The sequence below is a fragment of the Aotus nancymaae genome, unplaced genomic scaffold (assembly GCF_030222135.1).
Source record: "Aotus nancymaae isolate 86718 unplaced genomic scaffold, 86718_ANA_hifiasm-v0.15.2.pri h1tg000072l, whole genome shotgun sequence".
Lineage (NCBI taxonomy): Eukaryota > Metazoa > Chordata > Mammalia > Primates > Aotidae > Aotus > Aotus nancymaae.
The window spans coordinates 3932049-4142990 of NW_026988487.1; the positions used below are offsets into that span (position 1 = coordinate 3932049).

Sequence of the window (210942 nt, forward strand, 5' to 3'; positions counted from 1 at the left end):
CCCCCAACTCTGATCAGGCTGAAACAGAGGGCATTCACACATGTTGGGTGCCCACTAAGTGTGTCAGGCAATATGCTTTGCACAATTTTTCCATTCAATCCTCAGAGAACCCTGGGAGGAAGATTCTTCTATGATTGTTCCTATTTTGCGGATGTGAAAGTGGAGGCCCAGAGAGATGCCAAAGTGACTGGCAAGGCCAGGGAGCCACAGAGCCTGGGGCAGCAGCTTAAGAGGACGCAGGAAGCCCCTCCCATGATGCTGCGGCCCCCACCCACGCCACGAGTACACACCTGGGCAGCACACTGAGGTTCCCAGTGTGTGGCCCTGCCAGTGGTCTCGACCTGGTGAGGAAGGGGTCACCGTCCCGATGGGGCACAGAAGCCCTTCCCATTTTACAGATGAGAAAACTGACCTCAGGAGATGAACGTGACCTTCTCCAAGATTTCTTTTTTACTAGGAAAAGGGAATCTTGGAAAAGGAATCTTGTTGAATCCCCCTCCCTTTCTCCCGGACTCCATGACTCATCAGGCCCCGCCGAGTTGTTCGGGGGTGGGAGCGCCTGTGTATCCCAGTTCCCCCCTGGAAATAGATTCTGCTCTGGGCTTGTCCGCCTCTGGATTTAGGGGGACATTTCCCTGCATGGTCCAGGGGCCGCTGGCAGGGGCTGCCGCCGAGTCAAGGGTCCCCCACCTCTGCCCCAAAGTCCCTCCAAGGGAGACGCTGCCACAACACGTGGGACGGGGGCGGGCGGGGAGAGCGGGGAGCCCCAGGCCTTGGGGTTGGGCTCGGCTGGGCGGGCCCGGGCGGAGCGCCGGGTGTGGAGGGCGGAGGCGGATCCGGCGCCCGCTCTGCTCGCAGCTGGGTCGGACCGCGCTCGCCTTCCTCGCTGCCGCGCCTCGGCCCCATGGACGCCCTGTGCGGCTCCGGGAAGTTCGGCTCCAAGTTCTGGGTAAGGCGCGGGCTCCGGGGTCACTGCGCAGGGGCCGGGGTCGGCCGGCTTCGCCCGGTCCCCGCTGCCTGCCTTCCCACGGGGCCGGCAGGTGTCCCGAAACGGAGCCCCCGAGACGGCCGGGGCGCCCGGAAGCGGGCGATGGGGCGCGGGAGGGAAGCTGGCGGCGCCGCCTGGAGCCGGGTCCTACGCGGGGTCCCGGGCCTGCCCCGCTCCGCCCTTCCCGGCTGCGGCACTGAGGAGCCGGGGAGAGCGAGGCATGGTGTGTGGCGGGGTGAGTCGGCCCCAACCGAGCCCCTTAGTCGCGGGCGGAAGGGGCGTTTCGCAGTCGGCCGCGTTCGCGATGGAGGGTCCTCCCTCAGCATCTGCCGCAGACTAGGACTTGGTTGCCCACCTGGGCAGGGATTGCCTCCAGGGCATCCAGAGCACCTGCTCAACCGGGTGCTTTGGGAGGCTGGCTGTGCAGTGTCCCACCCTTCTTGGGAAGGTTTCCTGCTGCCTTCTTTTCTCTGGGTAAGGCTGAGGTCTGAGTGCCCGCCATCCTCCCCACCCCGGACTCTGGTTGGGAGAAGCAGACTCCTGCCTGGAGATAGGTACAGGGTGTCAGGATTCCTGTAGTTCAACTCTCTTCGTTTACAGATGGAGAAAGGGAGGCCCAGAGAGAGGAAGGAACTTGCCCGAAGTTGCTCAATTCAATGAAGGCAGAGCTGGGATAGAAAAGCAGGCTATAGGCCAGGTGCAGTGGTTTATGCCTGTAATCCCACCCATTGGGAGGCAAAGGTGGGAGGATCACTTAAGCCCAGGAGTTTTAGATTACGGTGAGCTATGATCACACCGCTGCACTGTGGCCTGGGCGAAAGAGTGTCTCTAAAAAAAAAATAATAAATGGCCAGGTGCGATGGCCGAGGCCTGTAATCCCAGCACTTTGGGAGGTTGAGGTGAGAGGATCACCTGAGGTTCAAGACCAACCTGGCCAACATGGCGAAACCCGTCTCCACTAAAAATACAAAAATTAGGGGGGGCACGGTAGCTTGAGCCTGTAATCCCAGCTACTCAGGAGGCTGAGGCAGGAGAATCGCTTGAACCCGGGAGGCGGAGTTTGTGGGGAGCCAAGATCACCCCATTGCACTCCAGCCTGGGTGACAGAGCGAGACTCTGTCTCAAAAAAATAAAGATAAATAAATAAGAAAAGAAAATTAGGCCTTTTGTGACTCTCACTCCAAATCCCTCTCTAAGATGGGCTGCTCTTCAGCCTGCTGACTCCAGCCTCCAGCACAGTTCAGGTGAGCTGAGTGCATACAGCCCAAGGGCTTTCTTACCGACTTATAAAACCCGCTTGCCTCTATGAGAGGGAGCTCAGATTAAAGAGCTCAGATTGTAGAGGGAGCTGAGATTAAAGGGGCTTCTCTGTGGTCATCCAAGGGGTGCCCATAGCCTCTGGATACCAATCTCTAAGTCTTTTTCCTATTTTGAATATTTGTACATATATGCCGTGTGTGTGTGTGTGCGCGCGCGCGTACGTACGCACACGCAGGCATGTGGGGTGTTACCTATGCGTTTGTGCTGTGCACGCGTGTGCATAGGTGTGTACATCTGGAGCCATGCTCCTGGGCTGTGTTTAGGATGGGGTGAAGGTGTCATATGAATTTTTGAAACTTGGATCAATGGAGGTTAAAAAAAAACTGTAAAAAGGCATCTTTGGGATTCTCTCTGTGAGTGACCCAAAGGTTAATCGGAGATGGTGCAACTTCTCTGCCACTGTCCACAGGAGCTTCATCTATTATTCAGCAGGGACAGGCCACCTGCCACCACGGTCCAGAGGTTATACCTTTGGCTCGTGAGCACACTTCCTTTCACTGCCCATTGGGCCAGGCTGGTATGATTATGGCAGGTTTGTGGTGCCTGGGGTGCCAAGAAGAAAATCAAGATTGTCATTGTGTCCAAGCCTCAGGCGCAAAGGCTCCTCGTTCCTGGGTGGCCAGCTGAACCCTGGGAGCTTAGGACTCTAGAAGAGACAGGCCTCCCGGAACCTGGAGTTGGGAAATTCAGGACTCCCTTTTTGTCCCACGTTCAGAGATCCTCTGGCTCTACCTTAACATGGGACATATGTACACACATCTGTGAACTCACACACCACCTGCCAGGTGAATGATTTGTATAAATCCCTCTCTCTCTCACCTGTGTCCACTTTGAAGCAGGTTACCAGCTTCCCTGAATGTGCCTTGGGAGTTTTTGTGGAAATAAATTCCAAAAGGGTGAACTGTGTAATCAAACCACCTCACCAGTCAGGAGGCCAGAGGTGCCTCAGAACAGGGGAGGGGGTGCTAGCCCCTGCCTGCAGGAGTCTTCTCTGTTCTGAGCCATAGACGTTGGGGAGCACCTGGGCGGTGAAGGGAGTACGTGGAGGAAGGGCCTGGATCTATTTACCCCCTAGGTAAACACCTGTTGGCAGAGTTAGCCTTGATCTGATAGCCCCAGGAAGCTTAGTAATCTGAAGATCCTGACCATGGAAGTCATCTAAAGTGACACGGACTGCCTGAGAAGTAATGAGCTTCCTGTGACTCGGGGCTATGTAAGGACATGGTTAGTGGCTGCTTGCTTGGTGGGGATGATAGAGAGAGGATTCAAGCCAGGAAAGAAGGTGGGGTCCTGAGATTCTGTGGCTGGGAAGAGGGAAGATGCTGCCAGTGGGGATTCAGTAGTTCCTCCTCTGAGATTTCTGCACTCCTCCTTCCCCAGCTCTCTCCCTGCTTTAGATACAGGGTTTACTTAGAAGCAGCTCTTGGTAGAGGCCTACGAGTCTCCCCTTGGAGAGACTTCCACATGGGGAAGGTGACCTCACTGTTCCCTTAGCTGTTTACCTGTCCTAGGGAGGGGCAGAGCCCTGGTCCCTTGGAGGCTTAGCTCCCTGTGTCTCCTGCCCTGTTTTAGCTAGCCCCAATTCTGCCATTCACTGGCTGCATGACTTCGAGCAAATTACTCATCTTCTCTGGGCTTCAGCAGGGCTGAGGTGGGCTCTGGGGCCTGATTCAGGTCTAAAGTTGCCCAATTTTGGAAGGATGAGCCTTGGGCTTGGGGGCCAAGGCCATGCATGATCAAGGCCCTTCAAAGTTTAGAGCTCCTGGGTATCAGGGTCTCCCCTGGACTCCCAGTAGGCAGCCACCAGAATGTATGAGTAATGGGCAAGGCTCCTATGCCAATGTTTTTTGACTCTCAAATGAAGACAGTGACCTGCACATCCCTGAGGAAGCTGAGTGGAAGATAGACACCCCTCAGCTTACCAGACACCAAAGCTCACCCTCCCCTCAGGAACCCAGTCCTCCCTGCAAGGCCAGGGCTCCCAGGGTTCCTTTCCTCCATCTCAGCTGGTACAAGCGAATGCCATGCTGGGCGTCTTTGACCTTTGAGCTCATGGCTTCTGGCTACAGCATTTCATCACTTGTGGCCCCAGGCTGGCTTCCCCCCAGTCCTGCTGTTCCCCCACATTCCCTGGGCCTGGGTCTCTGAGAGCCAGAGACATGGGGAAGGAAGTGAGTCAAGGAAGTGGCATTCAGAAGGGAGATTTGCCAAGCCTGCCTATGGCCCCCAGACGGGGAAATGGTCTTGAAATACTGGACAGGCTTCCAGGGAGGAAGGTCCTAGCCGGGATAACCAGCTGAGCCACCCCAGAGGTAGGGCCAGAATGCCTGGACTGCATTGACTCCTCCCCATTGGGGCAGGATCCCTGAGGAGTTGGGGGTAGAATGAGACCTGGTGTGCCATTGCTGGGGTGACTGGGCCCCTCCCCTCTCCGATCTGGAGTCGTTTCTGTTTCTGGTACTAGGTACAGTGGGTGGGGCTGGCAGGGGGCGGGGTGGGAGACCCAATGAGAGTCTAACTCTAGGCCTGGATTTCTCCTTTTTTTTGTTGTTGTTGTTGAGACAGAGTCTCACTCTGTCACCTAGGCTGGAGTGCAGTGGTGTGATCTCAGCTCACTGCAATCTCTACCTCCTGGGTTCAAGTGATTCTCCTGCCTCGGCCTCCCAGGTAGATGGGATTACAGGGCACACCACCATGCCCAGCTAATTTTTGTGTTTTTAATAGGGACAGGGTTTCACCATGTTGGCCTGGCTGGTTTTGAATTCCTAACCTCAAGTCATCCAGCCACCTTGGCCTCCCAAAGTGCTAGGATTACTGGCCAGTCTCCTTCTAACTGGATATTCAGGTTTCTAGTCAGGGGCTCCCAGAACCCCAGCTAAGCCGCTACCCAGGTGTTAGCTGCTTCACCCCCTCAGCTCTGTGAAAAGAATTGCAAAAAGCAGGTGATAAGAGTGAGGATGGGCTTTGTGGCTGAAAGGTGATCTGGAAGCAAGTATTCTATCCCCGAGGTGGGACGTCGTGCTGGAATCCTACCAGGTGTACAGGAAACACTGTGGAATCCCATGGGAAGGGGCTGGGACCTGGAGCGAGGCTCCCTGAGTCTAATCCCAGCATCAGCGCTGAGTGTCAGCTGTCATGAGCGTGAAATGATCATCCTGGCGCACAGCAGGAGCTGAGTGAATCAAAGCCCCTTCCAGAAGCAGGATGGCCTGGAAGCCTGGAAGCCAGCAGGCACCGCACAGCCAGGTTTTTTGTTTGTTTGTTTTGTTTTGTTTTTGAGATGGAGTCTTGCTCTGTCACCCAGGATGGAAAACAGTGGCACGATCTCAGCTCACTGCAACCTCCGCCTCCCAGGTTCCAGCAATTCTCCTGCCTCAGCCTCTGGAGTAGCTGGGATTACAGGCACGCGTTTATTTTCTTATATTTTTAGTAGAGATGCGGTTTCGTCATGTTGGCCAGGCTCGTCTCAAACTCCTGACCTCAAGTGATCTGCCGGCCTTGGCCTCCCAAAGTGCTGGGATTACAGCACAGTCAGTTTTTGACCCCTGTCCCCAGGCCTTCCAAAGGCTGAGTAAGGGTGAGTGGGGATCAGCACATGCCATCGCTCTCTCTGTGCCTCCACTGCTGCGGAGTCAATGGTCTTGTCCGTCCATCCCTTTCCAGAGGGCTGGGGTCCTCACCCCCACCTACCACCTATATGAGTCTGCAGTGATTTCAGCACTATTAACCATGAAGCCTGCAGTGAGGGGCCTCTGCCACGTGCTCCATTCTGGATGCCGGACCTTTCCCCTTATCAGCCCCATCCAGCTGTTTAATCGCATTATTAAGGAAGCTGTTGTTGCTGTGGAAACTGTGTGGGTGATGGCGGGGGAGGGGGCCATGGGCTCAGCTCTCGCTGCCCAGCAGTGCTCTTCAGAATGGGAACGAGAGGGGAGCCGTGAGAAGGGATCATCCATCCTGCCCTGTGGGGACTCAGCAGGTGTTCTGGGGTCCAGGGAATGACCTTCGCTGGCCCCGTCCTCACCTTCATCTTACACTGAACTTGGAGTCGGAGGCCTTTCTGGGTGCCAAGAACTGAGGCCTTGGTACCAAGGAGAGAACACGCTGTGCTCCTGGGCACGAAGCTGCAGAGGCTGGGGCTGGAGTTGGCACCCTCAATTTATCTATTCATTTGTTGATTTATTCTTTTGTTCAGTAAATGGTTATTGAGTACCTTCTCTGTGCCAGGCCCTGCTCTAAGCAGCAGGAAATACCAACAATTGCAGAATACAGGGCTAAAGAATCTGTCCTCAAGGAGCGTATATTCTAGTGGGAAGAGGCAGTAAAACAATGAATGTCCTAAAGCCAGGGGTGGCGGCTCATGCCTGTGATCCCAGCACTTTGGGAGGCCGAGGCGGGCAGATCACAGCGTCAGGAGTTTGAGACCAGCTGGCCAATATGGTGAAACCCTATCTCTACTGAAAATACAAAAATTAGCCAGGCATGGTGGTGGGCGCCTGTAATCCCAGCTACTTGGGAGGCTGAGGCAGGAGAATCACTTGAACCTGGGAGGCGGAGGTTGCAGTGAGCCGAGATCACACCACTGCACTTCAGCCTGGGTGACAGAGTGAGATTCCATCTCACAAAATAAATAAATAAAAATTTTAAAAATTAGCTGGGTGTGGTGGCACATGCCTATAGACCCAGCTACTCAGGAGGCTGAGGCAGGAGGATTGCTTGAGGCCAAGAGGTCAAGGCTACAGTGGGGGGAAAAAAAACAGAACAGTTGAATATGGCACTGTCATGTCATTCAACCTATAATTTGAAGGTATCGTGGACAGGGTTAGCTGAGAGGCTGGATGTGGGATGGGAACGAAAGAGAAGAATCAGGGGCAACTCCAAGGATTCCGGCCTGGGAAGGGAGACAGGAAGGAGGAGCTGCCGTCGCCGGGCCAGGCAGGCTGGAGAGGCGGGGATGGCCAAGAGCTCAGTTCTGGATGTGTTGTATATGACACGTCCCATGGATGTCCTGGCTCAGGTCTGGAGTGAACCAAATAGGGAGTCAGGGGCGAGGGCTTATGTGGGCGGGTGCCCCCTGCCTGCTGGGGAGGGCTCTGCCCAGCTGAGACATGCTTATTTCAAGGAAAGGAGTCCAGGCTGGGTGCCCTTGCAGGTCAAAGCAGCCACTCCGTTCTCATGCCTCAAGGTCCCCTGGTTGTTGCCACAGATTAGGTGTCTGTGAAACTGAAACAAGGGCCCACCAGCTGGAGGCTCCATCGCCCGCCTCCCTGAGCGCTGTTCTGCTGCAGTTGGGTGCTTTGCTGTTCACTCTCCCTGCTTTGTCCCCGCTGTGGGGAGGTGACCGAATGCTGTCATTACTCCCATGACTCATGGGTGGAGACTGACGTTCAAGGGCACGAAGGGGCTCACCAATGGCTACATGGCTCAGGAGTGGCAGAGCCCTACTGGGTCCTCCGCATCAGGGTGGGGTTCTTCCTGTGGCCGCTCCCCGCCAACCTTGAGCCACGCCAGCAGCCTGCATGCCCGCACAGCGATTCCCGTCACGTCCCCACGCCTGGGCTCCTGTCCTCAACATGCACACCCCCTTGCGAGTCAGTGCCCCCATGTGGCATCACAAAGCCCAGGCACCTGTCCCGGCCTCGCACGGCCAGGGGTCCTTCAACCTGTTCCCAAAGCGAGTGGAGCCGCTTTCTCTCTCGTACACTGGGCCTAACCGTGCCCCTCCTACACGCCTCTGGAAGTTGTTCTCAGGCAAGATCCAGATAACAGCTAAGTGCAGTCATAAAATGCCAGAGAAACATTAGGGCCTTCATTTCCCTCACTTACCTGGCTGCCAGCATAAGGCAAGGGCAGGGCAGAGGCTGGGTGCCCCAGAGAGGCTCTCTGTAGGAGGTGAGGCTTGGGCTGGGCCCAGAGAAGGGCGATGTGCACTCCAGGTCCAGAGGCCTGAAGATCTGGGTTCAGGGCAGCTTTGGGACAGGTTCTCTAGATGGCAGCTAACTGGGGTACCTGACTGTGCCTAGAGGTGTGTCCTGTGACCCAGTGCCCAGCCCTGGGCCAGCATGTCAGGGACTCAGCCAGAGTATGTGAGTCCTTGGCTCACATTGTTTGAGCAACTACTGAATACTGAATAGGACTCTAGAATACAAGATGTACCTGGTACAACCTCTGCCCATCTGGGCCATCAGCAAAATGCCCCCACGCAGCATGGCCTGATTATGTGCCCCACAGAGCAGGGATAGGTCTGCCCAATGTGCCACTGGGCCCACAGAACCCAGCCCGCTGCCTGACTCACCAAGGCCCTCGCCAAGCATTGTCAAGGGCAAGAGTGACGCTCTAGGAAAGGGGATCTCTCTAGGAAGAAGGCTGCTTAAGATGGAGAAGGTGGTTTTCAGCCAGGCCCGCCACCCCTCCCTGGAAGGCTTAGGTTAGGATTTTGACAAGTGGAATAAAGAGGGACTAGGCTGAACAAAAGTGTAGGAGCAAGAATCTCAGAGCAGGTTTGGGATGAAGTGAGTTGGCAGTGCGGAAAGGGAGCAGTAGGAAAGGGGGCGTGAGGAGATGCCATGGGGGGTCTGGAGGGCCAGCTTGTGTGCTAGAATGTGGCTTCATGAGCAGCGGGAGTCACAGCAGGTTTGTGGGCATGAGGTAAGGGGCACAGAGCTGTATTTCGGGAAGAGCCATCTCGCAGGTGGGCAGGGGCACTGGAGGGCAGAGGGCTGCTTCAGATGGGATTAAGGGAAGGCAGGCTGGGGAAAGGAGGCAGGGTATGCAGATCACTGCCCTTCCATGAGTCGTTTTCTTAAGATGCTAGAACTTGCACAGGCGCAGTGGCTCACCCCTGTGATCCCAGCACTTTGGGAAGCTGAGGCTGGCGGATCACTTGAGGTCAGGAGTTCCAGACCAGTCTGACCAACATCATGAAACCCCATCTCTACTAATAATACAAAATTCAGCTGGATGTGGTGGCACACACCTGTAGTCCCAGCTACTTGGGAGGCTGAGGCAGGAGAATTGCTTGAACCCTGGAGGCAGAGGTTGTAGAGAGCCGAGATCATGCCACTGTACTCCAGCCTGGGTGACAGAGTGAGGCTCTGTCTCAAAAACAAAACAAAAACCAAAAATTAGCCCAGCATAGTGGTATGCACCTGTAATTCCAGCTACCCAGGAAGCTGAGGTGGAAGAACTGCTTGAACCCAGGAGGCAGAAGTTGCAGTGAGCCAAGGTCATATCACTGCACTCCAGCCTAGGTGACAGAGCAAGACTCAGTCTCAAAAAAACAAACAAAAATCAGCAGGGCATGGTGGTGCATGCCTGTAATCCCAGCTACTCAGGAGGCTGAGGCACGAGAATCACTTGAACACGGGAGGCGGAGTTTGCCGTGAGCCAAGATTGTGCCACTGCCTTCCAGCCTGGGCAACAGAGCAAGACTCCACCAAAAAAAAGATAAATAAAAAAAAAAAGACAGGAGAACTCAGAACTCAAGTACATAGATGATTCAACAGTTCACATAGCTAGATAGTTCAAGGCCAGCTGTGAGCTTCGAATGTCATAGTAAAATGTTTGGACTTTGCCTTCTAGGCAGTAGGGAGCTGAAGGTTTAGAGGGATGGTATACTATTATCCTTTCATTCATTCATTTATTCAAAAACATATATATTTCTTAAGTGTCTAGGTCTTGCTCTATTGCTCAGGCTGGAGTGCAGTGGCATAATCATGGCTCACAGCAGCCTAAAACTCCTGGGCTCAAGAGATCCTCCCGCCTCAGCCTCCAAGTAGCTGGAACTACAGGTGCATGTCACCAGACCAGGCTAATTTTTAAAATTTTTGTAGAGATGGGGTCTTGCTATGTTGCCCAGGCTGGTCTCAAACTCCTGGACTCAAGTGATCCTCCTGCCTTGGCCTCTCAAAGCACTGGGCAATGTCCCTGGTCTTCAATAAACATTTAGTTTATTTAAGCAAATCTTTTTCTGAGCACCTACTATGTGCTAGGCACCATTCTAAGTAGTTAGGATACATTGACAAATAAAATAAAGGTTCTTCCCTTCAAAGAACTTACATGTCAGCAAGTAAAGGAAAAGATGAGAGAAAATATAATAAATTACTAAATTATATGTCATGTCAGGAGGTGATAGGTGCTACAGAGAAAAGAAAATGCAAAGAAAGGTGGGGTGATTGGGAATACGGGGCTGGGACACAGCGGTGTATTAGACAGGACGGTCAGGGTAGGCCTCGTTGAGAACGAAAGACTTCAGGATGTCCAGGGGAGGAGTGTCCAGGCAGAGAAAAAAGCAAGAGCAAAGGCAGTGCGTTCAGAAACAGCAAGGAGGCCAGTGGCGCAGTGAAGCAGCGCAGTGAGAGGGTCACGGGTTGGGGGAAGGGACATCATGCAGGTCCTTGCAGGTGACTGTAGGGTGTATGGAGTGAAGATGTCAAGTCAGCAGTTAGATATAGAGTTGGAGATTTGGGGAGCAATGAGCTGGAGAGATAGACTTGGAAGTCATTGGCATATAGATGGTACAGACTGGGTGAGATTGCCAAGAGGGTGAGTGCAGATGAGAAGGAGGCACTAAGAAGAAGAAAGGACTGAGCTCTGGGGCCCTCTCACACCAGGCAGGGGAATCAGCAAAGAGACTGCAATGGTGTGACCAGAAAGGAAGGGGAAGACCGAGAGGGATCTGGGCCCCCAGGGAATCAGAAGGGAAGAGACCAGAAGTCCATGGCAATTGCTCATGAAGAGGTGAGGGTCCAAGGGGCCAGGTGGGAGGAGCCAGGTGAGAGATATTATCATCCCAATGTTAGCCTAAAAGAAACCAAGGTCCAGAGAGGGGAGAGGTTAAGCATCTCGGCCAAGATCACACAGCTCAAGTGTGAATTCTTTTAAGCTATGTGACATTGCCTAAGGCTCTTAAAGTCTCCCTACCAAGTCTCAAACACTTCTTTGTCCAACTATGATGCTTCCATCAAGAATCAACAGAGCCTGTGTCTCACCGGTGTCAGGGTAACTGGGAGAATGGTGATGCCCTTGGCGGAGGCAGGCAAGGCCAAAGGAAGGGCTGGTACTGACAGGGAGTGAAGGAGCTTAGTTTGAGGTGTTGAATATGAGGTTGCTGTGGACAGATGGGGACACCATCTGAGAGGCAGCAGGAAATAGAGGCTGAGGCTCAGGAGGTGAGTTGAGCTATTGATCTGGATTTGAGACTCCTCAGGACAATCTGTGAACATGATGAGAGAGGGCAACAAGGGAAGGTCAGAACTTGGGGGCTAGGGCCCATGTCTGCAGGGGGAACTAGAAGGGAGATAAGGAGACAGCAAGGGTCGCTTGCCAAGAAACCACAAGACCAGGAAAGAGTCGTTTCTAAGACATGGGGGAAGCCATACTGTTGCAGGGGTTCCTGCGTGAAGTCTGAAATAGGTCTATTTAATTTGCCTTTGGAGGCCGGGTGCATTGTCTCATGCCTGTAATCCAAGCACTTTGGGAGGCTGAGGCAGGTGGATCACCTGAGGTCAGGAGTTCGAGAACCAGCCTGGCCAACATGGTGATACCCCGTCTCTACTAGATATACAAAAATTAGCCAGGCGTTGTGGTGGGCATCTGTGATCCCAGCTACTCGGGAGACTGAGACAGGAGAATCACCTGAACCTGGGAGGTGGAGATTGCAGTGAGCTGAGATCACGTCACTGCACTCCAGCCTGAAAGACAGAGGAAGACTCTGCCTCAAAAAAAAAAAAAAAAAAAAAAGCCAGGTGCGGTGGCACGTGCCTGTAGTCTCAGCTACTCGGGAAGCTGAGGTGGGAGGATCGCTTGAGCCCAGAAGTTCTGGGCTATAGTGCGCTATGCCAATCAGGTGTCCGCACTAAGTTTGGCATCAATATGGTGACCTCCTGGGAGCGGGGGACCACCAGGTTGCCTAAGGAGGGGTGAACCGGCCCAGGTCGGAAATGGAGCAGGTCAAAACTCCCATGCTGATCAGTAGTGGGATCGCACCTGTGAATAGCCACTGCACTCCAGCCTGGGTAACATAGTGAGACCCTGTCCCTAAAAAAAAAAAAACTGTAGTTGGAAGGAGTTCTACAGGGTGGATTGAACATAAGACTTTATCTCCAGTCCTTCCTGATTTTCCACCAAAACGACAGTAAGGAATAAGAAATGTAAACCTACAAGGACATAGAGAAGTGGAGACAACAGCAGACAAGATATTAACACCTTTTTGGAAAGTGGAAAACAGGTCGAGGAGTGATCACTGACACAGCAGAGAACAGCTGAAACCAAAGGCCATATGGAGTCTGAAAAAGCTCAGGGACCGGCTAGGTGCGGTGGCTCACGCCTGTAATCCCAGCACTTTGGGAGGCCGAGGCGGGTGGATCATGAGGTCAAGAGATCGAGACCATCCTGGTCAACATGGTAAAACCCCGTCTCTACTAAAAATACAAAAAAATTAGCTGGGCATGGTGGCGCACGCCTGTAGTCCCAGCTACTCGGGAGGCTGAGGCGGGAGAATTGCTTGAACCCAGGAGGCGGAGGTTGTGGTGAGCCGAGATCGTGCCATTGCACTCCAGCCTGGGTAACAAAAAAAAAAAAAAAAAAAAAAGCTTGGGGACCGGAGGGCTGAAGGAGGCAAGGGGAAGAGCAGGGCTGAAGGCAGCGGAGAATGTGGAAAGAGAGATGAAACACCCAAGTTACTTACCCATCCCTCTCAAAGCCAGGCAAATTCCAGCCACTTCACAGAAGGCCAGCAGTTTATTCTGTGGAATTGAGTAAAAGTCTGCATACTGAAGGATAGAACCCTCAGCCCTGATTCCTAATTGGTCCCAGAGAGAAGACCTCCAGATTCTTCCAGTTGTTGGGGGAGTCTTTCTTTCCAAAAGGACCAGGCTCCTACTTGATCACTCTACAGGGAAGCCCAATAGTCAATAAGCGTGGTCCTTGGTACCCTGCCTTCAGTCACGCTCTCTGTCTTGGTTCTTGGTCCTTGGTGCTCTCCCTCATCATTGTTCGCAGATTGTCCTGAGGAGTCACAGATCCAGTCCCAAATCCACCTGCCCCCCAACATACAGAGCAGCCAACTCTTTAGTGTCTCACTCCAAAATACTGAGACAGCCAAGCCTCAAGAGTCAACGCAGCCTGGGTGAGGTGGCTCACGCCTGTAATCCCAGCACTTTGGGAGGACAAGGTGGGTGGATCACCTGAGGTCAGGAGTTCAAGATCAGCCTGGCTAACATGGCGAAACCCCATCTCTACTAAAAATACAAAAATTAGCCAGGCATGGTCGTGGGCACCTGTAATCCCAGCTACTTGGGAGGCTGAGGCAGGAGAATTGCTTGAACCTGGGAGACGAAGGTTGCAGTAAGCTGAGATTGCACCACTGCACTCCAGCTTGGGCAACAGAGCAAGACTCCGTCTCAAAAAAAAAAAAAAAATCTTAACCCTTAGTGACCTTAATTTCCATGGACATTAGAAAGTAAGCATTTGTAGGCCAGGTGTGGTGGCTCATGCCTGTAATCCCAGCACTTTGGGAGGCCAGGGAGGGTAGATCATGAGGTCAAGTGATCGAGACCGTCCTGGCCAACACGGTGAAATCCCATCTCTACTAAAAATACAAAAATTAGCTGGGTGTGGTGGCACGCGCCTGGAATCTTAGCTACTTAGGAGGCTGAGGCAGGAGAATCACTTGAACCCCGGAGGCGGAGGTTGCAGTGAGCTGAGATTGCACCACTGCACTCCAGCCTGGCAACAAAGCGAGACACCATCTCATTTAGGAAAAAAAAAAAAAAAGTAAGCATTTGTGAATTGTGTGTCACACCAGCAATCTGTAGACTGGTAAATCTATGAACCGTAATTTCTAAACCATGAGCTTTCTCGTAGTACAATTTGTCAGTGTGGCACAGAGCATGTTTATCAATGGTCCAGAATGTCTTTAGTCTCTCTGTAATAGCAAACTGTAAAGGAGGCAATTTCATTTATATCCTTTTAGGTTTTTTGTTTGTTTGTTTTGCGAGGCCTGAAAACTAAACTGTTGTTTGTACAGATTTCCCTCCTCCTCAACTTTCTATTCTTGATAATAAGAGTGTTAAAACCTTCTGGTGGTTGAGCGTGGTGGCTCATGCCTGTAATCCAAGCACTTTGGGAGGCCGAGGTGGGCGAATCACTTGACCTCAGGATTTCAAGACAGCCTGGGAAACGTGGTGAAACCCCATCTCTCCAAAAAAAAAAAAAAATTAGCTGAATGTGGTGGCTCGTGCCTGTAGTCCCAGATACTTCTGGGAGCTGAGGCAGGAGGATCGCTTGAGCCCAGGAGGCGGAGGCTGCAGTGAGCCGAGATCTTGCCACTGCACTCCAGGGTAAGTGATAGAGTGAGACCCTGTTTCAAAAAAAATAATGATAAAATAAAACCTTCTGGTATAGGAAGGACATCTTTTAAAAGGGAATTCTATCTTACATTCAATTAACTCACTTCTTTTCTTTTTTTTTTTTTGGAGACAGAGTCTCACTCTGTCGCCCAGGTTGGAGTGCAGTGGGTGGCGCAATCTCAGAACCTCCGCCTCCTGAGTTCAAGCCATTCTCCTGCCTCAGCCTCCCAAGTAGCTGGGACTACAGACACCTGCCACCATGCCTGGCTAATTTTTGTATTTTCAGTGGAGATGGGGTTTCACCATATTGGTCAGGCTGGTCTTGAACTCCTGACCTTGTAACTCACTTATTTTCAACACTTATGCTTGGATTACCTATAAAGATGAGATAATAAACAACTAGTCATCATTTTGTTTTTCTTACTGACAAATTTTATAATATAAAGACAACCTAAGCTTATTTTCCCAGTAAACCTAGATAAGAAGTCATGTATCTGTATGATATTTAACCCCAAAAACTATGAAAACAACATATCTGTCTTAATCAAACCAACAATATTCTTATTTGCCAAAGATTACCCAAGTCGGGTAAGCTACAAAAGTATTCGAGGTAGTTCTTAATTTTCTGAGCGAATACTTCATTTATATAAACACTTAGTTTTCTTAAAACCAGCAAAATAGAGCTCTTTTATAATTTAATTTTAAAACATTAAAAGGAGATAGAAACTATCATACCTATATTATACATATATAAATGTAAACAGCAACAGATCTTATAGCTTTCATTTAAGTATTTTAGCCATGTGCCAGGTACAATAATATAAAACTCCTGAATTTTTTAAAGAATGCCTGGATCCAAATTGTTCTTCTGTCCAGTGGAACAAGATTTCTTGCATAGATGGCTAAAGATTTTGAAAGAGATTTGTGAAGGGACTTTTAAGATTTTTTTTTTGTTTGATTTCTATAAGGAACCTTATAAAGAAGCAGTTTTATTCATTTAATCTTTTAGATGGCTCTGTGTACCAATTACAGAATGCAGCCCATTGCTTTTGTGGCATTTTCGAAACTTTCTTTGCTAATGCACCTTGCAAGTGAACAATTTTATCTAGGTCAAAACTTTCCCACTGTGGCCACTGTAACTCTTAAGTTATCCTCAGCAAAGTTAACCCATTTTTCCAAAAATACACATGTTCCTCATAATTTTTGTTCATGAAGTTAGCCACTGTCCCAGAAGGTGGAGTCTCAGACTCCTGGAGTCCCAGACTCCTTAGATTTGGAGGAACTCACTTTCAAAAGGCACCTGCCTGAGGCTTCTAACTGGATCCACTCCAGTTAATGATCAGATCTGATTTGCTCTTGGACCCAGTCCTGTCTAAGAATTGTTCAGATGAACTTGGAGAACTCAAAACACAAATTCCTGAAGCTTGGAATCTGAGATGGAACTCATGCATGACCTTCAGTTGCTGCAAGAGAACAATTGACACAGTGTACCCTGTCAGGTACCTTTACTTGGTCACTCAATGGTCCTGAGGGTCACTGGATTTCTACTTCAGATCCCACTTCTGGCACCAATTTGTTAAAAGAAAAGCTTTAGACAAATTTAATGTAGCAGAGTTTATTTGAAAAAAGAAGCAATTCATGAATTGGCAGCATCCTAAGCCAGTAAAGGCTCAAAGAACTCCACCTAACTATGTGGTCAGGCAGTACTTACAGACAGGAAAAAAGGCGACATATAGAAATAGGCTGATTTACAACTTGGCATTTGCCTTATCTGGACAGGTCTGTGCAGTTTGCAGTCTGTGATTGGCTGAAAGCTCAGTTGCAGTGATTGGCTGAGACTCAGCTACTTGTTACAAGAAATTCTCAAGTTAGGTTTCTTTACATATTAAGTTGGGTTTCAGTTCACTATGTAAGGAGGCAGCTTTAGGCCAAATTGAACTTAATACCTCCAGCTTGAAAGACAAAACCAAACCAAATCAAAAAAGAAATAGAAAAAAGAAAATTCAAGGATTTATGTGCATGTATAACTTTGATAAAAATAAAAATGATCATTATTTAAATTGGCAATTGAAAAATAGGTAGTTATATCCTCAGGTAACAGATGTCTCTAGGTAGATAGGATTGTGGGTGGTTTTTCTTGTTGATATTTTGTGAGCAGCTCTCAAAAACATCTAATGCTTTGCAAAAAAGGTAAGAAATAGATTAGTACATTGGTGGCCTTGGAGGAAACAATCTCAGTAAAACGTGTGTTTATTAATGAATGTATTCCCCCATCCCCTTCCAAAAAAGCTCATAGGTGTAGTTATAGTCAAAGGTAAGAGTCAGTCTTGTCAGGACCAGTAAAGTAACCAACCATACTGATTTGCCCAAGACCAAGCAGTTTCCCAAGACACTGGACTTTCAGTGCTAAAACCAGAGAAGTCCCACCCATATGGGAGAGTTGGTCACTCTAGTCTATGTTATTTGCAAAGACTCTCCATTTCTCTTAGTTCCCATGAGTCTCACATCTACCCAGCGAGGTACAGGTGGGTCAGTGGATGGTCACCTCCATTTCAAAGGAGAGGCAACCAAGGCTCAGGGAAACTCCTTATCTCTGGCCCAGGAACAGCCTTGAGAGAAAGTGGTCTTTTAAACTAAGTGCATATATCACTTTGATAAAATTAAAACTTAGTTTTAAAAAAGAATGAGAATCCAGAATGATAGAAAATGAGCCTGGGAGGGATGGACTGCAAAGGACTGTAAGGTAACATGGCAGCAGTTTTGTAGGTGTAGACAACTATCAAAACTCACTGAATTGTACACTTTAAATGGGTGCAGTTTTTGTTGCTCTTAAATTATGCTTCAATTAGAAAGAAAGAGAAGATATAAGGAAACAGGGCAGTCATGGCATCCTTGGAGAACGCGCACTTGGGACCATGACTGCTCATTCGTGTATCTGGTCTCTCTTCTCCTCACCTGTCTTCCATTCCACCCGTCTCTGTCTCTGATGGAGCATCTCTCTAGCTAAGCCATCTTCCTTGAGAGAGCCCAGTTCTCTGCGGGGCTGCCACAGCACTGAACTGTTCTCTCTGTCCCCAGGACTCCAACCTGTCTGTGCACACAGACAACCCGGACCTCACTCCCTGCTTCCAGAACTCCCTGCTGGCCTGGGTGCCCTGCATCTACCTGTGGGTGGCCCTGCCCTGCTACCTGCTCTACCTGCGGCATCACAGTCGTGGCTACATCATCCTCTCCCACCTGTCCAAGCTCAAGACGGTCAGTGGCTCAGGGCTCTCCTACCAGTGGGGCTGGGTCCTGATGATTCTACTTTTATTTTATTTTATTATTTTATTTATATTGAGACAGAGTCTCTCTCTGTCGCCCAGGTTGGAATACAGTGGCACAATCTTGGCTCACTGCAACCTCTACCTTCTGGGTTCAAGTGATTCTCCTGCCTCAGCCTCCTGAGTAGCTGGGATTACAGACATGCGCAACCACGCCCAGCTAATTTTTGCATTTTTGGTAGAGACGGGGTTTCACCATGTTAGCCAAGCTGGTCTCGAACTCCTGACTTCAGGTGATCTGCCTGCCTCAGCCTCCCAAAGTGCTGGAATTACAGGCATGAGCCACCACCGTGCCTGGCTAAGATTCTGCTTTCAATGAGGCCCTCTCCCACCTCCTCGGCTGGACAAGGTTCCCCAGTCTCACCACCCCTGCAGCTTGGGGCCATGGCAGTCTGACAGCTGGGAATATATACAGCAGCTGGCATATTCCCCGCTTGGGAAAGTTTAAGCAAGTTCAGCAACACTCTCCCCATCCCCAACAAGCTTCTGGCCAGCTCCATTCCCAGACCTCAGTGAAAGGCCCAGGCAGGCCTAGTGGATTCTGCTGGCTTCCCTTCCCAGTGAGGACTGTCCTTGCCTCTGGGGATGGAGACTCCAACCTGTGCTCTCTTCCAGGTCCTGGGTGTCCTGCTGTGGTGCGTCTCCTGGGCGGACCTCTTTTACTCCTTCCATGGCCTGGTCCATGGCCGGGCCCCTGCCCCTGTTTTCTTTGTCACCCCGCTGGTGGTGGGCATCACTATGGTCAGTGTGGGCCCTGGGAAAGTAGGTGGGGAGGGTATCCAGTGGGTTGTAGACTGTGATAAGGAAACTGAGGGCTCTGGGGAGAGGGCTGCACAGGTTGGGAATGGGAAGAAGGGGGTGGCCCCAGAAACTTCTGGTCATGTGGGATGGGGAGAAAGGAGGCAGGTCTAGATGTGTGTGCTCTGCCCGGGCCTTCCCCGCCCACCCTCCCTGCACAGCTGCTGGCCACCCTGCTGATCCAGTATGAGCGGCTACAGGGGGTCCAGTCATCAGGGGTCCTCATTATCTTCTGGTTCCTGTGTGTGGTCTGCGCCATCATCCCCTTCCGCTCCAAGATCCTTTCAGCCAAGGCAGAGGTAAGGTGCGGGGAGAGGGGAATCTGCCAGGTTTAGCCTTGAATAGGAGGGTGATCTCAGCATTTAAAGTCACTGCTGGGTCCCAGGTGCCTCCCCGAGGCCCACCCGACCCCCACCCCTACTCCCAGGACCTCTTTGCTGTTCAATCTGTTGTTCTCCACCTGCCGCATTTCTACCTGGAAGCGGGCTGAGGAGGGGGCACCAGCATCACACAGGAACGAGCAGAGATGCCACCACTGTTGGACTGTCATGTGAGGGGAGGGGCTGTTCCATGGCACCCACCACCAAGTGCAATGTCTGACGCAGGTGTCAGTCGGGGCCCGTGGAATGCATGCACATGTATGCAGACACATGTGAAGAACTCCGGCTTACCTAGAGGACCCATTAGCATGTTCTCTTCCTTTCTCCCCACCTCCCTCAGTTCCTGGCCTTACTCTTGATCTTCAGCGGCTGTGGTGTTGGGCTGGTGGGATGGAACACAGGGGGCCCATCTAGTGCCTCCCATTTCTCCATCTCAGCGGAAAGCAGGCAAGGAGAGGAGCTAAGAACATAAGCCCTGAACCACCCACTTGCTCCCCACGTGGGCTTGGGAGGGTCGCTGAAGCCATTGGAGCCTCATTTCCTTAATTGCAGAAAGGGCATCATGAGCTGTCCGGCCTGTAGGCTGATGTCCCAGTTAGACAAGGTCATGTACGTAAGGTGCTGGCCCCACACCTGGCACAGGTGCCACACCTGGTCCTCGCTGAACCACAGCCCCCTCGCGATCCTTCCCCATCTCTTAGAGTCCTTTGAGAGGAGACTGCAGGCCCCTGGGTGCTGCCTCCTGCCCCAGAGGAGCCTGATGCCCCAAGGGATTCTGCAGGGCAGGGGCTGCAGGTGCAGGCTTTTCCAGAGCTTCTGATGCCCCTCCACTCTCCCACCCAGGGCGAGATCTCAGATCCCTTCCGCTTCACCACCTTCTACATCTACTTTGCCCTGGTACTCTCTGCCCTCATCTTGGCCTGCTTCAGGGAGAAACCTCCATTGTTCTCTGCAAAGAATGTCGACCCTGTGAGTTTGCCATGGAGGGTGTGGGGGTTCCACAGTGCAGTCCTCAGCCCAGGTCTAACCAGCAGCCCCCAACCCCTCCAGTTCCTTTCCAAGGGGGAGAGAGGTCATCTCCACAATCTGTAAACTGGGGCTTGGAGCAGGAAGGAACAAGGGTCCCCTCCATTTCCCTTTTCTGCTTTGAGAGGGTGGTGGGCACTTCTGATCCGCCCCCCATCCTATTATGATTCCCCCATCCTATTCTCTTGCCTTCTAGAACCCTTACCCCGAGACCAGCGCTGGCTTTCTCTCCCGCCTGTTTTTCTGGTGGTTCACAAAGTGAGTTGGCTCTTCCACCAGCCCGGGCCAGAGGGAGGGGAGGGACAGAAGGTGAGATGGAGGAAGGGGAGCAGGCCAGCAATTAGGGATCTGGCTGGCTGCCTACACAACCCCCACCCCAGTGGCCACGGGGCAGGGGCAGAGAGGGTGGGGAAGTAGTCTGGGAGTGGGGCTGAATGCAGAGGCCTGGCCTGGCCCAGCACTGCCCCCAGGCTACAGGCCAGCCCTGCATCTGACAGGCTGTGGGGACAGACCCCCAGCAGCTGGAAGGAGACTGTCATTAGTTCGAAGCTCTTCTGTTTGGGATAAACTTGCAGCCCGTCATCTCCTTGGCTGCTCCTCAGAGCAGCTTGAGCAGGATAATTGTGTCTGTGACCTGGGTGACAGCTCATTAACCTCACAGCACTGAGGAAGCACCCAAGGCTGGGGCCGAATTCCCCAGGCCTTGTCCTCACCCAGGGCCCCAGCCAGCGTGGATTCCATCACCAGGGCCTGGGGTGGGGAGGAGATGGGGCACCCGGGGAGAAGGAGAAGGGGGGTAGCGGTAGGAACTTGCGGGGGAGAGGCAGTGACCTCCAGCCTGTTCACTGAGGGAATGAAGGAGACACCTTTCTTGGTCACAGGGCCCAAAGGAGACCCTCCTTTCTGGAGACCTGGGGCCCTGGAGACACTGGCCCTTGGCTCCAGGCTGCTAAACTCTGACCCTCTGTGGGGCTGCCTGCCTGCCTTCACCTCCCCCCAGGATGGCCATCCGTGGCTACCGGCATCCCCTGGAGGAGAAGGACCTCTGGTCCCTGAAGGAGGAGGACAGATCCCAGATGGTGGTGCAGCAGCTGCTGGAGGCGTGGAGGAAGCAGCAGAAGCAGACGGCACGGTGAGGCCCTCCTGCTGCCCACAGCCCACTGCCCAGCCCCTTCGCTTACCCCAGGTCTCCTGCAGATGACGCTGGTAGGCCTGGGAGGGTGGCATTGCTGGGGTGGGCAGCAGAGCAGGACCAGGTGACTTCTTGGCAGCCTCAGCACCATTCTATGGGAATCTTAGGCCTGGATGGGGCTAGTTCTCCTGCTCTGGTGGGGGCAGGAGAATTGCTGGCACTTTGGAGCACCTACTCCATCCCAGGTCCCATCGTAAGCAGGTAGATGACCTCACCTAATTTTTCAACAGCCCTACAGGGTAGGTTCTAGTGTCCCTGTGTTACAGATGGGGACACTGGGGCCGGGTGTGGTGGCTCATACCTATAATCCCAGCACTTTGGGACATCAAGGCAGGCAGATTTGCTTGAGTCCAGGAGTTCAAGATCAGCCTGGTCAATATAGTGAGACCTTGTCTCTACAAAAATATAAATCAAATGAGCTGGGTGTGGTGGCATGCACCTGTAGTCCCAGCTATTTGAGAGGCTGAGGTGGGAGGATCATTTGAGAAGAGGTCAAGGCTGCAGTGAGCTGAGATTGTGCCACTGTATTCCAGTCTGGGCAACAGAGTGAGACCTTAACAACAACAAAAACAGATGGGGACGCCAAAGCACAGAATTTTAACAGAGGACCTCCCACGGTCCCCAAGTTGGTGGTGGCAGAGCTGGAATCTACACACAGCCAGCTGGCCCCAGAGGGCCTGCTCTTGTCAGTGCACTACCCTGCCTGCCTGCAAGGGCAGATGCCAGGGCCAGGAGCCAGCACCCCTCTGCCAATCCTGCCTCTTCCTGTCTGGATGCAGGGGCTGAATGTGACGATCTTCCCCTGAGGGGTCTTCCCACTGGCAGCCTCCCATCAAGGACCCACAAACCTGTCTCTGGCCAACTGCCTCACCAAGAGAACTGGGCTCAGCATCACCCTTCCCCACCCAACTCTGCCCCCAGGATTGAGCGCCCCCCCTCCCATCCACAATCCGGTTCAGTGTTTGCTCAGCTGAGAGCGTCCAGTTGTCAGCAGCTGTTGGAGGAACCTAGGCCTGGGCATGCTTAGCAGTATCCTGGCTTTCATGGCTTGGAGCCTCCAGGAAGACCTATGGGCCCCCAGTCTGCCTGCTGCACCCCCCTCTCTGTCCCTCCCTGCCACCTCCACACCCTTCCTGTTCAGCTGCCCAGTGGCTGGACCACCAGGCATCCTCGATCTTATCTCCCCTTCCCTCATGGCATCCTCCCTGGAGCCAGCCCTGGAGAGGCAGGGAGAGGGCCAGACATGGGGGCGGCGGGGGATAGCTGGGTTTTAGAGTCCTCGTAGTAGCCGTCTGGCCACCCCTTCCGATGCCCTCTGGCAGCTAAGGACAGAGTCACTTGTGCATTTCTCACACTGTCCGTCCCCATCCCAGCTCCAAGAGCCAAGAAAACAGCTCCCGCCTCCGCCTCACTCCTAGCCAGCCCAGCCTGGCTCTTGGCTTCCTGCGGCCCTTATGCCCATTCCTAACTCACCACTTCTTCCACCCTGGACCAGACACAAGGCTGCAGCGGCGCCAGGGGAAAAAGCCTCCAGCGAGGACGAGGTGCTGCTGGGGGCCCGGCCCAAGCCCCGACAACCCTCCTTCCTGCAGGCCCTGCTGACCACCTTCGGCTCCAGCTTGCTCATCAGCTCCTGCTTCAAGCTGATCCAGGACCTGCTCTCCTTCATCAACCCGCAGCTGCTCAGGTCTCTCCACACTCCAGCTCGCCACAGCCCTACCCGGGGCAGCGGGGCTGGCTGGCTGTCCCAGAGGGCTGGGACCAGAAGAAGGAATAATGCGCAATGGAAAGAACCCCAGAGCAGGAACCAGAGGGGTAGCTCCACTTCCTGTGTGCCCTTGCAAGTGGCCTTGCCTGACTTGTTCCCCTACTCACGTTCAACTTCTCACTGCTGTACACACACTACGTGCCAGGCGACATGGTGGATATGTTAACAAGCATTGGGTCTTTAAACCTTTCCAATAATCCTATGCAGAATTGCCCCATTCCCATGTCACAAATGAGACAGCAGGAACTCAGAGAGGTGAAGTGACTTGGCCAAAGGCACACAGCTAGCGAAGAAGGCATCGGGTCTGAGTCCAGGGCTCTGAGCTCTGACTGCGGCGCTCTGTCCCCCGCGTCAGGTTCTGACGCCTGTCTCCAGAGGGGCTTGGACTAAAAAGAGCTCTCAGATGAGAGGGTGGGAAAGAGCTTCCTTGTAGCTGAGCCCCCACCTCCTTGCCCCTCTGTGTATGCATCAATCTGTTCAGCAAACACTTATTGAACCTCCAGGGTACCAGAATGATGCTAGATGCTAGGAATACAGAGGTCAATAGGATAAAGTCTTGAGGTCTTACGGGAGAAACCAACGCGTACATCGGTCAGAATTCAGTGGGGGCAGAAGTGTTCTCAGGTGTCTGGAAAACCCTGGGAGGGGCAAAGCAGCCAGCCTGAGATGGAGCAGGGAGCACTCACTGGCTCAGGAGGCCAACAAATTTGGAGGGACAAGTAGGGGAAGAATGAGGGGAAAGTTCAGCCTCGGCTTAGTCACAAAGCCTTGAAACAGCATGACTCAGGTGTTTCTGAGTGGCGGAGGAAATGGCAACGAGAGGGAGGGGCAGGAAAACAGAGAGAGGGAGAGCTAAGGATATCCTTGAAAGATCTGAGCCAGGGAGGGGCATCTGGCATCAAGGATCTCCTGCCAGGAGTGTGGGGGATGTAGGGCAGGGTGGCTGGATGGAAGTGGGCCAACCCGGTCAGATGGAGTCCAGGCCAGGAATGAGATAAGCATTCAGGAGCTATTTGGGAGATGGGTGTGTGTGCCAGAGAGACAAAGGAGTGCCAGGCAACCTGGGTCCTGGCCTGGGTAACTGGAGGATGATGGATCTTTTGCTGAGACGGTGGGCTCAGTGGGAGGAAGAGGCTGGGCACGGGGCAAGGTGGTGGATGGCGTCTGGTCACGTTGGGCCAGTAGTGCTGGTGGGCCCTCAAGGGGAGATTCCCAGCTAGCTAGAGATCAAACTCTTGAGCCCAAGAGTTTGAGGCCAGCCTGAGCAACATAGCAAGACCCTAAAAAGTTAAAATATTAGCCAGGCATGGTGGCATATGCCTAGAGTCCCAGCTACTCAAGAGGCTGAGGTGGGCAGACTGCTTGAGCCCAAGAGGTTGAGGCTGCAGTGAGCCATGATGGCACCACAGCACTGTCGCCTAGGTGACAGAGAGAGGTCCTGTCTCCAAAAAAAAAAGAGAGAGAGAGAGAGAGAGACACCAGTAACGGCTGGGGCCACTGGGGCCCACGCTATTCCAATATGACCTCACCAAATGAGGCCATGTTCACAGGTACCGGGGGTTGGGAGCCGGACGTTTCTTTTTGGGAGGCACAAGTCAAGCTATCACAGAAGGGGAGGCCTGGCTATGATTTTGGCTGGAGGTCTCCACAGGGTGGAGAGGAGCGAGTCCCAACGAGACGGGGTCATGTCAGTAGGGGAAGGTGCAGAGCTTCCAGTAGAGGTGGCCAGGGTGAAGCTCAGCGGCAAAGGGGGCAACAGCCTGGCAAGTTCCTGAAGAGGCAGAGGAAGGCCGGGCTCAGGGGCAGGGGCAGCCTCCCACAGCCTGAGCACCGGAAGAAAGAGGACAAGCCACTAGAGGGCAGTGTGTGGGTGGCAGGGAGTTCTCAATGGGTGGCTAAGCGAGAAGGCAGGTAGCTGCTGAGAGGGGTGGGGGCTGGGACAGGCCCAAAGGCAAGAGAAGAGAGGCCAGGAAGGCCCCAAGAGCAGAGGCAGATTAGGGACCCAGAGAAAGTCGCTGGGCAGTGTTGGGGCTGCTGAGGTTGGAAAGGTAGATTGAGCGGTGAGAGTCTTTGTGGTCATGTAGCAGAATCCAGAGTCCTCAGCAGCCTAGGAGAAGGAGCAGGGAAGTCCAATCAATGGAAACGTGGCATTTCTTCCTGCCATGTGGTTCAGGAGGTAAGAAGGCAGGCAGGTGAGGCCGGCGGGGAGACCATGATAGATGGGGCACGCAGCAGGGTCCATGGTGGATAGGGAAGGAGGTGAAGGCAGAGTGGAACCAGGAGGTCATGGTCTTGAGGCAGCACTGGGCTGAACCTCCCTGGCCCAGAGGGTGGAGGGGGTGGAGGTTTCAGAGGCTGGGGGTGCAGTGGAGGCTGCAGGTAAAAGTGGAAGGCAGCAGAGGAAGGAGCAGCTGTGTGGGGAGCACTCCCCACCTCACCCCTGTCTCCTCCCCACCTCACCCCTGTCTCCTCCCCACCTCACCCCTCTCTCCTCCCCACCTCACGCCTCTCTCCTCCCCACCTCACCCCTGTCTCCTCCCCACCTCACCCCTGTCTCCTCCCCACCTCACCCCTCTCTCCTCCCCACAGCGTCCTAATCAGGTTTATCTCCAACCCCATGGCCCCCTCCTGGTGGGGCTTCCTGGTGGCTGGACTGATGTTCCTGTGCTCCATGATGCAGTCGCTGATCGTACAGCAATATTACCACTGCATCTTTGTGACCGGACTGAAATTCCGTACCGGGATCATAGGTGTCATCTACAGGAAGGTCAGCTGCAGCAGAGCCTGGGGGAGAGGCTGGCCCTGGGCAGCTTGCAAGAGGCTGGCAGCCAAGTCCACCTGCCTACTGTCTACCTGCAGGCTCTGGTTATCACCAATTCAGTCAAACGTGCGTCCACCGTGGGGGAAATTGTCAACCTCATGTCAGTGGACGCCCAGCGCTTCATGGACCTTGTCCCGTTCCTCAGCCTGCTATGGTCGGCACCCCTGCAGATCATCCTGGCAATGTACTTCCTCTGGCAGGTGACTCTCCAGCCCTGGCCTCTGCCCTCTTCCTCTGACCTTGCTGCAAAAGTGACGAGAGGATTATTCTGGAACTGGGTACATGGCACTTGCTTGTAGTCCCAGCTACTCAGGTGGCTGAGGCAGGAGGATCACTTGAGCCCAAGTGGTCTGGTTACAGTGTGCCATGATTGTGCCTGTGAATAGCCACCACACTCCAGCCTGGGCAACCTAGCAAGACCTCGTCTCTAAAAAGAAAGAAAACGAAAAAAAGAAAGAGGGTTATTCCGGGCTAGCAGAGGGGATATAGAATTGGCACAAGAGCTTCCCTGGGCATTGGTGGGGATGGAGGAATAGGACTTGGAGGATGCTGGTGTCTGCAACTGAATCTTCCCAGCATCTGTTGCTATCCTTCCCGCAGAAGCCAGGGAGGAAAGAAAGACTTGGAGGGAGGTGGGTGTGACTCTGGCTGTCATCATCTGTATTTGCCTTCATGCCTGCTGTTTGTCCCTGTCGTTGTATCTAAGGGCTGGCTGCTTCTCCAAGTGTTGTGGTCATTCTGACTTTCTGTTTGGCCGACTGCCCTCTTTTGCTTCCTGCCTATCTACACATTTCAAGCCAACAGGCCTCTGTTTGTCTGTTGGGTTCTCTCTGTAGACTTGGGTAATCTGTCCCTATGTGTCATCTATCCACTGGTTCCTCCTCAGAACCTAGGTCCCTCTGTCCTGGCTGGAGTCGCTCTCATGGTCTTGCTGATCCCACTCAACGGAGCTGTGGCCGTGAAGATGCGCGCCTTCCAGGTAGGTGCTGTCCTCCTGCCTGGAGCACCCGGCCCGCTTCCTGGGGCACAGGATCCACTAACCTTGGGGCCTCACAACTACCTTGCTTCCTAAGTATGGGTGGCTACTAGCCGCTTGCACAAACCATAGCTCTCTCTGCCCTCGCAACTCTCAGAGGGTTTTACTGACATTCTCATTTTGTAGCTGAGGAACCAAGGCTTGGAGAAATGATGGCAGTCCAGAATCAGGCAGAGCTGGGACTCGAACCTGAGTATCCCAGTCTAACGAGGACTTTTCCCACTGCACCATGCTAAGCATGAATAGCTAGTCACTCAGTCTACTATTTGCAAACATTTATTGAAGTATCTTTTCTTTTTTTTTTGAGACAAGGTCTCACTCTGTAGCCCAGGTTGGAATGCAGTGGCATGATCTCAGCTCACTGCAACCTCGGCATCCCAGGTTCAAGCAATCCTCCCATCTCGGCCTCCCTAGTAGCTGGGACTACAGGCACATGCCACCATGCCTGGCTAAGTTTTGTGTGTGTGTGTGTGTGTGTGTGAGAGAGAGAGAGAGAGTGTGTGTGTGTGTGTGTGTATGGTTTTTTTAGTAGAGAAGGGGTTTCATCATGTTGGCCAGGTTGGTCTTGAACTCCTGATCTCAGGTGATTAGCCTACCTCGGCTTCCCAAAGTGCTGGGATTACAGGTGTGAGCCATCACGCCCAGCCTATTGAAGTCTTTAGTAGCTTCTCACTTCCCATAGGAAAAATGACAAACCCCCTAGGTAAGGCTCCTGCTTACCTTGCAAGTCCTCACCCACTGGGGAATGACCAAGTTTCAGCCAGTCTAGCCTTCTTTCTTTTCTCCACAGCACCAAGCTCAGGGCACCTCTGGGGGCCACCTCATATACTGTTCCCTCTGCCTGGAATGCTTGTCACCCCCTCCTCACCTGCCTAACTCCTTTCCTTCCCTAACCTCTCAACATAAAAGTCATTTCCTCGTCTGGGCACGGTGGCTCACGCCTGTAATCCCAGCATTTTGGGAGGCCAAGGCAGGTGGATCACCTGAGGAGTTCGAGACCAGACTGACCAACATGGAGAAACCCCATCTCTACTAACAATACAAAATTAGCCTGGTGTGGTGGCATATGCCTGTAATCCAGCTACTCGGGAGGCTGAGGCAGGAGAATGAGGCGGGAGAATCACTTGGACCCGGGAGGCGGAGGTTGCAGTGAGCCGAGATCGAGCCATTGCACTCCAGCCTGGGCAAGAAGAGCGAAACTTCATCTCAAAAAAAAAAAAAAAGTCACTTCCTCGGGAGGCCCACCCTGACTGTCCAGTCTAAGTTACTTTTCCTGCCACCACCTCATCACTTTCTTACAGGATCCTGTGATTTTCCATCAGCACACACATAATGATTAATAATTAAGCCTTTATTCAGATCATTGTTTGTGTATTATGCTTCCCCCATCAGACTGTCAACTGTATGATGGCGGGGTCCTTATCTGAATTCATTGTGACAAATTCCACATGTAGCCCATGGCCTGGCATGTAGTAGGCACTCCATAAATAGGGGTTGAATGAATACATTAATCTGGTGCGCCACACCTTGGGTTAAGGTCTCAGAGAACAAAGAGAAATAAATGACCTATCCCCTCAGGAAGTTTGCAGTCTGATTAGAGAAACATACACATAAAGGGATGGTTATAGAACAAAAGGAAAGTGCAATGTGCTTTAGAAACCCAGGGAAGGGCCAGGTGTGGTGGCTCCCACCTGTAATCCCAGCACTTGGGGAAGCCAAGGTGAGAGGATCACATGAGGCCAGGAGTTTGAAACCAGCCTGGGCAACATAGTGAGACCTCGTCTCTACAAAAAAATTAAAAATTATCTAGGCATAGTGGTTCATGCCTGTAGTTCCAGCTACTTGGGAGGCTGAGATAGGAGGATCAAGTGAGCCCAGGAGTGAGGCTGCAGTGAGCTATGACTGTACCACTGCAGTCCAGCCTGGGCAACACAGTGAGACTCTGTCTCTTAAAATAATAATAGCAAGAAGAAGAAGAAGAAATAGGAGAAGATCCAGGGGACAGAGGATCTTCCCAGGATGCTGCCTCGGAAGGCCAGTGACAGTGGCACTAAGGGTGGGGCTGGATCTCATCAGGCAGGGGACATAGGGAAGTAGGAGCTGTGCATTCCAGGCTGAGGCACAGCACAGGCCCGGCAAGGAGGTGTGAGAAGGAATGGTGGATGGCGTGGAATGGCTGCGATGGATGAGAATAGATGGAAGATAGGACCCTGTGGGCAGGAGGTCAGGGAGGGGAGCAGGTGTGCCACTGCCGCTGTTTCTGCCCACACAGGTGGAGCAAATGAAATTGAAGGACTCACGCATCAAGCTGATGAGTGAGATCCTGAACGGCATCAAGGTGCTGAAGCTGTACGCCTGGGAGCCCAGCTTCCTGCAGCAGGTGGAGGGCATCAGACAGCATGAGCTCCAGCTGCTGCGCAAGGCGGCCTACCTCCATGCCACATCCACCTTCATCTGGGTCTGCAGCCCCTTTCTGGTGAGGCTCAGCATCAGGACCGGGTCCCTGCCTCTGGGGTTCTGGGTGCCCAGGCATGGCCGGAACTCAGTGGACTCCACCCTGACACCACCCCCATGCTGCTCAGGTGACCCTGATCACCCTCGGGGTGTATGTGTATGTGGACCCGAACAATGTGCTGGATGCTGAGAAGGCCTTCGTGTCCGTGTCCTTGTTTAATATCTTAAGAACTCCCCTCAACATGCTGCCCCAGTTAATCAGCAACTTGACTCAGGTAACCCTGGGTAGGGCTGGGGGCTCTATTGGAGGTGGAGTAAGTTGTTGGGGTCGTCAGGGAAGGGTCACTGGGGACAAGGGATATCGGGAAGTTACTGGAGTGGGGGGGGTGGGGGAGGGCTGCTGGCATTATGAAGAGGTATTCAAGGTTGAATGAGGTCATTAAGGTCAGGGGTCATTTGGAGTCACAGCAGGGGTGAGGTTGAGTCTCTAGAAACCTGAGTTCTGGAGATCGTCTCCTCTTGCCAACCTGGACTTTCTCTTTGGCAGTGGGAGCCAGGGAAGGCTCAGTCGTGGGAGGGGCCCCAGCGCTAGTATCTGGGCCCTCAGGGGGTCCTGCCTAGCCCAGGACGCTGGGGACAGGGTGAGGGTAGGGGTTGGAGGTAGGGAAGTTCCATGTCTAGGGCTGACTCACATCCTCCTGCAGACCAGTGTGTCTCTGAAACGGATCCAGCACTTCCTGAGCCAAGATGAACTTGACACCCAGTGTGTGGAAAGAAAGACCATCTCCCCAGGTCTGGAGAGCCCTTACCTGGGCTGTCTGCCCCAGGCCTTGCTCCAGAAAACCCTCTGTTCCAAGCTTTTCCATTGTTCTCTCCTGACCCCTTTCTTCTTCCTCTTTTCATGTCGGCTTTGACTCTGTGACCTCCTTCTCCCTCTTCTGGGTTCTCTGCTCAACTCCACCCTCCCCCACAGGGCTCTCCACACCTCTCTCTTCCTCCCTTCTCCCAAGGATCGCCTCCCCATGGGCCAGGCTCCTTCCCTGTCCTCCTTTCCCTGCCCCCAGCCTCCCTGATGGCTACACCATCCTTTGGGCTCTCTCCCTGACCCTGCCCACCTTGGTCCTCTCAGGCTATGCCATCACCATACACAGTGGCACCTTCACCTGGGCCCAGGACCTCCCCCCTACCCTGCACAGGTACCAGCTTCTCCCACTCCCTTCCCAGTTGCCCACAGTGACCCAGAAGTTCAGATCAATAGCAGCACCCACCCTGCAAAGCCCTTTGACCAAGAATGCAGGAAGAGCTTCAGTTTGCTGGGGTTGTGTCTGGAAGGGAGGAGGGCTTGGCTCTCCAGTGGAGGGTTGGAGACCAAAACCCTGATCCCTGCCTCTAACTGGACTCCTGGGCTCCTTGCCCCCCAGCCTAGACATCCAGGTCCCGAAAGGGGCACTGGTGGCCGTGGTGGGGGCTGTGGGCTGTGGGAAGTCCTCGCTGGTGTCTGCCCTGCTGGGAGAGATGGAGAAGCTAGAAGGCAAAGTGCACGTGAAGGTGAGAGAGGTAGGGGCTCCTGGGCAAGGTGTGGGGCTCAGCCAGGCCTGGGGCAAAGCCCCGAGGTAAACTTCTCCTGTGGCCAGGGTTCCGTGGCCTATGTGCCCCAGCAGGCATGGATCCAGAACTGCACTCTTCAGGAAAACGTGCTGTTCGGCCAAGCCCTGAACCCCAAGCGCTACCAGCAAGCTCTGGAGGCCTGTGCCTTGCTGGATGACCTGAAGATGCTGCCTGGTGGGGACCAGACAGAGATTGGAGAGAAGGTACAGAATCCTCTCCCATCCCTGAGGAACTAGCGCATAGAGCTGCCCCCTCAGCCTAGCCCAGGTCCGTATATTCATCCATCCATTCACACATTGGTATAACATTATGCCCAACTCTGTGCCAAGCACTGGGGAAACAGCTCTATTAGCAGATGTTTATTTTTTATTTTTTATTTTATTTTTTTTGTTGTTGAGATGGACTCTTGCTCTGTCACCCAGGCTGGAGTACGATGGCATGATCTCAGCTCACTGCAACCTCCCCCTCCCAGGTTCAAGCAAGTCTCCTAGGCGCCTCAGCCTCCTGAGTAGATGGAATTACAGGCATGCACCACCAGGCCTCGCAAATTTTTTTGTATTTTAGTAGAGATAGGGTTTTGCCATGTTGGTTTGCCAGGCTGGTCTCGAACTCCTGACTTCAGGTGATCCACCTACCCCAGCCTCCCAAAGTGCTGGGATTACAGGTGTAAGCCACTGTGTCCGGCCTCACACAGATCTGTATAGTGAACAACTAGGGGCTATTGAATATTCTAGGGGCCAGGCTGAAGGCCCGTGCAGGGTACAGGCAGACCACAGCAGGGAGCCCACATAAGGAAGAGCATCACTTTTATTTTCTTTCTGAGACAAGGTCTCACCTGTTGCCCAGGATAGAGTGCTGTGGTGAGATCACAGCTCACTGTAGCCTGGAATTCCTGGGCTCAAATAATCCTTCACCTCAGCCTCCTGAGTAGCTGGGACCACAGGCACTTGCCACCATGCCCAGCTAAATTTTAAATATTTTTCGGCAACAGCATCTCACCATGTGACCCAGGCTGGCCTTGAACTCCTGGGCTCAGGAGATCCTCCCACCTTGGCCTCCCAGAATACTGGGATTAAAGGCATGAGCCACTACACCCAGCTGAGCATCACTTTTTTTTTTTTTTTTGATACAGAGTCTCGTTCTGTCACCCAGGCTGGAGTGCAGTGGCATGATCATGGCTCACTGCAATCTCCACCTCCTGGGTTCAAGCAGTTCTTGTGTCTCAGCCACCAGAGTAGCTGGAATTACAGGCATGCACCACCACACTCAGCTAATTTTTGTATTTTTAGTAGAGACAGGGTTTTGCCATGTTGACCCATCTGGTCTTGAACTCCTGGCTTCAAGTGATCCACCCGCCTCAGCCTCTCAAAGTGCTGGGATTACAGGCAAGAGCACTGTGCCCGGCCTTGAGCACCACTTTTGAGCTGAATTGTAACAACTAAGGAGGAGGAGCTCATCGTTTATCTATTCATTCATTTACCATATACTAAGCACCACTATATTCCAGGAAATAATATACAGTAGTGAATACACCAGGCTAAAATTTCTACCTTCATATAGGACACATTCTAGTGACAGGAAGAGGTAATAGGCAAGATAAATAAGTACTATATATGATATGTTAGATAAATGCTCAGTGGAAAAACTTAAGCAGGGAAGGAATACAGGAATGCCTGCAGGGTTGAATTGTTAAGGTAGCTTGGGAAATCCTCACTGAAAAACAGAGAACTCAACAAAGAGATGGTGTGAGCCTTGTCTGGAGCATGAGGCTCTGTCTGGAGCTATAGAGCCCTGTGTGGGATCTCGGGGTTCTCTGGCATGACTAGAGGTTGGGAAATGGAGGGAAAGGATAGAGTGATGGGGAACCCTGAGTACCTTGGTTAAGATTTTGGCCTTTAAAAGACGTGGAACATTGGGAAAAGTTCGGGGCTTTGCTTTTTAATTAATTATTTTTAACTGTGGTAAAATATATATAACATAAAATATATCATCTTGCTGGGCATGGTGGCTCACACTTGTAATCCCAGCGCTTTGGGAGGCTGAGGCAGGTGGATCATTTGAGGTCAGGAGTTCAAGACCAGCCTGGCCAACATGGTGAAACCCTGTCTCTACTAGAAACACAAAAAAATTAGCCAGGTGTGGTGGTGTGTGCCTCTAGTCCCAGCTACTTGGGAGGCTGAGGCAAGAGAATTACTTAAACCGAGGAGGTGGAGGTTGCAGTGAGCTGAGATTGATTGCATCACTGCACTCCAGCCTGGGTGACAGAGTAAGACTCTGTCTCAAAAAAACAAATCTTAATCATTTTTTAGTGTACAGATCAGTGGTGTTAAGTACATTCATACTGCTGTGTGACCAATCTCCAGAACCTTTTCATTTTGCAAAACTAAAACTGTGCCTGTTAACCAACTCCTCATTCCCCACTGCCCCTAGCCCCTGGCAGCCACCATTCTATTTTCTGTTCCTAGGAATTTGACTACTTAGTATATTAGTCCATTTTCTTTTGCATATAAGAGAATACCTGAAACTAGGTAATTTACAAAGAAAGGAAATGTATTTTGTACAGTCATGGAGGCTGAGGAGTCCACGGTCCAGGGGCTGCATCTGGAGAGGGCCTTCTTGTTGATGGGGAATCTACAGAATCCCAAGGCCATACAGGGCCTCCCATGGCAAGAGGACCAAGCATGCTAGCTCAGGTCTCTCTTCCTTTTTTTCGTTTCTTTCTTTTTATTTTTTTCTTGTGACAAGGTCTCACTCTGTTGCCCAGAAAGCAGACTGGAGTGCAATGACACAATCTCGGCTCACTGCAACTCTGCCTCCCAGGTTCAAGCAATTCTCCTGCCTCAGCCTCCTGAATAGCTGGGATTACAGGTGTGCACCACTACTACTGGCTAATTTTTGTATTTTTAATGGAGACGGGGTTTCACAGTGTTGACCAGGCTGGTCTCAAGTGATCCACCCACCTCCCAAAGTGCTGGGATTACAGGCATGAGCCACTGTGCCTGGCCTCTCTCTTCCTTTCTTATAAAGTCACCAGGCCCACTTCCCCAGTAACCCATTCATTCATCAACCTATTAATCCATGAGTGGATCAGCCATTCATGAGGGCTCTGCCTTCATGACCCAATCGTGTGGTAAAGGCCTACCCTTGATCCTGCCCCACTGGGGAGTATGTTTCAACATGAACTTTGGAAGGAACAAATATTTCAACCCTATCATCTAGGCACCTCATGTGAGTGGAATCAACCAGCATTTGTCTTTTTGTGACTGGCTTATTTCACTTAGCATAATGTCCTCAAGGCATATCTATGTTGCAGCATGTGTCAGAATTTCCTTCCTTGTAAGGCTGAATGATATTTCATTATATGTATATACACATTTGTGTGACCATTCATCCATAGATGGGTTGGGCAGGACACCAAGCTGGGCAGGGTGGTGACCAAAGGAGCAGAATGGCCTCGCCTGCCCCAGGACCTACCCTTTCCTCTGGCCCTCACAGCATTGCAGGGACAGAATAGGCCTCACATGAAATGTAGATTCAGAAGTCTGCAGTTCTGGCCAGGCACAGTGGCTCATGCCTGTAATCCCAGCACTTTATTTTGGGAGGCTGAGGTGAGCTGACTGCTTGAGCTCAGGAGTTCAAGACTAGCCTGGACAACATACAGAGATTCTGTCTCTATAAAAAAATATTAAAAAAATTAGTAGCCAGGCATGGTGGTGCACGCCAGCAATCCTAGCTACTCGGGAGGTTGAGACATGAGAATTGCTTGAATCCGGGGGGCAGAGGTTTCAGTGAGCCAATATCACACCACTGCACTCTAGCCTGGGTGACAGAGTGAGACCCCATCTCAAAAAATAAATAAATAAATAAAAACAGTCTGCCATCCCAAATAACAGTGGACAGGCCATTGTCTCCCCATTCCTATCTAATCCCATTTCTCCCACCCCCGCCTCCCCCAGGGCATTAACCTGTCTGGGGGCCAGCGGCAGCGAGTCAGTCTGGCTCGAGCCGTTTATAGTAATGCGGATATTTTCTTGCTGGATGACCCACTGTCTGCGGTGGACTCCCACGTGGCCAAGCACATCTTTGACCATGTCATCGGGCCAGAAGGTGTGCTGGCAGGCAAGGTGAGGCCTGCCGGAGACTAAGGGGCTAAGGTGAATCTGAGGCCCACGGAGAGAGCTGGTGGGAGGCTGAGGGCTTTGGGTGAGACCTGGAGGTGTGTGGGACCTGAGAAGTGGGCATGTGGGTTGGGCATCAGGAGAAATCTGTGGGGACAACTCCCCCACCCCCAAGGTTCTGAGCAGGCTGTGGCAAGCACAGGGTGAATCACCCACGTGCCTGTCCAACCTCCCTGGCACACCTCACACTCACTCTGGCTCCGTGCCTGTGCCAGGGGTGTGTTGGGAGGGTGGTGGGGTGACAGCCTACTGCCTTCTCCCCAGACGCGCGTGCTGGTGACACACAGTATCAGCTTCCTGCCCCAGACAGACTTCATCATCGTGCTCACTGATGGACAGGTGTCTGAGATGGGCCCCTACCCAGCCCTGCTGCAGTGCAATGGCTCCTTTGCCAACTTTCTCCGAAACTATGCCCCCGATGAGGACCAAGAGCACCGGGAGGACAGCCGGACCGGTATCTGCCATCCTTGGCCCTCTGATTCCCATGCCCTCCCAGCATCCCTGCTGTCTGGGGTCTCTGAGTGTCTCTAGACTGGCCTAGTGTTGTGCCAGGCAGGTTCTGGGGAACTTGGGCCATCTGTGTGATGGTCACCAGCGGGAAAGTAAACTGGACATCGTCGAGTCCCACTGCCTCCTCCACCCTAACTATGGGACCTCACATCCTCAGCCCAGGCCTCAGAGTCTGTTTTCCATCTGTCAGAAGCATAGGAGGGCCCAGGCCCAGCTTGAATGGCAAGCCTGCTTCACGGATAAATAGTTTGGCAAGCGTGCAAGTGCTTGGCATAGCCATTTATTTATCAACCAAATTTATTGGACAATCACTATATCCAGGCACTGTTCCAGACACTAAAATATAGCACGGAGCAAACCAAAAATTACAGTCCTCATGGAGCTTGTTGAAGTCTCTGGGCTCACAACACGCCCCTGGCTCCCTGTTGCTCAGGCCCAGCTCCCCAGCCCCCCAATTGTGGATCGGCTCACAGACCTCTTCCTGGGCTTTCTTGCCTATGGCTATATGTACAGCCAACGTGCCTGAGCATTTACCAAGTGCCGTGCCTCGTGCCTCCCGGGTTTAAGCAATTCTCCTGCCTCAGCGTCCTGGATAGCTGGGATTACAGGCACCCGCCACCACACCCAGCTAATTTTTGTATTTTTAGTAGAGACAGGGTTTCACCTAGTTGGCCAGGCTGATCTCAATCTCCTGACCTTGTGAGCTGCCCGCCTTGGCCTCCCAAAGTGCTGGGATTACAGGCGTGAGCCACCGCACCCAGCCAAGGATGTGGGATTTAAGCTCAGCCAGTCTGACTCCAAAGCCCAAGTTCCTAACCCTTGTATTTGAGTCCTTCTCCATAATTCGTGAAGGGAAGTTTTCCCTATTGCCTAACCCAAGGCTTTCTTGTCCTTTCAATCCCCCTCATTTTATTTTCATGCTTGTCCACGGAGCCCCTTTCATTGGAGTGGGGAATGGGAGATACCAGGCTCCCGCGGGGAGAACTAGCTGAACTCTGTCTCCTTCCTCCCACGCCGCTGCAGCATTGGAAGGTGTGGAGGATGAGGAGGTGCTGCTGGTTGAAGACACACTCAGCAACCACACAGATCTGGCAGACAATGACCCAGTCACCTTTGCAGTCCAGAAGCAGTTTATGAGGTGAGCTCCTGAGAGCTCCCAGCCCTCCGGAAGGCTGGATCAGGGCTCCCCAAGCCCTGCCAGGTGGGGTGCAGGTTTCTCCCTGACACTCCCAGCCTCTGTCCTGGGGGGTGCCTGAGGCCCCTCCCTGGGCCTGACTAGCTGCCTCCGCAGACAGCTGAGTGCCCTGTCTTCGGATGGGGAAGGACAGGGTCAGCCTGCACCCCGGAGGCGCTTGGGTCCATCAGAGAAGGTGCAGGTGACAGAGGCGAAGGCAAACGGGGCACTGACCCAGGAGGAGAAAGCAGAGACTGGCACTGTGAGTCAGTGGGGCAAGAGGGGCTGGAGGGGACAGAAAGGCAGCCCCCGGCAGCCCCAGGGCTTATGGAGTCCCCTGCCCCTGAGCACCATGGCTGCTCCCTACAGGTGGAGCTGAGTGTGTTCTGGGATTATGCCAAGGCTGTGGGGCTCTGTACCACGTTGGCCATCTGTCTCCTGTATGCGGGTCAAAGTGCAGCCGCCATTGGGGCCAATGTGTGGCTCAGTGCCTGGACGAATGATGCCATGACAAACAGTAGACAGAACAACACTTCCCTAAGGCTGGGTGTCTATGCCACCTTAGGAATTCTGCAAGGTGAGCCTGTGGGGGTGCACAGAAGGGGCTCCAAAATCCCTTCTTCTTCTCTGGGCTGCCAGCTCCCCGAAACCATGCCCTGCATCCAAGCCTCCCTAACCCTATCTGGTCAACCTGTATCTGTGATTCTGCCCCTTCATGCCTGCTCCCTAGTCCAGGTGAGCCAGTGCCCTCTGCCTCCTCCAACAGGGTTCCTGGTGATGCTGTCGGCCATGGCCATGGCAGTGGGTGGCATCCAGGCTGGCCGTGTGTTGCACCAGGCACTGCTGCACAACAAGATACGCTCGCCACAGTCCTTCTTTGACACCACACCCTCAGGCCGCATCCTCAACCGCTTCTCCAAGGACATCTATGTCATTGATGAGGTTCTGGCCCCTACCATCCTCATGCTGCTCAATTCGTTCTTCAACGCCATCTCCACTCTTGTGGTCATCGTGGCCAGCACGCCGCTCTTCACCGTGGTCATCCTGCCCCTGGCTGTGCTCTACACCTTGGTGCAGGTGCGGGGTGAGCATGGCCCCAGTGTGGACGTGGTGCTGGTGTGGGGCAGGGTGTTCACATGGGCGGGGCCAGCAGGTGTGGGATGCTTCAGGCCACCAGCATTGCAGGGTTTTGTAATGGACAGTCATCAGTTATTTAACCTCTTTGAAACTCATTTGCCTCACCTGTAAAATAGAGTAGCTCATAGATCTTCCTCATGGGGTTGGTGTGAGAATGAAATGAAATACCTATACATTGTAGCTGGCACTGGGCCTTTCCTGTTGGCTTTTTTTTTTTTTTTTTGAGATGGAGTCTCACTTTCTCACCCAGGCTGGAGTGCAAAGGTACAATCTCGGCTTACTGCAGCCTCCGTCTCCCAGGTTCAAGCGATTCTCCTGCCTCAGCCTCCCAGGTAGCTAGGATTACAGGCACACGCCAACACGCCCAGCTAATTTTTGTATTTTTAGTAGAGATGGGGTTTCGCTATGTTGGCCAGGCTGGTCTCGACCTCCTGACCTCAAGTGATATGCCTGCCTTGGCCTCTGAAAATGGTGAGATTACCGGCGTGAGCCATGTGCCTGGCCCTCCTGGTGGCTATTTTCTGATAAAACATTGACAATAGTTTGGGATGCATTATCCTTTCCTTCTTTTTATACATATCTAAACATATGTGTATGCATGTGTTTAACATAGATGAATTGATAACCTTCAGATACAGCTAACTGTAAAAGGCTTTTGCAGACCCTGAACTCCTGAAACCAGTTGGTTCCTGTGGATAGATGCTCAACACCTGGGTATAGTGACCATGCTCTAGGCTGTGCTCTGTGCTGGGCTAGGGGAGCATCAGATACACATCGTGTTTAGTCCTGACTATCTTAGGCCACAGAGGAGAGGATGGAAACTGGAGGCAGAGCCACGTTGTTGTGGGGTTGAAGCAGAGATGATCAGAGGGAAGGAGTGAGTGACACATCAAGGCCCCAGGTCTTGGGTCCTTGGAGGTGGGGAATGTCTTGTGGTGGGAGTGAGGCTGGCTGGGCGGACTATCTGAAAATGGATGAGTTCAGAGACAGGCAGGACTGAGTTGGGGGTTTCACATCTCTGACCCCAAACTCCTTCTCCCTCCATCAGCGCTTCTATGCAGCCACAACACGGCAACTGAAGCGGCTGGAATCCGTCAGCCGTTCACCTATCTACTCCCACTTTTCGGAGACAGTGACTGGTGCTAGTGTCATCCGGGCCTACAACCGCAGCCGGGACTTTGAGGTCATCAATGATACTAAGGTGGACGCCAACCAGAGAAGCTGCTACCCCTACATCATCTCCAACCGGTCAGAAGCCGCCTCCCTCGCCCCCTGCTCCTCCAGGAATTCCCACCAGGCTCTCTGGTGTTAGGGGTCCTTGTCCTTCCTTTCCCTGAAGAAGAAAACTGCCCCTTCCTTGCCCCTGCCCCATTTCCTCCTCATCTGATCCCCTACAGGTGGCTGAGCATCGGAGTGGAGTTCGTGGGGAACTGCGTGGTGCTCTTTGCTGCGCTCTTTGCTGTCATTGGGAGGAGCAGCCTGAGCCCAGGGCTGGTGGGCCTCTCCGTGTCCTACTCCTTGCAGGTATGAAGGGCCTGGACCCCAGGGCAGGGCCACCACTGGGACAGACACCACTCAGGTGTTCTTGGCATCTCCCGAGTGCCCCTCCCTGCCTGGTATGGGCACCAGCCACAGGGGCTGCTCTCAAGGACTGTGAGCAAAAACAAAACAAAACAAAAAACCTTGAAGGAGAAAAATCACTGAGTGACAAGTTTATAACCACACACCATGGCTGGATGTTCCTACTTTGCTTCCCCAAGAAGCCCGTGTCCTCACGTTCTGAAAGACTTCTTTTGAATAATCTCTGCCCTCAATTCCACATCTCCCTCCTGCTTAGCGGGCGACCTTACCTGATACCTCACAGTCAAGCTGGAGAGACCCTCATTGGCAGGGATTGTGCTGCAGGCTAAGCAGGTCTTTGTGGCTGGAGAAACAACATGTTTCAAAAGCCCAGAGGAGGACTGGGCGCGGTGGCTCACACCTGTAATCCCAGCACTTTGGGAGGCTGAGGCAGGTGGATCACTGGAAGTCAGGAGTTCAAGACCAGCCTGGCCAATGTGGTGAAACCCCGTCTCTACTAAAAGTAACAAAAAATTAGGGCATGGTGGTGCATGCCTGTAGTCCCAGCTACTCGGGAGACTGAGGCAGGAGAATCACTTGAACCTGGGAGGCAGAGGTTGCAGTGAGCCAAGATCATACCACTGCACAGAGGAGTATCTTGGAGCTTAGCCCCAAAGGGCAAACAGAATTTGTCTTGTCTCTGGGCAAGTTGTAGGCTCACGTGACAGAGGTCAGGACAGTGTAGGTCTGGAATACACCTCATGTTCACATGCTTGCAGAGAAAGTACACAGACAAGGTGACCGAAGCCTGGGCTGCAGGTCAGGCCGACCATCCTGAGGTCAGCCTGTACTGCCAAAGAGTCAGCTAATTGCAAATGGAATTTTTGTAAAGCAGATCACATTTTTAATGCCTCAGGTGGCTCAAGTCTTGAACACGTTGGCAAACAAAAAGCAATCCAGAAAGGTCAGTTTTTCACAAACGTCAGTGTGCATATGAATCAACTTGTTAAAATGTACATTTTGATTCAGTAGGCCTGGGATGGGCTCAGGACTCTGCATTTTGATCAAGACTCCTTGGTGTGCCATTTGTGGCCCATGGGCCAGTTGCATCAGCATCCTCTGGGAGCTTGTTAGAAATGAAGACTCTCGGCCGGGCGCGGTGGCTCATGCCTGTAATCCCAGCACTTTGGGAGGCCGAGGTGGGTGGATCACGAGGTCAAGAGATTGAGACCATCCTGGTCAACATGGTGAAACCCCGTCTCAACTAAAAATACAAAAATTAGCTGGGCATGGCGGTGAGTGCCTGTAATCCCAGCTACTCAGGAGGCCGAGGCAGGAGAATTGCCTGAACCCAGGAGGTGGAGGTTGCGATGAGCCGAGATTGCGCCATTGCACTCCAGCCTGGGTAACAAGAGCGAAACTCTGTCTCAAAAAAAAAAAAGAAATGAAGAATCTCAGCCGGGCGCAGTGGCTCACACCTGTAACCCCAGCACTTTGGGAGGCCGAGGTGGGCGGATCACCTGAGGTCAGGAGTTCAAGACCAGCCTGACCAACATGGAGAAACCCCAACTCTACGAAAAACACAAAATTAGCTGGGGCATGGCGGTGCATGCCTATAATCCTAGCTACTCAGGAGGCTGAGGCAGGAGAATTGCTTGAACCCGGGAGGCACAGGTTTCGGTGAGCCAAGTTCATGCCACTGCACTCTAGCCTGGGCAACGAGAGCAAAACTTTGTCTGAAAAAAAAATTATATAAATAAAAATAAATGAAGAATCTCAGGTCCCAAGTCCCACCTCAGACTATGGAATCCTGCGTTGCATTTTAACAGCATTCTATGGCAAGTCTTACACATATTAAAGTTTGAGGAACTGCAGCAAAGTGGTCCTTGGTTAAGTATGCACTGTCACTGCCCGAGGGAGCCATTCATGATCACAGCCCCAGCTGGCATGCCTGTGGACTTGACCCAGGCCCACCTGGGTCATCATGGGATAGGAGTCCATTGATGGGCACATGATCCAGGAGTCTGAACTCCTCCCAAAGCCATTGCAGTGGGGAGGGGAGATCGCCGTACCAATAACCCAGTCCCTTTGGCCAGGTGACGATTGCTCTGAACTGGATGATACGAACGATGTCAGATTTGGAGTCTAACATTGTGGCTGTGGAGAGAGTCAAGGAGTACTGCAAGACAGAGACAGAGGTGGGTACTGGGATGGGCCTGGGGCAGGGGAATCTGAAGTAGCCAGGGAAGAAAGCTTGGTGGCCCTCCCTCCCTAAACCTCAGGGCCAGCCGTGTATGGGGCTCTTCATCCATTTATCCATCCACCCCTCACTGAGCATCAGCCAACACTCTGTGCTAGGAGGTGGAGAGAGATGAGTCGGGAGGACAGGGTTCGCCCTCAGGCGATCGTGATGTGGAGGGAGAGGTGAGGCACACTGCACAGCTCTGCAGTGGATGACCAGAGCTCTGGCGTGGCGCACCAGAGAGGGCAGATGAGGGAGATCCTCCGGCTGGGGTGACTAGGGTAGGCGAGCTTAGATGAGAAGGATGAACGGGCTTTGGTAGACTAAGTAAGATGGTGGGGTGGGCAGTGGGAAGGTGAGCATTCCAGTCAAAGAGACCAGCCTGGGCAAAGGAGTGAAGGTGGAGCAGCATGCCCTTTGTTGGGGAAAAAAAGTTGTTCCCTACTGGGGGTCCCAGACTTTCCTCTCCACCGCCCCATCTCATGGTCATACCTCAGACCTCTTCATGCCCAGAAGCAGCATCAGTATCAAGCATCCCACCTTTGGGCCACGCTCCTATCCCTCCTCTCTCTCATGTTCCAAGTCCCCCACTGCCACAGCAGTCTGTCTTCGTTGGAACCCCCAATCCCATGACCCGCCTTTGTGTCTCTGTCCATCAGCTTCTCTGGCTTCACCTCCCTCCCCGGCCAGCCTAGAGTCTATGCTTCACCAACACAAGCGCTCTCACCTGCCTCGCCCTTCTCTTCCTTTCTCTCAGTTGTACTCACTTCCAAAACCCCACCCCAGCTGAGCCACCAATCTGCCTTCTTCATGCCTGCACCGAGCACTTAAAACCTTGCAGGAGGCTGGGTGTGGTGGCTCACGCCTGTAATCCCAGCACTTTGGGAGTCCGAAGCGGGTGTATCACTTGAGGTCAAGAGTTCAAAACCAGCCTGGTCAACATGATGAAAATTAGTGGGGTGTGGTGGTGCACACATGTATTCCTAGCTACTCAGGAGTCTGAGGCAGGAGAACTGCTTGAACCTAAGTGGTGGAGGTTACAATGAGCCAAGATTGCACCACTGCACCCCAGCCTGGGTGTCAGAGGGAGAGACTGTCTGAAAAAAAAACAACAAAAAAAAACAAAAAAACCTTGCAGGAAAAAAATCACTGAGTTGACAAGTTTATAACCACAAACCATGGCTTGATGTTCCTACTTTGCTTCCCCAAGAAGCCCGTGTCCTCACGTTCCGAAAGACTTCTTTTGAATAATCTCTGCCCTCAACTTCACATCTCCCTCCTGCTCAGCCGTTGACCTTGCCCGACACCCATGAAAAAGTAGGTTCTAAGACATGAACTCCCTCAGCCTCCTTCCTCTCGGCCTTTAAACCTGCCTGTGTCCCCTTCACCATCGTCATCTTTTCACTTTTAGCAGGATTCACCCCTTTTGTTTCAAAGTCCAGCCCTCCACTTCTTCTCCTGGTCGGTTGAGGACCTGGCTTCCTCAGTCCCACCCTCCATCTCCCGTCATTCTTGCTCCCTCTGTTGGACGCTTCCCATCCACATGCAAAAATATTCCATCGCATCTTCCATTCCAGACACACACGTGAGCCCTCCCCGCTGCACTCCACTGCCCCATTTCTCTGCTCTCCTCTGTCATGAAGCATGGTTTAAAGTGTGGTCTCCATGAGCTCCCTCCGCTTCCTCATCAGCCTTGATCTCATCTGCCTCCCGCAGTCTTCTTTCTGGCCCTCGCTTCCCGGAGACAGCTCACCGTGACCTTCTTGGTTCCAAATCCAGGGGACACTTTTCTGTTCTCATCTAATTCAGCCTCTAAGCAACATCCCAATAAAATGACCTCTCTCTCCTTCTTGGAGTCCTCGTGGATTCTATGGCCTGCCTTGCCCCCGTCAGTCGGCCTGCCTGACCCCAGCCTGGCTTTTCCTGCCCCTGCCCTCCCCAGGCATCACCCTCCAGCCTCTCACCCCTCACTCTAGTTGCCCTGCTTCATGTCTAGCAGCCCAGTTCCTGCGTGGATACCCAGGCGCCTGTCTCTGCGTCCTATAAACGTCTTCCCTCAACCCCACGCCCCGTTCTCTTCGCCGACACCTCCTTGAAAGACTGGGATGCGCCGGCTGCTCTGCTTTTTCACCGCTAGCCACGTGGTTTCTCCTGCCTCAAAGCAGGGCTGGCTCCACGGGAACGTAGCCTGAACAGTTGCAGGGTCTCCATTCCCGGAAGGGCTGCGCACTTAGAGTAAGGCTCTGTTGTCAGCACCTTGACATTCTCCATCATTCTTCAACAAGAAGCCTCAGGTTTTCATTTTGCCCTGAGCCTCCCAAATTATGTAGCCAGTCCTGTCCCAAAGCCACCAGCATCTTATGTCCTGCTAGTCTATTCTGCTCGTAGCAGCCAGAGATTTAAAAAGAAGAAAAAAAAAATCAAATCACGTAATTCCTCTGTGCACAGCCCTCTAATGGCTTTGCATCTTAATCAGAGTAAAAAAACAAAAATAAAAAAAAACATAGTACTTAAAATGGCCTAAAAGGCCCTACATGATGGGGCCATGACTACCTCAGCCTTTTACTCTCGCCTTTACCACTGTGCTCCAGGACACACCTAGGGTCATTTATGCCTGCTGTTTCCTCTGCCCAGCATGCCCTTCCTCCAGATGCCCACTTGGCTTGTTCTCTCACCCCCTTTAGCTCTTCACTAAAGTCGTTGCCTCCTCCAGGAAGCCTTCCCTGACCACCCTGTACAAAGCAGCAACACTAAGCACTTCTTGGCCCGTAGCACTCATCACTTCTTACACTGTATAGATTTGCTTATCTGCTGATTACATACCTCCCTCTACTAGAATGTAAGTCTCATGAGTGTGAGGACTGTTTCAATGGGGATACCACTGTGTCCCCACTGCCTGGCACTATGCTGCCACCAAGTAACAATGAATGGGTAAAGGTCATGAGGGGGGAGTTAGGGCAGGCAGGGAGGGTGCCTCAAGGAACATAAGGTGTGGCGCAGTGGCTCACGCCTGTATTCCCAGGACTTTGTGAGGCTTAGGCAGGAGGATCTCTGGAGGCTAGGAGTTAGAAACCAGCCTGGTCAACACAGCAAGCAGTTTCTTCAGAATTTTTCTTTAAAAAAATTATTGAGGCGTGGTGACACAGGCCTGTAGTCCTAGCTACTCAGGAGGCTGAGGCAGAAGGATGGCTTGAGTCCAGGAATTCAAGGTTGCAGTGAGCTATGATCACATCACTGCACTCCAGCCTGAGTGACAGAGCAAGAACTTGTAACAGAACAAAACAAGTTAGTCAGGCATGGTGGCATGTGCCTGTAGTCCTAGCTACTAGGGAGGCCGAGGCAGGAGAATCACAGGAACCCAGGAGTTCAAGGCCACAGTGAGCCATGATTGAGGCCCTGTCTCTCAAAAATTAAAAATGTTAAAAAAAAAAAAAAGGAAGATGGGCAGGCAGAGAGGCTGGGAGGGGAAGATAGGGAGTGTTGGAGTAGCTCTGTGGGGAATAAAGTCAGAGGGGTAAAGGAGTCATTGAACACAAGGCCGAGCCACGGGGTGCCAAGGACCCTCCCAGGGATCATAGTGGGACAGGATTGAGGGGCCTTGGGAGAGAGAGACTGAAAGATGGGCGAGGGTCAGACTGGGCAAGAGCTGATACAACCCCATCTGCCCCTCCTGCCAGGCGCCCTGGGTGGTGGAGGGCAGCCGCCCTCCCAAAGGCTGGCCCCCACGTGGGGAGGTGGAGTTCCGGAATTACTCTGTGCGCTACCGGCCGGGCCTAGACCTGGTGCTAAGAGACCTGAGTCTGCATGTGCACGCTGGCGAGAAGGTACGCGTGGGGTGGGCAGGCCTGTGTGTGTTTGTGCCTGCTGTGCGTTCGTGCCTGCGTGTGCGTTCTCGCCCGTGCGTGCGTTCGCGCCCGTGCGTGCTTTGGCGCCTGCGTGTACGTCAGTGCCTGCGTGTGCGTTCTCGCCTATGTGTGCGTTCACGCCTGTGCGTGCGTTTGCGCCTGCGTGTGCGTCACTGCCTGCGGACGCGGCCACAGCCCTTGTGGGGAGGGTGGGCCTATTGGGAGAGCAAGTGCTCCAGCCAAATGTCTGCTCGGCCTCCAGGGGGGTCCTGGAGATGCCCCTGTGACATCTCAGCTTCCCCTGAAAGCCCCTTCCCTTCCCTGTCCAGGTGGGGATCGTGGGCCGCACCGGGGCTGGCAAGTCCTCCATGACCCTCTGCCTGTTCCGCATCCTGGAGGCGGCAAAGGGTGAAATCCTCATCGACGGTCTCAACGTGGCAGATATCGGCCTCCATGACCTGCGCTCTCAGCTGACCATCATCCCCCAGGTAGGAGCCTGGCAGGGACTGGCCACACTCATCAGCGGCCCTGGAGGCAGGCCTTACCCTGTTCTGTAGCTTGAGGATAGAGGCGGGGACCTCAGTCTCGTGAGGCTTTGGAGGGTGGGGAGGAGCAGACAGCAGGGAGCAGAGCCACCAGTGAGCCACCCCAGCCACGGATCTGGAAAGTTCAGATGTACCCTGCCCAATCAGGCCCTGTCCTTTGACCTCCTGGGCCAGCGCATGAGGAAGGACCCCTCCAAGGTCCCCATCCCCTGAGACGTTCTGTCCTGGTCTCTTTGCACAGCTCTAATTATATTTCACTTTTTTTTCGTCTCCTCCGGGGTATTTTTTTTTTCTGCCGAGTAGACACTTTGGAGTCAGATTAGTGGCTCTGGTTCCTGCTTCAGCAGAGGGCTTCATGATTGGCAAAGCTGAGGTTTATCACTCCCCCACAGGCAATTTGCTATCTCTTCTGCCATTGTCTCCTCTGAGGGGCTGGGGACAGAGTGGGAATGCTGCCACCTTAATCCCTCTCTTCTTCCCTGGACCTGGGGCCCATGGCTCCTTCTAGGGCCTTAACTGCCTCCCTCTAAGGCCATGCTGTATCCCCAGGACCCCATCCTGTTCTCGGGGACCCTACGCATGAACCTGGACCCCTTTGGCAGCTACTCAGAGGAGGACATTTGGCGGGCCTTGGAGTTGTCCCACCTGCATGCGTTTGTGAGCTCCAAGGCAGCAGGCCTGGACTTCCAGTGTACTGAGGGCGGGGAGAATCTCAGGTAAACACTGGGAATGGAGAGCTCAGGAGCCGCAGCCCTCCCTGGGGAACCCTGGTGGGTGCTGGGAAGCCCAACACCAAATGACACAGAGCTGAGGCCAGCCAGGGTGTGCACAGGGCCGTCCTTTTGTATTGATCGTATTCTGTGTGCCAGGCACCATGTGCTGCCTCGCCGGTTCCTCATGCAAGCCCCAGCGGTGCTCCGTGATCCCACTTTACCCATCAGGAAACTGAGGCTCAGAGACGGGAAAGGGCTTGACCTAAGTTGCACAGCTGGGAGGAGGCATGTCTGGAGTTTGAACCAGGTCTGGGAGATTCCACAACCCTTTTCAGTGAGGTTGTAGAGGCTGTTCTTGGGCCAGGGAGTATGGTTCTGGATGGAACCCATGAAGCAGGTGAGAGGAAGCCCTCTCCCCTCCAGAGCTTTCTTACAGCCCCAGATTTTATGTCCCCAGCCACTGGGCTATGCATTGGAGGGGCCAGTAGTCACCTCTTACTGAGTCTACAGATTAGAGATACCCATACCTGTGTTAGCTGTGTGATTTGGGGCAAGTTGCTTAACCTCTCTGTGCCTCCTTTTCTTTTACTCTAAAAGGCAGATAATAACAGTCCATACCTCTTTGCATTGTGCTGCCCAATAAAAAAACAATGCAAGCCATGCATATGTAACTAACATTTTTTCTCATAGCCATATTTTTTTTTTTTTTGAGATGGAGTTTCCCTCTTAGGCTGGAGTGCAATGGTGCGATCTCGGCTCACCACAACCTCTGCCTCCTGGGTTCAAGCAATTCTCCCGCCTCAGCCTCCTGAGTAGCTGGGACTACGGGCGCGTGCCACCATGCCCAGCTAATTTTTTTGTATTTTTAGTAGAGACAGGGTTTCACCTTGTTGACCAGGATGGTCTCGATCTCTTGACCTCGTGATCCACCTGCCTCAGCCTCCCAAAGTACTGGGATTATAGGCATGAGCCACCGCGCCCCGCCATAGCCATACTTTTTAAAAAGGAAAAAGAAACAAGTAAAATAAACTGTAATACTATATTTTATTTAGCCCAATATATCTAAAATACTATTTTAACATATCATTGATATAAAAGTATTGGAAATATTTTGCGTTTTTTCTTACAAGTTTGAAATCCAGTGTATATTTCATATTTACAGAATGTTTCAACTTGGACTAGTCACATTTCAAGTGCTAATAGCCACATGGGGCCAATGGCTACCATCTGGACAGAGCAGTGTTAGGGTCGCTGTGATGTCAGGAAAAGCACTTTGCTTGGATCTGCTCCTGTGACATGTCGGCGATTCCCCTCCTCCCTTCCCTCCCTCTTCTCCTCCACCTCCTCCTCTGCCTCTTCTTCCTCCTCTTCCCTATTTTCATTTTTATATTCAGTCCATACTCATGCACCCTCCCCAGACCTCAAAAACTAAAACAAGGCTGGGCGCAGCGGTCATGCCTATAATCTCAGCACTTTGGGAGGCCAGGGCAGGTGGATCACAAGGTCAAGAGATCAAGACCATCCTGGTCAACACGGTGAAACCCCATCTCTACTAAAAATATAAAAAATTAGCTGGGCATGGTGGCGCGTGCCTGTAGTCCCAGCTACTCAGGAGGCTGAGGCAGGAGAATTGCCTGAACCCAGGAGGCGGAGGTTGCGGTGAGCCGAGATCGCACCATTGCACTCCAGTCTGGGTAACAAGAGCGAAACTCCGTCTCAAAAAAAAAAAAAAAAAAAAAAAATTGACATTTGCCCAGCACTTAACAATATTCAAAGCACTCTGGCCTCCACTTTCTCCTCTAATCTTTACCGTGGTCCTGTGGGCCAGAAACGAGGCTCCACGGTTTGAAATGATTTCCCATAGCAGCTCAACTGGTAAGGGGCAGAGCGGGGACTCAGGCTCTGTCCCAGACCTTTCCTTGCTGGATCACAGCCACCTCCCTCTCCTGGACAACTGGTGGGACTCCCCTGCTACCCAGGCAGCCCTTAAGACTGAATGTGCATCTTAACTGGCTCTCACTTACATAACCATGTGGGGGTGGCTGACGGACAGGCATGGCCTCTCCAGACCCTGTGCCCCTTGATCATCTCTCAATCCAGTCTTCTAACCTGCTTGCGCTCAGCACTTACCCCAGAGTGTGCCCCATCCCCACGTGCACCAGGCTCAGAGACAGAAATCCACTCCCCTCCTTCCTCACTGATTTTGGAGCTGCTTTAAGTATAACCTGTGTCCTGTGCCAGTTCTACCATAAATCAGCCCTGAGTTCTATCCGGCGGCTCATTCCGCTGCCAAAACCTTCATTAGTTGCGGGAATGGGCCAGGGAGAGCGCCTGGACTTTACACCGGCTGTGGTGACTCACCCCTTTGGGAAGGGCTGAGGTATTTGTCCTTGGATGTGGGGGTGCTGCGGCCTCTGTGGTTGGGAACACAGCCTCGTTTTGTCTGCCGGCTCTGGCTTCCGGAGCAGGAGGCTGAAGGCGTGTGTCCTGCCCCTCCTTCACCTCCTCCATGACCAGACACAAGGAGCCCCCAGGTCTTCCTCTACTCTGCCCTTTTCTTGTACCCAAAACGGAGCCCTGGCCTGTATTCCCTATGGGGTGGGAGATGACTGCTTGAATTGTGTGATATTAGGCTCAGCAAGATGGCATCATGTGGCCTCTATGCAAGTATCTGGGAAGAGCCATGCAAGCATGTTCTTACTAAGGTGTAAATGACTGATAGAGTGAAGCAGAGAAACATCACGGTACTAGCGAAAAGCAAGGATGGGGAAGAAAGCACCGAGAGAGGAGGCCAAGGGTGTCAAGAGCAGAGTAGGGATTTCACAATGCCTTTTAGCGCTGGTTCGTCCCCCAGGGCCCTCATTATCCCAGTGGTGTCCAGACCTCTGCTCTGTTTCAGAAGGGCTGGGCTGTGGCAGAAACAGGAGAAGTTAGAAAACTGGCCCTCGGCCGTTGAGGAGGGAATGAGGCCTGGAGGCAGGTAGGAAGCCCCCAGCTGGAAATGCCTGTCTTCTCCATTCCCAGTGTGGGCCAGAGGCAGCTCGTGTGCCTGGCCCGAGCCCTGCTCCGCAAAAGCCGCATCCTGGTTTTGGATGAGGCCACAGCTGCCGTCGACCTAGAGACTGACGACCTCATCCAGGCTACCATCCGCACCCAATTTGATACCTGCACTGTCCTGACCATCGCACACCGGCTTAACACTATCATGGACTACACCAGGTGGGACATAGAAACCCGGGCAATGGGGAACCTGGTGGGGCCACCTGGGGCATCAGGAATGGGCAGGGCATAGGGTTATCTGGACAATAGAATGTTCCTGGGATTGCTAGGACATGGTGGGCAGAGCAGAGATTCCCAAGATCTGGATAAGGGGCAGACCACACTGGGGTGGCCTGGGGTCAGAGGTGGGAAAATGACATTTTCTTTTTTCTTTCTTTCTTTTTTTGAGACAGAGTTTTGCTCTGTTGCCTAGGCTGGAATGCAGTGGCTCACTGCAACCTACATCTTCCAGGCTCAAGCGATTCTTCTGCCTCATCCTCTCGAGTAACTGGGATTACAGGCGTGCACCAGCACACCAGCTAATTTTTGTATTTTTAGTAGAGATGGGGTTTCACCATGTTGGCCAGGCTGGTCTTGAACTCCTGACTTCAAGTGATCTGCCTGCCTCAGCCCCCAAAGTGCTGGGATTACAGGTGTGAGCCACCACGTCCGGCCCCCACGATGACATTTTCTAAGACATGGGAAGGGCACACTGGGCTCCACAGGCACTGTACTTGTGCACAGTCCCGCCTCCTCTATGAGGTGATGTAAGGGGAACTGGAGGCTCTATGCTGAGTCCCGTCTCTTCCTGAGCGCCTGCTGGCAGAGTGCCTGCATGTCCCTCACCTCACTGGTGTCTCACAGTCACCCCAGTCACAGATGAAGCAGCAGCTCAGGTGGTAGTGGGACCCTGACAGCACCATGAGGAGCTGAGCCTTGTGGGGAGAGCACTTGCCCCAAATCACACAGTTAACACAGGTATGGGTATCTCCAACCTGTAGACTCAGTAAGAGGGCTCAGAGTCCCAGGCTGCTGTGTGACCCTGAGCAATCTGCAAAACCTTTCTGAGCCTGTTTCAAATGAATATGATTCCTCTTGGGATTGTCGTAAAGAGTCAATGAAGGCCAGGGATGGTGGCTCATGCCTGTGATCTCGGCAATTTGGGAGGCCCAGGAGGGTGGTTAACTTGGGGTCAGGAGTTTGGTGGTGGCTCACACCTGTAATCCCAGCACTTTGGAAGGCCAAGGCACACTGATCATTTGAGGTCAGAAGTTCAAGACCAGCCTGGCCAATGTGGTGAAACCCCTTCTCTACTAAAAATACAAAAATTAGCCTGGTGTCGTGGCAGGCACCTGTAGTCCCAGCTACTCGAGAGGCTGAGGCAGGAGAATCACTTGAACCTGGGAGGCAGAGGTTGCAGTGAGCCAAGGTCATGCCACTGCACTCCAGCCTAGGCGCAGAGCGAGACTCTGTCTCAAAAAAAAAAAAAAAAAATCAATGAAATGTATTTAAACCGCAGGTGATCCTGAGAAATGGCAGTAGCCCCTTGCTCTAATTCTTGCACTAGGCCCTCTAAGGATGAGGGGAGGGGCCATGCCCTCAGAAGCTTATGGCTTCATTGTTGAGGCAGACCTCTCCCTCATTGTCCCAGATGTCAAGGTGTGGTGCTGGAGGTCAAGGAGAAAGGGCTGGGTGACCCAGAAACCTCATGGAAGTCAGTTGGCCCTCACCTGGCAGGCTGGGCTCCCTAGAAACTAAAGGGGAGGAGGAGGCAGGAGGCTTGGACAAGTCTCCTTTGAAGGAGTATGGTGGGAATACCCCAACAGGCCTTCATTCACTCAAGAAACACTTGTATAACGGTGGGGTGGGGAGGGTGCCATGGACAGGGCAATGAGTCAGACCTTGTGTCTCTTGGAAGTGCCCCCATGCAGCCAGCCGCGTCTTGAGAAACAAGCTGAGAATGCCTGATGCTACCCTCTGTCTGTTCCATCCCTCCCCTACCCTCACCCCTGACTCCCATTTAGGACCCCACTGGGAGGAGAAGGGAGGCTGAGCAGGAAGTGCTGAGCCCTGGGTTTGGAGGAGGAACAGGGCTGGGCTGAGAGGACCTGTTCCCAGGGCTAATCAAAAATGGTTCATTCACCAGCAGCCCTAGGGTGGGAGGCTTGGATCGACCTTGGAGGTTGGGAGTTCATTCATTCTAGTGCGACAGGCAGAAATTAATCCAATAATCACGTATAAATAGGGTCCACAGGATGGAAGCAAAGGCCTGTGTGTGCAGGCCAGAGGACGGCTATCCACACAGGGTGGCCAGGGCACCTTCTCCTCTAAGGAAGGGCTGCACCAGCCAGGCCTGAAAGAATGAGTAAGAGTTGGGGGACGGAGGTGGGGAAATAGGGAGGGAGCTGAAATTTGCAGGCAAAGGACGCAACAAGGCATCCCAAGGCAGGAGGGTGCAGGAGGCTGGAGTGCATGGGAGGGAGGCAGTGGAACCAAGATGGGGGTGGAGAACAAGCCCCATTATGCTGCACTTTGAGGACCATGGGAGAGCATTCAGGCCTTACTTACCCAAGAGCAGTCAAAAGCCACTGAAGACCCTGATTTTGGAGTCAGGGCTGGGGTGGGGGCAGTGGCCAGGCAGTGATGTCACGGACACACTCCTTCCCAGGACACATCTTGGAGCCCGGTAGGCTGAGAATAGAATAAAGTCAGCCCCCTCCCATGGAGGAGCACTTCTCCAGGCTGGAGAGAGCCTTTCCCCTCCCGCTGCACCCTGGTGGAGCCAGCCCAGTGGCCTTGTACCAGGTGTACCCAGTGAGTGGTTGGTGGAGATTCTAACCCTGGGCCCAGGCCTGGCTGTTTGTGTGTGAGCTGGAGACCCACTTAGCAGCAGCAGCAGCAGCAGCAGCCAGATTTGCAGCCCAAGCCCCAGATTCCAGTGTCAGCCTCGCTGCAGCTGGTTTCCTGCCGTGTGCTATTGTGAGCTGGCACAAAGCAGATGGATGTGCACAGAGCCCAGCGCACAGGCCCGTGGCTCTCTCCGCACAGCCTGCTGAAGTCCTGTGACCCCGGCAAGGGGAAGGACTCATTAGGGAAGGTTTTCAGAGCCCCGACTAGCAGAGATGAATAGGACCTTGTGTTTGATCCCAGAAACCGCTTCACTTGCCAGAACTAACAGAATGGCTAAAATAACCAGCCTTGCAAGCGTGCACATGTGGTGTGGCAGCTGTGTTGGGTAGGTTGGCATGTTACTGTGGACCTGAGCAAGTACCCAGAAGAGCAGGATTGGACGCTGTGAGCAGGTCTGGGCTGATGGAAACCTGACCACTTCTCTCTTTTCTGGCTAGGGTCCTGGTCCTGGACAAAGGAGTCGTAGCTGAATTTGATGCTCCAGCCAACCTCATTGCAGCTAGAGGCATCTTCTACGGGATGGCCAGAGACGCTGGACTTGCCTAAAACAGATTCCTGGGATCTCCCCCTGTCCTTTCCTGGTTTTCATCAGGAAGAAAATGACACCAAGTATGTCCGCCGAATGGACTTGATGGCAAACACTGGGGGCATCTTAGATTTTGTACCTGTAAAGTCCCTCACAGGGTAACTGTGCTAAATGCTTTAGGTGAGGAAGTGAGCCCCAAGAGGTGAATGACATGCCTAAGGTCACAGCTAGTTTGAGGCAATTAGACTAGTCCCCAGTCTCCCAATTCCCAGCCTAGTGTTATTTGCACACTGCACTGTTTTCAAATAATGATTTTATGAAATGACCTCTGTCCTCCCTCTGATTTTTCATATTTTCTAAAGTTTTTTCTTGTTTTTAATAAAAAGCTTTTTCCTACTGGAACAGAAGACTGCTGCCGGGTCAGGCCACCCCTCGGAACTAAGTCCTATACTCTGGGGTGCTGCCTGAATCCACTAAAAATAGAGCACTGATGAAATAAAACTACATGGTCAACAGTATGTACACACTAGTCTTTTTATGCTTGTTCACAAGATTTGGGGATTAGGATCTTTGGAGGAGGCCAGGAGGAAGACTTTATACACATGTACATGGTTGTAGTTACCTGAACTTCAGACCCAAGAGCTCTTGGCTGCAAATACTGCCTTCACAGCCAGAATTCCCTGGGTAATTGCCAGCAGTTCCTGTTCTGCTGTGCAGATACTGTAAAAAGGTGAGAAAGAAAGGCCCTATAATCTGACCTGAGGCCTCTTGGAAAAGCTACTGTGAACACCTCCACATTCGTGTCATTCCTCAACGCCTGTTTCTCTAGGGACTAAGAAGGGCATGATGCTTTATTTCCTTGCTCATTTCAAAGTCTGTTCTAGACAGTTCCCATAACCAGTGAGGCCTCCAAGTCATTCATTTTCCTCACTCTAGCCAAAGCTGAATGTGTGAGCACAAAGAAGCCGAGAGGCCACCTCTTGCGCAGAGAGAAGCCACCCACAGTCCCAGGCTGGCAGACAAGATGTGAGGGGTGAATTAAGTTTGTTTTCTTGAGCAAGCCAACAAAGAGTTTATTTATTTTCTGCAGGTCAGAGTCCACCTGGCACAGGCCTTCTATTTGGAATGGATCTCTTCTCCTTGTTCCTAAGCGTTCTGGTCTCCTCTGTCTCGCTCTCATTTCCTGTATCTTTGTCTTGGTATGATGTGAGTGGTTGTGGGTGATGCTGGTTTTTTCCCCAACCCTAAATGATTTGCAGTAGATATGGATGGAGGTGGCTCCTTTGATTGGGCTTTTCCATATGCTCTGGGTCAGCCTGTGCTGCAGGACCATTTGTTAAAGGTTAATCGCATTTTTTTGGCAGGCTGTTTCTGCCCAGGATGTTTATGAGTATATGGAAGATGACTTCCATCCTTGTGATAAAGCAAGTATGAAAGCACAAATGCCCAAATTATTCTGCCTCTCCTTGGTGCTAAGAAAAGGTCTCTGTTATGCTCTCTGATTTATTAGGCCAATTTGGCTTGACGTCTGCTTTGTGAGGTGCTAGCTTGCCTGAACCAACAGAAAAGCAAACTCATTCAGCATCATTCTCAGCTAAAGATCTGGAAGTATAAGGCTGTGTTTCCTCTCCTGTCATGGGAGTTTGCTTCTGAGCTTGTTGAGGCCCTGACAGTGCTGACAACCCAAAGGAGAGGCTCAGTTGGGTAAAGTAAATAGGATAATCAAAACATGTGGTTAATAGGGATGACCTCCATTTAACTGGCTCAGCTACTCCTGGGAAATGAAGCCGACTGCTATGAACTGGAAGGAAAGACGCCACACAAAGTATCCATCTCCAGGTGCTACTGACAGGGTATGCGTGGGGGTGGAGGAGGCTCAGGTGGAGAGAGGGTCCTTCTCATCTTCCTCCAGAGCGTCTGGTCTATGAGACTGTCCAACAATTTGAACCCCCTATGATTAGAACTATAGTGCTGTTTAGGAAGCCAAAATGAAGGTGTACAGGACTGGTCAGTTAATATTTAATTTTAATAATACTTGTTATGTTTGAACAGTCAGCAATGCACAAAGAGAAAATCTTCCGTGAATGTTTACACACAGTGTGAACACATGCTTTAAATATGCAGTGGAGAAGGAGGGGTGAATTCACAGTTAACAAAGCTAAAAAAAAAAATCCTTGTTATAAATTACACAAAGCATATAAAAATATTTCTCTGAATGCATAGATTAAGACTTTAAACTCACCTACCAGCAACTGTGCAGTCTTATTCCACTGTGATATGCAGGAGTCAGCTGACCATAGAGGATTTTATAAAGGAGAGACCAGCATAGGGCAGAGCCACATCAGACCCACCTCTCACCAGAGACACCAAGTCGCCTCTGTCTCTAAGCCCAGAACATTCCCCGCAGCTGCTCCTCTGTAGGCCATCTCCCAGCCAGGGGCCTCCACTGCTCCACTTTAATTAATCTGGACGGCTGAAAGACTTTTAACCCAAGTAATTTAGATATGAATTAATACTGAATTTATTTCCTCTAGGATAGAACCAGACCTAACTTTATCAGTAAACGGTAACTTTTTTAGAAGAAGAAGAAAAAAAAAAGGTTACTACATCTAGTTAAAATTGCTTTCAATTGGTTGAAACACAAGAGAGGGGCCAGGCATGGTGGCTCACACCCATAATCCCAGCACTTTGGGAGGCCGAGGCAGGTGGATTGCTTGAGGCCAGGAGTTCAAGACCAGCCTGGCCAACATGGTGAAACCTCATCTCTACTAAAAATACAGAAATTAGCTGGGCATGGTGGTACATGCTTGTAATCCCAGCTACTCAGAAGGCTGAGGCAGGAGAATCACTTGAACCTGGGAGGTGGAGGTTTCAGTGGACCAAGATCATGCCACTGCACTTCACCCTGAGCAACAGAGCGAGACTCCATCTCAAAAAGAAAAAAAAAGAAACATAAGGGAGGTTTCTTCTTTAAAGCACTTGAGAGAAAGAGGGTAATAAGTAACCTTCACTCTGCTATGCAAACACTGTACAAGAGTGAGTAAGTCACCAGCAGTAATTGGTGGGATACAATTAAGTCACTAAACAGAGTGATTTCATGAAGTTAGCCTCGAGAAACATCTCAGCCTCTTTTCAGCATTTAGGCAGCAGCAGGAGGCCATTATCTTAGCACAATATTTTCTTCCGTTGAAATCTTCTGCACGTTCTCACTCAACTGTAGTGTTCTAATAAAATTAAGTTAACACAGTTGGGAAGTTGAGTTTCTTTAGAAACTATAGGCACTATGGGGAAAAAGCTTCTTAAGACAGCAGGGATGCTCTTCAACAGCTGGCTTCGAACCCCTGCTCTCCTGTTTGTCTAAGTGTGCTAGTTCTTATTTCTGAAGTTAAGCTGTTTGTTTCAACAAAACAGTGGCTTTTCTTTTAACATTAACGACACTGAAGGAAAGGAAAAGAATCCTTGAATGCATTCTTTTAAAAAATCCCTATGCCATACTCAAGAGTTTCATCTGGTGTTTGTTTTGTTTCTGGTTTTCAGAACAAAGTCTGGTAGACTCATACTGGCTTTGTCAAGTGAATTCGTGGTGGTAGTGGGGGGATCACTAAGTTCAAACAATTTGTTTATAAAAGCAACAGATTTCAGAATTGTGTAAAAATCCTAAGAATTTCAAAATAACCTTTATCTTTGATACAAAAATAAAGATGCTAACTCCTTTAGCTCAGTTTCCCACAATAACCTTTAAAATAGCAACAGATTCAGTCTCAAAAATTGCTTTTCATTTGTGGAGGAAAATGAAAGTGGAGACCATGGAACAGCAATATTTGTGCTCTTCTCATAAGATGCAGTTACACACAGATGACTGGAATCGCTTCAGAGTTAAAAAAGTGGGCTGGGTGCAGTGCTCACATCTGTACTCCCAGCATTTTGGGAGGCCAAGGGCGAGAGGATCACTTGTGGCCAGGAGTTTGAGACCAGCCTGGGCCACATAGCGAGACCTTGTCTCTTCAGGGCACGGAAAAAAAAAAGCAGTTTCTCTTTTAGAAGGCATCAGAGAGCCCTCTAGCGACCACAAAGGGGAGTTAATGCAGAGATGAGAGACAGAGAAGCAGTCATGAGTGTTTACAAAGGAAAAAGTGGGGGAGGGAAAGCTCTTTTGGTTAACAGCATATTTACAATTAGGTAACTGTATTCTTAAATACTTTTAACCTGAGTAACATTTATAAATATGTCCTAGGAAACCTCACAGTCACAAGTCACACTAGAATTTATCTGTCCAGTACCTGTGCTTTCCCCAGTTTTCTCTCATCAGTTCACAATGTCAGGAGAGTTGTGAGCATGCAACACCAAGAAAAGCGCATCCCGGCCCTTCAGGTGCACTGTCAACAGGAGTGGCTAGAAATAGGCTCCGCTCTCTCTCAGCTTCTGCTTAGACAACTCTCTTACGTTCTGTACATAAAACACACTGGATATAGAACCTTCAGCTTCTGCCTCTCCAGATCACTTCTCAGCTGTTCAAAGCTTCAAGCAATAGGTTTATTGTGCACCAAGAGGCTTGGAAGAGTGGCACCGCTGCTTAGGGGTCAGGGGCTTCCTACCTTGGCAGAACGATGTTAGTATATACTACGCAGTGGCACCAGAGGCCCTCCTGGGCATCCGAGGCATTTAGATCAATGGCTTGTCCTTGGCCCAGAGGTGATGCACACTGTCATAATACTCAGTGATAAAAGTCCCTGCTGCATTAGTAAGTCAGTTTTGAAGCTCTCCTGTTATAGCAAGGCCTTTCAGTCAGTGTGGATGCAGCATTTCTGAACAGAAAATTGTTTTCACTTATCATCAGAACCAGTTCCAGCTCCTGGAAATCTTGGAGTCGAGCAACATCCTTGTCCTAAAACAAAAATATGTTAAACAGATTAAGAGGAGCCACCTGTCTCCATATGTTTGGTGCACTGTATTGATACCAGTATCTTGGCTCATTTCAAAACCTAGAAGAAAAAAGAAGAAAAAAAAATCCCTGTGGCAGGCTAAGTCAGTGATAGTGTAACTAAGGCCCCAGGATGAGGTGGGTTGGAAAGTGGAAGCCCTTAAAAACAGCTCAGCAGGCTGGGCACAGTGGCTCAGGCCTGTAATCCCAACACTCCTGGTCTCTTAACTCAGGAGTTCGAGATCAGCCTGGCCAATATGGTGAAACCCTCTCTCTACTAAAAATAAAAAAAATTATCCAGGCATGGTGGTGTGCGCCTGCAGTCCCAGCTACTCGGGAGACTGAGGCAGAAGAATCGCTTGAACCTGGGAGGTGGAGGTTGCAGTAAGCCAAGATCACACCACTCACTCCAACCTGGGCAACAGAGCAAGACTCCGTCTCAAAAAAAAAAAACCAGCTCAGCAGCTGCTACAGCATGAGCACACACCTCAAAGGGAGAGACAATGCAAAGATCACTTCCCCAGATGTCCTGAGAAGCCTGATGTTCAAAAAACCCAGAGATGCATGAAAGACCACATGTGCTTCTATGTGGATTTACTCCGTAATTTAACTTGGTTCTTCACTTGTAAAACACAAGGCACATCTAGTAGTGCACTAAGTTAATCCTCACAGATCACTACAGAAACTGAAAATAGGAACATGTGAATGATAATTCAGAAAATTCTCTCTGGTATCAACTTCCAAAATGCCAGTGTTGGCTGGTCTGAATGCAATGGTATTTACAACTAGTTTGTAAGACTGTAATGAGCCAAACACCAGTTACAGATTTCTTTGTTCCTTCTCCACTCTACTGCTCACTTGACTTGCCTAAAAAAATAAATAAATAAAGCCAGTGTCCTACGGACTCAGTAGAAGGAAATGATTACGTTTGGAAAAATCACTCTTTCTATTCTCTGTTTATTCCTTCAACTATGACTCATATAACCAAGGAGAGAGCTAGGTATTTTCCAAATGCAAAAAAGCAGCCATTCATGCTTAACAGACTTTTCTTACCTTTCTTAACAGAGTATTGGGTAACTTTCTGATCTTCTCCACTTGATCTGGATTAACACCCAGCTCACAGCAACACACTCTTAGCAACTCTTGGTAGGTGAGCTCCTGTCTGTCCAGTTCAATTTCAATGAAATCATTTTCTCGAAGAGATGGGTTCTGAATTCTTACCTTCAGTACCAGCTCTAGAAAAAAAGGAGAAATGTTAATGAATAGTTTTGGCACAGCACAGCCCATGTTGTTTAAGATCTTTTCCAGAAGATGATTATACTTAATCATGCCAAAGGTCTGTGCATGATTAACAGACCTGTTTGGTGGGAAAACCAAGTGCAGCCAGCAGGGTTTGCTCAGGCCCAGTTCTGGCTCTGCTGGGGCAGTTTCCTGCATTGTCATCTGTACTTCTAAGGCTATGGTTCACAAAGTAAGAGCAAGGCAGGGGCAGCCATTCCAGCTATGTAGAAGGATAATTTACTTCTGCCACTGGAGCTAAGGAGGCAAAGACTTAAGAACCGGTTTGGATATCAAACTATACATGAACAGGGGAAGGGGAAGAAGGTTGGAAAGAAGGCATAGGCAAGATGTGAGTTACCCTAAAAAGACTGAACAATTATGAACTTAAAGTTATTTATAAAATATGAAACTCCTTGCAGAAAAGAAAGTAAGAGTCAAATGACAAGCCACTAATAAAAACAAAAGAATAACTTGATTTGAATGTAGCACACCCTCATGAGGAAGGGGGTCTTGGCTCATTATTCATAGGTCTGGGATCTAAGCAATCTGCTCCTTTATTCTGAACCTGGCTGCCAAGATAGCCCGAGTTAAGCACCCATGTACATTTGGCAGTTCTGCTTTGTTCCCTGTATATAAACCCTGTATGGTACTCCAGGTCACTGTTAGCACCTATAGTAGTAACTCCTCAAAAACAGGGAAAAAGGAAAAGTAAGACTAGTTGTACCCTATGGTGTTTGATTGGAATTGGAAGAATCAGGATGAACTTGGCTGTTTTTAATATTCTCAAAAAGATATACATATAGAAAGACAGATATCTTTCCTGGCTCTGTCCTCTCAGCAGGCCTAGAAGAAATGATATACCTGTAGCAATGAGGACACCTAGTGCCCACATCCTGGTGTCTAAATACTATTCTCGGTGGGCCCAAGTGAGAGGCAAGTTTGCTGTGTGTTCTCAATACCATTCTCCACCAAAAAGAACCAGGGCTCCCTGGAGAAATGATTGATTCCAGGGTTGAGCAGGAAAAGTTCTGCTGTGAGCCTGGAACACCTTGCTGCACCAGAAAGTAAGGCAGCACTGCAAGAACAATAAAGACGTGTCAAAAGGACAGAAGAACTAGGCTGAAGGGGCTCCCACTGGCCACATCTAGGATAATTTGAATATTTTAAAAATGATAATAACAGATTATAACCCATTAAATAACATAAGAATCTATGAGCCAATACTGATATTAATGAAGGAGAAGGGAAAGCCCTTCTTTACAGTAAAATACCAACTAATTAAGTAGAGATAGAATTAAGAAAATCATATTCCACAAAAATAATTGGCCTGGACTCTTCAAAAAGATCAAGATCAAAAATGATAAAGGGTAAAGATTCCAGATTAAAGGAAACTAAATGGCACGATAACTACATGCGATGTGTGATCCTGGGCAGGGGGCAGGGGGCAGGGGGCAGCGGAGTAGATAGTACAGATAAATATCAATAGTACAGACAGTACATATAGTAGATAAGGAAATACAAAAGGCATTGGTTGAGACAACAAAATTTAAACATGGACTACGGATTACAGAACAGCATTACCTCAAGACTACATTTCTCAAATTTGGTCATTTGTACTGTAGTTATATGATAAAATATCCGGCTGTGTGTGGTGGTTCATGCCTACAATCCCAGCACTTTGGGAGGCCGAGGCAGGCGGATCACTTAAGGTCATGAGTTTGAGATCAGCCTGGCCAACATGGCGAAACCCCATCTCTACTAAAAATACAAAAAAAAATTAGCCGGTATGGTGGTACGCTTCTGTCATCTCAGCTACTTGGCAGGCTGAGGTAGAAGGATCGCTTGAACCCAGGAGGCAGAGGTTGCAGTGAGGCAAAATCGTACCATAGCACTCCAGCACTCCAGCCTGGGTGATAGGGTGAAACTACATCTCAAGAAAAAATAAAGAAAAAAAGAGAATATCATTGTTTTTAGGAAAGATATTATAATGGAAAGAATAGTGAAGTATATCAGGGTAAAAGGGCAAAAGTTAATTTGTGAATCTAAGTAAAGGGAGTTCCTTATACTAGCCATGTAACTTTTCTGTAAGTTTGTAATTATACCCAAAAAATCCTAATTAAATCCCACCCCTCTGGACGCCAACTCCCCTGTTGCAGAGGCTGTTTGCTGATGAGGGGTTACCTTGCATATTAAATGGAAATGCTCCAGTGAAGAAAAATGGCTGGAATGCTGGCGCTGGTCCTGCATATGTCCCATTTGGAGACTCCAGAGACACTGGTGGCTTGGACGGGACAGAAGAAAACAGGGAGCGGCTCTGACTCACTGGTGGCTGACAAACAGGACCCGGTTTTGTGCTTTCTGGTGTTCTGAGTATGGCAGAGGGGGCAGACACATCACCATTCTGAACTAGTGCCAAAGAAGTATGGTCCCGGGGAAAGGCCCCTAACAGGGGAGGTTCCCCAGGGGGAAGCAGTGGAGGTGAGCCATTTGCAGGGGGTGATGCAGGAGGTGTGGAGGGGCCCCCATTCTGTATCTGGGCTGAGTCCTCTGCTGTGGGTGTGTAGATAAAAGGGAAGGCTGGGTTAGCCAAATAGTTGGGAATAAAGGGCAGTTCTGACTCCTTCTTCAGCTGGGCAAGGTTGTCATCATCGTCCTCATCTTCTTCCACTTAAAAAGAAGAAAACAGAACATTTACACAGCCCTTTCAAAATTATCAAAAGAAAAGTGTCTTTTGGAAGTAGTGTCTTTTGGTATGTGATGAGTATTTTGTTCAGTATTAATTGCCTCTTCAGGTCAGAAGAAAAAATAATATTTCATTAGGTTTATGATTATCATTTTTCTCATTATCTTAAATTTTACAAATAATTTTAAAAACCTTACAATGCTGACCTCCCCAGAAACAACCTGGAATTACTATCTTGGCACAGTAATTTGCTTTTAGAAATAGAACAATTGTTTGACCACATTAAGAATGCAGCCAATAATATCACAAGTCTTAAATGAGTCTGACGAAATCAAAAGCTCCCCCAAAACACAGACTCACCTCCCATAATCTTCCTGATTTCTCTCCTTGATGTTAACTGAACCGGCATTTCTCCTTTTGTGGTAAGAATTTCTTTGTCAGCTCCTGATTTTAGCAGGTAAGAGACTACCTGACCATGGTTGCGTTTGCATGCCCAATGTAAACAAGTCCTGTCCCAAAGAAAAGAATGATTTAAAAAGAGGAGAGGTGATTTGGGAGTTCACATTCTAAACATTAGTAAATAACATATATAAGCCTGTTAAGAGTTCAGCTAGAACCAGGTAACCGGGCTGGTAATCTCAACTTTTCACAAAGCAGATGATCAAAATATTTAATATGCTTATATTTTGTTTTTAAATTTCATTTCTGGCCCCTGGGAAAAACTAACTTATCCTAGGAGTTTTCATTTCAATGGCCTCCAGAAGGTTAAGCTCACTGGCTGGCTAACTCCAGTGATACTGTGGAGTATTACTCTATCAATATCGCTCATAAGATCATCTCAGTCTCTCTGAAACGTATTTTTATATCGCTATATTCCTTTTTAGGGACTATGGAAACTCACTTCATATGCCACCTGAAGGTTCAATATGATCAGGCTAATAACCATCTCCCATCTGCAGCTTGCTCTGTCACTTAAGTTATTATTACGACAGCAGATATTCCTGTCTGAATCCCAGTTGCTCACTTTCTTTTTCCTCCTTTTCTTTACTTAACACACACACAAAAGATTTCCAAATTTCCATTTTTAAAAAGCTGGCTTCTCTAGTTCTCTCCAGAAGGCTACAAACATATCCTCATCTGCGTAAACATAAGGCACTGCACACATACTTTAATTCCTAAGGTACTTAAAAAACATACATCAACAACCAAAATTCTTCAACAGGCTCGGACATATCAAACTCATTTAAGTAAAACTAATCACTCAATATTGTACACAGAGGAAGCAATTCTGCACACACTGAAGGGCTACTATTTTAATACTGTACAGAAACATAATTAGCACTCCAGCAAAAACTCCATCTTAACAGAAATGAAAGATTCAGAGCAACTAAATCCATCCCTAGGTGCCAAAGCTGAATGCATATTATGGAAGGAAAATACTTTTCCCCCTGTGTTTTGAAATGTCTTCTTTTACCAAATCTATAATTGAACTGAGATAAATATCTTCAGAGCTCTTACAGCTAAATACAGAAATGAAGATTAGATCATATGTTCAGTAGTGAAGGTTAGGTCACTAACCTGGGAAGTATAATCATCCGGAAAGTTTATATGGTTCCAGGAAAAAGCTGATTTGCTTACTTACTAACTTACAAAAAGTTAGCAGGTCTGGCTGGCTGGCAGTAATTCCATTAATGTCTCAGAGTGACATTCTACACTATGGTTCATTAGAATTAGATTATCCAGGTTCCTTTAAGGTGTATTCCATGATGCAATGGCACAATTATTGCTAATTTGGGAAAAATAAGAATCTTTTTAAATTTGGGAGAGAAGAGTCTTCCCTGAAGGCAAGGAAGTATTTGCTTGGCACATATACATGCTTAATTAATATTTACTGAATGGGCCAGGCACAGTGGCTCACGCCTGTAATCCCAACACTTTGGGAGGCCAAGGCAGGTGGATAACTTGAGGTCAGGAGTTCAAGACCAGCCTGGCCGACAGGGTGAAACCTGTCTCTACTAAAAATACAAAAGTTAGCGTGATGGTGCACATCTGTAATTCCAGCTACTTAGGAGGCTGAGGCAGGAGAACTCCTTCAACCCAGGAGGCAGAGGTTACAGTGAACTGAGATTGGACCACTGCACTCCAGCCTGGGCAACAGAGCAAGACTCCATCTCAAAAAAAAAAAAATTACTGCATAAGTAAACTAAGGATAAGGTGGACCTTGCTTGAAGTAGAAGAATCCAATCTATCCTTGATTCTGGGCAAACTGCAACTCTGAGGGTGTTTGTGTGTGGATGTCTGTGGCACAGGCTTAAAAAGTGAAGAGTTATAATGGTTGAAGGAGGATGAATGAAGCAGGATGCGAAATATATGCTCCCTTTTGGAAATAAAATGCTCACTTGGTAGTAGTAGATCACTTGTTCATGGCTTGAGAGTAAAGGAAGTAATTTACTGCCAGTGGGTCTGAGAGACTCAGGGACAAACCAACTTGCTAAACTATCACCATGTAAAGCAGTGTTAAGTCAACGTGGCATGGCCCCCACAGCCCTGTACCTTAGTGATCATTTACAGTGCAGAGCTCTGTGGCTCTGGGCAGCCATAACTCAGAGCTGCAGCAGCCAGGTAATATTTTCAAGTTCTTCATGAAGCATTATCCTTGGTCCTTAACTCCAAGGGTCATGCATGACACTTGATTTACAACTGATGTGGCAGAATGATTAGTAATCAATCTAATTGATAAATTACTCTATCTTTGAACTTCAACTCCTTAAGCTTTACATTTGCAGTCAGAATATCTTATTAGTGTCGGAAACTATTTCAGACCTGAGGCACTGGGTGTCATTCATCAACTGGGCATCACTCATTGGTGCTGAAATTATGGTTACTGAGCAACTAAGAATTGAAAGCAGTCACTATTCTGCTTTTCAATGCAAGAGTGTAAGTTTTTTGTGGGTAACCTTATATTCCATTACCCAGCACATTGCTTCATAATAACAATAGCTAACACAGGTATAATGCTTTACATGTTGGACACTGTTCTGAAGGCATTACACGTATTAACTTATTTAATCCTCTAAACAACCCGTGAGGTAAATACTATTGTCAACATTCCCCCCATTTTACAGAAGAGGAAACAGTTATCAGCAAATAAATAAGCAAAGTATGCAGTACGCTAGGTGGTGATGAAGTGTGACAGCGACAGTAAAGCAGGGAAAGGCGTTAGAGAATGCGAGAGGCTGGAGAGGGGCATTGTGCAATTTTAAATTGAGGGGCCAGGAAAAGCCTTGACAAGGTGACATCTAAACTAAAATCTGAAGGCCATGAGGGAGCAAACCATGTGACATCTGGAGGGAAAGCATTTAGGAGAGTAAGAAGACAAAACGCAAAGATCTTGAATCAGGACTGTGTCTGGTATTCCCGGGAAAGCAAGGAGCCCAGGGGAAAAAGGTAAGCAGAAGGGCAAATCCCATGAGATGAGCACACAGGTAAGGAGGGAAAATGTGGGGACAGGGAGTACAAATTGTAGGACCCTGTAGGCTTCTACTGAGTGATACAGGAGCCATTTTTGAGCAGAGTGAAATGATCTGACTTATGTTTTAAGTCAGGATCCCTCTGACCACTGTTAATTAAGAAGACAATGATATAAGCTTAGGAGCAAGGAGACTAGTTAGAAGGCTACCGCAATAATTCAGGTGAGAGAAACAGTGGTGGCTTTGTACCAGAGCTGTAGTAAGAAGTAATCAGATTCTGACTGTATCTGAAGGTGGAACTCACAGCATTGGCTGACTGGATGTCAGCTGTGAATGACAGAAGGCAAGCAGAGCGCCAAGGGTTCTGGCCTGAGCACCCCTGAGAGGCTGAAGAGGACTCAGAGGAGCAGGCTTGAGGTGGTAGAGGGATGAGGGGAAACTTGGAATTCAATCTTGGACATGTTGAGTTTGAGGGGCCTATTAGACACTTCCCCCAATTAAATCTATAAGAGGCCAAGGCGGTGGCTCACGCCTATAATCCCAGCACTTTGGCAGGCCAAGGTGGGCAGATCACCTGAGGTCAGGAATTCGAGACCAGGCTGGCTAACATGGTGAAACCCCATTTCTACTAAAAATACAAAAAATTAGCCAGGCATGGTGGCACGGGGCTCTAATTCCAGCTACTCGAGAGGCTGACACAGAACTGCTTGAACCTGGGAGGCGGAGGTTGCTGTGAGCCGAGATCATGCCATTGCACTCCAGCTTGGGCGACAAGAGCAAAACTGTCTCAAAAAAAAAAAAAAAATACACATACACACACACACACACACACACACACACACACACACACACGCAAAGCCTCTTCAGGCTACCTCAGCTTCACATTATATTTACGAAACACCTGCTATGGGGCAGACATTGCGTTTAGGAGGGTAGAGTCTGGAGTCAGATGCCAGGTTCTTTTTCTGGTTCCACTAGTTACTGTCAATCCTATGATCTTGGGAAGGGGCACTGTGCAAAGTGAAGAAATGACTTAATCTTTCTGGGCCTCAGTTTTTTCATCTGTAAATGGAAAGAACAGTAACTATGTCCCCAAGTAGTTGTGAATGAGCTAACACACGTACATCACTTAGAACCCCATCTCTGCTACAAAGCAAGTTCAATAAATGTTACTATTTATTTTATGCTTCATCTCATTAAATGCTGACAATACTCTTCTGGAATTAGCAGAAAATGAAGCATCTTGGGCAAAGCCCCATAGCTAGGCAGGAATGGAGAAGAACCCGCAGGAAAGGCCAGGCTCCTTCTACACAACACTGCCTCCCAGTGCCAAAACGGTAATTCACAGCTGTGAACCAGAGCAATGCACAGAAAAGGTACATACACAACAGCAAGTCTGCAAAGACCTGTAAACAAAACAGAAAAGCTTGTATCCACTGTTTCCTGGCTTTCTGGACAGCTGTCCAGGCTGTTTTCTTTAGGGAAATTAGGTAGACAGATTTTTCTTTTGGAGACTGGGGTCTTGCTATGTTGCCCAGACTGGTCTCAAACTTCTGGGCTCCAGTGATCCTCCTGTTTTAGCCTCCCAAAGTGCTGGGATAACAGGCGTGAGTTGGCCGGGCGTGGTGGCTCATACCTGTAATCCAAGCACTTTGGAGGCCAAGGTGGGTGGATCACCTGAGGTCAGGAGTTCAAGCAAGACCAGCCTGACCAACATGGTGAAACCTCCTCTTTAAAAAAAAAAAAAGGGAAAAAAAAACAGGCGAGAGTCACTAGGTCCCACTAGGTAGACAGACTTTTTTTTTTTTTTTTTTTTGAGAGGGAGTCTCGCTCTGTTCCCAGGCCGGAGTGCAGTGGTGAGATCTCGGCTCACTCCAAGCTCCGACTCCTGGGTTTAAAGTGATCCTCCTGCCTCAGCCTCCCAAGTAGCTGGGATTACGGGCACATGCCACCACACCCAGCTAATTTTTGTATTTTTAGTAGAGATGGGGTTTCACCATCTTGGCCAGGATGGTCTCGATCTCCTGATCTCGTGATCCGCCTGCCTCAGCCTCCCAAAGCGCTGGGATTACAGGCAGGAGCCACCATGCCCCACCCTGGTAGATAGACTTTTGAGAGAGTTTTGTTCTGGTTCTATCATATTAATAGTGATGTGGCCTAGGTTAAGTTATTCTGTGGGGTTGAGCTTATCTGCACTGTCCCTTTCAGTTCCAAAATGGATGATTCCACTAAAAAAAAAAAAAAAATGTAAACTCACTTTAAGCTAGCAAAATAGTCTCGCTAAGCATTACTTGAATCAAATAAAATTTTAAATTTTAAATGCAGAGTGTGGAATAATACCACACTCAGTAACTTTAAGTTTTGACCACCAACAATATCTTATGATGAGACTCCTTATTTAACTGGGGAGAATTCAATCTGCAGGCAGACATCTAAAGCCTTGGATGACATGTTGTATTTGAAATCGTAATAAGAAAAGAGGCTGGGTATGGTAGGTTCACACCTGTAATCCCAGCACTCTGGGAGGCCACGGTGGGCGGATCACTTGAGGTCAGGAGTTTGAGACCAACCTGGCTCCATCCCTACTAAAAATACAAAAAAAGAAAAAAAAAAAATTGCTGGTGGCACTGACCAGTATTCCCAGCTACTTGGGAGGCTGAGGCAGGAGGATCACCTGAGCCGAGGAGGTGGAAGTTGCAGTGAACCAAGATCGTGCCTCTGCACTCCAACCTAGGTTACAGAGCAAGACCCTGTCTCAAGAAAAAGAGAAGAAAAAGAAAGAAAATAAAGCAAAATACTTAATAGGATAAACAAATGAGCCTTCCCTCAAACAGGCAGCTGTAGGTAGCAGCAGCAAATCGGTTGCACTGAAACAATGGAGAAGCAGAATGGTGATGCAAATGTTTCTTTTTTTTTTCCTAGTCTTGGCTAAGGAAATCGTGTTAGTTTATATAATTCGTATATGCTCAGTTGCTTATGCTTTTAGCTCTGCAAGATGTGTTCTTCGGAAGCACCTACGGCAAATTAACTCAACACTCTAATTGGGGTGAGCTCCAGCGTACAGAAGCTGAGAATCATAGCCTCCAGCACTGCTATGACCAAATGAGCCAGGGGGCCAGGGGGAAGCGGGTAGGGCGACAGAGTCCCAGTGGGCGCTGCTCCGAGTGGACCACGTGGGCCGGGATTTGGGCAGGACGCACTCCTGACCGCACGAGGCATGGGGGCCAGGGCTGGCCTCAAGAGGGCACAATCTCGGATGCCCGAGGTGGCAGGTGTCGCCATAGCCCGGCGTCCAGAGGCAGCGCTGGGCCCAGGTCGCGGCTGACTGCCCCACGCCTCGGACCGGCTGCCCTGACCCTAGGCCTCCCCCGCTCCCCACTTACCAGCCGTTGACCTCATTTTGGGAGTTCACATCCACCCCGCTCTCCACCAGTTTCTGCACCTCCCGAATGTCCCCTAAGGCCGCGGCCTCCCGCAGCCTCTCCTGCTGCTCCTTCTGCTCTAGGAGGGCGCTCATCTTCCCCTCGGCCCCAGGCCCCCGCCCGGGCCCGCCTGCCCCACCCCGCCCGGGGCCTATCAGCGCCGCCGCCGTCGCCGCGGTCCGCTCCCGGCCATGGGGAGGGAGCGCGGAGCTCGCCCGCCCAGCTCGCGCCGCCGCCCGCGCCCGTCCCGGGACTTCCGCTCCCTCCCGCGGGCCGCCCCTGCTGCTCTCGGCCTGCAGGCCTAGGCCTCTTCCCCGGCCGCACCTCCCGAAGGCCGGCTCCGGGGGACCCTATTCAGTGTGACAACCCTGACCCAGATATTTTCCGTTCCGACCCGGGGCCCCGGCGCCCGGGCTGGCTGTTTATGTAACTACTGCACAATATTATCTGCCGTGACTCACTGCATATTTTTAGACCTCCCCACCCCGCAGTTTCAAGGGAGGAGGACAGACACATGAAAAGAGAAAAAAGCGTAGTTGAGAGCCAGAAAAGCCTTATCCTCTGGTGCAGGTTGTTTACCAGGCATCCAAAATAATTGGTGGGTTCTTTTTGATGGGATGTGGGGGTTTTTTGTTGTTTTTTCCCCAGTTTGGTTGGCTCCTTTTCCTTATCTGAGCCGATTCTTGCCCAGCAGGATGGGGAAATGGGCTTAAAACGATCCTACTATAATAAGCCCATTATTACAGAGACAGATTACACTGTTCTTTCTTCTTTTTGACAGTGTTTGGGGACAATTCAGTTCGAATATTTATTTCAATTGTTGTTTTATATCTCATTTTAGACAGGATTCTCCTAACCTGGCTTTCAGGAAAAATATTTTTATTGTGCTCACAGTTTATGATCTGTAATTACTGCTTACAGATGGTAATTAGTTACTCTTCCTGAAGGCCATATAAGGAAAAAAGAAAGGAAAAACACTAAAGAGGCTTTGGAGGTGTCTTGGTCCTGATTCCAAGTGCTCATGGAAGAGCTGTTGTGTACATGTAAACAACATTTTGCCTGACTTCTTGCCCCATCTATCTAATTAGGCTCAGAGCCTCAGTTGGCACTGTTTTATACCCAGCGGGAGAAAAAGGAAATCTTGTTTTGCTGGGCCCAGGTGCCCCGAAGAGATGCTCCGATGTGGCACAGGATGGAACTTTGCAGATTGGGTCAGGATTAAGGAAATAGCCCTGGGGTGGAAGGGAAGAAGGCCTGGACAAAGAGAGATGAAATAGGAAGGGATAAATTTAGGCATGGAGTTTTCATTTCCGTCTCTTGGGGCTGCTAGGATCTGCACAGCAAGCATTTTTCTTGCTACAGTTTAAGAAAAACCAATGTCTGTTTAGTATATTCAGTAATTCACACAGTACTCAGTGCACACCAGGTGGTGCTGAATATAAACTGACTACATACTTAAATTGACCCCCAAGGCAAAATGTAACCCTGCTTGAGCTCACATTTTTTCCCCCAATTTAAATTTTAATTCTTACATCCAACATGATACTCCATCTCAAGCTGATATGTATGGCACTGGAATTGAGCCCTTCACAATTTGAGTGACGTGGGAGTAGGCAGTGGCTTGTTTATTTGGTTTGTTTGTTTGTTTGTTTGTTGAGACGGAGTCTCACTCTGTTGCCCAGGCTGGAGTGCAGTGGTTCGATCTCCACCTGCAACCTCCACCTCCCAGGTTCAAACAAGTCTCCTGCCTTAGCCTCCAGACCAGCTGGGATTACAGGCATGTGCCACTACGCCTGGCTACTTTTTGTATTTTTATTAGAGATGGGATATCACCATGTTGGCCAGGCTGGTCTTGAACTCCTGACCTCACGTGATCCGCTAGCCTTGGCTTCCCAAAGTGCTGGAATTACAGGTGTGAGTTATTGCACCAGCCTGTTTTTGTTGTTGTTTGTTTTAATGCAGTTAAAAAAATTGTTAATCCCAGCACTTTGGGAGGCCAAGGCGGGCGGATCACCTGAGGTCAGGAGTTCAAGACCAACCTGACCAACATGGAGAAAACCCATCTCTACTAAAAATACAAAAATTGGCTGAGCGTTAGTGGCACGTGCCTGTAATCCCAACTACTCGGGAGGCTGAGGCAGGAGAATTGCTTGAACCAAGGAGGCGGAGGTTGCGGTAAGCCGAGATCGCGCCATTGCACTCCAGCCTGGGCAACAAGAGCAAGACGCCATCTCAAAAAAAAAGAAATTGTTCCTGACTGTACCCCATGGTCTCTGAGTCCTCTTTATGAGAGGTTTTCAACTTCTTTAAAAGGATTATATGTCCTTTCCTTAAAAGGATTATAGTGCGTACCCTACATAACTGTTGTACCAGTGAATATTGGTAGATCTTAAACTCAACCTCTACGTACTCTGATTTCAATCTTCTGTTTATTATCTTCAGATAAAAAGAAATCGAAACTTTATCCACAAACGAAACCTCTGATCCTCGATATAACCGAATGTAACCTGCTGGCTGTTCTATTACTACTTCCATTTATCTCTCCTTTGTCTTGTCTCTAGGGTACTACCTAACTCACTGGACGTATTAAGCATGTACTGTTTGCCAGGCACTGTTCTAGTCACTGAGGTTGCTGCTTCGAATGAATCAGAGTTCTTGACTTCAAAGAACAGTTTATCAGGGGAGACAAGGCAAACAATACAACGTGCAGTGCATTACAATAGAAACAATGTGGCATAGTAGTAGTTAGCATGGAGATGGATGCCAGACTGCCTGAGTTTGTATGCCAGCTTTGCCACGCATATAATCTTGGATGAATTACTCAACTTTCCCATGCCTTGAATTCTGCATCTTTGAAATAGGAATAATAGTAGCACCCACCTTGCAGGATTGTTCTGTGGATTTTTTTTTTTTTTTCTGCATTTTACCCTAGTGCAGTGCTATTCTGGGCAATGTGAAGCTTAAGCTGAACTCTTTGTGGTCATAAATTTTTAGTCAACTAATGAAAAGATAGTCCCTGTCTCATACTTGAAAGTCGCCTATTTGTGTGGATTATCTGAACAATACATTTTCTGGCTATTGTGGTTACTTCAATAGTATCTGTGAAAAGCTTTGTTCCTGGAGTTTGTCTCATTTTCTTTTTTTTTTTTTTTTTAGAAAGAAAGAAAGAAAAAAAAGAATGAAGAAGAGGAAGAAGAAAGAAGAGAAAGAGAGAGAGAGAATGGGAGTATTGCTTTCTTGCCCAGGCTAGAATGCAGTTTAGAAATGGGTATTGAAAACCTCTTTTATACCAATAATTATACTTAATTATGTAGTCAGGAAGGAATGAGGGAAGAAAATAACAAACAAGCAGCCAACCAATATTTCATTTAAACCTATGAAATGCTATGCGATTACTGAGGAGTGGTTTACTTCCAATTATGTAGTCACTTTTGGAATAGGTGTGAGGTGGTAATGTATGTTTTGTGTATTTAAAGTGGAGAGTTCTATAAATGTTTATTAAGTTTACTTGTTCCAGGTCTGAGTTCAAGTCCTGGATGTCCTTGTTAATTTTCTGTCTCGTTGATCTATAGAATCATTAGCTCTTCTTGTTGCATTGATCCTTTTGCCATTATGTAATGTCCTTCTTTGCCTCTTTTGATCTTTGTTGCTTTAAAGTCTATTTTATCGGAGGCGAGAATTGCATCTCCTACTTTTTATTTATTTGTTTATTTTTACTCTCTGTTTGGTTGGTAAATCTTCCTCCATCTCTTTGTTTTGAGTCTTTGTATATCATTGCATGTGAGATGGATCTGGATGCAGCATACCAATGGGTTTGGCTTTTTTTTTTTTTTTTGAGACGGAGTTTTATCCAATTTGAATATATATGAGTTTAATACTGCCATTTGATGCTAGCTGGCTGTTTTGCCCATTAGTTGGTGTAAATTTTTCATTGTGTTGATGCTCTTTGCTTTTTGATATATTCTTGAAAAGGCTGATATTGGTTGTTCCTTTATATGTATAGTGCTTCTTTCAGAAGCTCTTGTAAAGCAGGCCTGGTGGTGGTGAAGTCTCTAAGTACTTGCTTGTTCACAAAAGATTTAATTTTTCCTTCACTTGTAAAGCTTAGTTTGGCTGGATATGAAATTCTGGGTTGAAAGTTCTTTTCTTTAAGGATGTTGAATATTGGTCCCCACTCTTTTCTGGCTTGTAGGGTTTCTGCTGAGAGATCTGCTGTAAGTCTGATAGGTTTCCCTTTGTGGGTAACCTGACCTTTCTCTCTGGCTGCCCTCAGTATTTTCTCCTTCATTTCACCCCTAATAAATCTGGTGATTATGTGCCTTGGAGTTGGTCTTCTTGAAGAATATCTTTGTGGTGTTCTCTGTATTACCTGGAGTTGAATATTACCCTGCCTTGCTAGGTTGGGAAAGTTTTCCTGAATGATATCCTGAAGAGTATTTTCCAACTTGGATTCATTCTCTTCGTCACATTCAGGTACACCTATCAAATGTAAATTAGGTCTTTTCACATAGTCCCATATTTCCTGGAGACTTTGCTCATTCCTTTTTATCCTTTTTTCTCCAATCTTGTCTTCTCGTTTCATTTCACTAAGCTGGTCCTCGATATCTGATATCCTTTCTTCTGCTTGATCAATTCGACTGTTTAAACTTGTGCATACTTCGCGAAGTTCTCGTGTTGTGTTTTTCAGCTCCATCAATTCACTTATATTCCTCTCTAAATTGTCCATTCTTGTTAGCATTTCATCAAACCTTTTTTCAAGATTCTTAGTTTCTTTGCATTGGGTTAGAACAAGTTCTTTTAATTCATAGACGTTTCTTACCACCCACCTTTTGAAACCTGCTTCTGATAATGGAACACACTCGTTCTCATTAAGCCTTGTTCCGTTGCTGATGAGGAACTGTGATCCCCTGTAGAGGGAGAGGCATTCTGATTTTGAGTATTCTCTGCCTTTTTAGGCTGGTTTCTTCCCTTCATTATATATTTATCCCTCTGTCATCTTTGTAATTACCGATTTTCTAACTAGGTCTCTGAGCGGACGTCCAACTTGTTGATTCCCAGCACCAAAATCTGAGCAATCCACTGCGCCGGCCAAAACAGCGGTGTTAAGATTGATGGTGCTTTTCTGCCCGGGAATCTCCGGACTCTGCACCAAGAACTGCCGCGCCAGCCACAAGAGTCGCCTTGGCGACCTGTGGGGCTCCTCCGCTGGGAATCTCTTGGTCCGTGAGCAACAAAAATTCATCTGGAAGTGTGGCGTCCTCTCGTTCTCTGCGCTTTCACTGGGAGCTACGATCCCGAGCTGCTAGTGATCAGCCATCTTCGATCTCTCTCCTGTTCTATGGATTGAATGAATGGATATGTGCAAAGCCTAGATATCTTAAACATTCATTGGATCATAGGTGGGTTACAACAAGGTTTACATTAGGGAAACTTAACCTGGCAGAATGGGAGGGCAGTGGTGGTCAAGAAACAAGGATAACATTCAGGTTTCTGGCTGATTAAATGGTGGTGTGATTTAAATTTCTTTTTCTTTTTCTTTTTTTTAAATAGAGATGGGGTGTCACCATGTTGGCCAGGCTGGTCTCGAACTCCTGACCTCAGGTGATCCACCCATCTCCGCCTCCCAAAGTGCTGGGATTACAGGCGTGAGCCACCACACCCAGCCTGGTGGTGCGATTTATTGAGATTTGGGACAAAGGACAAAGAGAAGGTTTGAGGTTTGGTCATGAATTCACTTTTGAATCTGTTGACTTGAGCTTTCTGAGGACCTTTTAATTACTACTACTCTTTACTATCTGCTACTATCAACTCATTGCCAGGCACTGCAGGAAGTGCTGTATGTGAATTATCTCATTTAATCCTCACAACAACCCCTTGGTAGGACAGGACCATCATTATTATCTGAGGCTCAGAGAGGTAATTAACTTGCCCCAGTGCTGGCCAGGCATGGTGTCTCACGCTTAGTAATCCCAGCACTTTGGGAGGCTGAGACAGGTGGATCACCTGAGATCAGGAGTTCAAGACCAGCCTAGCCAACATGGAGAAACCCCATCTCTACTAAAAATACAAAAATTAGCTGGGTGTGGTGGCGGGTGCCTGTAATCCCAGTTACTCAAGAGGCTGAGGCAGGGGAATCGCTTGAACCCAGGAGGTGTCGGTTGCAGTGAGCCAAGATTGCACCATTGCACTCTAGCCTGGGCAACAGAGTGAGACTCCATCTCAAAAATAAAAATAAAAAAAAGGCTGGGCATGGTGACTCATGACTCATGCCTGTAATCCCAGCACTTTGGGAGGCCAAGGCAGGTGGATCACCTGAGGTCCTGAGTTTGAGACCAGCCTGACCAACAAGGAGAAACCCCATCTCTATTAAAAATACAAAATTAGCTGGGCATGCTGGCGCATGCCTGTAATCTCAGCTTCTTGAGAGGCTGAGGCAGCAAATTGCTTGAACCTGGGAGGCAGAGGTTGGGTGAACTGAGATCATGGCATTGTACTCCAGCCTGGGCAACAAGAGCAAAACTCCATCTCAAAAAAACAAAAACTTGCCCAGTGCTATTTACATTGTAGTTTGTGATGGAGCAAGGCTTTGAACTCAACTTCAACTTCGGAGCCTGTGTTTTCTTTTCTGAATTTCATTTAAATGGAGATGTCCAGTAAATAGTTATGTCCATGGGTATTGCATTAAGAAAGGAGATCTGGGCTGGTGAATTGTATTTTTGCAGTCAGCAAAAGGTGCTTGCTAGCTGAAGTCATGGGACTAGAAAAGAGATCCCCGCCGGGTGCGGTGGCTCAAGCCTGTAATCCCAGCACTTTGCAGGGCCAAGGCGGGTGGATCATGAGGTCAACAGATCGAGACCATAGTGAAACCCCATCTCTACTAAAAAATTCAAAAATTTGCTGGGCGTGGTGGTGCGCACCTGTGGTCCCAGCTACTCGGGAGGCTGAGGCAGGAGAATTGCTTGAACCCAGGAAGTGGAGGTTGCAGTGAGCCGAGATCACACCACTGCACTCAAGCTTGGCGCCTGGCAACAGAACAAGACTCTGTCTCAAAAAAAAAGAAACAGAGATCCCCAAGAGAGTCTGTGAGTGCTGAGAGAAGACTGCTGTAAGGCTGGTTGCCTCGCCGGGAGCATGGACACCCCCCCGCCCCCGCTGGGAGCTCGGACGCTCCCCCCTCCCTTGCTGGGACCTTAGACACACCCCCTTCCTTCGTGGGGAGCTCAGACACTCCCCCCTCCCTCACGGGGAGCTCGGACGCACCCCTCTCCCTCTCCGGGAGCTCAGACACACCCAGTGCTCAGACACACACCCCCTTCACTGGGAGCCCGGAAAAAAGCCCGCCAGGACCTACCCGATACCATTTTGTCCCATCGGGGCCCCACTCCTCGCCATTTTGTACCATCCGGGCCCCACTCCCTACCATTTTGTCCCATCCAGGCCCCAGTCACCTTGAGCACAACCAATAAAACTCCTTCACTCCCTATAAAACCCCACGTCTAAGAGGAGTCCGCGCGACTTCTCCAGCCCCTCCTGTCGGACCGCAGAACCTCACCCGGGAGCCTGAATAAATTCCTTTGCATTGGATTTTTTCGTGCTGGCCTCAGTTTCTTCGTTTTATCCTCGGCGAGAACAGACCTTACAACTGCTGCTGGGCACGGTGGCTCACGCTTATAATCCTAGCACTTTGGGAAGCCAAGGCAGGTGGATCACCTGAGGTCAGGAGTTCGAGACCAGCCAGCCTGGCCAACATGGTGAAACCATACCTCTAACTAAAAATACAAAAATTATATGGGTGTGATGGCGCACACCTATAATCCCAGCTAGTCAGGAGGCTGAAGCAGGAGAATCACTTGAACTTGGGAGGTAGAGGTTGCAGTGAGTTGAGATTATGCCACTGTACTCTAGCCTAGGCAACAGAGCAAGACTCTGTATCAAAAAAAAGACAGCGAGAGAGAGAGAAGACAGCCAGGCATGGTGGTTTGTTCCTGTTAATCCCAGCTACTCAAGAAGCTGAGGCAGAAGGATCCCTTGAACCCAGGAAGTTCCAGACTAGCCTAGACAACATAGCGAGACCCTGCCTTAAAATAAGTAAATAAATAATATTTAAAAAGAAGGCCGCCAGAGACTGAAGAATACAGATGTATCCCAACTTACGATGGTTCTAGTTAGGATTTTTTACTTTACCATGGTGCAAAAGTGATACACATTCAGTAGAAACCTTACTTCAAGTACCCAAATGACTATTCTGTTTCATTTTCAGTACAGTATTCAATACATTATATGAGATATTCAACACTTTATTATAAAATGGGCTTTGTGTTAGATGATTTTGCCCAATTGTAGGATGATGTAAGTGTTCTCAGCACATTTAAGGCTAGGCTAAGTTACAACGTTTGATAGGCATATTAGTCTATTTTCACACTGCTATAAAAATGACTGGGCACAGTGGCTCATGCCTGTAATCCCAGCACTTTGAGACACCAAGGCAGGTGGATTACTTGAGGCCAGGAATTCGGGACTAGCCTGACCAACATGGAGAAAACCTGTCTCTACTAAAAAATACAAAAATTATGCATTGGACCAAATTATTTTCTGTGTGCAAACAAAAAAAAAATACAAAAATTAGCTGGGTATGGCGGCGCAAGCCTATAATCCTATCCACTCTTGGGAGGTTGAGGCACAAGAATCACTTGCACCTGGGAGGCAGAGGTTGCAGTGAGCCTAGATTGTGCCACTGCACTCCAGCCTGGGCGACAGAGCAAGACTTTGTCTAAAAAAATAAAAAGAACTGCCGGGAGCGGTGGCTCATGCCTGTAATCCCAGCACTTTGAGAGGCCGAGGCGAGTGGATCACGAGGTCAAGAAATCGAGACCATCCTCGTCAACATGGTGAAACCCCATCTCTACTAAAAATACAAAAAATTAGCTGGGCATGGTGGCGCATGCCTGTAATCCCAGCTACTCAGGAGGCTGAGGCAGGAGAATTGCCTGAACCAGGAGGCGGAGGTTGCGGTGAGCTGAGATCACACCATTGCACTCCAGCCTGGGTAACAAGAGCGAAACTCCATCTCAAAAAAATAAATAAATAAATAAAAATAAAAAGAACTACCCAAGACTGGGTAATTTATAAAGAGGTTTAATTGGCTCACAGTTCCACATGGCTGGGGAAGCCTCAGAAAACCTACAATCTTGGCAAAGGCAAAGAAGAAGCAATCACCTTCTTCACAAGGTGGCTGGAGAGAGATCGAGAGAGTGAAGGGAAAGGGCCACACTTTTAAACCATCAGATGTCGTGAGAACTCACTCACTAACCCGAGAACAGCATGGGGAAAACCGCTCTCATATCCAATCACCTCACACCAGGTTCCTCCCTGGACACATTGGGATTACAATTTGAGATGAGGTTTGGGTGGAGCCACAGAGCCAAACTGTATCCATGGACTAGATATATTAAATGCATTTTCAACCTATGATGGATGTATTGGGATAACCCCTTTTTAAGTCGAGGAGCATCTGTAGTCAACATTTTAATGATGGACAGAAGAGAAGAAATTCTCAAACGAGACTGAAGAGGAGCAGCTATTCATAGAACAGCAGGAGGAAAAGCAAAGGAGTGGGAGAGTTTGGAGACAAGGGAGTGATCCACAGGGTCAAGTGCTGCAGAAAGGGCAAGAAAGAAAGGGCTGAAACACATAAAATGGGTTTAACCATAACGAGCTTGCTGGTGCCATTGGAGAAGAAAGTTTCAGTGAAGTGGTAGGGGTAGACCCCAGACTTTTGTAGTACATTTGGGCCGCTATAACAAAATACTACAACCTGGTTGGCTTATAAGCAACTGAAATTTATTTCTCACAGTTCTGGAAGCTGAAATTCCAAGATCAGGGTGCCAGCATGGTCAGGTTCTGTTGAGGGCCCTCTTCTGGGTTGCAGACTGCCAGCTTTTCACTTCTTCCTCACATGGCATGGCAGAAGGGGCAAAGGAGCTCTCTTGGGCCTCATTTATGAATGGCACTAATCCCATTCCTGAGGTCTCTGCCTTCATGATCTAATCACATCCCAAAGGTCCTGCCTCTGAATATCATCAGCTTGGGGGTTAGAATTTCAACATAGGAATTTTTTTTTTTGAGACAGGATCTTGTTCTGTCACCCAGGGTGGTGTGCAGTGGCGAGATAATGGCTCAGTGCAACCTCTGCCTCTTGGGCTCAAGCAATCCACCCACCTCAGCCCCCCAAAGTGTTGGGATTACAGGTGTGAGCCCGCACCCTGCCCAACATATGAACTTTGAGAGGACGCAAACATTCGGACGTAAGTGCATTATTATAATGAGGTTAGGAGTGACCATGAGCTACCTCCTACATGTTATATGCTGTGCTAGAATCTGAGAATACAAAGATGAATAAGAAATGGCAGCTGATCTAAAAACCCTTTCATTCTAAGGGAAGAGATTGATATTTGCAATATTGTGTGACAAACCCAAAAATGTGCAAGGACGCTTCAGGTGAAACTATGGTACAAAGAAGAAGGTGATCAGTGTGTAGCAGGTGGAGGGCCAGGATCCAGGTTGGCATTGCAGAGCTGCTGAAACCGGGGCTGTGAGCTGAAAGATGAGTAGGGCTCATGTCTCTAACCCCTGCTGCTCAGGAGGCTGAGGCAGGAGTGAGCCCTCGTCTCTAAAAAAAGATGAGTAGGCCAGGCGCGGTGGCTCATGCCTGTAATCCTAGCACCTTGGGAGGCCAAGGCGGGCAGATTGCCTGAGGTCAGGAGTTCAAGACCAGCCTGGCTGACATGGTGAAACCCCATCTCTACTAAAAATACAAAAATTAGCCAGTCATGATGGCGGGTGCCTGTAATCCCAGCTACTCGAGAGGCTGAGACAGGAGAACTGCTTGAACCCAGGAGGTGGAGGTTGCAGTGAGCCAAGATCTCACCACTGCACTCCAGACTGGATGGCTGAGCGAGACTCTGTCTCCAAAAAAAAAAAAAAAAGATGAGTAGATGTTGCTTGCTACTGGAGTGGGGGAAGAGCATGCCATGCCTGGAGTGACATAGATGGTGAAATGCAGGAAGCAAGGGTCTTCCGAGTACTGGAAGCAGTAGCAGATGAAGGTGGAGAAAGCAGGTCAGAGCATGGACCACCTTGTGGTGACTGAATCTTAGAGTGGAGATAATGGGGAGCCATACGCTCTAACGTTGGAGACTTTTTTTTTTCCTGGGGACAGTTTCTCACTTTATCACCCAGGCTGGAATGCAGTAGTGCCATCTTGGCTCATTGCAGCCTCTGCCTCCCAGGGCTCCAGCAATCCTCCTGCCTTAGCCTCCTGAATAGCTGGGACTACAGGTATGTGCCACCACGCCCGGCTAATTTTTGTATTTTTAATAGAGATAGGGTTTCACCACATTGCTCACACTGGTCTCAAACTTCTGAGCTGAAGCAATCTACCAGCCTCAGCCTCCCAAAGTTCTGGAATTACAGGTGTGAGCCACTGCACCTGGCTGGTTGGAGGCTTTTGAGCAGGGATGAGACACAACTAGATTTACATTTAGAAAGGTGACTGAGGCAGCAAGACAGATGAAGGATGGGGCCAAGGGACCCACACTGGAGGCTGGGAGGCTGGAAGCAATCAGAAGACCCATAGTAACTGTAGCTTCCTCTGTATATTAACTTGCTGGGGCTATCATAACACTAATACCATAGGCTAGATGCTTAAACAAAAGAGATTTTTATTTTCTGGAGGCTATGAGTTCATGATCTGGGTGATGGCAGGTTTGGTTTCTCCGGAGGCCTCTGCCTTTGGCTTGTAGATGGCCACCTTCTTACCATGTCCTCACGCGGCCTTTCCTCTGTGCAAGGGCATCCCTGGTGTGTTTTTGTGTGTCCAAATTTCCTCATATAAGGACAACAGTCTGATAGGATTATGGGCCAACCTAACAGCCTTGTTTTAACTCAATCACCATCTTCAAAGGCACAATCTCCCAATACAGGCATATTCTGAGGTTCCGGGAATTAGGCCTCAACACATGAGTTTGGAGGTGTCAGGAACACAGTTCAGCCCATAACATTTTTTTTTTTTGAGATGGAGTCTCGCTCTGTTGTCCAAGCTGGAGCATAGTGGCACAATCTCGGCTCACTGGTTCAAGCGATTCTCCTGCATCAGCCTCCCAAGTAGCTGGGACTACAGGTGCATACCACTACGCCCGGGTAATATTTTTGTATTTATAGTAGAGACGGGGTTTCACCAAGTTAGTCAGGATGGTCTCAATCTCCTGACTTCATGATCTGCCCGCCTCAGCCTCCTAAAGTGCTGGGATTACAGGTGTGAGCCACCATGCCTGGCCTTTTTTTTTTTTGAGACAGAGTCTTGCTCTATCACCCAGGCTGGTGTGCAATGGCACAATCTCGGCTCACTGCAACCTCTGCCTCCTGGGTTCAAATGATTCTTCTGCCTCAGCCTCCCAAGTAACTGGGACTACAAGCATCTGCCAACCACGCCCAGCCAATTTTTGTATTTTTAGTAGAGACAAGGTTTCATCATATTGGTCAGGCTGGTCTCGAACTCCTGACCTTGTGATCTGCCCTCCTCAGCCTCCCAAAGTGCTGGGATTACAGGCGTGAGCCACTGAGCCGGGCCAACGTTTTCTATTAGTAACAGGTATGGAATGGGGTCTGGAAACTGGTAAGATTAAGTCATTTTCCATTCCATCATTAGAAAATAGCCAACTCCTATAATCCGACAAAATTTTCTGTAAACTGGGCTTTTCAATCTGTTAATAAAGACTGATTTTTTACCTCTGGATCCTGAGACACAGCAGAGAGTCTGATACAGATCACACTGGGGCTCGATGGATTAATGGAGGATGAATGGAGGAATTCACTATCTGCAATGGTAATGCACACTGAACTGTGGCTTGTCCTCAGGCTCTAGGAAAAAGAGAGTCGTAGAGTAAGACTTGCCTGGTGTATGACAGGGCCAGGAGCTCTCACCTCTGTGATTCAAAGGCATTTAATATTTTCTTTTTGAGATAGGATGTCACTCCATTGCCCAGGCTGGAGTGCAGTGGTACAACCATGCCTCACTGTGGCCTGGACTTCCTGGCTCAAGTGATCCTCACATCTCAGCCTCCCGAGCAGTTGGGGGTCCAGGCATGTGCCACCACACCCGACTGATTTTTTGTATTTTTTGCCAGGCGTGGTGGCTCACGCCTGTAATCCCAGCACTTTAGGAGGCCGAGGTGGGCAGATCATGAAGTCAAAAGATTGAGACCATCCTGGCTAACACGATAACTCCCTTGCCAATGCACAAGTTTTTACTCTGTTGCCCAGGCTGGTCTCAAAGTCCTGGGCTCAAGTGATCCGCCTGCCTTGGCCTCCCAAAGAGCTGGGATTATAGGTGTGAGCCACCACGGCTGGCCCAGGTATTTGTATTTCAAGACCAATATGTAGTTGTGACATTTTTGTCTTCTATAGATCAGGAGCTCCTGGAGAACTGGGTTTTATACATCTGTCTTTGTATTCCCAGCCAGTAACCCAGGTTCTGGCAAAGAGCACATGTACCATTTTTGTTTGTGGAATGAATGAGATAATTAGATTAAGAACCCCTGGTGGGCAGGAGCTGTAACTTTGCAATCAGGTTGTGTGTTTGTTTGTGGTTCATGATGTGTGCAGTCCAGTTTGTGGTTCATGTTTTATTGTTTGTTTGTTTGTTTTGGTTGTAGTAACAGTGGAGAGCCCTCAACAAATGCTTCATTGGGAAAACTGTAACCAACAGCTGAGAACTGCCTCATCTCACTGCTAAATCCATAAACTGATTTTCTTCTTTCTTGTTTCATCGGAGAAGATCCTTTCTTCTACCAAAGACCAAGGATTTCATGTATGCCCTGGAGCCTACCCCTCACCTTTTTAAGATTTTAAATCATTAACTATCTCCCTCTTTTATTTTCCACTTCTCTACTGGAATATCCATCCCCAACATTAAACATACTCTAGTTTCCTACGTTTGTTTGTTTGTTTTTTGGTCTTTTTTTTTTTTCCTTTTTGTGGAGAACGGGGTCTTGCTATGTTGCCCAGGCAGGTCTCAAGCTCCTGGGCTCAAGCTATCTTCCTGCCTCTGCCTCCCCAAAGTACTGGGATTATGGTGTGAGCCACCATATCCAGCTTCTCATGTCCTATCTTTAAAAAGACTCTATATCCCATGCCTCCTTTCACCCTACTTTGCTGCTTTCCTTCTTAAAAAGAGCTGTCCACGACTGGGCACAGTGGCTCACGCCTGTAATCCCAGCACATTGGGAGGTTGACTTGAACTCAGGAGTTTAAGACCAGCCTGGGCAACATGTTAAAACCCCATCTCTACCAAAAATACAAAAACTTAGCCAGGTGTGGTGGTGTGCGCCTGTAGTCCCAGCTACTGGGGAGGTTGAGGTGAGAGGATCACCTGAGCCCAGGAGGTGGAGGCTGCAGTGAGCCAAGATGGTGCCACTGCATTCCAACCTGGGAGACAGCAAGACCCAGTCCAAAAAAAAACTGTTCGGCTTGTTGTTATCAATGTGTAGTGCCTTACATTGTATCAACTCATTTAATCTTCACAATAGCAACGTGGCTGGGGGCCCAGGAGGACTATTGTAAACCCCATTTTACAGAAAAGGAAACAAAGGCACAGAGTGGCAGAGCTGGGATTATGAACCCAGGCAATCTGGTTTTAGAGATCATACCCTTAACTGTGTTAGAGCATTATCCCAATGTATGTTGATATATCTGTGACTTTATTTCTTCAGCCATTATCTCCCTCACCAATGCACAGGTCTGCGGGAGCATGGGCTGTCTGAAAGGTTCTGAATTTAGCTTCAAGCACAGTGCCTGGCAAATATTATTTGTTGACTAAATGGATCTATCCATCTATATCTATGTCTCTCTTTCTATATATCTCCCTATCTATCTAATTTTTTGGAGACGGAGTGTCACTCTGACACCGAGGCTGGAGTGCAGTGGCATGATCTCGGCTCATTGCAACCTTTGCCTCCTGGGTTCAAGCGATTCTCCTGCCTCAGCCTCCCGAGTAGCTGGGATTACAGGCATGCACCATCACACCCGGCTAATTTGTGTATTTTTAGTAGAGACGGGGTTTCACCACGTTGGCCAGGTTGGTCTCGAAGAAGAGTTCGAGAGGAGTTCAGGAGACTTCAAGTGATCTGCCTGCGTTGGTTTCCCAAAGTGCTGGGATTGCAGGCGTGAGCCACCAAGCCCGGCTTGGATCAGTATTTTTAAAAAAATTCCCCACTGGGCCCGGCCGGGCGCGGTGGCTCACGCCTATAATCCCAGCACTTTGGGAGGCCGAGACGGGTGGATCACGAGGTCAAGAGATCGAGACCATCCTGGTCAACATGGTGAAACCCCGTCTCTACTAAAAATACAAAAATTAGCCAGGCATGGTAGCACTCGCCTGTAGTCCCAGCTATTCGGGAGGCTGAGGCAGGAGAATTGCTTGAACCCAGGAGGCGGAGGTTGCGGTGAGCTGAGATCGTGCCACTACACTCCAGCCTGGGTAACAAGAGCGAAACTCCATCTCAAAAAAAAAAAAAAAAAGAAAGAAAGAAAAAAAAAGTTCCCCACTGGGAGGGATTCAATGTAGGACTGAATCTCCATATTTTAGAAACCGCCTTGTTCCTTCTTGCCTCGATTTCCCATCCTGTTAATCAAAAGACTCAGGGTGGGAGGATAAAGTCAGGTACAAGAGGCAGCGAGCGCAGGGACTAGGAAAATGGAGTTGGAAGCCGGAATCTTCAGTTTCCCCGGCTGCATGAGGCACCATGTGCACCACGGGGACTAAAGAAGACACTGTAGTCTCCATTTTGAAGCGGTGTCCAGCCTTGAAGACATAGGCTCCAATTTCTCACCGTAAAGTAGCCCGGGAAATCCGGGCGCGTAGGAGGGGCGCCACTGGCCGTAACCCGGCCGCAACCCGGACACGCGGCCTCTAGGTAGGGGCGGAGTCCGGACTTGGCCTCCGCGGGCCCCGCCCCCGGATGGCGGAAGCCGGGCCCGCCCTCGCCGCCCGGGCCTGGGCGTGTCCCGCAGCCGCACGGCATGCTGGGAAGGCGTCCGCGCGGCGGCCATTTTGTCTTGTCGGCTCCTGTGTAGAGGAGGCTTTTCGGCCTGAGAGCGGGCGGAGGAGATTGGCGACGGTGTCGCCAGTGTTTTCGCTGGCGGGTGCCTGGGCTGGTGGGAGCAGCCGCCCGAAGGAAGCACCATGATTTCAGCCGCGCAGTTGTTGGATGAGTTAATGGGCCGGGACCGAAACCTCGCCCCGGACGAGAAGCGCAGCAATGTGCGGTGGGACCACGAGAGCGTAAGTCCCGCGGGCCTTGGGCCTGAGCCCGGGCTCTGTGGGGGAGGGGAACGGGCGCGGGCTCTGGTCCTCCGGGCCGCGGCGGGATGTGGGGCCAGGGCCGCGCCGGGGTCGAGCGTCTGACCCGGTGCCCAGGGAGCCAGGAGGGAGGATGGCCCAGGAGGGAGGATGGTGTCCGGACCCGGGTATGGGGGGGTGATTCGGTTTTGTTGTTCTATCAAAGGGGTCCGGGAGAGCCCTTGGCAGAATTGAAAAGCACCTTGGTGAGGCGGCGAAACGCGGGAAAGGAAGGATAGCAGCATCTTAATCAAATCTAGCGGCTCCGAGGTTTCACTTCATTGTGAAATAGGGAGAAGGGCACATTCTTCTGTAGATTGGGTTAAGCATCGTATTTAGACTGAAATTTCTGATCAGGTTTCATGGTAAAAATCGTGGGGGTATTTTATTTCAGTAATTTCAGCGTGACGCTTATACGGGGAGATAGAAATGTTAAAGTAGTAGTTACTTGTTAGGGTTCACCGTGATGGTTTACAAATACTGTTCGTTAACGGTATTCTAATAAGTACCCTATATAGGCAGTTGTCAAGGTTTTTTCTTACACGTAGAACTCATCTGATGCTCTTAGCCCTGTGAGTAAAGGTAAATATTATAACCCCGTTTCACAGGTGAGACGTAGAGGTTCACTCAAAGTCTTGGCAACTGAGGAAACTAATCTTTGTAGTTCTGTTGCTTTCCAGAATCCTATGAAACTGGTTCTCCGCAAATACTGTAGCGTATTTCAAGTGTTTTAATCTAGTTTTGAACATGCAGTGTAATGTTTATTTTACGTCTTACTTGGAGAATAGATACGAAATTTAATTTGACTTTGCGGTTGTAATCCAACATGCTAATTTTAAAACAATTGCAAATCATAATATGAAGGAATAGTTCCGGCAATGCATGCTTCTTTAGAAATGTATTTTCTTACTCTTTTTAAATGTAGGCTTTGGTTAAGGTAAAATTTCTTTTTTGCAGTGCAGGAAAGCAAGTTGGTCCTAGATGACTCCTTTTAGTAGTACCTTAAGAAAGAGTAAGTTTGGGTCAAGTTGTGTTGGGGGTGCTACCTGACTCCACAGTAGTATGAAACATTCTTAAGACTAGAAGTCACTGTTTTTAAGAGGTGGGTTTTTTGTTTTTAACAGTTAGGCTCCCCCACCCCCACCCCACCATTTGTCACAATAGGAGACTAAGGAACTGTTCATCTTGACCATCTTTCTTTTGTAGACATCTTTGTTACAGCGAAGTAACTTTTTGTTTTGACTACCTAACTCTAACCTTTCAGTCTAAGCTTTGCAAAGGTAAAAAACAAACCAAAACATTGTGGCGATTCAGTTGATGGGCAAGTAGGATATTTGTGTATTCTGAGTTCAAGAGAAATATGCTTTCCATCGCACTGCTCATCAGTTGGAGCAGCCTTGTGTCTCTGCGCCCTTGGTTTTGAACACGTTTTAGAAAAACTGTTTTCTTTCCCGGGGTAATTTGTTGCTACATTGCATTGTTTGTCATGGGCTTATGACTCTGCAATGATGAGTCTCTCAGAATAGCAATTTAGGTTTTATGTCATCTCAGCCATAATCTGCTTTGCTTTCAGTTTTAGTACTTTTCACTGATTTTAACTTTCAGTGTGTGTTACTAAAGTATTTAATACCTTAATGACAGATTGCACCTTATTTTGGATTGAAGGATTTCAAGTCAGTTACTGGCATTTCAAGTTCATATCTGCAGGGAGAATGTCGGTAGTGTTGACCAAAAACAAAGCACATGGTCTCATCTAAATCAGTGGAATTATTGTGTAATGAAGCTGGGGAAGCTCTTGATATCATTTCCGGGTTATTTGCATATTATTGTGCTGTTGGCTGTTAGTGCTAAAGTTGCAGGGATGGGCAAACTCAATATGCTGAAAAGGATTCACCATCACTATAGCCTGATATTTTAACGTATTTTTGCATTACTGTTCTATCTGGAAATTTTTCTTGGCCATGCTTGCATTAGATGGAAAAAGCCATTTCAACTGGATGGGATCCTTGTTTTTTCTTTGGAATAGAGATAAATAGGGAAGCAACCGTTTATTAAAACGACAGTTGCCATGGCATCTGTAGATACTTAACAGTCAAAATGGAAACTTTACCTTAGTATTAAAAGTAGCCCCTAGATAGCTGTATTTGACCTGTGGAATTTGTTTTAAATGGAGAATTCTGTATTTCAACCCCCTTCAATTCCCCTTCCCAGAGAGTCTGATTCTGTCCATCTTGGGAAAGGGTCCCAGTGTCTGCATTTTAAAAAATGGCTCCTCTAATGCATTCTAAAGTTTGTGACCTACTGTTTCCTGACCCATCCTGATTAGTGTTGGGCTTTTAATTGTTTTTAATTTGGTAGTAGATTCTAATACTCTACTTTTTCCTCCTTTTTGTGACAAGTGGTATGTGAGCAAGCAGCACTTGGGAAGCTCAGTTTTAAGTAAAGGATGCATCCGTGATGCAAATTATCAGCCGTTTATTTGTAATGATGTGTATGTAACCATCACCAAGGTGTTTTACTAGGGTTAGTGCTTTTACAGCCATTTCCAGCTTTGTAGATTGCTACCTCTGGGTCTGAGAAAGTTTTCAGCTCAAGTCAAATCGGCTTTCATGAATTCATTGGTACAGCCTCCCACCGTGTTTGTTTGTCCTTTGCAATTGTTTGAGATTATTGTTTTGGTTTTTTGAACTAAGCAGTTGCTTGGGTAATCCTTAACAACCACAGTAATGAGAAAGCATGTGATTGTAACTAACTGCATAGAGTGAGTACCTTTCAGTCAGGATTTGATTTCAGTGTTTGCCAGAGAAGGCACTAGTAGCCATATTATTAGAAGATTGTAGTAAAGTTTAATCTGGCACTTTTATTATTTTTTATGTAGCAAGACAGAAATTTTGTAGTTCAAATTAAGGGTTTTTTTTATTTTTTTGAGCGCAGTGGCGCAATCTCAGCTCACTGCAATCTCCGCCTCCTGGGTTCAAGCAATTCTCCTGCCTCAGCCTTCCTAGTAGCTGGTACTACAGGCATGTGTCACCACACCCAGCTAATTTTTGTATTTTTTAGTAGAGACGGGGTTTCACCATGTTAGCCAGGATGGTCTCGATCTCTTGACCTTGTGATCTGCCCGCCTCAGCCTCCCAAATTAAGGTTTTTATATTTTAGATCTCAACCTGGAAATCAAGTTACTTAACTGTTGACTCTGATTCTAATGCTATCTGAAATGAGATTCCGTTAAACAAACTCAAGCCTACCCTCCGTTTCATGAAGGTTTAATAATTTATGAAGGAAATTGAACTAAATTTTCTTTTCTAAAATCTTTGGAGTGTTAGCAGATATTGTCATTGCCATGGAAAAGTTGTTTAGAAAAGGAAAAACAGCTAAGGTTTCTGTCCACAGTTCTTGTAAACTTCTTTTTCTTTTTGCTTAAAAAAAAAAAAGTGTTCAGATTTTGGGAGTGAAAATTGAAAGGTGAAAAATAGTAATTACAATGCATGACATCTATTAATATGTATTTTACTAGTTTTCATTCAAAGTCACCAAAATGTTCATAGTTATTAGGTTACTATGGAGTAAGTTAGAAAAGTTAGCATTTTTTACCCGTCTCCACCTCCTCCTTTTTTTTTTTTTTTTTTTTTTTTCTGAGACAAGAGTCTCAAAAAAATTAGCCGGGCATAGAGGTGAATGCCCGTAATCCCAGCTACTCTGAAGACTGAGGTGGGAGGATCCGTTTAACCCAGGAGGCAGAAGTTGCAGTAAGCCAAGATGGTGCCACCACAGTCCAGCCTGGGCAACAGAGTGAGACTCTGTCTCTTAAAAAAAAGCAAACTGGCTGGGCGCAGTGGCTCACGCCTGTAATCCTAGCACTTTGGGAGGCCAAGGTGGGTGGATCACCTGAGGTCAGGAGTTCAAGACCAGCCCGGCCATCATGGTGAAACCCCGTCTTAAAAAAAAAAAAAAAAAGCCGGGCGCGGTGGCTCACGCCTGTAATCCCAGCACTTTGGGAGGCCGAGGCGGGTGGATCACGAGGTCAAGAGATCGAGACCATCCTGGTCTACGTGGTGAAACCCCGTCTCTACTAAAAATACAACAAATTAGCTGGGCATGGTGGCGCGTGCCTGTAATCCCAGCTACTCAGGAGGCTGAGGCAGGAGAATTGCCTGAACCCAGGAGGCGGAGGTTGCGGTGAGCCGAGATCGCGCCATTGCACTCCAGCCTGGGTAACAAGAGCAAAACTCCGTCTTAAAAAAAAAAAAAAAAAGCGATAACCGCAATATCATAATCACACTAAAAATAATAGTAAGGTATTTTCTAAATCTTTGGTTGCTTTAGGAAAATGTGTTTGTGTGTATATCATTATATATGTAATTAGACTTGATTTCCTTACAAAGGGAGAAGGCAGCTTAAGTTTGTAACCGACATTTTTGCTCATGCAGTGCTTCATTTTATGAAATATTTTCTCTTTATTTCTTACTAGTAAGTTGGGAAAATTCTTGTATTCATTTATCCAACAAAAATGTATTGCTCTTAGGTAGATAACAGGAGGATAGTACACATGTAGCGCTTGGTCCTAGAGAGGCATCAGGTACTGGTGACAGATAGGAAGGAATAAATGCCCTTGGTTTTGTTTTTTCCAATGGAGATTATTCCAGTTGAATGTAAATGCATTTCCATAACGGAATATGATGAACACCACCATTAGGAAAAGTAAAATTGACCCTTGAACAACATGGGTTTGAGCTGAGTGGGCCCACTTGTGGATTTTTTTCAGTAAATATGTTGGAAGAATTTTTGGAGATTTGTAACAATTTGAAAAAACTAGACAAACTATAGCCTAGAAATATTTATAAAAATTTATGTATTTATTTATTAGAATTCTGGGATTTTTTTATTGTTGTTGAGATGGAGTCTAGCTCTGTCATCAGACTGGGGTGCAGTGGCATGATCTCGGCTCACTGCAACCTCTGCCTCCCAGGTTCAAGCGATTCTCCTGCCTCAGCCTCCCAAGTAACTGGGATTACACTCATGTGCTGCCATGTCCAGCTGACTTTTGTAGTTTAAGTAGAGATGGGGTTTTCATGTTGGCCAGGGTGGTCTTGATCTCCTGAGCTCGTGATCCATGCACCTCAGCCTCCCAGCTGGGATTACAGGCCTGAGCCACCTTGCCCTGCCAGGAAAAAATATTTTTAAAATTTAAGGAAAGATGAGTACATCATGAATGCATAAAATGTATGTATATACTAGTTTATCATTTTCCTACCACAAAATATATACTAACCAATCATAAAATGTTAAACTTTATCAAAAGGTATGCACATAGACAGTACATGGTGCCACTAGCCATTGGGAGAAAGTCAAGATGGACTATTAAGTAATAACTGTGTAAAATTAACTATAGTACATACTGTAATATGGTAATAATTTTGTAGACACCTGTTGCTATTACTGTACCAAGTGTTGCCAAGATCCACTTGAAATGCCCTATGACCTGTGATGCTAATCATCTCTGCATGAGCAGTTGGTGTCTGCATATCACTGTAAAAAATGATCTCTTGGTTCTTGTGTATTTTCATCCATGTTTAGTGCAATACCATGAACTTTTGTTGTTACTGTTTTGTTTTTTGTTGTTGTTTTGTTTTTGAGACAGTCTTGCTCTGTCACCCAGGCTGGAGTGCAGTGGTGGCATCTTGGCTCACTGCAACCTCTGCCTCCCAGGTTCAAGCAGTTCTCATGCCTCAGCCTCCCAAGTAGCTGGGATTACAGTACCACCATGTCTGGCTTATGTTTGTATTTTTACTAGAGGTGGGATTTTGTCATGCTGGCCAGGCTGGGCTCAAATTCCTGGCCTTAAGGGATCCACCCATCTTGGCCTCCCTAAGTGCTGGGATTAGAGGTGTGAGCCACTGCCCCTGGCCTACTATACCATAAACTTTGAGTAACGCCCTGAGACCCATAGGAAGTGCAGCTAGTGACATTGGAAGTGCTCCTAAGAAGCAGAAAAGTCATGACAATACAAGAAGTTAAATTGCTTGAAATGTACGATAGACTGAGATTTGCACTTGGGGTTGCTGGTGTTTGAGATAGTGCATCTTTTGTAAAAAAGATGACGTAAACTTGGGGTATTGATAAATACAGGACTGTAAATATTTTCACATTTTTTTCCTCTCGTTTACTTATAGTTACTTTTTTCCCTAAGCGTTCTGTAATCCACATCTCTAGCTTACTTTATCATACAAATATGGTATATAGCCAGGCACGGTGGCTTATGCCTGTAATCACAGCACTTTGGGAGACTGAGGCAGGCGGATCACTTGAGGTCAGCAGTTCGAGACCAGCCTGGCCAACATGGTGAAACCCTGTCTCTACTAAAAATACAAAAATTAGCCAGATGTGGTGGCGGGTGCTTGTGATCCCAGCTAGTTTGGAGGCTGAGGCAAGAGGAGAATCACTTGAACCCAGAAGGCGGAGGTTGGAGTGAGCTATCACGCCACTACACTCCAGCCTGGGCAACAGAGCGAGACTCCATCTCAAAAACAAACAAAAAACAGCATATAGTACAAATAATATACAAAATATGTGTTAACCAACTGTTAATGTTATCAGTAAGGCTTCCCGTCAGTTGTAGGCTATTAATAATTAAGTTTTTGGAGAGTTAGGGTCAATACCTCTTTTAGTTGTTATAAATGAATACCTGAGGCTGGATAATTTATAAAGAAAGGAGATTTATTTAGCTCACTTCCACAGGCTGTACAAGAAGCATGGTGGCTGGTACCTGTCTGAAGAGGGCAGATGGGGAGCCAGCATGTGCAAAGATCACATGGCTAGGGGTGCCAGGCTCTGTTCAACCAGTTCTCCAGTCAGCTAAGAGTGAGAATTCACTCCCACAAGAATGGTCTGTTGGGGCCAAACAAACCATATTCAAACCATAGCAGTGCCCCTAGCCTGCCGAGCTCAAAGGTCAACCGTATAGTGTACACTGGAAAGGAGTGCATAACCCAGACTGGGATGGATACTCAGAAAAGGCCTCTCAGACAAAGTTGCCCTTAAATACAGTTACCTAAAGGATTGGTAGGAATTAGCCTGAGGGAGAGGAGAGAGAAGACACCAGCTTGAAGGAAGAGCTGGAGAAAATCAGTGAATTCGCCCCAGTTGTAAATAGTATTGTAGATAGTATTGTAGTGCCTTTTCTTGTTGTTGCGTGGGGGAGTGTAGATAGATAGGCAATAACTTGGTTTTGAATAGTTTTTATAACTCTTGTTAAAAGTTTAGATTTTTTACATTTGGAAATAACTGAAGGCTTCTAAGCAGAAGAGAGATGTTTACTAACTGACTGCTGTGAAAGATTGATTGAAATTTTTACTAGAAGTTTATGTAGGCAATAAATAGTGAATCATGCCTGGAAAGATACATGTAGTAAAATTTAAAGACATGGAAATGAATGTGTGGTCATGATATAGCTGAAACATTAAACTATATGTTATCAGGGATGTAATTTTTTTGTTATGAATTATTTTATTAAAAATTATCTGTGTGGGTTTATCTTTAACATGATGAATTGAACTCTTTTAGCTAAAAAGAAAACATTTACTTACAGCCTGTCATGAGCTGAATTAAACTATTACTATTAGGCAGAAGTGAGAAAAGACTACAATGTGAAGGGTGGTTTTTGTTTTGTTTTTTGAAACAGAGTCTTGCTCTGTCTGTTGCCCAGGCGGGAGTGCAGTGGCGGGATCTCAGTCACTGTAGCCTTTGCCTCCCAGGTTCAAGCGATTCTTGTGCCTCAGTCTCCCGAGTAGCTGGAATTACAGGTGTGTGCCACCATGCCTTGCTAATTTTTGTATATTTAGTAGAGATGGTGTTTCACCATGTTGGCCAGGCTGGTCTCGAGCTCCTGGCCTCAAGTAATCTGCCTGCCTCAGCCTCCCATAGTGCCAGAATTGCAGGTGTGAGCCATTGCACCCGGCCTGTGTTCCTTTTTTTTAACAGTAAAATTTCAAGTTGTTGCTGAATTTTAAATTCATATTTTTGTGTGTGTGTGTGTGTGTGTGTGTGTATGTGTATATGACAGTTGAGGTATTCCAGTAATATGTCCTATTTCAAAATACAATAAGTCTTCATTTAATGTTGTCAGTGGGTTCTTGGAAACTGTGACTTCAGTTGAAATGATATATAACAAAACATTTTACCATAGATAAGTTAATGTAAACAAGAGTTAGGTTCCTGTGGCACTTTTCTGGTTACAAAGCCATAACTAAATTTCTAAGTAAAGACCCAAAATATTTCTGATACCAAATATTGAGCTAAATTTGAGGTATGCTTACATTTAAGAATGATGACTAAAAAGATAATTACCCAGTTTTTGGTGAATCAGTGAGTGATGGCAGTTGTAGTGGTGGTGGGTTAAGTCAAGGTATAAATGTTTACAACTTGAACATTGTCAGAAGTACCTGCTACCTCCATGCAGTTCCAACACAATAATAAATATGGCAGACTCACCAGCCGCTTTTGGACTATGTCATTTATCGTGCGTTTGTATGATTCTCATATGCTTTACAAACTTTTATTTTACAATAATTTGTATTCATTCTTTCCAACCTCCTTATTCCAGTTCAGGGTGGCGGTGGCCAGAGCTGATCCTGGCTACCCAGGATGCAAGGCAGGAACTAACTCTGGACAAGATGCCCTCTCATCGCAGGGCATACTCACTCACACTCACTTAGAGTGGGACTTAGGCATGCTGGTTAACCTACTGTGTGCAGCTTTGTGATGTGGAAGGAAAGCAGAGTACTGGGAGAAAACCCATGCAGATATGGGGAGAACTTGCAGACTCCTACACAGATAGTGGCCCCAACTGGGAATCTTTTTTTTCCCTCATCACATTATTCAAGAACTTACTGTATATAGTAGTTATGATTGGCTATTTAAAATTTTCAAATTTAAGTCTTGGACAGATTTACTGTTTCCAACGTGAGTTGCCAGTATTTAGATAATCAGAAGTAGATATTGAGTAAATTATCCTTTTTTTTTTTTGAGGCAGGGTCCGGCTCTGTCACCCAGGAGTGGCACAATTTCAGCTCAGTGCAGCCTCAACCTCCTGGGCTTGAGCAATCTTCCCACTCCAGCCTCCTGAGTAGCTGGGACTATGGGTGTGCACCACCCGCGGCTAAATTTTTGTAGTGGTAGAGATGGGGTCTTGCCACCATGTTGCCCGGGCTGGTCTCCAACTCTTGAGCTTAAGCTATCTGCCTGCCTTAGCCTCCCAAAGTGCTGAGATTACAATTGTGAGCCACCACTTCCGGTCTGTTATTTTTATGATGACCAGTTTAACAAAAATAGTGCACACAGGCCAGGAGTTTGAGATCAACCATGGTAAAACTCCATCTCTACTAAAAATACAGAAATTACCCGGGCATGGTGGCAGTCGCTCATAATCCCAGCTTGGGAGGCTGAGGCATGAGAATTGCTTGAGCCTGGGAGATAGAGGTTGCAGAGCCAAGATCAAACCACCACACTCCAGCCTGGGCAACAGTAAGACTCTGTCTCAAAAAAAAAAAAAAAAAAGACATAAAAATAGTGCAGACAGCATTGAAAATATTTGATTAGCTCAGAGGAGAATTTTATTGCTTAGTGTTGGATCTAAGTAGATATAGAAAGACAAAAATCATTAAGATGTCCTTAACAGGCCTGGTACAGTGGTTCATGCCTGTAATCCTAGCACTTTGGGAGGCCGAGGTGGGCAGATCACTTGAAGTCAGCTCCTCGGGAGACTGAGGCAGGAAAATCACTTGAACCTGGGAGGCAGAGGTTGCAGTGGGCCAAGAATGTGCCACTGCACTCCAGCCTGGGCAACAAAGTGAGGCTCTGTCCCAATTAATCAAGCAGTAAATCTTTTGATGAGATTGAACATTTCTTGTCACTAGTGTTGCCTTAAATTTATGAAGAGGGTAACGTCACTATTATGTTAACAGAATTCTGGTGTGTCGTTCCACCCCCACCACCCTACCATGCCTATGCCTCCCACCTTTGATTATTAGGTTACTAGGTCCATGGTGGACATTTAGTAAAAACATGCTAAATAGATGACTGAATGAATGAATTAGTAGGTATTTAGAGAATTTGCTTTGGTGTTAATCTGTAATAAGCATTTACGTCTTTTAGGGATTACTATTCAATGAAGAAGGCTAGTATTCCAAAACTTGAGCAATTGTCATGATTATATCCAAAAGTAAGGTAAGAGTTCTCTGGGTTTATTTATTCTTTTTTTTCCCCGAGACGGTGTCTCTCTGTCACCCAGGCTGGAGTGCAATGGTGCCATCTCGGCTGACTACAACCTCCGCCTCCTGGGTTCAAGTGATTTTCCCACCTCAACCTCCCAGCCTCCCAAGTAGCTGGGAGGATTACAACCACCCATCATGTGTGGCTTATTTTTGTAGAGGTGGGGTTTCACCATTTTAACCAGGCTGGCCTTGAACTCCTGACTTCAGGTGATCACCAGCCTCAGCCTCCCAAAGTGTTGGGATTACAGGCGTGAGCCACCATGCCCAGCCTCTCTGGGTTTATTCTTATTATCATCACTGATGACTTTATTTGAAGCACCCATATATGTTCTTCCCATATTTTTGTATCCCTTGTTAATATTTTTAGTTAAAATCCTCAATCCCTGGGGAGAGTTAAAAGAAGCAGTCCAGGTGTAGCTAATTTATTGGGTAGAGTAACAAATAATTTTGATGTACCAAATGGTAAAGGAGGAGAGTTGGAGTGGAAAGAACACTTAGAACTGGATTGGGGAAATGGATTCTAGTCTGGATCCTGTAAGTACAGCTGGATGCCGTCAGGGCAGGTCACGTGGTCTCTAATGGGGTGATTGGATTAGATTAGGTAGCTCTTGGTTAGCCCACGGACAGACATGTCTTGTTTGGTCTACATAGTGCCTAAAAACATTTAAAATAATAATCAGTAGTATTTTTAAAATCAGGCTGTTCTCAGTGGGCACGTCTACGGAAACCTACCCTAGAGTGCAAAGAAGCTGAGAGGCCAGAGAAAGAGGCTGACAAATCCAGTTTCTTAGAAAGAAACATATAATAGGGACCTACAAACAGAAGCCAGGTCTCTGTCTTGGGCAACTGCTGGCGGCAAGACAAGATGCTCTCTCCAGGGCTTATATACCTTAGGGAAAGGGTATCTGCTTCAGAAGACATGTGTAGGATAATTATTTATGGGCAGGATTTATGTTAAGTACAAAATCATCAAAATTGTTTTGACCTAAGGGCAGGATTTACAGTAAGTGCATGTTCTTAACACAAAGAACGGTAGATAAAATAGAAATCTTAAGGGCATTCCTGGAATTGGGATTAATCAGAAGTCACCTTATTCTTCCAGTTTAGCAAATGTATACAGTTTAATCTTTGCAATCCCACTATAAGATATTTATTACCTCTTTATTTTTATTTTTTATTGAAGTCTCACTCTTGTCCCCCAGGCTGGAGTGCAATGGTGTGATCTTGGCTCACTGCAACCTCTGCCTCCTGGGTCCAAACGATTCTTCTGCCTCAGCCTCTCAGGTAGCTGGGATTACAGGCGCCTGCCACCACGTCCAGCTAATTTTTGCATTTTTAATAGAGACGAGGTTTCACAATGTTGACCAGGCTGGTCTTGAACTTCTGACCTCAGATTATCCACCCGCCTGGGCCTCCCAAAGTGCTGGGATTACAGACGTGAGCCACTGCGCCCAGCCTTATTCATTTAATTTGAAAGAGTCGTACTCTTTCACCCAAACTGGAGTACAGTGGCATGATCACCACTCACTGTAGCCTCAACCTCCTGGACTCAAGCGACCCTTCCACCCTAGCCTCCCAGGTACCTGGGACTACAGATGTGTGACACCATACCAGGCTATTTTTTTTTTTTTTTTTCATTTTTTTGAAGAGACAGGGTCTCACTATGTTGCCCGGCTGGGCTCAAGTGATCCCCCTTCTTTGGCCTCCCAAAGTGCTGGGATTATAGTCATGAGCCACTGAGCCCAGCCTATGTCCTTTTTTAATACTGTGAAGAAACCAAGGCAGAATTATGACCCCTGGTTCTTTTTTAGACAGTTTGTGTTCTGTTACCCTAGCTGGAGTGCTGTGGTGTGATCACAGCACACTGCCACCTCTGCCTCTGAGGCACAATCAGTCCTCCCATCTCAGCCTTCAAAGTGCTGGGATTATAGACATGAGCCACTGCGCTCCACCAGGTACCCCTGGTTATTTAGCAGATAAGAGGCGGCGGCCAAGATTCAAACTGCCATGTTGCAGTGTACCTATTTCACGTGCTTGAGAGTCAGGAGGGACTGTAGAGATGTGTTTATTCTTTTTTTGAGACAGTTTTGCTCTTGTTGCCTAGGCTGGAGTACAGTGGCGCAATCTCAGCTCATTGCAACCTCCACCACCTGTGTTCAAGCGATTCTCCTGCCTCAGCCTCCCAAGTAGCTAGGATTACACACTTGGCTAATTTTGTATTTTTAGTAGAGACAGGGTTTCTCCATGTTGGTCAAGCTGGTCTGAATCTCCTGACTTCAGGTGATTGCCTTCCTTGGCGTCCCAAAGTGCTGGGATCACACCACGTCCTGCCTGTTTTTTTTTAAATGGTGAACCTTTCTGAGGATCATAGACATTGTGGCTTGCCTCGCTTAAACTTACAGGACAGTGGTCTTAAATTGGTCATGAGGCCGATAGAAGTACTGTTGAAAAAAAATAAAATCAGTCTTTGGATAGAATCATCTCCAAAACCCTAGAATATATTACTGTAAAAATGGGAAATAGAAATGAAATGTTTAATAGTAAAACTTCTATGTCTATGAGGACTGTACACAAAATTTAGTTTTTGTTTTATAACCATACAGTTTATGGCTTTAAATAATAGCAGATTCTGGCAATAACTTTTTTTTTTTTTTGAGACGATGTTTCACTCTTGTTACCCAGGCTGGAGTGCAATGGCGCGATCTCGGCTCACCACAACCTCTGTCTCCTGGGTTCAAGTCCTGCCTCAGCCTCCCAAGTAGCTGGGACTACAGGCGTGCACCACCAGGCCCAGCTAATTTTTGTATTTGTAGTAGAGACAGGGTTTCACCATGTTGACCAGGATGGTCTCGATCTCTTGACCTCGTGATCCACCCGTCTCAGCCTCCCAAAGTGCTGGGATTACAGGCATGAGCCACCGCGCCCGGCCCAATAACTTTTACTAAACATAGTTGTGTGAAATTTTGGGATCTAAAAAGCAGGGTTCATACAATTGAAAGATAAGGTCACAGTAAAAGTGGCGTGATTGTTGCCCCATCCTCCCTCCCCTAAATAAAATAAATTCTCAAATAATGTTTTTAAAAATTGAGTATTGGCCTTTTTAATTTTATTGTGATGCACTTAAAGTGAACACAGAGTTTAACAAAATGAATGTTTTAAGATTTAGAAAATCATATGGCATCACATGCAGTGGAACTTTAGAAAAAAAATTTTTTTTTTTATTTGAGTTGGAGCCTCACTCTGCCTCTCAGGTTCAAGCGATTCTCCTGCCTCAGCCTCCTGAGTAGCTGGGACTACAGGTGCATATGCCACCATGCCCAGCTAATTTTTGTATTTTTAGTAGAGATGGGTTTTCACCATGTTGGCCGGGATGGTAAACGATCACTTGACCTTGTGATCTGCCTGCCTCGGCCTCCCAAAGTGCTGGAATTACAGTCATGAGCCACTGCACCCAGCCTTTAAAACTTCTATTATGTTCTTAGAGATGAGTTGACACTTACGTTGCCGGAGCCTGGAGTACAGTGGCTGTTCACAGGTGTGGGCCTAGCACAGTACAGCCTCAAACTCGTGGGCTCAACTCATTTTTCTGCGTTAGCCTCCCACGTAGCAGCACTATAGGCATGCACCACTGTGCCCAACCTAAAAGAGTCATCTTAAAAATCAAGTATGACAACGTCTAAAGGAAAGAAACAGTAGAAAGATACTAAGACATAAAGCTGTATTAGAGTAATATTGGTACAAAACTAGATCTGTTGTTTAGACATATTTAGATACATTTTATGATTTTCATCCTGGATGCAGTTTATGGAATCACATTGCTTCAAATGAGTATAAAGCCTTTGAGGTAGGAAAAAAAGCCTATTTCAGATTTAGTATCCAGTCCTAACTGTCTAGAAAGAACTTTCAGATTTAAATTTAACACTGCCTTGTTTTCCTTCCCTTTCCTTCCCTTCCCCTCCCCCTCCCCCTTCCCACCCTCACCCCTTTCCCCCTTTTCTCCCTTTTCCTTTCCTGAGACAGGTTGTGATCAGTAGCAGGATCACAGCTCACTGCAGCCTCGACCTCCCAAGCTCAAGCAATCCTTCTGCCTCAGCCTCCTGGGTAGCTGGTACTGTGCCACCACGCCTGGCTAATTTTTGTATGTTTTGTAGACATGGGTTTCACCATGTTGCCCAGGCCAGCCTCAAACTCCTGAGCTGAAGTTATCCTGCTGCCTTGACTGGCCTCCGAATGTGTTAGGCTTACAAGTGTGAGCCACCATGCCTTGCCAACACTGCCTTTTCTTTCATGTGTTATAGTTGTGCATTAATAACCTTTCCAAAGCTGGGCACAGTGACTCACACCTGTAATCCCGGCACTTTGGGAGGCCAAGGAGGGCAAATCACCTGAGGTCAGGAGTTTGAGACCAGCCTGGCCAACGTGGTGAAATCCCGTCTCTACTAAAACCCCATCTCTACTGTATTTTTGTATTTAAAAATAGAAAAATTAGATGGGGCGTGGTGGCTCACACTTGTAATCCCAGCACTTTGGGAGGCTGAGGTGGGCGGATCACTAGAGGTCAGGAGTTCGAGACCAGCCTGGCCAACATGGTGAAACCCCATCTTTAAAAAAAAAAAACAAAAAAAATTTAAAATGGGCCGGGCGCCGTGGCTCACGCCTGCAATCCCAGCACTTTGGGAGGCCAAGGCGGGTGGATCACGAGGTCAAGAGATCAAGACCATCCTGGTCAACATGGTGAAACCCCGTCTCTACTAAAAATAGAAAAAAATTAGCTGGGCATGGTGGCGCGTGCCTATAATCCCAGCTACTCAGGAGGCTGAGGCAGGAGAATTGCTTGAACCCAGGAGGTGGAGGTTGCGGTGAGCCGAGATCGCGCCATTGCACTCCAGACTGGGTAACAAGAACGAAACTCCATCTCAAAAAAAAAAATAATAATAATAATAATGAAAATCCACCAAGTAACACTTAAGTTTTGTGTGAACGAAGGGAGATATTTTGGAATTTGGAATTTTGATTTACATGGTTTGGTTTGTAGTGTTAAAAAATTAAATAAGGAATAGAGTGGTTTTGGGATATATCTGAAGGAGTTACAGAAGTACCAGTGGGAGAGAATTAAATATTGGTTTTTATGTTAATAGTTTTCCCTATACAGTAGGAACTCACCAAGAGTCTAATTGTGTTGACATGTATGAAAATATCCAATGGCTAGCAGCAGTGGCTCATGCCTGTAATCCCAACACTGGGAGACAGAGGTGGGAGAATTGCTGGGAGCTGGGAGTTTGAGACCAACCTGGGCAATGTAGTGAGACCCCATCTCTCCAAAAGATTTTTAAAAATTTGCCAGACATGGTGGCTTGCGCCTGTAGTTGTAGTCACTTGGGAGGCTGGTGTGGTAAGGATCTTCTAAGCAAAAAGATGGAGCCAAATTGCTTTAAATGAGTGTTGTCTGTGATTTAGATGGTGATTTCCAAATCCTAATTTGCAAATAGGCCCTAATTTTCAAAAGGGTTAGAATGATAAGAATAGTGTAAAAGTTCTTAAAAAATACGAAAATTGCCCTTTATTTTGGGATGTCTTTCCCATATTTGTTTTTGCTACTGGTGGGGTATCATCAGGTAATGATTAAAATCGATAATAGAAAATTCGAGTAACTGCCAGTATTGTACATTTTTTCTTTTATTGAAATTCGGGAGCCTGAAAGTCACTAATTTACCTAATATGATTCAACAAATGAAATTCTTAAACTTTCTTGGTTGAAAGATACATACTTCAAGAAATGAGAAAATAGTTATTTGGCAACCCTCTCCAGTGTAGTTTTAAAACCAAGCAATTTTTAAAAAGTTAAATACCTTTGTTTTTCTTTACTAGGTTTGTAAATATTATCTCTGTGGTTTTTGCCCTGCGGAATTGTTTACAAATACACGTTCTGATCTCGGTAAGTGAATTTTCTGTTTAACTTTTATCAAATATATGATTTTTAAAATGTTGAATAGAAGTGGTGAGGAAAAAAACTGGTTCTTTATAATTCTGTAAAGTTTTTTCTTAAAGATTTGCTAATAAGTAATTTCTTACTTGGTTTAGATATTTGAATGTATTAATAAATGTCAGTCTGATTAAACATGGTGGCTTTATTAAACAAACATGTCTATTTCCACTCCCTCCCAAAACTCCACTTAAATGAAAAAATTTTTAAAAAGATGTAAATGGAAGAGGAAATAACATTAGAGATGTCAGCAAATTTTTGGAAGATGACAAGTGGATGGAGGAGTAGCAGCAAACGCAACAGAGCAGAGCAACCTGTACCCTAAATGCCTGCAGAAGGGGATACTAAACAGAAGCGAGTGTTTGATCAGCAGAACCCTGGACAGGCTCAGGATTTGGAGGCACCAGGTACCACAGAAGGCAGGGTTGAGTCATGGGGCTGAAAATGAGAGAGATGAGTCTATAGTCTAGTTCAGGGTTTCTCAACCTTGACATGGTTGACGTTTTGAGCCAGTTTTGGAGGGGGCTTTTCATGCATTGTGGGATGTTGAGCAACATCCCTGGCCTCTACCCACTATATACCAGTAACACCCCCCTGTTGTGACACCCAGAAATGTCTTCAGACATTGCCAGAGGTCCCCTGAGATGCAAAATTGCCACTAGTATAGGTGGTCCTGTGCATCTGTTGATCCTACCTCTCCCACCCGTATACCGCAGGAGAAGAGAGGGTTATTTCCTTGAGAAATTGGACTAGAGAGACTAGTTTATCTGAGCCACAAAAAAAAAAATAATAATTGAATATTTCCTCAGTCTTTCAAGGGTGGTACATAACCAGGATCATTCTGGATATGTAAAAGAAGTCAATTCATTATGTACAATGTTTGCCTTAGAGCTTTAGGAGCATATTAAGGCAGGACCAGTCCAGATCTTGAGATTTCAGACACAGCGGGGGCAGTAGTGAGTAAAAATAAGAATGTAAAAGAGATTAAATGAATCTATATTTTTATTGGTGGGGCTCTCCTCTGCCCTGTTCCTAGAAGGATACAGCCAGATGTTTTTCCCCAGGCAGAAGAAAAGAGGATTCTTCTCTAGAGAAAGTGAACAGTTCCTGAGAAGTGATCTCTACAGGTACTGACCCTTGGGGAATCTCTTAAAAGAAAGTCTTACTGCCTGGTTTTCCTATGGTACAGCCCATTCATGAGTTGACAACCCCTGCCTAATCCCTACTAACTTCCAGTCAGATTTTGGAAGTGTCTTTTTAAAAATTAGTTGCCTGCCAAGGACCACCAGCCAGACGTTCAAAGAAATCCTTCAACATGAGAGATTAACAAAAAACCAACAGAGAAAGAAGAATTTAGTGGAATTGGAGATAATGGGGAAAGCAGAAGAGAGATTTTTCAAAATCTTAAGAAATTTAGTATCTTCAGAGAAATATAAGAAGATACTATATTCATCAGCAATAATAGGATGCCATAAAAAGGGAACTTGTGGAAAAGTTTGAAAAACATTTTTTGAAAAAAAAGCTCTTAGAAATTAAAACTGGAGAAATCAAAACTAAAATCACTGGAAAGATTTGAAAATAAAATTAAGGAAATTTGCTGGAATGTTGGGCAGTAGGACAGAAGGATTAAAAAAAAAAAACCTTAGTCTAGGAACTATAATACCAGCTTAATAGTTGTGGACAAAATAAAAGCAGAGGGAATTGCTTAAGAAAAAAGAAAACTGCAGTACTAAAGGACATTGGTCTTTAGGTTGAGTAGGCCCTACAAGTGATCAGGACCGTGAATGAAAAGATCCATACCTAGGCATACCCCCGTATTTTAGAACATGAGGGTGGTGAGGGTGGGTGTAGGTCACAGAATTACCTAAGACTGGTCAGTAACAACGGTGGAAGTTGAAGACCATTGGAGAAACATCCTTAGGCTGAGTGAAAATATGTCTGCCAGGCTTAGCTGTATAGCCAAAGATCAAAACATGAGGGGAAAAAAGACATTTTCAGATACACATGGTCTCAGCAGATTTATCCCCCACGGACCTTTTCTCAGGAAACTCCACCAAAACCTGTCTATAAACCAAGAAAGAGGAAAGAAAAAACATGCATTACGAAGGAGTGCAAGGAAAAAAAAAGATGTAGCAATTCTCTTCTACTACAGAGCAGAAAAGGAATTCATCAAGATAATCATTCTATAGTGAGCTTAGAAAATAAGTTATCACAGACTGAAGTAAGGCAGAAGGCCTTGGAAGAAAATAAAACTGATTTCTGATATATTTTGAGTTATAAGTGAAATTAGTATCAAGATAGTTTCTATAGCTGAGTTGAAGTGTTTGAGAAGAATTTGAGAATACATAGAAAAAACTAGGCTCGCACCTGTAATCCCATCACTTTGGGAGGCAAAGGAGGGTGGATTACTTAGGGGTTGGAGTTTGAGAACAGCTTGGCCAACAGGGTGAAATCCTGTCTCTACTAAAAATACAAAAAAATTAGCTGAGCGTGGTGGTGGGCTCCTGTAATCCCAGCTACTTGGGAGGCTGAGGCAGGAGAATCCCTTGAACCTAGGAGGCAGAGGTTGCAGTGAGCTAAGATTGCACCACTGCACTCCAGCCTGGATGACAAAGTGAGACTCTTGCCTCAAAAAAAAAAAAAAAATTCTGAGAAAAGTACCTCAGAAGTGTCTCATAATGCACCTCTGCTTGGCCTGACGGTGAATAGTATTTGCCTAATATAAACACTAAATGTTTATTTATCCTAAAATTTTGATACCTAGGATTGATAAATAACAAAATAAGCATGGAATTTAGAAAGGTGGAGGTAAATTTGAGAAGAAATAGCAAAGAGTTAAGATAATTGCTTTTTATTTTTATCTATTTATTTATTTTTGAGACGGAGTTTTGCTCTTGTTACCCAGGCTGGAGTGCAATGGTGCGATCTCGGCTCACCGCAACCTCCGTCTCCTGGGTTCAAGCAATTCTCCTGCCTCAGCGTCCCGAGTAGCTGGGACTATAGGCGTATGCCACCATGCCCAGCTAATTTTTGTATTTTTAGTAGAGACGGGTTTCACCATGTCGACCAGGATGGTCTCGACTTCTTGACCTCCTAATCCACCCGTCTCGGCCTCCCAAAGTGCTGGGATTACAGGTGTGAGCCACCGCACCCGGCCGATAATTGCTTTTTAGAGGTGGGAAGGAGTAGGACTAGGGTACTAGTCTAGTGCTATTTGACTTTATAAATAGATTTGAAAATAAGGTCAGCAGTGGTTCGGTCCAGTGGTCTACCCCATCAGTTTTCTTTGGTGGCAATAAGGAACAATTTCATTTCACCTTCCCTCCTTTTCTCTCTCTCTCCCTCCTTTCTCTTTTTACCATATATTGTTGCTCTCTATTATATTGACTTTGAAGACTGAGCAGATCATTTTTATGTGCTATTTGAGTATGATGCTTCATGATTCGGTAGGATCAATTTAGATGTCTACAAACTACTCAGTGATAAAATGAATCTTTTTAAAAAAAATAACTTTTTTTTGGCAAGAGAAAAGGTTGCTAATATCACAGATAATTTATACAATTAGATTTCCTTTTTCCCCAGGTCCATGTGAAAAAATTCATGATGAAAATCTACGAAAACAGTAAGTCATTTTGCCCCCCCACCCCATAATTTAGTTTAAGGGGGACAAGGGTTAAGGAAATAATTGAAATTAAATGTAAAATGAGTGTCTGAGAGAAGTCCAGTCACTGGCTGGGGATAGTAAGAAAGTTATATAGCTTCAGTAATAATACTGATAGCCACCACATGAGTGCATCCTATATGTCAAGGTTTTTTTCTATAGCCCATTTGGTTTTTTTTTTTTTTTTTTCTATGAAACGGAGTCTCTGTTGCCAGGCTGGAGTGCAGTGGCGAGATCTCGGCTCACGGCAAGCTCCACCTCCTGGGTTCAAGCAATTCTCGTGCCTCAGCCTCCTGAGTAGTTGGGATTACAGGCACGTGCCAAACCCAGCTAATTTTTACATTTTTAGTAGAGATGGGGTTTCACCATGTTGGCCAGGATGGTCTCGATCTCCTGACCTCATGAATCCCGAAGTGCTGGGATTATAGGCTTAAGCCACTGCACTTGGCCAACTTTTTTTCTTTTTTAATTTTTTTTTAAGACAGCCTCACTCTGTTGCCCAGGCTGGAGTACAGTGGCATGATCTCGGCTTGCTGCAACCTCTGCCTCCTGGGTTCAAGCAGTTCTCCTGCCTCAGCCTCCCAAGTAGCTGGGATTACAGGCACTCACCACCACACCTGGCTAATAATTTTGTATTTTTAGTAGAGACCGGGTTTTACCATGTTGGCCAGCTGATCTTGAACTCCTGACCTCAAGTGATCCACCTGTCTTGGCCTCCCAAAGTGCTGGGGTTGCAAGCATGAGACACCATGCTCAGCCCCAATATTATAGATGAGACTTGTCCCAGGTCCAGGGCACTTGTCACAGATCCAGTACAGTGATAAAGCTAGTGGTTAAACTCCTGTGTAAAGCCTGTGCTGTTAGCCAAACATAATGCTCTATGATGAGGAGCAATCAGAGTCACTTCAAATACACCTGGTTTACCCTTCAGCCTAAATACAGTAGTCGTTGATGCTAGTTAAGGTAGAATATTTGAGTTGTAATGGATAAAGATTTAGAAATTAGTACGTGTTTTTCTTTTTATCAGGTATGAGAAGAGCTCTCGTTTCATGAAGGTTGGCTATGAGAGAGACTTTTTGCGATACTTACAAAGTTTACTTGCAGAAGTAGAACGTAGGATCAGACGAGGCCATGCTCGTTTGGCATTATCTCAAAACCAGCAGTCTTCTGGGGTAAGTGAAATACATTCACAGTCTTTGTAAAGGGTCCTTGTTCTCTGGAGACTCAGAGACCTCCCTAATATTCTTGAAACTTGCCTTCTATTCATTACTTTGTTCTTTTAGAATGATATAAAACTTACTAGGCATTCTTTTTTTTTTTTTATTAGCAAGCATAACATTGATTTTGCTAATCATAAGATTTTTCTCTTAAATAGCAGTAACTGACAATATGTGATTGACCAACAGTTGAAGATAATTAAATTACTGTCCTTTCAACTAAACATTTTAATTATTTTATTTTCTTTTTACTTCTATTAAACTGCATAGGGAACATTTGAACAAATAGAAATATTATGTATGGTATGTGAGAGTTTGAATGTTTATCTTTGTTTTATACTTGTTGGTAATACATTTTATTGTCTTCAACAGGCTGCTGGCCCAACAGGCAAAAATGAAGAAAAAATTCAGGTTCTAACAGACAAAATTGATGTACTTCTGCAACAGGTGAGAATTGTGTGCATTAATGTCGGGAAATGCTTGAAACAGACATGTAGCCAGCAAAAATAGAAAGATGGGCTGGGTTTGGTAACTCGTGTATAATCCCAGCACTTTGGGAGGCCGAGGCAGAAAGATTGCTTGAGCCCAAGAGTTTGAGACCAGCCTGGGCAACAAACTGAGACCCAGACGCCACAAAAATTAGCCAGGTGTAATGGCGTACACCTTTAGTCCCGGCTACACAGGAGGCTGAGGCAGGAGAATTGCTTGAGCCTGGGAGGGCAAGACTGCAGTGAGACCTGTCTGTGCCACTGCACTCCAACTTGGGCAACAGAGTGAGACCTTGTCTCGTGTGTGTGTGTGTACACATACATATATATGTATATGAAAGGATGGCAAATATGAGAAGACGCTCAACACTATTAGTCGCTAGGGAAATACAGATTAAAACTATAATAAAATACCTATTTGACACCTGTTAGAATAGCTAAAATTTAAAAATCTGATTATACCAACTTTTGGCAAGGATGTGTGCGAACTGGAGTTTAATATTGCACAACCACTTTAGAAAAAAATAGTCTGGCTTTTTCTTTCTTTTACATTCCTGCAGATCATATTGGAGTCTGTTTTGTTGTTGTTATTACTGGTTTGTTGAGACAGTCTTGCTTTGTTGCCCAGTCTGGAGTGTAGTGGTGCCATCTCAGCTCACTGCAACCTCTGCCTCCTAGGTTCATGTAATTCTTGTGCCTCAGCCTCCTGAGTAGCAGAGATTATAGGCGTGTGCCATCATGCCTGGCTAATTGCTGTATTTTTAGTAGAGACAGGGTTTCACTGTGTTGACCAATCTGGTCTCCAGCTCCTGACCTCAAGTGATCCCACCCGCCTTGGCCTCCCAAAGTGCTGAGATTACAGGTGTAAGCCACTGCCCGGCCCTGGAGTCTGATTCTTAAAAAGTTAAAAATGTACCATGAGCCACTCCATTCCCAAGTACTTATCCAGGAGAAATAAAAATATATATCTACACAAAGACTCGTACTCCAATGTGCTGTAGTCTTAATAGCAATTAAAAAAAAACAACAAAACCCAGGCTGGAATCAAAATATCTTTCAGCAGGTGAGTGGATATTTAAATTATGATATATCCATATGATGGAATACCTGTCAGTAATAAAAAGGAATTAGTTATGTGAGAGGGTATAGATGAATCTTAAAATACTTAGGCTGAGTGAAAGAAGCCAGACAAAGGAATATAGACTGTATGACTATTTATATAAAATTTTAGAAATTGCATATTGACCTATAGTGACAGAAAGCAGATTTGTGGTTGCCTGAGGATTGTGTTTGGGATTGAGGCTGGAGGAGGTACTGTAAAGAGCGGGTGGCTCACACCTGTAATCCCAGCACTTTGGGAGGCTGAGGTGGGAGGATCGCTGCAGCTCAGCAGTTCAAGACCAGCGTGGGCAATATAGTGAGATGCTGTTTTTTTTTCTCTCTCTCTTTTTTGTTTTCCTTTTTTTTGCAGGATAAAGTCTCTGAATGCATCATCTCCTTTTTTTTTTAAGGTGCATTTTTCTTTTCTTTTCTTTTCTTTTTTTTTTTTAAGGCGGAGTCTCACTCTGTCACCCAGGCTAAATGAAGTGCAGTGTCATGATCTCGGCTCACTGCTGCCTCTGCCTACCGGGTCAAGTGATTCTCCTGCCTCAGCCTTCTGAGTAGCTGGGATTATAGACGCCTGCCACCATGCTCGGTTAATTTTTATATTTTTAGTGGAGACGGGGTTTCACCATGTTGGCCAGGCTGGTCTTGAACTCCTGACCTCAGGTGATCTGCCCACTTCGGCTTCCTAAAGTGCTGGGATTACAGGCATGGGCCACCACACCTGGCCGAAAGTGCATTTTTCTTAACACATCAGTTATACTTCATTGAAGTGTTAAAAAAAAAAAATTGAGGATAAGTTAAACCCAAAGAAGCTTTTGTAAATAAAACCCAACAAAAAAGATGGAAGACAGCCACTAGTGAACCATGGGGAAAAAAGGAAATAGTTTGGTTTTAAAGAAATCTTACCTGTTTTTTTCCTCCACTCTTCTAAGATTGAAGAATTAGGGTCTGAAGGAAAAGTAGAAGAAGCCCAGGGGATGATGAAATTAGTTGAACAATTAAAAGAAGAGAGAGAACTGCTTAGGTCCACAACCTCGGTGAGTAAACCTCATTTCACATTATCTTACCTGTTCATTAGTCGGAATTCATTTTTATTTGAGAACCTTTGAAAACTATTCTGATGTCCTAAGTTTAGAGTCAACACAACTTGTAGACCACAAGGTCCCTGGCACCTGCTAAACTCTGCATTTGTGTAGTATGCAAGCAACTTAAGTATAGGAAACAAATGGGTATGGTTATATCCCAATAAAATGTTAGGAAAAGAGGTCTCTCTGACTTTTTGTTGGCTTGGCAATCACTGCCTTAAATCATAAATTTTCATATGAGCCTCGGTTTTATTCTCATTTTTGTTGTAATAAATTACTCAGTACATGCTTATATCTTTGTTAAAAATTAATACACTCTTAGTTCATTCATTTAACTGGAGAATAGAACATACCTGTTTCAGATGTTATTGATTGCCGAATATGATTGGTCATTGGTTCCTCCATATTGAATAGGATATGTTCAGATTATAGTTAGTGAGCTCAGCTCCTTTTTGTGTATGGACATCGTATCCCTTGAGCCTAAGCAAGGAGTGAATTCATACTAAAGTAGATGGCTTTCTGAAAGGTGGTTTAAATTTTTTAAGGTGTCGTGGGTGTTGAACATTGAATAGTGGGTCTCAGCATTTTTCCTGGATGATTCAGCAAGTTAGTGTTGTCTTACATCCCTCTCTAAAAGTTGACCACTTGTAGCTCAATATTACTGCTTTGGGGAAATGGAAAGGAGCAATTCACACACATTAGAAATCTTTTCTAAATGTTGAGTACTTTCTTCAGATTTGTTTCTCTTCCTCAGATGTTCTTATATTAACTGATTTATCATTTCAGACAATTGAAAGTTTTGCCGCACAAGAAAAACAAATGGAAGTTTGTGAAGTGTGTGGAGCCTTTTTGATAGTAGGAGATGCCCAGTCCCGGGTAGATGATCATTTGATGGGCAAACAACACATGGGCTATGCCAAAATTAAAGCTACTGTAGAAGAGTTAAAAGTAAGATTTGTTTGTTTGTTTGTTTTTGAGGCAGATTCTCACTTTGTCACCTAGAGTGCAGTGACGTGATCTCAGCTCACTACAACCTCCATCTCCCGGTTTAAGCAATTCTCATGCCTCAGCCTCCTGAATAGCAGGGACTACAGGCATGCGCCATCACGCCCAGCTAATTTTTTATTCGAGACAGTCTCGCTCTGTCACCAGGCTGGAGTGCAGTGGCATGATCTTGGCTTACTGGAACCTCCACCTTTGGGGTTCAAGCAATTCTCATGCCTCAGCCTCCCAAGTAGCTGTGATTGCAGGTGTGCACCACCATGCCCTGCTAATTTTTGTATTTTTTTAGTAGAGGTGGAGTTTTTCCATGTTGGCCAGGCTGGTCTTGACTCCTGACTTCAGGTGATCTGCCCTCCTCGGCCTCCCAAAGTGCTGAGCCACTGTGCTTGGCCAGCATAAGTTTCTTCTAAAGATACATTTTAGCTATTTTTTTTAAAAAAGGTATTTTAGCTATAGATAAAAATAACTATATTGTAATATGACTTACGTAGAGATATGACCCTCTCATTGATATTTTCCAGTGTATAATTGTTTGAAGGATTACGAGTTCCTGTGAAATTTTGCTGTTTATCAAACTATGAAAGCATTTTGAAATGCCAGATTTGGGAAGAATATTCCTGAGGATTTAGTCAAATCATGGTATCTTGTGCATATACGTGGTGTTGGAATACCTGCATTGCCCTTGAGGGTATCAATTCCATAAGTTCGTCTACAGGTTACTTCACATTAGTTGACCATTGTTAACAATGCCTTAAGGTTATAGCTGTATAAAAATCCAACTTGATTTTTCTAGGAAAAGTTAAGGAAAAGAACCGAAGAACCTGATCGGGATGAACGTCTAAAAAAGGAAAAGCAAGAAAGAGAAGAAAGAGAAAAAGAACGAGAGAGAGAAAGAGAAGAAAGAGAAAGGAAAAGACGAAGGGAAGAAGAAGAAAGAGAAAAAGAAAGGGCTCGTGACAGAGAAAGAAGAAAGAGAAGTCGTTCACGAAGTAGGCACTCAAGCCGAACTTCAGACCGAAGATGCAGCAGATCTCGGGACCACAAAAGGTCACGAAGTAGAGAAAGAAGGCGAAGCAGGTATATATAAAACACCTGAGACTGATGTCCAGCTCATAACGAGTGTTCAGAAACAATAGTAATTACCAGTATTATTCCTTGGGATGGTACTTGGGAAACTCTTAAGCATCTGTAAGTGATGGGACGGGTTGTGAAAGTGGAATCAGTGAATAAATAGTTCCATCTTCAGGGCAACTTCTGTGATATTTCCCACTGTCTAGGAAATTTCACACAATCTTTTTACAAAGTCAGAATACCTGATGGTCTCTTAAGTGCTTATCTTACTGATTCCAAGAAATAAAATATGAAATCAGCCATACTGTTTTAATTAAAATTACAAATTAAAGAGCCTTAAAGAGCACAGCAATAACTATCTTAGCACTATTGGAGATAAACTGAATTTAGAAAGATTTTCAATAATTTTCAGTTCTTAAGATTTCTAATGTAAATATGTTTTAGTAGTTCTGTTCATTTGCTTGGTAAGGCTGTTTTGCTTAATCTTGTTATTAATAGCTGATGCTATTAATTCAAGGCCTTTACTCACTGTAATGCTGGCTGAAGTTGTCTTTTTGTTTTTTAAATTATTAAGAAGTAGAGATCGGCGACGAAGCAGAAGCCATGATCGATCAGAAAGAAAACATAGATCTCGAAGTCGGGATCGAAGAAGATCAAAAAGCCGGGATCGAAAGTCATATAAACACAGGAGCAAAAGTCGGGACAGAGAACAAGAGAGAAAATCCAAGGAGAAAGGTTAGTTTATATGAGAATTCAGTTCATTAAGAAACTGTTTTCACACCCTAATTGCCCACTCACTTTTCTCCAGACACAGGCAGAGTTCCATTTCATACATACTCCTTTTCCCTTTGAGGAATGCCATTCAGTAGGAGACAGGCATTCTTTCCCCCTCTCCTACTTAGATTTGTGAGAATGACAGTTTACTTAGTATTTTCTTAGAACATGTTAAACCACATCTTTCAGTTGATAACTTGGAGGTTTTTCATGTAGATTCTTTTAAGTATTATATTACCTTTCAGGGTTATTAGGCTGCAGGATTTATTACATTACCTTGGTTATTTGCTACTTTTTTTTACCCACTGCAGTGTTTCATAATATGTCTTATAAAGTAAGTGTACATTGTTGCTTTAGTCTTCATTTATAGCATTCATTTAAATCAGTACTTAACATCTAAATCTCCAGACTTTGAATACCTTACATGTGTCTTAACCTTCTTTTAATGGAATCAACATGCTCTTTCCCCTTTTTCTCTTCTTTTTTTTTTTTTTTTTTTTTTTTTTGTGGCATCCCAATAACTGATTTGTTGTGCTGTTGATACTATTAATGGACTTCTTAATTTTGTGTGACATGTTTTCACAAGAATATTCTCATCAAACTTGGCCTTTATTGGAAGATAATTATTTTAACCATCAGGGTCTCCTTTCTGAATTTTGTGTTCTTCCGATTCTTTTAGTATCTTTAATTTTGTATTGAATGAGCTGTTGTGCTTTCCATGGTTTTAGGAATGAGAGAGGGGCTTCTCATTTTCTCAGCTCTCCGTTTTTCATTTCATTCTGCCTATCTGTCTCCATGTTTAATCACCAGCATAATATATGTGCTGTTTTTTAGGTTTATTATACTAGTCTTTTATGTGTTGCTTGTTTATTACATCCTTTAATGGAACTGTCCTGGTTTTTTGTTTTTGTTTTTCCTCTAGACTGAGATAGAACTAGCAGCAGAAACCATGGACATATTTTTTGGTCTCTGCTTTTAGTTTCTTAAAATAAGCACACTGTTTTTGGAATATTTATCATACATTGGCTTTTTCTGTAATGTGGGAAAATACTGAAAAAGTCAGAAAAATTTTGCTTTACTGCCAGATGCTCTAGTGTTTGCCATTCAGGTTGAGAAATTGCTTCTGTGATTCAAAAGGCAATTGCTACAAAGGGTTACTGATTTAACATTAGTTTTAAGAATGTTACCCAATCTTTTTGTAAGACTTTGTGTGTAATTTTTTTTTGGGGGGTTGAGAGGTCAACTCTCAAGAGCCAGGTATGACTCTCAAATCAAATCAATAATTTTTGTTTTGAGAAAGTTTCTAGTTTTACATTTCCTATTGTTAGCTTTAGTTGCTCTATTCTATGTTATCATTTGTGCCACTTAAAATACTTGGGTTGGTTCTTAGGGATAAAAGCTAGCTAACCTTCATAACTACTTGAAATCAAAATTGAGCAGTAAATGACACTGGCCTTACTAAAAACAGGCAGGTTTGTGTAACTTCTGGCTAGAGCAAAAAGATGCCCTGAATTGCTTACCTTTAGTCCTAAAATTATAATGATGATGACATGAAATTTAGTAAAACTTTTTGTTTTTTTCAGACGGGGTCTCACTGTGTCGTCCAGGGTGAGTGCAGTGGCACTATCACAGCTCACCTCCTGGGCCCAGGTGATCCTTCCTTCTACCTCAGTCTCCTGGGTAGCTGGGACTATAGGTGCACACTACCATGCTTGGCTAATTTTTTTTATTTTTTTATTTTTGTGTAGAGATGGGTTTTTGCCATGTTGCCCAGTCTAATCTTGATCTCTCCTGGGTTCAAGCAATCCTCCTGCTTCAGCCTCCTGAAGTGCTGGGATTACAGGTGTAAGCCACCATGCCTGGCCCCTAGTAAAACTTTCATTTAAGCAGAATAAGCCTAGTTATGTTTAAATTAGGAAGAGACAGGGATTTTCCATGTGAGACTTGGTAGAAAGAGAGAAGATACCAAGGAAACTGTATCAGGCTTGTCTCCCATGATTGAGTATGCCATGATAGAGTTAAACGTTGGAATCTCTTTAGAAGTTACATCATTTGTTGGCTTTTGAAAATGCTATGTAAAAATAAATTAATTAAAAATCAGTATGCAGATGAGTGGATTTTAAAAAGTATTTATAAAAAATGTAGCCATCTAGGCACCCTTAATAAATGACTGAAGATCTGGACTTTGGGGCCAGGTGTGAGCCACAGTGGGCATTTAGTAATGGCAAATGCGAAAGAGCAAGTTTATTACTCCAGGTGCTTTGATAGAAGCAGTTTATCTCACTCCACAAATGAAAAGTGGTTTCCCACACAAAGCTAGCAGCAACCAGTGTAAGGTACTCTCTTCATCAAGAGAGTTTCCTTTTTTAATCCATAGCCCTGAAATCCACCACACATTGTGGATGTCCTTAGGACTATTAAGATCTACCATATTTACATAGGGCAGAAGATAAGATTATTGGACTGACTACTAGTCCTCTACGGGACAACAAGACGACTCTTCGTCATTGAAGCTACCTGTGCACCGGAGAAGCCCATAAGGCACAAAGGGAGGACTTTCCCACAAGGTCAGTTAGAGCCCACTGTCCTGACACAGTTCTCACAAGTGGACAGACAGACATGAAGCATGTCTTGCACTTAACTAGTTGGACATTGCTTTGTGTAATTTGCAAGTGTTATGGACTAAATACGCTCCTTTACATAAGATCTTTAGTTCTCTGAGTGGGTGCCCCTCCCATACCATATTTTGTTTTCATTACTCTTTCCTAAATACTTGGTGTTGTGTCTTAATAACTGTACAGAAACTTTGTAGAGTGTTCTGTTTCTCTTAAAATGTCTTTGTCTTATTAACTAACTCTGTCAGACCGGCTATTCTGAGTAAGGGAAAAAATAATTTTTCCAGGAAGTTTCTAGTTTGCTTTAGTATTTTCTGTAGAAATTTTTTGTTGGGCGAATAATTGGAACCAAAAAGGCTAGACTACGCTTGCTCTGTGTACCACTTTTACCTCTAGTCTGAGGTCTTACCCATCCAAAGAATAGTAGAGGAAACAGTTGTTTACCTTTTTCATTCTTCATTTGCAGCTGAGTTGAATTTTAATTTCTCTTTTTGGAAAAACAACTCTCAGATGGCATATATATTACTTTTCTTAGCAAAGCACAAAAGTTCAGTTGTTTAGATTGGGATTTAAGATCCATTTTCTTCCATTAGGCTTATCCTTTTTGGATATTCAAATATATATACAATTTTTTTGCATTTAAAAATAAGTAGTTGTATTTTTTAAAACATGCCTGTTATAAACATTCAACTTCTTTTCACCTTTTGGGGTCACCATTTTTACCCTTCTAACTTAGTAATTTAACCTCATATGAACATAGTTTTGTATGCTGTCTTTTGTACCTTTCCCAGTGCTTTTTGATGTTTTTTTACGCACAATGAAATTTACTTAAATACTATATTCTGCAGTGTACTTAATAGCTTCTTACCAATTGAGAGAATTTACCCACTGTTTTTTGTTTTTTTTTTTTGTTCTTTACCCACTGTTTGACCTTTTGCTTCCTTGAATTCCCCTTCCTGCCTTCTCTCCCATATATTACAAATTTTATCCCTTTGATAAATTCACCGAACTGTTACTTACAATCTGTGGGAAATGATTGTCTTTTATCTCTCAGTTGTTTTACTTTTTTTCAGAGTCATGTTCTTATTGTATATTACCTTAAAATCCGTGGTCAATGTCTTCTTTTATGGCAGAAAAGAGGGGATCTGATGATAAAAAAAGTAGTGTGAAGTCCTGTAGTCGAGAAAAACAGAGTGAAGACACAAACACTGAATCGAAGGAAAGTGATACTAAGAATGAGGTCAATGGGACCAGTGAAGACATTAAATCTGAAGGTGACACTCAGTCCAATTAAAACTGATCTGATAAGACCTCAGATCAGACAGAGGTAAGTGTATTGTTTCTCACTTTGATTAGGGCTTTTTGTTACTGTTTGACAGTGCAGCGTAAGTATGCACAGATGAAGATGGAACTAAGCCGAGTAAGAAGACATACAAAAGCATCTTCTGAAGGAAAAGACAGTGTAGTCCTGCAAAACATTTTGAGGTACATTGTTTTGTCTCAGCTATTTTGTAGCAGACTCGTGCCCCCATTAGTGTGCCTCTTTGGAAATTATCTCCCACATTTGTAATATAGTCGCCATTGAAAAGTTAATTATCCTTTTTTTAGGGATTTTGCTGTCATTTCTTTTTTTTTTTTTATAAAAAGGTTGAACTGTTTTTTTTTTTTCTTTTTGGTATTAAGTCCATCTTGTGTTGGTACATTGGCAGAGACATATGCTTTAAAAACTTAAATATTTCAGAGGCACATGTTGGACTACTTTGTTTTAATTAAACTGCTAGTATTTCTTTGTCAAGGATGTTTCTAGTTTTTTGCTTTATTGCCTTGCATTCTAATGCAGTTTGTTCTGTAACTCGAGAGCCAGTAGCATTGGATTGATGGAAGTGTAGGGTTTATGAATTATTGCAGCTGACTACCATACCTCACACAGCGTTGGTGTTGTGAGCGGCCCATGAAAAGCCAAATTAAAAATCAAGGATTCAGTCAAACTAAGCAGGTACTCATGCCAGGTACTCCTTTCTCTACCCACATCCATGTTTGAATGCTATTGCCTGTGATCTTTACGCTTAACTGTTGTGTATCTTTTTTGTTCTTTACAAGAAGTGCAGGGGGTTTTTTGTGTATTGCGTGAAAACTTATAAAACAAATGTTAACAGAATGGAATTTTTTTTCAACTGTGTGTAGGGCTGCAGTGGTGGCCAGAATTAGATATCTTTAAAGAATTTTAAATACAATAAACACTTCATATTATTCGCCTTGTTACACTCAATGCAATTCTCAAGTCTATAAGAGGTATGTGCTTAATATTTCCTACTGTGTAGGAGAATTTGCAGTCAGCCATAGGTATGCAGGAATAGTCACTCACTGGCTGATACATTTAAAGCAGCAGTGTGAGTATTAAGGACAGACACTTTGAATTTGTGAAATCAAAGAACTGATGCACTATGTAGAATGAATCTGGGTTTTTAAAGAACTATTAAAAGTTAGGTACTGTAAGTGTTCTTAAAACCTATAAACTTCATTCTGTGGGCTAGTGGCGTGGGACAAAATATTCCTAATGAAAGGAAGTACCAATTAGTTGATTTGTTGATGGCATTCCCCTTTTGGGAAAGCAATATAAGGTTATGTCTGTGTGAATCATTCACACGTAGGCAGGCGTACACAGGCACATGGCTTTAAGAACCACACTGATGCCTTGATAATTAAAAAGTATACAAGCATTCCATATACACGTTAATTAGCAGTTAGTGACTGGGCCAACACTTTCTCATAAAAATTGGCCTTTTACATGTTGTCTAATTATCATTTTTCCCCAAATTTTGCATTGTAGGACTACTGTTCGAAGATTTTTGGAAGAATACTGAGAACGGCATAAAGTGAAGATCGACATTTAAAAAATGAGGTGAAAGAAAGCTATAGTGGAATAGAAAAAGTATAAGGCTCAGTTAGTTTTATTATTATTATTATTAAAAGTTAATTCAGGACTGATGTGACATACCAGATTTCAGAACATGTGTTAATAGTATATATGCCACTGAAAACTTAGGTCCTGTATCATATTTTTTTCTTTAAGACTTTTTAAGAAATATTACTTAAAAACGTGGCTTGCTCAGTGTTTAATTGCAAGTTTTCATTCTTGGACTTTGAAAACAAGATTAAACGTTAGTATTCGTGTGAATCAGACTAAGTGGGATTTCATTTTTACAACTCTGCTATACTTAGCCTTTGGATTTAGAAGTAAAAATAAAGTATCTCTGACTTTCTGTTACAAAGTTGATTGTCTCTGTCATTGAAAAGTTTTAGTATTAATCTTTTTCTAATAAAGTTATTGACTCTGAACTAGTCCCCTGTTTTAAATACAAGAGTCACACCATTACTAGAGGTGTTGATGTATAGTTTTAACTAATTTGTTCTGTTTAAGACTAATTTTTATAGAATTTCTAGTTTAATGTTTTAACTAATGGTGCTTCAATTTTAGGTGGTTATGAATAAATTTGAATTTTGCTTTTAATAGCAAAGATGTACAGTGAACTAGAATATATTTTTACATCCCTCAGAGATTCCTTTACTAGTAGAAAATTCCAAGTATCCTTCTGACAAGCACTCTTTAGCTAGCTAGTTATGAAATAATGATGTAGAAAAGCATTCAAGAGCTAGTTTTTGTTCTTTAAGTCCTGTATCAAGATTTCTTCTAGCCCGGTCTTGTCAGTTTATAAATGTGCTTGTGTATAGGTGTGTAGTATATATAGCAAGGGTTCCCCCATCCCAAGGAAGTGATTATTTTTGTATTACGTCTAGGAAAACTGGCAGCATGTTACTGTCTATAGGCAGCTTCTTCAACTGTATAAAAATATTCTCTCCAGCTGCGTGTATACACACATATATATATATCATAGCAATTCCTTGTGGTTTATAAACTTTCTACTGCTATCAGTTTTATAGGTAAAGAAGCTGAGTGTGTTAAATGACTTCCGGGGAGGGTCCTGTGGCTTCATGTTTATGGAGTTGCTAGGTCTCTGCCTCATCGTCCAGTGCCTAACTGTTAAGCCACTGTGTTCATTCTAATAGGCGTAATGAATTATTAAAACAATTTACAAAAATCTTCCACAAAACTGAAAAATAATGAAACCACCACTTTAGAGGCTCTCTGTGGAAAAATGCTGTGGAGACAGAGTCCTGCTAGCTCCCTAGCTGATCCTGGAGATGCAGCAATAGATGAGTGGGTTTTCTGAATTTGTAAGAGATGATTCACATGAGGATTAAGATAAAATGGAAAATGAAATCTAACAAACACAAAGCTACCTCCCAGGCCCTGCTTTGTATAGTTTGACAAGATTGCGGTTGTAGCAGCAAAGGAGTGATAGTTTTTAAACCATGCTCTGTTAATAGATTTTTTAAGTATTAAAAAAACTTAGGAAGTTATTAAAATACCAGATTTGTTCTGCTCTGCCTCATCTAGAATCAGCATCTAACTTAAGTATAGTAAATGAGCTCATATGAAAAGGCTTCCTCTGTGGACACTTAGCTCTATTATAACTATTGAAGTTACCTGGGATTTGGGGTTGGGGGGAGGAGGACCTGCCTCCTCAGGGCATCCATGACTAAGGCCTGTCTTTAGTCATGAAGAGAGACCCAGAAGTTGAGTTTTATACCCAAAATTGATATGGATGAAGAGGAACAGATTATTGTCAACCATCTCACAAGAATATAATGTTGAGACCAATTCACTAGAAATAAATATTTCTGCCATGCACACCAAAAAGTTATTGGTTGGCGAATGTGTATTTTCTCTTTGGAAAGTCTTTAAGGGGAGCAAACCAGTTTTAATTAATCAAATTGCTTGGTAAGTTTGAAATCTGTAATCAGTTGGTCTTTTTTTTTTTTTTTTTTTAAAGCAATTTTATTTTGGAAATTTAAAGACACACAAAAGTGGGACAGTATAGTTAGCCTCTGTTAATTCATCGCCAACAAGACTCATGGCCACTCTTACTTCATGAGTGATTGTCTTTGTATCCTCTGCCCCTTATTATTGTCGAGCAAGTCTCAGACATACCATTTAATCTGTAAGTAATTCAGCATGTATCTCTAAAAGACAAAGACTTCTTAAATAACAGTTTATTAACATAAAACAAGTTGGGTAAACTTTTGTCAGCCATCAAACTATATAGCACTGGTCCAATAGTTTAATTTCCATTGAGCCTCTCAGGAGCAGTCTGCTGCTCAAGACATCCTCTCCTCTGGAATGTAGAGATAGACTCTCTGTCTATATATAATGCCCCTTTTTGTTAAAATATGTTTTTTTTTCCACCCCCTTCAAACACAGTCAATTCATTTTTCAATTTGGGATGAAACATCCTTCCTGTTTTCTTGATCTTGAGCTTGTAATAACCTAGTCATACTGCTCAGCTATTTTTATCCCCTCTCCTTAGGCACTCTGGTTTCTTAAATATAGTTAGTGTCACAGAGGATACCAACGTTATTTCCGAGGTCTGGGAACACTTGGATCGCATGTTGGTTGAGCTTGGCCACCTTCTGATTAAAGTTTTCAGAGTTGTAAGAACTGAAAATTTTTATGGTGGAAATTCTCTGAGCCCTCGTCCATTCTGTTTTTAAAAATGCATTGCAGATGGACTATATGAATGTGTTCTTAAACATCTGTTACGCGCATGAAACAAAAAACACTTGCAGTTACTGTGTATATGATTCTGTGGGATAGGACTTCATTCAGGGTGGGTTTTCAAGTTTGATTTATCGAGGGATTTTTTAGTTGTGAAAGAACCCCAGATCTACTTCTGAAATTTTGTATTACAATTGTAATGTTGCATATGGTTTAAAACAAAAAAGTGTTTAGTGATCTGTGTCTCCTACTCCTATCCCTCTGTTCTTAATTTCCAGGAGCTACTACTGTTTAACAGTTCTTCCAAGTTTTTTTTTTTTTTTTTTATGGGAAGGTGGGAGGAAATATAAACATATATGTATAGATCCTATAAAATATATGATGGTATATCCATATGTTCTGAGTCTTACTGTTTTCACCTGGTAATATTTAGAAACATTTATTTTGAGATAAAGGAGACAGCACTTTTCAGTTGAACCTGTCGTTTTTAAAAGTACATTTCAAGTAAGCCAAAGCAGAGAAGTAAATTGTATTTTTCATTGTTGTATCAGAATTTTGAATTTACTATTTTAAAAATTCAAGAGTTTCATAGCTGATCTATTTCTTCCCCTCAGCCATTCCAAATAGATCACTTGTTAACAGATTTAAGAATGTTTAGAAACAACAACTTTGGGAAACGGGAAACAATTTGGCGTAAGTGCATGTGCCATAACCTCTCGTAGCCATTTACTCCCGGATGCATACCCTAGAGAAACTCTTATACATGAGTACCAGGGGATGGATTTAAGAATGTCCTGACAGCATTGCGTGTAATAGGAAAAGAAGAAGAAAACTGGGAAGATCCTAACTGTCCACCAACAGTGTGTTGGATAAATACTGTGGTATATTCCAACAGTGGAATTCCACAGAAGTGAAACTGACTGCAGCCCTGCATGTGAACATGGACAAAACTCAACAATCAAGGGGTCAGAAAAAGCAAGTCACAGAAGAATACATCCACTGTGGTTCTATTTTGATGAAAGTCCAAAAACAGGCTGTCAAATACATGATAAAAGGAAATGATAGCCGTTTTGTTGAAGGGAGAGGTGATGATGAGGGCAGAGGGGTCGTCAGAGGAACTGGTGAGGCTCTATTTCTGAAGCCCTGTGGGCATTTTCTTTTTTAAGCTGTATGTTTATGTGCTTTTGTATGTATGATATTTCTTAAATAAAAATAATGGGAAAATGTCTTCGTGTATGTAGTTACTAATAGATATATAAACTACAGTATATTTCATAAAATCCTTCAATGAGTGGCAAATTTAAAGATGCTGTTTCTTGAGGGCCCAATTTTAAGTTTTGTTTTTTTAGACAGGCTGTCACTGTCACCCAGGCTGGAGTGCAGTGGCATAATCTCACCTCACTGCAACCTCCTCCTCCTGGGTTCAAGCAATTCTCATGCCTCAGCCTCCCCAGTAGCTGGTATTACAGGTGTGCGCTACTACACCTGGCTCATCTTTTTCAATTTTTAGTAGAGATGGGGTTTCACCATGTTGGCCAGGCTGGTCTTGAACTCCTGAACTCAAATTATCGGGCATGCCTTGGCCTCCCAAAGTGAGCTGCCGCTCCCAGCCTTCAAATTTAAGGTCTTAAAAAATAAAAAATTAAAAAAAAAAACAAATTTAAGGTCTTAATTGTAGTTCTTAAAAAGCTAGAAAACAAGACCTAAATGTATGTTTTCTGTGTGATATTTTCATCTTAACATAATTTTTACTTGGCTGCCAGCCAGGGAGCTGATGCTTTTGTCTTCCTATTTAAGCAGCTTCCAAAGAAGCTTTTCTCAGATTTATGCCATTCTGGTAAGGAAAACTGGTGGACTGCTGTGCTCCTTCCCCTGGCTCAAGTTAAATTATCACCTCAGAGTGGCGGCTGCTTTGGCCTTGTTCTGATCTTAGTAGGGGTACCGTGAAGTGTTAACAAAAATGTTTATTCTTTAAAAGGAGGAAAGTGAAATTTGAATTGCACTTGCAAATTCATAAGATTCATGTAACTAAGCCCCTATGTCATTTTACAGTAGTCTTGTTACTTCTCAGCTATGCTCCCAGGTGAGACTTGGATCCCCTCAGTATGAGCTTAGAGCTTGGCTGTGAGTTCATCCAACACATCCTGGGTGCTCCTACGTGCCATGGAGTAATGATAACTTCAGATACACCAAGAACAAAATAAGTGCAGCTCCAGCTCTCTCCACCTGGCTAAATTTTGTATTTTTAATAGAGATGGGGTTTCACCATGTTGGCCAGTATTATCTTGAACTTCTGACCTTGTGATCCACCCGCATCAGCCTCTGAAAGTACTGGGATTACAGGCATGAGCCACTACACAGCCTTTTTTTTTTTTCCCCCTTCCCTTTCTGAGACAGAGTCTTGCTCTGTCATCCAGGCTGGAGTGCAGTGGCACGATCTCAGCTCACTGCAACCTCTGCCTCCTGGGTTCAAGCGATTCTCCTGCCTCAGCCTCCTGAAGTGTTGGGATTACAGGCGTGAAGCACCACACCTGGCCTGACAATCTCGTAAGGGACACATACTCATCAGGATTGAGGCACAACTCTACAAAATAAACTGTCCGTGGTGTATTATACCTTGCAATTTTGTTTTATAGCTGTTTGTCAAAACACTGAACTTCTCTTGGCCCAGAGAATTTGGAGATGAGGAAACATTTCTCACGGTTCAGACATGAAGTTAGCCAAACTGTTATATGCATCTGGACTTCATTATTTACAAAATAATTTCAGTTTTTTTATTCCTGGGATTATTTATTTCAAGAGACAGAGTCTTTCTCTCTTGCCCAGGCTGGAGTGCAATGGCACGATCTCAGCTCACTGCAACCACCGCCTCCCGGGTTCAAGTGATTACCCTGCCTCAGCTTCCCGAGTAGCTGGGACTACAGGTGTGTTCCACCACACCCAGTTAATTTTTGTATTTTTTTAGTAGAGACAGGGGTTTCACTATGTTAGCCAAGCTGGTCTAGAACTCTTGACCTCAGGTGCTTCGCCTGCCTTGGCCTCCTAAAGTGCTGGGATTACAGGTGTGAGCCACCATTCCTGGCCATTCCTGGGATTATTTAATAAGTCAATTTTGCAGCTTTACTATTGTAGCAGGGTCTTTCTGTCAGAGATGGTATATACTCTGTCAATTCGGAGCTTCCATTTTTCATTAAAATGAGTTCTACTTCCTGAAAGTCCCGCAGTCTTCGAATGTCTTGGTCCTTAATATGGAAAAGAAATTATATCATGCTTAATACATATGAATGTATTTAAAAGCCTTAGTATTGCTCAGCTTGGGTTCTGAACCCTTAAGTTTTGGTTTTTCGTTGTTTTTTTTAGACAGAGTCTTACTCCAGTCACCCAGGAGGCTGGAGTGCAATGGCATGATCTCGGCTCACTGCAACCTCCACCTCCCAGGTTCAAGCGATTCTTCTGCCTCAGCCTCCTGAGTAGCTGGGATTACAGACACCCGCCATCATGCCTGGCTAATTTTTGTATTTTTAGTAGAAATGGGATTTCACCATATTGTCCAGGCTGGTCTTGAACTCCTGACCTTAGGTGGTCTGCTTACCTTGGCCTCCCAAAGTGCTGGCATTACAGGCATGAGCCACTATGCCTGGACCCCATAAGGTATTTCTGTATTTTTTTGTTGTTGTTGTTGTTGAGACAGGCTCTTGCTATGTCACCCACCCTGGAATGCATTGGGGCAATCACAGCTCGCTGCAGCTTCAACTTCCTGGGCTGAAGCAGTCCTTCCACTTCCACCACAGCCTCCCAAGTCCACCGCACCCAGCTAATTTTTGTATCTTTTTGTAGAGGGTTTCACCATGTGCCCAGGCTGGTCTCAAATTCCTGAGCTCAAGTAATCCACCCACCTTGGCCTCCCAAAGTGCTGGGATTACAGGCGTGAGACACCACACCCAGCAGGTTTTTGTTTTTAAGGCATCTGGAAAGCGGGATCATCCCTTGATGTGTTAGTTTACAAAGAATATACACTATCAGCCAAAACACCAATAAGAATTGCCAAAGGCACACCTGTTATCCCAACACTTAGGAAGCTGAGGTCAGGGGCTTGAGAACAACAGCCTGGGTAATATAGCAAGACCCATTTCTAAAAAAAAAAAAAAAATTAGCAGAGTATGATGGTGTGTCCCTGTAGTCCCAGCTGCTCTAGAGGCTAAGATGGGAGGATTGCTTGAGCTGAGGATTTCGAGGCTGCAGTGGGCTATGATCACGCCATTGCGTGCCAGTATGGATGACAGAGTGAAACCCTGTCTCAAAAAAAATTAAAAGTTGCCAAAAGAATTTTGAAAGCTTAAAAAAAAATTTCCAAATAAGATTTCCCTAATATCTGTATTTTAATTCTGGGGAATATATAAAAATGCAAAACAATCTGTTTCCTGACATTTCAAGTACTTAGCAAACCCATTCTTTGCTAAGCAATTAAGGGTGGGTTTGTGTTTTCTTTCCTGAGGACCATGCCATTTTTTATTAAGCAGTCAGTTTTGCAGAGATTGGTGGAGCCAAAAGTACTGAACTAAAGTCTTAAATTGGGGAGTCACTTGTCATAGAGTTTTTTTTTGGGGGGGGGAGATGGAGTCTAGCTCTGTCACCAGGCTGGAGTGCAGTGGTGCCATCTTGGCTCACTACAACCTCCGCCTCCTATTACCCCAGGTTCAAGCGATTCTCCTGCCTCAGCCTCCTGAGTAGCTGGGATTACAGGCACGCGCTGCCATGCCAAGCTAATTTTTGTACTTTTGGCAGAGATGGAGTTTCACCGTGTTGGCCAGGATGGGCTTGATCTGACCTCATAATCCACCCACCTCAGCCTCCCAAAGTGTTGTGATTACAGGCGTGAGCCATCACACCTGGCCCATTTACAGGTTTTTAAAAGGTTTATGGATTAGGTGTGCAAATCTACGACCTACCTACTATGTTTGGCCATTCTGCAGTCAGGATTTCTGGTGTCATGAAATGCAAAAGGTAAACGGTTGGCTCCAGCAAACATGATGTCACCCACTGTGACTCTGCATTTAGAAACTCATAAACCTTACCTTTCTGAGCAGGGTGTTTGGTAGCTTTCTGATCTCTACTTGCTCTGGGTTAATCCCCAGTTCACAGCAACTCACTTTTAGTAAGTTTTGGTAACTCAGTTCTTGTCTCTTCAGTTCAATTTCAATGAAGTCATTTTCTTTGGGGCTCTGAATTCTGACTTTAAGCACCAGCTCTAAATCACCCATAAATTCAAAATATGGTTTGTAAAGGAAACAAAATACCCGTTAGAGATTTTCATATATATTATGATAGCATAAATAATCCTAAAAACTGAATGTTAAGTAGACATGGAGCTTTCATGGGCACATACACACTTTGCATTAGCTGAGGCTGCTTTTCTTGGAGCACTGGGCAAGCTCTAGGAGGTATGCCCTCATTATGTCCACCGAAAACAAAGTTTGCAGCTTTAAGCCAGCCAAGGATTTAAAATATGCAATGGATATTTAAACACATCACCCTTAGGCAGTACATAGCAGTGGCTCATACCTTGTTGCTTATCTGGAAAGCTTCAGGGAAATGTGTAGCCCGGGGGCCCTGGTATCCTTAAAGAAGCTGTTGTGCAGAGGAGCAAATCGCTCTTGAGATTCCTCCCCACCGCCCCCACTCCTCCAGAAATAGGATAATTCTACCATCTTAGGACAGTGGCATTGTATTCCAACTTAGCTGTCCTGAGAAGATGCAGAACGAACTAAAAGTCCAAAGAAAAACCAAATGGTCGGTTTGGCCTTGCAACATGGTCACATAGGGGCCAAGTCTTCACCTAGACAGGTGTTACTGGGTTTGTTGTTATCACTTGGGTCCATTGGCAAGTGTGGATTTGTGCCTTCTTTTTTTTTTTTTTTTTTTCTTTTTTTTGAGATGAAGTTTCGCCCTTGTTACCCAGGCTGGAATGCAATGGCGCGATCTGGCTTACCGCAACCTCCGCCTCCTGGGTTCAAGCAATTCTCCTGCCTTAGCCTCCTGAGTAGCTGAGACTACAGGCACGCATCACCATGCCCAGCTAATTTTTGTATTTTTAGTAGAGATGGGGTTTCACCATGTTGACCAGGATGGTCTCGATCTCTTGACCTCGTGATCCACCCGCCTCGGCCTCCCAAAGTGCTGGGATTACAGGTGTGAGCCACCACGCCCGGCCTGTGCCTTCTTGTTTATCTTCACCGGGGAAAGAATTAGGAGACAGCTGAGAAGCAGCAGGACCTCACCAGTTGGCTGTCTGCCAAAGGACAAGGGCGCCCCACTTCCACTTTCTGCCCTGTAGCTTATCCTCCCCTTCTCAAGGGAAAAGGCAAGTCAGGAAAAGGGCAGCAATCGCTTTCAGTCTTGAAGAGTAATTTTCTTTAATCACCACCCAAATCATGAAAAGGAGCTGAGGCAGTATTTTTAAATGGTGCGTAATCTGGGGAAGAAATATTTATAATCTCTGTGCTTAGCTCAAGTTTTTACTTAAATATTTTTGGCACAGAGTACTTTATGTCTTCAGTTCTCTAGCAGAGACACAGTTAGGAGGGTGCCTTTATAAGGAGAAATGTTCTCACCCAGAGGGAAGGGAAAGGAGTGAATATTTAGAGTGCTTTGCATATGCCAGGCCTTTTGGGTACTTCTTTCTTACAATATCCCCTGAACATGTTGAAAGCCTGCTTTGCACCAGGCACTGGGCTAAGCCCTGGGGAGCTCATGATCAAAAACCCCAGAGATGTCTCTGTCCCCCTGGAGTTTGCAGGCCAGCAGAAGAGACAGATGTTAATAAATGGGAAATCACAGTTGTGGGGGGGCATGGTGAATGTGAAATATACAATTCTTTGAAAGCACGTTAGGGGTCACAGGAGGCCTCCGTCAAGGTTGACATTTGAGCCATGTTAGGGGTCACGGGAGGCCTCTGTCAAGGTTGACATTTGAGCTGACATCTGAAGGATGAATAGGCTTAACTAGATCCAGAGGGCAGAGGAGGTGAAGAGCTTTCAGGAGGGCCCTGTAGAGAGTTCAACATGACTGCAGGGCTGAGAGCATGGAGGGAATGAGCGTCAGACAGGCTGGCAGGGGCAGGTTAGTCCAATTACGTAGCTCCTTATTGTATGAGATCAGATACACGATGAGTGTGAAATATACCCTGGATTTTGGAGGCAATAAAAAAATGTTCATACTTATATGTTGATATGATTTGCATATAGTGGGGAGAGTATATTATTAAAATTAGTTTTATCTGATTTTACTTTCTGAGATGTGGCTACTAGCAATTTTAAATTACATGTATGGTTTGCATTACATTCCTATTGGGCAGCGTTTGTCTAGATGAAAGGTTGTGGTCTTCGTCCTAAAACACCACCAAGCCATTTTAGTTTTTAGCAGAGAGCTGTCATAATCAGATCTGTATTTTGGAAAAAAAGAAAATCTGCACTGTCCCCAAAAGAATCCTGTGGGGGGCCAGGCGCGATGGCTCATGCCTGTAATCCCAGCACTTTGGGAGGCCGAGGCGGGTGGATTATGAGGTCAGGAGTTCGAGACCAGCCTGACTAATATGGTGAAACCCTGTCTCTACCAAAAATACAAAAATTAGCTGGGTGTTGTGGTGCCTGCTTGTAATCCCAGCTACTCGGGAGGCTGAGGCAGGAGAATTGCTCGAACCCCCGAGGCGGAGGTTGCAGTGACCCCAAATCACACCACTGCATTCCAACCTGGGCGAAGAAGTGAGACTCCATCTCAAAAAAAAAAAGAATCCTGTGGGATATGGACATTATTCTTTTCCTTTTCAGACAGGAAAATTGAGGCTTAAAGGGCAAGTAACTTGCTCAGGTTGGTAAACGGATGGGCATGGATGTGACCCAGGCCAACTACATAATTTGCAGAGCTGAGTGCAAAAGGAAAATGAAGAGGAATCCAGTTTCCTCTTCTCACAAGCCGAGGCTCCAACCCCTGGCAAATGGGCGACGCCCGAGGGATTGTGACCTCCCCACCTGAACGCACCAACTACCTGGATGGGGGTGGGTGAGAGAGTCCAGGGCTGCCTGCCACTCCTGCACTTCTGATCCTTGTTTTGCCTGAGCTCCCAAGGGGGACAAAGGTGACAGCGGAATGAGGGACTCTGGCAGAGGATTACAGCAGTGGTGGGGCTGGTCTGGGCGTGGAGACCACACGCATGAGCTGAGGTTCCAACTCCCAACCCCGGCGCATGCTTCACTGTCTCATCTGATGCCACTTACAAAACAAGTTCAAGGCTAAAATTATGACACATTTCAAGTCAATAACCACAGAACATCGAACCCCAAGCCCGGGGCCTTTCTGAATGCAGGGCCCTGGGCAACTGCACTGATCACAGCCTCATGAAGTCAGCCCTGTTCGTGCCACCCTGCCAAATGCCTCTAAGGAGAGGAGACGCTCCTGCCCAACTCGGCCCCCTCCCGGGACAGCAATAATGTCCCCTCCCCTAGTGAGTGGGGATCTGCAGTCTTCTCTTTGCCTTTCAATTTCAGGCCCTGGAGGCAGCTCAGGGCTGTGGCCCCTTCTTGGGCAGCCCCTGGGGAGCTGGGCCCCAGCCCACCTGCCAGTACCTGACCTGATACCGATACCTGACACAGATACCAGTACTTGACCTGAAATGAGGCTTCCTGCCTGGCTAACTCACCCAGCACAGCCTGAGAACTTTTCCTGCCCAGTCCACTATGTCTGAAAGCATTTTCTTCTGTGATTAATGTGTCAGCTCTGTGAATGGACAGGGTCTCATAGAGGTCAGAAAGCATGCCCTTTGCACTCAGGCAGATTTGGGTCTGAATTCCTCTGCCACTTAGTAGCTTTGACACCTTGAGCAAGTTACATAACCTCTCTGATCTGGAAAATGGGGTTAACAATCCTACCTCACAGGACTGTAAGAAGTCAGTGAGAAAGTACACAGAAGGTACAACTTCCCAGCAGTGGTGAGCACCAGTAATAGCTGGCTGCTATTATTATTTACTGTAGCTATGGACACTTGCGTCCTTCTGAAAGGAACTGTGATCTAGTTGCGCTGTGCTTCACTACTCCACCGGCAGAGCAGGGGAGGCCATGGGGCACTGCTGGCCACAGCATCACCCCTGTTCCAGCCTTCCCCAGCCCTCTGTCCCATGCTCCTTGAGGACCATGTCGGGAACAGGACTCCCAGTCTCACCTGCTGGCTTCTCCCTGATGTCCTGTTCCGGTTTAGCCATGAGTCGCCTCTATAGTCTGTCAGATGTGCAACCTCTCTTGAATTTATTCACAAGCTCCCAGCCAAATAAAAAGCACTTTCTAAAGCCTCAGCACATCTGTCTGCAATGCAAGAACAGTGTGTTCTTGTCAGTCCAGTGAGACAGTGCAGGGTCATTTATTTTATAGATCGGGAAATGGAAGCTCTGAGGAATTGCACAGGGTGATGCAAGTTAAGGGAGGTTCTGAAGTTCAAGGCTCTATACTCCCTTCTCAGGCAGGCCAGTAGTACTCACCCAAGGGAATGGTGCCCTTTGGAGGAGAGGCCTGAGAGGCACAGCAGGAACCCAGCCAGACCCTAGAAGGGGCCAGGCCCTCCTTGGAAAAGGTTGCTAACTTCTACATCAAGAGTAAGACAAAAAAAAAAAAAAAAAAAAAAAAAAAAAATGGCCAGGCGTGGTGGCTCACGCCTGTAATCCAAGCACTCTGGAGGCCAAGGCGGGCGGATCACCTGAGGTCGGGAGTTCAAGACCAGCCTGACCAACATGGTGAAACCCCGTCTAAAAAAAAAAAGAGGGGGTAAGACAAACTGAACACTTTGTTTCTCGGTTTGAATGGACTCTTCCTTCTCTCCATTTTGTTCTTTTCTCCCAGCCCCTTCCTCAGTAGCTGTGCATGACAAGAAAGAAGCAGGAAGACCCCTCCATACCTGGGAAGGTGGCCTTGGCGATGATCCTGGATCCCCTGATTCTAGACATCAAAATGGAGGAGGCAGCGGCTGGAGCAGGAGGTTCAGTGAAGAATGGGTGGGGCTGGTCAAAGTCCCCAGTGAGGCTGCTGCCTCAAAGGCAGGCTGAAGACAGGAGGAGGTGCAAGGATAGGAACCTAGATGTTCGGGTGATGCTCACATTTCATTTAACCCCCCAGTGACAAAAGACGGGGCAAACAGACGGGGCATCAGGGTGGGCCTCAGCATCAAAAAGCTGGAGAGATCTGGCCGGGCGCAGTGGCTCACACCTGTAACCCTAGCACTTTGGGAAGCCGAGGCAGGTGGATTAGCTGAGCTCTGGAGTTTGAGACCAGCCCGGGCAACTCGGTGAAACCCTGTCTGTACTAAAATACAAAAAATTAGCTGGGCGTGGTGGCGTGCATCTGTCGTCCCAGCTACTCGGGAGGCTGAGACAGGAGAATCGCTTGAATCTGGGAGGTGGAGGTTACAGTGAGCCGAGATTGCGCCATTGCACTCCAGACTGGGCGGCAGAGCAAAACTCCATCTCAAAACAACAACAACAAAACAAAACCAAAAAAATGCTGGAGGAAGCTATGGAGATCATAGCCCACCGGCTCTCAAACGTGACATGCGTTGAAGTCGCCTGGGAAGCTCTAAAAACTGTGGATGCCAGGTCCCACCCTACAGTCTGACTTAGCTGATCTGGATGCAGTCTGAGCCTGGAACTTTGTAAAGGTTCCCAGCTGATTTCAATGTGCAACCAAGATTGTGAACCGTGGATTTGGCCAAGCCGCTTAAAGGAGCAAACAGGGAAACCAAGGCCTTAAAAAGTGAAATGTTTACCACTAGTCACATGGCCAGCCAGGCACAGGTCTGGCACTGGACCTGGCTCACCTGGCTGCCAGGCTGACGCTGCCTTCCTAGCATGCTGATGTGTCTTTCGTCAAGAACCGGGGCAGGTGGGGGCAACGGAAAGGCAGAAATAGCAGAGATCCCCTGGCCTGGACTCCTGAGAAAATGCACTTTGGCCAGCCTGGCTGCCAAGGTATGGTCAGCCATAAAAAAGGCATCTTGAGCCTCCGTCCTTGAGTGGGCGTGGCTACAGGTGCAGGGGAACGGTAGATGAAAAGGCTTGGCACCTGAGGGGAAGCCTCAGTTCATTCTCATTTTACTCACCTGTTCGGTCTATTCATTCACTCCCCATTCACTGATTCACTCATTCACACATTCACTCAACAACACTCATTTTTTTCTTATTTAGGGGAACACACTTTCTTCTTTTAATTTATTTTATTTTTTGAGAAGGAGTTTTGCTCTTGTTGCCCAGGCTGGAGTGCAATGGGGGGATCTCGGCTCACTGCAACCTCTGCCTCCCGATTTCAAGTGATTCTCCTGCCTCAGCCTCCTGAGTAGCTGGAATTACAGGTGTGCGCCACCACACTCAGGTAATTTTTTTTTTTTTTTTTTTTTTTAAGTAGAGACAGGGTTTCGCTATGTTGGCCAGGCTGGTCATGAACTCCTGACCTAAGGTGATCCAGCTGCCTCGGCCTCCCAAAGTGCTGGGATTACAGGTGTGAGCCAACACGCCCGGCCTTTTAATTAATTTTAATGTTTAAAATTAAAGTATTACATGTTCTATTTTTTAAAAATCTACTCGTACTAAAAATCAGGGCCAATTAGCAAGGAAGAAAGCCAAGTGTGTTGGGGGAAGTCACCTGCCACACAGGCATGTGACTTGTTCCACTCCTTATGTTGGGCACTTAGTGGGACTTTTTTTTTTTTTTTTTTTTTTTGAGACGGAGTTTCGCTCTTGTTACCCAGGCTGGAGTGCAATGGCGCGATCTTGGCTCACCGCAACCTCCGCTTCCTGGGTTCAGGCAATTCTCCTACCTCAGCCTCCCGAGTAGCTGGGACTACAGGCATGTGCCACCATGCCCAGCTAATTTTTGTATTTTCAGTAGAGACGGGGTTTCACCATGTTGACCAGGATCGTCTTGATCTCTTGACCTCGTGATCCACTCGCCTCGGCCCTCAAAGTGCTGGGATTACAGGCATGAGCCACCGCGCCCAGCCTCCTAATGTCTTTAATACATTTACTCCTTTGCTCAGTCCAGGACACAGAAAGTTTCAGAATTGTTCATTTGAAATATACTTAGGTTCATTGTTTTTGTTTGTATTTGAGGATTCTTCCCAGTCCTTGTTGATTTTATTTTATTTATTTAATTATTTACTTATGACAGAATCTTGCTCTGTTGCCCAGGCTGGAGTGCAGTGACGTGATCTCATCTCACCACAACCTCTGCCTCCTAGGCACAAGCAGTTCTCATGCTTCAGCCTCCCAAGTAGGCTGCACCACCATGCCTGGCTAATTTTTGTATTTTTTCTAGAGACGGGTTTTCACCATGTTGACCAGGCTGGTCTCGAACTCCTGGCCTCAAGCAATCTGCCTGCCTTGGTCTCTCAGAGTGCTGGGATTACAGGCATAAGCCACTGTGCCCGGTTAATGTATTATTTCTTGAACATATTCATCATTAAATGGTTGTGTAGGTAGAGTCAAAACATTGATATTTTAAAAAGTGTTATTTTACTTTTTCATCCCTTCCATTTCATTCCCATCTATCTATGCCCTGTAGGAAACTAATCTATTTCATTTCTGACTTATCCTTCCTATGTTTCTTTTTGCAAAATTAAACAGATTCGTTTTTTTCTTATTCCTTTCTTAAACAAAAGAAGCTACATATATTCTTTTCTGCTTTGCCTTTTTTTTTTTTCTTTGAGACAGAAGTCTTGTTCCGTCACCAGGTGCCAGGCTGGAGTGCAGTGGCACGATCTCAGCTCACTGCAACCTCTGCCTCCCGGGTTCAAGCAATTCTCCTGCCTCAGCCTTCTGAGTAGCTGAGACTACAGACACACACTGCCACGCCCAGCTAATTTGTGTATTTTTAGTAGAGATGGGGTTTCACTATGTTGGCCAGGATGGTCTTGATCTCTTGACCTCGTGATCCACCCACCTTGGCCTCTGAAAGTGCTGGGATTACAGGCGTGAGCCACCGTGCCCGGCCTGCTTTGCCTTTTTTTAACGAAATAATATTTCCTGGAAATCATTTCATATCAGTTCATAGAGACCCTACTCATCTCCCTCATCCAATAGTGTGGATATTCTGTAGTTTATTCAAAAATAGCCAACGTATAGGGATTTAGTATGTTTCTGGTATTTTGCAATTACAGACAATGCTGCAGTTAATAATCTTGTGCTTATGTATTTTGTGTTGTATATCTTCTGGATAAGTTCCTAGAAGTGGGATTCATGAGTCAAAAAGCACAAGGCTGGGCACGGTGCCTCACGCCTGTAATCCCAGCACTTTGGGAGACCAAGGTGGGTGGATCACTTGTGGTCAGGAGTTCAAGACCGGCCTGGCCAACTTGATGAAATCCCATCTGTACTAAAAGTACAGAATTAGCCGGGTGTGGTGGCATGTGCCTGTAAACCCACCTACTTGGGAAACAGAGGCAGGAGAATCCCATGAACCTGGGAGGCGGAGGTTGCAGTGAGCCAAGATAGAGCCACTGCACTCCAGCCTGGGCAACGGAGCAAGACTCCATCTCAAAAGAAAAAAAAAAAGTAAGCATATATGTAGTTTCATTAGACATTAAATATTTTTCCTTCATGAAGTTTAACCATTGTGCATTCCCACTAGGCGTGTTTGAGAGTGCCTGTTTCCTCAGAGCCTCACCAATAGTGTGCTGGCAATTTTGTGCTTTTTGTCAATCAGATGGTAGGAGATAGCATGTAAAATGTGGGTTTATTATTCAAGTGTGGTGAGACCAACAGATCAGGGATGACTGGCAATGAAAAGGCAATTTGTTGCTCACAGTTCCAAGAGGAGGGGTGCACCACGCCATGCGGGGTACACAGGAAACAGCAGGTTGGTCAAAAGGCAGAGGGAGTGAGGAGAAACTGCTTGAAAGCCTTTATTTCCTGGGAAGGAAGTGGGTGAGGCAGAATAGACCCGTTTAGGATTGGTTAGTTTGGATAATGTCAATGGGCTCTAGGGTATAGGGCCTGTCCATAGTTGTTTTGTGCTTAGCCCTGCAGTGATGAGGGAAGGTGAGTAATGGTTTGGAGTGTAGCAGTCTTGTGACAGGCCGATGAGGGAGGAGGTTCGAGTTATATGATCCAGATTGGGTAGTTTGTATATGAAAGGCATGCTCGCAGGTGAGTCATTTACTATGTTTAGAAATTGGCCAGCCCTGGGAGGGCCAGTGAGTGAGGCTCCAGGTGTCAAAATATCAGACGAACAAGACATGCTTAATACTAATGATATCACAGTTTTGTTTTGTTTTTCTCCTGTCATTGAAGTTGGACAGCTTTTCATATGTTAAGGACCATTTTCCTTGTATATATCTTCTTTTGTTGTTTGTCTTTTGTGCTTCTATTTCTTTTTTTTTCTTTTTCTTTTTTTGCCTCAATTTCTATAGGATTTTTCTTCCTTAAAATTTTGGGAGTTCTTCATGTATACTATACAATGCTAATGTTTTTAGGGATAGATAGAGATAACGTATTACAAATATGTCCCCCCAGTTTGTCATTTGTACTTTGACTTTGCTTATGGTGTTTTTTGTTAAGTTTTAAAAATTTTTAAATAGCGAATTTATCAATCCTTTCTTTGATTGGATCTGTATTTTGATTTGCTGTTAGAAAGCCTTTCTTCACCTCCAGATTACAGAGGAATTCAACGCCGTTGTTTTTCCCAGTACTTGTATAATTTTCTCTTTATACATTTCCATCTCTAATCCACCTGGAGTTTATTCTTAGAGTATACTGTGAGATGTGGTTCTAATTTTATCCATTTTACAAATGGTTATCCAGTTGTCCCAGCATAATTTATTTAAAAATCCACCTTTGCTCTGTTGATTTGAGAAGTCACCTTTACTGTGTGCTAAATTTCCATATGTACTTGGGACTGTTCCTGGACTTTCTATTCTGTCTACTGGTCTTGTTGGCTAATTCAGGTGCTAATATAACACTGTTTTTTAATTACAGAGGAGTTTTAGTATATTTTTATATCTAGAAGAGTTAGATCTCTTAGTTTTTATTTTTCTGTATTTTTTGAACTATTGCATGCTTACTTTTCCATGTGACTCTTTTTGCTTTTGTTTTTGAGACAGAGTCTCACTCTGTCGCCCAGGCTGGAGTGCAGCAGTGCGATCTCAGCTCACTGCAACTTCCACCTCCTGGGTTCAAGCAATTCTCCTGCCTTAGCCTCCTAAGTAGCTGGGATTACAGGCATGCGCCACCACGCCCGGCTAATTTTGTATTTTCAGTAGAGACAGGTTTTCACCTTGTTGGCCTGGCTGGTCTTGAACTCCTGACCTCTGGTGATCAGCTCGCGTCGGCCTCCCAAAGTGCTGAGATTACAAGCATGAGCCATTCTGTAAATTTTGAAGTGCTGTATCAGTTATTGTCTATTGCTACTGCTTGAGGGAATCCTGGAGGCCTTAGAGAAGCCAATTCAGATAAAGGCCTTGGGCAACCACTAGGGGTCAGGAGAGGACGAGATGTTTCTTCGGGGACAGGTCTCTTAACCAAAGACCCTTCACCTGCTAGCTCCACCTTCCCTCCACGGTTTCGTTTTGTTTTCCTCTTGGGAGTGGGGCGCTATTGTAGCCATACCATTGTTTTTTTGACCTTGGAATCAGCAAGAAGGGTTGACTGAGTAGGATGATGACTTTGTGTTGAACACACATGTGGGCTGTTGACTACCTTATCGGCTTGGGCCACAGGAGCAGGTGGAAGGAAGAGAGAGCCCCAGGGGAGCTGCTGGGCTTTGACTTCATGAGATGGCAAGTTGAACAAGGATGGATGGGAACCAGGGCAAGCCAAAAAGCCTAACTTTGCCAGGCGCAGTGGTTCACGCCTGTAATCCCAGGGTTTTGGGAGGCCAAGGCCAGGAGTTCAAGACCATCTCAGGCAACATAGTGAGACTCTGTCTACAATTTTTTTTGTATAGAGTCTCACTATGTTGCCAGAGATGGCTGGGTGCGGTGGTTCACATCTGTAATCCCAGCACTTCTGGAGGCCAAGGCGGGTGGATCACCTGAGTTCAGGAGTTTGAGACCAGCCTGACCAATATGGTGAAACCCTATCTCTACTAAAAATATGAAAATTAGCTGGGCGTGGTGGCGATGCCTGTAATCCCAGCTACTCTGGAGTCTGAGGCCGGAGAATCGATTGAACCCGGGAGGTGGAGGTTGCAGTGAGCTGAAATCATGCCATTGCACTCCAGTCTGGGCAACAAGAGCAAAACTCTGTCTCAGGGAAAAAATATATATATATAAATATATATATATATATATAAATATATATAAATATATATATATAAATATATATAAATATATATATATATAAATATATATATATATATATATAATTTTTGCTGACCAGGCACGGTGGCTCATGTCTATAATCCTCACACTCTGGGAGGCTGAGGCAGAAGGATGCTTGGGCCTGTGAGTTCTATATCAACCTAGGCAACATGGTAAGACCCTGTCTAAAACAATTAAAAAGTAAACTAGCCAAGCATGTCGGCACAGGCCTATAGTCCTAGCTACTTGGGAGGCTGAGGTGAGAGGACTCTTGAGCCCAGGAGATCAAGCCTGCAGTGGGCCATCATGACATCACTGGGCTCCAGCCTGGGTGACAGAGTGAGATCCTGACTCAGTAACAACAACTACAACAAAACTTCCCAGGGCCTTTGTATTACCTTCATCATCATCAATAAAAAACAAACAATATGGTTGAAAAAAAAAAAAAGAACCAACAAGCACACAGACAGAGCAGGGCGGGGAGAGTCCCACAGTTGGAGGACATCATGGCTGGGTGGGCAGGTGATAGGACTCTCGCCCCAGAGGTCTTCTCAGCTGGCCTGTCTGCTCACATCTTCTGGCATGAGAAAGATACCCACAACCCGGGAGAAACTAAACAGCAGCAGCGCCATACGGAGACAGTCACAGATGGCATGGAGAATTCTTACACATTGAAGCCTTGTGATACAGGCGGCTCTGCAACAGACAGGCCATCCTGCCAGCCAACAAGTTACGCTGTTTCTTTTTTAAGAGGCAAAGTCTTACTCTGTCACCCAAGCTAGAGTGCAGCGGTGCAGTCATAGCTCACTGCATCCTCTAACTCCTGGGCTCAAACAATCCTCCCACTTGAGCCTCTTGAGTAGCTGGGGCTACAGGTGTGCATCACCACGGCTGGCTATTTTTTTTTTTTTGAGATGGAATCTCGCTCTGTCACCAGGCTGGAGTGCAGTGGCGCGATCTAGGCTTACTGCAACCTCCGCCTCCCAAGATCAAGCAATTCTCCTGTCTTAGCCTCCTGAGTAGCTGGGACTATAGGCACCTGCCACCATGCCTGGCTAATTTTTGTATTTTTAGTGGAGACAGGATTTCAAACCGTGTTGGTCAGGCTGGTCTTGAACTCCTGACCTAGAGTGATCTGCTTGCCTCGGCCTTGGGAGGCTAAGGTGGGAGGATCACTTGGGCCCAGGAGGCTAAGCTGCAGTGAGCCGAGATCTTGCCACTGCACTCCAGCCTGGGTAACGGAGCAAGACCCTCTCTCTCTCTCTCTCAAAAAAAAAAAAAAAAAAAAATATGTATTTTTTTTTTTGAGACCATTTCACTCTGTTGCCCTAGCTGGAATGCAATGGCACAATCTCAGCTCTGCAACCTCTGCCTCCTGGGTTCAAGCGATTCTTGTGCCTCAGCCACCCAAGTAGGTGGGGTTACAGGCATACACAACCACGCCTGGCTAATTTTTGTATTTTTTGTAGACTGGGTTTCACCATGTTGACCAGGCTGGTCTTGAACTCCTGACCTCAATGATCTGCTCACCTCAGCCTCCCAAGGTGCTGGGATTACAGGCCTGAGCTACCACACCCCTGTCTATCCATTTTAAAGTGTACAATTCAGTGGCTTTTAGTATATCCACAAGCCTGCACAACCTTCACTGCCCTCTCATTTCAGAAACTGCAAAGTGTGACTCTCCACCATTAGGTGTCACTCCTTATTTCCCCTTTCCCAGCCCTCAGCAATCAATAATCTACTTTCTGTCTTTATGGATTTGTCTGTTCCGGGGATTTCATACAAATGAACTCATCGAATATGTAGCCTTTTGTGTCTGTCTCCCTTCACTTGGCAGAATGTTTTCACGGCTCATCTGTAATGTAGCGTGTGTTGGCATTTCATTCTCTTTTATTGCTGAATAATATTCCAGTGCATGAATATGCCACATTTTATCCATTCATTAGTTGATGGACATCTAGGTTGTTTCTACTTTTTGGCTATTATGGATCATGCTGCTATGAACATTCTTATTCAAGTTTTTGTGTGTATGTTTGTTTTTTTGAGACAGGGTCTTGCTGTCACCCTGGCTGGGATGCAGTGGCACAATCTCAGTTCACTGCAACCTCTGCCTCCCGGGTTCAAGTGATTCTTGTGCCTCGGCCTCCCAAGTAGCTGGGATTACAACAGGCATGCACCACCATACCCGGCTAATTTTGTATTTTTAGTAGAGACGGGGTTTCACCATGTTGGCCAGGCTGGTCTCGAACTCCTGATCTCGTGATCCGCTCGCGTCGGCCTCCCAAAGTGCTGGGATTACAGGCGTGAGCCACCGCGCCCTGCTTACCCATTTTTAAAGTCCATATTGTTTCCCACCTGTATCTTGTGAGCATAATCAATGCTCAGTGAAGGTCTGCTTCCTTCTCATGAAATGCCCCTCCCCATACCGGCCCCTACTCCCGTCAGGAGTAGCCTTTGCTGTCCAGGGGCTGAGCTCCAACATGGGGGCCCCCTCTCAACACGTTTTCTTGAGCCCGCCCCTTTCCTTGCCTGCTACTCCCTTGCAAGGCCACTGGGCAGGGCAGGTCCGCACCACCGAATTGCTATTCTCCCTAAGTCCACCAGGGGCCGCCCCACTCCTGCCTGAGCTCGCTCCAAGAACCGGCATTTTTAATTCTGTCCCTCCGGGGCTTCCCATCTCCCCCAACACTACCTTTGGGTGTAAAGCCCCAGAGCAGTATTCCTGGTTATCCAAGGAGCCCGTCTTCGCAGCTGCCACAACATAAACTGTCTTGTGGGACATCAGCCCTGTGCACCCTGGTTGCCTCGTTCAGCAACTGTGCTGTAGTTTTCTGGTCTGCAAAATGGGAATCATAATTTCCACCTCACTTAGAAAGAATATGTAGGCCGGGCGCTGTGGCTCATGCCTGTAATCGCAGCAATTTGGGAGGCCAAGGCGGGCAGATTACTTGAGGTCAACAGTTCGAGACCAGCCTGGGCAACATGGCGAAATCCTTTCTCTAATGAAGATAAAAAAATTAGCCGGGCATCATGACACACACCAGTGATCCCAGTTACCCTGGAGGCTGAGGTTGCAGTGAGCTGAGATCATGCCACTGCACTCCAGCCTGGGTGACCAAGTGAGATGATACCCTGTCTCAAAAAAAACCAAAAACCAAAACAAAACAAAAACACAGTAAGAAATAATATATAGTTTGGGAGCCTGAGGCATGAGAATCGCTTGAACCTGGGAGGTGGAGGTTGCAGGGCACTGAGATTGCGCCACTGCATTCCAGCCTGGGCAATGGAGTGAGATTCTGTCTCAAAAAAATGAATTAATAAATAACAAACAATATGTAGTGTTCAACAATGTGCCTGGTATACAGTAGGTGCCTAAAAAAAGCAAGTCACTTTACAAGGCTTCAAAGTCTGTCTCTCAACAACTCTCCCTAAGGCTCTCCAGACCTGCCTGTTTCTTAGGTAATGGGGTTGCAGGGTTCCTTGTGGGTGAGAGCTCTTTCCAGGGGCACAAGCTTCTTGAATGACAAAGTCAGATGTGTGAACGTTTTTATTTTCTCTAACTGACTTGGATTTCCACCTCCATTTTCCATGTTGCACAATGCAGAAACATTTTTATTACAGAGTTCAGGGTTTCTTCAATCAATTCTTTTTTTCCGAGATGGAGTCTTGCTCTGTCGCTCAGGCTGGAGTGCAGGGGCATGATCTTGGCTCACTGCAACCTCTGCCTCCTGGGTTCAGGCGACTCTCCTGCTTCAGCCTCCCGAGTAGCTGGGATTACAGGCACCCACCACCACACCTGGATAATTTTTGTATTTTCAATAGAGACGAGCTTTCACCATGTTGGCCAGGCTGGTCTCCAACTCTTGATCTCGTGATCTGCCCGCCTCGGCCTCCCAAAGTGCTGGGATTACAGGTGTGAGCCACTGAGCCTGGCCTCTTCAGTCAGTTCTAAGTTTTTGGGACCCCTGGGGTCCCAGCTATTGGTGACAGCACGGAGAGGGCTCTGATCTTGGTCATTCTTCTCTTCTCGCTGGTATCTATAAAGATGGTCTCTGGCCCTATTGGGCATCATTTGCTGATGTCCATTCACACTAGATTGATTCACTGCTGCCCATCATCAGCATTCACCATGAGGGCCCGTGGCTCACCCGGACTCCTTCTTGTACCTTCCTGATCCTGAGCTTCATATAGTCCCAGAACCCTCTCTCAGCCACTTCAGTGGGAAACTTTGGGGAGGGTGCTGTCTCAGGTCCTGTCTGCCCAGACAAGCCCCACCAGCGCGTCTCCTCACGTGCAGAGACGTGAGGGTGTTCTGGGAGATGGGTACCTTGGTGCCTTCACCAGGAAGCAGGCCCCTCTGCTACCTGAGCTCTGAAGTGCCCCTACTGCAGCCCAGACAACAGGGCTGGGGTGGGGAGGAGAGAGCCATCACGTGGTCAGCGTTTTTACTGAGGCTGGGACCTCAACTCTGAAGCTCAGTATCCAAGACCTAGCTCTGCTGGCTTCTCTTCATTTCTTCCGAGACATTCCTGCCCCAAGGACATCCTTGCTGCCGTCTGCGTTGGGGCAGGGCAGTGTGGCATGCTGGGGAAAGAAGCCTGGGTAACACCTCCAAATAGCAGCTTGCCACACCTTTTGCCCTGTTTTCAGGGTACTCCGAGTACTGACTGACTCATGCCCGCCCCATAGCACCCTAGGGAAGCTTGTGTTCCCAGCAGTGGGTAGAGCGGAGCCACGGGTGGTGGAAGACGTTTTCTGAGGGTTGGTACTCAGCCCCTTCTGGGAGGGGAGATGATCCTGGTGGTGAACAATAGAAAAAAACCCTGATTGACTACAGCCCAAAAAGAATTTTCTGGAAGGATGATGTGTGGTTCATAGAATCACAGGGTAAACAGGAGAACCAGCCTCACATATTGGGCAGGAACCCAGAAGGCTGGGAGGCAGAGCCATAGGGAGGGACTCATGAGGACAGTCGTGCCAACCTCATGGCCACCACTGCCCTTTGATGGTGGCAGCTCGGACCCCAGCATTAGGGGAGCGACACCTCAGTTGTCACAGCTTCTCAATGACCCTCAATCAGTGTCCAAGTCTTGGGCAGGATGAACCAAGGCTGTGTGCCCAAGCACTCCCTGCAGGAATTCGATCTTTGGCCCCCTCAGGCTTCCATAGGGAGAACGCAGCCTCCATCCGGTTTTGAGATTCGTATCCTCCCCTCTCAATGGGTATTTGGATGACAAGCAACTAAAATCAGCACATGCACACATCTCTCTAATTTCCCTGAATTTGCATTTGCCAAGAGGCAGTTTCAAACCTGCCTCATTTGAGCAGTCTGATCCTCACAGTGCTGTTTGTTTATGGCACTTGGAGAGCTTGCCAAACGCAGTGAAGTCATCTGAGCAGCCTGAGCACTTCCAGATAAACACACGGGCCTTCCTTCCACGGCCCCCGTCGTAGCTAACATGTACTGAACAGTGGGCCAGGCGTTGAGCTCGGCGCTCTACCTGGAGGGTTGCCTTGGCCTTACCCCCATTTTTCCACGGAGCAGACTGGGGCCCAGTGGTTTAGTAGCTTTCCCCAGTTCACGCAGGTCAGGATGGGAAGCACAGGGACTTGAACCCACACAGCCTGTTGGGCCCTGCTCCCTGGTGATCTAAGGGAGACAGACGTTAAACCAGTAACCACAGGATTATGTACATGATTGCAAGGAGCGCTGGAACGGGAAAGAGCAGGGTGGGAGGAGGAAGGATAACAGACAAGACGATCCATAGGGGTGGGGGTGGGGGGCCTGGGAAGGCCTCTGGAAGAACACTGAAGCTGCGATCCAAATGATGGATTTAGCCAGGCTAAGAGCAAGGGGAAAGAGGCAGTGGAAAGTACCAGACCTCTGAGGCAGGAGAGAGGGGAGTGTGTTCGAGGGATGGAAACAAGGGCCAGTGCTGCAGGAGCAGAGAGGGCTGGGGATCCCTGGGTGGGCGCGAGGCAGGGCCAGGCTGGGCCTTGCTGCTTCTCAGCTCCGATCACCTCATCTCCTCTCACTGACCCCCACCCGTCCTCTGAGCTCCGACCTCACGGCACAGTCAGAGCCAACCTCCTCTCCCCACCTCCGCTGTGGCCACCTTGGTCTCATTATTGCAATGTCTCCTCCCATTCCCACGGGGCTCCCTGCTTCCGCGCCGCCCCCCTATCTCTTCTCAGCAATGAAGTGATCCTTTCCGCATGGAAGTCAGAGCTTGCCAAGCCTCTGCTTCTCATTTTGCTTAGAGGAAATGCCGAAGTCTTGCACTGTCTACAAAGCCCTTGACAATCTGGGTTATGGGAACTCCTGCAGCGGGGTCCCCTGTCTCACTTGACCGCAGCCCCACCGGCCCTGTGGCCCTGTGCTCCTGCTCAAGGATACCAGGCAAGCCCTTATCTGGAAGGAGGGACTTTGCACTGCCCGTTCCCTTGGCCTGGAATGTTCTTTCCTCACATAGCCATGGGCCTCACCCTCCAGCAGGCCTCCCCCGCACGTTCTCATAGTGGAGCTCACGGCAAGAGCAGATGGAGATGCGAAGCCCTCTGCCTGCCTCTGGTCTGCTGCTGGCCACAGCAAGCATCAGGCCCAGAGACTGAGTGGGAGGGCGCCGGGACGGGAGATGACACGGTGAAGACACAGGGAATAAGCCCTGGGGCTCTCGCACGCTTGACGACAGCCCCTTTATCTGAGCTCCAAATCCCATGCCCCCTCCTGCACGGGGACCTGCATCAGTAACTCTCTCCATCAGCCACCATCCTGTTTTCATGCAGCAAACGTGTGGCACACTTGCAATGTGCAGACCCTGTTCTAGACACTGTGAGGCAGCTGCCTGCAAAGTAGACAGTCCCTGACCTTTCAGAGGTTTTCTTTTTTTTTGAGACAGAGTCTCTTTGTCACCCAGGCTGGAGTGCAGTAGTGCGATCTAGGCTCACTGCAACCTCTGCCTCCTAGGTTCAAGCAATTCTCCGGCCTCAGCCTCCTGAGTAGCTGGGATTATAGGTGCCCGCCACCATGCCTGGCTACTTTTCATATTTTTAGTAGAGATGGGGTTTCACCATGTTGGCCAGGCTGCTCTCAAACTCCTGACCTCAGGTGATCTGCCCGCCTCGGCCTTCCAAAGTGCTGGGATTTCACGTATGAGCCACCATGCCTGGGTCTTTTAGAGCTTTTATTTATTTAGTTTTGGAGACGGAGTCTCACACTGTCACCCAGGCTGGAGTGCAGTGGCAGGATCTTGGCTCACTGCAACCTCGGCCTCCCAGGTTCAAGTGATTCTCCTGTCTCAGCCTCTTGAGTAGCTGGGACTAGGTGCACGCCATCACCCCTTTATCTGAGCTCTGTCTCAAAAAAAAAAAAAAAACGTAGTTGAGAGAGAAGTGTCTTAGTTTGTCATATGCTGCAGTAACAGAATATCTGAGACTCGGTAATTATGAGGAACAGAGATTATGTCATATGGTTCTGGAAGCTGGGAAGTCTAATATTGAGGACCGGCATCTGGTAAGGGCCTTCTTGCCACATCATCTGACAGTGGAAGGGCAAGAGAGGTAGAGACAGAGAGAGAGGGAGAGAGAGAAAGAGAAAGGGGCCGAACTTATCCTGTATAAGGAAGCCACTCCCACTGAGATACCAGCATGAGCGCTTTCTTGAGGGCAGAACCTTCATGGCCTCATCACCTCTCATTAGGCACCACCTCTCAACACTGCTGCAACTATATACACATGTATACGTGTGTGTGTGTGTGTGTGTGTGTGTGTATTTTTTTTTTTTTTTTTGAGACAGGGTCTCACTCTGTCATCCAGGCTGGAGTGCAGTGGGATGATCGCAGCTTGCTGCAGCCTCAACTTCCTGGGCTCAGGTGATTCTCCCACCTCAGCCTCCTGAGTAGCTGATACTACACACTACCACACCTAGCTGCTTTGTTTGTTTGTTTGTTTTTTGTAGAGATGAAGTCTCACTATGTTGCCCAGGCTGGTCTCAAACTCCTGGGCTCAAGATCCACCCACCTCAGTCTCCCCAGGTGCTGGGGTTACAGGCATGAGCCACTGAGCCCAGCCAAACACTGTATACTTACATAATATAAAAATATATATGTACCAAGGCAAAGGCTTAAAAAATAATTTAAAAACTCTATGTTTTTTTCCCCAGACTAAAAAGGACATTGTCTATTGAGGCCAAGAGGATGCAGATGATATGAAGGTCAGAAGCCTATGATTTAATTAACTTATTTCTTTGCTTGTGAGATGAGATTTGGATTTTACGTGTCTGTTTTCTGGGCCCTGGTCGGCTCATGAAAGCCTTTACAGGGGGAAGCTGCGGGCGGGTTCCTATAGCGACCCTTTGGGAGAACACTCATGGGGTGAATCGCTGCTCAGTTCTGAAGCTTCTGCTTCACAGATGCTACAAAATCGTTGTCCGCCTTGGTGAGCCCGCCATGGGTGAAAACCAGCTCTGGAAATTCAGCGTGCTGCCTGGCCCAGCTCCATGTCCTTCATTGTTACGTCCACAGCCAGAGGGTCTTTTTGATTCTCCAAAAATCCAGGGAACTCCTTTCCCATGAGTACTTTCAGGCCGTCCTTCATTAAGTAGCCTTTATCCCCCACAGATCTGTGAAACGTAAACAACACGGTTTCCATGGTGTGTTCCATTGGCCTGGGGTTGCTGGAGAGAGCTGTTGAAACCTTGGCCGGAGGTGGGAGGCCCGTTGTGGGCTCTTGGCAAGCTGGGCCTCAGGGCCCCTCGGGAAGAAGCGGTATTAAGAACTTGTTTTGCACAGGAGCTCTGGGTCAGGCACGGGGTCCGAGGCTGGCCTTGCGAGAGCCGCTTTTCTGGAAGGGATCGGATACCACGCCACGCGGCAGATGCAGCTCAGGGCAAGATGCAAAGTGGTGGGACCCAGGAGAGATGCTCAGCCCAGAGTGGAGCGGACCGGGGGGCTCTGGGCTGGTAGATTTACACAGGGCTCTTCACTTCTTGGGGTCATGAACCCCTCTGAGAGCAAGGCCAGAGCTAAGCCCCTGGTGAAGGGCAGTGTAGGCAGCAGCAGACGCCATTTGACTCCCAGTCTCGGGGCTTTCATGGACCTCCTGAGGCTGGCCTGTGGGGCCCAGGGAAAGAGCTTTGGTCTTGCAGGGTCTCTTACACCCTTGACTAGCCCTACGACCCTGCTGGGATCACCAGCTTACAAAGGAGGAAAGAGATGCTGTGTAGAACTTGCTTGGAGTCACGTAGCTGCAAGTGTGAGGCCTGAATTTGAAGGCAGGTGTGTCTGGCTGTCCTGTTCCCTCAGTGGGACACCATGGGGTCTCTTCAGCATCCTGAGGCATCCTCAACACAGAAGGCGCCTGGGGAAGGGTCGGGGAGGGTTCAGGGAGAAGAGGACATCCGGGTTCAGCAGGTGGCATGGCCGTGGGAGCCTCAGGGCTGGGGAGATCCCAAGGTTGGGAGAGAGGCAGGGCCTTGCTCAGGACGCGGCAGAGAGAGGGGTGAGCTCAGGCCTGGCTGCAGCCGAAGCCCAAGCTGTGGGACAGCCCTGAGTGGCCGGAGCAGAGCTGTGGGCCCAGGAGTGAGGACACGCCTTGCCCAGCAGCTCAGGGGCTATTTTCTCCTCCCTCCGGATCAGGAGAGAGCGCGGAGGCCTGACCTCAGCTGGGCTCCGCTCTGCATGGCACTGTCGTTACTCAGCCTTTGCTTCCATTGGCCTCACAAGCAAGGCTGGGGACAGGAACAAATGTGATGGGGTCTCCAAAATCACCATAGGGAGCCAGAGGTGTTTCCCCCCGTCTGCCCTGTGTATTCGTTTCTAGAGCCGCTGTGACTGAGTACCACAAACGAGGCAGCTTCAGACAACACAAGTGGACTGCCTCATGGTTCTGGAGGCCAGGAGTCTGGAATTCAGGTGTGGACGGGCCTGCTCCCTCCGAGCCTGGAGGGGAAGACTTCTACCTCTTTCTGGCTTCCGGGAGCTGCTGGTCCTCCTGGTGGTCCGGGCCTCTGCTGCCTCTGCTTTCACACGGAGCGGGAGCGTGTGTCTGTCTCTCTGTGTCTCTTCTCCTCTTTTTTTTTTGAGACGGAGTCTCAATCTGTCACCCAGGCTGGAGTGCATTGGCGTGATCTCGGCTCACTGCAACCTCGACCTTCCAGGTTCAGGCGATTCTCTTGCCTCAGCCTCCTGGGACTACAGGCGTTGCCGCCACGCCCAGCTAATTTTTTATATTTGTAGTAGAGATGGGGTTTCACCGTGTTGCCCAGGCTGGTTTCGAACTCCTGACCTCAGGCAATCTGCCCGCCTCAGCTTCCCAATGTGTTGGGATTACAGGCGTGAGCCACCGCGCCGGGCCCCATCTCTTCTTCTTACAGGGACATCAGTCCTATTGGATTAAGGACCCACCTGACACTCCAGTATGACCTCACCTTTGTAATTACATCTGCAACAATCCTATTTTCAAATGAGTCACATTCTGAGATACTAGGGGTTAGGTCTTGAGCATGTCTCGTGAGAGGAACCTGGTCCTACCCTTAACACCCTGTGGGGTAATTTACCTCTCCCTAAGAAGCCTTGACCCCGAACACCTTTGGACTGTGGCGTCCCCACCCTCACACTGGCCTCCAGCAATGGCTGACCTGGCAGAGCCAGGAGCTGTGGGAGCTTTCACAGCCCATGCCTGTGTGACCAAATCCAGCTCCTGCCACCAGAACCTCCCTTCCAGGGCGGCTCATGAGCGGTGCTGTGCTGGGGACACAAAGCATGCAGCTTAGGGCACCGGCTCCCACTGCCCCCCGTTAATCTCGTCCAGACTCAGCAAGACTGTAGTGGTGGCAGGGGCTCTCAGGAGGGAGGGAAGGAGGGGAGCCCTGGCGCTTTTTCCCCACGGGTCTGCTCCAAGGCGTTAGTAGGGAGGGAGGGAGCCAGGGTTCCTGCCTGGGCTTCCTGACCAGCAGTCCCTGGCCAGCTACCAGGCCCTGGGGGAGGTGGCCAGGAGGCTGGGGTTGGGGAGGGGTGCAAAGCCTGCTCAGCTCTGGGCCAGGTTTCCAGCAGGAGGACCTAAGACAGCACTGTGTCAACCCAAGCCAACCTCAGAGTCAGGCTGGCTCGGTCATTAATTCCCTCCTTTGCTCCACCAACACCCACCCAGTATTTATTACACAGCAGGAACATTCGGACATGCTGAGGTCAGCCACGCTCAGAGGAGGGAGGGATCGGGGAAGGCCCAGGCTCTGGCTTGGAGAGGCAGGGAGCGTGGGTAGAGGGTGTGCAAGTCAAAGGAACGGAGACCTGGAGACCCTGGGGCTCTCTGAGGATGCCAGTCACCCTTCAGGACTGGGATGAGCCCCGATGCCAGGAAGGGCAGGCAATGAGGCCGAGGACACAGGCAGGAGTCAGGCAACATGGAGTCTGCACTAGGGAGTTTGTATTTAATATTCTGAGCCATGGGACGGCACCGATGGGTTTTAAGCAGCACAAAGACTTGATCCAATTTGTGAATTGGATCACCCTGGCTGCAGTGGGTAAGCTGCTGGGGTGCCAGGAATTGTTAGAAAGTCATTGGTCCACCGCATGTGAGTGGTGTGACCCCCTGGGGAGGATAACCCAGAAGAGCAGAAGCGTGGCCCAGGACGCACCTTTAGGAATGTCAGCCTGGGGAGGGAAGGCCGGGGAAGCAGAGCTGGTTGGAGAGAGTGTGTAAGTGGCCAGAAGAGATAGAAAGTGGCCTTCAGTTGGGCGCAGTGGCTCATGCCTATAATCCCAGCACTTTGGACGGCCGAGGCAGGCAGATCACGAAGTCAAGAGATCAAGACCATTCTGGCCAACATGGTGAAACCCGTCTCTACTAAAAATACAAAAAGTAGCTGGGCATAGTGGCATGTGCTTGTAATCCCAGATACTCAGGAGGCTGAGACAGGAGAATCGCTTGAACTCGGGAGGTGGAGGTTGCAGTGAACGGAGATTGCACCACTGCACTCCAGCCTGGCAACAGAGCAAGACTCCATCTAAAAAAAAAAAAAAAAGTGGGCTTCAGAAGGCAAGCAGAGAACAGTTAGGGAAGATGGAATTGTCAGTAGCATCAGATGCAGCCAAGAAGTCAAGTGATGCAAGAACTGAATGTACCATTGGGTTTGGTGATTGGGAAGCGGCCTCAGTGAGTGCAGGGTGATGGGGGTCGCAGCCAGTGGGTTTGCCACAGTCCGGTAGGCAGCTGGAAACTGGCTCCTTGTGCACAGCAGTTATGAAGGCTGGGGAGTGGCCTTCTTAGAGGAGGAGGAGGAGGAGGGAGAGCTGCCCCTGATCCAACTCCCAGGGGCATTGCTGGCTGAGCAGGAGCTGCAGCTGCTTTGGGACTGTTCGCCCTGGACGGAAGCCTGAGTGATGTTACCCCCAGGTTCTAAGGTGCTGCATTGTAGCAGCAAAGAGCCCCCATTATAACAGCACTTGGCTGATATATATATACATAGTGTATGCAAAGCCCTGGCACTGAGGCAGGGCTTCACACACACTGTTTCATTGAGTTCTGCGCAGAGGTGTTATGGCCCCATGTGCTGAGGTTCAGAGAGGGGTAAGTGACTTAAGCAAGAAGCTCTGCTAGTCAGTAGCAGAGAAGGGATTTGAAGTCAGGAGACCTGAACCCAAGGCTGTTTCAGCTTCAGCCTGCTGTTGCCCTAATCCTGGGAGATGTGCTGAGAAGTTCTCTTCGGTCCTTGGCTGTTGGTGGTGAGTAGCTGACAGGTGGCTGTGCTTATCCAACCTGGGCCAGGAGCTGGACTTCAGGTGACTGCGTCATTCACGGAGAGAGCGAGCTTCAGCCACGTGAGCGGGTTGGTGCGAGTCAAGGTAACAGATGGCGATGCCATCTCCTTAAGGGGTCCTCTGCTCTCAGGGTGGTGGTAGAACCGTGGAAGCGGTGGGGTGCAGGTGCCAGGGGGCTCACCTGGAATGAAATTCTTAGCCATGGGACCGTAGATGGACTCTCAGTCTGAGGTCAGGGTCAAGGGTCACAAGTGCTAGACAGGGTCCTCCATGATGGAAGGAGCCTCCAGAATCCTGGAGGGTGATTCAAAATAGACTGTGGTGGTCCTCTTAGGAGTGAAGCTCTGAGTGGCGGCCGTCTCTGCAGAGAAGGAGGCGCAGCTAGTGGTGTTGATAGTCAGATAGCCCAGTGCTCCCCAGCCGTCATCCTCTTTGAGGCTGCTACGAGGGCTGTGGGATTTGGGAGCATGGATGCTGCACACAGGCGACCCTCACATCTGCAGCAGCCACAGCTAGATGGTGTGACACGGGTTGCCGGCTGCCCTCTTTTCATCTGGGCACACAGCAAGGCTATATAGCCAGCTTCCCTTGTGGTTAGATGTGGCCGTGAGATTGCATTCCGTCTCAGTGGATGGAACAGTCCGGTGAAATGTGGCTGTTTTTCTAGGCCTGCCTGTAACTGTAAAAGCCTTCCCCACTTAAGTGGTTCTTCGTGCCCTTTCCCCTTTCATTGCTGGATGTCAACGTCCCAAGTGACCTTGGGGGCCATGTGTTGAAGGTGACAGATCCTGGGTAATTGAAGAGCTCTGTGGCAGAGAGCTCCTCCCCCAACTCCAGGGACCGGACCCACCTGTGACTGTTTATGTAAATGAGAATTCCACCTGACTACGCCTGTGCCATTATCACTCTCAGGCTTGTTTCTTGCAGCATTCACTTACCCTGTCTAATACAGATAGCCACAAAGCCGTTAGGTCCCGGGATTGCTTGGCTTCCATCTCTGGCTATTCTGTGTCTGTTCAGCAGTTTTGACTCCTCCCAGCCTGGAGCAGATGTGGAATTTGAACTTCCTCGAGGCACAAGCCAAGTCATTTTCTTTGGATGATGATGTTATGATGTGCTGATGTGCCATCTTGGGGAGCCAGACCCTGTAAAGTGGTTTATCCCCCTCTGCGGTGGCTGTAATTGTGCCTGGGGTGCTGACCTCAGCGAGGACCAACTTTCTCCAAATAGACAGGGGCACAGGTCGCCTGTGCTGGGTTCCTGTTGCCATTTTATGTCCCCACCAGAGCACAAACAGCACTCCCCTAGGAGAAGGGGCTCAGGGAACAAGGAGAGCAGACAGAAACTGGTTTCTTAGCTCCTGGCAGCCCATGGCTGCTGCCCAGCCTTTCTCCTTCCCTAGGAGGCTGGCTGTGCAGTATTGGGGGTGGAAAAAAGGTGACAGTGTTTCTTTTTTTATTTTTGAGATGGAGTCTCGCTCTGTCGCCCAGGCTGGAGTGCAGTGGCACAAACTTGGTTCACTGCAATCTCCGCCAACCAGGTTAAAGTGATTCTCCCGCCTCAGCCTTCCAAGTAGCTGAGACTACAGGCACACGTTACTATGCCCAACTAATTTTTGTATTTTTAGTAGAGATGGGGTTTCACCATGTTAGCTAGGATGGTCTTGATCTCTTGACCTCGTGATCTGCCTGCCTCAGCCTCCCAAAGTGCTGGGATTACAGGCATGAGCCACCGCTCCTGACCTGTTTTGTTTTTTGAGACAGGGTCTTGGTCTGTGGCCCTGGCTGGGGTGCAGTGGTGCAATCACGGCTCACTGCAGCTTCAACCTCCCAGCCTCAAGAAATCCTCCTGCCTCAGCCTCCCAAGTAGCTAGAACCACAGGCGGGCACCATCCCACCCGGCTGATTTTTTATTTTTAATAGAGACAAGATCTCACTATATTGTCCAGGCGGGTCTCAAACTCTGGGGCTCAAGTGATCTGCCCATCTTGGCCTCCCAAATGCCGGGATTAGAGGCAGGAGCCACTGTGCCCAGCCGTAGGTATTTCTTGCGTCTCTGGCGAACCCTAGGAAGTATACTCAAACAAGTCAAAATGAAACCAAATAACAGGGCCCAGTTGGAAGGACACCAAGGAAGCTGAGAATGGCAGCAACTGGGGTGTCTCTGAAGACCTCACAAGCCACTGTTAGGGACCCAGCCCCTGTGGGCTTCGGCGGCTCCAGGCCATCTTCTTCCAGGCCTTCCCCCTGCACCTGAGAGGCAAGCTTGGCAGAAAAGTCAGGAGGAAGAGATCCCATGGGTCTGGCTTGTAACCACTGTAGCCAGGAGAAAGGGATTCAGTCTGAATCATGGGCCTCACCCTGCAGCCTGCACCAGGGTCTGGGGAAAGAAAGAAGCTTTGCTTTCATTAAAATTCAGAAACAGCCAGAGGCACCTTTATCTTAAAACCAGTATCTGCAGAGAAAAATAGCAGACTGGTCTCTCTTAGTAAGTGAAATAGAGGAGCCTAGTTTAGATGGGGAAAAAGAAACACAAAACAAAGGAGAATCCAGTTGGTCCGCTGAGAGTATTTGCAGCTGAAGTGATTGACAGTGGGGGCGGGTCCTGAACCAGGACTGCGTCCTGTGCTACGGAAGCTTCATTTCACTCAATTACCTAAAGTGTGTTCTACTGCCTTGAGGTTTATCGTGATGACAATGGGGATGATAATGACTCATGTATTTTTTTGTTTCTACTGTTTAGGCACAATTTTTTTTTTTTTCCTTGAGATGGAGTCTCCCTTTGTTGCTCAAGCTGGAGTGCAGTGACAGATCTCATTCACTGCCAGCTCCGCCACCCGGGTTCAAGCGATTTCCGGCTAATTTTTTGCATTTTCAGTAGAGACAGGATTTCGCCATGTTGGTCAGGCTGGTCGTGAACTCCTGATCTCAAATGGTTCGCCTGCCCTGGCCTCCCAAAGTGCTAGGATTGCAGGCGTGAGCCACCCTGCCCAGCCTCAGGCACAGTTTTTAAGTGAGTTATATGTCGTAAATCCTCAAAATATTCCTATGGAGTAAGTATTATTATCCCATTTTACAGATGAGGAAACCAAGGCACAGAGTTATTATATTAAGGGCTATATTTTATATGAAAAAGACAGGCTCTGTAGAAAAAATTAGAACAACAAAAATTATCTTTTTCTCTTTTTAAATAAAAAAAATTTTTTGTTTGTAGAGATGGGGGTCCCACTATGTTGCCCAGGCTAGTCTTGAACTCCTAGGCTCAGGTGATCCTCCTGCTTTGGCCTTCCAAAGTGCTGGGATTACAGGCCTGAGCCTCTGCACCGGCCTCTCATCTTCGTGTATGCTGTGGCTGGACAAAACATAAAGTCACTTAAGAGAGCCTGAAGAGTTACTTTAATTGAACATAGGGCCTTTGCCTAATGAGTCACATAATTGAGGCTCCATGGAGTCATTAATATTCCACAGCTTTTCCCATCAGCACAAAGTAAACACTATTTTAATAACTGCAATACTACTTTTTTCGGGCCCAGGAAATTGCTTGGTTCATTGTTCCCTTTTAGAGAAGATTAAACAAAAGAGATTTTCATAATGTCATTCTATACTTTTTTTTTTAGACAGAGTCTCGACAGAGTCTCGCTCTGTCGCCCAGGTTGGAGTGCAGTGGCACGATCTCGGTTCACTGCGATCTCCGCCTCCCAGGTTCAAGCAATTCTCCTGCCTCAGCCTCCTGAGTAGCTGGGATTATAGGCATGCACCACCATGCCTGGCTAATTTTTGTATTTTTAGTAGAGATGGGGTTTCACCTTGCTGGCCAGGCTGGTCTCAAACTCCTGACCTCAAGTGATCCACGTGCCTCAGCCTCCTAAAGTGCTGGGATTACAGGTGTGAGCCACCATGCTCGGCCTCATTCTGTACTTCTCATCTCAAAAGGGAAATCTTATACTTTCTGCTTCTACAATGTGTTCTGAGTGGGAGATGAGGAGGGTTGCTGATCAGACACTGGAGAATCTACCTTGGAAGTGTCAATATCCAGTTCAACAAATGCAGAAGTCCTGGCTACACAGAAGAGGGCCCAGGTGTTCTGCATGTGGGGACAGTCCTTAGGATCAGCTGCTCAGAGGCGATGCTGCCTAAGCCAGCAACTTTTTCCAGGCCCCACTGCATGGCACCCAAGGATGTTATCCAGGCAAATGGCTACTCCCTGAAGGATCCACTCATCAGCCACTAAGTGACGTGTGTTGCGGGGGGAGGGGTCCTACAAGCTAAGGGTCAATTACCAGGTACAAACTATCCAAGGAGCACCTGGATAACTTTCTTGCACTTTCAGACCTCCAAGGTCTCGACAAGCCTGGGTGTGCCCCAGAGGTGCAGTTTTATGAAGATTTGAGCTCCATACTGTTTATCCAGGAAGCTCAAAGTTAAATGAAACACCTGGGGACTCCACAGAGTTATTATATTGGGGGCGTGCTAGTCTGGGCCGAGGTGGGATGCCCCATTTTCTTCACTTCAGGGAGTACCTGGGGTTTGTGGTGGTGGGAGGCTGGAGCTGCCCCCATGAGGACTCTGGCTTGAAAGTGACAAAATCCAACATGAGCCAGCTTAGGCAGAAAGGGGGAATTTGCTAGAATCAGCCAATAATCTGCGGCTGCACACTTGGCCCCTCCGCATGTGGGAAAGGCTGAGCTGTAGAGACCTTGCATCAGTTAGGGTTCCAGGATGGCATGGCAGCCCTACTAGGGCCATGTGGTTGGAATAGGGGTAGAAGCTGCCCCTAGGGGGAAGAGAGGATGTGGACAAATATGCACCTCACCAAGGAACTTGGCTTAGCATTGCCAAATGTCCTCTGTGTTGGATTAGGGTCAAGCTCTGTTTGACTTGGCACGGAAGCTCGGAGGCCCGCCAGCTGCATGACTACCCTGCTCAGAGATGAATATGGAGGGTCCCGAGGGAGTGCTGTGGGGCTCCGGCGGAAACAGAGAAAGTAGAAAACAACCCAAATATCTATCAGCTGATGAATGGATCAACACAATGTAGAACCTACAAGCAACAGGCCGGGCACGGTGGCTCACACCTGTCAGCCCAGCACCTTGGGAGGCTGAGGCGGGCGGATCACTTGAGGTCAAGAGTTTGAGACTGGCCTGGCCAACATGGCGAAACCCTATCTCTACTGAAAATACAAAAATTAGCTGGATGTGGAGGTGGGCGCTTATAATCCCAGCTACTCGGGAGGCTGAGGCAGGAGAATCACTTGAACTTGGGAGGCAGAGGTTGCAGTGAGCCGAGACCACACCATCACATTCCAGCCTGGGCGACAGAGCAAGACTCCGTCTCAAAACAAAACAAAACAAAAAACAAACAAAAAACCCTACAAATAATAGAATATTATTCACCCATGTAAAGGAGTGAAGTACCGACACCCACCACAGTATAGATGAGCCCTGCAAACTCACGCAAAATGAAAGAAGCCAGACACAAAGGCCGATAATGTATGACTGCATTTATGTGAAAAGTTTAGATGCGCAAATCCGCAGAGACAGAAAGTAGATTCGCGGTCGCCAGGGGTCAGTGGAGGGGATGGGACTGCTGGCTGATGGTTTCCTTTGGGGATGATGAAAAAGTTCTGGAACTAGGTAGTGGTCATGGTTGCACAGCAATGTGAATGTCCTTGATGCCACTGTATTGCATACCTAAAATGGTTAAAATGGTAAAACTTATGTGTTTCACCACAATAAGAAAAAGATGAGCTTCCTTCAGACAACACATGGGGGCGTGCCGCTTGGAGACTCGGGAGAGGGTGTGTGTGACACAGTTACCCGCACGATGGGTGGGTTCCATAGCTTGGCTCAAGAGTTCAAGACCAGCTTGTGTGCAACATGGCAAAACCCTGTCCATCTCTACAAAACTTAGCCAGGCATGGTAGTGCAAGCCTGTAGTCCCAGTTACTTGGGAGCTGGAGGTGGGAACATTGCTTGAGCCTGGGAGGCAGAGGTTGCACCACTGCCCTCCAGCCTGGGTGATAGAACCAGACCTTGACTCATTGACCCAAAAAAAAGAAGGAGGAGGAGGAGGAGGAGGAAGGCAACGAACTGCAGAGGCAGAGACTGGAGTGAGGTGGTCAGGGTGCTGGGAGCCAACAGAAGCTAGAAGAGCCGGGGACGGATTCTCCCCACGAGGCTGGGCCCTGTGAGAATGGATTTCAGACTCTGGCCTCCAGAACTGTGAGAAAGTCAATTTCTGTTGTTTTAAGCCACTGAGTTTCTGGTAATTTGTTACAGCAGCTACTGGAAGCTAATACAGTTAGGATTACAGATGTGATCCACCATATAATGGTTTCTCATATACTAATTATGGTTTCTCATATGCTAATTATGAGAAACCATAATTAGTATATAATTCTGTCTTATTGAAAATGTAAAATTAGGCCAGGCATGGTGGCTCACGCCTGTAATCCCAGCACTTTGGTAGGCTGAGGTGGGCAGATTACTTGAGGTCAGGGGTTCGAGACCAGCCTAGCCAACATGGTGAAACCCCATCTCTACTAAAAATACAAAAATTAGCCAGGCCTGATGGTAGGTGCCTATAATCTCAGCTACTCAGGAGGCTGAGGCAGGAGAATCACCTGAGCCTATGAGGTGGAGGTTGCAGTGAGCTACGATCACACCACTGTGCTCCAGCCTGGGGGACAGAGCAAGACCCTGTGTCAAAAAAAAAAAAGAAAGAAAGAAAGAAAATGTAAAATGAATATAATTTTGCTGCAAAAACTATATTATTATACTTTTTTTAAAATGGCAAAATTTACATCTTTTGGGAAGAGAAAATATTTCATCGTTTGTGTGCGTATGCATCAAAAGCACTAATTTAATAACTAAAACATTACAAATATGCCATAGTTTTAGAAACTCTGTTTTGAATTGTCTTGACTTTTAAAAATATACTGGGACCCTCAGAGAAGGGCAGTGGACTGGGCCTTTTTTAGCTTCTAAGAAGTGCTGGCTGGTCCATGCCATGCGCTCCGGAAAGATTTCTTCCACGCTAGTGCACTGTAGGTGTCCTGTGCACCAAGCAAGATGGTCCCACGGGGGCTGGCTGGGCCTCCCCCAGCCACAACCTCGACAAAGATTCCTGGGTTCTTTTTTTTTTTTTTGAGATGGAGTCTTGATCTGTTGCCCAGGCTGGAGTGTAGTGGCATGATCTCAGCTTACTGCAACCTCTGCCTCCTGGGTTCAAGTGATTCTCCTCCCTCAGTCTCCTGAGTAGCTGAGATTGCAGGCGCACACCACCATACCCGGCTAATTTTGTGTATTTTTGTAGAGATGGGGTTTCTCCATGTTGGTCAGGCTGGTCTTGAACTCCTGACTTTGATCTGCCCGTCTCGGCCTCCCAAAGTGCTGAGATTACAAGCGTGAGCCACTGTGCCCAGCCGATTCCTGGGTTCTTTCTGAGCCACATAAGTCGCCAACTCTGTCTTCTTCCCTTTCCTGCTCCTCTTATCCAACACACACGCCTGATTCTCAAGCTCCAGAGAGTCTACTGGTTGCCTGGACAGGGCCAGGGATCTGGGAAGACACTGGGGGAATCTCTAGCACACTAAAGCATTGAGAACTTCTGTCTTCGGTACAGGTAGAGAGACAGAGAGAGAGACCTCAATTTTGCAGACTCCAACTCACACAAAGAGAGGCTGATCCAAGTAAGCGATAGCCCTTGTGGAATGGGGCCAGGGGAGATCCTTCCCTGCTGCTGTCTTGGAGTTGGGTGAACTTGGCAACATTCTTTCCGTTCACCGGATCCCCTGTTCCCAGCCAGGTCTGACATCTCAGACCAGAGAACCTATCCTGCTTGTAGGGTTGAGGTCAGTACTGTTGGGGCTGAGCACTGGTAGACTTGTGCCTCTCCAGGAGATAAAGACATTTGGAGCCAGAGCTACAGTCTGAATTGTGGGGGAAGAGGAAAGAGTTCTCAGAGAAACAAGGCCAAGTGTCAGGCCCCAGTAGGACAAGGCTATTGATAGTAATAAATAGGAATTTAGAAACCAGGAAGGCAGGTCAAGGCTGGTAGTTCAGAGTGGAGGCTGTGGAAACGCCATGCAATCTGGAGGCTTGCTTATATGCAGAGCTTGCTGTGTGGCGCAAGAGCAGCTTTCAGGCTTTGAAGAGGAAGTTTTTATATGGTTTGAATGATGGTGTCCACTCAAAATTCAAGTCGAAACAGAATACCCAATGCAACAGTATTAAGAGGTATGGCCTTTGGGAGGTGATTAAGTCTTGAGGGCCTATTATAATTATTAAAGGTCTCAAGGTTGGAGAGAGCGCCTCTTATCCTTCTACCCTTTTCTTTTTTCTTTTCTTTCTTTCTTTTTTTTTTTTGAGACAGAGTTTTGCTCTTTCTGCCCAAGCTGGAGTGCAATGGTGCGATCTCAGCTCACTGCAACCTCCGCTTCCCAGGAAGCGATTCTCCTGTCTCAGCCTCCCGAGTAACTGGGATTACAGGCATGTGCCACCAGGTCCCGCTAATTTTGTATTTTTAGTAGAGACGGGGTTTCTCCATGTTGGTTGGGCTGGTCTCGAACTCCTGACCTCAGGTGATCCGCCCACTATGGCCCTCCAAAGTGCTGGGATTACAGGCGTGAGTCACCATGTCTGGCCCCTTCCACCCCTTTCACCATGTGAAGAAATAACATTCACCCCCGGAAAGGATGAAGCAGCAAGGCGTCCTCTTGGAAGCAGACAGTAGCCCTCTCCAGACACCAAAAAACATTTTTAAAAAAATTTTTTATAGAGATGAGATCTTGCTATGTTATCCAGGTTGGTCTCAAACTCCTGGCTCAAGTAATCCTCCTGCCTCAGCCTCCCAAAGCACTGGGGTTACAGGCATAAGCCACTGTACTTGGCCGAGAAATACATTTCTGTTGTTCATAAATTACCCAGTCTATGGTGTTTTGATATAGCAGCAGGGACAGACTAAGATAGATTTAGGAACCCTCTCAGCTTCCCAATCCTCCAGCCTAGATGGGGTGAGATGAAGGAATCTTCATATCTAATCAGCACCCCAAATATGCACCTAACACAGGTGTGTGTATATGTGTGCATGTCTACGTATTTGTGTTTAAGTGTATGTACTTGTGTACATGTGTGTATTTGCTTTTAAGTGTGTATGTGTGTACATGTATCTGCATGTTTGTATGTGTGTTTGTATATGTATATATGTATGCGTGCATTTGTGTGTTTGTATCTGTGTGTACATATACATGTATGTGTGGGTTTGTGCATGCATTTTGTGTGTATATGTGTGTATCTCTGTGTGTGTGTGTGTGTTTTCTCCTAGGCAGACTTGAGAGGAGTTGGTGACTGGCTGGAAAGTGAAGAGAGGGAAAGAGGGTGGTCAGAGACAGCTGATGAGTCTGCCTAGGGGACTTGGGGGGCTTCACGAGATTCCGGAAGTATGGCTGACCAAGTGCACACGGTAGAGTTGCATGATTGCAAGTAACTGGGAAAGCAGTTTGGGTCTTAACTGCAAACATTTGCCCAGAAAGGACCGGCACAGCCACAGCCCAGGAGCCTGAGTAAAGTGCCCCCATGCAGTCTGGCCTTTGGGATCCTCCCGTCCTTGGTTCTCCTGGTTCTGTGTTGTCCACAGACCCTCCTGTGTGTTCTCGGTGGCCAGCACTGGGCGAGCACAGCATAGATGTTTTCTAGCTGTCTGGCTTTGATCTCCTACAGCCTCCCCCTCATCACGTGATTAGCCTCACCCACTGTGCTCTGATGTTCTGGGGGCTGCTCTTCCTACCCCATCCGCAGGAGGCTGATCATGGTGAAATGTTTTCTCTCCCCTGCCGTGGCTTCCAGCTACTGGACACTTCTCTGGGCTTTGTCTCTGCACCAGTCCCAGCCATAGGAGGGGCTGTGTGGACCACCCTGACTTATGGCAGGAAGAGAACAACTTTCCAGTTGAGTGACAGCCAAAAAGGTCTCCTCCCTGTGCAGGGATCCATCAACTCCAAGTGAATCCCCTTCCCCCATACCCACCCAGCACAGCCCAGGCTTAACCATTTCACACCCAGTGTATTGACCTGGTGACACTGTTCTGTGGGGCTTCATGGGGTCTTCCTTCCTGATGGAGTTGAACAGCAGAGGGACAACTGTGATGCTAAAACAGACATGGGGTCAGGAGAGGCTTGGAACCGTGACGAGGAACAGCAGCTCCTGCAAGGATGTGCAGATCTAGAGAGCGACCTGAGGGCCCAGATGGGGAGTGACAGAGCAAAGGGCAGCATGAAGCACCTGCAGAAAGATGATTCAGCAATGTGCTTGTATATATTAAGCCATTGCAAATTGGAAACCCTGCCTGGAGTGAGGGCAGGTTCAAGGTCGGTAAATGTAGCAGCTCTGTGACACCCTCGAAGCCTCAGTTTCGTTCCTTGTCCCCTCTGCCTCATGCCTGTCCTCTTGGGCTTCTCCCCTGCACTCAAGGACAGTGTTGTTGTTGTTGTCGTTGTTGTTTTGAGACGGAGTCTCACCCTGTTGCCCAGGCTGGAGTGCAGTGCTGTGATCTCGGCTCACTGCAACCTCCGCCTCCCGGGTTCAAGCGATTCTCCTGCCTCAGCCTCCTGAGTGGCTGGGATTACAGGCGTGCCTCACCACACCCAGCTAATTGTCTTGTATTTTTAGTAGAGACAGGGTTTCACTGTGTTAGCCAGGATGGTTGCGATCTCCTGACCTTGTGATCCGCCCGCCTTGGCCTCTCAAAGTGCTGGGATTATAAGCGTGAGCCACCGCGCCTGGCCGAGGACAGTATTTTTATTTTTGTTTGTTGGTTTTCGTTTTTGTTTGTTTGTTTGTTTTTGGTTTTGAGACAGGGTCTTGCTCTGTCACCCAGGCTGGAGTGCAGTGGTGCCATCTCAGCTCACTGTAGCCCCCATCTCTCAATCTCCTGGGCTCAAGCAATCTTCCTACCTCAGCCTCCCAAGTAGCTAGGACTACAGTACCTGCCACCATGCTGAGCTGATGTTTGATTTTTTTATGTTTTGTAGAGATAGGGTCTCACTATGTTGCTGAGGTTGATCTCAAATTCCTGAGCTCAAGCGATCCTTCTGCCTTGGGATCACTCACCATGTTGGGATTACAGGCGTGAGCCACTGCTCCCGGCCTCAAGAAGAATTCCTATAGTGGGCGTCAGACCCCCAGACTCAGAGGCAAAGTGGCACAACTTCCTTATTTTTTTCTCCTTTTAAAAATGAAGAACAAGATGGCCACAGTGACTCATGCCATAAACCCAGTGCTTTGGGAGGCCAAGGCAGGAGGATCTTTGAGTCCAAGAGTTTGAGACCAGCCTGGGCAGCACAGTCTACAAAAAATCAAAATGTTATCTGGGTGTAGTGGTGCACGCCTATAGTCTTAGCTACCCAGGAGCTGAGGTGGGAGGATCGCCTGAATCCAGGAGGAGGGAGGAGGGAGGAGTGAGGGTGACAGCTTAATGGGTGCAGGGCTTTCTGGAGGGTGATGGATCTGTTTGGAGCTAGACAGAGGCGGCGGTTGCACAACATTGTGACTGTATGAAATGCCATTGAATTGTTCACTTTATTTATTTTTTTGAGACAGAGTCTTGCTCTGTTGCCCAGGCTGGAGTGTAGTGTCATGATCTCGGCTCACCACAGTCTCTGTCTCCTGGGTTCAAACAATTCTCATGCCTCAGCCTCCCGAGTAGCTGGGATTACAGGCATGAGCCACCGTGGCCGGCAAAGTTTTATATTTTTAGTAGAGATGGGGTTTCGCCATGTAGGCCAGGCTGGTCTTGAACTCCTGACCTCAGATGATCTCCCTGCCTCAGCCTCTCAAAGTGCTGGGAGCGTGCTTGTCCCTCTCCTCATGGCCACAACATGGCTGCAGCAGTTATTCTATTTCTATGTATCATCTATCTATCTATCTATCTATCTATCTATCTATCTATCTGTCATCTAATCTACATATCTATATCATCTATCATCTATCAATCATCTATCTACTACTATCTATCATCTATCTACCATCTGCCTATTATCTATCAATCTATCATCTATCTATCTACCTAATCTATCATCTACTGCCTATCTCTCTATAGGCAAGGCGTGAGCCACTGTGCCCGGCCATGAATTGTTCACTTTAAAATGGCTGATTTTATGTTGTGTGAATTTCACCTCAACTGAAACAATCAATTCATTTTTTCTTCTTCAACAAAAATGCGTGGCATGGTGGCCTGTGCTCTGCATGCTGTCAGCTGTCACAGGCAAGTGCTGATGAGGAAGTGCATGCAATGCTGGCCCCTGCAGGGTGTGTGATCCAGCAGGAGACAGACAAGGGCTAGCAGTGGAGCAGTAGGTATGTCTTGGCACAGACGAGGTGGCCAATACATATTTATTAAATAAGATAGAGACCGATATGGGAGCTATAGGTGGTCAACAACCCAGTCTGAAGGTGGCAGAAGATTTCCTGGAGGAAGTGGCATCTGAACCAAGACCCAGCAGAGGTAGGAGTCAGCCAGCAGCATGGGAAGACGTGCAAATGGCCAGGGGTGAGTCAGAGTTTGGTGGGTTCCAGGAACTGAAGGATGCCAGTGTGGCATGGAACTGTGTCCAACAGGGTGAGGGGTGTGACATGGGGCTGGAGAAGCAGGCAGGGGCCAGATCAAGAGCACTTTTGATGATACTGACTAACGTCTGTTAGTGTAGGCGTTCCTTCTGCCCACTGTATGCTCATTGTTATTCCTCTTCTATTTCCAGGCAGGTAGTAGACGAATTAGGAAGTGATGAGTCTTGAGTGTTTATTACCCTCCTGTGAGTAAAATTCATTATAGATGGATGGAGGAATGGATGAAAGATGATAGATAGATATAGATAGATAGGCAGATAGATGATAGATTAGATAGATAGATAGATAGATTAGATAGATGATTGATAGATAATAGGCAGATGGTAGATAGATGACAGATAATAGTAGATAGATGATTGATAGATGATAGATGATATAGATATATAGATTAGATGACAGATGAGATAGATAGATAGATAGATAGATACATAGATAATACATAGGAATAGAATAACTGCTGCAGCCATGTTGTGACCATGAGGAGAGGGACAAGGCAGCATGGCCAGGAGGAGGCGGCAGCTCCCACAGAGAGGCCTGCTCACATCCATCATCTTGGGGCAGATCCCTGGGAGGAGGAGGAGAAGAAGACAAGGCTAAGAGGCCCTGGGGTTGGTCCTCAGGGGAAGACTATGACTCTTGGTGATAGGGATGCAGGAACAGAGCGGGAGGGATGAGTAGGGGAGCCACTCCCAGACAGGGCAATGGCATCATAAACTAATTCATAATGAGGAAGACAGAGGGAAGACAGGCAACAGATATTTTAAAGGCAACATCAGTAGGAGCTGGTGGTCTCTTGATAGGGAGGAGGCAGGAAGGAGGATTCATAGATTTTCCTGCAATAAAAAATTTGCCAGCTGAGTGCAGTGGCTCATGCCTATAATCTCAGCACTTTCGGAGGCCGAGGTGGGTGGATCACTTGGGCCCCAGAGTTTGAGACCAGCATGGGCAACATGGTGAAACCCCATCTCTACAAACACATACAAAAATTAGCTGAGTGTGGTGGTGCGTGCCTGTAGTCCCAGCTACTTGGGAGGCTGAGGTGGGAGAATTACCTGTCCCAGGAAGTCGAGGCTGCAGTGAGCTTGCCTACCCTAGATGCTTCAGGTAAGTGGATTCTTACAGTATTTGTCCTTTGTGTCTGACTTCTTTCACTGAGTATAATGTTTTCAAGGTTCATCTATGTTGGCCAGATGTAGTGACTCATGCCTGCACTTTGGGAGGCTGAGGTGGAGGACCACTTGAGGCCAGGAGTTCAAGACCAGCCTGGGCAACATTGCAAGACCACATCTCTACAAAAAAGAAAAGAAAAGAAAAAAAGGTTTCATTCATGTTGTAGTATATATCAGAACAACATTCCTTTTTAAGGCTAAATAATATTCCATTGTCTGGATATACCACATTTTGTGTATCCATTCATCTGGTTTTTTTTTTTAACCTCAGAGAAATATTTCCAAACTTCAGATCCATGTTAATACCTTTCTTTGGCCTTTGCCGATCCTGTAACTTCTTAAAGTGATGCAATAGGAAGACAGACATTTGATTTCAGCATGGAAGCAGGCTGAAAAAACAGTAGCTGAGTGTCCAGGGATTGCTGTCTTTCAGGAATGCATAGACAAGCTCTATCGTGGTGACCCCAACCCAGGCAGTGCTGACGAAATTAAGAAACACACGGCAGCTTGCAAAGCGAGAGCAGGGAGCTACCAGAATTCGGAGCTGAAAAGCCTCAGAAGCTGTCCCACATATTCTCTGAACAGGTGATTCTAATTTACAAGGTGTTCTGTATTTTCTCATAGAACGGTCAACTAGTCAGGCAGCTGATGCATGCTTACCACTAATCAAAGAAACCAGGGAAGCATTCTCCAAGAGGGACCTATGGGGGCAGGGTCATATATCCCGTTTTTAAAAATGTCTTTAGCTAGTATAAGATATGCATACATTGCCTATTATTGTAGAATACCCTGAGCAGTTTTCCCCTTGGGGATCAGCTTGGTTTTCCATACTGTTCTCAGTAAATGATATAATCCATGACACATGATGTGTTGGTCAGGCTGGTCTTGAATTCCTGACCTCAGGTGATCTGCCCGCCTTGGCCTCCAAAGTGCTTGGATTACAGGCGTGAGCCACCACGCCCAGCCTCCATTCATCTGTTGATGGACGCTTGAGTCGTCTCTCCCTATTGGCTGTCTGTATGTAGCTCATTTTTGTTTTTGTTTTTGTTTTTTTTGGTTATTTCCCGTCCCTTCCCCGACCTGTAGCTCACTGTTGAAAGAAGCTTGGTACAGGTTGCCCCAAGTTTGGCAACAAATACTAAACAAGCCTAAGCATTTTCACTGCATTAGTAATATGAATTGCAAAGATGAAAAAAAGGTATTAAATTCTCATAATAAAAAGGAAAATAGAATGGATTATTTTTCTTTTTTCTCTGTAAAATTTCATATCACAAAATCATTATAACATGAAAAGGCAATCAAAGACTGGGTAGTCAAAATGTAGGAAGGAAAAAATTATAGAGGTGTGTCAGGCAGTTAATTATAAAAATATTATGTTGCTGGGCGCAGTGGCTCACACCTGTAATCCCAGCACTTTGGGAGGCTGAGACAGGCAGATCACGAGATCAGTAGTTCAAGACCAGCCTGGGCAACGTGGTGAAACCCAGTCTCTACTAAAAATACAAAAAAAATTAGCTGTAATCTCAGTACTTGTTACTTGTCAGGCTGAGTCATGAGAATCGTTTGAAACCAGGAGGCAAAGGTCACAGTGAGTGGAGATCACACCATTGCACTCCAGCCTGGGCGACAGGGTGAGATTCCGTCTAAAATATGTGTGTGTGTGTGTGTGTGTGTGTGTGTGTGTGTGTGAATATATGTACATTATGTTAATTTTCTAGATTTGGTGAGGTTTGTGTTATCAGATTTTTAAAATATGTAATTTGTGATTTCTTTTTCTTATTCTAAAAACTTTAACACACACTTTTACTTGTAAGTTTATATTATTTTTCATAAGGAGAGCCTCCCATACTGTATAAGCCTGGGCACCACACCGGATCCCCTCTGCCAACCCAGGGTCCACGACTCTGGCCTCCTCTGTCCACTTCCTAGCAGCACGAACCCAAGCATGACCACTTCCTCCCTCCCCAAGTGCTTGGTCTCCTTGCCTTCCGTGATTCCACCATGTCCTGGCTTTCCTCCTATTCACCCACTGCCGGATTTCCGCTCCTTTGCTTGTTCTTCCTCCTCTCTAGGAACTTCTGAAGGTAGCTGTGTCCTGGGCCTTGGGACAGGCCCTTTTCTTCACCCACCTGGTGACAGTGCCAAGGCCATGGCTGTAAATATCTTTTTTTGTTGTTGTTTTGAGGCAGAGTCTTGCTGTGTTGCCCAGGCTGGAGTGCAGTGGCGTGATCACAGCTTGACCTCCTGGGTTCAAGTGATTTTCCCACCTCAGCCTCCCAAGTAGCAGGTGCACACCACCAGGCCTGGCTAATATTTTAATTTTTTTATAGAGACAGAGTGTCACCTGAGGTTGCAGTGAGCAGTCTGTCTTAAAAATAAATAAAAATTTAGGATCCAAGATGGCTGATGATTAGCAGCTCGGGCACGTACCTCCCAGTGAAAGCGCAAAGAACGAGAGGACGCCACACTTTCAGACGAATATTAGTTGCTAATGGACCACGAGATTCCCAGTGGAGGAGCTCCACGGGTCGCCAGGGCGACTCTTGTGGCCGGCGTGGCGGTTTTGCTGGTGCCTTAGCACGCCAGTTCTTGGTGCAGAGTCCGGATATTCCCGGGCAGAAAAGCACCATCAATCTTAACACCGCTCTTTTGGCCGGCTCAGTGGATTGCTCAGATTTCGGCGCAGGGAATCAACAAGTTGGACATCAGAGACCCAGTTAGAAAGTCGGTAATTATAAAGACGACAGACGGACAAATATATAATGAAGGGAAGAAACCAGCGTAAAAAGGTAGAGAATACTCAAAATCAGAATGCCTCTCCCTCTACAGGGGATTGCAATTCCTCATCAGTAACGGAACAAGGCTTAATAGATTACACCGGTATTCCAATAACAGAAGCAGGTTTCCAAACGTGGGTGATAAGAAACTTCTGTGAATTAAAAGAACTTATTCTAACCCAATGCAAAGAAACTAAGAACCTTGAAAAAAGGTTTAACGAAATGTTAATGAGAATGGACAATTTAGAGAAGAATATAAGTGAATTGATGGAGCTGAAAAACACAACACGAGAACTTCGCGAAGCATGCACAAGTTTAAACAGTCGAATTGATCAAGCGGAAGGAAGGATATCAGAAGTCGAGGACCAGCTCAGTGAAATGAAACGAGAAGACAAAAATGCAGAAAAAAGGATGAAAAGGAATGAGCAAAGTCTCCAGGAAATATGGGACTATGTGAAAAGACCTAATTTACGTTTGATAGGTGTACCTGAATGTGATGAAGAGAATGAATCCAAGTTGGAAAATACTCTTCAGGATATCATTCAGGAAAATTTTCCCAACCTGGCAAGGCAGGGTAATATTCAACTCCAGGTAATACAGAGAACACCACAAAGATATTCTTCAAGAAGACCAACCCCAAGGCACATAATTGCCAGATTTATTAGGGTTGAAATGAAGGAGAAAATACTAAGGGCAGCTAGAGAGAAAGTTCAGGTTACCCATAAAGGGAAACCTATCAGACTTACAGCAGATCTCTCAGCAGAAACCCTACAAGCCAGAAAAGAGTGGGGACCAATATTTAACATCCTTAAAGAAAAGAACTTTCAACCCAGAATTTCCTATCCAGCCAAACTAAACTTTATGTGCGAAGGAAAAATTAAATCTTTTGCGAACAAACAAGTACTTAGAGAGTTCACCACCACCAGGCCTGCTTTACAAGAGCTTCTGAAAGAAGCACTATACATATAAAGGAACAACCAATATCAGCCTTTCCAAAAATATATCAAAAAGCAAAGAACTTTAACACAATAAAATATTCACATCAACTAATGGGCAAAACAGCCAGCTAGCATCAAATGCTGGTATTAAACTTACATATATTTTAATTGGATAAAAAGCCAAAACCCATCGGTATCCTGCATCCGGGCCCATCTTACATGAAACAATACACAAAGACTCAGAGAGAAGGAGGAAGATTTACCAATTGAACAGAGAGTAAAAATAAACTAATAAACAAAAAGCAGCAGATGCAATTCTCACCTCTGATAAAGTAGACTTTAAAGCAACAAAGATCAAAAGAGGCGAGGAATGACATTACATAATGGCAAAAGGATCAATGCCACAAGAAGAGCTAACGATTCTATAGATCAACGAGATAGAAAATTAACAAGGATATTCAGAACTTGAACTCAGACCCGGAACAAGTAAACTTAATAAATATTTATAGTACTCTCCACTTCAAATACACAAAACATACATTACCACCTCACACCTATTCCAAAGGTGACTATATAATTGGAAGTAAATCACTCCTCAGTAATCGCATAGCATTTCATAGGTTTAAATTAAATATTGGTTGGCTGTTTGTTTGTTATCTTCTTCCCTTACTCCTTCCTGATTACATCATTAAGTATAATTATCAGTGTAAAAGAGGTTTTCAATACCCATTACTAAATTGCATTCTAGCCTGGGCAAGAAAGCAATACTCCCATTCTCTCTCCCTCTTTCTTTTCCTTCTCCCTCCTCCCCATTCTCTCTCTCTCTTTCTCTTCCTTTTTTCTCCTTCCTATTCTCTCTCTCTCTTTCTCTAAAAAAAAAAAAAAAAAAATATAAAACGATGACAGAATTCTACTTGCCATCAATGCATCTATTAAATAGTGGAGGTTTCTAAGGCCCAAATCAAAAAAAAATAAAATAAAATAAATAAAAATAAATAAATAAATAAATAAAAATTTAAATTCAAAATTAGCATCCTTTTTTATTTTTACTTTTTTGAGATGGAGTTTCACTCTTGTTGCCGAGGCTGGAGTGCAATGGCACGATCTCAGTTCACTGCAACCTCTGCTTCCCAGCTTCAAGCTATTCTCCTGCCTCAGCTTCCCGAGTAGCTAGGATTACAGGTGTGTGCCACCACATCCGGCTAATTTTGTATTTTTAGTAGAGACAGGGTTTCACCAAGTTGGCCAGGCTGGTCTCGAACTCCTGACCTCTGGTGATTCACCTGCCTTGGCTTTCCAAAGTGCTGGGATTATAGGCGTGAGCCACTGTGCCTGGCCAAAAATTAGCATATTGAATTTAGCTTTGTCCAAATAGAATCTTCACTGCTCCCCTTTCCATACCTGTTCCTCCCATTGTCTTCCCTGTCTCTGGAGCAACACGGAATGGGCGTTCAACGTGGTTTGTTGCTGGTGAGTGGCTGAGAGGGACAGTGGCACTTCCTGTTTCTGAGGACTGTGGCTGCTGACCTGGTTTGGAGAACTGACTGCCCCTGCGCCAAACTTCTGTGCAGTTGCTTTTGAGTGGCCATTGGTGCCCAAGTCCTGGGGGTCCTCTTAGAGTCAGGAGACCATCTAAGCCTGAGCAATTGTATCTGTTCTTTTTGATTGAAGTCAAATACACATAATGTAAAATTTACATGAAGTGGTGACTTTGAAGTTGTACATTCAGTGTATTCAGTACATTTACAGCGTTGTGTGGCCATCACCACAATTTAGTTCCAGAACATCTTCCCCATCCCAAAAGGAATTCCATTCCCTCCTTCCCCAGCTGCTGGCAAACATTACCCTGCTTTCTTTCTCTACCTATTTGTCTATTCTGGACATTTCACATAAATGGAATCAATATGTGGGCTTCTGTGTCTGGCTTCTTTCACACGGCATAATGTCTTCAGGCTCATCACGTTGTAACATGCAACAGAACTTCCTTCCTTTATATGGCTGAGTAATATTCCATTGTGTGGATGGACCACGTTTCTGTGTCTGTTCTTGAAGGAACTGGGAGTGGAGGCTCCCTGGCAGGGCAGATGTATGCTGGAGGCTGGAAAAATTCAACCAGGAGCACAATGATGCCAGCTCCTTGGGGTTTGGCTGGGGGGTGCTGTAGCCCCTGCAACAGCTGTCAACCCCACCTGTGGCTTCCCACACCATGGTGAGGGCTTGAGGGGAGCACTGCAGGATGAAGGATGCCGGCAGGGCTGACAGCCACGGGTTGTTATGGTGAGATTATTCAGTGTTCGAACTTTCTGCCCCATAGCCCCACATTCTTCACGCCTCAGGCAGCTTCTTCAAACCTCCCTAGGGAGACAGGAGGTCCCCTGTCTGAGGGCTCGGTGCCCCGAGGTGCCGTGGGCTGCAGCACGGGTTTGAGCCCATGAGGGGCTCCCCCGAGCAGGGGGCACTGGGCCAAGCCAGGTTCCAGGGGCCTTTCTCCTACCTCGCTGTTTGTGAATTTCCGTCTTGCTCCAGTGTCTTCTTCCTCAGTTTACTTCGCACATATTTGAGTGAGGATTACTTGCCCTTGGGGAGTCTGGACAACTCCCCCATTTTGGGATGCAGGCAGTACTGGACTGGCCGCCTCATAACGACCCAGGGAAAGACAAATTCCTTGTCATGATCCCAGTGGGATCAGGACAGGGTCCATGAGGCCTCCAGGTGATTCCCATGCCCAAGCTTGGGGACTCCACACAGCCCTCCTTCAAGTTCACGCTCTGCAGATACCGTGTGTCTGCCTTCTACGCTGCAGCGTCTTGCTTGGCGGCTCACCTCTCCTTTTTATCAATCCATTCACGTGAACCAACCACAGAGCAATGGCTTATTCTACGGCTACACCTGCAAAATCTTCATTCATTCATGTGTTCAATAGAACTTTATGGAACGCCCTATGCCAGGCACCAGACATGCCGTGGTGAATAAGACACAGTTCCTGCCTTGATGTCTGGCTGGGGAGGGCTGTCAATACATTCCAATGTGATAAATGCTAGGAAAACCAAAACGCTATGCTCAGCTCAGGGTGGGATCACAGAAGTGGATGCCTGGCTTACCTGGCTCAAATCTGGGGAATCACCAGGAAGAGGTAATTTCTGAGTGGAGACCAGCAGGATAAGCAGGAAAATTCCCCGGGGTCAGGAAGTCAGAAAGCAGAGAGGAGTAACAATTCTGGTGGTGGGCAGAGGGAAGCAGAAAACTGAACCACAGCATCATAATATGGGGTTAGGCATTTTAGCATTCTAGATTTTCTTTAAAATTCACGATTTTTTTAAAGATGAACTCTTGCTTGGTCGCACAGGCTGGAGTGCAATGGCACAATCTCAGCTCACTGCAAATTCTGCTTCCCTTGTTCAAGCAATTCTCCTGCCTCAGCCTTCCGAGTAGCTGGGGCTACAGGAACTCACCACCACGCCCGGCTAATTTTTTGTATTTTTACTAGAGATGGAGTTTCACCGTGTTAGCCAGGATGGACTCAATCTGCTGACCTTGTGATCCACCCGCCTTGGCCTCCTAAAGTGCTGGGATTACAGGTGTGAGCCACTGTGCCTGGCCTAAAATTCATGATTTAAGAGATAAAAATCTAAGTTTGTTTCTAAATATACTACTCAGGTCTTAAAGAGAACTACTGCCCTAATCAGTCCACTATGGAAATGTGCATTCAGATTATATACAGATACCGGGAGGCACTGCGTGACCTCTGTGTCAGTCTCCAGAGTGGCTCATAAGCAAACTGAGAAGGGATCGCTGGATCTGAGTGGATGCCTTTAGGGAAGCAAAGTTGTCTTTGAGTGTCCCAGGATCTGCAGATACAACTTTGAAGGCAGTGGCGAGAAACCCTGGCTGCACGTAAGAATCACCTGGCACCTGGGAGCTTTTTTTTTTTTTTTTGAGACAGAGCCTCGCTCTGTTGCTCAGGCTGGAGTGCAGTGGTGCAATCTCAGCTCACTGCAGCCTCTGCCTCCTGGGGTCAAGAGATTCTCCTGCCTCAGCCTCCCGAGTAGCTGAGATTACGGGTGCCTGCCACCATGCCCAGCTAATTTTTGTATTTTTAGTGGAGATGGAGTTTCATCATGTTGGCAGGCTGTTCTCGAACTCCTGACCTCAAGTGATCTGCCCATTTCTGCCTCCCAAAGTGCTGGGATTACAGGCATAAGCCACCATCCCCAGCTGCATGGGAGTTTTTTTTAAAGCTACACCTGGGAACCACTCTGGCAATTAATATATTAACTGTCTGGGGCTGGGGTACAATGTCTGGGTGGAAGGGGAAGCTTCTGTAAAGGAGATGAAGAAGCAGGTACTGGGAAGTGGGTAGAAAGCCAGGAAAAGAAGGTCACAACGCAGATGCAGGGGGGAGTGGCCAGAAAGGACGATGTGGTCAGCAGGTCACAAGCTGCCGAGAGGCAAGAAAACGAGGACTGGCTGTGTCATTTAGGGCCATGGTAGTCACTAGCAACAGGTGACTTTAGCAGCAGGCTTGTCAGCAAAGTGACGTGTGGGAGGCTGGATCACAGAGAACGAGTCAGAAATTGGGAGGTGAGAAAATGAAGCCAGGATGCAAACTGACTTGGAAGGTAGAAAGAGGCGGGCTGTTCATGGAGGGGAATGTGAGGTAGAGGGAATGATGTCATGATCTGTTGAGGATGGGAGAGACATGAATGTGTCTAAATGCTCATGGAAATGAGGGAAGGTGGCAGGTATTTGGGAGAGAGAAGGCGAAATTGATGGTATAAAGTTTCTAAGGAGGTGGAAGGAAAGGGAAGTGTTGGGATCCAACACATTGTGGGCAGTGTTGGCCTTAAATACAAGGGACACTGGCCGGGCGCAGTGGCTCACGCCTGTAATCCCAGCACTTTGGGAGGCCGAGGCAGACAGATCACTTGAAGTCAGGAGTTCAAGACCAGCCTGGCCAACATGATGAAACCCCATCTCTACTAAAAATACAAAAAAATTAGCTGGGTGTGGTGGCAGGTGCCTGTAATCCCAGCTACTCAGGAGGCTGAGGCAGGAGACTCATTTGAACACCGGAGGTGGAAGTTGCCATGAGCTAAGGTTGCACCACTGCACTCCAGCCTGGGTGACAGAGCAAGACTCCATCTCAAAAAAAGAAAAGAAAAAGAAAAAAAACGGAGAGACATCTGCTCAGTTGTAACAGGGTGGAGGATGGAGAGGGTGTGGTGGGGGCAAGGTGGCTCATTTTATTTGGTGGGGGCCAAGAACATTCATCACCCAGAGTTTCCTCATGGATGGGGCGACTGGATCTTCAGAGGCACGTGGCCTTGATAGAGGCCTCTCTCCACGTCCTCTCTTTCTTTCATGTCCTCTCCCTCATTGCAGCCAGATCTGGAGCCACTGTCCCAGTGATGAGTTAGCTGGGGGAGTGTAGGGGCTGGCCACCCTCTCTTTCTGGCCCATCTTCTCTACCTGTGGCTGGAGCCTGGGGGAAGGAAGGTGAAAGGCTGAAGCCCAGCCTAAGCTGCATGGTTCATCAGAGTCTACCATACTGAGGGTTTCTGCACTGGGGGCAGGGCTCAGGCACCTAGATGACTCCCTCCCTGAGAAAGCCCAGAGGGAAGGGGATTAGTCATAGGACTCAGGCATTGAACCCTCACTCCAGCACCCTGACACCCTCCACCCTCAGTGGTGGGGTCTTTGCCTTTCTGATCCTCATGTACCTGAGGCCACAGAGGGCAGGCTGGCAGATTCAAGGTCACTGCCCATGGATTGAAACCTGCAGGCACGGAGGGGCCGGCTCCCTTGCCTGGGACCTCTCTATCCTCCAGTTGTCTCCTGCTTCCCCTCAGCTGATGTAGAGTTAGGAACAGAGCCTTTCCAGACTTTGGGAAGCACCTCTCCTGCCCTCTACCATGGCACCCGCCTGCTGGCCTTATGGAGAGAAGCACCTTCACCCGGGTTCCTCACTGGCAGAAAGTCCTCTTGGTGCCTCCTGACGAATGGGCCTGGCCCATTTTCTGCCCATCTCCTGTACCCAGCAGTGCCCCCAACCATTCCACCGTGAAGCGTGTGTAGCTTCCTACCACTTAACTATTTCATGCTCACTTAGCCCAAATGCTGACAGTCATGGGTTCTTCTGCTTTTGATGCGGAAGTGCTGGGAAGGGAAGAGCGTGATCCCTTTAAATGACAGGGAAGCGGGGAAGGGAGGAGCTGGGTAGAGGAAGCCTGTGGTCCCTGGCTAGGGTTTCACTCTCACGGACCTAGGTCAGGACAGGCACTGATGCCTTCGTGCCCAAAGGTTGCATTTTCCTCATGGATGGGGTGACTGGATCTTCAGAGGCACGTGGCCTTGATAGGCCTTCCCACACCCCCATCCTGTGCCTATAAAAACCCGAGACCCTAGCAGTGCAGAGACAGAAGCGCTGGACGTGGAGAGGAGCGCATTGGCGAAGGAACACACAGGCGGCCGGATGTCAAGAGGCAGGCACTGGCACTGGCATGCCGGCAGGCCACTTACCGCAGACGGACACAGAGTTTGGCTGGGGCAGTTGGAGGAGAGCCTGGGCCACCAAGCAGCCCAACTCCAGGGGAAAACTGTCTCCCTTCTGGCTCCCCCATCTGCCGAGACCTACTTCCGCTTAATAAAAGCTTGCATGCATCCTCCAAGCCCACGTGTGATCTCATTCTTCTGGTACGCCGAGGCAAGAAACCCCAGGATACAGAAAACCGTGTGTCCTAGTGACAAAGTAGAGAGTCTAACTGAGCTGACAAATACAAACTGTCTGTAGATGGCAGAACTGAAAGAGCGCCCTGTAAGACACACCCACTGGGGTTTCAGCGGTAAACATTCACCCCTCGACACTGCTGCCCGTGGGGTTGGAGCCCTGCAGCCTGCCCATCTGTACGCTCCCCTAGAGGTTTGAGCAGCCCGGCACTGAAGGAGCAAGACACTCCCCCATCGCATGCCTTGCGAGGGGCACAAGGGAACCTTTCCCATGAGACTTCAGTCTGCTCGCTGCAAGCTAGAGCAGTGGTTGGTATCTATTTTCGGTGGTCCAGCTCTTCACTTCGCTACACTCTGTTTTGTTGTTGTTGTTTTTTCCCTCAAATCTCCCCTCCCAAGATCTTCCCAAAACACAGTTCAACATGCAAAGCAAGCCTTTCTAAAATAGAAGGTAAAATCAAAGCCTCCTTCCTGGTGGTGGTGTAGGCATGAGTGAGAGATTCTACCCTCTGATCCCCTTGGACTTGCGTGGTCTCTCTCCTCTCCAGCCACCCGGGCCGTCTTCCAGCTCCTTCAATGCTCTGTGCCACCTCCCATCTCACAGCCTCTGCATGTACTGTCCCCTCTCCGTCCAGCTAACTATGATTTATCCTTCAGGTCTCAGTATCGACATCACTTCCTTGAGAAGCCCTTACCTGACCTCTGCTTTTAAAGGGAAATAGGGCTTTTAATCGCTAATGCTGTTCCCCTAGAATCCGAGCTGGCCACATATTTCAAGTCTACTCCAGCCAACTTCATGATTTGGATTATAAACATGATCTGTTGGCTTAGAGTCTATCGATGGTGCTTTCCTCTAAGCCCACACTCCAGACTCCTGTCATGAGCATCCCTAAGGGCACAGGATTTGAGAAGAGCCCACAAGTTCTAAGTTATATCTTAAAGAGAATTCTGGCAGCATTCTTGTCTCTGCCCCCTGAGTCGTCATGAGCAGTGAAGCTGAGCAGCTAAAACTGCCTTCCACCACAGTTCCTTCATGTCTCTTCCATTTGTACATTGCTCTACATTTTATTTTTTGTTTTTAAATAAATTTAAAAGAAATTTTTTTGGTGCGGGGGGACAAGTGTTTCACTATGTTGCCCAGGCTGGTCTCAAACTCTGGTCTCAAGTAAGCCTCCTGCCTTGACCTCCGAAAGTGTTGGGATTATGGGCATGACCCACTGCATCCAGCCTGTATATTGCTCTGTAACAAACTATCCCAAAAGTTAGTGTATAACACATTTTATTTGCTCATGATCCTATGGATCAGGAGTTTGGGCAGAGTTCAGCTGGGCTGTTCTTCTGCTCTATGTGATGTCGTTAAGTTGGTGCAAAAGTAATTGTGGTTTTTGCCATTCCTTTTTTTTTTTTTTTTTTTTTTTTGGTACCAGGAACATCAGCAAAGGCAATTTTTTTTTTTTTTTTAAGACAAAGTCTCACTCTGTTGCCCAGGCTGGAGTGCAGTGATGCCTGCCATCTTGGTTCAAGTGATTCTCCTGCCTCAGCCACTGCAGTAGCTGGGATTACAGGCGTGTGCCACCACGCCCGGCTAATTTTTGTATTTTTAGTAGAGATGGGGTTTCACCATGTTAGCCAGGGTGGTCTTGAACTCCTGACCTTGCAATCCACCCACCTTGGCCTCCCAGAGTGCTGGGATTACAGGCGTGAGCCACTGCGCCCAGCTGCCATTACTTTTAATGGCAAAAATATTAGGGATCATTCATTCAACTACATAATAGGTATCATTAATTTAACTGCATAGCTGGTAGCTGGGCTGGGCTGGAAGGTCCAAGAAAATGCATTCACATGTCTGGTATCTTGGTACACCTCCATGGATCCACCAAGTATTTCTAAGTGGCTAGCTGGGACTTCCTCAAGACATGGTAGTCTTAGGGTAGCTGGACTTCTTACACACTGCTGGTTTCTAAGAGGAGGGCTTCCAAGAGGGGCAAATGTAGAAGTTGTGATTTTTAAAGCTTGATTTGGAAGTTATACTTCTGTCGCATTCTGTTGGCAAAAGTCAATAGAACCAGCCAGACTGAAGGGAAGCCCATCTGTCTATTGAAGGAGGGGCGAGGAATTTGTGACCATCTTTAATCCACCACGATGCCTAATTTGGCATTGTTGAACCGGAGATGAGAGCCTCAGGCTGCATTTGGAAAAGTTTCCTATGGGATCATTCCCCGGGCTTATCCATAATTGTTTATTTTAGGGCTAGAAATTCTAACTTGAGTGCATGCCTTGTGGTCTGACAGATGCCTGGGCAAAGCAACGGCTTTCCCTTATCATCATCTTCATCTTATACATCCCATAACCCTTAAAACTGCTGTACATATGCAGAGTAAATGTTTGGAGGCATTGGCAAATACCAGCATGGGAACCTGAATCAGGCAGCTCATGAAGACCTCAAACTCCTACTAAGGGCTTCCACCCACCAACATTGCTTCCACTCACATTTTATGGGCCAGAACTAGTGACATGGCTTCAACCTAACTGCAAGGAAGGCTGGGAAATGGACGGAGCACGTGGGATGGTTGGTGTGCACAAATGACCTCTTCCACATGTCCTCTTCCTGCCTTTGAATGTTTCATGTGAGGACTTCCAGTGATGGTAGCCATCTTGCAACCATGAGGAGAAGGTCAAGAGAATCACAGGAAGGCTGACTTGAAGCCCTAGTGCTGAGCTGCTGAAACAGCCCTGGAATTACAGTTATGAGCCACCGCGCCCAGCCAGTGTTGAGCATCTTTTACTGTAATTATTTACCTTTCATCTATCTTCTTTGGTGAAGTGTCTGTTTAAATATTCTGCCCATTTTTCACTGGGTTGTTTATTTTCTTATTATTGAGTTTTGAGCACTCTTATATATTCTGGATACAAGTTCTTTATCAGATACGTGTTTTCCCACACTTTCTCCCAATCTGTGGCTCGTCTTTTCTTTTTTGAGATGGGGTCTCACTCTTATTCAGGCTGGAGTACAGTGGCACGATAACAGCTCACTGCAGCCTCAACTTCCCAGGCTCAAGCAATGCTTCCACCTTAGCCTCCCAAGTAGCTGGGACTGTAGGAACGTGCCACCACAGCAGGATAATGTTTGTATTTTTTGTAGAGACGGGGTTTGGCCATGTTGCCTAGGCTTTCGTTCTTTTAATCATATCTTTTGCAGGGCAAAAGTAACAGCAGTTTTTTCTGTCATGGATCTCTTTTGGGTATTGTATCTAAAAACGCATTGCCATGGGGCACAGTGGCTCACACCTACTAATCCCAGCACTTTGAAAGGCTGAAGTGGGTGGATCACTTGAGGCCGGGAGTTTGACACCAGCCTGGCTAACATGACAAAACCCTGTCTCCACTAAAAATACAAAAATTAGCTGGGCGTGGTGGTGGGCACCTGTAGTCCCAGTTACTTAGGAAGCTGAGGCAGGAGAATCGCTTGAACCCAGGAGGCAGAAGTTGCAGTGAGCTGAGATCGCACCACTGCACTCCAGCCTGGGTGACAGAGTGAGACTTATCTCAAAATAAAGAAATAATAGTCATTGCCAAAATGAAGGTCACCTAGATTTTCTTTTCCGTTATCTTCCAGAAATGTTATAGTTTTGTGTTTTACAATTAGCTCTTGATCCATTTTTAGTTAATTTTTGTGAAAGATGTAAGGTCTATTATGTCTAGATTTTTTTTGCAAATGGATTATCACTCAGCCCAGCACTGTCTGTTGAAGACTGTTCTTTCTCCATGGAATTGCTTTTGCTTCTTTGTCAAAGATCTGATGACTATATTTGTATGAGTCTATTTCTGGGCTCCCTATTCTGTCTCATTGATCTACATGTCTATTCTTTAACCAATACCACGTTGTCTTGATTTCTGCAGCTTAATATATAGTAAGTCTTGAAGCTGGGTAATGTCAGTCCTCCAACTTTATTTTCCTTCTTCAGGATTGTGTTAGCTGTTCTGGTTTTTTGCCTTTTCATATAAATTTTAGAATCATTTTGTTGATGTCACAGAATAGTTTCCTGGGATTTTGATCAGGATTGCAGTGAATCTACAGATCTAGTTGAGAAGAACTTATATTTTGACAATTTTGAATCTAATCTAATCTATAAACATGGAATACATCTTTTTTTTTTTTTTTTTTTTTAATCTTGGCTCACTGCAACCTCTGCCTCCCAGGTTCAAGTGATCATCAGGCCTCAGCCTCCCAAGTAGCTGGAATTACAGGCATGAGACACCACACCTGGCTAAATTTTGGATTTTTAATAGAGACAGGGTTTTGCCATGTTGGCCAGGCTGGTCTCAAACTCCTAAGCTCAGGAGATCTACCTGCCTGTCCTCCCAAAGTGCTGGGATTATAGGTGGGAGCCACCGTACCCAGCTAGAACATGTTTTTCTAGATTTAGATTTTCTTTGGTTTCTTTGATCAGTTTTATAGTTTTTCTCTCATAGCTCTTATACATACATACATATATATATATATATATATTTTTTTTTTTTTTTTTTTTTTTTGTAGTGACGGGGTTTCACCATGTTGGCCAGGCTGTTCTCAAACTCCCAACCTCTGATGACCCGCCTGTCTCAGCCTCCCAAAGTGCTGGCATTATAGGTGTGAGCCACCACGCCCGGCCTTCATTGGACATTTTGTATTGTTGGAATGAGGGTGAAGGGTGCATTTAGCTTTAGAGATCTTGTCCCTCTGTGCTCAGCTGCAGGCAGGGAAACAGAGAGGCCCGAGTCCCAGACTCTCTCATTTCCCTCTCATTCAAAGGGAGAAAGGAGGCAGGCAGGAGTTCCAGAGTGTGGAGAGGAGAGGAGCTGGGGAAGCTCTTAGGGTAGGGGAGACCCGAGCAGGAGGGAGGCCGCACCTCTGTTGATGGCGTTCCTAGAGGCCTGGGAAGAGTGGAAACCCGCCCTTGCTGTGTCCCAGCAGAGCAGGGTGGTGGAGCCGGCCCCAACCCCGCAGCCCCACCGCCTTCTGGCTTCTGCACTCCCGTGTTTGTCTTGGCTGAGAGCGCAACAGGGCGTTTTGAAGCTGATTCCATCAAGGCAAAGCTGGAGGAGTCAGGACACGGGATCACAGAGGAGGCAGCTGGAAGGGGCCTCAGATGGGGAAATAGAGGTGGTCCCACAGTGAGATGGTGGCAAACTGGGAGGAGAGCCCAGGGCTCCTGACTCCTTGCACAGTGCTCAAGCCAAGCACCATGGAGCTTCCCGGGTGGGCGAGGAGCCCGACGCAGGCTCCAAATCCTCTAGCAAGACACTTGAATGCACAAAGGAGCCCAGAATTATGCTGTGCTGTCACAGAAGTGCCTCCTCTTCTGGGTTCCTGACACACAGATTCTGGGACTCCAGCTTCCAGCGGCTCACTGCACCTGTAGACCACCCCCAGGCCCAGGGTCTCCAAGGAGGCCCAGCTGGCCTGGGACACTGGGCCATGCCCCACCTCTGCCCACCCTGTCATCCTCAGATCTCGATTCAGGACTGCCCCCCGCCTCACCTCTCCGCTCAGCGAGGACCCTCCCATGTCCTGTTCCACACAGATGCTGATGGGTCACGTGTCTCACAGCTGAAGGCCTCCCCTATCCGTCTCCACCATCTGCTGAGGCCCCATAATTATTCCAAGGCCCGGTGCAGCCTCACTCAGAGGGGAGAGTTCACGCAGTCCTGTAATGTAACCCAGGCCCGAGGCCGCGCGGGCAGGGGGTCCCCAGCTGGGTAATGAGCCATTGGCTTTATTGAATTCTCTGGCTTGGGTCTGACTAATCACTGCCTTTAGTGGAGGCAGCCTGGGCTGCCGTCTGAGCACCCTGGCTAGGACGTCCTTCTTTCTCAGCACCCCAATTCCTGCCCCTCCTCCCCAAACATGTTTAAATGACCTAGATCACAGCAGGAGGGGTTCTGGGGGGCTGGTTCCCCCCATCCATTTGGGAGAAAGTGTGACTGGCTCAGGTCTGGGGCCCAAGCAGGGTAGACCAGAATGAGCCGCTGGTGTGACTTTGATGGGGCTACCCCGTGCAGCGCCTGCAAGACCTGCACCTCCCACCCCCACCCCATCTCCTAAACCCGCTGACGTCCCTGTCATCTCCCCTTTCCGGAGGCCTGGGCCCCATGGAGGGAGGGCCTTGGCCGAGATTTTGCTGTGGGCCAGGCCTTTCCAAGGAGAGGTGTAGGACTCGCCTCTTCGCCTGAGATTCTGCTCAGGCTTGGGCCCCACCCAATGTCACGGTCATGCACAGCCAGCCCCAGGCCTCTCCTCTCCTCTGCTCCCCAGCGCTGGGAGGACCCCCCACCAGCATTCACCATTCTTGTTTCTGCGTGCTGGCTTTCTAGACTAGATGGTACCCTCCCTGTGGACAAAGACGGTTGTCGGTTTCTTTTTTTCTTTTTTTTTTTGAAATGGAGTCTGTGACGCCTAGGCTGGAGTACAGTTTTGGGATCTCAGCTCACTGCAACCTCCGCTTCCTGGGTTCAAGCGATCTTCTGCCTCAGTCTCTCAAGTAGTTGGGGCTACAGGTGTGCGCCACCACACCTGGCTATTTTTTTTTTCTTGAGATGGAGTTTGGCTCTTGTTGCCCAGGCTGGAGTGCAGTGGTGCGATCTCGGCTCACTGCAACCTCCACCTTCCAGTTTCAAGTGATTCTCATGCCTCAGCCTCCCAAGTAGCTGGGATTACAGGCATGTGCCACCACGCCCAGCTAGTTTTGTATTATTGGTAGAGACGGGGTTTCTCCATGTTGGTCAGGCTGGTCTTGAACTCCTGACCTCAAGTGATCTGCCTGCCTCAGCCTCCTAAAGTGCTGGGATTACAGGTGTGAGCCACTGCGCCTGGCCAGTTGTTGGTTTCTCTGTGCCCAGAACTTAGCACACAGTAGGTGCTCTAAAAAACCTTTGTGGAAAGAAATAGAGGGAGCAGGTGCAGTGTGAGGTAGGAGGTCGGGGTGTACCTAAGCCACGTGGTGCCCGAGATACTCTTGTGGCATCTCTGTACCTCCCCATCGTGGCTGCTGGTGGCTGGCTGACTTGGGAAATGGTGTCAGCTGTGCTGTCAAGACCCTAGCAGCTAGACGTCAGGGTGAACCTGAGGTCAAGGGTCACCCAGAGTGACCTGGTGTCCTCCTCCTAAGGCTCCTAAAGCAGATTGGAAGCCACCCTGGGGTGTGAATAGTATGTGATTCTCCACCCTGTGACAATGGTGGGGGTGGAGGGGCCCTTCCAAGATGAGAGCAGGCCTAGCCCTCTCTGACCTCTCACCCTGAGTGGCAGGAGAGCTGTGCCTGGTGTCCTTGGGGAAAGGGGAAAAGGCAGGCCACGCCCGATGCCAGGCCTTTGCTCAGGAGACCCAGCCCAGGCTCTGCTCCCAGTGGCCTGAGTGGAGGAGGTCGGAGGGGGGCAGTGGGTGTGTGCCCACAAGGAAGAGTGTGAGGGACACAGTCAGACAGACAGACATACCTAAGGGAGAGAGAGATGGAGGCAGATCCAGAGCCAGTTCCAAGGGTCTCTGGGAGGGAGGGGCCCGTAAGGAGGAGACTTCAAAGCACTCCCAGAACAGCTTATAAACAAGCCAGTGGGGTGGGGCGGCCGGTGTGGGCTGGAAGCTTGCATGGGGTGTGTGGAGGTGGGATGAGGGCCCAGCCTAACCTCTCTGTGACTCGGTTTCCTCTCCCACACAAGGGAGCTCCCTCCTGGGGCTGCCGTGGGGTCAGCAGCGATGCACAGGTGAAAATGCATGTGTGGGCTGTGTGGGCTCCAGGCCCATCAGCTGTTATTTATTGTTCTGAGCTGTGCTTTGGTGGGAGACTTGGAAGGGCTGGAGGGAGAGTCAGAGTTCTCTTGGCCCTTCTCTTCCCTGATGCTGCTTTGAGAGTTCTCAGAGCAGAATGTCCAGGAACGGGGCCCAGGAAGGAGAGGCCCGTGGTTCAAGACAGGACCAGGCTGGGTGCGGGGGAGCTTTCTCCATCAGCCCCAGGAGTGGGGGTGGGATGACCAAGCTTCCCCTGCCCTGACACGTGTCCCTTTCCCGATCTCTTCAGATCCCCGCCCCCACCACCTCTGCTGGGCGCCTCCCTCCTCCCACCCCCCTTCTCTCTCCCACGCCCTCTAACGGTCTCTTGGGACTGCCCAGAAATCGACCTCCTCCTTAGATACTTGTCCTGGCCTAATGGGGCTGTGACAGTTTTTCTAAGTCCTGCTTAGAAATGTGTCAGTGTCCATTTCCCTTTGTGATATCGAGGGAGGCTGCGCAAACCACGTTTGTCCAAGGGCTGTGTGGAGGCCCCCGCGTGGAGCAGCTGGAACACGGGTTGATGAAATTACAGGGAATTCAAAGCAGCCGGCGTCGCCCGCTGTCTGGCTTCATTACGGGGACTGGCCTGGAAGGGAAGTTTATTCCAATAATTTAGAGGATTAGGATCTGACACCCTTCATTAGAGATTTGACATAAGCAGTAAAGACAGATCCTGCAGAATGGCCCGCCCGATGGGAAGGAACCAGCTCGGGCGGGGAGGAGGCAGCACCCACCCGCTGGGAGGAGGAAGGGTCTGGGCGTGGAAGCGAGGGCCCTGTGGCTGTTTTACAGTCCCGTGAGATGGTGAGCTGTGTTCCTGAAGGGGAAAGTGGGCGTGGGGGAAGGAGTGGCCGGGGCTCAGGCCTCAGTTTTCTTATCTGTAAATCGAGATTGCCTTTGGGATCCCTTCTGCCTCTGATACTTGTGGGGCCACCTACTGTCCCCAGAACACGGCAGCTCCTCAAGGCCCTGGTGGATTGGCCTTGGAAAGGCACCTCTCTTTTGGGGCTCTATGTGCCTCCGCCCCCTACTCCCAGGATCGAGTGACCGACCTAAAAACACTCAGACTGCGGGCTGCTCGGTGGCAATTTAGATACAATCCATTTGCTGCCAGACGGAGGACAAATCGCCCCCAGCCCCTGGCAGCTTCTGGCTGTCTTCCCGGCCCCTCCACAGATATAGCCCCTGATGTTTCAAAAATTTCTTGTCCAGTCTGTAAAAACCAGAGTTTGGGCCGTGCCTTGACAGCAGTTCTGACAGATGGATGGGGGAGGGGTGGTTTTAAAAGGCCCCTGCCCACACCCAGCAAGCTGGTGTCCCTGTTTCCTGTATGGGGTGGGGTAGCTGTGTGACATGGGCAGCTCGCTTAGCCTCTCTGTGCCTCCTTTCCTCAGATCTGAAATCCACGGAGCTGCAGCGTGTTGTGAGGATTAAATGAGATGATGTGTTCAGAGAACCTGCACGTGTGAGCAGCCCAGTGTCTCTGGCAGCCGGTGCCACCAGCACTGCTCACTTCGTGTGAGTCTGGGCAAGTTGCTCGCCCTCTTCGACCACAGACCTTCTCCTTGGGGAAGTGGGGGAGGCCAGACCAGGCTGGCGCTCACAAGGAGCTCACCGAAGAGCAGCCACCGTGGTCGTCAGCGAGGGCGACTGGACTCTGGCACAATCCGGAGACACTGTGACCGCAGAGGTTTTCTTGGTGTGTCGATGGAGGAGGGAGGAATGTGATCCATCTCAGCCGCCGGGGGAGCCGGAGCATATCTGGTATGTGTCTCTGGAATGATTTGGGGAAAATTCACTGAAGTTGGAACTTAAGACACAAACAGCCCAGGACATAGAGATACAGCCATGCGCACACCCCCCACAAAGGGCCAGACCGGGGTGGGAGTCGGCTTACAGGGCACAGCGCGGCGCAGACCCGCCCTGGAATGGCCGTGAACTTGTTGTTTTTCCACGTCATTTGCTCTCAAATGTACTATCGAGCAGGGCGATGCTAACCCGGCGGCTGCAGGTCCCTCCTCGTAACAAGCGATTGTGTGTTCTTTAGAGGTGGCCAAAGGGGAGGAGGGGGCCCGGCTCCAAGGAGGTGGGGGAAAAAGAAACAAGCCCTCCTTTAGAGTGAGCTTGCGTGTCCTGGAGCCAGCTCCCCGCAATGCACATGCCATTTCTGGCCCTTGAAGGGGTTAAAGGCCTCCTGGAGTCAAAAACAAGCAGGTGTCCCACCGTGCCAGATACGCTGCCTAAACTGCTTCCAGCTTTTTTTTCCCCTTCTGCAATAAGTCTGTGATCAGCCACGGGACAGAGGCGCCAGCAGCCTGCCTGTGACAGGCATCAGGTTAGCTCGCTCCCACTCGGGTGGCGCGCCCAGGATATAAATCCGGGCTCGGGCCCCTGCTGCGGCTCCTCTCCCTGCACACTCAGGAGAGGGAGCTTCCTTCCAAAGACCTTTCTTTTATCTGAAGCTGCACAGCCCTGCAGGCTGCGCTGACTTGGTGGAGGCAGCCACGGCAGCAGCCTGAGCAGGAAGCCTGCTGGGGTGGGGAGGGCAGGTGTTTGCAGCCCCCGAGAAGAAGGCCTGGTGGGCCCCAGCCCCTGGCATCGTCGCAGGGGAGGTCTCTAGCCGCCACAGACCGCGCCATGTGGGCCCTAAGGCGTCGCCGGTTCTGGTCTCGCTGGGAGCAGGTGGCAGCGCTGTTGCTGCTGCTGCTGCTGCTCGGGGTGCCCTCGCGAGGCCTGGCGCTACCACCCATCCGCTACTCCCATGCCGGCATCTGCCCCAACGACATGAATCCCAACCTCTGGGTGGATGCACAGAGCACCTGCAGGAGGGAGTGTGAGACGGACCAGGTGAGTGGGGGCCAGAGGCCAGAGATGGACCATGGGAGCCTGTGAGTGACGGGGGTGGGAGAGTGGTGGGGACTGTGTGAAAGTGTGAGGTGGACCAGGTGAGCGAGGTCCAGAAGCTGGAGTGTGAGACAGACCAGGTGAGTGAGGTCCAGAAGCCGGAGGATGAGGCGGACCAGGTGAGGGGGTCCAGAAGCTGGAGTGTGAGATGGACCACGTGAGTGGGGTCCAGAAGCCGGAGTGTGAGACGGACCAGGTGAGTGAGGTCCAGAAGTCAGAGGATGAGGTGGACCAGGTGAGTGGGGTCCAGAAGCCAGAGTATGAGGCAGACCAGGTGAGGGAGATCGAGAAGCCGGAGGATGAGGTGGACCAGGTGAGTGGGGTCCAGAAGCCGGAGGATGAGGTGTAACAGGTGAGTGGGGTCCAGAAGCCGGAGGATGAGGTGGACCAGGTGAGTGGAGTCCAGAAGCCAGAGTGTGAGGCGGACCAGGTGAGTGGGGTCCAGAAGCCAGAGTGTGAGGCGGACCAGGTGAGGGAGGTCCAGAAGCCAGAGTGTGAGACGGGTCAGGTGAGTGGGGTCCAGAAGCTGGAGGATGAGGCGGACCAGGTTAGTGGGGTCCAGAAGCCGGAGTGTGAGATGGGCCAGGTGGGTGAGGTCCAGAAGCCAGAGGATGAGGCGGACCAGGTGAGTGGGGTCCAGAAGCCCAAGATGAACCACATGAGCCTGTGATGGGGGTGGGAGCCACAGGATGGGGACTGGGCAGGAGTGCCCTGCAGGGCTCAGGAAGGTGAAGAAACTCAGGCCCTGTCCACCTGGAGAGAAACAGGACACTCTCCTGTCTGTTAACATGGAAGGAGAGGTGGAAGGAAGGAGAGGTGGGAGCAATGTCCCAGTTCATCAGAGCCTGGAGCCTGAGGATTCCTCCCATGTGTGCTGAGGGCTGCTGTGGACCAGCACCATGCCGGGCACATTGTGCATATTGGGGTGACATGTCAGCATGATGGGCATCAGCAGCCCATTCCCAGGTGACTGAGTGAACACAGAGCCAGGCAGGGAGGGCACAGGTGCCACAACCAGTGAGGGAACAGTGGGCCCAGAACTCATGTCTAACAACAAAGCTTTGATTACACCGGCCTCCAGGCCACCTCCCCAGGGGTTTGGACCCTGACCCTGAGAAGAGACCAGGCTGACGGCAGGCCAAGCAGAAACAGCTCTGAATGGATGCTCCAGTGTCCCAGGGAGGAAGGATACCAGGTTTTAGCCTCCTAGCTTCCTTGGTCCTGTTTCTGCTCTGTATCAGAGGACACTGCAGCAGGATAGGGCCAGCTGTCTTCTAGCTCCTGAGTCATTCCCAAGGGCCATTGCTGCCTACCCCCTCTGGGGCAACAGGCTGTGGGACCTACACCTGCTCCAGACAGCCACTTCCTGCCCAGCCTGCCAGCTCTGAGGGCAGCACGGAGTCTCCCAGGGCTCCAGGTCCAGGCTGGGCATCCTCAGGTAACATGAGAGACACTGGCCCCCATGGATGCCTGGTTACCCACAGGAGAGCAGAGGGCTGCCCTGGAGAGTGGCCTCAACCTCACAGTGCCCAGGGGATAATTCTTAGGCCTCCGAGGACAGATGCTCCCAATGGGCAATGGTGGTGCCAAGTGAAAAGAAGATAAGAAGTTGGGAGGAGTGGTGGCTGCTCCCGTCTGGCCAAGGTCACGCCATCAGTTGGTTACATTTGCAGGCACAGGCTGGCCTGATAAACCAGGTAGGGCTTGGGGATGGTGAGACTCTGGTAGATTTTGTGTGTCTTGGGGAGAAGGCACCTGTGGAGGGCTGGGGATCCAGACAGCCCTTGGGGACATTCTGGCCCCCTTACACAGAGTTGTTCTAAGGACCCTCTCTAGGTTTCCCATGCCCAGAAGTACTTTCCCTCTGGGGCCCAAGGACTCAGCCTTTCATGGACCTCCTGGTTCCGAACATCTTAGGAATGGGATGAGGCTCAGGCCAAGGAGAAGGTTCTCCTGCTCCCACTCCCTCTGCTGTCTTCCGTTCCCCACGGGGTCTCTCTCCCTTAGAGCTGCCCACCCCTGTCCCAAAGCCTCCCCTGGTGTGGCCTAGAAGCCTATGCCAAACAAGGGCTGCAAAACAAAGTCCCCATTCTGAGCCGAAAGGGGTTGAAAAGTAAACAAGTCAAGCCGGCAGGCCCCATGCAGCCAGGGTGGGGGGATATTTTCCCCCTCTTAGCTGATGTGGAATGTCCAAGAGGCTGAAATAAAAGTTGGAATGAGGCCGGGCGCGGTGGCTCAAGCCTGTAATCCCAGCACTTTGGGAGGCCGAGGCGGGTGGATCACGAGGTCAAGAGATCAAGACCATCCTGGTCAACATGGTGAAACCCCGTCTCTACTAAAAATACAAAAAAATTAGCTGGGCACGGTGGCGCGTGCCTGTAATCCCAGCTACTCAAGAGGCTGAGGCAGGAGAATTGCCTGAACCCAGGAGGCGGAGGTTGCGGTGAGCCGAGATCGCACCATTGCACTCCAGCCTGGGTAACAAGAGCGAAACTCCGTCTAAAAAAAAAAAAAAAAAAAAAAAAAAAAAAAAGTTGGAATGACAAGAGGCCAGCCCTGGTGGGGAGTAATTCACAGAGTTACTACCTGGCAGAGGATTAGGAGCATTGCCTGCCTGCCTAGTGGGTACGATGTGTTATTGTCGAAAACACCACATGAAATCCTTGTTTGTGTCGGCTCCAGGAGCATGTTGCTAATTTCGAGGAATTAAACTAATGCTTTACGTGGCTCCACAGAAAATCAGAGGGGATTACGGCCTGGCAAGTCCTCGCTGACGGCCTTGCTGGCCTTTGCCACACAAGGGGACTTTTTTTCTTATTGCTTTCCTCGTGAAAGGTCCCACACGGAGCTGACTCCTGGGCCTGGCACAACCCGTGGCTCTGAGACTCGGCGTGCTGCGTGTGTCACGCGTGCTCTGACTGGTGCCTATGGGTCGGTCTGGGTCCTCTCACAGCCTCTGTTCTCCGTGTGTGTCTCTCTCCTTGAGGGGAGGAGAGCTGTGGATCATCTGGGACATCTGTCCCAGGGGCTTTCCCCTCTCAGCCTCTGGTGTGGCCTCTTCCAGTGGGCAGGGCATCCTCACTCCCATGGGAAAGAGACGAACGGCAGGCTTACTTGTTCAAGCTGGACCTCATTTGTGCTATGTGATGCAGGAGAAGAAACGCCATTTCTCAATCCCTTTACTGGGGGCTTGGAGCCTTGTTCTGCCACTTCCCATCTCTGAATTTGGCTGTCACCTCTCTGAGTCTCTGCTGTCTCATCTGTAAAATGGTTGTAGGAAAACTTCCCCTCTTAGAGGCTGCGGCTCACCCCTCCCTTCCTACCCTGCTAGCTGTGTGACCCTGGGAAAGTTACTCAGCCTCTCTGTGCCTCAGTCATCATCTGTAAAGTGGGGATAATGGCTATACCGACCTCTGGTTTGGGATGAGCATAGTCAGCTGACGTGTCAAGTTCTTACACGAGGACCTGGCACGTGGGAGATGCTACATACGCATTTGTTTTATTTTCCAATCTTTTGCTCCCACTAGATGGTGAGTACATGTTAGTTCTCCTCCCCACAAACCATAGGGTAGGATCGGGAGCCCCTCTTTTCCTCCTTCTCCTCCCTGTTCACGCCCCTCTCTCTGGGTCTTTCAGGAGTGTGAGACCTATGAGAAGTGCTGCCCCAACGTGTGTGGGACCAAGAGCTGCGTGGCGGCCCGCTACATGGACGTGAAAGGGAAGAAGGGCCCAGTGGGCATGCCCAAGGAGGCCACGTGCGACCACTTCATGTGTCTGCAGCAGGGCTCCGAGTGTGACATCTGGGATGGCCAGCCTGTGTGTAAGTGCAAAGACCGCTGTGAGAAGGAGCCCAGCTTCACCTGCGCCTCGGATGGCCTCACCTATTATAACCGCTGCTTCATGGATGCCGAGGCCTGCTCCAAAGGCATCACGCTGGCTGTTGTCACCTGCCGCTATCACTTCACCTGGCCCAACACCAGTCCCCCACCGCCTGAGACCACCATGCACCCCACCACGGCCTCTCCAGAGACCCCTGAGCTGGACATGGTGGCCCCAGCCCTGCTCAACCATCCCGTGCACCAGTCGGTGACTGTGGGCGAGACAGTGAGCTTCCTCTGTGATGTGGTGGGCCGGCCCCGGCCCGAGATCACCTGGGAGAAGCAGCTGGAGGATCGAGAGAACGTGGTCATGTGGCCCAACCATGTACGTGGCAACGTGGTGGTCACCAACATCGCGCAGCTGGTCATCTATAACGCCCAGCTGCAGGACGCTGGGATCTACACGTGCACGGCCCGGAACGCGGCCGGGGTCCTGAGGGCCGACTTCCCGCTGTCGGTGGTCAGGGGAGATCAGGCTGTGGCCACCTCCGAGAGCAGCCCTAATGGCACCGCTTTCCCGGTGGCTGAGTGCCTGAAGCCCCCCGACAGCGAGGACTGTGGCGAAGAGCAGACCCGCTGGCACTTCGACGCCCAGGCCAACACCTGCCTGACCTTCACCTTTGGCCACTGCCATCGCAACCTCAACCACTTTGAGACCTATGAGGCCTGCATGCTGGCCTGCATGAGCGGGCCGCTGGCCACGTGCAGCCTGCCTGCCCTGCAGGGGCCCTGCAAAGCCTACGCGCCCCGCTGGGCTTACAACAGCCAGACGGGCCAGTGCCAGTCCTTTGTCTACGGTGGCTGTGAGGGCAACGGTAACAACTTTGAGAGCCGTGAGGCCTGCGAGGAGTCGTGCCCCTTCCCCAGGGGGAACCAGCGCTGTCGGGCCTGTAAACCTCGGCAGAAGCTTGTTACCAGCTTCTGTCGCAGCGACTTTGTCATCCTGGGCCGAGTGTCTGAGCTGAGCGAGGAGCCTGACTCGGGCCGTGCTCTGGTGACTGTGGATGATGTCCTAAAGGATGAGAAGATGGGCCTCAAGTTCCTGGGCCAGGAGTCGTTGGAGGTCACTCTGCTCCACGTGGACTGGGCCTGCCCCTGCCCCAACATGACCGTGAGCGAGACACCGCTCATCATCATGGGGGAGGTGGACGGCGGCATGGCCGTGCTCCGTCCCGATAGCTTTGTGGGTGCCTCGAGCGCCCGCCGGGTCAGGAAGCTCCGTGAGGTCATGTACAAGAAGACCTGTGACGTCCTCAAGGAGTTTCTGGGCTTGCACTGAAGTCCCCCACCCCTTCCCGGCCCCCTCCCTGGCCTTCTTCCACCCACCCACCCCAATGCCCCTCAGCAAACTGGGCAAGGTCACATTAGACAGTCTTGGGCCAGCAGGCACATCAACAGATGTGCCGGGAAAAAGCCATCAGAGGGTTTCAGATCAGCTTCGATTCTTTGGGTTCAATAAGGGGTTCATATCTTCTTTTGCTGAGGGAGACAAAAGGAGATGAGGGACGTGTGGAAGTTATTCCCGACCACTAGCCTGCTCAGACGCTCTCCTCCTCCCTTCACTGGCCCATGCCCCTGGCTCTCCCAGCCAACCTTTCTCAGCCAGTCTCCCAGCAAGGGTTTAAGACATGGCCGCTGAGTGCTGGTCACAGGAGCAGTTGAATGGATTGGCTTGTAAAGGGGGCAGGTGGGGAGAGATAGGAGGGTCCAGAGACTCATGGGACACCTTTCCCACAGCCTCCTGGATCGCTGTGAGCAGAGGCCACTTGGGGTTAGGGGCATGGGCAGTGGCAAGCTGGAGGCAGAGACCAGCCCAGCACACGACTTGCTCTGAGTGGGAGCTGCCTTTGCGTGGTGGTCGGTCTGCTCTCAGGTCACCACGGCTCCAGCAGAATACAGATTTCTTCTCCTTGGCTGCCCTGGTTTGTCGATCTAGTTCAGTTCAACTCAGTGGACATTCTCTGAATGCTTGCCAGGTGCCAGGACCACAGGGAGATGTTAGTCACTGCCCAGCTCTTAGCGCCTGAACACAGATGTCCTCATCCCAGGACCCGCAGAAGCACCCCACTCCGGACTCACAGCTGTCCAGAGTTTCTGTCTGATGGATGGTGTGCTTTCATATGCGACTGGCTTCCTGGACATAAAGCAGACAAAAGCCCCAGGGTCTGTTTGGTAGCAGGAGAAAGAAAGGAAGAGGAAAAAGCAGGCAGGGAAGCGGGTAGTACAGGACAGAGAAAGGAGGGAGGTGGCTGGAGAACGACAAGGAACGTTGCTCGATGCTCCCATCTGGTGGCGGCCTCGGGAGCCCGCAGGAACCTGGAGGGAGGCTCTCTGTGAGGCCTGGACAAAGGAGGTGGCAGCTCGTTGGTGATCTTTTTGTGTGTTTCCAGACTTCCTGTGTGGGCGGGGCCATCCTGCCGCTAGAGAGAGGTTTGGGGAACCCCACTGAAGCTTTGCATCTTGCTCCACTCCCCCCTCTGCCCTATTCTGTCCTTGCCCCTCCAAGCTGAAGAAGGTCCTTGTGGGGCGTCTTCATTTCTTCATCAAATATAAGGGGGAAGATACCAATTAAAAGCTCATAGTATCAACAGCTCTTCTTGTGTGATTTGTTTGGGTTATGATGGGGGACGGAGGGAGGTGGGTAGTGTCATTTGCTTTGGTGACCTTACAAGAGGGAAGTCTGGCCACAGGAGCATCTTTGGGGGATGGAGAGATGCTGGTCATATTCGAGCTCCCTTTGCAGCTCCAAGGCCCCTTAACTGATGCTCAGCTCAGCTCAGCTCTGTGAGTTAATCTGAGGTCAGAGAGGTGAGGTCACTTGCCAAGAACATAAAGGCAGGAAGGGGTGGGGCCCAGGCCAGGTGTTCCGACCTGTATCCTGCTCTCACCCCAGCATGACAGCACGGTGGGTCAGGTGCAGTGTCCAGACCCTGCCACCAATGATGTCGAGTTCAGAGGTGAGAAGGTGGAGGAGACAGGAATGGAGCAGGCAGGGGCAGCTGCCAGCTGTGACTTGCTAAGGGGCCTCTAGGTGAGGCCTGGTCCCAGGAAGACTGCATCAAAGCCCTATGCTCAGGCATGGGGCTCGGTTCCCAGAATGGAGACAGCAGTGCCTTTGGCCCCAGGGAGGACCACAGCGGCTCCCCAGCTCTGGAGACGTGTTCAGGAGCCCCGCAGCCATGGCACACCCCACAGCCTGTTTGTCCCCAAGAGACACCACTCCCCTGCACACTTGCTTATGTTTTCCTGGGCCCCGACCCAAAAAAAAGAATCCAGGCCCAGCCCAGCCTGGCCCAGCCCCAGCCCAGCCTGGCCCAGCCCATCTCATCTGCAATACAAGTTCGAGGAGGAGGTCAGGAAGAACAGAGGCAGAGGATCGAGGGTTTCTCAAGCTGCCATTGGGAAAATGCTGAGCATGAAACTTGACCACGAAGGAGATGTGGGCAGCAGCCACAGGCCCCCATCCTGCCCGGGGTTAGGGAACCAGGGAGGGTGAGGATGGTCTCACTCTGCCCTCAGAGGCCCAGGGACATTCTGCGCACCTGCTTCTATCCAGAGCTCTAGCGCATTCATACAAGCTGTGGGGGCAAGTGTCCACATGCCAGCACCTGTCACCTCCCTTTTCACCCCTATTTGCATAGATAGGGGACCTGAGCCCTGCGGCTGGGCTGGGACAGCAGGGGCCCCAGTCACACTTCTCCTTCCCTAATGAAGGTATAAGGTTCAGAAAAATCCCATCTCAGGGCTCCCTCTCACCAGACCACTGCCCACCCACAGCCCCAGACCTGAGTCCCTGTCACGCTCCAGCCCTACCTGGCAGAGCAAGAAAACTCAGCCCATGAAGTCAGACTTGCTTAGGTCTGAATCAGGGCTCTGTGCTTACCTGCGATCTCTATGAGTCTCTGTTTCCTCATCTGTAAAACAGAGGGTAGTAAGATGACTCTACAAGAGACTCCAGGCCGGGCGCGGTGGCTCACACCTGCAATCCCAGCACTTTGGGAGGCTGTGGTGGGTGGATCACAAGGTCGGGAGTTGGAGACCAGCCTCGCTAACATGATGAAAACCCGTCTCTACTAAAAACACAAAAAAATTAGCTGGCCATGGTGGCGCATGCCTGTAGTCCCAGCTACTTGGGAGGCTGAGGCAGGAGAGTCGTTGGAACTGGGGAGGCGGAGGTTGCAGTGAGCTGAGATCACGCCACTGCACTCTAGCCTGGGCAACAGAGCGAGATCCTGTCTCAAAAACAAAACAAAACGAAACAAAAAACAAACAGAAGAGACTCAGGAGCTGGGCCCTATTAACCGGAAAGCCCAGGAGGAGGGCCTGGTGCAGAGCGGCTGCCTCGTGCCCCCTCCCACTCTCAGCAGCTCTCCGCTCAGAACAGATCCCGGAACGGAAAGCCCTCGCCTTGCGTTTCCAGGTCTTGGGCTTTGCAGCTTCAAATGTTTTATCCTGTTGCTCACAGAGTATACCCAAACTGAGCACTCACTATAGGCTGATTTGGGGTTCAGAAAATATGGGCACTTAGAGAATGGGTAGTTTCAAACCTATTATAACTTCTGACCTACGACCTGGCATTCATTTTCTATCCTTGACACCAAGCCGGAGTCCTTGTCTCTGTTGCCCTGGGCCTTATACAAAGCCCAGCATCTAGCAGGTAAAGGGTGAATGGAGCTCCCCCGGCCTGGTTGCCTGCCAGTCAGGGGAGGTTGCTTTGCTCAGTCAAATGGAGGAGTTTTGGCTCCAGCCTAGGTCCTGGGACATAACGACATTGAGGCCCCTCTAGCCAGGCTAGACTCCCCTATCTCCTGTCTGCCCTGGACACCCACTCCTCACCTTCCTGCACCCACTTGGCTCGCTCCTTCCTGCTCTGTCTCTCAGTTTGCCTCTTCAGAGGCCTATTCCAGAGTGGCCTGTCTCCAGGCCAGCCTCCAGGGCCTCTGGGACAGGGCAGCTTGGCTTCTTCCACCCTCCGCCTCCCCCAGCACCTCCAGCCTGCTAGGACACTCTGTTCCATTGTGTAGCCAGCTGCTCTGTAGTCTGATGTCACCCCCCCAGACAGTGGGGCTGGAGAGCAGGGATGGGGTGGACCCTGACCAGGAAGGGGGAGAATAAGTCCACAGCCTCGGTGATTGCCTGGGGCCGTGGGGAACTCTCTCTGTCCCCTCATCCTTTTGTAAAAACAGCAGCATGCGTGAACGCTTCCTATGTGACAGGTACTGGACACCAGTTCTTATAAGCGCCACTGCAACTGGAGGAGACAAGGCTATTTTGTGGGCAGGAAAACTAAGGCTAGAAAGGAGAAGAAACTTGCCGCGAACAGGGTGAGTGACAGAGCCAAGACTTGAATCCGCCAGTCTGACTTCAGAGTGTTTTTTGTTTTGTTTTGTTTTTCTGAGACAGTCTTATTCTGTTGCCCAGGCTGGAGTGCAGTGGCACCATCTTGGCTCACTGTAACCTCTGCCTCCCGGGTTCAAGTGATTCTTGTCCCTCAGCCTTTTTGAGTAGCTGGGATTACAGGTGCCCGCCACCATGCCCGGCTAATTTTTAAATTTTTAGTAGATATATATTTATATTCACCGTGTTGGCCAGGCTGGTTTTGAACTCCTGACCTCAGGTCATCAGCCTGCCTCGGCCTCCCAAAGTGCTGGGATTAAAGGCGTGAGGCATGGCACCTGGCCCAGAGCTCTTCATGCTCATATTATGTTGTTTCTCCTAGTGTGCAACACACACACACACACACACACACACCCTGCTCTGGGCGAGGCAGTGTGGAGTCCCATCTGGACTCTGAATATCTCCGAAGAGCCTGCCACCCGTCAGCACACACACCACCCAGGGCTGTTTACGATCTCACCGTGTGACAAGTATTTCTATCACACACACACAAGCAGTCTTGGCCTAGATTCATCACCTTCCGCCTACTCATCCTTCAAGACTCAGCTCTTTGGGGAGGCTCTGCTGTCCCCCTGGCCGTGTGAGCTCCTCCCTGAGTCCCTCTCCCTCTGGACTTTTGCTGATCCAGATCAGAATCGTTGCCTAGGGCCTCCAGGAGGCGGTGGGCCCAGCTCCCAGAGCTCAGGAGGCTGAGACAGGAGACCACTTGCTGGGTGAACAGAGGGTCCTGGGACTGGGGGTCATGCCGAGCGGCTGCACTGAACAATCACAAGCCCGGAAGGGGCCTCTCTGGGGTCCTCCCTCTTTTTCCCACCTCCACCTCCTGTTACCTCCTCCTCCTTTTCCACCCACCTCTTGAGGAGTCTGAAGCCTCCCTCCTACTCTGGGGAATGTGTGATTAATGCAGGCAGGATGGGGTTCCTGGGTCCTATTCTTGGCTGTGGCCTCATTCTGGTATGTGCCCTGAGGTCAGGCGACACTCCTCTCTCAGGCTATGTCAGGAGGCAGGAAGGGTAAATCTCCAGCTGGCATCTCCTGAGGGAGAGGGCAGGGTGGGCAGGTGGGCAGGCCCCTCACTCCCTCCTGCCCGCCTCCCAGGCTCCTGAGGCCCTTGGCACTTCCATTTCAGGGTCACGCTGGAGTCCCTGTGGCCCCATCCCAAATTACCCTAGGACACAGAACTCTGCTGGGTCTCCAGCGACACTCTGGCCACCCTCAACCCCACTCAGATGAGGGAAAGCAGAACTCAGCCCAACACAGACTGGCCTCTCCCGGAGCTGGGGCCTCTTCCTAGGTGTCTGTCAGGGATGAAGGGGGCACTTGTGTGCTTTTGACCCTTTTCAGGTCTTGAGGACACTGCCAGAGACCCGACGGGCCCACCATCACGCCTGGCTAATTTTCATATTTTTAGTAGAGACAGAGTTTTGCCATGTTGGTCAGGCTGGTTTCGCACTCCTGATCTCAGATGATCCGCCTGCCTTGGCCTCCCAAAGTGCTGAGATTACAGGCGCGAGCCACCGTGCCCGGCCAGGCTTATACATCGTCATGCAAATGAAGTTCTTGATGGCCTCCCTCAAAACCCCAGAGTTCCCAGTGAGGTACACAAATAAGTGCACACACACACACAGCACCAACAATCCTGACACGCAGGTGAAGATGAGTTCTCCAAACTTTTAGCTGAATATGGTAGGGGGCTGCTGCTAGGAAGGAGACAGTGGGAACTGGAGGCTAAGCCTCCCATGGCACAGCACAGTGCCTGTGATGGCTGCTGCCTCCCAGGAATCAGTCTGCCACCAGGCCAGTTATTCAGCAGCTCTTCAGAGATACCTATGCTGCAGCTGTCATCTTGTTTCTTGCATGGCAGTGCTGACTAAAAGTCTAATAATTTCATTAATGGTCATTGCCGTATAAGTGCACTGCATACGCATTTAAAAACAGGGCCTGGGGACGTGTTCCGCAGGATGGAGTTGTGAAAGACATCAGGAACCAGGCCCACTTTAAGAGATACATGTGAAATTGACAAGATGACCAGAGGGTAAAACTGATTACCATGCTTGGAAATACTTGGTGATAAAGGATAAAAACAGGTACAACATGCTCAAATACGGGAAAAGTCCTGTAACTAGCAGAGAAAGCATTTGTCAGATTACTTACGCTCATATAGAAGGGGATATGATTGTCTGCAGCTTACGCACACGAACTGCCAAAATGCAGTGTGAAGGTTGGCCTGACAGATGACACTGCCTCATGTGGTACCAGCCTGGGCTGGCCTGCAGGCTTCTCAATAGGTTTGGCCTGGACAAGATCTATGATGGCCAAGTGGAGGTGACCAGAGATGAATTATAATGTGGAAACCACTGATGGTCAGCCTGGTGCCTTCACCTGCTATTTGGATGCAGGCTTTGCCAGAACTACTACTGACAATAAAGTTTTTGAGGCCCTGAAGGGAGCTGTGGATGGAAGCTTGTCTATCTCTCACAGTACCAAATGATTCCCTGCTTATGATTCTGAAGGCAAGGAATTTAATGCAGAAGTGTATCAGAAGGACTTTACGGGTCAGAATGTTGCAGATTGCACGCATTACCTAATGGAAGAAAATCAAGATGCTTACAAGAAACAGTTCTCTCAATACATAAAGAACAGCGTAACTTCAGACATGGTGGAAGAGATGTGGAAGGAAGCTCAGGCTGCTATACAAGAGAATCTAGCTGGGTTAGTCTATTCTCGCACTGCTGTAAAGAAATGCCTGAAACTGGGTAATTTATGAAGAAAAGGTTTAATTGGAAGGTTATGCAGGAAGCATAGCAGCTTCTGCTTCTGGGGAGGCCTCAGGAAACTTACAATCGTGGCAGAAGGCAAAGGGGAAGCAGGCCCGTCTTACATGGCCGGAGCAGGAGGAAGGAGTCGGGGGGAAATGCTACAAACTTTTAAACAACCACAGCTCACAATAACTCCCTCACTCACTATCGAGAGAACAGCACCAGAGGGGATGGTGCTAAACCCTTCATGAGAAACCACCCCCGTGATCCAGTCACCTCCCACCAGGCCTCACCTCCAACACTGGGGATTACAATTTGACATGAATTTTAGTAGGGACAGAGATCCAAACCATATCACCGGTCTATGAGAAGAAGCCCAAGAAAGAAGCTAAAAAGAAGAGATGGAACCATCCCCAAATGTCCCTTGCCCAGAAGAAAGATCAGGTAGCTCAAAAGGCCAGCTTCTTTTCTCTGAGCTCTCTCAGAAGAGTAGAGGGGCAGGCCGCTGAGGGTGAAACCAAATGACAGTTATTTTTCTCTCTCTCTCTCTTTTTTTTTTTTTGAGATAGAATCTTGCTCTGCCACCCAGGCTGGAGTGCAGTGGCATGATCTTGGCTCACTGCAACCTCTGCCTCCAGGGTTCAAGCAATTCTTCTGCCTCAGTTACCCCAGTAGCTGGGATTACAGGCACACGCCACCACACCCAGCTAATTTTTGTATATTTTGTAGAGACAGGGTTTCACCATGTTGGCCAGGATGGTCTCGAATGCCTGGCCTCAGGTGATCCGCCTGCCTTGGCCTCCCAAAGTGCTGGGATTACAGCTGTGAGACACAGTGCCTGACCCAGACAACAATTTTTTTTTTTGAGATGGAATCTTGCTCTGTCACCCAGGCTGGAGTGCAGTGAGCAAAATCTCAGCTCACTGCAACTTCTGCCTCCTGAGTTCAAGCGATTCTTCTGCCTCAGCCTCCTGAGTAGCTGGGATTATAGGTGTGCGCCATCATGCCCAGCTAATTTTTGTATTTTTAGTAGAGACAGGGTGTCACCATATTGTCCAGGCTAGTCACGAACTCCTGACCTCATGATCTGCCCTCCTCGGCCTCCCAAAGTGCTGGCTTACAGATGTGAGCCATCATGCCTGGCCTGGACAACAATTTTATATGAGGATTTTTCAGATAAAGACAATCAACATATTAAGCAAATAAATAAATAAATAAGGCACCAGATATTTTAGGCCTCAAGGTCCCCAAATCTCCTTGCTATTCAGGGTAGATGGCAGGGAGAAAAGGTCACAGTCATGGCAGAGTATGGGCTCAAATACTGGCTTTGTGACATTGATAGTTAACTTCTCTGCACCTTAGTATTATCATCTATATGGTGGAATAATAATGGCAGCCATGGTGCCCCTCCAGGGGTAGTCGGTCCTGGGCCTCATTGCTTCAGCTTGGTGGGGATAAGTGCTGTTGCATGTCCCTGACTATGACTGGAGCAAGAACCAAGAGGGGAGAACAGGCTCCTCTCCCTGCAGCTGGCCTTGAAGAACAAAGTGAGACAGATGCAGTCTCCTTTGCTGACAAGGGAGGAGTCCAGGAGGAGGGTAGCTGGAGAAGAGATGGGGAGAGGAGGAGGGAGGGAGCAAGAAGAAAAAGGAGAAAAGGGAGGGGGAGACGCACACTCGGGGTTGTGCAGTTGGTGGCCCAGGAAACAGAGGATGTAATTTGGTTAGAGATGGGGAAGCTCTGAGACCTCCATGGAGGCCCTAAGAACATTTCTCTACCCTTCATTCCTGGCTCCAATACCTTGGGGCACAGAACTAAGCTCTCACTGACCCCTTATTTCAAATGCTACTCTCCATCTCAATGTACCTAAGGGAAACAGCCTTAGGACCCTGGTATAATCAATAACAGACCCAAAGCAATCTTCACAATCATTACAGCCAGCAATTTTACCCTGTGACCCTAATAAGAGCTGAAGCTGGTATTTATGGATGACTAGAACACAGCTTTAGTGAGACTTATACAGATAGTAAGTCATCCCTGTCCTCATGGAAGGTGGGCACCCTTTACCAAGTAGATATCCTGTTGGCAGGGTTAATAATTTCCATTACTAAGAGCTTACAGCACTTAATACGTGTTCAATACGAATTACCTCATTAAATATTTACAACCCTGTGATGTGTATATTATTCACCTCCATTTAACAGTCTGTCCATTTCAGAGATAATGAAACTGAGGCTCAGGGAGATTGAATCATTTTCCCCAAGTCCCTGGCAAGCAGGGAACCAAACCTAGGTGTGTCTACATGACTCCAAAGGCCACGTACTTAACCGCATGTGTGATGTTTTCCACCACAGATTCAAGAACAGTCAAGTCTGGTTTTGTCTCATTTTTGTGTCCTCCCTTCTCCCTGCTAATATACCAGGAAGTTTTACTTCCTAGGATTCTCATGAAAAGGCACGTTTATGGCCAGCTGACCTCCCCTAAATAGGCTGAGCACATGCCCTTGAGGCTAAGCCATGGGGGGAGGGGGGAGGATTCGAGCCCTCGCTCACCAAAGAGTAAAGAGAGTTCAAGTTATTCTACGTAGGAAAGACGATTATGCTGATTGCTTTATTTATCTTACATACTCATCACACCAGCCCTAACAAGTATAATGTGGAACCCTTTTACAGTTAGGAAATCCGAGGTGGAATCCTTTTAACAGTGCACTGCTATTTAAGGGTGAGTTTGGGATTTGATTCAAAGTCTGATCCCAGACCAGGCATGATGGCTCACGCCTATAATCCCAGCACTTTGGGAGGCCAAGGCAGGTGGCTCACCTGAGATCTGGAGTTCGAGACCAGCCTGGCCAACATAGTGAAAACCTATCTCTACTAAGAATACAAAAAAATAAGCTGGGCATGGTGGTGGGCACCTGTAATTCCACTTACTCAGGAGGCTGAGGTAGGAAAATCTCTTGAACCCAGGAAGCAGAGGTTGCAGCGATCTGATATCGTGCCACTGTACTCCAGCCTGGGTGACAGAGCAAGAGTCCATCTCAAAACAGAAGAAAAAGAAAAAAAAGTCTGACCCCAAGCCCATGTTCTTTCTCCTAGAGGATCACTAGGAGTAATGTTATTTGGAGGCTGAATGAAGCCCCTTACACCACTCCAGAGCATTCTTACTCTGCAGGGAAAACTGTGGTTCCTAAATATGTGTCCCTGCTGGTGAAGTGGGTGTGAGACATGGATCAGATGCTGGTGTCTTCTGCACCAAAGCAGGATCCATGCTCTGTACAGAGCAGTGATGCTCTCCCAGCAGTCCCAGGTCACATGAAAGAGCTTGGCCCACTTGTGCTGGTATTTTCAGTGGATGACAGTGCACTCAGGCGCAAACAGAACTTAGGGGAGCCTGGGGAAGGGCATTGCCCAGGGAAGTGACCCACGAGAAAGGTTATTTGGGAATGTTAATTTCTGGCTGAAATTTATACAAAGCTTTCCCTTCAAAGCCTCATTCTTTGATGTATGTCCAAACTGGAAGATATTGCAAGCGCCCCAAAAACCAAACTGGAAAAGGAAACTGCTGAGCTCCACAGACTTGTTACCTCGGCCAGGGGTAGGGTGTGGTGATGGGAGCGGCACCTGGGAGTGACCTGGGGGTGTCTGAGTTTGTGCAATGAACACGCAGTTTCCACCAACACCAACTTCTGGACGGGTGGTACCCGCTGTGAGCCCTGACATCACAAAACCAAAAGAGGTTTTGTCACCGAAGGTAGGAAAACAAACAAGATGACCCCTAGAGGGAGCTTCTAGCCTGAGGAGGTTTCTAGATCAAGCCTTAAACCGAAACTGTCTTGAAAGGAAGGAATCCGACCTCCCTCTGACACAGTGGATGGCCCTCTCACTCCCACCTCTCCTTTCCTTGGACTTCTTACCTGTCCTCCCCATGTCATTCCTGGGTTTGACGCATAAAGACGTTTCAAACTATTTCTCTTTCATAATGTTTCTGTACAAAGCTTGAAACAGTGAAAAAATAAGTTAAAATGTTCAATTCAAAGGCAGCTTCTCCCAGGAGAGATGGGCTGGCAGCAGAGCTTCTATTTCTGATTTCCTTTGCTTTTTTCCCCAAGGGTTAGCAAGCACACATTCTTCTTACTGTGGATACATGTGTATACATCTGATGAAGAACACACACACGCACACACACACACACACATGCACGCACACAACCCAACCAAGACCAAGGTTTTCCTCTCAACTGCCTGTTCTCTGCTGGAGCTGGGAATTTGGGGGAGCCCAGGCTTCCCCAGTACTTCCAGTGGACATTCTACCCATTCTTCATAGCTTGATATCTCCTCCTAGATCTAGAACCCTTAGATAGGCACGCTTCCTTTTTTTGTTCATATCTATACATTTTCCTGTGTATTATGATTATTTCAGCCTGTGCATTATCCTTTGCTAGAGTATAAGCTCCTTTGAGATTCTGAAGGATTATATATATCACTACCAGTTCCTAACCCAGGAGATGCTGAACAAATGTGTTGAGTGGATGAATATAGGAGCTGTTTTTAATCATATCTCACCTCGTTTAAGAAAGAATTTAGGGACAAGAATGGAATCTGAGCCTAGGGCAGCCACTTGAGTCAACATCACCCTTTTGCTATCACAAGTACTGGTAAAGCTCAGGCCCAAAGACTTCAGTATGTCAAGTGCCTATAGTTGCTTCTCAAATAATCTAATCACCCAGAGAGCAGTAGTGATGTAAATAAGTAAAGCCAGCACGTAGTCCTCAAACTCATCTCTTATTCCATTGTGTTTTTGTAACAGATTACCCTTCCTCAATTGTGCCTGGCAAAGGCTGATAGTCAAACAAGTCTGGAATTGCTGAGTGAATGAGCACAAGTGAGGTTTCAGGAGAGGGATACTGGGCATGAAGCACAGCTTAGATGACTTCTATATAATCAAGTGTGGCACTTTTCTTTTTTTAGACAGAGTTTCACTCTGTTGCCCAGGCTGGAGTACAGTGGCGCGATCTTGGCTCACCACAACCTCCATCTCCCGGGTTCAAGCGATTCGCCTGCCTCAGCCTCCTAAGTAGCTGGGACTACAGGCATGCACCACCACTCCCAGCTAATTTTGTATTTTTAGTAGAGATAGGGTTTCTCCATGTTGGTCAGGCTGGTCTGGAACTCCTGACTTCAGGTGATCCACCTGCCTCAGCCTTCCAAAGTGCTGGGATTACAGGTGTGAGCCACCATGCCCAGCCAAAAGTGTGGCTCTTTTTATAAAATTTTCCTCTTGAGGTCAACCAAAGGAGCAGGATAGTGTAACGGTTAAGGATCATGGACTTTGGAAACAGAATCCTACAATTCAAATCCTAGCTCCACCGGCTGTGATTGTTATAAACTCTCTGCCTCCACTTCTGTATCTGTAAATAGGAGAAATAGTACAACCTTCAGAGGGTTGTTATGAAGTTGAACAGAATTTAAATGGGGCAGTATTTAGCACATAGTGAATGCATATAAGGGTTGCCATTATCATTACTGAGCTTTTGGGGCTGGTCATTTCCTCTGGATTCCATAAGACTTTGTGATAGTATAAAAATCATCATCCTTCAAATAGGCAGTGCTTTACAAAGGAGCAGCTCCCCATCCTCCTTGAAAATCTGGAAAAAAAACCATGCAGACAATCTTCAGGAAACTGTGGCGTCCCTGGACAAGGGGTACTTGTCCTGGATTTCAGAACTTTTGCAAAGCCCCCTTCCAGGGAAACTGATCTCCAGGACAAGTTGTAAGGTACTGTATGAAGAAACTCTCTCCTTTACTGTCCTTTTTACTTTATTTTATTTTATTTTATTTTTATTATTTTTGAGATGGAGTCTCACTCTGTAGTCCAGGCTGGAGTGCAGTGGTGCGATCTGGGCTCACCGCAACCACCATCTCCCAGGTCCCAGTTCAAGCAATTCTCCTACCTCAGCCTCCCAAGTAGCTGGTATTACAGGCACAAGCCACCATACCCAGCTAACTTTTGTATTTTTTAGGAGAGACAGGGTTTCTCCATGTTGCTAGTCTGGTCTTGAACTCCTGACCTCGTGATCTACCCGCTTCAGCCTCCCAAAGTGCTGGGATTAGAGACGTGAGCCACTGCAACCCGCCGTTTTTTTTTTGTTTGTTTTTCGTTTTTGTTTTGAGATGGAGTCTTGCTCTGTCGCCCAGGCTGGAGTGCATATGGTGTCTCGGCTCACTGCAACCTCTGCCTCCTGGGTTCAAGCGATTCTCCTTCCTCAGCCTCCTGAGTAGCTGGGATTACAGGCACCTGCCACCATGCCTAATTTTTGTAATTTTAGTAGAGATGGGGTTTCACCATGTTGGCCAGGCTGGTCTCAAACTCCTGACCTTGTGATCCACCTGCCTCGGCCTCCCAAAGTGCTGGGATTACAGGTGTGAGCCACCACGCCCGGCCTACTTTACTGTTCTTTCCATCTTTCCCAGACCCTGGAAGCAAAGGCAGATAGAGGACACACACCCTGGTCTCTTGCCTACTGCCAGACCCTACTGCTTTGGCAGATGCTCCCGGGGAGATAAACTCTTACCTCCATCTCTCTATTCCTTTTACACAGAACCCAAAAAGTTCTGTGAACTTTAGTGGTTCAGAAAATAAACAAGACTCTTTTTCCTAAGTTACCAAAAAAGAGTTGCCTTCCTTTCTTCCAGTCTTTTTCCAGATTCACAAAGAAGAATTTCCCCAGGTAAAATCCTTTATAGCTGTGTGAAAACTGGTTGTTCTCAAAGTCTTTAGTTAAAGAGCCCCTGGTGACACCTTAGTCTCTAGAAAGGCAGACTGCAAAGATTGCAGCTATCTTAAGCCTTGTCTTAAAATGGTTTGAGATTCCCATTATGTTTTCTGGAAATAGAAAGAAATGAGAAGAAAGTAAGTCACCAGGGCTCCACAAAACTTTAGAATGGCAGGTAGTTTGCAAAACTGGGAGAGTTCTTTTGGCGAAAAGAGCTTTGAGGGCAGTAGGCAGATCTGGATAATAAGAGCGAAGAAAGAACAGGCATTCTCATTACAAAACAAAACAAAATTCACCCTTCATCCTTACTGAAAATGCATCGACGGGTAGTGGAGGGGTGTAAGGAAAGCCCTCTGAAAGGAATACCTGCATTTAGTGCAAAACAGAAAAAGATGTTCCTATGCCTGGGAACTACTGAAACTGTGTCACAAAGTATGTGGACCCTGTACTAAAATGCACAATAGTTGCAGGGTGTGTTGATTACATTTTTTTTTTTGAGATGGGGTCACGCTCTGTCACCCAGGCTGGAGTGCAGTGGTGTGATCTTGGCTCATTGCAACCTCAGCTCACTGCAACCTCTGCTTCCTGGGTTCAAGCAATTCTCCTGCCTCAGCCTCCCCAGTAGCTGGGATTTAAGGTGCCTGCCACTGTGCCCAGCTAATTTTTGTATTTTTTGGTAGAGATTGGGTTTCACCATGTTGGCCAGGCTGCTCTCAAACTCCTGAACTCATGATCTGCCCACTTCATTCTCCCAAAGTGCTGGGATTACAGGTGTGAGCCACCGCACCCAGCTGATAATTCCATTTCTTAAACCATACCGATATGATACTGATAGTATTCCTCTCTATCAGTATCCAGAAGTCACCCTCTTATACGCACCATTTGCTAGAAAACAAACTAGCCTGATGCCACGTCCATTCTTGACACTCTTTCTTTCTGGCCTAAAGGAAGTACGAAATTGTTTTAAATCAGCCTTCACACTCCAAAAGAGTGTGTACCACGTTTTACCAGCTTTCTCACTAGCACTAAGAAAGAGGAAAAAAAGACCTCAAGAGCTGTAGAAGGGCATGTGGAGAATCAGCATTTAAAAATAGCTGCAACCTGATGGCTGGGAAGGAAGTTTATGTTTAACAGTCAGTGCAAAAAAAAAAAAAAAAAAAAACCCACATAAAATCAATGTCTAGCTCATTTTGTCAATGTGGTTTTCCCACAATTATTTTTGAAACACTTGAGGAGCGTATAGGCAGAAGGGATGCGACCTACCGTATATGCCAAGGTTTGTCTAAAAATATTTTACACCTGTTCTCTGTTCTGCACACTGGTCATATTTTATCAGTGAAGTAAGTACTCTATAATGCCAGACGGAATGTGCTTTTCCTTCCAAGTCCTCTACGTTTTTCCCTTTGATAGAGCAAACCTCCTCTTCTTTTCTACCTGCACTAAAATAAAGCTAGCACCATCATCCATAGGACATATCCCCCACCAAGCTACATTTTAACTACTATTCCTCGGCAATATTGTTTAAATAAGAACAACTGTGTCAATATTTTTCACAATAGTATGGGCATTTTAATTTAGCCAACACTTTTGGCTGCTCCCAAAAGGAAATGTCAACTAGTACACTGGGTTTAAATCAACTTGCCAATCGTTTGAAAAAGAATGCTGAAGCACTGGTTTCCTTCAGCGCCTCAAAACTAGAAATACAAACTCAGTGATATTTATGACTGAAACATGAGCTTTTAGGATATTATTGCAGAATTTTAATTTTCTGATGATGCAAGTAAACGACAGCAAAATGTTCATATAAAAAGGCAGTTACAATCTTCATTGACTTTCCTGGTTTCAAAGGGCAGCAAACATGGCTAGAATGCTGGACTTTGTGGCTTCTAAATACTGTAAGCCCCTATGGACCCATGTTCTGTTAGTTCACTGACAACTTTTTTTTTCTTTTTTGAGACAGAGTCTCACTCTGTTTCTCAGGCTGGAGTGCAGTGGTACAATCTTGGCTCACTGCAACCTCTGCCTCCCAGGTTCAAGCAATTCTTCTGCCTCAGCCTCCTAAGTAGCTGGGACTAAAGGTGCACACCACCACACACGGCTAATTTTTGTATTTTTAGTAGAGATGGGGGTTTCACCATATTGGCCAGGCTGGCCTCGAACTCCTGACCTTGTGATTCGCCCACCTCAGCCTTCCAAAGTGTTGGGATTACAGGCGTGAGCCACCATGCCCAGCCTGACAACTCTTAATGGTAAAGTGATTAGTTCTCATAGCTGCTCAAGGAAGCATATTGGTATCACTGTACTCATTTTGCAAATGAATAAACTGAGCCATCTGAATCAAATGATTTAATACAATTAAGCAAGGAATTAGATCCATAGTTTCAGTTAACCACTAGACATGGACTGCCTGCTGATTAAATCTTTTATCCTAAAGTTTGCCTAGTTGTGAGATGATCTCAAAGTTCCCACTAACAGACGATATACACAAAGCAAGTCCTCTGAGATATAAAATCTTAAAACTCAAATATTGAGAAATGGTTAATATAGGTTTTTACTATTAGTACTTTAAGTCAAATTCCATTAATAAGATTTTCAGCCTAATCTAAACCATCTAAAGCCCATCTAAGGGGTTAGCAATATTTGCTCCAATCAAATGCCAACTAACCCAACAATGTAAATAGTATTTAGTATAACAGGATTGAATCCACATAGAAACTACAGAAATTCTCCTGAGCCATTTTTTAAATGAGGTTTTTTCTTTACTATGCAAACATGTTCAAAACATAGCAACAATCAAAGGTATGTAAGCTCACCCACAATAGCTTGTGGTTCTAAAATGTGACTATTTTAAACCAATTTTTTTTTTCAAGAAAGGCTTTCAGAACGAGTTTGAAATGAGAAGTCAATTTGTCTCTTCAATGTTTTAAAATAGGCCAGGCACGATGGCTCATGCCTATAATTCCAGCACTTTGGGAGGCCAAGGCAGGTGGATCACCTGAACCCAGGAGTTTGAAACCAGCCCAGGCAACATGATGGGACCCTATCTTTTTTTATTTTTGTTTTTTGCACTTTTTAGGTAGAGACCCCATCTCTACTTTAAAAACTATAATTTTAAAAAGTTTTTAATGTTTTGAAATAAAAGTTAAAAGACCATTTAATCACAATATCTATACATATAAAAATCCTTAAGGTTTGCCTTAAGGTAGCATTTCAAAGTAATTTAAAAACAAATCATAGGTACTAGAAAGGCGCTGTTTGAAGGAAGTCCCTTGGTCTTTCTTTAGAGTGTTTATCAATAAGCACAGATGAGAAATGGTTGTGAAAATAGCCACAGGAGGTTAACAGTTACAATTTTGCTTCGAAGTAATGAGGCCACTAAGTCTACAGTCAGGGAATCATTCAGTGGTTTGAAAAGAGATGTAGTTTATATGACTGAATTATGAAAACCAACAAAACTAGAGCATTGCTGGATGCGGTGGCTCATGCCTGTAATCCCAGCACTTTGGGAGGCTGAGGCAGACAGATCCCCTGAGGTGAAGAGTTCAAGACCAGCCTGACCAACATGGTGAAATGCTACTAAAAATACAAAAATTAGTCGGGTGTGGTGGTGTGCACCTGCAATCCCAGCTACTCAGGAGGGTGAGACAGAATTGCTTGAACCCAGGAGGCGGAAATTGTGAGCTGAGATCACACCACTGCACTCCAGTCTGGGCAACAGAGCAAGACTCCATCTCAAAAAAAAACAAAACAAAAAACTAGAGTATTGATATAACAATGATTTCTAAAAACATTTCCCTATAGCCTATGAATTCAGTTTATGACCAATGGAAGTATAAAGTCTCACTCAAAAATATCATCATGACATATTCTGAGCATGGTTAACAGCCTTCCACTAGACCCTTCTCATTAACACTTTTGTAAAGATTCTGTAAATTATGTAGCTAATACATAAAAAATGGTGTTAATGGCCTGCAATGGTGGCTCATGCCTGTAATCCCAGCACTTTGGGAGGCCGAGGTGGGTGGATCACGAGGTCAGAAGATCAAGACCATCCTGGCCAACATGGTGAAACCCTGTCTCTACTAAAAATACAAAAATTAGCTGGGCATGGTGGTGCATGCCTGTAATCCCAGCTACTTGGGAGGCTGAGGCAGAAGAATTGGTTGAACCAGGGAGGCGGAGGTTGCAGTGAGCCAAGATTGTGCCACTGCACTCCAGCCTGGTGACAGAGCAAGACTCCGTCTCAAAAATAAAAAATAAAATTAAAATTAAAAATGGTGTTATTACCCTGACTTCAAATTAGAATAGCAACTAATCTGAGGGAACAAAGCATAGAGCTAAGAGCATGGACTCTGGAACCACTACCTGAGTTTGAATTGAAAGTCTGCCATGTATTGGCCATGCAATCTTGGATCAGTTAAGCTTTCTGTGCCTCAGTCCCACCCCGCACCCCCTGACCCACGCTATAAACTGGGTCAGAACATTTGACACATAGTAAGTGCTACATGTTTATTTCCTGATTTAAAAGATTAAAAAAAATTGGCTCCAATACATAAAGCCATTCAAAAATGGCTTCAAACTGGGCATGCAATTGGAAAATGTGCTAATATTCCAATTGTATGCCCACAGATAATTGATCCTAAATCCTTCAAACAATGAGGTATGGTCTTCCTAATATACCACAAAAACTAAAGAACTCTGATCTCAAATGACCTTCTGGGCCAAACTGATTAAGCATCAACTGATTGGTATACTAAACAAGGAAGTGGGTTTTGTTCAGCAATGACCATTTTACATTCTGTCTTCTGTTTTCCTTGCGTCTGTTCTTGCCCTAGGGTTGTCACCCAGTGTCTGACAAAAGCATGCATTCCGGCCAAGCAAGGATGCATATTTGATGTGCCATGCCTATCTATATTCTGTTTGTGTAGGGAAAGGATGTAAAGGAAGATTTCCAACTGGCGTTTTACTTCATTAGCTTAAGTATGTCCAATGAGACATACTTCGTTTCTGTGTTATAGTGCCTTATTTTAAAATAATCTTAAGTCCTGAAAATTTGTTAAGTCACTCAATTAAAATGCCAGTACCTAAGACATGTATAGGGGAATGAAATTTACACCCAATTGGAAAAACATTATTTTATTTTTTTGAGATTGAGTTTCACTCTTGTCGCCCAGGTTGGAAGGTAATGGCGTGATCTCGACTCACTGCAACCTCTGCCTCCTGGGTTCAAGCAATTCTCCTGCCTCAGCCTCCCAGCCTGTAGCTGGGACTGCAGGCACACGCCACCACACCTGGCTAATTTTGCGTTTTTAGTGGAGATGGTCTCAAACTTCTGACCTCAAACTCCTGACCTCAACTGATCCACCTACCTTGGCCTCTCAGAGTGCTGGGATTACAGGTGTGAGCCACCGTGCCCAGTCTGGAAAAACATTTTACATTCAGAGAACCTTCAGTTTCACTTTCAGAAGCTAATTAATCACAGTAAATATTGTTATCTTTAAGGAGACATTTTGAAGAAGGCCTATATTTACATTTGCCATCTATTATAGGCAAATAGGAGATTTCACAATGTACCTGATTTCAGAAAAGATAAGGCAGGGCAGAAAAGGAATATATTAAACTTAGAAAGCCACTTTTTGGTATCATATTCCTTACTCATCCATGAGCTATGAAATCAGTAAGGCAACATTTTGGGCACTCAGGGTTTTCAGAGGCTGCTACAGTAACTGTAGTTATAGGAGTCAAAAAAATGGGAAAGGCCTATGAAAATAATTCATCAAATTGTCAACCGAAACAGTCCCCACACAGAGTCAAAAGCGTGATGGCACCGTGGGGAGAAAGTGACTTGGAACTAAGATGTAAGCTTTTCTGAGATGTGCTAGACAAAAGCACCTTTTTAAAAATTCCCATTCCTAATGAACAAAAAGGGCATGAAAACAGGGCCTTTGTTCATGTTTTTAAAAATTATGAAGTCGAGGTCACCAAGCTCAAGTTTTAATGAAACCAATCAAGATCAAATTTTGAGTTAATCATTCTCAAGCATCAAACATATGTACAAAGATGAAATTTCCCTAAGATTTTTGTCAATACATTTGTCCTTAAGATCTGAAACAGATACTCATGCTTACATTAACCTCAGTATTTAAAATCTGAATATATTAGTACTTGGCTGGGTGTGGTGGCCCACGCCTGTCATCTCAGCACTTAGGGAGGCCAAGGCGGGTAGATCACCTGAGCTCAGGAGTTTGAGACCAGCCCAGGCAATGTGGCAAAACCGTCTCTAAAAAAAATACAAAAATTAGCCGGCACAGTGGCACACACCTATAATCCCAGCTACTCAGGAGGCTGAGACAGGAGAATCACTTGATTAGTGGAGGTTGCTATGAGCTGAAATGGCTCCACTGCACTCCAGGCTGGGTGACAGAGGGAGACCCTGTCTCAAAATAAAATGATTAGTGCTCCAGACTGTTACAAATTCTACTGTTGGCTGGGCGCAGTGGCTCACACCTGTAATCCCAGCACTTTGGGAGGTCGAGGCAGGCAGATCACCTGACGTCAGGAATTCAAGACCAGCCTGGTTAACATGGTGAAAAGCCACTTCTACTAAAATACGAAAATTAGCCGGGCATGGTGGCTGCCACCTGTAGTCTCAGCTACTCAGCAGGTTGAGGCAGGAGAATCACTTGAACCCGGGAGGCAGAGGTTGCAGTGAGCCAAGATTGTGCCACTGCACTCCAGCCTGGGCAACAGAGCAAGACTCTGCCCCCCCCATAAAAACAAATTTGTACCGTCCAGCTGCCTTATGATTTTTCATAAAAAGCACATTTAACTTGAGCCTTTCTTCAGTTATAATTAGACAGTTTTCTCCCAAGCCTATAACTTTATCAAGTCTATAGCAGAAACTAGTGCTTAAAACCAGTACCCTGATTGTTCTTATTCAAGCTCCGTGATCACAAAACCATGTAATCGGTTAAGTGTTGGCAGACCAGATCTCTGCTGGTTGCACTCAGTATTCCAATACTTCTTCATAGCCTCATTCTGTCCACTAAAGAACAAAAGCCTCACCATGGAGCTGACAAACAGCTTAGCTCTGTTATTTCCAGTGCTTGTTCCCTTAAAACTTTGTATTGCTCTATACTGCATCATAGGTAAATGACAAAAGGCTTTTGTAGACTGGTGTCCAAAAAACTCATGAGACCAATTTATTTCACTGGTAACCCAGGCAGTGCTGGTTTCTTACTATAAGAGTACATAGAAAGTTTTTTAAGACAACTTTCTTACCAATACTATGTCAACACTGTATCAATGGACATTTTTTTAACTTTCTCACCAATACTATGTCAACACTGTATCAATTGACATTTAGTGAAATGATTCATTTAGTGTTCTTCCAACTCTTCAGTTTAATAAAACCCATTCTTCACCAAGCCACTCCAATTTGACACACTATCAATAACTAATCTGTAAATCCTTCAAACCAGCAGGTTGGATACCAACTTGCAAAAAATTAAATACGTAAACTTTTTTGCTGGGAAAATGAAAATACTAACATTTAACAATCTGTCCAACTGTGAATAGATTTTTATCCTAAGTTCTCTAGCT

The 210942-nt window shown here is 47.8% G+C and overlaps 5 protein-coding genes and 1 long non-coding RNA gene across 20 annotated transcripts; 4 read left to right on the forward strand and 2 right to left on the reverse strand.

Annotated features, from left to right (window-relative positions):
* The first annotated feature begins 847 nt into the window (after positions 1-847).
* Positions 848-53961, forward strand: ABCC3 (ATP binding cassette subfamily C member 3). Of its 6 annotated transcripts, none has more exons than XM_012463534.3 (31): positions 848-949; positions 17737-17913; positions 18597-18722; positions 18941-19078; positions 20003-20128; positions 20382-20443; positions 21186-21317; positions 22873-23064; positions 25735-25912; positions 26005-26166; positions 26853-26945; positions 29275-29478; positions 29585-29731; positions 30161-30248; positions 30586-30652; positions 30878-31004; positions 31091-31267; positions 35021-35188; positions 35507-35696; positions 36776-36890; positions 37044-37188; positions 37296-37503; positions 37693-38003; positions 39112-39311; positions 39461-39587; positions 41720-41821; positions 45543-45689; positions 46040-46198; positions 46805-46971; positions 49993-50187; positions 53355-53961. In XM_012463534.3, exons 1-31 carry the CDS (start codon positions 905-907, stop codon positions 53461-53463), a joined length of 4584 nt encoding a protein of 1527 aa, XP_012318957.2. In that variant the 5' UTR covers positions 848-904; the 3' UTR covers positions 53464-53961. The 6 variants fall into 6 exon arrangements, with proteins under 6 accessions (XP_012318957.2, XP_064223604.1, XP_064223605.1 ...); XM_012463535.3 differs by lacking the exon at positions 848-949 and adding an exon at positions 3512-3532; XM_021666803.2 differs by lacking the exons at positions 848-949; positions 17737-17913 and adding an exon at positions 18140-18159.
* A 1489-nt stretch (positions 53962-55450) lies between these two features.
* Positions 55451-69576, reverse strand: ANKRD40 (ankyrin repeat domain 40). Its single transcript, XM_012463537.2, has 5 exons — positions 69182-69576; positions 62689-62837; positions 61827-62312; positions 59418-59599; positions 55451-58328 (listed from the first exon to the last, which is right to left on the reverse strand). The coding sequence occupies exons 1-5, from the start codon at positions 69313-69315 to the stop codon at positions 58182-58184; spliced, it is 1098 nt and encodes a 365-aa protein (XP_012318960.1). The 5' UTR covers positions 69316-69576; the 3' UTR covers positions 55451-58181.
* A 157-nt stretch (positions 69577-69733) lies between these two features.
* On the forward strand, positions 69734-74299 carry LOC135270958 (uncharacterized). The gene is made up of 3 exons (XR_010339100.1): positions 69734-69818; positions 72377-72488; positions 74244-74299. It is a non-coding gene; the product is annotated as an uncharacterized LOC135270958 (long non-coding RNA).
* Positions 74300-85329: 11030 nt separating this feature from the next.
* Positions 85330-121735, forward strand: LUC7L3 (LUC7 like 3 pre-mRNA splicing factor). Of its 6 annotated transcripts, none has more exons than XM_012463555.2 (11): positions 85330-85559; positions 101756-101822; positions 105453-105492; positions 106559-106703; positions 107121-107195; positions 109276-109380; positions 110215-110376; positions 111224-111507; positions 112076-112236; positions 116024-116217; positions 117721-121735. In XM_012463555.2, the coding sequence occupies exons 1-10, from the start codon at positions 85461-85463 to the stop codon at positions 116182-116184; spliced, it is 1299 nt and encodes a 432-aa protein (XP_012318978.1). In that variant the 5' UTR covers positions 85330-85460; the 3' UTR covers positions 116185-116217; positions 117721-121735. The 6 variants fall into 6 exon arrangements, with proteins under 6 accessions (XP_012318978.1, XP_012318975.1, XP_064223610.1 ...); XM_012463552.2 differs by having other exon boundaries at positions 116024-116164; positions 116270-121735; XM_064367539.1 differs by lacking the exons at positions 85330-85559; positions 101756-101822 and adding exons at positions 102235-102277; positions 102935-102997 and having other exon boundaries at positions 116024-116164; positions 116270-121735.
* Positions 121736-123021: 1286 nt separating this feature from the next.
* ANKRD40CL (ANKRD40 C-terminal like) lies at positions 123022-130492 on the reverse strand. 2 transcript variants are annotated; one of them, XM_012463481.3, is made up of 4 exons: positions 130448-130492; positions 129722-129861; positions 125583-125755; positions 123022-123749 (listed from the first exon to the last, which is right to left on the reverse strand). In XM_012463481.3, exons 2-4 carry the CDS (start codon positions 129759-129761, stop codon positions 123606-123608), a joined length of 357 nt encoding a protein of 118 aa, XP_012318904.1. In that variant the 5' UTR covers positions 129762-129861; positions 130448-130492; the 3' UTR covers positions 123022-123605. The 2 variants fall into 2 exon arrangements, with proteins under 2 accessions (XP_012318904.1, XP_064223611.1); XM_064367541.1 differs by lacking the exon at positions 130448-130492 and having other exon boundaries at positions 129722-129927.
* A 51901-nt stretch (positions 130493-182393) lies between these two features.
* WFIKKN2 (WAP, follistatin/kazal, immunoglobulin, kunitz and netrin domain containing 2) lies at positions 182394-191001 on the forward strand. 4 transcript variants are annotated; one of them, XM_012463562.2, is made up of 3 exons: positions 182394-182435; positions 183026-183395; positions 188172-191001. In XM_012463562.2, the coding sequence occupies exon 3, from the start codon at positions 188241-188243 to the stop codon at positions 189690-189692; it is 1452 nt and encodes a 483-aa protein (XP_012318985.2). In that variant the 5' UTR covers positions 182394-182435; positions 183026-183395; positions 188172-188240; the 3' UTR covers positions 189693-191001. The 4 variants fall into 4 exon arrangements, with proteins under 4 accessions (XP_012318985.2, XP_012318984.2, XP_012318983.2 ...); XM_012463561.2 differs by lacking the exon at positions 182394-182435 and having other exon boundaries at positions 182944-183395; XM_012463560.2 differs by lacking the exons at positions 182394-182435; positions 183026-183395 and adding an exon at positions 183734-184478.
* The last annotated feature ends 19941 nt before the right edge of the window (positions 191002-210942 follow it).

Bases quoted from the DNA above. Each gene is read 5' to 3' on its own strand.
- ABCC3 (XM_012463534.3), top strand. From the start codon at position 905: ATGGACGCCCTGTGCGGCTCCGGGAAGTTCGGCTCCAAGTTCTGG. The intron at 26,167-26,852 runs GTGACTCTCCAG...GTTCCTCCTCAG, and splicing joins CAATGTACTTCCTCTGGCAG to AACCTAGGTCCCTCTGTCCT. The intron at 35,189-35,506 runs GTGAGGCCTGCC...CCTTCTCCCCAG, and splicing joins AAGGTGTGCTGGCAGGCAAG to ACGCGCGTGCTGGTGACACA.
- ANKRD40CL (XM_012463481.3), bottom strand. From the start codon at position 129,761: ATGGCTAAACCGGAACAGGACATCAGGGAGAAGCCAGCAG. The intron at 125,756-129,721 runs GTGAGACTGGGA...TGGGTGATTTAG, and splicing joins CATCAGGGAGAAGCCAGCAG to AGCTGGTGCTTAAAGTCAGA. The intron at 123,750-125,582 runs GTAAGGTTTATG...TTCCATATTAAG, and splicing joins CAAACACCCTGCTCAGAAAG to GACCAAGACATTCGAAGACT.
- LUC7L3 (XM_012463552.2), top strand. From the start codon at position 85,461: ATGATTTCAGCCGCGCAGTTGTTGGATGAGTTAATGGGCCGGGACCGA. The intron at 105,493-106,558 runs GTAAGTCATTTT...TCTTTTTATCAG, and splicing joins GATGAAAATCTACGAAAACA to GTATGAGAAGAGCTCTCGTT. The intron at 111,508-112,075 runs GTATATATAAAA...TAAATTATTAAG, and splicing joins AGAGAAAGAAGGCGAAGCAG to AAGTAGAGATCGGCGACGAA.
- WFIKKN2 (XM_012463560.2), top strand. From the start codon at position 184,269: ATGTGGGCCCTAAGGCGTCGCCGGTTCTGGTCTCGCTGGGAGCAGGTG. The intron at 184,479-188,171 runs GTGAGTGGGGGC...TGGGTCTTTCAG, and splicing joins GGGAGTGTGAGACGGACCAG to GAGTGTGAGACCTATGAGAA.
- ANKRD40 (XM_012463537.2), bottom strand. From the start codon at position 69,315: ATGAGCGCCCTCCTAGAGCAGAAGGAGCAGCAGGAGAGGCTGCGGGAG. The intron at 62,313-62,688 runs GTGAGTCTGTGT...CTTCTTTTTAAG, and splicing joins AATCAGGAAGATTATGGGAG to TGGAAGAAGATGAGGACGAT. The intron at 58,329-59,417 runs GTAAGAAAAGTC...TTTTTGTTTTAG, and splicing joins CCAATACTCTGTTAAGAAAG to GACAAGGATGTTGCTCGACT.